We start from the raw sequence: 243793 nt of genomic DNA on the forward strand, positions 1-243793 counted from the left end.
TTTTCGACATACTAAACACTTACCTTTTTTTTCAATATTTTCGACACTACCCCCCCTTACGTATTTTTCGAGAATTTCGACATAATAAACACTTTACTATTTTTCAATATTTTTGACACACTACCCCCCCTTACGTATTTTTTGACATTTTCCACATACTAAACACTTACCTTTTTTTTAAATATTTTCGACACTACCCCCTCTTACGTATTTTTCGAGAATTTCGACATACTAAACACTTACCTATTTTTCAATATTTTTGACACACTACCCCCCCTTACGTATTTTTCCACATTTTCGACATACTAAACACTTACCTTTTTTTTCATTATTTTCGACACTACCCCCCCTTACGTATTTTCGAGAATTTCGACATACTAAACACTTACCTATTTTTCAATATTTTTGACACACTACCCCCCCCTTACGTATTTTTCGACATTTTTGACATAATAAACACTTACCTTTTTTTTCAATATATTCGACACTACCCCCCCTTACGTATTTTTCGAGAATTTCGACATACTAAACACTTACCTATTTTTCAATATTTTTGACACACTACCCCCCCTTAGGTATTTTTCGAGAATTTCGACATACTAAACACTTACCTATTTTTCAATATTTTTGACACACTACCCCCCCCTTACGTATTTTTCGACATTTTTGACATAATAAACACTTACCTTTTTTTTCAATATTTTCGACACTACCCCCCCTTACGTATTTTTCGAGAATTTCGACATACTAAACATTTACCTATTTTTCAATATTTTTGACACACTACCCCCCCTTACGTATTTTTCGACATTTTTGACATAATAAACACTTACTTTTTTTTTCAATATATTCGACACTACCCCCCCTTACGTATTTTTCGAGAATTTCGACATACTAAACACTTACCTATTTTTCAATATTTTTGACACACTACCCTCCCTTACGTATTTTTTGACATTTTCGACATACTAAACACTTACCTTTTTTTTCAATATTTTCGACACTACCCCCCCTTACGTATTTTTCGAGAATTTCGACATAATAAACACTTACCTATTTTTCAATATTTTTGACACACTACCCCCCCTTACGTATTTTTTGACATTTTCCACATACTAAACACTTACCTTTTTTTTCAATATTTTCGACACTACCCCCCCTTACGTATTTTCGAGAATTTCGACATACTAAACACTTACCTATTTTTCAATATTTTTGACACACTACCCCCCCTTACGTATTTTTCGAGATTTTCGACATACTAAACACTTACCTATTTTTCAATATTTTTGACACACTACCCCCCCTTAGGTATTTTTCGAGAATTTCGACATACTAAACACTTACCTATTTTTCAATATTTTTGACACACTACCCCCCCTTACGTATTTTTCCACATTTTCGACATACTAAACACTTACCTTTTTTTTCAATATTTTCGACACTATCCCCCCTTACGTATTTTTCGAGAATTTCGACATACTAAACATTTACCTATTTTTCAATATTTTTGACACACTACCCCCCCCCCTTACGTATTTTTCGACATTTTCGACATACTAAACACTTACCTTTTTTTTCAATATATTCGACACTACCCCCCCTTACGTATTTTTCGAGAATTTCAACATACTAAACACTTACCTATTTTTCAATATTTTTGACACACTACCCCCCCTTACGTATTTTTCGAGAATTTCGACATACTAAACACTTACCTATTTTTCAATATTTTTGACACACTACCCCCCCTTACGTATTTTTCCACATTTTCGACATACTAAACACTTACCTTTTTTTTCAATATTTTCGACACTACCCCCCCTTACGTATTTTCGAGAATTTCGACATACTAAACACTTACCTATTTTTCAATATTTTTGACACACTACCCCCCCTTACGTATTTTTTGACATTTTAGACATACTAAACACTTACCTTTTTTTCAATATTTTCGACACTACCCCCCCTTAGGTATTTTCGAGAATTTCGACATACTAAACACTTACCTATTTTTCAATATTTTTGACACACTACCCCCACTTACGTATTTTTCGAGAATTTCGACATACTAAACATTTACCTATTTTTCAATATTTTTGACACACTACCCCCCCTTACGTATTTTTAGAGATTTTCGACATACTAAACACTTACCTTTTTTTTCAATATTTTCGACACTACCCCCTCTTACGTATTTTTCGAGAATTTCGACATACTAAACACTTACCTATTTTTCAATATTTTTGACACACTACCCCCCCTTACGTATTTTTCCACATTTTCGACATACTAAACACTTACCTTTTTTTTCAATATTTTCGACACTACCCCCCCTTACGTATTTTCGAGAATTTCGACATACTAAACACTTACCTATTTTTCAATATTTTTGACACACTACCCCCCCTTACGTATTTTTCGACATTTTTGACATAATAAACACTTACCTTTTTTTTCAATATATTCGACACTACCCCCCCTTACGTATTTTTCGAGAATTTCGACATACTAAACACTTACCTATTTTTCAATATTTTTGACACACTACCCCCCCTTAGGTATTTTTCGAGAATTTCGACATACTAAACACTTACCTATTTTTCAATATTTTTGACACACTACCCCCCCTTACGTATTTTTCCACATTTTCGACATACTAAACACTTACCTTTTTTTCAATATTTTCGACACTACCCCCCCTTACGTATTTTCGAGAATTTCGACATACTAAACACTTACCTATTTTTCAATATTTTTGACACACTACCCCCCCCCCTTACGTATTTTTCGACATTTTTGACATATTAAACACTTACCTTTTTTTTCAATATTTTCGACACTACCCCCCCTTACGTATTTTTCGAGAATTTCGACATACTAAACATTTACCTATTTTTCAATATTTTTGACACACTACCCCCCCTTACGTATTTTTCGACATTTTTGACATAATAAACACTTACCTTTTTTTTCAATATATTCGACACTACCCCCCCTTACGTATTTTTCGAGAATTTCGACATACTAAACACTTACCTATTTTTCAATATTTTTGACACACTACCCCCCCCTTACGTATTTTTTGACATTTTCGACATACTAAACACTTACCTTTTTTTTCAATATTTTCGACACTACCCCCCCTACGTATTTTTCGAGAATTTCGACATAATAAACACTTACCTATTTTTCAATATTTTTGACACACTTCCCCCCCTACGTATTTTTCGAGAATTTCGACATACTAAACACTTACCTATTTTTCAATATTTTTGACACACTACCCCCCCTTACGTATTTTTCGAGAATTTCGACATACTAAACACTTACCTATTTTTCAATATTTTTGACACACTACCCCCCCTTACGTATTTTTCCACATTTTCGACATACTAAACACTTACCTTTTTTTTCAATATTTTCGACACTACCCCCCCTTACGTATTTTCGAGAATTTCGACATACTAAACACTTACCTATTTTTCAATATTTTTGACACACTACCCCCCTTACGTATTTTTTGACATTTTAGACATACTAAACACTTACCTTTTTTTCAATATTTTCGACACTACCCCCCCTTAGGTATTTTCGAGAATTTCGACATACTAAACACTTACCTATTTTTCAATATTTTTGACACACTACCCCCCCTTACGTATTTTTCGAGAATTTCGACATACTAAACATTTACCTATTTTTCAATATTTTTGACACACTACCCCCCCTTACGTATTTTTAGAGATTTTCGACATACTAAACACTTACCTTTTTTTTCAATATTTTCGACACTACCCCCTCTTACGTATTTTTCGAGAATTTCGACATACTAAACACTTACCTATTTTTCAATATTTTTGACACACTACCCCCCCTTACGTATTTTTCCACATTTTCGACATACTAAACACTTACCTTTTTTTTCAATATTTTCGACACTACCCCCCCCTTACGTATTTTCGAGAATTTCGACATACTAAACACTTACCTATTTTTCAATATTTTTGACACACTACCCCCCCTTACGTATTTTTCGACATTTTTGACATAATAAACACTTACCTTTTTTTTCAATATATTCGACACTACCCCCCCTTACGTATTTTTCGAGAATTTCGACATACTAAACACTTACCTATTTTTCAATATTTTTGACACACTACCCCCCCTTAGGTATTTTTCGAGAATTTCGACATACTAAACACTTACCTATTTTTCAATATTTTTGACACACTACCCCCCCTTACGTATTTTTCCACATTTTCGACATACTAAACACTTACCTTTTTTTCAATATTTTCGACACTACCCCCCCCTTACGTATTTTCGAGAATTTCGACATACTAAACACTTACCTATTTTTCAATATTTTTGACACACTACCCCCCCCCTTACGTATTTTGCGACATTTTTGACATAATAAACACTTACCTTTTTTTTCAATATTTTCGACACTACCCCCCCTTACGTATTTTTCGAGAATTTCGACATACTAAACATTTACCTATTTTTCAATATTTTTGACACACTACCCCCCCCTTACGTATTTTTCGACATTTTTGACATAATAAACACTTACCTTTTTTTTCAATATATTCGACACTACCCCCCCTTACGTATTTTTCGAGAATTTCGACATACTAAACACTTACCTATTTTTCAATATTTTTGACACACTACCCCCCCTTACGTATTTTTTGACATTTTCGACATACTAAACACTTACCGTTTTTTTCAATATTTTCGACACTACCCCCCCCTTACGTATTTTTCGAGAATTTCGACATAATAAACACTTACCTATTTTTCAATATTTTTGACACACTACCCCCCCTTACGTATTTTTCGAGAATTTCGACATACTAAACACTTACCTATTTTTCAATATTTTTGACACACTACCCCCCCTTACGTATTTTTCCACATTTTCGACATACTAAACACTTACCTTTTTTTTCAATATTTTCGACACTACCCCCCCTTACGTATTTTCGAGAATTTCGACATACTAAACACTTACCTATTTTTCAATATTTTTGACACACTACCCCCCCCTTACGTATTTTTCGACATTTTTGACATAATAAACACTTACCTTTTTTTTCAATATATTCGACACTACCCCCCCTTACGTATTTTTCGAGAATTTCGACATACTAAACACTTACCTATTTTTCAATATTTTTGACACACTACCCCCCCCTTACGTATTTTTCGACATTTTTGACATAATAAACACTTACCTTTTTTTTCAATATTTTCGACACTACCCCCCCCTTACGTATTTTCGAGAATTTCGACATACTAAACACTTACCTATTTTTCAATATTTTTGACACACTACCCCCCCTTACGTATTTTTCGACATTTTTGACATAATAAACACTTACCTTTTTTTTCAATATATTCGACACTACCCCCCCTTACGTATTTTTCGAGAATTTCGACATACTAAACACTTACCTATTTTTCAATATTTTTGACACACTACCCCCCCTTACGTATTTTTTGACATTTTCGACATACTAAACACTTACCTTTTTTTTCAATATTTTCGACACTACCCCCCCTTACGTATTTTTCGAGAATTTCGACATAATAAACACTTACCTATTTTTCAATATTTTTGACACACTACCCCCCCCTTACGTATTTTTCCACATTTTCGACATACTAAACACTTACCTTTTTTTTCAATATTTTCGACACTACCCCCCCTTACGTATTTTCGAGAACTTAGACATACTAAACACTTACCTATTTTTCAATATTTTTGACACACTACCCCCCCTTACGTATTTTTCGAGAATTTCGACATACTAAACACTTACCTATTTTTCAATATTTTTGACACACTACCCCCCCTTACGTATTTTTTGACATTTTCCACATACTAAACACTTACCTTTTTTTTCAATATTTTCGACACTACCCCCCCTTACGTATTTTCGAGAATTTCGACATACTAAACACTTACCTATTTTTCAATATTTTTGACACACTACCCCCCCTTACGTATTTTTCGAGATTTTCGACATACTAAACACTTACCTTTTTTTCAATATTTTCGACACTACCCCCTCTTACGTATTTTTCGAGAATTTCGACATACTAAACACTTACCTATTTTTCAATATTTTTGACACACTACCCCCCCCCTTACGTATTTTTCGACATTTTTGACATAATAAACACTTACCTTTTTTTTCAATATATTCGACACTACCCCCCCTTACGTATTTTTCGAGAATTTCGACATACTAAACACTTACCTATTTTTCAATATTTTTGACACACTACCCCCCCTTAGGTATTTTTCGAGATTTTCGACATACTAAACACTTAACTTTTTTTCAATATTTTCGACACTACCCCCCCTTACGTATTTTTCGAGAATTTCGACATAATAAACACTTACCTATTTTTCAATATTTTTGACACACTACCCCCCCTTACGTATTTTTCCACATTTTCGACATACTATACACTTACCTTTTTTTTCAATATTTTCGACACTACCCCCCCTTACGTATTTTTCAAGAATTTCGACATAATAAACACTTACCTATTTTTCAATATTTTTGACACACTACCCCCCCTTATGTATTTTTCCACATTTTCGACATACTAAACACTTACCTTTTTTTTCAATATTTTCGACACTACCCCCCCTTACGTATTTTTCAAGAATTTCGACATAATAAACACTTACCTATTTTTCAATATTTTTGACACACTACCCCCCCCTTATGTATTTTTCGAGAATTTCGACATACTAAACACTTACCTATTTTTCAATATTTTTGACACACTACCCCCCCTTACGTATTTTTTGACATTTTCCACATACTAAACACTTACCTTTTTTTTCAATATTTTCGACACTACCCCCCCTTACGTATTTTCGAGAATTTCGACATACTAAACACTTACCTATTTTTCAATATTTTTGACACACTACCCCCCCTTACGTATTTTTCGAGATTTTCGACATACTAAACACTTACCTTTTTTTTTCAATATTTTCGACACTACCCCCTCTTACGTATTTTTCGAGAATTTCGACATACTAAACACTTACCTATTTTTCAATATTTTTGACACACTACCCCCCCTTACGTGTTTTTCCACATTTTCGACATACTAAACACTTACCTTTTTTTTCAATATTTTCGACACTACCCCCCCTTACGTATTTTCGAGAATTTCGACATACTAAACACTTACCTATTTTTCAATATTTTTGACACACTACCCCCCCTTATGTATTTTTCCACATTTTCGACATACTAAACACTTACCTTTTTTTTCAATATTTTCGACACTACTCCCCCTTACGTATTTTTCGAGAATTTCGACATACTAAACACTTATCTATTTTTCAATATTTGTGACACACTTCCCCCCCTTACGTATTTTTCGAGAATTTCGACATACTAAACACTTACCTATTTTTCAATATTTTTGACACACTACCCCCCCTTACGTATTTTTCCACATTTTCGACATACTAAACACTTACCTTTTTTTTCAATATTTTCGACACTACCCCCCCTTACGTATTTTTGAGAATTTCGACATACTAAACACTTACCTATTTTTCAATATTTTTGACACACTACCCTCCCCTTACGTATTTTTCGACATTTTTGACATAATAAACACTTACCTTTTTTTTCAATATATTCGACACTACCCCCCCTTACGTATTTTTCGAGAATTTCGACATACTAAACACTTACCTATTTTTCAATATTTTTGACACACTACCCCCCCATACGTATTTTTTGACATTTTCGACATACTAAACACTTACCTTTTTTTTCAATATTTTCGACACTACCCCCCCTTACGTATTTTCGAGAATTTAGACATACTAAACACTTACCTATTTTTCAATATTTTTGACACACTACCCCCCCTTACGTATTTTTCGAGAATTTCGACATACTAAACACTTACCTATTTTTCAATATTTTTGACACACTACCCCCCCTTACGTATTTTTTGACATTTTCCACATACTAAACACTTACCTTTTTTTTCAATATTTTCGACACTACCCCCCCTTACGTATTTTCGAGAATTTCGACATACTAAACACTTACCTATTTTTCAATATTTTTGACACACTACCCCCCCTTACGTATTTTTCGAGATTTTCGACATACTAAACACTTACCTTTTTTTTTCAATATTTTCGACACTACCCCCTCTTACGTATTTTTCGAGAATTTCGACATACTAAACACTTACCTATTTTTCAATATTTTTGACACACTACCCCCCCTTACGTATTTTTCCACATTTTCGACATACTAAACACTTACCTTTTTTTTCAATATTTTCGACACTACCCCCCCTTACGTATTTTCGAGAATTTCGACATACTAAACACTTACCTATTTTTCAATATTTTTGACACACTACCCCCCCCCTTACGTATTTTTCGAGAATTTCGACATACTAAACACTTACCTATTTTTCAATATTTTTGACACACTACCCCCCCTTACGTATTTTTCGAGAATTTCGACATACTAAACACTTACCTATTTTTCAATATTTTTGACACACTACCCCCCCCTTACGTATTTTTCGACATTTTTGACATAATAAACACTTACCTTTTTTTTCAATATTTTCGACACTACCCCCCCTTACGTATTTTCGAGAATTTCGACATACTAAACACTTACCTATTTTTCAATATTTTTGACACACTACCCCCCCTTACGTATTTTTCGAGAATTTCGACATACTAAACACTTACCTATTTTTCAATATTTTTGACACACTACCCCCCCCTTACGTATTTTTCGACATTTTTGACATAATAAACACTTACCTTTTTTTTCAATATTTTCGACACTACCCCCCCTTACGTATTTTCGAGATTTTCGACATACTAAACACTTACCTTTTTTTTTCAATATTTTCGACACTACCCCCTCTTACGTATTTTTCGAGAATTTCGACATACTAAACACTTACCTATTTTTCAATATTTTTGACACACTACCCCCCCCTTACGTATTTTTCCACATTTTCGACATACTAAACACTTACCTTTTTTTTCAATATTTTCGACACTACCCCCCCTTACGTATTTTCGAGAATTTCGACATACTAAACACTTACCTATTTTTCAATATTTTTGACACACTACCCCCCCTTACGTATTTTTCGACATTTTTGACATAATAAACACTTACCTTTTTTTTCAATATATTCGACACTACCCCCCTTACGTATTTTTCGAGAATTTCGACATACTAAACACTTACCTATTTTTCAATATTTTTGACACACTACCCCCCCTTACGTATTTTTTGACATTTTCGACATACTAAACACTTACCTTTTTTTTCAATATTTTCGACACTACCCCCCCTTACGTATTTTTCGAGAATTTCGACATAATAAACACTTACCTATTTTTCAATATTTTTGACACACTACCCCCCCTTACGTATTTTTCGAGAATTTCGACATACTAAACACTTACCTATTTTTCAATATTTTTGACACACTACCCCCCCTTACGTATTTTTTGACATTTTCCACATACTAAACACTTACCTTTTTTTTCAATATTTTCGACACTACCCCCCCTTACGTATTTTCGAGAATTTCGACATACTAAACACTTACCTATTTTTCAATATTTTTGACACACTACCCCCCCTTACGTATTTTTCGAGATTTTCGACATACTAAACACTTACCTTTTTTTTTCAATATTTTCGACACTACCCCCTCTTACGTATTTTTCGAGAATTTCGACATACTAAACACTTACCTATTTTTCAATATTTTTGACACACTACCCCCCCTTAAGTATTTTTCCACATTTTCGACATACTAAACACTTACCTTTTTTTTCAATATTTTCGACACTACCCCCCCTTACGTATTTTCGAGAATTTCGACATACTAAACACTTACCTATTTTTCAATATTTTTGACACACTACCCCCCCCTTACGTATTTTTCGAGAATTTCGACATACTAAACACTTACCTATTTTTCAATATTTTTGACACACTACCCCCCCTTACGTATTTTTCGAGAATTTCGACATACTAAACACTTACCTATTTTTCAATATTTTTGACACACTACCCCCCCCTTACGTATTTTTCGACATTTTTGACATAATAAACACTTACCTTTTTTTTCAATATTTTCGACACTACCCCCCCTTACGTATTTTCGAGAATTTCGACATACTAAACACTTACCTATTTTTCAATATTTTTGACACACTACCCCCCCTTACGTATTTTTCGAGAATTTCGACATACTAAACACTTACCTATTTTTCAATATTTTTGACACACTACCCCCCCCTTACGTATTTTTCGACATTTTTGACATAATAAACACTTACCTTTTTTTTCAATATTTTCGACACTACCCCCCCTTACGTATTTTCGAGATTTTCGACATACTAAACACTTACCTTTTTTTTTCAATATTTTCGACACTACCCCCTCTTACGTATTTTTCGAGAATTTCGACATACTAAACACTTACCTATTTTTCAATATTTTTGACACACTACCCCCCCCTTACGTATTTTTCCACATTTTCGACATACTAAACACTTACCTTTTTTTTCAATATTTTCGACACTACCCCCCCTTACGTATTTTCGAGAATTTCGACATACTAAACACTTACCTATTTTTCAATATTTTTGACACACTACCCCCCCTTACGTATTTTTCGACATTTTTGACATAATAAACACTTACCTTTTTTTTCAATATATTCGACACTACCCCCCTTACGTATTTTTCGAGAATTTCGACATACTAAACACTTACCTATTTTTCAATATTTTTGACACACTACCCCCCCTTACGTATTTTTTGACATTTTCGACATACTAAACACTTACCTTTTTTTTCAATATTTTCGACACTACCCCCCCTTACGTATTTTTCGAGAATTTCGACATAATAAACACTTACCTATTTTTCAATATTTTTGACACACTACCCCCCCTTACGTATTTTTCCACATTTTCGACATACTAAACACTTACCTTTTTTTTCAATATTTTCGACACTACCCCCCCCTTACGTATTTTCGAGAACTTAGACATACTAAACACTTACCTATTTTTCAATATTTTTGACACACTACCCCCCCTTACGTATTTTTCGAGAATTTCGACATACTAAACACTTACCTATTTTTCAATATTTTTGACACACTACCCCCCCTTACGTATTTTTTGACATTTTCCACATACTAAACACTTACCTTTTTTTTCAATATTTTCGACACTACCCCCCCTTACGTATTTTCGAGAATTTCGACATACTAAACACTTACCTATTTTTCAATATTTTTGACACACTACCCCCCCTTACGTATTTTTCGAGATTTTCGACATACTAAACACTTACCTTTTTTTCAATATTTTCGACACTACCCCCTCTTACGTATTTTTCGAGAATTTCGACATACTAAACACTTACCTATTTTTCAATATTTTTGACACACTACCCCCCCCTTACGTATTTTTCGACATTTTTGACATAATAAACACTTACCTTTTTTTTCAATATATTCGACACTACCCCCCCTTACGTATTTTTCGAGAATTTCGACATACTAAACACTTACCTATTTTTCAATATTTTTGACACACTACCGCCCCTTAGGTATTTTTCGAGATTTTCGACATACTAAACACTTAACTTTTTTTCAATATTTTCGACACTACCCCCCCTTACGTATTTTTCGAGAATTTCGACATAATAAACACTTACCTATTTTTCAATATTTTTGACACACTACCCCCCCTTACGTATTTTTCCACATTTTCGACATACTATACACTTACCTTTTTTTTCAATATTTTCGACACTACCCCCCCTTACGTATTTTTCAAGAATTTCGACATAATAAACACTTACCTATTTTTCAATATTTTTGACACACTACCCCCCCTTATGTATTTTTCCACATTTTCGACATACTAAACACTTACCTTTTTTTTCAATATTTTCGACACTACCCCCCCTTACGTATTTTTCGAGAATTTCGACATACTAAACACTTACCTATTTTTCAATATTTTTGACACACTACCCCCCCCTTACGTATTTTTTGACATTTTCCACATACTAAACACTTACCTTTTTTTTCAATATTTTCGACACTACCCCCCCCTTACGTATTTTCGAGAATTTCGACATACTAAACACTTACCTATTTTTCAATATTTTTGACACACTACCCCCCCCTTACGTATTTTTCGAGATTTTCGACATACTAAACACTTACCTTTTTTTTTCAATATTTTCGACACTACCCCCTCTTACGTATTTTTCGAGAATTTCGACATACTAAACACTTACCTATTTTTCAATATTTTTGACACACTACCCCCCCTTACGTGTTTTTCCACATTTTCGACATACTAAACACTTACCTTTTTTTTTCAATATTTTCGACACTACCCCCCCTTACGTATTTTCGAGAATTTCGACATACTAAACACTTACCTATTTTTCAATATTTTTGACACACTACCCCCCCTTATGTATTTTTCCACATTTTCGACATACTAAACACTTACCTTTTTTTTCAATATTTTCGACACTACTCCCCCTTACGTATTTTTCGAGAATTTCGACATACTAAACACTTATCTATTTTTCAATATTTGTGACACACTTCCCCCCCTTACGTATTTTTCGAGAATTTCGACATACTAAACACTTACCTATTTTTCAATATTTTTGACACACTACCCCCCCCTTACGTATTTTTCCACATTTTCGACATACTAAACACTTACCTTTTTTTTCAATATTTTCGACACTACCCCCCCTTACGTATTTTCGAGAATTTCGACATACTAAACACTTACCTATTTTTCAATATTTTTGACACACTACCCTCCCCTTACGTATTTTTCGACATTTTTGACATAATAAACACTTACCTTTTTTTTCAATATATTCGACACTACCCCCCCTTACGTATTTTTCGAGAATTTCGACATACTAAACACTTACCTATTTTTCAATATTTTTGACACACTACCCCCCCATACGTATTTTTTGACATTTTCGACATACTAAACACTTACCTTTTTTTTCAATATTTTCGACACTACCCCCCCTTACGTATTTTCGAGAATTTAGACATACTAAACACTTACCTATTTTTCAATATTTTTGACACACTACCCCCCCTTACGTATTTTTCGAGAATTTCGACATACTAAACACTTACCTATTTTTCAATATTTTTGACACACTACCCCCCCTTACGTATTTTTTGACATTTTCCACATACTAAACACTTACCTTTTTTTTCAATATTTTCGACACTACCCCCCCCTTACGTATTTTCGAGAATTTCGACATACTAAACACTTACCTATTTTTCAATATTTTTGACACACTACCCCCCCTTACGTATTTTTCGAGATTTTCGACATACTAAACACTTACCTTTTTTTTTCAATATTTTCGACACTACCCCCTCTTACGTATTTTTCGAGAATTTCGACATACTAAACACTTACCTATTTTTCAATATTTTTGACACACTACCCCCCCCTTACGTATTTTTCCACATTTTCGACATACTAAACACTTACCTTTTTTTTCAATATTTTCGACACTACCCCCCCTTACGTATTTTCGAGAATTTCGACATACTAAACACTTACCTTTTTTTCAATATTTTTGACACACTACCCCCCCTTATGTATTTTTCCACATTTTCGACATACTAAACACTTACCTTTTTTTTCAATATTTTCGACACTACCCCCCCTTACGTATTTTCGAGAATTTAGACATACTAAACACTTACCTATTTTTCAATATTTTTGACACACTACCCCCCCTTACGTATTTTTCGAGAATTTCGACATACTAAACACTTACCTATTTTTCAATATTTTTGACACACTACCCCCCCTTACGTATTTTTTGACAATTTCCACATACTAAACACTTACCTTTTTTTTCAATATTTTCGACACTACCCCCCCTTACGTATTTTCGAGAAATTCGACATACTAAACACTTACCTATTTTTCAATATTTTTGACACACTACCCCCCCTTACGTATTTTTCGAGATTTTCGACATACTAAACACTTACCTTTTTTTTTCAATATTTTCGACACTACCCCCTCTTACGTATTTTTCGAGAATTTCGACATACTAAACACTTACCTATTTTTCAATATTTTTGACACACTACCCCCCTTACGTATTTTTCCACATTTTCGACATACTAAACACTTACCTTTTTTTTCAATATTTTCGACACTACCCCCCCCTTACGTATTTTCGAGAATTTCGACATACTAAACACTTACCTATTTTTCAATATTTTTTAAAAACACTACCCCCCCCTTACGTATTTTTCGACATTTTTGACATAATAAACACTTACCTTTTTTTTCAATATATTCGACACTACCCCCCCTTACGTATTTTTCGAGAATTTCGACATACTAAACACTTACCTATTTTTCAATATTTTTGACACACTACCCCCCCTTAGGTATTTTTCGACAATTTCGACATACTAAACACTTACCTATTTTTCAATATTTTTGACACACTACCCCCCCCTTACGTATTTTTCGACATTTTTGACATAATAAACACTTACCTTTTTTTTCAATATTTTCGACACTACCCCCCCCTTACGTATTTTTCGAGAATTTCGACATACTAAACATTTACCTATTTTTCAATATTTTTGACACACTACCCCCCCTTAGGTATTTTTCGACAATTTCGACATACTAAACACTTACCTATTTTTCAATATTTTTGACACACTACCCCCCCCTTACGTATTTTTCGACATTTTTGACATAATAAACACTTACCTTTTTTTTCAATATATTCGACACTACCCCCCCTTACGTATTTTTCGAGAATTTCGACATACTAAACACTTACCTATTTTTCAATATTTTTGACACACTACCCCCCCTTACGTATTTTTCCACATTTTCGACATACTAAACACTTACCTTTTTTTCAATATTTTCGACACTACCCCCCCCTTACGTATTTTCGAGAATTTCGACATACTAAACATTTACCTATTTTTCAATATTTTTGACACACTACCCCCCCTTACGTATTTTTCGACATTTTTGACATAATAAACACTTACCTTTTTTTTCAATATATTCGACACTACCCCCCCTTACGTATTTTTCGAGAATTTCGACATACTAAACACTTACCTATTTTTCAATATTTTTGACACACTACCCCCCCTTACGTATTTTTTGACATTTTCGACATACTAAACACTTACCTTTTTTTTCAATATTTTCGACACTACCCCCCCTTACGTATTTTTCGAGAATTTCGACATAATAAACACTTACCTATTTTTCAATATTTTTGACACACTACCCCCCCCTTACGTATTTTTTGACATTTTCCACATACTAAACACTTACCTTTTTTTTTAATGTTTTCGACACTACCCCCCCTTACGTATTTTTCGAGAATTTCGACATACTAAACACTTACCTATTTTTCAATATTTTTGACACACTACCCCCCCTTACGTATTTTTTGACATTTTCCACATACTAAACACTTACCTTTTTTTTCAATATTTTCGACACTACCCCCCCTTACGTATTTTCGAGAATTTCGACATACTAAACACTTACCTATTTTTCAATATTTTTGACACACTACCCCCCCTTACGTATTTTTCGAGATTTTCGACATACTAAACACTTACCTATTTTTCAATATTTTTGACACACTACCCCCCCTTAGGTATTTTTCGAGAATTTCGACATACTAAACACTTACCTATTTTTCAATATTTTTGACACACTACCCCCCCTTACGTATTTTTCCACATTTTCGACATCAGATTCAGATTCAGATTCAGATCTACTTTATTGTCATTCTAGTACACGTGTATACAGAACGAAATGTCGATGGATCTGACTCCCACAGTTTCCCTCAGTGTCCTTCAGTGTACAGATATAAATAAAGCTGTATTGTGTTATTTACCATAGTGCCGATAGTGCAAGAAGAGACGCTAACCAGATGTGCAAGATGGGCAGTCAGGTTAACAAGTCAGGTACACAGTACCATTATATTGTAAACAATAACACTGTAAGTAATAACACTGTAAGTAACAATAGTGCAGAGATCAAATGTGCAAGGAGTGGCAAGCTATAAAAAAACTGCCACTAGTGCAAAAGTCAAATTAGCAGCCGTTTAGATTTAAGTTAACTATATGTTAGATTGACCATTTAACAGTCTAATGGCCAGGGGGACTAGACTATTGCGGAGCCTGGTGGTCCTGCACCGCACACTGCAGTACCTCTTCCCAGAGGCTAGCAGAGTGAATAGTCCATGATGGGGGTGAGAGGGGTCCCCGGTAATGTTCTTAGCATGGGATAAGCAGCGCTTCTGGCCAATGTCCTGAATGGAGGGAAGTGTAGTCCCGATTATTTTCTCCGCTGTCCTCGTTACCCTCCTCACACTACCCCAGTCGGTAGCGCTGCAGCCTCCACACCACACAGAGATACAGCTGGTCAGGATACTCTCTATGGTGCCCCTGTAGAATGTGATGAGGGATGGTGGGGGCAGGTGGGCTCTCCTCATCCTCCGCAGGAAGTACAGGCGCTGCTGTGCCCTCTTAACCAGAGATGCAGTGTTCACGGACCAGGTGAGTTTGTTTGTGATGTGCACCCCTAGGAACTTGATACTGCTGACAACCTCCACAGCCTTGTTGTTGATGCAAAGTGGGGCATGGTTGGGCTGGTTTTTCCTAAAGTCGACAATGATCTCTTTAGTCTTGTCAACATTCAGGACCAGGCTGTTGTCCTTTTTTTTCAATATTTTCGACACTACCCCCCCTTAGGTATTTTTCGAGAATTTCGACATACTAAACACTTACCTATTTTTCAATATTTTTGACACACTACCCCCCCTTACGTATTTTTTGACATTTTCCACATACTAAACACTTACCTTTTTTTTCAATATTTTCGACACTACCCCCCCTTACGTATTTTCGAGAATTTCGACATACTAAACACTTACCTATTTTTCAATATTTTTGACACACTACCCCCCCTTACGTATTTTTCCACATTTTCGACATACTAAACACTTACCTTTTTTTTCAATATTTTCGACACTACCCCCCCCTTACGTATTTTCGAGAATTTCGACATACTAAACACTTACCTATTTTTCAATATTTTTGACACACTACCCCCCCTTACGTATTTTTCGACATTTTTGACATAATAAACACTTACCTTTTTTTTCAATATATTCGACACTACCCCCCTTACGTATTTTTCGAGAATTTCGACATACTAAACACTTACCTATTTTTCAATATTTTTGACACACTACCCCCCCTTAGGTATTTTTCGAGAATTTCGACATACTAAACACTTACCTATTTTTCAATATTTTTGACACACTACCCCCCCCTTACGTATTTTTCGACATTTTTGACATAATAAACACTTACCTTTTTTTTCAATATTTTCGACACTACCCCCCCTTACGTATTTTTCGAGAATTTCGACATACTAAACACTTACCTATTTTTCAATATTTTTGACACACTACCCCCCCCTTACGTATTTTTCGACAATTTTGACATAATAAACACTTACTTTTTTTTTCAATATATTCGACACTACCCCCCTTACGTATTTTTCGAGAATTTCGACATACTAAACACTTACCTATTTTTCAATATTTTTGACACACTACCCCCCCTTACGTCTTTTTTGACATTTTCGACATACTAAACACTTACCTTTTTTTTCAATATTTTCGACACTACCCCCTCTTACGTATTTTTCGAGAATTTCGACATACTAAACACTTACCTATTTTTCAATATTTTTGACACACTACCCCCCCTTACGTATTTTTCCACATTTTCGACATACTAAACACTTACCTTTTTTTTCAATATTTTCGACACTACCCCCCCTTACGTATTTTCGAGAATTTCGACATACTAAACACTTACCTATTTTTCAATATTTTTGACACACTACCCCCCCCTTACGTATTTTTCGACATTTTTGACATAATAAACACTTACCTTTTTTTTCAATATATTCGACACTACCCCCCCTTACGTATTTTTCGAGAATTTCGACATACTAAACACTTACCTTTTTTTCAATATTTTCGACACTACCCCCCCTTACGTATTTTCGAGAATTTCGACATACTAAACACTTACCTATTTTTCAATATTTTTGACACACTACCCCCCCCTTACGTATTTTTCGACATTTTTGACATAATAAACACTTACCTTTTTTTTCAATATTTTCGACACTACCCCCCCTTACGTATTTTTCGAGAATTTCGACATACTAAACATTTACCTATTTTTCAATATTTTTGACACACTACCCCCCCTTACGTATTTTTCGACATTTTTGACATAATAAACACTTACCTTTGTTTTCAATATATTCGACACTACCCCCCCTTACGTATTTTTCGAGAATTTCGACATACTAAACACTTACCTATTTTTCAATATTTTTGACAAACTACCCCCCCTTACGTATTTTTTGACATTTTCGACATACTAAACACTTACCTTTTTTTTCAATATTTTCGACACTACCCCCCCTTACGTATTTTTCGAGAATTTCGACATAATAAACACTTACCTATTTTTCAATATTTTTGACACACTACCCCCCCTTACGTATTTTTTGACATTTTCCACATACTAAACACTTACCTTTTTTTTAAATATTTTCGACACTACCCCCCCCTTACGTATTTTTCGAGAATTTCGACATACTAAACACTTACCTATTTTTCAATATTTTTGACACACTACCCCCCCTTACGTATTTTTTGACATTTTCCACATACTAAACACTTACCTTTTTTTTCAATATTTTCGACACTACCCCCCCTTAGGTATTTTTCGAGAATTTCGACATACTAAACACTTACCTATTTTTCAATATTTTTGACACACTACCCCCCCTTACGTATTTTTTGACATTTTCCACATACTAAACACTTACCTTTTTTTTCAATATTTTCGACACTACCCCCCCTTACGTATTTTCGAGAATTTCGACATACTAAACACTTACCTATTTTTCAATATTTTTGACACACTACCCCCCCTTACCTATTTTTCGAGATTTTCGACATACTAAACACTTACCTTTTTTTTTCAATATTTTCGCCACTACCCCCTCTTACGTATTTTTCGAGAATTTCGACATACTAAACACTTACCTATTTTTCAATATTTTTGACACACTACCCCCCCTTACGTATTTTTCCACATTTTCGACATACTAAACACTTACCTTTTTTTTCAATATTTTCGACACTACCCCCCCTTACGTATTTTCGAGAATTTCGACATACTAAACACTTACCTATTTTTCAATATTTTTGACACACTACCCCCCCTTACGTATTTTTCGACATTTTTGACATAATAAACACTTACCTTTTTTTTCAATATATTCGACACTACCCCCCCTTACGTATTTTTCGAGAATTTCGACATACTAAACACTTACCTATTTTTCAATATTTTTGACACACTACCCCCCCTTAGGTATTTTTCGAGAATTTCGACATACTAAACACTTACCTATTTTTCAATATTTTTGACACACTACCCCCCCCTTACGTATTTTTCGACATTTTTGACATAATAAACACTTACCTTTTTTTTCAATATTTTCGACACTACCCCCCCTTACGTATTTTTCGAGAATTTCGACATACTAAACACTTACCTATTTTTCAATATTTTTGACACACTACCCCCCCCTTACGTATTTTTCGACAATTTTGACATAATAAACACTTACTTTTTTTTTCAATATATTCGACACTACCCCCCTTACGTATTTTTCGAGAATTTCGACATACTAAACACTTACCTATTTTTCAATATTTTTGACACACTACCCCCCCTTACGTATTTTTTGACATTTTCGACATACTAAACACTTACCTTTTTTTTCAATATTTTCGACACTACCCCCTCTTACGTATTTTTCGAGAGTTTCGACATACTAAACACTTACCTATTTTTCAATATTTTTGACACACTACCCCCCCTTACGTATTTTTCCACATTTTCGACATACTAAACACTTACCTTTTTTTTCAATATTTTCGACACTACCCCCCCTTACGTATTTTCGAGAATTTCGACATACTAAACACTTACCTATTTTTCAATATTTTTGACACACTACCCCCCCTTACGTATTTTTCGACATTTTTGACATAATAAACACTTACCTTTTTTTTCAATATATTCGACACTACCCCCCCTTACGTATTTTTCGAGAATTTCGACATACTAAACACTTACCTTTTTTTCAATATTTTCGACACTACCCCCCCTTACGTATTTTCAAGAATTTCGACATACTAAACACTTACCTATTTTTCAATATTTTTGACACACTACCCCCCCCTTACGTATTTTTCGACATTTTTGACATAATAAACACTTACCTTTTTTTTCAATATTTTCGACACTACCCCCCCTTACGTATTTTTCGAGAATTTCGACATACTAAACATTTACCTATTTTTCAATATTTTTGACACACTACCCCCCCTTACGTATTTTTCGACATTTTTGACATAATAAACACTTACCTTTTTTTTCAATATTTTCGACACTACCCCCCCTTACGTATTTTCGAGAATTTCGACATACTAAACACTTACCTATTTTTCAATATTTTTGACACACTACCCCCCCCTTACGTATTTTTCGACATTTTTGACATAATAAACACTTACCTTTTTTTTCAATATATTCGACACTACCCCCCCTTACGTATTTTTCGAGAATTTCGACATACTAAACACTTACCTTTTTTTCAATATTTTCGACACTACCCCCCCTTACGTATTTTCAAGAATTTCGACATACTAAACACTTACCTATTTTTCAATATTTTTGACACACTACCCCCCCCTTACGTATTTTTCGACATTTTTGACATAATAAACACTTACCTTTTTTTTCAATATTTTCGACACTACCCCCCCTTACGTATTTTTCGAGAATTTCGACATACTAAACATTTACCTATTTTTCAATATTTTTGACACACTACCCCCCCTTACGTATTTTTCGACATTTTTGACATAATAAACACTTACCTTTTTTTTCAATATATTCGACACTACCCCCCCTTACGTATTTTTCGAGAATTTCGACATACTAAACACTTACCTATTTTTCAATATTTTTGACACACTACCCCCCCTTACGTATTTTTTGACATTTTCGACATACTAAACACTTACCTTTTTTTTCAATATTTTCGACACTACCCCCCCTTACGTATTTTTCGAGAATTTCGACATAATAAACACTTACCTATTTTTCAATATTTTTGACACACTACCCCCCCTTATGTATTTTTCCACATTTTCGACATACTAAACACTTACCTTTTTTTTCAATATTTTCGACACTACCCCCCCTTACGTATTTTCGAGAATTTAGACATACTAAACACTTACCTATTTTTCAATATTTTTGACACACTACCCCCCCTTACGTATTTTTCGAGAATTTCGACATACTAAACACTTACCTATTTTTCAATATTTTTGACACACTACCCCCCCTTACGTATTTTTTGACATTTTCCACATACTAAACACTTACCTTTTTTTTCAATATTTTCGACACTACCCCCCCTTACGTATTTTCGAGAATTTCGACATACTAAACACTTACCTATTTTTCAATATTTTTGACACACTAGCCCCCCTTACGTATTTTTCGAGATTTTCGACATACTAAACACTTACCTTTTTTTTTCAATATTTTCGACACTACCCCCTCTTACGTATTTTTCGAGAATTTCGACATACTAAACACTTACCTATTTTTCAATATTTTTGACACACTACCCCCCCTTACGTATTTTTCCACATTTTCGACATACTAAACACTTACCTTTTTTTTCAATATTTTCGACACTACCCCCCCTTACGTATTTTCAAGAATTTCGACATACTAAACACTTACCTATTTTTCAATATTTTTGACACACTACCCCCCCTTATGTATTTTTCCACATTTTCGACATACTAAACACTTACCTTTTTTTTCAATATTTTCGACACTACCCCCCCTTACGTATTTTCGAGAATTTCGACATACTAAACACTTACCTATTTTTCAATATTTTTGACACACTACCCCCCCTTATGTATTTTTCCACATTTTCGACATACTAAACACTTACCTTTTTTTTCAATATTTTCGACACTACCCCCCCTTACGTATTTTCGAGAATTTAGACATACTAAACACTTACCTATTTTTCAATATTTTTGACACACTACCCCCCCTTACGTATTTTTTGACATTTTCCACATACTAAACACTTACCTTTTTTTTCAATATTTTCGACACTACCCCCCCTTACGTATTTTCGAGAATTTCGACATACTAAACACTTACCTATTTTTCAATATTTTTGACACACTACCCCCCCTTACGTATTTTTCCACATTTTCGACATACTAAACACTTACCTTTTTTTTCAATATTTTCGACACTACCCCCCCTTACGTATTTTCGAGAATTTCGACATACTAAACACTTACCTATTTTTCAATATTTTTGACACACTACCCCCCCTTACGTATTTTTCGACATTTTTGACATAATAAACACTTACCTTTTTTTTCAATATTTTCGACACTACCCCCCCTTACGTATTTTTCGAGAATTTCGACATACTAAACACTTACCTATTTTTCAATATTTTTGACACACTACCCCCCCCTTACGTATTTTTCGACAATTTTGACATAATAAACACTTACTTTTTTTTTCAATATATTCGACACTACCCCCCTTACGTATTTTTCGAGAATTTCGACATACTAAACACTTACCTATTTTTCAATATTTTTGACACACTACCCCCCCTTACGTATTTTTTGACATTTTCGACATACTAAACACTTACCTTTTTTTTCAATATTTTCGACACTACCCCCTCTTACGTATTTTTCGAGAATTTCGACATACTAAACACTTACCTATTTTTCAATATTTTTGACACACTACCCCCCCTTACGTATTTTTCCACATTTTCGACATACTAAACACTTACCTTTTTTTTCAATATTTTCGAAACTACCCCCCCTTACGTATTTTCGAGAATTTCGACATACTAAACACTTACCTATTTTTCAATATTTTTGACACACTACCCCCCCCTTACGTATTTTTCGACATTTTTGACATAATAAACACTTACCTTTTTTTTCAATATATTCGACACTACCCCCCCTTACGTATTTTTCGAGAATTTCGACATACTAAACACTTACCTTTTTTTCAATATTTTCGACACTACCCCCCCTTACGTATTTTCGAGAATTTCGACATACTAAACACTTACCTATTTTTCAATATTTTTGACACACTACCCCCCCCTTACGTATTTTTCGACATTTTTGACATAATAAACACTTACCTTTTTTTTCAATATTTTCGACACTACCCCCCCTTACGTATTTTTCGAGAATTTCGACATACTAAACATTTACCTATTTTTCAATATTTTTGACACACTACCCCCCCTTACGTATTTTTCGACATTTTTGACATAATAAACACTTACCTTTTTTTTCAATATATTCGACACTACCCCCCCTTACGTATTTTTCGAGAATTTCGACATACTAAACACTTACCTATTTTTCAATATTTTTGACACACTACCCCCCCCTTACGTATTTTTTGACATTTTCGACATACTAAACACTTACCTTTTTTTTCAATATTTTCGACACTACCCCCCCTTACGTATTTTTCGAGAATTTCGACATAATAAACACTTACCTATTTTTCAATTATTTTGACACACTACCCCCCCTTACGTATTTTTCGAGAATTTCGACATACTAAACACTTACCTATTTTTCAATATTTTTGACACACTACCCCCCCTTACGTATTTTTTGACATTTTCCACATACTAAACACTTACCTTTTTTTTCAATATTTTCGACACTACCCCCCCTTACGTATTTTCGAGAATTTCGACATACTAAACACTTACCTATTTTTCAATATTTTTGACACACTAGCCCCCCTTACGTATTTTTCGAGATTTTCGACATACTAAACACTTACCTTTTTTTTTCAATATTTTCGACACTACCCCCTCTTACGTATTTTTCGAGAATTTCGACATACTAAACACTTACCTATTTTTCAATATTTTTGACACACTACCCCCCCTTACGTATTTTTCCACATTTTCGACATACTAAACACTTACCTTTTTTTTCAATATTTTCGACACTACCCCCCCTTACGTATTTTCGAGAATTTCGACATACTAAACACTTACCTATTTTTCAATATTTTTGACACACTACCCCCCCTTATGTATTTTTCCACATTTTCGACATACTAAACACTTACCTTTTTTTTCAATATTTTCGACACTACCCCCCCTTACGTATTTTCGAAAATTTAGACATACTAAACACTTACCTATTTTTCAATATTTTTGACACACTACCCCCCCTTACGTATTTTTCGAGAATTTCGACATACTAAACACTTACCTATTTTTCAATATTTTTGACACACTACCCCCCCTTACGTATTTTTTGGCATTTTCCACATACTAAACACTTACCTTTTTTTTCAATATTTTCGACACTACCCCCCCTTACGTATTTTCGAGAATTTCGACATACTAAACACTTACCTATTTTTCAATATTTTTGACACACTACCCCCCCTTACGTATTTTTCGAGATTTTCGACATACTAAACACTTACCTTTTTTTTTCAATATTTTCGACACTACCCCCTCTTACGTATTTTTCGAGAATTTCGACATACTAAACACTTACCTATTTTTCAATATTTTTGACACACTACCCCCCCTTACGTATTTTTCCACATTTTCGACATACTAAACACTTACCTTTTTTTTCAATATTTTCGACACTACCCCCCCTTACGTATTTTCGAGAATTTCGACATACTAAACACTTACCTATTTTTCAATATTTTTGACACACTACCCCGCCCTTACGTATTTTTCGACATTTTTGACATAATAAACACTTACCTTTTTTTTCAATATATTCGACACTACCCCCCCTTACGTATTTTTCGAGAATTTCGACATACTAAACACTTACCTATTTTTCAATATTTTTGACACACTACCCCCCCTTACGTATTTTTCGAGAATTTCGACATACTAAACACTTACCTATTTTTCAATATTTTTGACACACTACCCCCCCTTACGTATTTTTCCACATTTTCGACATACTAAACACTTACCTTTTTTTTCAATATTTTCGACACTACCCCGCCTTACGTATTTTCGAGAATTTCGACATACTAAACACTTACCTATTTTTCAATATTTTTGACACACTACCCCCCCTTACGTATTTTTTGACATTTTCGACATACTAAACACTTACCTTTTTTTCAATATTTTCGACACTACCCCCCCTTAGGTATTTTCGAGAATTTCGACATACTAAACACTTACCTATTTTTCAATATTTTTGACACACTACCCCCCCTTACGTATTTTTCGAGAATTTCGACATACTAAACATTTACCTATTTTTCAATATTTTTGACACACTACCCCCCCTTACGTATTTTTCGAGATTTTCGACATACTAAACACTTACCTTTTTTTTCAATATTTTCGACACTACCCCCTCTTACGTATTTTTCGAGAATTTCGACATACTAAACACTTACCTATTTTTCAATATTTTTGACACACTACCCCCCCTTACGTATTTTTCCACATTTTCGACATACTAAACACTTACCTTTTTTTTCAATATTTTCGACACTACCCCCCCTTACGTATTTTCGAGAATTTCGACATACTAAACACTTACCTATTTTTCAATATTTTTGACACACTACCCCCCCCTTACGTATTTTTCGACATTTTTGACATAATAAACACTTACCTTTTTTTTCAATATATTCGACACTACCCCCCCTTACGTATTTTTCGAGAATTTCGACATACTAAACACTTACCTTTTTTTCAATATTTTCGACACTACCCCCCCTTACGTATTTTTCGACATTTTCGACATACTAAACACTTACCTTTTTTTTCAATATTTTCGACACTACCCCCCCTTACGTATTTTCGAGAATTTCGACATACTAAACACTTACCTATTTTTCAATATTTTTGACACACTACCCCCCCCCTTACGTATTTTTCGACATTTTTGACATAATAAACACTTACCTTTTTTTTCAATATTTTCGACACTACCCCCCCTTACGTATTTTTCGAGAATTTCGACATACTAAACATTTACCTATTTTTCAATATTTTTGACACACTACCCCCCTTTACGTATTTTTCGACATTTTTGACATAATAAACACTTACCTTTTTTTTCAATATATTCGACACTACCCCCCCTTACGTATTTTTCGAGAATTTCGACATACTAAACACTTACCTATTTTTCAATATTTTTGACACACTACCCCCCCTTACGTATTTTTCCACATTTTCGACATGATAAACACTTACCTTTTTTTTCAATATTTTCGACACTACCCCCCCTTACGTATTTTCGAGAATTTAGACATACTAAACACTTACCTATTTTTCAATATTTTTGACACACTACCCCCCCTTACGTATTTTTCGAGAATTTCGACATACTAAACACTTACCTATTTTTCAATATTTTTGACACACTACCCCCCCTTACGTATTTTTTGACATTTTCCACATACTAAACACTTACCTTTTTTTCAATATTTTCGACACTACCCCCCCTTACGTATTTTCGAGAATTTCGACATACTAAACACTTACCTATTTTTCAATATTTTTGACACACTACCCCCCCTTACGTATTTTTCGAGATTTTCGACATACTAAACACTTACCTTTTTTTTTCAATATTTTCGACACTACCCCCTCTTACGTATTTTTCGAGAATTTCGACATACTAAACACTTACCTATTTTTCAATATTTTTGACACACTACCCCCCCTTACGTATTTTTCCACATTTTCGACATACTAAACACTTACCTTTTTTTTCAATATTTTCGACACTACCCCCCCTTACGTATTTTCGAGAATTTCGACATACTAAACACTTACCTATTTTTCAATATTTTTGACACACTACCCCCCCTTATGTATTTTTCCACATTTTCGACATACTAAACACTTACCTTTTTTTTCAATATTTTCGACACTACCCCCCCTTACGTATTTTCGAGAATTTAGACATACTAAACACTTACCTATTTTTCAATATTTTTGACACACTACCCCCCCTTACGTATTTTTTGACATTTTCCACATACTAAACACTTACCTTTTTTTTCAATATTTTCGACACTACCCCCCCTTACGTATTTTCGAGAATTTCGACATACTAAACACTTACCTATTTTTCAATATTTTTGACACACTACCCCCCCTTACGTATTTTTCCACATTTTCGACATACTAAACACTTACCTTTTTTTTCAATATTTTCGACACTACCCCCCCTTACGTATTTTCGAGAATTTCGACATACTAAACACTTACCTATTTTTCAATATTTTTGACACACTACCCCCCCTTACGTATTTTTCGACATTTTTGACATAATAAACACTTACCTTTTTTTTCAATATATTCGACACTACCCCCCCTTACGTATTTTTCGAGAATTTCGACATACTAAACACTTACCTATTTTTCAATATTTTTGACACACTACCCCCCCTTAGGTATTTTTCGAGAATTTCGACATACTAAACACTTACCTATTTTTCAATATTTTTGACACACTACCCCCCCCTTACGTATTTTTCGACATTTTTGACATAATAAACACTTACCTTTTTTTTCAATATTTTCGACACTACCCCCCCTTACGTATTTTTCGAGAATTTCGACATACTAAACACTTACCTATTTTTCAATATTTTTGACACACTACCCCCCCCTTACGTATTTTTCGACAATTTTGACATAATAAACACTTACTTTTTTTTTCAATATATTCGACACTACCCCCCTTACGTATTTTTCGAGAATTTCGACATACTAAACACTTACCTATTTTTCAATATTTTTGACACACTACCCCCCCTTACGTATTTTTTGACATTTTCGACATACTAAACACTTACCTTTTTTTTCAATATTTTCGACACTACCCCCTCTTACGTATTTTTCGAGAATTTCGACATACTAAACACTTACCTATTTTTCAATATTTTTGACACACTACCCCCCCTTACGTATTTTTCCACATTTTCGACATACTAAACACTTACCTTTTTTTTCAATATTTTCGACACTACCCCCCCTTACGTATTTTCGAGAATTTCGACATACTAAACACTTACCTATTTTTCAATATTTTTGACACACTACCCCCCCCCTTACGTATTTTTCGACATTTTTGACATAATAAACACTTACCTTTTTTTTCAATATATTCGACACTACCCCCCCTTACGTATTTTTCGAGAATTTCGACATACTAAACACTTACCTTTTTTTCAATATTTTCGACACTACCCCCCCTTACGTATTTTCGAGAATTTCGACATACTAAACACTTACCTATTTTTCAATATTTTTGACACACTACCCCCCCCCTTACGTATTTTTCGACATTTTTGACATAATAAACACTTACCTTTTTTTTCAATATTTTCGACACTACCCCCCCTTACGTATTTTTCGAGAATTTCGACATACTAAACATTTACCTATTTTTCAATATTTTTGACACACTACCCCCCCTTACGTATTTTTCGACATTTTTGACATAATAAACACTTACCTTTTTTTTCAATATATTCGACACTACCCCCCCCTTACGTATTTTTCGAGAATTTCGACATACTAAACACTTACCTATTTTTCAATATTTTTGACACACTACCCCCCCTTACGTATTTTTTGACATTTTCGACATACTAAACACTTACCTTTTTTTTCAATATTTTCGACACTACCCCCCCTTACGTATTTTTCGAGAATTTCGACATAATAAACACTTACCTATTTTTCAATATTTTTGACACACTACCCCCCCTTATGTATTTTTCCACATTTTCGACATACTAAACACTTACCTTTTTTTTCAATATTTTCGACACTACCCCCCCTTACGTATTTTCGAGAATTTAGACATACTAAACACTTACCTATTTTTCAATATTTTTGACACACTACCCCCCCTTACGTATTTTTCGAGAATTTCGACATACTAAACACTTACCTATTTTTCAATATTTTTGACACACTACCCCCCCTTACGTATTTTTTGACATTTTCCACATACTAAACACTTACCTTTTTTTTCAATATTTTCGACACTACCCCCCCTTACGTATTTTCGAGAATTTCGACATACTAAACACTTACCTATTTTTCAATATTTTTGACACACTAGCCCCCCTTACGTATTTTTCGAGATTTTCGACATACTAAACACTTACCTTTTTTTTTCAATATTTTCGACACTACCCCCTCTTACGTATTTTTCGAGAATTTCGACATACTAAACACTTACCTATTTTTCAATATTTTTGACACACTACCCCCCCTTACGTATTTTTCCACATTTTCGACATACTAAACACTTACCTTTTTTTTCAATATTTTCGACACTACCCCCCCTTACGTATTTTCGAGAATTTCGACATACTAAACACTTACCTATTTTTCAATATTTTTGACACACTACCCCCCCTTATGTATTTTTCCACATTTTCGACATACTAAACACTTACCTTTTTTTTCAATATTTTCGACACTACCCCCCCTTACGTATTTTCGAAAATTTAGACATACTAAACACTTACCTATTTTTCAATATTTTTGACACACTACCCCCCCTTACGTATTTTTCGAGAATTTCGACATACTAAACACTTACCTATTTTTCAATATTTTTGACACACTACCCCCCCTTACGTATTTTTCGAGATTTTCGACATACTAAACACTTACCTTTTTTTTTCAATATTTTCGACACTACCCCCTCTTACGTATTTTTCGAGAATTTCGACATACTAAACACTTACCTATTTTTCAATATTTTTGACACACTACCCCCCCTTACGTATTTTTCCACATTTTCGACATACTAAACACTTACCTTTTTTTTCAATATTTTCGACACTACCCCCCCTTACGTATTTTCGAGAATTTCGACATACTAAACACTTACCTATTTTTCAATATTTTTGACACACTACCCCGCCCTTACGTATTTTTCGACATTTTTGACATAATAAACACTTACCTTTTTTTTCAATATATTCGACACTACCCCCCCTTACGTATTTTTCGAGAATTTCGACATACTAAACACTTACCTATTTTTCAATATTTTTGACACACTACCCCCCCTTACGTATTTTTCGAGAATTTCGACATACTAAACACTTACCTATTTTTCAATATTTTTGACACACTACCCCCCCTTACGTATTTTTCCACATTTTCGACATACTAAACACTTACCTTTTTTTTCAATATTTTCGACACTACCCCGCCTTACGTATTTTCGAGAATTTCGACATACTAAACACTTACCTATTTTTCAATATTTTTGACACACTACCCCCCCTTACGTATTTTTTGACATTTTCGACATACTAAACACTTACCTTTTTTTCAATATTTTCGACACTACCCCCCCTTAGGTATTTTCGAGAATTTCGACATACTAAACACTTACCTATTTTTCAATATTTTTGACACACTACCCCCCCTTACGTATTTTTCGAGAATTTCGACATACTAAACATTTACCTATTTTTCAATATTTTTGACACACTACCCCCCCTTACGTATTTTTCGAGATTTTCGACATACTAAACACTTACCTTTTTTTTCAATATTTTCGACACTACCCCCTCTTACGTATTTTTCGAGAATTTCGACATACTAAACACTTACCTATTTTTCAATATTTTTGACACACTACCCCCCCTTACGTATTTTTCCACATTTTCGACATACTAAACACTTACCTTTTTTTTCAATATTTTCGACACTACCCCCCCTTACGTATTTTCGAGAATTTCGACATACTAAACACTTACCTATTTTTCAATATTTTTGACACACTACCCCCCCCTTACGTATTTTTCGACATTTTTGACATAATAAACACTTACCTTTTTTTTCAATATATTCGACACTACCCCCCCTTACGTATTTTTCGAGAATTTCGACATACTAAACACTTACCTTTTTTTCAATATTTTCGACACTACCCCCCCTTACGTATTTTCGAGAATTTCGACATACTAAACACTTACCTATTTTTCAATATTTTTGACACACTACCCCCCCCTTACGTATTTTTCGACATTTTTGACATAATAAACACTTACCTTTTTTTTCAATATTTTCGACACTACCCCCCCTTACGTATTTTTCGAGAATTTCGACATACTAAACACTTACCTTTTTTTCAATATTTTCGACACTACCCCCCCTTACGTATTTTCGAGAATTTCGACATACTAAACACTTACCTATTTTTCAATATTTTTGACACACTACCCCCCCCTTACGTATTTTTCGACATTTTTGACATAATAAACACTTACCTTTTTTTTCAATATTTTCGACACTACCCCCCCTTACGTATTTTTCGAGAATTTCGACATACTAAACATTTACCTATTTTTCAATATTTTTGACACACTACCCCCCCTTACGTATTTTTCGACATTTTTGACATAATAAACACTTACCTTTTTTTTCAATATATTCGACACTACCCCCCCTTACGTATTTTTCGAGAATTTCGACATACTAAACACTTACCTATTTTTCAATATTTTTGACACACTACCCCCCCTTACGTATTTTTTGACATTTTCGACATACTAAACACTTACCTTTTTTTTCAATATTTTCGACACTACCCCCCCTTACGTATTTTTCGAGAATTTCGACATAATAAACACTTACCTATTTTTCAATATTTTTGACACACTACCCCCCCTTATGTATTTTTCCACATTTTCGACATACTAAACACTTACCTTTTTTTTCAATATTTTCGACACTACCCCCCCTTACGTATTTTCGAAAATTTAGACATACTAAACACTTACCTATTTTTCAATATTTTTGACACACTACCCCCCCTTACGTATTTTTCGAGAATTTCGACATACTAAACACTTACCTATTTTTCAATATTTTTGACACACTACCCCCCCTTACGTATTTTTTGGCATTTTCCACATACTAAACACTTACCTTTTTTTTCAATATTTTCGACACTACCCCCCCTTACGTATTTTCGAGAATTTCGACATACTAAACACTTACCTATTTTTCAATATTTTTGACACACTACCCCCCCTTACGTATTTTTCGAGATTTTCGACATACTAAACACTTACCTTTTTTTTTCAATATTTTCGACACTACCCCCTCTTACGTATTTTTCGAGAATTTCGACATACTAAACACTTACCTATTTTTCAATATTTTTGACACACTACCCCCCCTTACGTATTTTTCCACATTTTCGACATACTAAACACTTACCTTTTTTTTCAATATTTTCGACACTACCCCCCCTTACGTATTTTCGAGAATTTCGACATACTAAACACTTACCTATTTTTCAATATTTTTGACACACTACCCCGCCCTTACGTATTTTTCGACATTTTTGACATAATAAACACTTACCTTTTTTTTCAATATATTCGACACTACCCCCCCTTACGTATTTTTCGAGAATTTCGACATACTAAACACTTACCTATTTTTCAATATTTTTGACACACTACCCCCCCTTACGTATTTTTCGAGAATTTCGACATACTAAACACTTACCTATTTTTCAATATTTTTGACACACTACCCCCCCTTACGTATTTTTCCACATTTTCGACATACTAAACACTTACCTTTTTTTTCAATATTTTCGACACTACCCCGCCTTACGTATTTTCGAGAATTTCGACATACTAAACACTTACCTATTTTTCAATATTTTTGACACACTACCCCCCCTTACGTATTTTTTGACATTTTCGACATACTAAACACTTACCTTTTTTTCAATATTTTCGACACTACCCCCCCTTAGGTATTTTCGAGAATTTCGACATACTAAACACTTACCTATTTTTCAATATTTTTGACACACTACCCCCCCTTACGTATTTTTCGAGAATTTCGACATACTAAACATTTACCTATTTTTCAATATTTTTGACACACTACCCCCCCTTACGTATTTTTCGAGATTTTCGACATACTAAACACTTACCTTTTTTTTCAATATTTTCGACACTACCCCCTCTTACGTATTTTTCGAGAATTTCGACATACTAAACACTTACCTATTTTTCAATATTTTTGACACACTACCCCCCCTTACGTATTTTTCCACATTTTCGACATACTAAACACTTACCTTTTTTTTCAATATTTTCGACACTACCCCCCCTTACGTATTTTCGAGAATTTCGACATACTAAACACTTACCTATTTTTCAATATTTTTGACACACTACCCCCCCCTTACGTATTTTTCGACATTTTTGACATAATAAACACTTACCTTTTTTTTCAATATTTTCGACACTACCCCCCCTTACGTATTTTCGAGAATTTAGACATACTAAACACTTACCTATTTTTCAATATTTTTGACACACTACCCCCCCTTACGTATTTTTCGAGAATTTCGACATACTAAACACTTACCTATTTTTCAATATTTTTGACACACTACCCCCCCTTACGTATTTTTTGACATTTTCCACATACTAAACACTTACCTTTTTTTCAATATTTTCGACACTACCCCCCCTTACGTATTTTCGAGAATTTCGACATACTAAACACTTACCTATTTTTCAATATTTTTGACACACTACCCCCCCTTACGTATTTTTCGAGATTTTCGACATACTAAACACTTACCTTTTTTTTTCAATATTTTCGACACTACCCCCTCTTACGTATTTTTCGAGAATTTCGACATACTAAACACTTACCTATTTTTCAATATTTTTGACACACTACCCCCCCTTACGTATTTTTCCACATTTTCGACATACTAAACACTTACCTTTTTTTTCAATATTTTCGACACTACCCCCTCTTACGTATTTTTCGAGAATTTCGACATACTAAACACTTACCTATTTTTCAATATTTTTGACACACTACCCCCCCTTATGTATTTTTCCACATTTTCGACATACTAAACACTTACCTTTTTTTTCAATATTTTCGACACTACCCCCCCTTACGTATTTTCGAGAATTTAGACATACTAAACACTTACCTATTTTTCAATATTTTTGACACACTACCCCCCCCCTTACGTATTTTTCGACATTTTTGACATAATAAACACTTACCTTTTTTTTCAATATATTCGACACTACCCCCCCTTACGTATTTTTCGAGAATTTCGACATACTAAACACTTACCTATTTTTCAATATTTTTGACACACTACCCCCCCCTTAGGTATTTTTCGACAATTTCGACATACTAAACACTTACCTATTTTTCAATATTTTTGACACACTACCCCCCCCTTACGTATTTTTCCACATTTTCGACATACTAAACACTTACCTTTTTTTCAATATTTTCGACACTACCCCCCCTTACGTATTTTCGAGAATTTCGACATACTAAACACTTACCTATTTTTCAATATTTTTGACACACTACCCCCCCCTTACGTATTTTTCGACATTTTTGACATAATAAACACTTACATTTTTTTTCAATATTTTCGACACTACCCCCCCTTACGTATTTTTCGAGAATTTCGACATACTAAACATTTACCTATTTTTCAATATTTTTGACACACTACCCCCCCTTACGTATTTTTCGACATTTTTGACATAATAAACACTTACCTTTTTTTTCAATATATTCGACACTACCCCCCCTTACGTATTTTTCGAGAATTTCGACACACTAAACACTTACCTATTTTTCAATATTTTTGACACACTACCCCCCCTTACGTATTTTTTGACATTTTCGACATACTAAACACTTACCTTTTTTTTCAATATTTTCGACACTACCCCCCCCTTACGTATTTTTCGAGAATTTCGACATACTAAACATTTACCTATTTTTCAATATTTTTGACACACTACCCCCCCTTACGTATTTTTCGACATTTTTGACATAATAAACACTTACCTTTTTTTTCAATATATTCGACACTACCCCCCCTTACGTATTTTTCGAGAATTTCGACATACTAAACACTTACCTATTTTTCAATATTTTTGACACACTACCCCCCCTTAGGTATTTTTCGACAATTTCGACATACTAAACACTTACCTATTTTTCAATATTTTTGACACACTACCCCCCCTTACGTATTTTTCCACATTTTCGACATACTAAACACTTACCTTTTTTTCAATATTTTCGACACTACCCCCCCTTACGTATTTTCGAGAATTTCGACATACTAAACACTTACCTATTTTTCAATATTTTTGACACACTACCCCCCCTTACGTATTTTTCGACATTTTTGACATAATAAACACTTACCTTTTTTTTTCAATATATTCGACACTACCCCCCCTTACGTATTTTTCGAGAATTTCGACATACTAAACACTTACCTATTTTTCAATATTTTTGACACACTACCCCCCCTTACGTATTTTTCCACATTTTCGACATACTAAACACTTACCTTTTTTTCAATATTTTCGACACTACCCCCTCTTACGTATTTTTCGAGAATTTCGACATACTAAACACTTACCTTTTTTTCAATATTTTTGACACACTACCCCCCCTTACGTATTTTTCGAGATTTTCGACATACTAAACACTTACCTTTTTTTTCAATATTTTCGACACTACCCCCTCTTACGTATTTTTCGAGAATTTCGACATACTAAACACTTACCTATTTTTCAATATTTTTGACACACTACCCCCCCCTTACGTATTTTTCGACATTTTTGACATAATAAACACTTACCTTTTTTTTCAATATATTCGACACTACCCCCCCTTACGTATTTTTCGAGAATTTCGACATACTAAACACTTACCTATTTTTCAATATTTTTGACACACTACCCCCCCTTAGGTATTTTTCGAGATTTTCGACATACTAAACACTTACCTTTTTTTTCAATATTTTCAACACTACCCCCCCTTACGTATTTTTCGAGAATTTCGACATAATAAACACTTACCTATTTTTCAATATTTTTGACACACTACCCCCCCTTACGTATTTTTCGAGAATTTCGACATACTAAACACTTACCTATTTTTCAATATTTTTGACACACTACCCCCCCTTACGTATTTTTCCACATTTTCGACATACTAAACACTTACCTTTTTTTTCAATATTTTCGACACTACCCCCCCTTACGTATTTTCGAGAATTTCGACATACTAAACACTTACCTATTTTTCAATATTTTTGACACACTACCCCCCCCTTACGTATTTTTCGACATTTTTGACATAATAAACACTTACCTTTTTTTTCAATATATTCGACACTACCCCCCCTTACGTATTTTCGAGAATTTCGACATACTAAACACTTACCTATTTTTCAATATTTTTGACACACTACCCCCCCTTACGTATTTTTTGACCTTTTCGACATAATAAACACTTACCTTTTCTTTCAATATATTCGACACTACCCCCCCTTACGTATTTTTCGAGAATTTCGACATACTAAACACTTACCTATTTTTCAATATTTTTGACACACTACCCCCCCTTATGTATTTTTCCACATTTTCGACATACTAAACACTTACCTTTTTTTTCAATATTTTCGACACTACCCCCCCTTACGTATTTTCGAGAATTTAGACATACTAAACACTTACCTTTTTTTTCAATATTTTCGACACTACCCCCCCTTACGTATTTTTCGAGAATTTCGACATAATAAACACTTACCTATTTTTCAATATTTTTGACACACTACCCCCCCTTATGTATTTTTCCACATTTTCGACATACTAAACACTTACCTTTTTTTTCAATATTTTCGACACTACCCCCCCTTACGTATTTTCGAGAATTTAGACATACTAAACACTTACCTATTTTTCAATATTTTTGACACACTACCCCCCCTTACGTATTTTTTGACATTTTCCACATACTAAACACTTACCTTTTTTTTCAATATTTTCGACACTACCCCCCCTTACGTATTTTCGAGAATTTCGACATACTAAACACTTACCTATTTTTCAATATTTTTGACACACTACCCCCCCCCTTACGTATTTTTCGACATTTTTGACATAATAAACACTTACCTTTTTTTTCAATATATTCGACACTACCCCCCCTTACGTATTTTTCGAGAATTTCGACATACTAAACACTTACCTATTTTTCAATATTTTTGACACACTACCCCCCCTTAGGTATTTTTCGACAATTTCGACATACTAAACACTTACCTATTTTTCAATATTTTTGACACACTACCCCCCCTTACGTATTTTTCCACATTTTCGACATACTAAACACTTACCTTTTTTTCAATATTTTCGACACTACCCCCCCTTACGTATTTTTCGAGAATTTCGACATACTAAACATTTACCTATTTTTCAATATTTTTGACACACTACCCCCCCTTACGTATTTTTCGACATTTTTGACATAATAAACACTTACCTTTTTTTTCAATATATTCGACACTACCCCCCCTTACGTATTTTTCGAGAATTTCGACATACTAAACACTTACCTATTTTTCAATATTTTTGACACACTACCCCCCCTTACGTATTTTTTGACATTTTCGACATACTAAACACTTACCTTTTTTTTCAATATTTTCGACACTACCCCCCCTTACGTATTTTTCGAGAATTTCGACATACTAAACATTTACCTATTTTTCAATATTTTTGACACACTACCCCCCCTTACGTATTTTTCGACATTTTTGACATAATAAACACTTACCTTTTTTTTCAATATATTCGACACTACCCCCCCTTACGTATTTTTCGAGAATTTCGACATACTAAACACTTACCTATTTTTCAATATTTTTGACACACTACCCCCCCTTACGTATTTTTCGAGAATTTCGACATACTAAACACTTACCTATTTTTCAATATTTTTGACACACTACCCCCCCTTATGTATTTTTCCACATTTTCGACATACTAAACACTTACCTTTTTTTTCAATATTTTCGACACTACCCCCCCTTACGTATTTTCGAGAATTTAGACATACTAAACACTTACCTATTTTTCAATATTTTTGACACACTACCCCCCCTTACGTATTTTTTGACATTTTCCACATACTAAACACTTACCTTTTTTTTCAATATTTTCGACACTACCCCCCCTTACGTATTTTCGAGAATTTCGACATACTAAACACTTACCTATTTTTCAATATTTTTGACACACTACCCCCCCTTACGTATTTTTCGAGATTTTCGACATACTAAACACTTACCTTTTTTTTTCAATATTTTCGACACTACCCCCTCTTACGTATTTTTCGAGAATTTCGACATACTAAACACATACCTATTTTTCAATATTTTTGACACACTACCCCCCCTTACGTATTTTTCCACATTTTCGACATACTAAACACTTACCTTTTTTTTCAATATTTTCGACACTACCCCCCCTTACGTATTTTCGAGAATTTCGACATACTAAACACTTACCTATTTTTCAATATTTTTGACACACTACCCCCCCCCTTACGTATTTTTCGACATTTTTGACATAATAAACACTTACCTTTTTTTTCAATATATTCGACACTACCCCCCCTTACGTATTTTTCGAGAATTTCGACATACTAAACACTTACCTATTTTTCAATATTTTTGACACACTACCCCCCCTTAGGTATTTTTCGACAATTTCGACATACTAAACACTTACCTATTTTTCAATATTTTTGACACACTACCCCCCCCTTACGTATTTTTCCACATTTTCGACATACTAAACACTTACCTTTTTTTCAATATTTTCGACACTACCCCCCCTTACGTATTTTCGAGAATTTCGACATACTAAACACTTACCTATTTTTCAATATTTTTGACACACTACCCCCCCCTTACGTATTTTTCGACATTTTTGACATAATAAACACTTACATTTTTTTTCAATATTTTCGACACTACCCCCCCTTACGTATTTTTCGAGAATTTCGACATACTAAACATTTACCTATTTTTCAATATTTTTGACACACTACCCCCCCTTACGTATTTTTCGACATTTTTGACATAATAAACACTTACCTTTTTTTTCAATATATTCGACACTACCCCCCCTTACGTATTTTTCGAGAATTTCGACACACTAAACACTTACCTATTTTTCAATATTTTTGACACACTACCCCCCCTTACGTATTTTTTGACATTTTCGACATACTAAACACTTACCTTTTTTTTCAATATTTTCGACACTACCCCCCCCTTACGTATTTTTCGAGAATTTCGACATACTAAACATTTACCTATTTTTCAATATTTTTGACACACTACCCCCCCCTTACGTATTTTTCGACATTTTTGACATAATAAACACTTACCTTTTTTTTCAATATATTCGACACTACCCCCCCTTACGTATTTTTCGAGAATTTCGACATACTAAACACTTACCTATTTTTCAATATTTTTGACACACTACCCCCCCTTAGGTATTTTTCGACAATTTCGACATACTAAACACTTACCTATTTTTCAATATTTTTGACACACTACCCCCCCTTACGTATTTTTCCACATTTTCGACATACTAAACACTTACCTTTTTTTCAATATTTTCGACACTACCCCCCCTTACGTATTTTCGAGAATTTCGACATACTAAACACTTACCTATTTTTCAATATTTTTGACACACTACCCCCCCTTACGTATTTTTCGACATTTTTGACATAATAAACACTTACCTTTTTTTTTCAATATATTCGACACTACCCCCCCTTACGTATTTTTCGAGAATTTCGACATACTAAACACTTACCTATTTTTCAATATTTTTGACACACTACCCCCCCTTACGTATTTTTCCACATTTTCGACATACTAAACACTTACCTTTTTTTCAATATTTTCGACACTACCCCCTCTTACGTATTTTTCGAGAATTTCGACATACTAAACACTTACCTTTTTTTCAATATTTTTGACACACTACCCCCCCTTACGTATTTTTCGAGATTTTCGACATACTAAACACTTACCTTTTTTTTCAATATTTTCGACACTACCCCCTCTTACGTATTTTTCGAGAATTTCGACATACTAAACACTTACCTATTTTTCAATATTTTTGACACACTACCCCCCCCTTACGTATTTTTCGACATTTTTGACATAATAAACACTTACCTTTTTTTTCAATATATTCGACACTACCCCCCCTTACGTATTTTTCGAGAATTTCGACATACTAAACACTTACCTATTTTTCAATATTTTTGACACACTACCCCCCCTTAGGTATTTTTCGAGATTTTCGACATACTAAACACTTACCTTTTTTTTCAATATTTTCAACACTACCCCCCCTTACGTATTTTTCGAGAATTTCGACATAATAAACACTTACCTATTTTTCAATATTTTTGACACACTACCCCCCCTTACGTATTTTTCGAGAATTTCGACATACTAAACACTTACCTATTTTTCAATATTTTTGACACACTACCCCCCCTTACGTATTTTTCCACATTTTCGACATACTAAACACTTACCTTTTTTTTCAATATTTTCGACACTACCCCCCCTTACGTATTTTCGAGAATTTCGACATACTAAACACTTACCTATTTTTCAATATTTTTGACACACTACCCCCCCCTTACGTATTTTTCGACATTTTTGACATAATAAACACTTACCTTTTTTTTCAATATATTCGACACTACCCCCCCTTACGTATTTTCGAGAATTTCGACATACTAAACACTTACCTATTTTTCAATATTTTTGACACACTACCCCCCCTTACGTATTTTTTGACCTTTTCGACATAATAAACACTTACCTTTTCTTTCAATATATTCGACACTACCCCCCCTTACGTATTTTTCGAGAATTTCGACATACTAAACACTTACCTATTTTTCAATATTTTTGACACACTACCCCCCCTTATGTATTTTTCCACATTTTCGACATACTAAACACTTACCTTTTTTTTCAATATTTTCGACACTACCCCCCCTTACGTATTTTCGAGAATTTAGACATACTAAACACTTACCTTTTTTTTCAATATTTTCGACACTACCCCCCCTTACGTATTTTTCGAGAATTTCGACATAATAAACACTTACCTATTTTTCAATATTTTTGACACACTACCCCCCCTTATGTATTTTTCCACATTTTCGACATACTAAACACTTACCTTTTTTTTCAATATTTTCGACACTACCCCCCCTTACGTATTTTCGAGAATTTAGACATACTAAACACTTACCTATTTTTCAATATTTTTGACACACTACCCCCCCTTACGTATTTTTTGACATTTTCCACATACTAAACACTTACCTTTTTTTTCAATATTTTCGACACTACCCCCCCTTACGTATTTTCGAGAATTTCGACATACTAAACACTTACCTATTTTTCAATATTTTTGACACACTACCCCCCCCCCTTACGTATTTTTCGACATTTTTGACATAATAAACACTTACCTTTTTTTTCAATATATTCGACACTACCCCCCCTTACGTATTTTTCGAGAATTTCGACATACTAAACACTTACCTATTTTTCAATATTTTTGACACACTACCCCCCCTTAGGTATTTTTCGACAATTTCGACATACTAAACACTTACCTATTTTTCAATATTTTTGACACACTACCCCCCCTTACGTATTTTTCCACATTTTCGACATACTAAACACTTACCTTTTTTTCAATATTTTCGACACTACCCCCCCTTACGTATTTTTCGAGAATTTCGACATACTAAACATTTACCTATTTTTCAATATTTTTGACACACTACCCCCCCTTACGTATTTTTCGACATTTTTGACATAATAAACACTTACCTTTTTTTTCAATATATTCGACACTACCCCCCCTTACGTATTTTTCGAGAATTTCGACATACTAAACACTTACCTATTTTTCAATATTTTTGACACACTACCCCCCCTTACGTATTTTTTGACATTTTCGACATACTAAACACTTACCTTTTTTTTCAATATTTTCGACACTACCCCCCCTTACGTATTTTTCGAGAATTTCGACATACTAAACATTTACCTATTTTTCAATATTTTTGACACACTACCCCCCCTTACGTATTTTTCGACATTTTTGACATAATAAACACTTACCTTTTTTTTCAATATATTCGACACTACCCCCCCTTACGTATTTTTCGAGAATTTCGACATACTAAACACTTACCTATTTTTCAATATTTTTGACACACTACCCCCCCTTAGGTATTTTTCGACAATTTCGACATACTAAACACTTACCTATTTTTCAATATTTTTGACACACTACCCCCCCTTACGTATTTTTCCACATTTTCGACATACTAAACACTTACCTTTTTTTCAATATTTTCGACACTACCCCCCCTTACGTATTTTCGAGAATTTCGACATACTAAACACTTACCTATTTTTCAATATTTTTGACACACTACCCCCCCTTACGTATTTTTCGACATTTTTGACATAATAAACACTTACCTTTTTTTTCAATATATTCGACACTACCCCCCCTTACGTATTTTTCGAGAATTTCGACATACTAAACACTTACCTATTTTTCAATATTTTTGACACACTACCCCCCCTTACGTATTTTTCCACATTTTCGACATACTAAACACTTACCTTTTTTTCAATATTTTCGACACTACCCCCTCTTACGTATTTTTCGAGAATTTCGACATACTAAACACTTACCTATTTTTCAATATTTTTGACACACTACCCCCCCTTACGTATTTTTCGAGATTTTCGACATACTAAACACTTACCTTTTTTTTCAATATTTTCGACACTACCCCCTCTTACGTATTTTTCGAGAATTTCGACATACTAAACACTTACCTATTTTTCAATATTTTTGACACACTACCCCCCCCTTACGTATTTTTCGACATTTTTGACATAATAAACACTTACCTTTTTTTTCAATATATTCGACACTACCCCCCCTTACGTATTTTTCGAGAATTTCGACATACTAAACACTTACCTATTTTTCAATATTTTTGACACACTACCCCCCCTTAGGTATTTTTCGAGATTTTCGACATACTAAACACTTACCTTTTTTTTCAATATTTTCAACACTACCCCCCCTTACGTATTTTTCGAGAATTTCGACATAATAAACACTTACCTATTTTTCAATATTTTTGACACACTACCCCCCCTTACGTATTTTTCGAGAATTTCGACATACTAAACACTTACCTATTTTTCAATATTTTTGACACACTACCCCCCCCTTACGTATTTTTCCACATTTTCGACATACTAAACACTTACCTTTTTTTTCAATATTTTCGACACTACCCCCCCTTACGTATTTTCGAGAATTTCGACATACTAAACACTTACCTATTTTTCAATATTTTTGACACACTACCCCCCCCTTACGTATTTTTCGACATTTTTGACATAATAAACACTTACCTTTTTTTTCAATATATTCGACACTACCCCCCCTTACGTATTTTTCGAGAATTTCGACATACTAAACACTTACCTATTTTTCAATATTTTTGACACACTACCCCCCCTTACGTATTTTTTGACCTTTTCGACATAATAAACACTTACCTTTTCTTTCAATATATTCGACACTACCCCCCCTTACGTATTTTTCGAGAATTTCGACATACTAAACACTTACCTATTTTTCAATATTTTTGACACACTACCCCCCCTTATGTATTTTTCCACATTTTCGACATACTAAACACTTACCTTTTTTTTCAATATTTTCGACACTACCCCCCCTTACGTATTTTCGAGAATTTAGACATACTAAACACTTACCTTTTTTTTCAATATTTTCGACACTACCCCCCCTTACGTATTTTTCGAGAATTTCGACATAATAAACACTTACCTATTTTTCAATATTTTTGACACACTACCCCCCCTTATGTATTTTTCCACATTTTCGACATACTAAACACTTACCTTTTTTTTCAATATTTTCGACACTACCCCCCCTTACGTATTTTCGAGAATTTAGACATACTAAACACTTACCTATTTTTCAATATTTTTGACACACTACCCCCCCTTACGTATTTTTTGACATTTTCCACATACTAAACACTTACCTTTTTTTTCAATATTTTCGACACTACCCCCCCTTACGTATTTTCGAGAATTTCGACATACTAAACACTTACCTATTTTTCAATATTTTTGACACACTACCCCCCCCTTACGTATTTTTCGACATTTTTGACATAATAAACACTTACCTTTTTTTTCAATATATTCGACACTACCCCCCCTTACGTATTTTTCGAGAATTTCGACATACTAAACACTTACCTATTTTTCAATATTTTTGACACACTACCCCCCCTTAGGTATTTTTCGAGAATTTCGACATACTAAACACTTACCTATTTTTCAATATTTTTGACACACTACACCCCCTTACGTATTTTTCCACATTTTCGACATACTAAACACTTACCTTTTTTTCAATATTTTCGACACTACCCCCCCTTACGTATTTTCGAGAATTTCGACATACTAAACACTTACCTATTTTTCAATATTTTTGACACACTACCCCCCCCTTACGTATTTTTCGACATTTTTGACATAATAAACACTTACCTTTTTTTTCAATATTTTCGACACTACCCCCCCTTACGTATTTTTCGAGAATTTCGACATACTAAACATTTACCTATTTTTCAATATTTTTGACACACTACCCCCCCTTACGTATTTTTCGACATTTTTGACTTAATAAACACTTACCTTTTTTTTCAATATATTCGACACTACCCCCCCTTACGTATTTTTCGAGAATTTCGACATACTAAACACTTACCTATTTTTCAATATTTTTGACACACTACCCCCCCTTACGTATTTTTTGACATTTTCGACACACTAAACACTTACCTTTTTTTTCAATATTTTCGACACTACCCCCCCTTACGTATTTTTCGAGAATTTCGACATACTAAACATTTACCTATTTTTCAATATTTTTGACACACTACCCCCCCTTACGTATTTTTCGACATTTTTGACATAATAAACACTTACCTTTTTTTTCAATATTTTCGACACTACCCCCCCTTACGTATTTTTCGAGAATTTCGACATACTAAACATTTACCTATTTTTCAATATTTTTGACACACTACCCCCCCTTACGTATTTTTTGACATTTTCGACATACTAAACACTTACCTTTTTTTTCAATATTTTCGACACTACCCCCCCTTACGTATTTTTCGAGAATTTCGACATAATAAACACTTACCTATTTTTCAATATTTTTGACACACTACCCCCCCTTATGTATTTTTCCACATTTTCGACATACTAAACACTTACCTTTTTTTTCAATATTTTCGACACTACCCCCCCTTACGTATTTTCGAGAATTTAGACATACTAAACACTTACCTATTTTTCAATATTTTTGACACACTACCCCCCCTTACGTATTTTTCGAGAATTTCGACATACTAAACACTTACCTATTTTTCAATATTTTTGACACACTACCCCCCCTTACGTATTTTTTGACATTTTCCACATACTAAACACTTACTTTTTTTTTCAATATTTTCGACACTACCCCCCCTTACGTATTTTCGAGAATTTCGACATACTAAACACTTACCTATTTTTCAATATTTTTGACACACTACCCCCCCTTACGTATTTTTCGAGATTTTCGACATACTAAACACTTACCTTTTTTTTTCAATATTTTCGACACTACCCCCTCTTACGTATTTTTCGAGAATTTCGACATACTAAACACTTACCTATTTTTCAATATTTTTGACACACTACCCCCCCTTACGTATTTTTCCACATTTTCGACATACTAAACACTTACCTTTTTTTTCAATATTTTCGACACTACCCCCCCTTACGTATTTTCGAGAATTTCGACATACTAAACACTTACCTATTTTTCAATATTTTTGACACAATACCCCCCCTTATGTATTTTTCCACATTTTCGACATACTAAACACTTACCTTTTTTTTCAATATTTTCGACACTACCCCCCCTTACGTATTTTCGAGAATTTAGACATACTAAACACTTACCTATTTTTCAATATTTTTGACACACTACCCCCCCTTACGTATTTTTCGAGAATTTCGACATACTAAACACTTACCTATTTTTCAATATTTTTGACACACTACCCCCCCTTACGTATTTTTTGACATTTTCCACATACTAAACACTTACCTTTTTTTTCAATATTTTCGACACTACCCCCCCTTACGTATTTTTCGAGAATTTCGACATACTAAACATTTACCTATTTTTCAATATTTTTGACACACTACCCCCCCTTACGTATTTTTCGACATTTTTGACATAATAAACACTTACCTTTTTTTTCAATATATTCGACACTACCCCCCCCCTTACGTATTTTTCGAGAATTTCGACATACTAAACACTTACCTATTTTTCAATATTTTTGACACACTACCCCCCCTTACGTATTTTTTGACATTTTCGACATACTAAACACTTACCTTTTTTTTCAATATTTTCGACACTACCCCCCCTTACATATTTTTCGAGAATTTCGACATAATAAACACTTACCTATTTTTCAATATTTTTGACACACTACCCCCCCTTATGTATTTTTCCACATTTTCGACATACTAAACACTTACCTTTTTTTTCAATATTTTCGACACTACCCCCCCTTACGTATTTTTCGAGAATTTCGACATACTAAACACTTACCTATTTTTCAATATTTTTGACACACTACCCCCCCCTTACGTATTTTTCGACATTTTTGACATAATAAACACTTACCTTTTTTTTCAATATATTCGACACTACCCCGCCTTACGTATTTTTCGAGAATTTCGACATACTAAACACTTACCTATTTTTCAATATTTTTGACACACTACCCCCCCTTAGGTATTTTTCGACAATTTCGACATACTAAACACTTACCTATTTTTCAATATTTTTGACACACTACCCCCCCTTACGTATTTTTCCACATTTTCGACATACTAAACACTTACCTTTTTTTCAATATTTTCGACACTACCCCCCCTTACGTATTTTCGAGAATTTCGACATACTAAACACTTACCTATTTTTCAATATTTTTGACACACTACCCCCCCCTTACGTATTTTTCGACATTTTTGACATAATAAACACTTACATTTTTTTTCAATATTTTCGACACTACCCCCCCTTACGTATTTTTTGACATTTTCGACATACTAAACACTTACCTTTTTTTTCAATATTTTCGACACTACCCCCCTTACGTATTTTTCGAGAATTTCGACATACTAAACACTTACCTATTTTTCAATATTTTTGACACACTACCCCCCTCTTAGGTATTTTTCGACAATTTCGACATACTAAACACTTACCTATTTTTCAATATTTTTGACACACTACCCCCCCCTTACGTATTTTTCGACATTTTTGACATAATAAACACTTACATTTTTTTTCAATATTTTCGACACTACCCCCCCTTACGTATTTTTTGACATTTTCCACATACTAAACACTTACCTTTTTTTTCAATATTTTCGACACTACCCCCCCTTACGTATTTTCGAGAATTTCGACATACTAAACACTTACCTATTTTTCAATATTTTTGACACACTACCCCCCCTTACGTATTTTTCGAGATTTTCGACATACTAAACACTTACCTTTTTTTTTCAATATTTTCGACACTACCCCCTCTTACGTATTTTTCGAGAATTTCGACATACTAAACACTTACCTATTTTTCAATATTTTTGACACACTACCCCCCCCTTACGTATTTTTCGACATTTTTGACATAATAAACACTTACCTTTTTTTTCAATATATTCGACACTACCCCCCCTTACGTATTTTTCGAGAATTTCGACATACTAAACACTTACCTATTTTTCAATATTTTTGACACACTACCCCCTCTTACGTATTTTTCGAGAATTTCGACATACTAAACACTTACCTATTTTTCAATATTTTTGACACACTACCCCCCCTTACGTATTTTTCCACATTTTCGACATACTAAACACTTACCTTTTTTTTCAATATTTTCGACACTACTCCCCCTTACGTATTTTCGAGAATTTCGACATACTAAACACTTACCTATTTTTCAATATTTTTGACACACTACCCCCCCCTTACGTATTTTTCGACATTTTTGACATAATAAACACTTACCTTTTTTTTCAATATATTCGACACTACCCCCCCTTACGTATTTTTCGAGAATTTCGACATACTAAACACTTACCTATTTTTCAATATTTTTGACACACTACCCCCCCTTAGGTATTTTTCGACAATTTCGACATACTAAACACTTACCTATTTTTCAATATTTTTGACACACTACCCCCCCTTACGTATTTTTCCACATTTTCGACATACTAAACACTTACATTTTTTTCAATATTTTCGACACTACCCCCCCTTACGTATTTTCGAGAATTTCGACATACTAAACACTTACCTATTTTTCAATATTTTTGACACACTACCCCCCCCTTACGTATTTTTCGACATTTTTGACATAATAAACACTTACATTTTTTTTCAATATTTTCGACACTACCCCCCCTTACGTATTTTTTGACATTTTCGACATACTAAACACTTACCTATTTTTCAATATTTTTGACACACTACCCCCCCTTACGTATTTTTCCACATTTTCGACATACTAAACACTTACCTTTTTTTTCAATATTTTCGACACTACCCCCCCTTACGTATTTTCGAGAATTTCGACATACTAAACACTTACCTATTTTTCAATATTTTTGACACACTACCCCCCCTTATGTATTTTTCGACATTTTCCACATACTAAACACTTACCTTTTTTTTCAATATTTTCGACACTACCCCCCCTTACGTATTTTCGAGAATTTCGACATACTAAACACTTACCTATTTTTCAATATTTTTGACACACTACCCCCCCTTACGTATTTTTCGAGATTTTCGACATACTAAACACTTAGCTTTTTTTTCAATATTTTCGACACTACCCCCTCTTACGTATTTTCGAGAATTTCGACATACTAAACACTTACCTATTTTTCAATATTTTTGACACACTACCCCCCCTTACGTATTTTTTGACATTTTCGACATACTAAACACTTACCTTTTTTTTCAATATTTTCGACACTACCCCCCCTTACGTATTTTCGAGAATTTAGACATACTAAACACTTACCTATTTTTCAATATTTTTGACACACTACCCCCCCTTACGTATTTTTTGACATTTTCCACATACTAAACACTTACCTTTTTTTTCAATATTTTCGACACTACCCCCCCTTACGTATTTTCGAGAATTTCGACATACTAAACACTTACCTATTTTTCAATATTTTTGACACACTACCCCCCCCTTACGTATTTTTCGACATTTTTGACATAATAAACACTTACCTTTTTTTTCAATATATTCGACACTACCCCCCCTTACGTATTTTTCGAGAATTTCGACATACTAAACACTTACCTATTTTTCAATATTTTTGACACACTACCCCCCCTTAGGTATTTTTCGAGAATTTCGACATACTAAACACTTACCTATTTTTCAATATTTTTGACACACTACACCCCCTTACGTATTTTTCCACATTTTCGACATACTAAACACTTACCTTTTTTTCAATATTTTCGACACTACCCCCCCTTACGTATTTTCGAGAATTTCGACATACTAAACACTTACCTATTTTTCAATATTTTTGACACACTACCCCCCCCTTACGTATTTTTCGACATTTTTGACATAATAAACACTTACCTTTTTTTTCAATATTTTCGACACTACCCCCCCTTACGTATTTTTCGAGAATTTCGACATACAAAACATTTACCTATTTTTCAATATTTTTGACACACTACCCCCCCTTACGTATTTTTCGACATTTTTGACTTAATAAACACTTACCTTTTTTTTCAATATATTCGACACTACCCCCCCCTTACGTATTTTTCGAGAATTTCGACATACTAAACACTTACCTATTTTTCAATATTTTTGACACACTACCCCCCCTTACGTATTTTTTGACATTTTCGACATACTAAACACTTACCTTTTTTTTCAATATTTTCGACACTACCCCCCCTTACGTATTTTTCGAGAATTTCGACATACTAAACATTTACCTATTTTTCAATATTTTTGACACACTACCCCCCCTTACGTATTTTTCGACATTTTTGACATAATAAACACTTACCTTTTTTTTCAATATTTTCGACACTACCCCCCCTTACGTATTTTTCGAGAATTTCGACATACTAAACATTTACCTATTTTTCAATATTTTTGACACACTACCCCCCCTTACGTATTTTTTGACATTTTCGACATACTAAACACTTACCTTTTTTTTCAATATTTTCGACACTACCCCCCCTTACGTATTTTTCGAGAATTTCGACATAATAAACACTTACCTATTTTTCAATATTTTTGACACACTACCCCCCCTTATGTATTTTTCCACATTTTCGACATACTAAACACTTACCTTTTTTTTCAATATTTTCGACACTACCCCCCCCTTACGTATTTTCGAGAATTTAGACATACTAAACACTTACCTATTTTTCAATATTTTTGACACACTACCCCCCCTTACGTATTTTTCGAGAATTTCGACATACTAAACACTTACCTATTTTTCAATATTTTTGACACACTACCCCCCCTTACGTATTTTTTGACATTTTCCACATACTAAACACTTACCTTTTTTTTCAATATTTTCGACACTACCCCCCCTTACGTATTTTCGAGAATTTCGACATACTAAACACTTACCTATTTTTCAATATTTTTGACACACTACCCCCCCTTACGTATTTTTCGAGATTTTCGACATACTAAACACTTACCTTTTTTTTTCAATATTTTCGACACTACCCCCTCTTACGTATTTTTCGAGAATTTCGACATACTAAACACTTACCTATTTTTCAATATTTTTGACACACTACCCCCCCTTACGTATTTTTCCACATTTTCGACATACTAAACACTTACCTTTTTTTTCAATATTTTCGACACTACCCCCCCTTACGTATTTTCGAGAATTTCGACATACTAAACACTTACCTATTTTTCAATATTTTTGACACAATACCCCCCCTTATGTATTTTTCCACATTTTCGACATACTAAACACTTACCTTTTTTTTCAATATTTTCGACACTACCCCCCCTTACGTATTTTCGAGAATTTAGACATACTAAACACTTACCTATTTTTCAATATTTTTGACACACTACCCCCCCTTACGTATTTTTTGACATTTTCGACATACTAAACACTTACCTTTTTTTTCAATATTTTCGACACTACCCCCCCTTACGTATTTTTCGAGAATTTCGACATACTAAACACTTACCTATTTTTCAATATTTTTGACACACTACCCCCCCCTTACGTATTTTTCGACATTTTTGACATAATAAACACTTACCTTTTTTTTCAATATATTCGACACTACCCCGCCTTACGTATTTTTCGAGAATTTCGACATACTAAACACTTACCTATTTTTCAATATTTTTGACACACTACCCCCCCTTAGGTATTTTTCGACAATTTCGACATACTAAACACTTACCTATTTTTCAATATTTTTGACACACTACCCCCCCTTACGTATTTTTCCACATTTTCGACATACTAAACACTTACCTTTTTTTCAATATTTTCGACACTACCCCCCCTTACGTATTTTCGAGAATTTCGACATACTAAACACTTACCTATTTTTCAATATTTTTGACACACTACCCCCCCCTTACGTATTTTTCGACATTTTTGACATAATAAACACTTACATTTTTTTTCAATATTTTCGACACTACCCCCCCTTACGTATTTTTTGACATTTTCGACATACTAAACACTTACCTTTTTTTTCAATATTTTCGACACTACCCCCCTTACGTATTTTTCGAGAATTTCGACATACTAAACACTTACCTATTTTTCAATATTTTTGACACACTACCCCCCTCTTAGGTATTTTTCGACAATTTCGACATACTAAACACTTACCTATTTTTCAATATTTTTGACACACTACCCCCCCCTTACGTATTTTTCGACATTTTTGACATAATAAACACTTACATTTTTTTTCAATATTTTCGACACTACCCCCCCTTACGTATTTTTTGACATTTTCCACATACTAAACACTTACCTTTTTTTTCAATATTTTCGACACTACCCCCCCTTACGTATTTTCGAGAATTTCGACATACTAAACACTTACCTATTTTTCAATATTTTTGACACACTACCCCCCCTTACGTATTTTTCGAGATTTTCGACATACTAAACACTTACCTTTTTTTTTCAATATTTTCGACACTACCCCCTCTTACGTATTTTTCGAGAATTTCGACATACTAAACACTTACCTATTTTTCAATATTTTTGACACACTACCCCCCCCTTACGTATTTTTCGACATTTTTGACATAATAAACACTTACCTTTTTTTTCAATATATTCGACACTACCCCCCCTTACGTATTTTTCGAGAATTTCGACATACTAAACACTTACCTATTTTTCAATATTTTTGACACACTACCCCCCTCTTAGGTATTTTTCGACAATTTCGACATACTAAACACTTACCTATTTTTCAATATTTTTGACACACTACCCCCCCCTTACGTATTTTTCGACATTTTTGACATAATAAACACTTACATTTTTTTTCAATATTTTCGACACTACCCCCCCTTACGTATTTTTTGACATTTTCCACATACTAAACACTTACCTTTTTTTTCAATATTTTCGACACTACCCCCCCTTACGTATTTTCGAGAATTTCGACATACTAAACACTTACCTATTTTTCAATATTTTTGACACACTACCCCCCCTTACGTATTTTTCGAGATTTTCGACATACTAAACACTTACCTTTTTTTTTCAATATTTTCGACACTACCCCCTCTTACGTATTTTTCGAGAATTTCGACATACTAAACACTTACCTATTTTTCAATATTTTTGACACACTACCCCCCCCTTACGTATTTTTCGACATTTTTGACATAATAAACACTTACCTTTTTTTTCAATATATTCGACACTACCCCCCCTTACGTATTTTTCGAGAATTTCGACATACTAAACACTTACCTATTTTTCAATATTTTTGACACACTACCCCCTCTTACGTATTTTTCGAGAATTTCGACATACTAAACACTTACCTATTTTTCAATATTTTTGACACACTACCCCCCCTTACGTATTTTTCCACATTTTCGACATACTAAACACTTACCTTTTTTTTCAATATTTTCGACACTACTCCCCCTTACGTATTTTCGAGAATTTCGACATACTAAACACTTACCTATTTTTCAATATTTTTGACACACTACCCCCCCCTTACGTATTTTTCGACATTTTTGACATAATAAACACTTACCTTTTTTTTCAATATATTCGACACTACCCCCCCTTACGTATTTTTCGAGAATTTCGACATACTAAACACTTACCTATTTTTCAATATTTTTGACACACTACCCCCCCTTAGGTATTTTTCGACAATTTCGACATACTAAACACTTACCTATTTTTCAATATTTTTGACACACTACCCCCCCTTACGTATTTTTCCACATTTTCGACATACTAAACACTTACATTTTTTTCAATATTTTCGACACTACCCCCCCTTACGTATTTTCGAGAATTTCGACATACTAAACACTTACCTATTTTTCAATATTTTTGACACACTACCCCCCCCTTACGTATTTTTCGACATTTTTGACATAATAAACACTTACATTTTTTTTCAATATTTTCGACACTACCCCCCCTTACGTATTTTTTGACATTTTCGACATACTAAACACTTACCTATTTTTCAATATTTTTGACACACTACCCCCCCTTACGTATTTTTCCACATTTTCGACATACTAAACACTTACCTTTTTTTTCAATATTTTCGACACTACCCCCCCTTACGTATTTTCGAGAATTTCGACATACTAAACACTTACCTATTTTTCAATATTTTTGACACACTACCCCCCCTTATGTATTTTTCGACATTTTCCACATACTAAACACTTACCTTTTTTTTCAATATTTTCGACACTACCCCCCCTTACGTATTTTCGAGAATTTCGACATACTAAACACTTACCTATTTTTCAATATTTTTGACACACTACCCCCCCTTACGTATTTTTCGAGATTTTCGACATACTAAACACTTAGCTTTTTTTTCAATATTTTCGACACTACCCCCTCTTACGTATTTTCGAGAATTTCGACATACTAAACACTTACCTATTTTTCAATATTTTTGACACACTACCCCCCCTTACGTATTTTTTGACATTTTCGACATACTAAACACTTACCTTTTTTTTCAATATTTTCGACACTACCCCCCCTTACGTATTTTCGAGAATTTAGACATACTAAACACTTACCTATTTTTCAATATTTTTGACACACTACCCCCCCTTACGTATTTTTTGACATTTTCCACATACTAAACACTTACCTTTTTTTTCAATATTTTCGACACTACCCCCCCTTACGTATTTTCGAGAATTTCGACATACTAAACACTTACCTATTTTTCAATATTTTTGACACACTACCCCCCCCTTACGTATTTTTCGACATTTTTGACATAATAAACACTTACCTTTTTTTTCAATATATTCGACACTACCCCCCCTTACGTATTTTTCGAGAATTTCGACATACTAAACACTTACCTATTTTTCAATATTTTTGACACACTACCCCCCCTTAGGTATTTTTCGAGAATTTCGACATACTAAACACTTACCTATTTTTCAATATTTTTGACACACTACACCCCCTTACGTATTTTTCCACATTTTCGACATACTAAACACTTACCTTTTTTTCAATATTTTCGACACTACCCCCCCTTACGTATTTTCGAGAATTTCGACATACTAAACACTTACCTATTTTTCAATATTTTTGACACACTACCCCCCCCTTACGTATTTTTCGACATTTTTGACATAATAAACACTTACCTTTTTTTTCAATATTTTCGACACTACCCCCCCTTACGTATTTTTCGAGAATTTCGACATACAAAACATTTACCTATTTTTCAATATTTTTGACACACTACCCCCCCCTTACGTATTTTTCGACATTTTTGACTTAATAAACACTTACCTTTTTTTTCAATATATTCGACACTACCCCCCCTTACGTATTTTTCGAGAATTTCGACATACTAAACACTTACCTATTTTTCAATATTTTTGACACACTACCCCCCCTTACGTATTTTTTGACATTTTCGACATACTAAACACTTACCTTTTTTTTCAATATTTTCGACACTACCCCCCCTTACGTATTTTTCGAGAATTTCGACATACTAAACATTTACCTATTTTTCAATATTTTTGACACACTACCCCCCCTTACGTATTTTTCGACATTTTTGACATAATAAACACTTACCTTTTTTTTCAATATTTTCGACACTACCCCCCCTTACGTATTTTTCGAGAATTTCGACATACTAAACATTTACCTATTTTTCAATATTTTTGACACACTACCCCCCCTTACGTATTTTTTGACATTTTCGACATACTAAACACTTACCTTTTTTTTCAATATTTTCGACACTACCCCCCCTTACGTATTTTTCGAGAATTTCGACATAATAAACACTTACCTATTTTTCAATATTTTTGACACACTACCCCCCCTTATGTATTTTTCCACATTTTCGACATACTAAACACTTACCTTTTTTTTCAATATTTTCGACACTACCCCCCCTTACGTATTTTCGAGAATTTAGACATACTAAACACTTACCTATTTTTCAATATTTTTGACACACTACCCCCCCTTACGTATTTTTCGAGAATTTCGACATACTAAACACTTACCTATTTTTCAATATTTTTGACACACTACCCCCCCTTACGTATTTTTTGACATTTTCCACATACTAAACACTTACCTTTTTTTTCAATATTTTCGACACTACCCCCCCTTACGTATTTTCGAGAATTTCGACATACTAAACACTTACCTATTTTTCAATATTTTTGACACACTACCCCCCCTTACGTATTTTTCGAGATTTTCGACATACTAAACACTTACCTTTTTTTTTCAATATTTTCGACACTACCCCCTCTTACGTATTTTTCGAGAATTTCGACATACTAAACACTTACCTATTTTTCAATATTTTTGACACACTACCCCCCCTTACGTATTTTTCCACATTTTCGACATACTAAACACTTACCTTTTTTTTCAATATTTTCGACACTACCCCCCCTTACGTATTTTCGAGAATTTCGACATACTAAACACTTACCTATTTTTCAATATTTTTGACACAATACCCCCCCTTATGTATTTTTCCACATTTTCGACATACTAAACACTTACCTTTTTTTTCAATATTTTCGACACTACCCCCCCTTACGTATTTTCGAGAATTTAGACATACTAAACACTTACCTATTTTTCAATATTTTTGACACACTACCCCCCCTTACGTATTTTTCGAGAATTTCGACATACTAAACACTTACCTATTTTTCAATATTTTTGACACACTACCCCCCCTTACGTATTTTTTGACATTTTCCACATACTAAACACTTACCTTTTTTTTCAATATTTTCGACACTACCCCCCCTTACGTATTTTTCGAGAATTTCGACATACTAAACATTTACCTATTTTTCAATATTTTTGACACACTACCCCCCCTTACGTATTTTTCGACATTTTTGACATAATAAACACTTACCTTTTTTTTCAATATATTCGACACTACCCCCCCCCCTTACGTATTTTTCGAGAATTTCGACATACTAAACACTTACCTATTTTTCAATATTTTTGACACACTACCCCCCCCTTACGTATTTTTTGACATTTTCGACATACTAAACACTTACCTTTTTTTTCAATATTTTCGACACTACCCCCCCTTACGTATTTTTCGAGAATTTCGACATACTAAACACTTACCTATTTTTCAATATTTTTGACACACTACCCCCCCCCTTACGTATTTTTCGACATTTTTGACATAATAAACACTTACCTTTTTTTTCAATATATTCGACACTACCCCGCCTTACGTATTTTTCGAGAATTTCGACATACTAAACACTTACCTATTTTTCAATATTTTTGACACACTACCCCCCCTTAGGTATTTTTCGACAATTTCGACATACTAAACACTTACCTATTTTTCAATATTTTTGACACACTACCCCCCCTTACGTATTTTTCCACATTTTCGACATACTAAACACTTACCTTTTTTTCAATATTTTCGACACTACCCCCCCTTACGTATTTTCGAGAATTTCGACATACTAAACACTTACCTATTTTTCAATATTTTTGACACACTACCCCCCCCTTACGTATTTTTCGACATTTTTGACATAATAAACACTTACATTTTTTTTCAATATTTTCGACACTACCCCCCCTTACGTATTTTTTGACATTTTCGACATACTAAACACTTACCTTTTTTTTCAATATTTTCGACACTACCCCCCCTTACGTATTTTTCGAGAATTTCGACATACTAAACACTTACCTATTTTTCAATATTTTTGACACACTACCCCCCTCTTAGGTATTTTTCGACAATTTCGACATACTAAACACTTACCTATTTTTCAATATTTTTGACACACTACCCCCCCCTTACGTATTTTTCGACATTTTTGACATAATAAACACTTACATTTTTTTTCAATATTTTCGACACTACCCCCCCTTACGTATTTTTTGACATTTTCCACATACTAAACACTTACCTTTTTTTTCAATATTTTCGACACTACCCCCCCCTTACGTATTTTCGAGAATTTCGACATACTAAACACTTACCTATTTTTCAATATTTTTGACACACTACCCCCCCCTTACGTATTTTTCGAGATTTTCGACATACTAAACACTTACCTTTTTTTTTCAATATTTTCGACACTACCCCCCTCTTACGTATTTTTCGAGAATTTCGACATACTAAACACTTACCTATTTTTCAATATTTTTGACACACTACCCCCCCCTTACGTATTTTTCGACATTTTTGACATAATAAACACTTACCTTTTTTTTCAATATATTCGACACTACCCCCCCTTACGTATTTTTCGAGAATTTCGACATACTAAACACTTACCTATTTTTCAATATTTTTGACACACTACCCCCCCTTAGGTATTTTTCGACAATTTCGACATACTAAACACTTACCTATTTTTCAATATTTTTGACACACTACCCCCCCTTACGTATTTTTCCACATTTTCGACATACTAAACACTTACCTTTTTTTTTCAATATTTTCGACACTACCCCCTCTTACGTATTTTTCGAGAATTTCGACATACTAAACACTTACCTATTTTTCAATATTTTTGACACACTACCCCCCCTTACGTATTTTTCCACATTTTCGACATACTAAACACTTACCTTTTTTTTCAATATTTTCGACACTACTCCCCCTTACGTATTTTCGAGAATTTCGACATACTAAACACTTACCTATTTTTCAATATTTTTGACACACTACCCCCCCCCTTACGTATTTTTCGACATTTTTGACATAATAAACACTTACCTTTTTTTTCAATATATTCGACACTACCCCCCCTTACGTATTTTTCGAGAATTTCGACATACTAAACACTTACCTATTTTTCAATATTTTTGACACACTACCCCCCCTTAGGTATTTTTCGACAATTTCGACATACTAAACACTTACCTATTTTTCAATATTTTTGACACACTACCCCCCCTTACGTATTTTTCCACATTTTCGACATACTAAACACTTACATTTTTTTCAATATTTTCGACACTACCCCCCCTTACGTATTTTCGAGAATTTCGACATACTAAACACTTACCTATTTTTCAATATTTTTGACACACTACCCCCCCCCTTACGTATTTTTCGACATTTTTGACATAATAAACACTTACATTTTTTTTCAATATTTTCGACACTACCCCCCCTTACGTATTTTTTGACATTTTCGACATACTAAACACTTACCTATTTTTCAATATTTTTGACACACTACCCCCCCTTACGTATTTTTCCACATTTTCGACATACTAAACACTTACCTTTTTTTTCAATATTTTCGACACTACCCCCCCTTACGTATTTTCGAGAATTTCGACATACTAAACACTTACCTATTTTTCAATATTTTTGACACACTACCCCCCCTTATGTATTTTTCGACATTTTCCACATACTAAACACTTACCTTTTTTTTCAATATTTTCGACACTACCCCCCCCTTACGTATTTTCGAGAATTTCGACATACTAAACACTTACCTATTTTTCAATATTTTTGACACACTACCCCCCCTTACGTATTTTTCCACATTTTCGACATACTAAACACTTACCTTTTTTTTCAATATTTTCGACACTACCCCCCCTTACGTATTTTCGAGAATTTCGACATACTAAACACTTACCTATTTTTCAATATTTTTGACACACTACCCCCCCCCTTACGTATTTTTCGACATTTTTGACATAATAAACACTTACCTTTTTTTTCAATATATTCGACACTACCCCCCCCTTACGTATTTTTCGAGAATTTCGACATACTAAACACTTACCTATTTTTCAATATTTTTGACACACTACCCCCCCTTAGGTATTTTTCGAGAATTTCGACATACTAAACACTTACCTATTTTTCAATATTTTTGACACACTACCCCCCCTTACGTATTTTTCCACATTTTCGACATACTAAACACTTACCTTTTTTTCAATATTTTCGACACTACCCCCCCTTACGTATTTTCGAGAATTTCGACATACTAAACACTTACCTATTTTTCAATATTTTTGACACACTACCCCCCCCTTACGTATTTTTCGACATTTTTGACATAATAAACACTTACCTTTTTTTTCAATATTTTCGACACTACCCCCCCCTTACGTATTTTCGAGAATTTCGACATACTAAACACTTACCTATTTTTCAATATTTTTGACACACTACCCCCCCCCTTACGTATTTTTCGACATTTTTGACATAATAAACACTTACCTTTTTTTTCAATATATTCGACACTACCCCCCCTTACGTATTTTTCGAGAATTTCGACATACTAAACACTTACCTATTTTTCAATATTTTTGACACACTACCCCCCCTTACGTATTTTTTGACATTTTCGACATACTAAACACTTACCTTTTTTTCAATATTTTCGACACTACCCCCCCCTTACGTATTTTTCGAGAATTTCGACATAATAAACACTTACCTATTTTTCAATATTTTTGACACACTACCCCCCCTTACGTATTTTTCGAGAATTTCGACATACTAAACACTTACCTATTTTTCAATATTTTTGACACACTACCCCCCCTTACGTATTTTTTGACATTTTCGACATACTAAACACTTACCTTTTTTTTCAATATTTTCGACACTACCCCCCTTACGTATTTTCGAGAATTTAGACATACTAAACACTTACCTATTTTTCAATATTTTTGACACACTACCCCCCCTTACGTATTTTTCGAGAATTTCGACATACTAAACACTTACCTATTTTTCAATATTTTTGACACACTACCCCCCCCTTACGTATTTTTTGACATTTTCCACATACTAAACACTTACCTTTTTTTTCAATATTTTCGACACTACCCCCCCTTACGTATTTTCGAGAATTTCGACATACTAAACACTTACCTATTTTTCAATATTTTTGACACACTACCCCCCCTTACGTATTTTTCGAGATTTTCGACATACTAAACACTTACCTTTTTTTTCAATATTTTCGACACTACCCCCTCTTACGTATTTTTCGAGAATTTCGACATACTAAACACTTACCTATTTTTCAATATTTTTGACACACTACCCCCCCCTTACGTATTTTTCGACATTTTTGACATAATAAACACTTACCTTTTTTTTCAATATATTCGACACTACCCCCCCTTACGTATTTTTCGAGAATTTCGACATACTAAACACTTACCTATTTTTCAATATTTTTGACACACTACCCCCCCTTAGGTATTTTTCAAGAATTTCGACATACTAAACACTTACCTATTTTTCAATATTTTTGACACACTACACCCCCTTACGTATTTTTCCACATTTTCGACATACTAAACACTTACCTTTTTTTCAATATTTTCGACACTACCCTCCCTTACGTATTTTCGAGAATTTCGACATACTAAACACTTACCTATTTTTCAATATTTTTGACACACTACCCCCCCCTTACGTATTTTTCGACATTTTTGACATAATAAACACTTACCTTTTTTTTCAATATTTTCGAAACTACCCCCCCTTACGTATTTTTCGAGAATTTCGACATACTAAACATTTACCTATTTTTCAATATTTTTGACACACTACCCCCCCTTACGTATTTTTCGACATTTTTGACATAATAAACACTTACCTTTTTTTTCAATATATTCGACACTACCCCCCCTTACGTATTTTTCGAGAATTTCGACATACTAAACACTTACCTATTTTTCAATATTTTTGACACACTACCCCCCCCTTACGTATTTTTTGACATTTTCCGACATACTAAACACTTACCTTTTTTTTCATTATTTTCGACACTACCCCCCCTTACGTATTTTTCGAGAATTTCGACATAATAAACACTTACCTATTTTTCAATATTTTTGACACACTACCCCCCCTTATGTATTTTTCCACATTTTCGACATACTAAACACTTACCTTTTTTTTCAATATTTTCGACACTACCCCCCCTTACGTATTTTCGAGAATTTAGACATACTAAACACTTACCTATTTTTCAATATTTTTGACACACTACCCCCCCTTACGTATTTTTCGAGAATTTCGACATACTAAACACTTACCTATTTTTCAATATTTTTGACACACTACCCCCCCCTTACGTATTTTTTGACATTTTCCACATACTAAACACTTACCTTTTTTTTCAATATTTTCGACACTACCCCCCCCTTACGTATTTTCGAGAATTTCGACATACTAAACACTTACCTATTTTTCAATATTTTTGACACACTACCCCCCCTTACGTATTTTTCCACATTTTCGACATACTAAACACTTACCTTTTTTTTCAATATTTTCGACACTACCCCCCCTTACGTATTTTCGAGAATTTCGACATACTAAACACTTACCTATTTTTCAATATTTTTGACACACTACCCCCCCTTATGTATTTTTCCACATTTTCGACATACTAAACACTTACCTTTTTTTTCAATATTTTCGACACTACCCCCCCCTTACGTATTTTCGAGAATTTAGACATACTAAACACTTACCTATTTTTCAATATTTTTGACACACTACCCCCCCTTACGTATTTTTCGAGAATTTCGACATACTAAACACTTACCTATTTTTCAATATTTTTGACACAGTACCCCCCCTTACGTATTTTTTGACATTTTCCACATACTAAACACTTACCTTTTTTTTCAATATTTTCGACACTACCCCCCCTTACGTATTTTTCGAGAATTTCGACATACTAAACATTTACCTATTTTTCAATATTTTTGACACACTACCCCCCCTTACGTATTTTTCGACATTTTTGACATAATAAACACTTACCTTTTTTTTCAATATATTCGACACTACCCCCCCTTACGTATTTTTCGAGAATTTCGACATACTAAACACTTACCTATTTTTCAATATTTTTGACACACTACCCCCCCTTACGTATTTTTTGACATTTTCGACATACTAAACACTTACCTTTTTTTTCAATATTTTCGACACTACCCCCCCTTACATATTTTTCGAGAATTTCGACATAATAAACACTTACCTATTTTTCAATATTTTTGACACACTACCCCCCCTTATGTATTTTTTCCACATTTTCGACATACTAAACACTTACCTTTTTTTTCAATATTTTCGACACTACCCCCCCTTACATATTTTCGAGAATTTAGGACATACTAAACACTTACCTATTTTTCAATATTTTTGACACACTACCCCCCCTTACGTATTTTTCGAGAATTTCGACATACTAAACACTTACCTATTTTTCAATATTTTTGACACACTACCCCCCCTTACGTATTTTTTGACATTTTCCACATACTAAACACTTACCTTTTTTTTCAATATTTTCGACACTACCCCCCCTTACGTATTTTCGAGAATTTCGACATACTAAACACTTACCTATTTTTCAATATTTTTGACACACTACCCCCCCTTACGTATTTTTCGAGATTTTCGACATACTAAACACTTACCTTTTTTTTCAATATTTTCGACACTACCCCCCCCTTACGTATTTTCGAGAATTTCGACATACTAAACACTTACCTATTTTTCAATATTTTTGACACACTACCCCCCCCTTATGTATTTTTCCACATTTTCGACATACTAAACACTTACCTTTTTTTTCAATATTTTCGACACTACCCCCCCTTACGTATTTTCGAGAATTTAGACATACTAAACACTTACCTATTTTTCAATATTTTTGACACACTACCCCCCCCTTACGTATTTTTCGAGAATTTCGACATACTAAACACTTACCTATTTTTCAATATTTTTGACACACTACCCCCCCTTACGTATTTTTCGACATTTTTGACATAATAAACACTTACCTTTTTTTTTCAATATATTCGACACTACCCCCCCCTTACGTATTTTTCGAGAATTTCGACATACTAAACACTTACCTATTTTTCAATATTTTTGACACACTACCCCCCCCTTACGTATTTTTTGACATTTTCGACATACTAAACACTTACCTTTTTTTTCAATATTTTCGACACTACCCCCCCTTACGTATTTTTCGAGAATTTCGACATACTAAACATTTACCTATTTTTCAATATTTTCGACACTACCCCCCCTTACGTATTTTTCGAGAATTTCGACATACTAAACACTTACCTATTTTTCAATATTTTTGACACACTACCCCCCCCCTTACGTATTTTTCGACATTTTTGACATAATAAACACTTACCTTTTTTTTCAATATTTTCGACACTACCCCCCCTTACGTATTTTTCGAGAATTTCGACATACTAAACACTTACCTATTTTTCAATATTTTTGACACACTACCCCCCCCTTACGTATTTTTTGACATTTTCGACATACTAAACACTTACCTTTTTTTTTCAATATTTTCGACACTACCCCCCCCTTACGTATTTTCGAGAATTTCGACATAATAAACACTTACCTATTTTTCAATATTTTTGACACACTACCCCCCCTTACGTATTTTTCCACATTTTCGACATACTAAACACTTACCTTTTTTTTCAATATTTTCGACACTACCCCCCCTTACGTATTTTCGAGAATTTAGACATACTAAACACTTACCTATTTTTCAATATTTTTGACACACTACCCCCCCTTACGTATTTTTCGAGAATTTCGACATACTAAACACTTACCTATTTTTCAATATTTTTGACACACTACCCCCCCTTAGGTATTTTTTCGAGAATTTCGACATACTAAACACTTACCTATTTTTCAATATTTTTGACACACTACACCCCCTTACGTATTTTTCCACATTTTCGACATACTAAACACTTACCTTTTTTTCAATATTTTCGACACTACCCCCCCTTACGTATTTTCGAGAATTTCGACATACTAAACACTTACCTATTTTTCAATATTTTTGACACACTACCCCCCCTTACGTATTTTTCGACATTTTTGACATAATAAACACTTACCTTTTTTTTCAATATTTTCGACACTACCCCCCCTTACGTATTTTTCGAGAATTTCGACATACTAAACATTTACCTATTTTTCAATATTTTTGACACACTACCCCCCCTTACGTATTTTTCGACATTTTTGACATAATAAACACTTACCTTTTTTTTCAATATATTCGACACTACCCCCCCTTACGTATTTTTCGAGAATTTCGACATAATAAACACTTACCTATTTTTCAATATTTTTGACACACTACCCCCCCCTTACGTATTTTTCGACATTTTTGACATAATAAACACTTACCTTTTTTTTCAATATTTTCGACACTACCCCCCCTTACGTATTTTTCGAGAATTTCGACATACTAAACATTTACCTATTTTTCAATATTTTTGACACACTACCCCCCCCTTACGTATTTTTCGACATTTTTGACATAATAAACACTTACCTTTTTTTTTCAATATATTCGACACTACCCCCCCTTACGTATTTTTCGAGAATTTCGACATAATAAACACTTACCTATTTTTCAATATTTTTGACACACTACCCCCCCCCCTTACGTATTTTTCGACATTTTTGACATAATAAACACTTACCTTTTTTTTCAATATTTTCGACACTACCCCCCCTTACGTATTTTTCGAGAATTTCGACATACTAAACATTTACCTATTTTTCAATATTTTTGACACACTACCCCCCCTTACGTATTTTTTGACATTTTCGACATACTAAACACTTACCTTTTTTTTCAATATTTTCGACACTACCCCCCCTTACGTATTTTTCGAGAATTTCGACATAATAAACACTTACCTATTTTTCAATATTTTTGACACACTACCCCCCCTTATGTATTTTTCCACATTTTCGACATACTAAACACTTACCTTTTTTTTCAATATTTTCGACACTACCCCCCCTTACGTATTTTCGAGAATTTAGACATACTAAACACTTACCTATTTTTCAATATTTTTGACACACTACCCCCCCTTACGTATTTTTCGAGAATTTCGACATACTAAACACTTACCTATTTTTCAATATTTTTGACACACTACCCCCCCTTACGTATTTTTTGACATTTTCCACATACTAAACACTTACCTTTTTTTTCAATATTTTCGACACTACCCCCCCTTACGTATTTTCGAGAATTTCGACATACTAAACACTTACCTATTTTTCAATATTTTTGACACACTACCCCCCCTTACGTATTTTTCGAGATTTTCGACATACTAAACACTTACCTTTTTTTTTCAATATTTTCGACACTACCCCCTCTTACGTATTTTTCGAGAATTTCGACATACTAAACACTTACCTATTTTTCAATATTTTTGACACACTACCCCCCCTTACGTATTTTTCCACATTTTCGACATACTAAACACTTACCTTTTTTTTCAATATTTTCGACACTACCCCCCCCTTACGTATTTTCGAGAATTTCGACATACTAAACACTTACCTATTTTTCAATATTTTTGACACAATACCCCCCCTTATGTATTTTTCCACATTTTCGACATACTAAACACTTACCTTTTTTTTCAATATTTTCGACACTACCCCCCCTTACGTATTTTCGAGAATTTAGACATACTAAACACTTACCTATTTTTCAATATTTTTGACACACTACCCCCCCTTACGTATTTTTCGAGAATTTCGACATACTAAACACTTACCTATTTTTCAATATTTTTGACACACTACCCCCCCTTACGTATTTTTTGACATTTTCCACATACTAAACACTTACCTTTTTTTTCAATATTTTCGACACTACCCCCCCTTACGTATTTTTCGAGAATTTCGACATACTAAACATTTACCTATTTTTCAATATTTTTGACACACTACCCCCCCTTACGTATTTTTCGACATTTTTGACATAATAAACACTTACCTTTTTTTTCAATATATTCGACACTACCCCCCCCTTACGTATTTTTCGAGAATTTCGACATACTAAACACTTACCTATTTTTCAATATTTTTGACACACTACCCCCCCTTACGTATTTTTTTACATTTTCGACATGCTAAACACTTACCTTTTTTTTCAATATTTTCGACACTACCCCCCCTTACATATTTTTCGAGAATTTCGACATACTAAACACTTACCTATTTTTCAATATTTTTGACACACTACCCCCCCTTATGTATTTTTCCACATTTTCGACATACTAAAACACTTACCTTTTTTTTCAATATTTTCGACACTACCCCCCCTTACGTATTTTCGAGAATTTAGACATACTAAAACACTTACCTATTTTTCAATATTTTTGACACACTACCCCCCCTTACGTATTTTTCGAGAATTTCGACATACTAAACACTTACCTATTTTTCAATATTTTTGACACACTACCCCCCCTTACGTATTTTTTTGACATTTTCCACATACTAAACACTTACCTTTTTTTTCAATATTTTCGACACTACCCCCCCCTTACGTATTTTCGAGAATTTCGACATACTAAACACTTACCCTATTTTTCAATATTTTTGACACACTACCCCCCCTTACGTATTTTTCGAGATTTTCGACATACTAAACACTTACCTTTTTTTTTCAATATTTTCGACACTACCCCCTCTTATTTTTCGAGAATTTCGACATACTAAACACTTACCTATTTTTCAATATTTTTGACACACTACCCCCCCTTACGTATTTTTCCACATTTTCGACATACTAAACACTTACCTTTTTTTTCAATATTTTCGACACTACTCCCCCTTACGTATTTTCGAGAATTTCGACATACTAAACACTTACCTATTTTTCAATATTTTTGACACACTACCCCCCCCCTTACGTATTTTTCGACATTTTTGACATAATAAACACTTACCTTTTTTTTCAATATATTCGACACTACCCCCCCTTACGTATTTTTCGAGAATTTCGACATACTAAACACTTACCTATTTTTCAATATTTTTGACACACTACCCCCCCTTAGGTATTTTTCGACAATTTCGACATACTAAACACTTACCTATTTTTCAATATTTTTGACACACTACCCCCCCTTACGTATTTTTCCACATTTTCGACATACTAAACACTTACCTTTTTTTCAATATTTTCGACACTACCCCCCCTTACGTATTTTCGAGAATTTCGACATACTAAACACTTACCTATTTTTCAATATTTTTGACACACTACCCCCCCCTTACGTATTTTTCGACATTTTTGACATAATAAACACTTACATTTTTTTTCAATATTTTCGACACTACCCCCCCTTACGTATTTTTTGACATTTTCGACATACTAAACACTTACCTTTTTTTTCAATATTTTCGACACTACCCCCCTTACGTATTTTTCGAGAATTTCGACATACTAAACACTTACCTATTTTTCAATATTTTTGACACACTACCCCCCCTTACGTATTTTTCGAGATTTTCGACATACTAAACACTTACCTATTTTTCAATATTTTTGACACACTACCCCCCCCTTACGTATTTTTTGACATTTTCCACATACTAAACACTTACCTTTTTTTTCAATATTTTCGACACTACCCCCCCCCCTTACGTATTTTCGAGAATTTCGACATACTAAACACTTACCTATTTTTCAATATTTTTGACACACTACCCCCCCTTACGTATTCTTCCACATTTTCGACATACTAAACACTTACCTTTTTTTTCAATATTTTCGACACTACTCCCCCTTACGTATTTTCGAGAATTTCGACATACTAAACACTTACCTATTTTTCAATATTTTTGACACACTACCCCCCCCCCTTACGTATTTTTCGACATTTTTGACATAATAAACACTTACCTTTTTTTTCAATATATTCGACACTACCCCCCCTTACGTATTTTTCGAGAATTTCGACATACTAAACACTTACCTATTTTTCAATATTTTTGACACACTACCCCCCCTTAGGTATTTTTCGACAATTTCGACATACTAAACACTTACCTATTTTTCAATATTTTTGACACACTACCCCCCCTTACGTATTTTTCCACATTTTCGACATACTAAACACTTACCTTTTTTTCAATATTTTCGACACTACCCCCCCTTACGTATTTTCGAGAATTTCGACATACTAAACACTTACCTATTTTTCAATATTTTTGACACACTACCCCCCCCTTACGTATTTTTCGACATTTTTGACATAATAAACACTTACATTTTTTTTCAATATTTTCGACACTACCCCCCCCTTACGTATTTTTTGACATTTTCGACATACTAAACACTTACCTTTTTTTTCAATATTTTCGACACTACCCCCCTTACGTATTTTTCGAGAATTTCGACATACTAAACACTTACCTATTTTTCAATATTTTTGACACACTACCCCCCCTTACGTATTTTTCGAGATTTTCGACATACTAAACACTTACCTTTTTTTTTCAATATTTTCGACACTACCCCCTCTTACGTATTTTTCGAGAATTTCGACATACTAAACACTTACCTATTTTCAATATTTTTGACACACTACCCCCCCCCTTACGTATTTTTCGACATTTTTGACATAATAAACACTTACATTTTTTTTCAATATTTTTGACACACTACCCCCCCTTACGTATTTTTCCACATTTTCGACATACTAAACACTTACCTTTTTTTTTCAATATTTTCGACACTACCCCCTCTTACGTATTTTTCGAGAATTTCGACATACTAAACACTTACCTATTTTTCAATATTTTTGACACACTACCCCCCCTTACGTATTTTTCCACATTTTCGACATACTAAACACTTACCTTTTTTTTCAATATTTTCGACACTACTCCCCCTTACGTATTTTCGAGAATTTCGACATACTAAACACTTACCTATTTTTCAATATTTTTGACACACTACCCCCCCCTTACGTATTTTTCGACATTTTTGACATAATAAACACTTACCTTTTTTTTCAATATATTCGACACTACCCCCCCTTACGTATTTTTCGAGAATTTCGACATACTAAACACTTACCTATTTTTCAATATTTTTGACACACTACCCCCCCCTTAGGTATTTTTCGACAATTTCGACATACTAAACACTTACCTATTTTTCAATATTTTTGACACACTACCCCCCCTTACGTATTTTTCCACATTTTCGACATACTAAACACTTACATTTTTTTCAATATTTTCGACACTACCCCCCCCTTACGTATTTTCGAGAATTTCGACATACTAAACACTTACCTATTTTTCAATATTTTTGACACACTACCCCCCCCCCTTACGTATTTTTCGACATTTTTGACATAATAAACACTTACCTTTTTTTTCAATATTTTCGACACTACCCCCCCTTACGTATTTTTCGAGAATTTCGACATACTAAACACTTACCTATTTTTCAATATTTTTGACACACTACCCCCCTCTTAGGTATTTTTCGACAATTTCGACATACTAAACACTTACCTATTTTTCAATATTTTTGACACACTACCCCCCCTTACGTATTTTTTGACATTTTCCACATACTAAACACTTACCTTTTTTTTCAATATTTTCGACACTACCCCCCCTTACGTATTTTCGAGAATTTCGACATACTAAACACTTACCTATTTTTCAATATTTTTGACACACTACCCCCCCTTACGTATTTTTCGAGATTTTCGACATACTAAACACTTACCTTTTTTTTTCAATATTTTCGACACTACCCCCTCTTACGTATTTTTCGAGAATTTCGACATACTAAACACTTACCTATTTTTCAATATTTTTGACACACTACCCCCCCTTACGTATTTTTCCACATTTTCGACATACTAAACACTTACATTTTTTTTCAATATTTTCGACACTACCCCCCCCTTACGTATTTTTCGAGAATTTCGACATACTAAACATTTACCTATTTTTCAATATTTTTGACACACTACCCCCCCTTACGTATTTTTCCACATTTTCGACATACTAAACACTTACATTTTTTTTCAATATTTTCGACACTACTCCCCCTTACGTATTTTCGAGAATTTCGACATACTAAACACTTACCTATTTTTCAATATTTTTGACACACTACCCCCCCCCCTTACGTATTTTTCGACATTTTTGACATAATAAACACTTACATTTTTTTTCAATATTTTCGACACTACCCCCCCCTTACGTATTTTTCGAGAATTTCGACATACTAAACATTTACCTATTTTTCAATATTTTTGACACACTACCCCCCCCCCTTACGTATTTTTCGACATTTTTGACATACTAAACACTTACCTTTTTTTTTCAATATTTTCGACACTACCCCCTCTTACGTATTTTTCGAGAATTTCGACATACTAAACACTTACCTACTTTTTACACTTACACTATTTTCATATTTTGACACACTACCCCCCCTTACGTATTTTTCCACATTTTCGACATACTAAACACTTACATTTTTTTTCAATATTTTCGACACTACTCCCCCTTACGTATTTTCGAGAATTTCGACATACTAAACACTTACCTATTTTTCAATATTTTTGACACACTACCCCCCCCCTTACGTATTTTTCGACATTTTTGACATAATAAACACTTACCTTTTTTTTCAATATTTTCGACACTACCCCCCCTTACGTATTTTTCGAGAATTTCGACATACTAAACACTTACCTATTTTTCAATATTTTTGACACACTACCCCCCCTTACGTATTTTTCGAGAATTTCGACATAATAAACACTTACCTATTTTTCAATATTTTTGACACACTACCCCCCCTTATGTATTTTTCCACATTTTCGACATACTAAACACTTACCTTTTTTTTCAATATTTTCGACACTACCCCCCCTTACGTATTTTCGAGAATTTAGACATACTAAACACTTACCTATTTTTCAATATTTTTGACACACTACCCCCCCTTACGTATTTTTCGAGAATTTCGACATACTAAACACTTACCTATTTTTCAATATTTTTGACACACTACGCCCCCTTACGTATTTTTTGACATTTTCCACATACTAAACACTTACCTTTTTTTTCAATATTTTCGACACTACCCCCCCTTACGTATTTTCGAGAATTTCGACATACTAAACACTTACCTATTTTTCAATATTTTTGACACACTACCCCCCCTTAGGTATTTTTCGAGAATTTCGACATACTAAACACTTACCTATTTTTCAATATTTTTGACACACTACCCCCCCTTACGTATTTTTCCACATTTTCGACATACTAAACACTTACCTTTTTTTCAATATTTTCGACACTACCCCCCCTTACGTATTTTCGAGAATTTCGACATACTAAACACTTACCTATTTTTCAATATTTTTGACACACTACCCCCCCCCCTTACGTATTTTTCGACATTTTTGACATAATAAACACTTACCTTTTTTTTCAATATTTTCGACACTACCCCCCCTTACGTATTTTCGAGAATTTCGACATACTAAACACTTACCTATTTTTCAATATTTTTGACACACTACCCCCCCCCTTACGTATTTTTCGACATTTTTGACATAATAAACACTTACCTTTTTTTTCAATATATTCGACACTACCCCCCCTTACGTATTTTTCGAGAATTTCGACATACTAAACACTTACCTATTTTTCAATATTTTTGACACACTACCCCCCCTTACGTATTTTTTGACATTTTCGACATACTAAACACTTACCTTTTTTTCAATATTTTCGACACTACCCCCCCTTACGTATTTTTCGAGAATTTAGACATAATAAACACTTACCTATTTTTCAATATTTTTGACACACTACCCCCCCCTTACGTATTTTTCCACATTTTCGACATACTAAACACTTACCTTTTTTTTCAATATTTTCGACACTACCCCCCTTACGTATTTTCGAGAATTTAGACATACTAAACACTTACCTATTTTTCAATATTTTTGACACACTACCCCCCCTTACGTATTTTTCTAGAATTTCGACATACTAAACACTTACCTATTTTTCAATATTTTTGACACACTACCCCCCCTTACGTATTTTTTGACATTTTCCACATACTAAACACTTACCTTTTTTTTCAATATTTTCGACACTACCCCCCCTTACGTATTTTCGAGAATTTCGACATACTAAACACTTACCTATTTTTCAATATTTTTGACACACTACCCCCCCTTACGTATTTTTCGAGATTTTCGACATACTAAACACTTACCTTTTTTTTCAATATTTTCGACACTACCCCCTCTTACGTATTTTTCGAGAATTTCGACATACTAAACACTTACCTATTTTTCAATATTTTTGACACACTACCCCCCCTTACGTATTTTTCGACATTTTTGACATAATAAACACTTACCTTTTTTTTCAATATATTCGACACTACCCCCCCTTACGTATTTTTCGAGAATTTCGACATACTAAACACTTACCTATTTTTCAATATTTTTGACACACTACCCCCCCTTAGGTATTTTTCGAGAATTTCGACATACTAAACACTTACCTATTTTTCAATATTTTTGACACACTACACCCCCTTACGTATTTTTCCACATTTTCGACATACTAAACACTTACCTTTTTTTCAATATTTTCGACACTACCCCCCCTTACGTATTTTCGAGAATTTCGACATACTAAACACTTACCTATTTTTCAATATTTTTGACACACTACCCCCCCCTTACGTATTTTTCGACATTTTTGACATAATAAACACTTACCTTTTTTTTCAATATTTTCGACACTACCCCCCCTTACGTATTTTTCGAGAATTTCGACATACTAAACATTTACCTATTTTTCAATATTTTTGACACACTACCCCCCCCTTACGTATTTTTCGACATTTTTGACATAATAAACACTTACCTTTTTTTTCAATATATTCGACACTACCCCCCCTTACGTATTTTTCGAGAATTTCGACATACTAAACACTTACCTATTTTTCAATATTTTTGACACACTACCCCCCCTTACGTATTTTTTGACATTTTCGACATACTAAACACTTACCTTTTTTTTCAATATTTTCGACACTACCCCCCCTTACGTATTTTTCGAGAATTTCGACATAATAAACACTTACCTATTTTTCAATATTTTTGACACACTACCCCCCCTTATGTATTTTTCCACATTTTCGACATACTAAACACTTACCTTTTTTTTCAATATTTTCGACACTACCCCCCCTTACGTATTTTCGAGAATTTAGACATACTAAACACTTACCTATTTTTCAATATTTTTGACACACTACCCCCCCTTACGTATTTTTCGAGAATTTCGACATACTAAACACTTACCTATTTTTCAATATTTTTGACACACTACCCCCCCTTACGTATTTTTTGACATTTTCCACATACTAAACACTTACCTTTTTTTTCAATATTTTCGACACTACCCCCCCTTACGTATTTTCGAGAATTTCGACATACTAAACACTTACCTATTTTTCAATATTTTTGACACACTACCCCCCCCTTACATATTTTTCCACATTTTCGACATACTAAACACTTACCTTTTTTTTCAATATTTTCGACACTACCCCCCCCTTACGTATTTTCGAGAATTTCGACATACTAAACACTTACCTATTTTTCAATATTTTTGACACACTACCCCCCCTTATGTATTTTTCCACATTTTCGACATACTAAACACTTACCTTTTTTTTCAATATTTTCGACACTACCCCCCCTTACGTATTTTCGAGAATTTAGACATACTAAACACTTACCTATTTTTCAATATTTTTGACACACTACCCCCCCTTACGTATTTTTCGAGAATTTCGACATACTAAACACTTACCTATTTTTCAATATTTTTGACACACTACCCCCCCTTACGTATTTTTTGACATTTTCCACATACTAAACACTTACCTTTTTTTTCAATATTTTCGACACTACCCCCCCTTACGTATTTTTCGAGAATTTCGACATACTAAACATTTACCTATTTTTCAATATTTTTGACACACTACCCCCCCTTACGTATTTTTCGACATTTTTGACATAATAAACACTTACCTTTTTTTTCAATATATTCGACACTACCCCCCCTTACGTATTTTTCGAGAATTTCGACATACTAAACACTTACCTATTTTTCAATATTTTTGACACACTACCCCCCCTTACGTATTTTTTGACATTTTCGACATACTAAACACTTACCTTTTTTTTCAATATTTTCGACACTACCCCCCCTTACATATTTTTCGAGAATTTCGACATAATAAACACTTACCTATTTTTCAATATTTTTGACACACTACCCCCCCTTATGTATTTTTCCACATTTTCGACATACTAAACACTTACCTTTTTTTTCAATATTTTCGACACTACCCCCCCTTACGTATTTTCGAGAATTTAGACATACTAAACACTTACCTATTTTTCAATATTTTTGACACACTACCCCCCCTTACGTATTTTTCGAGAATTTCGACATACTAAACACTTACCTATTTTTCAATATTTTTGACACACTACCCCCCCTTACGTATTTTTTGACATTTTCCACATACTAAACACTTACCTTTTTTTTCAATATTTTCGACACTACCCCCCCTTACGTATTTTTCGAGAATTTCGACATACTAAACATTTACCTATTTTTCAATATTTTTGACACACTACCCCCCCTTACGTATTTTTCGACATTTTTGACATAATAAACACTTACCTTTTTTTTCAATATATTCGACACTACCCCCCCTTACGTATTTTTCGAGAATTTCGACATACTAAACACTTACCTATTTTTCAATATTTTTGACACACTACCCCCCCTTACGTATTTTTTGACATTTTCGACATACTAAACACTTACCTTTTTTTTCAATATTTTCGACACTACCCCCCCTTACATATTTTTCGAGAATTTCGACATAATAAACACTTACCTATTTTTCAATATTTTTGACACACTACCCCCCCTTATGTATTTTTCCACATTTTCGACATACTAAACACTTACCTATTTTTCAATATTTTTGACACACTACCCCCCCTTACGTATTTTTCGAGAATTTCGACATACTAAACACTTACCTATTTTTCAATATTTTTGACACACTACCCCCCCTTACGTATTTTTTGACATTTTCCACATACTAAACACTTACCTTTTTTTTCAATATTTTCGACACTACCCCCCCTTACGTATTTTCGAGAATTTCGACATACTAAACACTTACCTATTTTTCAATATTTTTGACACACTACCCCCCCTTACGTATTTTTCGAGATTTTCGACATACTAAACACTTACCTTTTTTTTCAATATTTTCGACACTACCCCCCCTTACGTATTTTTCGAGAATTTCGACATACTAAACATTTACCTATTTTTCAATATTTTTGACACACTACCCCCCCTTACGTATTTTTCGACATTTTTGACATAATAAACACTTACCTTTTTTTCAATATATTCGACACTACCCCCCCTTACGTATTTTTCGAGAATTTCGACATACTAAACATTTACCTATTTTTCAATATTTTTGACACACTACCCCCCCTTACGTATTTTTTGACATTTTCCACATACTAAACACTTACCTTTTTTTTCAATATTTTCGACACTACCCCCCCTTACGTATTTTCGAGAATTTCGACATACTAAACACTTACCTATTTTTCAATATTTTTGACACACTACCCCCCCTTACGTATTTTTCGAGATTTTCGACATACTAAATACTTACCTTTTTTTTTCATTATTTTCGACACTACCCCCTCTTACGTATTTTTCGAGAATTTCGACATACTAAACACTTACCTATTTTTCAATATTTTTGACACACTACCCCCCCTTACGTATTTTTCCACATTTTCGACATACTAAACACTTACCTTTTTTTTCAATATTTTCGACACTACCCCCCCTTACGTATTTTCGAGAATTTCGACATACTAAACACTTACCTATTTTTCAATATTTTTGACACACTACCCCCCCTTATGTATTTTTCCACATTTTCGACATACTAAACACTTACCTTTTTTTTCAATATTTTCGACACTACCCCCCCTTACGTATTTTCGAGAATTTAGACATACTAAACACTTACCTATTTTTCAATATTTTTGACACACTACCCCCCCTTACGTATTTTTCGAGAATTTCGACATACTAAACACTTACCTATTTTTCAATATTTTTGACACACTACCCCCCCTTACGTATTTTTTGACATTTTCGACATACTAAACACTTACCTTTTTTTTCAATATTTTCGACACTACCCCCTCTTACGTATTTTTCGAGAATTTCGACATACTAAACACTTACCTATTTTTCAATATTTTTGACACACTACCCCCCCTTACGTATTTTTCGACATTTTTGACATAATAAACACTTACCTTTTTTTTCAATATTTTCGACACTACCCCCTCTTACGTATTTTTCGAGAATTTCGACATACTAAACACTTACCTATTTTTCAATATTTTTGACACACTACCCCCCCTTACGTATTTTTCGACATTTTTGACATAATAAACACTTACCTTTTTTTTCAATATATTCGACACTACCCCCCCCTTACGTATTTTTCGAGAATTTCGACATACTAAACACTTACCTATTTTTCAATATTTTTGACACACTACCCCCCCTTACGTATTTTTTGACATTTTCGACATACTAAACACTTACCTTTTTTTTCAATATTTTCGACACTACCCCCCCTTACGTATTTTTCGAGAATTTCGACATACTAAACATTTACCTATTTTTCAATATTTTTGACACACTACCCCCCCTTACGTATTTTTCGACATTTTTGACATAATAAACACTTACCTTTTTTTTCAATATATTCGACACTACCCCCCCTTACGTATTTTTCGAGAATTTCGACATACTAAACATTTACCTATTTTTCAATATTTTTGACACACTACCCCCCCTTACGTATTTTTCGACATTTTTGACATAATAAACACTTACCTTTTTTTTCAATATATTCGACACTACCCCCCCTTACGTATTTTTCGAGAATTTCGACATACTAAACACTTACCTATTTTTCAATATTTTTGACACACTACCCCCCCTTACGTATTTTTTGACATTTTCGACATACTAAACACTTACCTTTTTTTTCAATATTTTCGACACTACCCCCCCTTACGTATTTTTCGAGAATTTCGACATACTAAACATTTACCTATTTTTCAATATTTTTGACACACTACCCCCCCTTACGTATTTTTCGACATTTTTGACATAATAAACACTTACCTTTTTTTTCAATATATTCGACACTACCCCCCCTTACGTATTTTTCGAGAATTTCGACATACTAAACACTTACCTATTTTTCAATATTTTTGACACACTACCCCCCCTTACGTATTTTTTGACATTTTCGACATACTAAACACTTACCTTTTTTTTCAATATTTTCGACACTACCCCCCCTTACGTATTTTTCGAGAATTTCGACATAATAAACACTTACCTATTTTTCAATATTTTTGACACACTACCCCCCCTTACGTATTTTTTGACATTTTCCACATACTAAACACTTACCTTTTTTTTCAATATTTTCGACACTACCCCCCCTTACGTATTTTTCGAGAATTTTGACATACTAAACACTTACCTATTTTTCAATATTTTTGACACACTACCCCCCCTTACGTATTTTTTGACATTTTCGACATACTAAACACTTACCTTTTTTTTCAATATTTTCGACACTACCCCCCCTTACGTATTTTTCGAGAATTTCGACATACTAAACATTTACCTATTTTTCAATATTTTTGACACACTACCCCCCCTTACGTATTTTTCGACATTTTTGACATAATAAACACTTACCTTTTTTTCAATATATTCGACACTACCCCCCCTTACGTATTTTTCGAGAATTTCGACATACTAAACACTTACCTATTTTTCAATATTTTTGACACACTACCCCCCCTTACGTATTTTTTGACATTTTCCACATACTAAACACTTACCTTTTTTTTCAATATTTTCGACACTACCCCCCCTTACGTATTTTCGAGAATTTCGACATACTAAACACTTACCTATTTTTCAATATTTTTGACACACTACCCCCCCTTACGTATTTTTCGAGATTTTCGACATACTAAACACTTACCTTTTTTTTTCAATATTTTCGACACTACCCCCTCTTACGTATTTTTCGAGAATTTCGACATACTAAACACTTACCTATTTTTCAATATTTTTGACACACTACCCCCCCTTACGTATTTTTCCACATTTTCGACATACTAAACACTTACCTTTTTTTTCAATATTTTCGACACTACCCCCCCTTACGTATTTTCGAGAATTTCGACATACTAAACACTTACCTATTTTTCAATATTTTTGACACACTACCCCCCCTTATGTATTTTTCCACATTTTCGACATACTAAACACTTACCTTTTTTTTCAATATTTTCGACACTACCCCCCCTTACGTATTTTCGAGAATTTAGACATACTAAACACTTACCTATTTTTCAATATTTTTGACACACTACCCCCCCTTACGTATTTTTCGACATTTTTGACATAATAAACACTTACCTTTTTTTTCAATATTTTCGACACTACCCCCTCTTACGTATTTTTCGAGAATTTCGACATACTAAACACTTACCTATTTTTCAATATTTTTGACACACTACCCCCCCTTACGTATTTTTCGACATTTTTGACATAATAAACACTTACCTTTTTTTTCAATATATTCGACACTACCCCCCCTTACGTATTTTTCGAGAATTTCGACATACTAAACACTTACCTATTTTTCAATATTTTTGACACACTACCCCCCCTTACGTATTTTTTGACATTTTCGACATACTAAACACTTACCTTTTTTTTCAATATTTTCGACACTACCCCCCCTTACGTATTTTTCGAGAATTTCGACATACTAAACATTTACCTATTTTTCAATATTTTTGACACACTACCCCCCCTTACGTATTTTTCGACATTTTTGACATAATAAACACTTACCTTTTTTTTCAATATATTCGACACTACCCCCCCTTACGTATTTTTCGAGAATTTCGACATACTAAACATTTACCTATTTTTCAATATTTTTGACACACTACCCCCCCTTACGTATTTTTCGACATTTTTGACATAATAAACACTTACCTTTTTTTTCAATATATTCGACACTACCCCCCCTTACGTATTTTTCGAGAATTTCGACATACTAAACACTTACCTATTTTTCAATATTTTTGACACACTACCCCCCCTTACGTATTTTTTGACATTTTCGACATACTAAACACTTACCTTTTTTTTCAATATTTTCGACACTACCCCCCCTTACGTATTTTTCGAGAATTTCGACATACTAAACATTTACCTATTTTTCAATATTTTTGACACACTACCCCCCCTTACGTATTTTTCGACATTTTTGACATAATAAACACTTACCTTTTTTTTCAATATATTCGACACTACCCCCCCTTACGTATTTTTCGAGAATTTCGACATACTAAACACTTACCTATTTTTCAATATTTTTGACACACTACCCCCCCTTACGTATTTTTTGACATTTTCGACATACTAAACACTTACCTTTTTTTTCAATATTTTCGACACTACCCCCCCTTACGTATTTTTCGAGAATTTCGACATACTAAACATTTACCTATTTTTCAATATTTTTGACACACTACCCCCCCTTACGTATTTTTCGACATTTTTGACATAATAAACACTTACCTTTTTTTTCAATATATTCGACACTACCCCCCCTTACGTATTTTTCGAGAATTTCGACATACTAAACATTTACCTATTTTTCAATATTTTTGACACACTACCCCCCCTTACGTATTTTTCGACATTTTTGACATAATAAACACTTACCTTTTTTTTCAATATATTCGACACTACCCCCCCTTACGTATTTTTCGAGAATTTCGACATACTAAACACTTACCTATTTTTCAATATTTTTGACACACTACCCCCCCTTACGTATTTTTTGACATTTTCGACATACTAAACACTTACCTTTTTTTTCAATATTTTCGACACTACCCCCCCTTACGTATTTTTCGAGAATTTCGACATACTAAACATTTACCTATTTTTCAATATTTTTGACACACTACCCCCCCTTACGTATTTTTCGACATTTTTGACATACTAAACACTTACCTTTTTTTTCAATATATTCGACACTACCCCCCCTTACGTATTTTTCGAGAATTTCGACATACTAAACACTTACCTATTTTTCAATATTTTTGACACACTACCCCCCCTTACGTATTTTTTGACATTTTCGACATACTAAACACTTACCTTTTTTTTCAATATTTTCGACACTACCCCCCCTTACGTATTTTCGAGAATTTCGACATACTAAACACTTACCTATTTTTCAATATTTTTGACACACTACCCCCCCTTATGTATTTTTCCACATTTTCGACATACTAAACACTTACCTTTTTTTTCAATATTTTCGACACTACCCCCCCTTACGTATTTTCGAGAATTTAGACATACTAAACACTTACCTATTTTTCAATATTTTTGACACACTACCCCCCCTTACGTATTTTTCGAGAATTTCGACATACTAAACACTTACCTATTTTTCAATATTTTTGACACACTACCCCCCCTTACGTATTTTTTGACATTTTCGACATACTAAACACTTACCTTTTTTTTCAATATTTTCGACACTACCCCCTCTTACGTATTTTTCGAGAATTTCGACATACTAAACACTTACCTATTTTTCAATATTTTTGACACACTACCCCCCCTTACGTATTTTTCGACATTTTTGACATAATAAACACTTACCTTTTTTTTCAATATTTTCGACACTACCCCCTCTTACGTATTTTTCGAGAATTTCGACATACTAAACACTTACCTATTTTTCAATATTTTTGACACACTACCCCCCCTTACGTATTTTTCGACATTTTTGACATAATAAACACTTACCTTTTTTTTCAATATATTCGACACTACCCCCCCTTACGTATTTTTCGAGAATTTCGACATACTAAACACTTACCTATTTTTCAATATTTTTGACACACTACCCCCCCTTACGTATTTTTTGACATTTTCGACATACTAAACACTTACCTTTTTTTTCAATATTTTCGACACTACCCCCCCTTACGTATTTTTCGAGAATTTCGACATACTAAACATTTACCTATTTTTCAATATTTTTGACACACTACCCCCCCTTACGTATTTTTCGACATTTTTGACATAATAAACACTTACCTTTTTTTTCAATATATTCGACACTACCCCCCCTTACGTATTTTTCGAGAATTTCGACATACTAAACATTTACCTATTTTTCAATATTTTTGACACACTACCCCCCCTTACGTATTTTTCGACATTTTTGACATAATAAACACTTACCTTTTTTTTCAATATATTCGACACTACCCCCCCTTACGTATTTTTCGAGAATTTCGACATACTAAACACTTACCTATTTTTCAATATTTTTGACACACTACCCCCCCTTACGTATTTTTTGACATTTTCGACATACTAAACACTTACCTTTTTTTTCAATATTTTCGACACTACCCCCCCTTACGTATTTTTCGAGAATTTCGACATACTAAACATTTACCTATTTTTCAATATTTTTGACACACTACCCCCCCTTACGTATTTTTCGACATTTTTGACATAATAAACACTTACCTTTTTTTTCAATATATTCGACACTACCCCCCCTTACGTATTTTTCGAGAATTTCGACATACTAAACACTTACCTATTTTTCAATATTTTTGACACACTACCCCCCCTTACGTATTTTTTGACATTTTCGACATACTAAACACTTACCTTTTTTTTCAATATTTTCGACACTACCCCCCCTTACGTATTTTTCGAGAATTTCGACATACTAAACATTTACCTATTTTTCAATATTTTTGACACACTACCCCCCCTTACGTATTTTTCGACATTTTTGACATAATAAACACTTACCTTTTTTTTCAATATATTCGACACTACCCCCCCTTACGTATTTTTCGAGAATTTCGACATACTAAACACTTACCTATTTTTCAATATTTTTGACACACTACCCCCCCTTACGTATTTTTTGACATTTTCGACATACTAAACACTTACCTTTTTTTTCAATATTTTCGACACTACCCCCCCTTACGTATTTTTCGAGAATTTCGACATACTAAACATTTACCTATTTTTCAATATTTTTGACACACTACCCCCCCTTACGTATTTTTCGACATTTTTGACATAATAAACACTTACCTTTTTTTTCAATATATTCGACACTACCCCCCCTTACGTATTTTTCGAGAATTTCGACATACTAAACACTTACCTATTTTTCAATATTTTTGACACACTACCCCCCCTTACGTATTTTTTGACATTTTCGACATACTAAACACTTACCTTTTTTTTCAATATTTTCGACACTACCCCCCCTTACGTATTTTTCGAGAATTTCGACATAATAAACACTTACCTATTTTTCAATATTTTTGACACACTACCCCCCCTTAGGTATTTTTCGAGAATTTCGACATACTAAACACTTACCTATTTTTCAATATTTTTGACACACTACACCCCCTTACGTATTTTTCCACATTTTCGACATACTAAACACTTACCTTTTTTTCAATATTTTCGACACTACCCCCCCCTTACGTATTTTCGAGAATTTCGACATACTAAACACTTACCTATTTTTCAATATTTTTGACACACTACCCCCCCTTACGTATTTTTCGACATTTTTGACATAATAAACACTTACCTTTTTTTTCAATATTTTCGACACTACCCCCCCTTACGTATTTTTCGAGAATTTCGACATACTAAACATTTACCTATTTTTCAATATTTTTGACACACTACCCCCCCTTACGTATTTTTCGACATTTTTGACATAATAAACACTTACCTTTTTTTTCAATATATTCGACACTACCCCCCCTTACGTATTTTTCGAGAATTTCGACATAATAAACACTTACCTATTTTTCAATATTTTTGACACACTACCCCCCCCTTACGTATTTTTCGACATTTTTGACATAATAAACACTTACCTTTTTTTTCAATATTTTCGACACTACCCCCCCTTACGTATTTTTCGAGAATTTCGACATACTAAACATTTACCTATTTTTCAATATTTTTGACACACTACCCCCCCTTACGTATTTTTCGACATTTTTGACATAATAAACACTTACCTTTTTTTTTCAATATATTCGACACTACCCCCCCTTACGTATTTTTCGAGAATTTCGACATAATAAACACTTACCTATTTTTCAATATTTTTGACACACTACCCCCCCCCTTACGTATTTTTCGACATTTTTGACATAATAAACACTTACCTTTTTTTTCAATATTTTCGACACTACCCCCCCTTACGTATTTTTCGAGAATTTCGACATACTAAACATTTACCTATTTTTCAATATTTTTGACACACTACCCCCCCTTACGTATTTTTTGACATTTTCGACATACTAAACACTTACCTTTTTTTTCAATATTTTCGACACTACCCCCCCTTACGTATTTTTCGAGAATTTCGACATAATAAACACTTACCTATTTTTCAATATTTTTGACACACTACCCCCCCTTATGTATTTTTCCACATTTTCGACATACTAAACACTTACCTTTTTTTTCAATATTTTCGACACTACCCCCCCTTACGTATTTTCGAGAATTTAGACATACTAAACACTTACCTATTTTTCAATATTTTTGACACACTACCCCCCCTTACGTATTTTTCGAGAATTTCGACATACTAAACACTTACCTATTTTTCAATATTTTTGACACACTACCCCCCCTTACGTATTTTTTGACATTTTCCACATACTAAACACTTACCTTTTTTTTCAATATTTTCGACACTACCCCCCCTTACGTATTTTCGAGAATTTCGACATACTAAACACTTACCTATTTTTCAATATTTTTGACACACTACCCCCCCTTACGTATTTTTCCACATTTTCGACATACTAAACACTTACCTTTTTTTTCAATATTTTCGACACTACCCCCCCTTACGTATTTTCGAGAATTTCGACATACTAAACACTTACCTATTTTTCAATATTTTTGACACAATACCCCCCCTTATGTATTTTTCCACATTTTCGACATACTAAACACTTACCTTTTTTTTCAATATTTTCGACACTACCCCCCCTTACGTATTTTCGAGAATTTAGACATACTAAACACTTACCTATTTTTCAATATTTTTGACACACTACCCCCCCTTACGTATTTTTCGAGAATTTCGACATACTAAACACTTACCTATTTTTCAATATTTTTGACACACTACCCCCCCTTACGTATTTTTTGACATTTTCCACATACTAAACACTTACCTTTTTTTTCAATATTTTCGACACTACCCCCCCTTACGTATTTTTCGAGAATTTCGACATACTAAACATTTACCTATTTTTCAATATTTTTGACACACTACCCCCCCTTACGTATTTTTCGACATTTTTGACATAATAAACACTTACCTTTTTTTTCAATATATTCGACACTACCCCCCCCTTACGTATTTTTCGAGAATTTCGACATACTAAACACTTACCTATTTTTCAATATTTTTGACACACTACCCCCCCTTACGTATTTTTTTACATTTTCGACATGCTAAACACTTACCTTTTTTTTCAATATTTTCGACACTACCCCCCCTTACATATTTTTCGAGAATTTCGACATACTAAACACTTACCTATTTTTCAATATTTTTGACACACTACCCCCCCTTATGTATTTTTCCACATTTTCGACATACTAAACACTTACCTTTTTTTTCAATATTTTCGACACTACCCCCCCTTACGTATTTTCGAGAATTTAGACATACTAAACACTTACCTATTTTTCAATATTTTTGACACACTACCCCCCCTTACGTATTTTTCGAGAATTTCGACATACTAAACACTTACCTATTTTTCAATATTTTTGACACACTACCCCCCCTTACGTATTTTTTGACATTTTCCACATACTAAACACTTACCTTTTTTTTCAATATTTTCGACACTACCCCCCCTTACGTATTTTCGAGAATTTCGACATACTAAACACTTACCTATTTTTCAATATTTTTGACACACTACCCCCCCTTACGTATTTTTCGAGATTTTCGACATACTAAACACTTACCTTTTTTTTTCAATATTTTCGACACTACCCCCTCTTACGTATTTTTCGAGAATTTCGACATACTAAACACTTACCTATTTTTCAATATTTTTGACACACTACCCCCCCTTACGTATTTTTCCACATTTTCGACATACTAAACACTTACCTTTTTTTTCAATATTTTCGACACTACTCCCCCTTACGTATTTTCGAGAATTTCGACATACTAAACACTTACCTATTTTTCAATATTTTTGACACACTACCCCCCCCCTTACGTATTTTTCGACATTTTTGACATAATAAACACTTACCTTTTTTTTCAATATATTCGACACTACCCCCCCTTACGTATTTTTCGAGAATTTCGACATACTAAACACTTACCTATTTTTCAATATTTTTGACACACTACCCCCCCTTAGGTATTTTTCGACAATTTCGACATACTAAACACTTACCTATTTTTCAATATTTTTGACACACTACCCCCCCTTACGTATTTTTCCACATTTTCGACATACTAAACACTTACCTTTTTTTCAATATTTTCGACACTACCCCCCCTTACGTATTTTCGAGAATTTCGACATACTAAACACTTACCTATTTTTCAATATTTTTGACACACTACCCCCCCCTTACGTATTTTTCGACATTTTTGACATAATAAACACTTACATTTTTTTTCAATATTTTCGACACTACCCCCCCTTACGTATTTTTTGACATTTTCGACATACTAAACACTTACCTTTTTTTTCAATATTTTCGACACTACCCCCCTTACGTATTTTTCGAGAATTTCGACATACTAAACACTTACCTATTTTTCAATATTTTTGACACACTACCCCCCCTTACGTATTTTTCGAGATTTTCGACATACTAAACACTTACCTATTTTTCAATATTTTTGACACACTACCCCCCCCTTACGTATTTTTTGACATTTTCCACATACTAAACACTTACCTTTTTTTTCAATATTTTCGACACTACCCCCCCTTACGTATTTTCGAGAATTTCGACATACTAAACACTTACCTATTTTTCAATATTTTTGACACACTACCCCCCCTTACGTATTTTTCCACATTTTCGACATACTAAACACTTACCTTTTTTTTCAATATTTTCGACACTACTCCCCCTTACGTATTTTCGAGAATTTCGACATACTAAACACTTACCTATTTTTCAATATTTTTGACACACTACCCCCCCCCTTACGTATTTTTCGACATTTTTGACATAATAAACACTTACCTTTTTTTTCAATATATTCGACACTACCCCCCCTTACGTATTTTTCGAGAATTTCGACATACTAAACACTTACCTATTTTTCAATATTTTTGACACACTACCCCCCCTTAGGTATTTTTCGACAATTTCGACATACTAAACACTTACCTATTTTTCAATATTTTTGACACACTACCCCCCCTTACGTATTTTTCCACATTTTCGACATACTAAACACTTACCTTTTTTTCAATATTTTCGACACTACCCCCCCTTACGTATTTTCGAGAATTTCGACATACTAAACACTTACCTATTTTTCAATATTTTTGACACACTACCCCCCCCTTACGTATTTTTCGACATTTTTGACATAATAAACACTTACATTTTTTTTCAATATTTTCGACACTACCCCCCCTTACGTATTTTTTGACATTTTCGACATACTAAACACTTACCTTTTTTTTCAATATTTTCGACACTACCCCCCTTACGTATTTTTCGAGAATTTCGACATACTAAACACTTACCTATTTTTCAATATTTTTGACACACTACCCCCCCTTACGTATTTTTCGAGATTTTCGACATACTAAACACTTACCTTTTTTTTTCAATATTTTCGACACTACCCCCTCTTACGTATTTTTCGAGAATTTCGACATACTAAACACTTACCTATTTTTCAATATTTTTGACACACTACCCCCCCCCCTTACGTATTTTTCGACATTTTTGACATAATAAACACTTACATTTTTTTTCAATATTTTTGACACACTACCCCCCCTTACGTATTTTTCCACATTTTCGACATACTAAACACTTACCTTTTTTTTTCAATATTTTCGACACTACCCCCTCTTACGTATTTTTCGAGAATTTCGACATACTAAACACTTACCTATTTTTCAATATTTTTGACACACTACCCCCCCTTACGTATTTTTCCACATTTTCGACATACTAAACACTTACCTTTTTTTTCAATATTTTCGACACTACTCCCCCTTACGTATTTTCGAGAATTTCGACATACTAAACACTTACCTATTTTTCAATATTTTTGACACACTACCCCCCCCTTACGTATTTTTCGACATTTTTGACATAATAAACACTTACCTTTTTTTTCAATATATTCGACACTACCCCCCCTTACGTATTTTTCGAGAATTTCGACATACTAAACACTTACCTATTTTTCAATATTTTTGACACACTACCCCCCCTTAGGTATTTTTCGACAATTTCGACATACTAAACACTTACCTATTTTTCAATATTTTTGACACACTACCCCCCCTTACGTATTTTTCCACATTTTCGACATACTAAACACTTACATTTTTTTCAATATTTTCGACACTACCCCCCCTTACGTATTTTCGAGAATTTCGACATACTAAACACTTACCTATTTTTCAATATTTTTGACACACTACCCCCCCCCTTACGTATTTTTCGACATTTTTGACATAATAAACACTTACCTTTTTTTTCAATATTTTCGACACTACCCCCCCTTACGTATTTTTCGAGAATTTCGACATACTAAACACTTACCTATTTTTCAATATTTTTGACACACTACCCCCCTCTTAGGTATTTTTCGACAATTTCGACATACTAAACACTTACCTATTTTTCAATATTTTTGACACACTACCCCCCCTTACGTATTTTTCCACATTTTCGACATACTAAACACTTACCTTTTTTTTTCAATATTTTCGACACTACCCCCTCTTACGTATTTTTCGAGAATTTCGACATACTAAACACTTACCTATTTTTCAATATTTTTGACACACTACCCCCCCTTACGTATTTTTCCACATTTTCGACATACTAAACACTTACATTTTTTTTCAATATTTTCGACACTACCCCCCCTTACGTATTTTTCGAGAATTTCGACATACTAAACATTTACCTATTTTTCAATATTTTTGACACACTACCCCCCCTTACGTATTTTTCCACATTTTCGACATACTAAACACTTACATTTTTTTTCAATATTTTCGACACTACTCCCCCTTACGTATTTTCGAGAATTTCGACATACTAAACACTTACCTATTTTTCAATATTTTTGACACACTACCCCCCCCCTTACGTATTTTTCGACATTTTTGACATAATAAACACTTACATTTTTTTTCAATATTTTCGACACTACCCCCCCTTACGTATTTTTCGAGAATTTCGACATACTAAACATTTACCTATTTTTCAATATTTTTGACACACTACCCCCCCCCTTACGTATTTTTCGACATTTTTGACATACTAAACACTTACCTTTTTTTTTCAATATTTTCGACACTACCCCCTCTTACGTATTTTTCGAGAATTTCGACATACTAAACACTTACCTATTTTTCAATATTTTTGACACACTACCCCCCCTTACGTATTTTTCCACATTTTCGACATACTAAACACTTACATTTTTTTTCAATATTTTCGACACTACCCCCCCTTACGTATTTTTCGAGAATTTCGACATACTAAACATTTACCTATTTTTCAATATTTTTGACACACTACCCCCCCTTACGTATTTTTTGACATTTTCGACATACTAAACACTTACCTTTTTTTTCAATATTTTCGACACTACCCCCCCTTACGTATTTTTCGAGAATTTCGACATACTAAACACTTACCTATTTTTCAATATTTTTGACACACTACCCCCCCTTACGTATTTTTCGAGAATTTCGACATAATAAACACTTACCTATTTTTCAATATTTTTGACACACTACCCCCCCTTATGTATTTTTCCACATTTTCGACATACTAAACACTTACCTTTTTTTTCAATATTTTCGACACTACCCCCCCTTACGTATTTTCGAGAATTTAGACATACTAAACACTTACCTATTTTTCAATATTTTTGACACACTACCCCCCCTTACGTATTTTTCGAGAATTTCGACATACTAAACACTTACCTATTTTTCAATATTTTTGACACACTACGCCCCCTTACGTATTTTTTGACATTTTCCACATACTAAACACTTACCTTTTTTTTCAATATTTTCGACACTACCCCCCCTTACGTATTTTCGAGAATTTCGACATACTAAACACTTACCTATTTTTCAATATTTTTGACACACTACCCCCCCTTAGGTATTTTTCGAGAATTTCGACATACTAAACACTTACCTATTTTTCAATATTTTTGACACACTACCCCCCCTTACGTATTTTTCCACATTTTCGACATACTAAACACTTACCTTTTTTTCAATATTTTCGACACTACCCCCCCTTACGTATTTTCGAGAATTTCGACATACTAAACACTTACCTATTTTTCAATATTTTTGACACACTACCCCCCCCCCTTACGTATTTTTCGACATTTTTGACATAATAAACACTTACCTTTTTTTTCAATATTTTCGACACTACCCCCCCTTACGTATTTTCGAGAATTTCGACATACTAAACACTTACCTATTTTTCAATATTTTTGACACACTACCCCCCCCCTTACGTATTTTTCGACATTTTTGACATAATAAACACTTACCTTTTTTTTCAATATATTCGACACTACCCCCCCTTACGTATTTTTCGAGAATTTCGACATACTAAACACTTACCTATTTTTCAATATTTTTGACACACTACCCCCCCTTACGTATTTTTTGACATTTTCGACATACTAAACACTTACCTTTTTTTCAATATTTTCGACACTACCCCCCCTTACGTATTTTTCGAGAATTTAGACATAATAAACACTTACCTATTTTTCAATATTTTTGACACACTACCCCCCCTTACGTATTTTTCCACATTTTCGACATACTAAACACTTACCTTTTTTTTCAATATTTTCGACACTACCCCCCTTACGTATTTTCGAGAATTTAGACATACTAAACACTTACCTATTTTTCAATATTTTTGACACACTACCCCCCCTTACGTATTTTTCTAGAATTTCGACATACTAAACACTTACCTATTTTTCAATATTTTTGACACACTACCCCCCCTTACGTATTTTTTGACATTTTCCACATACTAAACACTTACCTTTTTTTTCAATATTTTCGACACTACCCCCCCTTACGTATTTTCGAGAATTTCGACATACTAAACACTTACCTATTTTTCAATATTTTTGACACACTACCCCCCCTTACGTATTTTTCGAGATTTTCGACATACTAAACACTTACCTTTTTTTTCAATATTTTCGACACTACCCCCTCTTACGTATTTTTCGAGAATTTCGACATACTAAACACTTACCTATTTTTCAATATTTTTGACACACTACCCCCCCTTACGTATTTTTCGACATTTTTGACATAATAAACACTTACCTTTTTTTTCAATATATTCGACACTACCCCCCCTTACGTATTTTTCGAGAATTTCGACATACTAAACACTTACCTATTTTTCAATATTTTTGACACACTACCCCCCCTTAGGTATTTTTCGAGAATTTCGACATACTAAACACTTACCTATTTTTCAATATTTTTGACACACTACACCCCCTTACGTATTTTTCCACATTTTCGACATACTAAACACTTACCTTTTTTTCAATATTTTCGACACTACCCCCCCTTACGTATTTTCGAGAATTTCGACATACTAAACACTTACCTATTTTTCAATATTTTTGACACACTACCCCCCCCTTACGTATTTTTCGACATTTTTGACATAATAAACACTTACCTTTTTTTTCAATATTTTCGACACTACCCCCCCTTACGTATTTTTCGAGAATTTCGACATACTAAACATTTACCTATTTTTCAATATTTTTGACACACTACCCCCCCTTACGTATTTTTCGACATTTTTGACATAATAAACACTTACCTTTTTTTTCAATATATTCGACACTACCCCCCCTTACGTATTTTTCGAGAATTTCGACATACTAAACACTTACCTATTTTTCAATATTTTTGACACACTACCCCCCCTTACGTATTTTTTGACATTTTCGACATACTAAACACTTACCTTTTTTTTCAATATTTTCGACACTACCCCCCCTTACGTATTTTTCGAGAATTTCGACATAATAAACACTTACCTATTTTTCAATATTTTTGACACACTACCCCCCCTTATGTATTTTTCCACATTTTCGACATACTAAACACTTACCTTTTTTTTCAATATTTTCGACACTACCCCCCCTTACGTATTTTCGAGAATTTAGACATACTAAACACTTACCTATTTTTCAATATTTTTGACACACTACCCCCCCTTACGTATTTTTCGAGAATTTCGACATACTAAACACTTACCTATTTTTCAATATTTTTGACACACTACCCCCCCTTACGTATTTTTTGACATTTTCCACATACTAAACACTTACCTTTTTTTTCAATATTTTCGACACTACCCCCCCTTACGTATTTTCGAGAATTTCGACATACTAAACACTTACCTATTTTTCAATATTTTTGACACACTACCCCCCCTTACATATTTTTCCACATTTTCGACATACTAAACACTTACCTTTTTTTTCAATATTTTCGACACTACCCCCCCTTACGTATTTTCGAGAATTTCGACATACTAAACACTTACCTATTTTTCAATATTTTTGACACACTACCCCCCCTTATGTATTTTTCCACATTTTCGACATACTAAACACTTACCTTTTTTTTCAATATTTTCGACACTACCCCCCCTTACGTATTTTCGAGAATTTAGACATACTAAACACTTACCTATTTTTCAATATTTTTGACACACTACCCCCCCTTACGTATTTTTCGAGAATTTCGACATACTAAACACTTACCTATTTTTCAATATTTTTGACACACTACCCCCCCTTACGTATTTTTTGACATTTTCCACATACTAAACACTTACCTTTTTTTTCAATATTTTCGACACTACCCCCCCTTACGTATTTTTCGAGAATTTCGACATACTAAACATTTACCTATTTTTCAATATTTTTGACACACTACCCCCCCTTACGTATTTTTCGACATTTTTGACATAATAAACACTTACCTTTTTTTTCAATATATTCGACACTACCCCCCCTTACGTATTTTTCGAGAATTTCGACATACTAAACACTTACCTATTTTTCAATATTTTTGACACACTACCCCCCCTTACGTATTTTTTGACATTTTCGACATACTAAACACTTACCTTTTTTTTCAATATTTTCGACACTACCCCCCCTTACATATTTTTCGAGAATTTCGACATAATAAACACTTACCTATTTTTCAATATTTTTGACACACTACCCCCCCTTATGTATTTTTCCACATTTTCGACATACTAAACACTTACCTTTTTTTTCAATATTTTCGACACTACCCCCCCTTACGTATTTTCGAGAATTTAGACATACTAAACACTTACCTATTTTTCAATATTTTTGACACACTACCCCCCCTTACGTATTTTTCGAGAATTTCGACATACTAAACACTTACCTATTTTTCAATATTTTTGACACACTACCCCCCCTTACGTATTTTTTGACATTTTCCACATACTAAACACTTACCTTTTTTTTCAATATTTTCGACACTACCCCCCCTTACGTATTTTTCGAGAATTTCGACATACTAAACATTTACCTATTTTTCAATATTTTTGACACACTACCCCCCCTTACGTATTTTTCGACATTTTTGACATAATAAACACTTACCTTTTTTTTCAATATATTCGACACTACCCCCCCTTACGTATTTTTCGAGAATTTCGACATACTAAACACTTACCTATTTTTCAATATTTTTGACACACTACCCCCCCTTACGTATTTTTTGACATTTTCGACATACTAAACACTTACCTTTTTTTTCAATATTTTCGACACTACCCCCCCTTACATATTTTTCGAGAATTTCGACATAATAAACACTTACCTATTTTTCAATATTTTTGACACACTACCCCCCCTTATGTATTTTTCCACATTTTCGACATACTAAACACTTACCTATTTTTCAATATTTTTGACACACTACCCCCCCTTACGTATTTTTCGAGAATTTCGACATACTAAACACTTACCTATTTTTCAATATTTTTGACACACTACCCCCCCTTACGTATTTTTTGACATTTTCCACATACTAAACACTTACCTTTTTTTTCAATATTTTCGACACTACCCCCCCTTACGTATTTTCGAGAATTTCGACATACTAAACACTTACCTATTTTTCAATATTTTTGACACACTACCCCCCCTTACGTATTTTTCGAGATTTTCGACATACTAAACACTTACCTTTTTTTTTCAATATTTTCGACACTACCCCCCCTTACGTATTTTTCGAGAATTTCGACATACTAAACATTTACCTATTTTTCAATATTTTTGACACACTACCCCCCCTTACGTATTTTTCGACATTTTTGACATAATAAACACTTACCTTTTTTTCAATATATTCGACACTACCCCCCCTTACGTATTTTTCGAGAATTTCGACATACTAAACATTTACCTATTTTTCAATATTTTTGACACACTACCCCCCCTTACATATTTTTTGACATTTTCCACATACTAAACACTTACCTTTTTTTTCAATATTTTCGACACTACCCCCCCTTACGTATTTTCGAGAATTTCGACATACTAAACACTTACCTATTTTTCAATATTTTTGACACACTACCCCCCCTTACGTATTTTTCGAGATTTTCGACATACTAAATACTTACCTTTTTTTTTCAATATTTTCGACACTACCCCCTCTTACGTATTTTTCGAGAATTTCGACATACTAAACACTTACCTATTTTTCAATATTTTTGACACACTACCCCCCCTTACGTATTTTTCCACATTTTCGACATACTAAACACTTACCTTTTTTTTCAATATTTTCGACACTACCCCCCCTTACGTATTTTCGAGAATTTCGACATACTAAACACTTACCTATTTTTCAATATTTTTGACACACTACCCCCCCTTATGTATTTTTCCACATTTTCGACATACTAAACACTTACCTTTTTTTTCAATATTTTCGACACTACCCCCCCTTACGTATTTTCGAGAATTTAGACATACTAAACACTTACCTATTTTTCAATATTTTTGACACACTACCCCCCCTTACGTATTTTTCGAGAATTTCGACATACTAAACACTTACCTATTTTTCAATATTTTTGACACACTACCCCCCCTTACGTATTTTTTGACATTTTCGACATACTAAACACTTACCTTTTTTTTCAATATTTTCGACACTACCCCCTCTTACGTATTTTTCGAGAATTTCGACATACTAAACACTTACCTATTTTTCAATATTTTTGACACACTACCCCCCCTTACGTATTTTTCGACATTTTTGACATAATAAACACTTACCTTTTTTTTCAATATTTTCGACACTACCCCCTCTTACGTATTTTTCGAGAATTTCGACATACTAAACACTTACCTACTTTTCAATATTTTTGACACACTACCCCCCCTTACGTATTTTTCGACATTTTTGACATAATAAACACTTACCTTTTTTTTCAATATATTCGACACTACCCCCCCTTACGTATTTTTCGAGAATTTCGACATACTAAACACTTACCTATTTTTCAATATTTTTGACACACTACCCCCCCTTACGTATTTTTTGACATTTTCGACATACTAAACACTTACCTTTTTTTTCAATATTTTCGACACTACCCCCCCTTACGTATTTTTCGAGAATTTCGACATACTAAACATTTACCTATTTTTCAATATTTTTGACACACTACCCCCCCTTACGTATTTTTCGACATTTTTGACATAATAAACACTTACCTTTTTTTTCAATATATTCGACACTACCCCCCCTTACGTATTTTTCGAGAATTTCGACATACTAAACATTTACCTATTTTTCAATATTTTTGACACACTACCCCCCCTTACGTATTTTTCGACATTTTTGACATAATAAACACTTACCTTTTTTTTCAATATATTCGACACTACCCCCCCTTACGTATTTTTCGAGAATTTCGACATACTAAACACTTACCTATTTTTCAATATTTTTGACACACTACCCCCCCTTACGTATTTTTTGACATTTTCGACATACTAAACACTTACCTTTTTTTTCAATATTTTCGACACTACCCCCCCTTACGTATTTTTCGAGAATTTCGACATACTAAACATTTACCTATTTTTCAATATTTTTGACACACTACCCCCCCTTACGTATTTTTCGACATTTTTGACATAATAAACACTTACCTTTTTTTTCAATATATTCGACACTACCCCCCCTTACGTATTTTTCGAGAATTTCGACATACTAAACACTTACCTATTTTTCAATATTTTTGACACACTACCCCCCCTTACGTATTTTTTGACATTTTCGACATACTAAACACTTACCTTTTTTTTCAATATTTTCGACACTACCCCCCCTTACGTATTTTTCGAGAATTTCGACATAATAAACACTTACCTATTTTTCAATATTTTTGACACACTACCCCCCCTTACGTATTTTTTGACATTTTCCACATACTAAACACTTACCTTTTTTTTCAATATTTTCGACACTACCCCCCCTTACGTATTTTTCGAGAATTTCGACATACTAAACACTTACCTATTTTTCAATATTTTTGACACACTACCCCCCCTTACGTATTTTTTGACATTTTCGACATACTAAACACTTACCTTTTTTTTCAATATTTTCGACACTACCCCCCCTTACGTATTTTTCGAGAATTTCGACATACTAAACATTTACCTATTTTTCAATATTTTTGACACACTACCCCCCCTTACGTATTTTTCGACATTTTTGACATAATAAACACTTACCTTTTTTTCAATATATTCGACACTACCCCCCCTTACGTATTTTTCGAGAATTTCGACATACTAAACACTTACCTATTTTTCAATATTTTTGACACACTACCCCCCCTTACGTATTTTTTGACATTTTCCACATACTAAACACTTACCTTTTTTTTCAATATTTTCGACACTACCCCCCCTTACGTATTTTCGAGAATTTCGACATACTAAACACTTACCTATTTTTCAATATTTTTGACACACTACCCCCCCTTACGTATTTTTCGAGATTTTCGACATACTAAACACTTACCTTTTTTTTTCAATATTTTCGACACTACCCCCTCTTACGTATTTTTCGAGAATTTCGACATACTAAACACTTACCTATTTTTCAATATTTTTGACACACTACCCCCCCTTACGTATTTTTCCACATTTTCGACATACTAAACACTTACCTTTTTTTTCAATATTTTCGACACTACCCCCCCTTACGTATTTTCGAGAATTTCGACATACTAAACACTTACCTATTTTTCAATATTTTTGACACACTACCCCCCCTTATGTATTTTTCCACATTTTCGACATACTAAACACTTACCTTTTTTTTCAATATTTTCGACACTACCCCCCCTTACGTATTTTCGAGAATTTAGACATACTAAACACTTACCTATTTTTCAATATTTTTGACACACTACCCCCCCTTACGTATTTTTCGACATTTTTGACATAATAAACACTTACCTTTTTTTTCAATATTTTCGACACTACCCCCTCTTACGTATTTTTCGAGAATTTCGACATACTAAACACTTACCTATTTTTCAATATTTTTGACACACTACCCCCCCTTACGTATTTTTCGACATTTTTGACATAATAAACACTTACCTTTTTTTTCAATATATTCGACACTACCCCCCCTTACGTATTTTTCGAGAATTTCGACATACTAAACACTTACCTATTTTTCAATATTTTTGACACACTACCCCCCCTTACGTATTTTTTGACATTTTCGACATACTAAACACTTACCTTTTTTTTCAATATTTTCGACACTACCCCCCCTTACGTATTTTTCGAGAATTTCGACATACTAAACATTTACCTATTTTTCAATATTTTTGACACACTACCCCCCCTTACGTATTTTTCGACATTTTTGACATAATAAACACTTACCTTTTTTTTCAATATATTCGACACTACCCCCCCTTACGTATTTTTCGAGAATTTCGACATACTAAACATTTACCTATTTTTCAATATTTTTGACACACTACCCCCCCTTACGTATTTTTCGACATTTTTGACATAATAAACACTTACCTTTTTTTTCAATATATTCGACACTACCCCCCCTTACGTATTTTTCGAGAATTTCGACATACTAAACACTTACCTATTTTTCAATATTTTTGACACACTACCCCCCCTTACGTATTTTTTGACATTTTCGACATACTAAACACTTACCTTTTTTTTCAATATTTTCGACACTACCCCCCCTTACGTATTTTTCGAGAATTTCGACATACTAAACATTTACCTATTTTTCAATATTTTTGACACACTACCCCCCCTTACGTATTTTTCGACATTTTTGACATACTAAACACTTACCTTTTTTTTCAATATATTCGACACTACCCCCCCTTACGTATTTTTCGAGAATTTCGACATACTAAACACTTACCTATTTTTCAATATTTTTGACACACTACCCCCCCTTACGTATTTTTTGACATTTTCGACATACTAAACACTTACCTTTTTTTTAAATATTTTCGACACTACCCCCCCTTACGTATTTTCGAGAATTTCGACATACTAAACACTTACCTATTTTTCAATATTTTTGACACACTACCCCCCCTTATGTATTTTTCCACATTTTCGACATACTAAACACTTACCTTTTTTTTCAATATTTTCGACACTACCCCCCCTTACGTATTTTCGAGAATTTAGACATACTAAACACTTACCTATTTTTCAATATTTTTGACACACTACCCCCCCTTACGTATTTTTCGAGAATTTCGACATACTAAACACTTACCTATTTTTCAATATTTTTGACACACTACCCCCCCTTACGTATTTTTTGACATTTTCGACATACTAAACACTTACCTTTTTTTTCAATATTTTCGACACTACCCCCTCTTACGTATTTTTCGAGAATTTCGACATACTAAACACTTACCTATTTTTCAATATTTTTGACACACTACCCCCCCTTACGTATTTTTCGACATTTTTGACATAATAAACACTTACCTTTTTTTTCAATATTTTCGACACTACCCCCTCTTACGTATTTTTCGAGAATTTCGACATACTAAACACTTACCTATTTTTCAATATTTTTGACACACTACCCCCCCTTACGTATTTTTCGACATTTTTGACATAATAAACACTTACCTTTTTTTTCAATATATTCGACACTACCCCCCCTTACGTATTTTTCGAGAATTTCGACATACTAAACACTTACCTATTTTTCAATATTTTTGACACACTACCCCCCCTTACGTATTTTTTGACATTTTCGACATACTAAACACTTACCTTTTTTTTCAATATTTTCGACACTACCCCCCCTTACGTATTTTTCGAGAATTTCGACATACTAAACATTTACCTATTTTTCAATATTTTTGACACACTACCCCCCCTTACGTATTTTTCGACATTTTTGACATAATAAACACTTACCTTTTTTTTCAATATATTCGACACTACCCCCCCTTACGTATTTTTCGAGAATTTCGACATACTAAACATTTACCTATTTTTCAATATTTTTGACACACTACCCCCCCTTACGTATTTTTCGACATTTTTGACATAATAAACACTTACCTTTTTTTTCAATATATTCGACACTACCCCCCCTTACGTATTTTTCGAGAATTTCGACATACTAAACACTTACCTATTTTTCAATATTTTTGACACACTACCCCCCCTTACGTATTTTTTGACATTTTCGACATACTAAACACTTACCTTTTTTTTCAATATTTTCGACACTACCCCCCCTTACGTATTTTTCGAGAATTTCGACATACTAAACATTTACCTATTTTTCAATATTTTTGACACACTACCCCCCCTTACGTATTTTTCGACATTTTTGACATAATAAACACTTACCTTTTTTTTCAATATATTCGACACTACCCCCCCTTACGTATTTTTCGAGAATTTCGACATACTAAACACTTACCTATTTTTCAATATTTTTGACACACTACCCCCCCTTACGTATTTTTTGACATTTTCGACATACTAAACACTTACCTTTTTTTTCAATATTTTCGACACTACCCCCCCTTACGTATTTTTCGAGAATTTCGACATACTAAACATTTACCTATTTTTCAATATTTTTGACACACTACCCCCCCTTACGTATTTTTCGACATTTTTGACATAATAAACACTTACCTTTTTTTTCAATATATTCGACACTACCCCCCCTTACGTATTTTTCGAGAATTTCGACATACTAAACACTTACCTATTTTTCAATATTTTTGACACACTACCCCCCCTTACGTATTTTTTGACATTTTCGACATACTAAACACTTACCTTTTTTTTCAATATTTTCGACACTACCCCCCCTTACGTATTTTTCGAGAATTTCGACATACTAAACATTTACCTATTTTTCAATATTTTTGACACACTACCCCCCCTTACGTATTTTTCGACATTTTTGACATAATAAACACTTACCTTTTTTTTCAATATATTCGACACTACCCCCCCTTACGTATTTTTCGAGAATTTCGACATACTAAACACTTACCTATTTTTCAATATTTTTGACACACTACCCCCCCTTACGTATTTTTTGACATTTTCGACATACTAAACACTTACCTTTTTTTTCAATATTTTCGACACTACCCCCCCTTACGTATTTTTCGAGAATTTCGACATACTAAACATTTACCTATTTTTCAATATTTTTGACACACTACCCCCCCTTACGTATTTTTCGACATTTTTGACATAATAAACACTTACCTTTTTTTTCAATATATTCGACACTACCCCCCCTTACGTATTTTTCGAGAATTTCGACATACTAAACATTTACCTATTTTTCAATATTTTTGACACACTACCCCCCCTTACGTATTTTTCGACATTTTTGACATAATAAACACTTACCTTTTTTTTCAATATATTCGACACTACCCCCCCTTACGTATTTTTCGAGAATTTCGACATACTAAACACTTACCTATTTTTCAATATTTTTGACACACTACCCCCCCTTACGTATTTTTTGACATTTTCGACATACTAAACACTTACCTTTTTTTTCAATATTTTCGACACTACCCCCCCTTACGTATTTTTCGAGAATTTCGACATACTAAACATTTACCTATTTTTCAATATTTTTGACACACTACCCCCCCTTACGTATTTTTCGACATTTTTGACATAATAAACACTTACCTTTTTTTTCAATATATTCGACACTACCCCCCCTTACGTATTTTTCGAGAATTTCGACATACTAAACACTTACCTATTTTTCAATATTTTTGACACACTACCCCCCCTTACGTATTTTTTGACATTTTCGACATACTAAACACTTACCTTTTTTTTCAATATTTTCGACACTACCCCCCCTTACGTATTTTTCGAGAATTTCGACATACTAAACATTTACCTATTTTTCAATATTTTTGACACACTACCCCCCCTTACGTATTTTTCGACATTTTTGACATAATAAACACTTACCTTTTTTTTCAATATATTCGACACTACCCCCCCTTACGTATTTTTCGAGAATTTCGACATACTAAACACTTACCTATTTTTCAATATTTTTGACACACTACCCCCCCTTACGTATTTTTTGACATTTTCGACATACTAAACACTTACCTTTTTTTTCAATATTTTCGACACTACCCCCCCTTACGTATTTTTCGAGAATTTCGACATACTAAACATTTACCTATTTTTCAATATTTTTGACACACTACCCCCCCTTACGTATTTTTCGACATTTTTGACATAATAAACACTTACCTTTTTTTTCAATATATTCGACACTACCCCCCCTTACGTATTTTTCGAGAATTTCGACATACTAAACACTTACCTATTTTTCAATATTTTTGACACACTACCCCCCCTTACGTATTTTTTGACATTTTCGACATACTAAACACTTACCTTTTTTTTCAATATTTTCGACACTACCCCCCCTTACGTATTTTTCGAGAATTTCGACATAATAAACACTTACCTATTTTTCAATATTTTTGACACACTACTCATGTACTATTGCAAAGGTTGTACGGCCTACAAACGTCGTTTGTTCTTACAATTCTTTCACAAGATATCCATTTCTTTTTATTTACTGATATATATTGTCGCATAATGTTAAAATTTTGGGGGGCTTATTTGGTCGGTTGTAAGATACACAACTGTACTTAATCACATTTTTGAGTGGAAGTACAATGTTGGCAACAAGATTCACTTGATATAATTGGAAATTATTTGAATGCAACACAAACTTTTTCTTCTTTTTTCTGTGTTTTTTCTCCTTTTTTTTAATTCCATTAAAAAAAATCTCATTGTGTTTATTTTTTTCCAAACTGTTACTTTTTTCTTTTTGTTCTCGATTTACTTTTTTCCTACATTTCTTTCTTTTCTTTTTTTTCTGGCTTTTTTCAAAATGTTTCCTTCTTTTACTCTGCCTTTTGTTTCTTTTTTTCTCAGCTTTTCACTACTTTTTCATTTTGGTATTTTTTTTCTCTTTTGTTCTATTCCCCCCCTTCCTTTAAGTCATTTTGTGCATAATTGTACATAATATTTGGTCATGTTGGGATTAAAGAAGCAAAAACAACCTGAACAGCCGTTTAGGACCCGGTTCCTTTTAGTGAGCCGAGCCGAAGAAGCCAGTTCTCGACAAAATCTACTAACTTTACTCAACTTCGTTCTACTTCGACTCGACTTCAAAATACCGCATTTAGGACACAACGTCGGGGGAACCCCGTGTATTTTTACCTTCATACACTGTAACTTTGACTTAAGTCGTTTCTTAATTAGTAATTTCGAGCCCTGATTTTTGTGCGCTGGCTCGATTTTCTTGTGCGCTGAGAATGTGCGAGCAGTGCGCGCAGCTTAGAGGGAACACTAATAGTGAGTGAACACAAACATTGTATATTTTCCTTCTGCTTTGTGTATACGTCGTGTATATTGATGATGGCGGTGTTTCCATTGTGTCTTCGTATACAGTGTTTGCATTCGGTCAGTGGTTTTCAAATAAGGGTAAGTCATTCCTAAGGGTGTTATGTACGGAATACTTTGGTTGGTTTGTTGGCTGGTACAGTAGATTGGTTGGTAGGTTGGTTGGTCGGATACCTTAACCAATAGGGTCGTAGGGGGGAACATTTCCTGTGGTGTGTTTTGGGCAATTACAGCGATTTTTATTTTTTTTTATTATTTTTATTTTTTTTCAGTCTACAACCACTGCCTTGCAAATATTACCTATCTGTTCTCCTATTATTTTTATTCTATATTTATCCTTTATGCTTTTATCTTTGAGTGCCGTGTCTGAATTTGTAAACAAAGTACACTATGAGGGCAGCTCGGCGGCGAGTGTTAACGCTTGTGCGGCACAGTTCATGTCATGGGAACCTGTCGTGGGTTCAAATCCAGGTCCAGACTTCCTGTGCGGAGTTTGTATGTTCTCCCCGTGCTTGCGTGGGTTTCCTCCGGGCACTCCGGTTTCCTCCCACATTCCAAAAACATGCATTTCAGGTGAATTGGCCGGTCCAAATTGTCCCTAGGTGTGAATGAGCGAATGAGTTGTCTGTCCCTGTGTGCCCTGCGATTGGCTGGCAACCAGTTCAGGGTGTCCCCTGCCCACTGCCCGAAGATGGCTGGGATGGGCTCCAGCCCCCCCGCGACCCTAATGAGGATAAGCGGTACGGCTAATGAGATGAGATGAGTACACTATGAGGTAATCAATGACAATAAAGACTATTCTATTCTACGCTGTGCTCTGAGACACTGGTTTTCGTTCGCATTTGACAATACAATGACATCTAGCAGTCAAATATTTAACACAGGGGTTTCAAGAGAAATAGAAAAACCTGTTTATAGATAATTGAAAAATGAAAATACTATCTAAAATACAAAAAGGGGGGTTTATTTAACTGGGAGTACATTATTTGGAAAAAAAGGCTAAGGAAGACTGCTCAAGGTAAGAAATATGTGAAGAAAATACTCCAATGGCCAAAGCAAGTGTTGCCTCCCAGGCCTGCTGGCTGTGTCCAAAAGGTTCTAGGGAGGTATTGATTTTCTCATTTATCCCTCAACAAGAAGGTAAACAAGAACATTATGGATGATGCGATTCAAGGCCGGGTGTGGTGACAGTGTGGCACACCGATTTCCTGGCCAGTAAAGAAAAGATAAAGTAAGTAAACAGTTTTTATAGTTTAAAATCCAAAATAATTGTGTGTTATAATTTCAATTTTAGTTTTATCATTACAAAAAAAAGCCAGAATCCATCTTAATATGTTAAACAAACATTCAAATTCTACAGCCTGATCGATGACAATAAGGACAATTCTTTCTTATTGTATTTGTATTTGTCGCCAACTGCCACGGGTTCTGATTGGCTCCCTGTCACTATTTGAACCCGGTCCTATCAATCCCCTGTTGTCAGTCTGTCTGTGAACCTCTGTGTATACTAGGCCAGCCGTTTTCGACCTTGACTCCCACCTGTCCCGGTTTTGCTCCCGTTTTTCTCGGGCTACGACCCGTTTTGATCCCGACCACGTCTGCTATCCCGTCCCGACTTACAACCCGTTTTTGATCCTGACCACGTCTGCTCTCCCGTCCCGGCTTATGACCCGTTTCTGACCCCGACCACGTTTTTGCTCTCCTCTCCCAGCTGTCGACCCGTTTTTCCGTCCCTGACACCACCATCGCTCACTACGGAAGATCTACTTCCGTGTTCGGATCACAATCCAGGTACAAGAGCGACTTGCTTCCCCACACCTAGAGAACACCGGATCGTGGGTGCAGCCCTTCCTCTTTCCTTTAATAAAACTTGTGGGAAAACGTAACGCAATTGGGTCCTGTTTCTGTTCTGGTCCTGACTGTAATTTGAAATTGTTGGTAAGTTGCTTCAGTGCTATATTTTGTATATTTAAGGCTTGTATACGTAACCTGTATTGTTTTGTACTAAAAAAATAAACATTTCATAGCATAATATGCTCTATAAAGAGTTTAACTCACTTTTGGAAGATGAGTTTCAAGAATTAAGCGACTCCTGCCTCTGTGGTAAAAAGTGTTCCGACCATTTTCTCAACCGCATCAAGCTTTCTTATTCCACTTTCATTTCAAATGAAACGGCTCACCTCTTTTTTACATTTTACACCAACCATATTGAATTGATGCACGAGATATTATCAATAAAAATGTCTAAGTTCTTAGCGCGCTAGAGATAAAGTGCAGTGTGTTGACACACAAACTAGGAAGTAGAAGGCGGATTTTTTCTTCGGGGTGAATTCTGGGTGAGCTCTCACAGCGCCACACCGGTGTGGCGAAAAGAAGCACTACAGTACTGTCCTCTACTCGGAAAAAGGTGCGCACAATACAAAATGTAACTCACAGCAATGTCCGGATATTTTTCGATATCCCGGAATTTTTTTTTTCGTATCTATCGTTTTTCATAAGTCGAATGGTTGTAAGTAGGAGAACGTCTGTAATCATATGGAAACTGTTCTGCCTTTGAGAAACATATTGAGTTGTGTTCAAATGTCCTATTGTCTTTACCATGTATATTGTTTGTTGCTAAACAGAAACAAAAGTGCAGAACATCGGCGACAGCTCAGGCGCCAACTTTCAAACACTCATTGCAAGTACCCTTTTTGTTTTAGTTTGGACAATAAATGTCCGTGAGTATGAAACATATAGTGATTACTTGAATGAAAATTTCTAAGTATACTTGCATTGGGTTTGATCTGTTTTCTTGAACAATAGTCCATTCGGTAACTGTTCTGCTTTTGAGAAACATGTAGAGTGATCTTCAAGTGCCCTCTTGTGGTTACAATGCTAATTCTTTGTTGCTTCATTTTAGTGATGAAACCAAATGATGTTTATTCACGTTTATGAAGTAAATTAATATAAATGTATGTATGTATTTTTCTATGCAACACTAGCTCTGTTTGCGGCAGCACGGCGCCGCAGTGGTTAGCGAGTGTGCGGCACAGTTCTGAGGTCATGAGATCGAAACTCCTGTGTGGAGTTTGCATGTACTCCCTGTGCTTGCGTGGGTTTCCTCCGGGCACTCCGGTTTCCTCCCACATTCCAAAAACATGCAGTTCAGGTTAATTGTCCGGTTCAAATTGTCCCTAGGTGTGAATGAGTGAGTGGATGGTTGTCTGTCCCTGTGTGCCCTGCGACTGGCTGGCAACCGGTTCAGGGTGTCCCCTGCCCACTGTCCGAGGACAGCTGGGATGGGCTCCTGCACCCCCCGCGACCCTACTGAGGATAAGCGGTGCAGATAATGGATGGATAGCTCTGTTTACCTTATATATGAAAAATATATCACAAAAGACTATTTTTAGGGGGTGCACCTTATATTGCGGAAATCACGGTATATTAATATATACGTACTACCAATTTGAGTGAAGGATAAATATTATTTAAAAAGGCTTCTAAACTTTTGATTTTTGTTTAATTTCCTCTCATTTCCGGGTCCCTTCGCCTTTAAGCCTTTCCGGGAAACGACAACGTGCTCCGTTTTGACAGCACTGACGTCACCAAGCAAGTCCCTCCTCTGCTGTCCGCTGATTGGCCGAAGCGTGGGAATATCCGCGCAGGCTACGTTGATTGATTGGCTCCGCGGGGGACGGAGCCGGTTTGGCCAGAGAGCGGAACTGGGCTCATCATTTCCCCTCAGAGACGTCTCTCCGAACGGGGGTGAAACACCGCGACGACACCGGCGCTTTTTACGCGGAGCGACGGAGCTGTAATGATAAGAAGAAAGTGGGAGAAATAAAGGAATAAAGTCGTCGTGGTTGAATACGTTGAGGAGTTCAATGGCATCGGGGAATCTGCGTAAAGGAATACACTGGGACTTCCCAGCAGCCAGCCGCCGAGAAGATAAACAAGCCGCATGAGAAGAGAAAACTCTGTAAGAAATATCATTTTATCAATATTAAACATTTAAACATGCACGCATAAGTAAAATGGAACAATATAAAAATCCTGGAGTGGGATTTATGTCTTATTTATGAGGGTTGTCGGATTTAACGATCGTAAATTAGATTTCGACAAGGGAGGATTCGCATCTCGCCTCGCAGTGGCTCTTGGGGGTGGTGTGACAAGTATGGCGCACGAGCTCACTCACGGTCCGCTCTGTTCTTACGAATCGGTCCACCGAGTATCAGATGATGAAGACTTAGTGTAATACTACGTGCAGTTAAAATTGGTTCAATGATATCTATGTATACTCTATATCAACACGTTACATTGGGTATTTATGTATTATATTCCTTTTACTAATTATTGTTTTATTTTCAACACAAGGATACTGCTGGAAGTGTGAATTTCCTGACGGGGATGAATAAAGTATCTATCTATCTATCTAGACATCTAGACACCTAGACATCTATCTATCTATCTAGACATTTATTTATCTATGTTTTTCAGGCAATGATGTGCCACCTTAAGTGCTCTATAAAAACATTAAGTGTCCAATAAGACAATAAAATCCCTTCTTTTTTCTCTACCTAGCAACCAGAAACACCTGATACATAGACACACACGATGGTTAAGATAAAATAATGAACAAAATAAAGAACAACGGGAATGGAAATAAAATATAATTATGGTAGTAGTGCATTTGTTTCTTTTTGTGTTTGAAGCCACATATTTATGAAAAAAGCTTCATTAGAATGACTTGCTATCAAAAGTATCAAAAATGATCGGGGGAAAATCAAATCAGAATGTATTTGTATAGACAACACTAATAATAGTCTGTAGTCTGTGCAGCCCTTTGAGACTCTTTGTGGTTAAGGGAATTACAAATAAACATGACTTGACTTGAGGTTTTTGAGTTTTCCCTTACCCTCATGTAGGTTTTAGATCAGGGGACGGTGTCATAATAATCTGTAGTCTGTGGAGCCCTTTGAGACTCTTTGTGATTAAGGGAATTACAAATAAAAATGGCTTGACGTGAGGTTTTGAGTTTTTCCTTGCCCTCATATAGGTTTTAGATCAGGGGATGATGTCATAATAGTCAGTAGTCTGTACAAAATTTGGATTCTTCTTGTGATTAAGGGTGATACGAATAAACTTGACTTGACTGAACACAACCACAAAGCATTAGTATCAACGGGAATTGAACCTGACTGCAAAATCCTGACCACTGGATTACCAGTGATAAAGATGGCATATAAAAGGCATTTGATTTTATCTTATCATTACACTATTTACCCATGGTACCAGAGACCAATTTTTAAAAATTGAGAAAAAACAAAATCATCCTGAATATATAAATAAATGCAAAAACACACGATGAGGGAAACATCCCTTCAGTGTATCTGATGATGAATCGGACTTTGGAGGACCTAAAATAAATCCTTTGTGTTATGTCGGTATTGTGTTCATAGTTTATGTTGCTAATAAATTATTTTAATCATGGCTGCATATATTCAACAATGTTTGTCACTTACAATGCTTAGAATAGAATATAATTTATTGGCATTTCAACATGCGGAAATGCACCACAACATTAACTTTCGTCTCTGGTACCGAAAAAAAATAAATAGTGTATAGATGATGAGATAAAATCTAATGCCTTTGCCCATGTCACGTATATCACTGGTGGTATAATGCTTAGTGCTCACGTCCTGTTGCATGAGAAAATGTGCAAGAATCTTTATTACGTTTTTTTTTAAATGAAAAATTAGGGTGGGGCGTTCCACATGTGTGTGCGTAACACACCAATACATGTGTTTATTGGCAAATGTATCAGGTAGTTTGATATGTGTTAATGATCAATTACAAAAAATCAGTGATGAATGAAACTATAAGAACCGTTTCACTTTATTCTATTTCTCAGCTTCAAAGGTGAGCCGTCTCATCTGTTGAATAATACAACAGTGCATCCTTAAAATCTATCTGGTAGTTTGATATGTATTAATGATTAACTACAAAAAACAGTGAGAAATGAAACCATATTAACAGTTTCACTCTATATTTTTTTCCTCAGTTTCAAAGGTGAGCCGTCCCATCTGTTATCAAACGGTGAATCCTTCAAATCTATTAGGTAGTTTGATATGTATAAATTATCAATTACAGAAAGTAGTGATGAATGAAACCATAAGAAGAGTTTCACTCTATATTCTATTCTTAAGCTTCAAGGGTGAGCTGTCCCATCTGTAAGATAATCAAACGGTGAATTCTTAGAATCTTTCAGGTAGTTTGACATGTATAAATGATCACTCACAAAAAAAATCAGTGATAAATGAAACTGCAAAACTGTTTCAATCTATATTCTATTTCTCAGCTTCAAAGGTGAGCCGTCCCATCTGTTAAATAATACAACAGTGTATCCTTAATCTATCTGGTAGTTTGATATGTATTAATGATTAACTACAAAGAAGCAGTGATAAATGAAACCATAATAACAGTTTCACTCTATATTTTTTTCCTCAGCTTCAAAGGTGAGCCGTCCCATCTGTTAGATAATCAAATGGTGAATCCTTCAAATCTATTAGGTAGTTTGATATGTATAAAAGCAGTGATACATAAAACTATAATCACAGTTTTACTCTATATTCTAAGGTTCAAGGGTGAGCTGTCCCATCTGTAAAATAATCAAACGGTGAATTCTTAGAATTGATCAGGTAGTTTGATTTGTATTAATGATTAACTACAAAAAAAAAGTGATAAATGAAACCATAATCACAGTTACACTGTATATTCTAAGCTTCAAGGGTGAGCTGTCCCATCTTTAAGATAATCAAACGGTGAATTCTTATAATCTATCAGCAGTGTCTGAAACTCATGAGAAAAAGTTAGCGGACACCAGGGCAGACAACTCTAAAAAGTTGCCTGCCCAGCCATAAAGTTGCCTGCCCCATTTTTCACAACTTGAAACACAATAAGACGACTCATCGCAAAAAGACCCATTGTTGCAAAGTATAAAGGCTTGATCATCAGAATATATAACAGAACAACACTTTAAAATGAAGTTTATTATACATCTACTTATAACATTCATTGCATGTATATGACATGGCTGTTTTCCATCTGCCATCAGTATGTACCTGTATTTACTCATCTTCATTCATGCAATGTTTGCTTTCCGTCCCCTGCTACAAGCCACGTGAACTCCTCTTTCCACCATGCTTTTAATATACTTTTACATTTTAAAGCGTTATAAATTTGGTTAGCTTCTTTTGAATCCTTCTTCTGGGGCTGAGGTTTTGGCTTGATTCCTAACCACTTATCCATTTTCCTTGCGTTCTCTGTGCGTCTACTTTGGAAAATGATATGCAAATGCACGACCTTATAACGCTCGGGAAAGTCCGGAAGCACGAAGTTATTCGGTGCAGTCTTGTGATCAGCTGCCGAGTATGCAAATTGCTAAACTAACTGAAATTCTGAATTTCCAAACGGAACGAAGATTTCGAAATTGGAATAAAGCAAACGTTTGATTTGATTTGATTTGATTTGTTTTTGTTTTTTTTGTTCGTTTTTTTGTTTTTTTTTCTTGAAGAAGTTGTCAGCCACCCGACATTTTGTAAGTTGTACACCCGACGTAAAAGATGCACGCCCCAGGCGTCCGGGCAGACGTTATTTTAGACACTGCTATTAGGTAGTTTAATATGCATAAAGGATCAATTACAAAAGCAGTGATAAATGAAACCATAATCACAGTTTCAATCTATATTCTATTTCTAAGCTTCAAATGTGAGCTGTCCCATCTGTAAGAGAATCAAACGGTGAATCCTTCAAATCTATCAGGTAGTTCGATATGTATAAAGGATCAATTACAAAAGCAGTGATAAATGAAACCATAATCACAGTTTCACTCTATATTCTATTTCTAAGCTTCAAGGGTGAGCCGTCCCATCTGTAAGATAATCAAACAGTGAATCCTTCAAATCTATTAGGTAGTTTGATATGTATAAATGATCAATTACAAAAGCAGTGATAAATAAAACCATAATCACTGTTTCACTCTATATTCTAAGCTTCAAGGGTGAGCCATCCCATCTGTAAGATAATCAAACGGGGAATTCTTAGAATCTATCAGGTAGTTTGATATGTATAAATGATCAATTACAAAAGCAGTGATAAATGAAACCATAATCACAGTTTCAATCTATATTCTATTTCTAAGCTTCAAATGTGAGCCGTCCCATCTGTTAAATAATCAAACGTTGACCCCTTTTCTTTAAAGTTTGCTCACCTCTCCTCTCGCCTGTCGGCACCACAGGCCGACGGAGACCGCCATTGTGGCCCATTGAAAGGCGCCTCATGTTTCGGCCACATCTCCGCCGATCCGGGAAGCGCTTTGAAGTGTTTTTATCACGGCCCCCCCCATTCAGTGCCAGGAGCCCCCCAATTCCACTCAAAGCGCCTTTCCGTGTCCATTGTGTGCAGGCCGGAGGTGGCGCGCTCGCACCTCGCTCGCTGCACAGACTGGAAACTCGGCCCAAAGGGGAAAAATAGAGGAGTGGGGGTCTTTTTTTTTTTTTAGATGATCACTGGCAAGGTGTGAAATCCTATCCTGTTTATTACCGGCAGAGGTGGTCTGTCGGAGGAAAAGTGCAATTTAGTGGGATTACAAGGGTTTGCCACCTCGCATAAAGAAATGCACAGGATGTGTGGAACAAAGATTTTCGATTGTTTTTGTAGAAGCAATTAAGAGTTTGGAAGGGCTCGTTTTCCAGACGACACAAAGGCCTTCTGAGTTTCTTGGGAGGGGGGGGGCCTTGAAAGCAGGGGGAGATAAATAGAAGCGAATTCACTGAATAACAGAACTGCTGTAGAGGAACCTATGATAATTACTTGACTTGTTCCAAACCCCTGGTATCCTGGGTAAAAATACTAAAATAGTAAACACATATTAACAAAACAGTGCATAGTGAGAACAATTTATACGTAACATACTTGGATTCAATTAAGTAACATTAGAATGGAAAACACATGTCAAAGAAAATAGAAATTGTATTTACCTTTAGTATGACATGACTTCAGCTGACACAGTGGAGTAGCGGGTGGATGCACAGAGGCGAGGAGAGAGCAGATTCAATTTAAAATCTGATTTGAAAACTTCTACTTCTACTAAGGATTGTCATACCGTTGGCGTGTTTACCTTAGCAACACAAATTAAATGAAAATATTGCCAAGAAATCAACATATCAACGAGAGGCTAGTTTTACAACTACAGTTAGCTCCGATTCTTTGTTTCTTTACTACAAGACAAGAAAATTTTCAAACATATGGAGAAGTGAACAAGGAATGTGGGAAAAAAATTCCTAATGCCCCCGATCAGCAGGTAGTTGCCTTGTATGGCTGACGCTGCTACCGGTGTGTGAGTGTGTGTGTGACTGGGTAAGCGTGAAGCACATTGTAAAGCGCTTTGGGAGGTCTTATATGCAGACCATTCATTCATTCAACATAATATGGCTGATTTTTTTTAAGGGTTGACTCAAGGAAAGGATTTGTTTACACTATTAGTTTCTTTTTTTAGCATTGTTAAACTTTTAGGGTTCAAGCTAAACTATGATGGTAGCGGGATCAAGTATTACTGTGGTGGGTGAACGAATTCCTGGACTATTGTGTTTGTTGTTACTATTGTGGTTGAGTTTTTCCTTGCCCTCATATAGGTTTTAGATCAGAGGATAGTGTCATAATAGCCCATAGTTTGCAATATTTGGTGGTATGTTCAGCCCTTTGAGACTCCTTGTGATTAAGGGCATCACAAATAAACATGACTTGACTTGAGGTTTTTCAGTTTTTCCTTGCCCTCATGTAGGTTTTAGATCAGGGGATGGTGTAATTGTAACATGTGCAGTCCTTTGTGACGGATTATGACTAAGAGGTATACAGGGAGTGCAGAATTATTAGGCAAGTTGTATTTTTGAGGATTAATTTTATTATTGAACAACAACCATGTTCTTAATGAACCCAAAAGTCTCATTAATATCAAAGCTGAATATTTTGGAAGTTGGAGTGGGGCTTTTTTAGTTTTAGCTATTTTAGGAGGATATCTGTGTGTGCAGGTGACTATTACTGTGCATAATTATTAGGCAACTTAACAAAAAACAAATGTATACCCATTTCAATTATTCATTTTCATCAGGGAAACCAATATAACAGCTCAACATTCACAAATATACATTTCTGACATTCAAAAACAAAACAAAAACAAATCAGTGACCAATATAGCCACCTTTCTTTGCAAGGACACTCAAAAGCCTGCCATCCATGGATTCTGTCAGTGCTTTGATCTGTTCACGATCAACATTGCGTGCAGCAGCAACCACAGCCTCCCAGACACTGTTCAAAGAGGTGTACTGTTTTCCCTCCTTGTAAATCTCACATTTGATGAGGGACCACAGGTTCTCTATGGGGTTCAGATCAGGTGAACAAGGAGGCCATGTCATTAGTTTTTCTTCTTTTAGACCCTTTCTTGCCAGCCACGCTGTGGAGTACTTGGATGCGTGTGATGGAGCGTTGTCCTGCATGAAAATCATGTTTTTCTTGAAGGATGCGGACTTCTTCCTGTACGACTGCTTGAAGAAGGTGTCTTCCAGAAACTGGCAGTAGGACTGGGAGTTGAGCTTGAGTCCATCCTCAACCCGAAAAGGCCCCACAAGCTCATCTTTGATGATACCAGCCCATACCAGTACCCCACCTCCACCTTGCTGGCGTCTGAGGCGGACTGGAGCTCTCTGCCCTTTACCGATCCAGCCACGGGCCCATCCATCTGGCCCATCAAGACTCACTCTCATTTCATCAGTCCATAAAACCTTAGAAAAATCCGTCTTGAGATTTTTCTTGGCCCAGTCTTGACGTTTCAGCTTGTGTGTCTTGTTCAGTGGTGGTCGTTTTTCAGCCTTTCTTACCTTGGCCATGTCTCTGAGTATTGCACACCTTGTGGTTTTGGGCACTCCAGTGATGTTGCAGCTCTGAAATATGGCAAAACTGGTGGCAAGTGTCATCTTGGCAGCTGTACGCTTGACTTTTCTCAGTTCACGGGCAGTTATTTTGCGCCTTGGTTTTTCTACACGCTTCTTGCGACCCTGTTGACTATTTTGAATGTAACGCTTGATTGTTCGATGATCACGCTTCAGAAGCTTGGCAATTTTAAGAGTGCTGCATCCCTCTGCAAGATATCTCACTATTTTTGACTTTTCAGAGCTTGTCAAGTCCCTCTTCTGACCCATTTTGCCAAAGGAAAGGAAGTTGCCTAATAATTATGCACACCTGATATAGGGTGTTGATGTCATTAGACCACACCCCTTCTCATTACAGAGATGCACATCACCTGATATGCTTAATTGGTAGTAGGCTTTCGAGCCTATACAGCTTGGAGTAAGACAACATGCATAAAGAGGATGATGTGATGAAAATACTAATTTGCCTAATAATTCTGCACTCCCTGTATAAATAAACATTTGCAATAATCTGTGGTTTGTGTAGCCCTTTGAGACTCCTTGTGATTAGGAGTTACACAAATAAACATGAGTTGACTTGAGGTTTTTGAGTTTTCCCTTTCCCTCATGTAGGTTTTAGATCAGGGGATAGTGTCATAATAGCCCGTAGTTTGCGATATTCTGTGGTCTGTGCAGCGATTTGAGACTCCTCGTTTTCCTTGCCCTCATGTAGGTTTTAGATCAAGGGATGGTGGAATCAGAGTCTGTGGCTTGCAATAGTCCTTGGTCTGTGCACCCCTTTGAGACTCCTTGTGATTAAGGGTGTCACAAATTAACATGGCTTGACTTGAGGTTTTTGAGTTTTTCCTTGCCCTCATGTAGGCTTTAGATCAGGGGATGGTGTAACGATAGTCTGTGGTCTGTGAAGCCCTTTGAGACTCCTTGTGATTAAGGGTGTCACAAATAAACATGAATTAACTTGAGGTTTTTGATTTTTTCCTTGCCCTCATGTAGGCTTTAGATCAGGGGATGGTGTCATAATAGTCTGTGGTTTGCAATAATTTGTGGTCTGTGCAGCCTTTTTAAGGGCATCACAAATAAACATGATTTTACTTGACTTGACTAAAGCCTTAACCAAACAGCGGGGGAAGCGTAAGACCCTGTCAAAGGAGGCGCGTTTGACCATGGTAAAGTTTTTTTTTATACTGTCCTCGAATAAAGTGCAATTGCACCTTCACTACACTAGGGGCACTATCATCTGGGGGTTTCTTTTTCCTACAGGTGGCGGCACTAGAGAAAATAATTGAGAATCACTGCTTAAACACAAGAGTCAAAAAACGTTTGTATTAAAGTTGCTTTAACTCAAGCGTTACGCTTTAACTCAAGTATTAAGGCTGTCAAATGTAAGCGTTTAAAGCTTTAACTCCGATTTTGGAACTGCTTTAACACAAGAGTTAAAGCTTGTTTGTTGTAAAACAACATTGACTGGAGGCAGCCATTTTTTTACATTATTAGTTCCTTTTTTTATTTGCATTGTTAAACTTTAAAGTTCAAGCTAAAGCCTGAACCTGTTTAAAGCGGCTTTAAAGCTTTAACTCATCAGTGGTTCTCAAATAGCTTTGAGGGCGCGAGGCTTTGTCAAGAGGGGCGCGTTTGACTTTCGGAAAGTTTTTTTTTTTCTTTACTGGCGTATAATAAAGTGCAATTGCAGCTCCACTACAGTAGGGGGCAGTGGCACTCTCACTTGGGGGTGGGCGGGAAATGGTTGAGGTGGGGGCATGAGAGAAATAATTGAGAAACACTGTTTGAACACAAGAGCTTAAGAAACTTTTTTATCAAGGCTGCTTTAACTCAAATTATAATGCTGTTAAATAAGCATTTAAAGCTTTAACTCAGATGTTGAAACTGCTTTAACTCAAGAGTTAAAGCTTGTTCTTGTAAAACAGAACATTGACTGAAGGCAGATATTTTTTTACATGTTCAGTTCATTTATGATTAACTGTTTGAGGTTCAAGCTTTAACTCTGAGATAAAGCTTAAACCTGCCTCAACTCGAGTGAAGCTTTAAAGCTTTAACTCCAATGTTAAAGCAGCTTCAACTCAAGTTAAATTTAAACTTTAAAGCTTTAACTCATGTGATAAAGCTGCTTTAACACAAGAGTTAAAGCTTGTTTATTGAAAAACAGGACATCCTATGTTTAATTGATATTAGAAAAAAAAAACTTGACTTGATGGAGCTGGTTATATACATTTTCATTTACTTTTTGATTAGTGCTGACAACGTTTTAGGTTAAAGCTTTAACTGTGAGTTGATGAAAAAGTAACTAAAAGTGTTTTTAAATAGCTGCCTTGAGACAATCCCTTTTTAAGACGAGTTAACAGAGTTATCAGTTAAAGCTTTAACTCACATGTAAAGCTTTAACCTTAAACTTTGACTGCGCTAATAAAAAGTAACTGAAAACGTAAATAAAAAGCTGACAGCTTTGACTCGGAGTTAGTCAGTGCTGTCGAAAGTTGAAGTTAGCAATTAAAGTTTTAACTCAGAGTCAGCGCTTACAATTTTGAAGGCGGCTCTTTATTTACGTTGTTCAGTTGCTTTTTGATTCGTGCTGTCAATGTTTAAATAAGTAGTTAAAGCATTAATCAAAGGCTTTAGCTTCAACTGTTCTTTAACTTGGAGTTGTCCCGGTTGACATGGCGCCCAATTGGCCCCGCCCGTGTATCACGATTGCCATGGCGCCCAATTGGCCCCGTCCATGTGGCGCCAGCTGCAGCTTGTTGACAGATTGGGTCCCTGTCAGTATTTAAACTCTGTCCTGTCAGTCCCCTTTTGTCGGTCCGTCTGCGAATCTCTGTTTTAACACGGCAAGCCCTTTTTCGACTAACCCGTGTTTTTGCTCCTGTTTGTCTCCCGCTACGATCTGTTTGATCTTGACCACGTCTGCTCTCCCATCCCGAATTACGACCCGTTTTTATCTCGACCACGTCTGTTCTCCCGTCCCGAGTAACGATCTGTTTTTGATCTCGACCACGTCTACTCTCCTCTCCTGGCTTTCGACTTGTTTCCGATCCCGGTCACGTTTTTGCTCTTCAACTGACCCGTTTTTGTCCGTTCCCGACATCGTCATCGCTCGCCACGGAAATAACACTTCCGCGTCTGAGCACCCTGCTCCCCACGACCAGCGACCACCGGACGGTGTATGCAATCCTAACACTTCTTCCTAATAAAACTGTGAGTAACGTTATGCGAGTGGGTCCTGCTTCTGTTCTGGTCCTGACAGGTGTCAAAGCTTTAGTCTTAAACTTTGATAGCACTAATGAAAAAGTAACTGAAAAGGCCTTGATTCAATGTTTTTTATGTTTCTTTATTATCAGTCCATTAAGCAGAGTTATCAGTCAAAACTTTAACTCACAGTTACTCACAGTTAAAGCTTTAACTCACAGTTAAAGCTTTAACTCTAAACTTATATCGGTATCCATACGGACCCCAGGTTCATTTTACACCTTCAGTGATCGTGACGTGGTTGATACCGGTCTTTGATGCTCTTTAGTGGTCGTTTTGTGGTCTAGAATTTGAAATTTGAAATGAAAGGATAGATGTATTGCCATGACATTTTTAAGAACATATTTTTGGGGGGATTTAAATGTTTTTTGAAAGTTTGTGTTGCCTCAGAAAAAGTATTGAACCTCACTACCAAGACTACATGCCTTTAACCATGCCGCCTGTGTTTCAGGTCTACTAGCATAGCGTCCCCGTGTGATCACCTTTTAGCTGCCATGTACAATTAGAGTTCGGCTGCCATCTTTTGAAATGTGTCTAATTAGTCTTTCCTTTCCCGGGGCGGCCTAACGGGTGAAGGGTGGGAGGTTAAGATGCCCCCAGAGGGTCATCGGCGGTGGGGGGGGCGCCCCTGCCAGGCTTATTTAGAGTCGGCCTAATCTTTGTTTTGGCTTGTGTGCCTGTGCCCCCGCCATTACTTCAAATTAATAATCCGGGCTGTCAAATTACAAGGCGTCCCTATTTCACGGGTATCGGGAGGAGGGCGGGACGTAGGGTGACCCAATTTCCCCCCATTTTTGGAACGAGGTTATCATAAGGTCATCGCCCACTGGGAGCATTACATACACGGGGCTTGTTAGGGTTTTAATGATTCCAGGGAATCGTTGACCTTTTGCAGAGAAGCGCTAAACTGGAGGCTGTCCCAGGCAGATGAAGACACGTTTGTTATTACAGACGCTGCCCTACTTACAAGCGAGATAGGTTCCGGACGATCGTTTGTAAATTGAATTTGTTCGTAAGTTGCTTCAGTGCTATGTTTTGTATGTTTAAGGTTTATATAAGTAACCTGTATGGTTTTGTACTCAAAAATAAACATTTCCTAAAATAATATGCTCTATAAAGATGAATAAAGTCTAACTTACTTTTGGAAGATGCGCTTCAAGAGTTCCATGGGAAAAAGTGGCTGAAAAAAAGAGATCCAACCATTTTATCAACCGCATCAAGCTTTCTTATTCCACTATCATTTCAAATGAAACAGTCCGTCTTTCCTTTACACTTTACACCAACCATATTTAATGGATGTTTTTGTCTTCCGTATTGAACTCAACCATCTCCTTTGGAGCCCTCTCCGTGTTTGTAAACAAGTGTGACGTATTGAAGCTGCGTGTGGATTGTTGAAGCAAAATGGCCGAATTCATGTCAGTTTATGGCAGCCTATTGACTCAAAACGATTGTAGATCATAGATAGGAACAGCTCTAATTATCACAATGTTTGTGCTAGCAGCAAGATAGTGACTTTATTTTAAACAAGTGTGACGTGGCCAAGCTGCATGTGAATTGTTGAAGCAAAATGGCAGAATTCATGTCAGTTTATGGCAGCCTATTGACACAAAACGATAGTAGATCATAGATAGGAACAATTCTAATCATCACAATGTATGTGCTAGCAGCAAGATAGAGACTTTATTTTAAACAAGTGTGACGTGGCCAAGCTGCACGTGCATTGTTGAATCAAAATGGCAGAATTCATGTCAGTTTTTAGCAGCCCATTGACACAAAACGATTGTAGATCATAGATAGGAACAGCTCTAATTATCACTATGTATGTGCTAGTAGCAAGATAGTGACTTTATTTTAAACAAGTGTGACGTGGCCAAGCTGCATGTGAATTGTTGAAGCAAAATGGCAGAATTCATGTCAGTTTATGGCAGCCTATTGACACAAAACGATAGTAGATCATAGATAGGAACAATTCTAATCATCACAATGTATGTGCTAGCAGCAAGATAGAGACTTTATTTTAAACAAGTGTGACGTGGCCAAGCTGCACGTGCATTGTTGAATCAAAATGGCAGAATTCATGTCAGTTTATAGCAGCCCATTGACACAAAACGATTGTAGATCATAGATAGGAACAGCTCTAATTATCACAATGTATGTGCTAGCAGCAAGATAGAGACTTTATTTTAAACAAGTGTGACGTGGCCAAGCTGCATGTGAATTGTTAAAGCAAAATGGCAGAATTCATGTCAGTTTATGGCAGCCTATTGACACAAAACGATAGTAAATCATAGATAGGAACAATTCTAATTATCACAATGTATGTGCTAGCAGCAGGAAAGAGACTTTATTTTAAACAAGTGTGACATGGCCAAGCTGCACGTGCTTTGTTAAAGCAAAATGGCAGAATTCACGTCAGTTTATAGCAGCCCATTGACACAAAAAGATCATAGATAGGAACAGCGCAAAATAGCACAAAGTATGGGCTAGCAGCAAGATAGCGCCATTATTTAGTCAACAAACCCATGCAAAAAAAAACGTTTTTATGATCAGTGTTGGATTTCTTCCTTTAAAGGTACTGGAAAAATTGACCTTGAAAGTGCTTGAAAAATCCTTGAATTTGGCAATGAGAAGCCGTACAAACCCTGATGAATTAGAGAGCAGCGCAGCAGGTATTAAGAAACATAGCAGTAAAAGTATGGATGGATATAAAGAAATTATCTTTAAATTTAAATGAAACCAAAGTAATATTCTTTGGTAATCGCAAGGCAAATCAAGATTTAGAAGTAAAAATTAATGGTGTTGCAATAGACATTGTATCAGAAATTACGTTTTTAGGGGTCATAATAGACAATAAATGAAGCTGGAAAACACACATCAGACACATACAAACTAAAGTCCCTAAAAGCATTTCAACCATTATAAAGCCAAACTCATTTTAAACTATACTTGTATTTATTATATTGTTCTCTAGTTCTGCCATACTTAACGTATTGTGCAGAAGTCTGGGGCAACAATTACAAAAGTTCGCTACAGCCCCTTTTTTATCCTCCAAAAACTTGCAATTAGAACTATACACACAGGGTAGGATATCGAGATCATACTCATATTTTGTTCCTGCAGTCCAAATGATTAAAATTGGATGATTTAGTAGAATTTTTCAGTGCACAACTGCTATTTAAGGTCAACAAAAACATAGTGCCAGAAAACATCCATAAATTATTCATTCGGAAAGAAGGAAATTATAACACAAGGGGCTGTAGTAGATTCATAATCCCAAAGGTGAGAACCACCAGGAAAAGTATATGTGTGTCTGTGTGCGGAGTAAAACTTTGGAACAATTTACAAGACGAGATCAAACAATGTCCAACTATTCACTTGTTCAAATTTACATGTAAAGACAAAAAAACGTTACTGGTGGAATACAGAGATGAAGAAAATGTTGGGTTCAAATCCAGCTCCAGACTTCCTGTGCGGAGTTTGTATGTTCACCCCGTGCTTGCGTGGGTTTCCTCCGGGCACTCCAGTTTCCTCCCACATTCCAAAAACATGCATTTCAGGTGAATTGGCCGGTCCAAATTGTCCCTAGGTGTGAATGAGCGAGTGAGTTGTCTGTCCCCGTGTGCCCTGAGATTGGCTGGCAACCAGTTCAGGGTGTCCCCTGCCCACTGCCCGATGATTGCTGGGATGGGCTCCAGCACCCCCGCGACCCTACTGAGGACAAGCGGTGTAGCTAATGAGATGAGATACAAGCACATAGTGTCATGAAACGGAACGGGACTGTCTTGAAACGGGTCGGGAAGCAGGAAGTAGGAACTCATTTGCGTAGACGATCCGTCACTTTAATTGAGAAAGAAAAGTTGTCCAACACACAAACGGACCAAAAACAAAACAAAGCAGGCTCAAATGCAGGCAAAATTACAATCCAGGCATTTCTCAGAATCAAACAGAACTTGCAGGAATCTCTCAGAATGTTACACCGGAGTGCAACAAAGTCCAACGAGCAAAACAAGAATAAACGGGTATCAACAAGTTTTCAACAAGGGTAAACAACGATCTGGCAAAGGGCAGTTCCAAAAAGCACATATAGGAGTAATCAGGAAATGCAGGTCAGCCGGTGTCAAGGGGCGGGGCCAGCTGGGCGCTATGACAACCGTGCAGGACATGACACATAGTCCTCCATAAAAAAAACGATCATTTCTACCGAAATTAATAAAGTTTCCAGCTCAAACTTTATTTTCGGTTACCTTATCACGCTGCGCTTTGAAGAGCGCAATCAAACGTTGACATCTTATCTCGCCTGTTAAACAGTTTCACCATCTGTTGGCGTGTTTTTTTTTTTTTCAAGTCAAGGCTTTCCTGCAAAGGTTGGAGCGCTTCGCCGTCGTCCTTCAGAGGCGAAGCGCTCCGGGACCGGGATAAGATAAGACCGCTCGCTGTGCGCCGCTTTTACCTTGAGTTGCTCGGGAACGAGATAAACAAGGGGGGAAAAAAAATCGCAATTGCTACGTTTGTTTCTGAGGGGGCTGATAATTTGACGCGAGTGTCATTGTGGCAAAAAAAAGCAACGGCTTTTTCGAAAGTTGACAGATCGAGTGGGGAGAAAAAGTTATTGCTGCGTTGGATAAATGAACGTTTTGTTTAATTGAAAAAATGCAATAAAAAAAATGCATGGATTAAATTATTTCCTTTTATTTTCATCCAATGTTAAAGGGATTATTTAGTAAGGTAGATTTGCAATTTTTCAGACCAATATTGCAATTTGGAGGCGATTTTTGAGTTAAATGGTAATATGGTAAGTGGTCTGCATTACGTTAGAGATTAGGGCACAGGTGTCAAACAGGCGGCCCGCGGGCCAGATCAGGCCCGCTAAGGGATTGAATCTGGCCCGCGAGACAACACTCGGAGAAGCGCAAGAGAAAAACAAGCTGCAGGTTGAAATATATCAACTTGATGTTGCCAAAGCTAGGTGCCTCGAACAAAGACAATGTACAGTACTTGTATTTCTCTCTCTCTCTCTCTCTCTCTTCCACCCCTTTTTTCTCTCCCTCTCTGTCTCTGTCTCTTTCACTCTCTGTGTCTCTCTTTTTCTCTTCCTTTGTTGCTCTTTGTCTCTTTCACTCTCTGTGTCTTTTAACCTCTTTTGCTCTAACTTCATTTTTTCCTTTTCTCTCTTTTCTCTTTCTCTCTTCATACCCTTTGCGCTTTCTTTTCTCTTTTCTCTCCTTCTGTCTTTCTATTTCTCTTTGGATTTCTTTCTTCCTCTCCCTTTCTTTTCCCCCTATCTCACAATTTATCTCACGCTCTCTCCCTCTCTCTCTTTCTTTGTCCAACCCTCTCTCCTTTTCCCTCCCTCTTTCTCTTATTTCTTTATCTCTCTTTTTCTTTCTCTTTAATCTACTCGTCTGGCCTCCGACAGAATGTTTGTTCTATCATGTGGCCCCCGAGTTAAAATGAGTTTGACACCCCTGGATTAGGGCATTAGGGATTCAGTGTCTTCCCCAAGGACACTTCGACATTTAATGGAGCCTGGAATTGAACCTGCGACTTCTTGATCCCAAGATGAGCACTCTACCTCCTGAGTTAATAACGCCCTAAGTTTAAAGTAAAAGTGCTTTTCTTTGCTTGGTTTGTTTTAAAGTCAAGTCATGTTTATTTGCATGGCCCTTAATCACAAAGAGTCTCGAAGGGCTGCACAGACTATTGCAAACTACGGGCTATTATGACACCATCCCCCGATCTAAAACATACATGAGGGCAAGGAACATCTCAAAAACCTCAAGTCAAGTCATGTTTATTTGCATGGCCCTTAATCACAAAGAGTCTCGAAGGGCTGCACAGACTATTGCAAACTACGGGCTATTATGACACCATCCCCCGATCTAAAACATACATGAGGGCAAGGAACATCTCAAAAACCTCAAGTCAAGTCATGTTTATTTGTTTGGCCCTTTAATCACAAGGAGTTTCAGATGACTGCACAGACCACAGATTATTGCAAACTACAGACTATTATTACACCATCTCCCGATCTAAAACCTACACGAGGGCAAGGAAAATCTCAAAAACCTCAAGTCAAGTTGAGTCATGTCTATTTGTATAGCCCTTAATCACGAGGAGTCTCAAAGGGATGCACAGACCACTAATTGCAAACTACAGACTGTTATGACACAATCCCTGATCTAAAACCTACATGAGTGCAAGGAAAAACTCAAAAACCTCAACATGAAGAAAGTGAAGAAAGCTTGAGAAGTGACCGTACATGAGGTCATCCCCCTTCCAGGATGAATTTTAATGTCGTGTTTTCAAGACTTGAAAAGTGCATGAATTTTGGGTGAAGCCCTTGTAAATGCTTCACATTGTTGCCACGTCTGCTTAAAAATGACACAGACACTGCTTACTGGTGGCTTCACTTTGCCATCGCATTCGTTCTTCAACCGTGATGAACTGCGGCTGGTATTAGTTTGTACTGAATTGTCTTATGAAGCATCATTCGCGATTCATTCAAGATCTTAACGCGAGATTAAAAATCGCAGACGTAAATCACAGATATATTGGCGGGTGCGCAAAATACATGATTCATAGTTGATTTGTGTTTTAATGCTGCTGGAGAAATTGGAAAATTGGTTTTCATAGTCCGTAAAAAGTGCTTGAATTTTGCCATTAGCAACCCAGACTAAACTTTAGTTTTGTGTTTTTCATTGTCGTTTTGCCGATCCAATGTGCTTTTCTGAAAGTTCGTATTGCGAAATGATTTATGCAATCCAGTTTTTTTGTCACGCTGGGTGCACGCATCACAGAACATGTAGCCTCCATTATCATCCTCCTCATAGCGTAACCAGGAATATAATTGAATCCATTTTGGCAGAAAAGTCCTTTTCTTGCTAGGAGTATTCTTTTGTTTATTATCTTTCGTCGAATCGTTCGCTTCAAAACACTTGTTTTCCTTGCCTTCGCGGTCTTCTGAAGAATTTCTCCGCCGTTTTTTCGTGCCGGAATTATTGCCGTTGTTACCACTTTCTGTATTATGTTTCGACTTATTACCGACACTGAAGAAATGACCAATTTTTTGTTGATTTGCACCTAATACCAACTGTTTTTACGGAGGCATACTTCTCTTTCACTCGACAACCGCCAAAACAATGACGTCATCTCGAAGCAGCGAGATCTCGTTTGCCGAGATCGGCGCGAGACCAAAACAACAATGGCGGATTTGCCTGACGAAAAGTTTGGAGAGCGGTAAATCTTTGTTTTAAAAAAATAATAATAATCGAGTAATAATGACAATTTGGTGTCAAAAAAGTTGCGTCCCGGGGACGCACGTTGATTTGACCCAATGCGTCCCCAGCAAAAATGATGCGTCTAGGATGCAGGGACGCGGGCAAACGAGATCTGAATGTGCCTTGAAAATTTTCCTCCACAGAAACAAAACCAGAACTCGGCGTCTCTTCCGGGGCACGCTAATAGCAATTATGCAAACTATTATAGAATTTAAGCAGGGCCGGCTCTTATCGGCTAATCCAGAAGTAATAGATTCCATTAAAAATGTATGAAGGAGTGTACGGAGGATAGGGGGAGGAATCGGCAGCTGCGCTAACGTCTATTTCAGTCGCAGTGTGTCAAAAAGTACTTATCTGCTGCTTGCCATTATTCAGACGGCGTCCTGTAGCGCTCACATTCATAATGAGCAATTCATTACACAATAAGAAGCTTGTTATTCATCGATTGCGCCGCTGTCGCTTATTATTTACGTACTAAACTCGACGAGTGATTTTCTTTGTCTGGAGAACACCAATGTATACAGGGGTACCTCTACTTACAAATGTATTGGTTTCAGCAGTTACGTTGTAAACCGAAACACACTTTCCTATTGAAATGAATTAAAACGGGATTAATCCGTTCCAAGGTGCAACCAAACCCAGATTAAATCAGCTGCAACTGCCCTGTAAGTACATTAAAGTTCAGTCAATGTTCATAAATAAACCACATACTGACGAACGATTGTTCGTAAGTTGAATTTGTTCGTAAGTTGCTTCAGTGCTATATTTTGTATGTTTAAGGCTTGTATAAGTAACCCGTATTGTTTTGTACTAGAAAATAAACATTTCATAAAATAATATGCTCTATAAAAATAAGTTTAACTTACTTTTGGAAGATGAGCTTCAAGAGGTCCTACTCCGTGGTAGAAAAAGGGCGGAAAAAAAGCGATACAACTAATTTCTCAACCGTATCAAGCTTTCTTATTGCACTTTCGTCTCAAAAGAAACGGCTCGCCTGTTCTTTACACTTTACACCAACCATATCAAATGGATGCATGAGATATTAAACTACAAAAACGTCAAAGTTCTGAGCGTGCTAGAGATACGGTATAGTGTGTTTACACACAAACTAGGAAGTAGAAGACGGATTTCTTCTTCGGGGTGGTTGCTGGGTGAGTTCTCACGAATCAAAAATAAGGGGCGGAGCAAACGCGGGCTGATGGGAAATGTGGTAAAGCTGAGTTACCGGTAGATCTGTCTGTTGTCGCAGCGGACAATAGTGGATATATATATTTTCCACCCTTAACTTTGGAAATATACATTCTGTTTCCTTGGATTACTTTCAACGGGACCCCGACTGTACAAGTCTGCATCATAATTAATTAATTTAATTTAATTTAATTAATTACGGATATCATTTCTCATTTGTGATGTCAACTGTAGTTCTGGATTTGTCTACCATCCATGAAGTTAAAATTGTGAATATGCTTGATTGCTGTTAAGATTGTCGAGAAGGGTTGTTCAAACCTCACATTATTTGTTTGCTGTTATTAGTGTCAATAAATTTGTTCAAACCAAAAAAAAGAAGTTATAATTGTGGAGCTTACAGCCTGGCCTGGGTTAAACTTGCGACTGAGTCCAAATTTTACAGCAGGCGCCCGCGGCCTATACATGGGTGCGGCTTGTATAAGTAAAAAAGTGTCTAATCACTCTAAAAGTGGCGGGTGCGGCTTATAATCAGGTGCGCTCTATAGTCCGGAAATTACGGTACTGTATTCATTTTTTTTTTACTGAATGAAAGTTTTTTTACCATTAGGAGGCAATAAGAATTACACACTGTCCCTTTTATTGAATAAACTAAGGATTATACTTTGCAGGTTTTGACTATCACAGGATCTTTTTGGAACGTAACCATCAGGAAAAAACAGGGATTCCTGTAGTTCTTTACAAAAATTCCACGAATGGTAATCATGGGCCACGCTCAATTTTCTGACCTATTTTAGCACTTTTTTTTTTCCTCTCCCGGCAAAAGAAAATTAGCATAGCGCTCGTATGCTAATCCAGCCAGTGAAAAGCCTCATCTCCACATCTTTTTCCTTTTTTTTTTTCCCATCACTCTTATCATCTGGTCATTAAGCGAGCTTCCGGAGCGAACGCGGATTAGCAATTAGCCGCCGGATTCACCGTGGCCCCTGCGGGGTCGCCAGGGGCCACAGGTGAGCACGCCGGGTCAGACAGGTGCAGCGCTTTCTGCATAATTGAGTGCTTTTTGACCCTGAAGGCATAGAGTGATTTTTATTATATTTTTCTTAGTTATGGCACTGCAAAGGCGAGGTTAGAGATGGAGAGGTTGTTGTTTCAAGATCGCTACTACCTTTTCCAGTTACATGCTTATTTGTGAGCAATGTTCCCTGGAATTTTCCAGGGGTCTGAGCGTTCACACAAAGTCGGTGAGCAACGCTTGAAACAACAGTGAGCAACCATAATCCCAAGTGTGGCAACTAAATCATTATCAAACATGTCCAAAACTTGACATCAAGTTACATTTTGCTGAGTTTCCGGCAATGCAAAATTATTATTTTTTTTGAATGAATTGACTCATGTACTATTGCAAAGGTTGTACGGCCTTCTTTCACAAGATATCCGTTTCTTTTTATTTCCTGATATATATTTGTCGCATAATATTAACATTTTTGGGGGCTTATTTAGTCGGTTGTAAGATAGATAGATAGATAGATAGATGGATACTTTATTCATCCCCATAGGGAAATTCACACTTCCAGCAGTCTACCCCGTTGTTTATTAACAGATGAACATGATGCCCTAGGGGTGCTTGTAGCGGAGCGGATGACGTCACACGCCAGTCCAAAGGTTCGACATCCCTGCGGCAGATGGAAATCTTTTTCTTTGTGTCCAGGGATACACCACCTCGTGTTAGCGAGTTCGTCTCCTCTCCGATTCCAGTAGGCTTTCGTGTCTCTGTATAGCGACGCTGAAGCCGGGTTGCTCCGGGTAGCTCCGGGTGGTTAATCACATTTTTTAGTGGAAGTACAATGTTGGCAACAAGATTGACTTGGTATAATTGGAAATTATTTGAATGCAGCACAAACTTTTTCTTCCTTTTTCGGTGTTTTTTTCTACTTTTTTGTTACTTTTCTCTTTTTGTTCTCTATTTACTTTTTTCCTACATTTCTTTTTTTCTGGCTTTTTTTCTAAATTTTTCCTTCTTTTTTTCTCTTCCTTTTGTTTCTTTTTTTCCTCAGCTTTTCACTACTTTTTTATTTTGGAATTTTTTTCCTTTTTGTTCTATTCCCCCCTTCCTTTAAGTTATTTTGTGCATCATTTTACATAATATTTGGCCATGTTGGGATTAAAGAAGCAAAAACAACCTGAAGAGCCGTTTAGGACCCGAAAGAGCCGGTTCCTTTTAGTGAGCCGAGCCGAAGAAGCCGGTTCTCGAAAAACTCTACTAACTTTACTCAACTTCGTTCTACTTCGACTCGACTTTAAAATACCGCATTTAGGACACAACGTCGGGGGAACCTGTGTATTTTTACCTTCATGCACTGTAACTTTGACTTAATTCGCTTCTTAATTAGTCATTTTGAGCCCTGATTTTTGTGCGCTGGCTAGATTTTCTTGTGCGCTGAGAATGTGCGAGCAGTGCGCAATTGCTTAGAGGGAACACTGTTTGTGAGGTTTGTTCTCTGGTTCAGATAGTTTTACGGTTGTTTTAACCATTTGTTTGTTGAGTCTTTTGTGATGAATTAGCATCATTTTTGAGCACCTTGCCACGTTTCCTGCTTCCTGCTAGCACAGTAGAAAGTACAGACTTTTTGAGTTGTCTCATTCGATAAATGCAATGCAAAAGCAATGGACTGCTCATGCTGCTAATGCTAGCATAGTGTTGCTGTCGCTGTATGCACAGAACAGTACAGTATTAGCATTAGCGGCTACTGAAAATTAGTAGCTCAAGTGTCGTTACTGCGGCAAAAGCACAGGACTGCTCATTCAGTTAGCTGCTGCATCAGTTAATGACCTGACCATGAAAGGACCCAGCAGGAAGAGTCCCCGACTACTTCGGCTCCCCGCCCCAGCTGCGGGGAGAGTCCCCAGCCGGCCCGCCTCCCTGCCTCGGCTGCGAGGAGAGCCCCCAGCCTCTTCTGCTTCCTGTTTCTGCACGATACTTTAGCCGTCCTGTTTCTGCAGCCCTAGTAATCTTTTCTCTTCTTTTGGGCCATCTGGTATCCGGCCCTTGAGGGAGAGATTATGTTCTTGCCTTTCCACTGGGGGGCGCCTAATGGGGTTGTAATTGGGACAGGTGTGTCCAATCACCACTCACATGTCCCTAAACACTCTAAGCCTTCATAGGGACGCTTTGGACAGATCCAGTTGTTAGGTCATCATCCATTTTTCAAGATCCAGTTTCATGCTTATTTATGAGGTTTGTTTTTTGTTCTCTGGTTCAGATAGTTTTATGGTTGTTTTGACCATTTGTTTGTTACTTTGTTGATCATTTTTAAGCACCTTGCCACGTTTCCTGCATCCTGCAAATCTTAAGAGAGGTAGCATTAAGCCAGGGGTGTCAAACTCATTTTAACTCGGGGGGCACACGATGGAACAAACATTCTGTCGGGGGCCGGACGAGTAGATTAAAGAGAAAGAAAAGAGATAAAGAAATAAGAGAAAGAGGGAGGGAAAAGGAGAGAGGGTGGGACAAAGAAAGAAAAAGAGAGAGAGGGAGAGAGCGTGAGAAAAAGATAAAAAGTCGTGAGAGAGGGGGAAAAGAAAGGGAGAGGAAGAAAGAAATCCAAAGAGAAATCGAAAGACAGAAGGAGAGAAAAGAGAAAAGAAAGCGTGAAGGGTATGAAGATAGAAAGAGAAAAGAGAGAATAGGAAAAAAGGAAGTTAGAGCAAAAGAGGTTCAAAGACACAGAGAGAGAAAGAGACAAAGAGCAAAAAGGAAGAGAAAAAGAGAAACACAGAGAGTGAAAGAGACAGAGTGGGAGAAAAGGGGTGGAAAAGAAAGAGAGAGAGAGAGAGAGAAATAAATACAAGTACAGTGTATTTGCGAGAGGCACCTGGCTTTGGCAACATCAAGTGGACATATTTCAACCTGCAGTTTGTTTGCCTCTTGCGCTTCTCTGAGTGTTGTCTCACGGGCTGGATTCAATCCCTTAGCGGGCCTGATCTGGTCCGCCGGCCGCCTGTTTGACACCTGTGCATTAAGCTATCTAAAAATTCAAGGCTGGTGAGGGTTGTGCTTCATAGTGTTTCACACGTAAAGGGAATTATACATCTTAAAGGTAGAGTGCGCGATAAAATCTTAACGCTTTATAATGTGAAAAGGTTGGCATGTATGCGCAAGTGCCGGACACCATCATTAGCGGCTGGATGCTCTTTGAAGTGGATGGCATTCAGGGTTGGGTAGGGTTACTTTAACTTGATTACTTTCAATGACTTTTGGATGACTCCAATACCAAATATGCTAATAAAAGACAAAAGAAACTAAATATGAATAAAATGATGACTCACAACACGTGGTAAGCTTTCTCTCCTGGCTTTGATCTCCGGCAAAACTAACATCAAATGCGACAGAAACAAAATGAAAATAAATCCAAACAGCTTGCCAACATCATTTTTGCCGTTCCGTGTATTCCGTTACTCCCCAAGCTTGCACAAAATTGAGTTATTTTATTCATATTTAGTTTCTTTTGTCTTTTATTAGCATATTTGGTATTGGAGTCATCCAAAGGTAATTGAAAGTAATCCTGTTAAAGTAACCCTACCCAACCCTGATGGGATTACACCATCCCCTGATCTAAAACCTACATGAGGGCAAGGAAAAACTCAAAAACCTCAACATGAGGAAAATAGCATCAAGCTAGCTACAAATACAGGGTGATGAGTTGTGTTTTAGGTAATCCGACTTTCAAATATTTATCATGTAGGTCTAAAAACGTTCTTTTAAGCTAGTTCGTGTACCGTACAGGCAGGGTTTTTCGTTTTTGCGCCAAAGCCGAGGTCCATTGTGTTCCGCTTCACAACAAAGGCCGTTGGTAGCCATCCACCGCCTCGTTCTTGCCAGGGCACATGCTGCGGATCTCGCAACATGCCAACGCCGGAGGCGGTCGGTGCCCGGGTGCTATTTCGGGGGTCTCAGCAAAAAAGTCCTCAGATTGTCAGCAGCTTTCCTTATTGTCCGTTTGACGGGGCATTAATAGCCGCCGGGTCTATTTTTTTCGGTCATCAAAATCGAGTTAGCGTTTAAAACCCGGCTAATAAAAGCTCCCCCTTAACCGCTCGCCTCCTGACCTTGTTATCGTCCCATAAACTGCCGTCTCGTAATCCACGCCAGAGATAGGGGGGGGGGGGGATCCGAAGGAGTGCCAAAGCGTCCTTATCGGAAGACCGTAGGGGGACAGCAGATGGACGGCAAAGCACGTGGTCTTTATCGCCCCCGGTGAGCCTTCCCCGGGCCTCATTGTGCCGCTTATCCCCTCAACGGATGTCACTGGAGAGGGATGAAGATTAGTCGCCCGTGCACTTTCAACTTTCCGGGGCTTTTCCTCCCAAAGTGTGACACAAGAAAGAAAGATTTCGGCTGAACTCAGGAAACCTCAGGAGGGTTTGATCTAAAACAGTTTAAGCCTTTAGGAACAGAACGGTAGACCCAATCGCGTAACGTTACTCACAAGTTTATTGAGATAAAGAGGAAAGTGTTCCAAATGCAGAAGTGGATCTTCCGGAGCGGGAGATCGTAGTGTCGTAGACGGAAGAACAGGTCGATAGCCGAGACAGGAGGAGAGCAAAACGTGGTCAGGATCAAAAAATGAGTCGTAAGCCGGGACGGGAAATCAAAACGTGGTCGGGGTCAAAGAACAGGTCGTAGCCGGAGACAAACGGGGAAATCAGGAACGAACGGGTGAAAAAACGGGACCGATGGGAGTCAGAGTAAAAAATGCTTGCCTTGTGAAAACAGAGGTTCGCTGACAGACTGACAACCGGCGAAAGGACTGAGCTTAAGTAGGACAGGGAACCAATCAGGTAGCCAGCAGCAGCTGGTGCCAAACGAGCAGGCACAGGTGAAAAGTCATGAGTAGTAATCAATGACACTTTCATATATTGTTTTTATTTAAAAAATATTTTTGTTGACGCTGTTCTGGAATGACTTGTAATTTTTGATTTTTATTCAAAAAGTAACCGGAAACGAGTGCAAAATGCACCAGGAGGAATACAAACTACGGAGACTCGAAGTGACCAAAACACAACATTATTTTTCCATCACTTTTTTTTTTCTTTTTTTTTCATTAAAGCTCAGCAGAAGGAGGTGAATGTGAACTGAACAACTTCGCAAACATTTACTCAGCAGTACTGGAACCATTTATTTCCCCATAAAAAAATGTCAATTTAGCATATTGTATTTAGAGCTGACCTACAGTTATCACTTTCAATAATATGGTGTTTTTAAAAGTTATTTAAATGTATTACTTTGAAGGAGCCTTCACTCTGAAAATGCTGGTCTACTAGTGATCCCAAGAGCCAAGAAGAAATCCACAGGTTCGAGAGTATTCTCCATTCGGGCCCCGGTGCTATGGAATGCTCTGCCGAGCTCACATAATCAAGGGGAGAAGCCTCATTTAGCGGTAAATACTCATCTAATCTTAACCAGGTTTCACAAAGACCAATCAGGTTAAGTTTGCGATCACGAATATGATCGTTAACAAGTAAAGCTTTAGGAGCAAGCGATCTAACATTAAAAAACCCCAAGTTTCAGCTATGCTGTGTCTTTTAACTTAGCTGAAATCTTTTCAGTTTTTTCTTGCCCTCATGTAGGTTTTAGATCAGGGGATGGTGTAATCATAGTCTGTCTTCTGTCATAGTCTGTGGTCTGTGCAGCCGTTTGAGACTTTTTGTGATTAAGGGCGTCACAAATAAACATGGCTTGACTTGAGGTTTTTGAGTTTTTCCTTGCCCTCATGTAGGTTTTAGATCAGATGGTTTGGTAATAATCTGTAGTTTGCAATAGTCTGTGGTCTGTGCAGCCCTTTGAGACTTCTTGTGATTGAGGGCGTCACAAATAAACATGACTCGACTTGACCATGCCTTTCACAAAGTACAAAAAAAATAAAGAAAAATAAAAGATGTCAGCTTGAAATTAAAATATTAAAAAATGCAAGATCATCTAAGAAATGCAAGTGCTTGCACGCGCATCATGAAAGATCTGACTAAGGCACAAGCCAGGAAATGGCAGCAACGAGGAACAAAGTTACAAATTACTTACAGCCCCTTTAAATTTTCGAAAAAGTAACTTCCCTTGGTTTGCACCCGTCGTTAGTATTGCTGCGATCAATAATAATAACAATAACGACAATTAATCTTTAATAAGAATTATCAACCACGTAAAAATGTATTATGTATTCTTTGTGTGGTACTGGAGAAATTGGAAAAATGGCTTTGAAAGTCCTTAAAAAGTACTTAATTTTTTATGAGCCATGTCATATACATTAGCTATATTTGGGGATTTATTTATTTTCAATATTGACTTTTAATCAATTACAATTTAATTAAAAGGGAACAATTCCACTTAGCTGTGCAATAACCCGATTTGGGGGTAATTTAATAACTCTTGGTGCTTTTGGGGGTGCTCTGTAGGGAATTTGACACCAGACATCTGCTTTCGAACCTCTGGCGTCACGTAACCACTGCAGATTATCTGCTGATTGAAGAGGAACCACTTGGAAGCCCTATAGTTATTGGAGCAGGAAGAACGCCCATTGACCCTATTAGGGAGGATGTGGGGGCAACTAGAGCGGGCTTAGGTTGAAATATCCTGGGGGGGGGGAAACGCTCTAAATTGTATTTTTTTCCACAATTTAATAAAATGTCATACTTTACTATATAATACAGCAAGCTAATCTAGATTTCAAAAGAACCCACCTGCCTTTATTTTGTTTTTGAACCCTTTTTTATGAAGGTGCCTTAAGAGGTCCCACTCTTAGTGAAGTAATCAATCCAATCTCAATGTAATCTGAATTTCTAAATCCATTTAATATAATCTTAATCTAAAATTATATCTAAATTACCTATCCATCTAATCTCAATCTAAATCGATCCAAATCTAATCTAATTTACATCTCATCTACCCATCTATCTAGTCTAATCAAGACCAGAACGGAGACAGGACCCACTCGCGTAGCGTTTCAGTAGCGAGCAATGGCGGTGTCTGGAACGGAAAAAACGGGTCGGTAGCAGGGATAGAAGAGCAAAAATGTGATCGGGATCGGAAACAAGTCGAAAGCCAGGAGAGGAGAGTAGACGTGGTCGAGAACAAAAACGGATCGTTGATCGGGACGGGAGAACAGACGCGGTCGGGATTAAAACAGGTCGTAATTCGGGACGGGAGAGCAGACGTGGTCTAGCTCAAGACAGATCGTAATGGGAGACAAACAGGAGCAAAAAACAGGAAGGCGAAAAAGGGCTTGCCGTGTAAAAACAGAGATTCGCAGACGGACCGACAAAAGGGGACTGACAGGACAGAGTTTAAATACTGACAGGGAGCCAATCTGTCAACAAGCTGCAGCTGGCACCACACAGGCGGGGCCAATTGGGCGCCATGGCAACTATGACACTAATCTAAATCTGTCTATTCTATTTATCTAATCTATCTAAAGGTATTGATAAATCCCGATGTGTGCGTGAGTGAGTGTATTCGTATGTGATTTATAGGCTCCAAAACGGCTCCACCAATTTTTGTGAAAATGTACACAGTTGTACTTTAGGCCTCTGGCAGTGTCTTTAGCTAGGTTTTGTGTCAAAACACATGAAGTATGAATTAAAATATTCAAAGATCTACAAAAAAAATGTAAAATACAAATTTGTTTTAGCTTTTTACACACTGAACAGATTTATAGTCGAAAAAAACAAACTCCCTGAAAAGGAAAAACAAATGAATTAAATAAAAATATTAACTATTAACTAACTAAGGAAAGGGTTGCCCCCCACGATCCGGTGATCACTGGGTGCGGGAAGCAGGTCGTTCTGAAAGCGGAAGTGGGACTTCCGTGGCGCGATGGCTGCGTCGGGAACAGAAAAACGAGTCAGTAGCTGGGACAGGAGAGCAAAAACGTGTTCGGGGTCGGAAGGGGAGTAGACGTGGTTGGGGACAAAAAAAGGTCGACAGGCGGGACGGGAGAGCAGACATGGTCAGGATCAAAAACGGGTCGAAGCCGGGGGACAGACAGGAACAAAAAACAGGTTCGAGTCAGGGTCGAAAAAAGGCTTGCCTAGTGTAAACTGAGGTCCGCAGACGGACTGACAACAGGGGACAGATAGCAGTGGGTTTGAATAGGGACTGAAGGAGCAGGGACAGGTGAGGCATATCGGTAATCATGACATTAATGAACTTGTTTGAATGAAGATAACAATATGTCATTGCCGGTACTGTTCTTGGTTTGAATATAATGACCTCGCCTCTTGTAATACGCCCCCTGTCTTCAAATTACTACCACGATGCTGCATTCACGTGTCATTGTCTTCCAGTAAATGGGAATTCCCTGGAGAAGGCCTTTCTCCTTTTCCTGGCACTCCCTCATGGAGAGCTTGTTTTGACATTTCAACACAAAGTCTGAGGTCCCTTTGGACGGCCAAGACATGATTTTAACCATCTTCCCTGTCCCTGCTGAAGAAAAGCAGACCCAAACCATGATGCTGCCACCACCATGTTTGACGGTGGGGATGGTGCGTTGAGGGTGATGAGCTGTGCTGCTTTTACGCCAAACATAACGTCTCGCATTGTTGCCAAAAAGTTGGATTTTGGTCTCATCTGACCAGAGCACCTTTTTCCACATGTTTGGTGTGTGACCCAAAATTTAAATGACATGGCTGCATCTCTGATCAGTTTTCTTCTTGTATGAGCTGAAAGTTTAGGGAGAGGGCCCGATCTTGGTAGATTTGCAGTGGCCTGATAGTCCTTCCATTTCAATATTATTGCTTGCACAGTGCTCTTTGGGATGTTTGAACCTTGGGAAATCTTTTTGTATCCAAATCCAGCTTTAAACTTCTCCACAACAGTATCTCGGACCTGCCTGGTGTGTTCCTCGTTCTTCATGATGCTCTCTGCGCTTTAAACAGACCTCTGAGACTATCACAATGCAGGCGCATTTATAAAGAGTCTTGATTACACGCAGGTGGATTCCATTTATCATCGCTAGTCATTTACATCAACACTGAATCATTCAGAGATCCTCACTGAACTTCTGGAGTTTGGTGCTCTGAAAGTAAAGCGGCTGAATCATTTTGCACACCCACTTTTTCGTTTTTTTATCCTGAATGTATTTAAATTGAACCACAGCAGATAAATAGAAATGTATATTGGGTTTTTGTAGGACTGCGAGCCACTACTTGACCTTGGTTTCCTCACATTCTTGTTTTTCATGTATTATGTATTTTAAAGTAAACCCTCCCACCCCTGCCTACAATAATTTTAAGTATTAACCCCAGGAATGTTTTTCTCTCCCCCCAGCAGGTTCATCCAGGCTGTGCTGTCGCCATCGAGCGCCATCATGCTAGCCTGCATCCAAAGACGGCAAAATCCGTCCTCGCAACATTTGACCTGCGTGCCTAAAAGCCTGGATGTCCTCACGCCACCTTTGCTGCTGCCTGCACCGACGACGACGACGCAGCCCCGCTCCTGCAAAGGTGTGTCGCACGGCGTGCTATAAGCTAGCTAGCCACTCGGAAAGGCAGATAGCCTTTTTTGCCTATCTCGGTGTTGTGGTTTCAATTCTAAAACGATGAGGAGACACCATAGATGACTGCAACACCCATGTGCCAAAATAAAGGGGCAGTCTGTTAGCATATTAGGCTAGCATGTGGCTAGCCATGGTGGGATGTATTCTAGTCCAGTGTTACAGATCAGTTTCATGTCTGACAATATTCTCCCGGCCCAATAATAACATTATTAATCGTGACAATTACAATAGTAATAAAAAGGATAAAAATAATCCTAACTCCACTGTGTAATAACGAGATCCCTGTTTCTCAACTGGTGCTTCGAGGCCCAAATGTGGGTCACAGACCTGTTGTCAGTTGGAGTTGCAGCTTTGGCAAAATTAGAAGAAAAATCAGACGGGTAATTACAGTCCTTAACAGTAGATGGCGCTAACGATGAAATGATCTGCATTTATATAACGCTTTTCAAGTCAAGACTTCCCAAAGCGCTTTACAGTGTGCTTCACATTTCCCAATAGCGGCCGTGCAGCCATGCAAGGCGCTAACCTGCTTATTGGGGGTATTAGGGGTTCAGTGTCTTACCCAAGGACACTTCGACATGTAACACGGTGGAGCCGAGATTCGAACTGCGATCTCTTGATCCCAAGACGAGCGCGCTACCTCCTGAGCCACTGCCGCCCCTAATCTGATCTGATCTCTTATTCCTGTTCAGTCAAGCGTTTCAGAGGGACCACATCTTATTCTATCGTGATTTTAATGGTTTTATTTCCCTTTTTTGCCCATAATAAATGGGTCCCAAGAAAGTTAGTGATAAGAGGAAGGAAAAGTGGAAAATAGTAACAAAGATTGAGTCGGACAAGGAAATGAATATGAACTGCTGCAAGGTACAGTAAAAATGTTATATTTTTTACTAGGATATTAATCTTTTTTTGTATACATAATTAAATAGTTATGATTGTTTAAGTACACACACTATTAATTTTTTCTCATTTATTTTAGTATGTGGTTTTAAGGCGTCTGCTTGTATACGATTTAGGCTTATATGTCAGTACTTGAAGTTGCTTTTGTATTACCCGCCATTTTTCAGAATATTTCAAAATCTTTGATCGACAAAAACTTCTTAAAGTAACAAAAATAGTTGTTTTCCCTTGTAACTCGTTACTTTTACTGTAGAGTAACTTAGTTACTTTTTGGAAGAAGAAGTAACTAATTTCGTTTTTAAAGTAACGTGCCTGACACTGATCCTTGCACTAATACACATTTCGTAGTGACCCGTAGGTGGCAATGTTGCTTCCTAAGACAATGTCGTACATACTAATGCCAGCTGCAGTGAATCAGGATGGAAAAATGAAGGCAATGGAAAAGCGAGGCCAGTTGAGAGCACTGTGGGCGTCATTTTTAGGTAGATTTGTTAAGAAATATGGCAACATTTCTAAGCATTTACAAGCACTTCACCCAAAATTCAAGCTCTTTTCAATCTTTGAAAACACAATTTCAAAATTCAATCATTTTCAAGGATTTCAAGCACCCGTACGAACACTGTCATAAAAGGTTTTCTCTTTTACTTTTTTTTAAAGCAGCAAATAGAAAAAAACCCATTGAGTGCTTTTGCCACCTCCGGTCATGAGGTACCGCGCATTTCCCCGACGAATCACGGCGTCATTGTTCGAATCCTCCGCTCGGGTGTTTGAGGTAATTACAGCTTGTCGGGTTCCAGTTTGGTGCTTCCTGCGGTCACGGAACCTATTAAAAGAGCCATAAAAGCCCTGATGTAACGGCTTCAATCCTAGTTAGTAGACTCTGCGCCAAGTCTTTGCCTCTCCTGTTATGAAATATTAATTGGAGAGCTTAGAGTAGGCAATACTTGGAATTTTTCCATCGATACCGATCCGATTCTTTTTGCTTAGAAATGTCATGATTACTGAATAAACACAACACAAAGATTTTAAGCATTAAAATGTTTTTGTTGAGTAGCTTACTAGATTGCAAACTTTAGCGGTGCTGTACGGAATTTGGAACTTTTGTACTTGCTGACGCTATCGGATTGCGTCATCATTGCAGCCTCTGTGAAGCTCAATGTGTTGCACGTGCAAGTACGTACATTATTTTAGCCGTGCTTGAAAAAACTCTTGGCTGTTGGCCGTTGGACAGTACTTAAAACTTTTCTTACTTTCACCATTTTCATGCCACACTCACAAAAAACTGCGGTGACAAGCATAAATCCATCCATCCATCCATTATCTGCAACGCTTACCCTCAGTAGGGTCGCGGTGGTGCTGGAGCCCATCCCAGCTATCTTCGGGCAGTGGGCAGGGGACACAATGAACTGCTTGCCAGCCAATCGCAGGGCACACAGGGACAGACAATTCGTCCGTTCATTCCCACCTAGGGACAATTTAGACTGGCCAATTAACCTGACATGCATGTTTTTGTAATGTGGGAGGAAACCAGAGTGCCTGGAGGAAACCCACACAAGCACGGGACGAACATGCAAACTCCACACAGGAGTTTCAATCTCATGACCTCAGAACTGTGCTGCACACGCACTAACCACTGCCCCGCCCTGCTGCCCGACAAGCATTAAGTCCCACAAAAAACTACTACCATCCCCCCTTTCAGCCTACCTAATGTGTTCCATGGCCCGAACAGCTTTGCTAAAAGTAAGATAAAAGAAAATAGGTGCGGTGGAAAAATAATTATAAAGGCTCTTTGAAATCAATTTGGCATTGATAGCATACTGATTAGAGACAATATTCTAACCTCTAACCTGTTAACATTTTTGGTTGCAGCCCGTTGCTCTCTTCAGTGTGAGCGGTTTTCATGCATTTATGCAAATTTGCGGTGTTGCCGCAGTAGCTGGCCACTTTACCACCTAGTAAGGTCCTTTTTTATAGTTGAAATAAAGGTCCTACCGTGCTGTGATTCCTATTCGCCGGTGTCATTTTTAGCTTCTGGGAGCAGTGTGCATAGATTTGGCCCCTCTCTTCTGCTTAGCAGGGAGAATTCAACCACAGGTCAGGGAGGGAGAGGTGCTAAAAAGTGCCTGTTAGTCCCAAACTCAGTCATAAACGAAATTGGTGAAGAAGTGAAGTATTGATATCAGGACAATAGTATCAATCTTAAAACCTGCTGTATCGGTCAAGATTTTGGAACAGAAATCTGTCAAGCGGACAATCGGTTATTACCTATATTTCATTTTGATGATGTCTGGGTATTGTCTGTTGATACCCTTGCAACATCTTTTGCAGCCTGGTCGTCCTGGAAGGGGGATTAACTCATGTACAGTGCCTTCTCAAGGTTTCTTCATTTTCCTCATGCTGAGGTTTTTGAGTTTTTCCTTGCCCTCATGTAGGTTTTAGATCAGGGGATGGTGTCATAGTAGTCTATAGTCTGTGTGGCTCTTTGAGACTCCTTGTGATTAAGGGCGTCACAAATAAACATGGCTTGACTTGAGGTTTTTGAGTTTTTCTTTGCCCTCATGTTGGTTTCAGATCAGGGGATGGTATCATAATAGTCTGTGGTTTGCAATAATCTGTGGTCTGTGCAGCCCTTTGAGACTCTTTGTAATTAAGGGAGTCACAAATAAACATGACTTGACTTGAGGTTTTTGAGTTTTTCCTTGCCCTCATGTTGGTTTCAGATCAGGGGATGGTGTAATTGTAACCTGTGCAGTCCTTTGTGACGGATTATGATTAAGAGCTATATAAATAAACAGGACTTGATCCAAGTACTTGCTTAGTATTAATAATATCGATATTTGGATGGATCTGCCCGCTCCTACTAATTGCTTGGACATAAGGGCCCGGTTGGCCTCGGAGCTGATCTGGGGGAGGGGTAGGCGGGCAGTCGGCGTTCCTTTTTTGTTTACCTGCGGGGCCGCAAATGCCTCGCTCTTTCCTCCCAGGGACGAGCAGAATACCCTCCCCCTCCACCGTCCCCCAGGCAGCCAGGCTGACATTTCCGAGCGGCGATACTTTGCTCCGTGCGCCCCCCCATCCTCCTTCCCCCTCGCTAAACGAGTGCTCGTTGGATCCAGTTAAATGGGGGCATCCTTTAGCAGCGCTTTTCAAAGCCATTTCCATTTTTAGCTGTCAATAAAAGGGAAAGGAACGGACATGAAAGCCGGCGAGCCAGAGAGTAAGGAATTACGCGTCGGGCGCTGAATTGACGACCCCGCTCTCTTATCTCGACTTGAAAGCCGGGGCCTGAAAATGCCTCCCCCCTCTCTTACCCTCTCTCGCTTTTCCATCGTCCATCATCCCCCCCCCGCCAACTCCCCCCTTTGCTGATGGCCTTGCCCAGTTTAGAGGAGGAAACTTTGCCCACGCTGGGCCGGGCGCCACGGAAATAAATGAGGAGTGACACGGGCGCTGAGGAGCCTCTTGGATTTTGCACATACACACTTAGATAAATACACACAGACACACACGGTTAAGTGTTGGAGCCCGAGGTCATGCTCCATGCAGCCTTCGCGGTGCAACGGATACAAAATGGAGTGATTTGGAAGACACTAATCCCTCACCCCACTCATAAATTTTCCAGCGGAACGTCAACTTTTCGAGGGAAAACGAAACAAAATGGCGGTATTGATAAACTAGCAGGGCGGCTGGGTATCGTGTGTTTACAAGATAGGCCCAGCATAGACTTACACTATTTATGGGTGGATACAACTGTGGCAGCCACTATAAAAATAGAATAGAATAGAATAGAATATAATATACCTTCATTGTGGCAGCACGGCGGCGCAGTGGTTAGCGCGTGTGCGGCACAGGGAACCTCCTGTGTGGGTTCAAATCCAGCTACCGGACTTACTGTGCGGAGTTTGTATGTTCTCCCCGTGCTTGCGTGGGTTTCCTCCGGGCACTCCGGTTTCCTCCCACATTCCAAAGACATGCATTTCAGGTGGATTGGCTGGTCCAAATTGTCCCTAGGCGTGAATGAGCGAGCGAGTTGTCTGTCCCTGTGTGCCCTGCGATTGGCTGGCAACCAGTTCAGGGTGTCCCCTGCCCACTGCCCGATGATTGCCGGGATGGGCTCCAGCACCTCCGCGACCCTACTGAGGATAAGCGGTGCAGCTAATGAGATGAGATGAGATACCCTTATTGTCATTGTTACAAAATGGGTTAACATATTGTGACAACGAAATTGGGCATGACATTCCAGTTTCACACATTCACAGTGAGGTAAAAAGCCAAGAAGATAAAGGAACAGAGAAGATAAGGTTATAAAACAAGGAGGATAAGGCTATAGTTGTAGTTATAGTATGTTTCTACGATTTTATGTCTTGTTTTTATTTAATATTTCGCTTACAATTTTTTACATTGTATTTTTTCATTGTCTGTACAGTGTCCTGAAAGTCGCTTTTAAATAAAATGCATTATTATTATTATTATAGTTATAATTGTTAAAAAGATTGATACATCTGTGTTATTTTCACCACGGGGGGAGGAAAGAAAATGGAATTGCCCAGTTCTGAGGTCATCAAACCTTCCTTTGTGGAGTTTGCATGATCTCCCCGTGCTTGCGTGGGTTTCTTCTGGGTACTCCGGTTTCCTCCCACATTCCCAAAAACATGCATGTCAGGTTAATTTCAATTGTCCCTAAGTATGAATGAGCGAGATAATTATCTGTCCCAGTGTGCCCTGCGACTGGCAACCAGTTCACAGTGTCCCCTGCACACTGCCCGAAGACAGCTGGGATGGGCTCCAGCACCCCCGCGACCCTACTGAGGATAATCGGTGCAGATAATGGATGGATGGATTTCGAGAGGTTTTCTTATTCCATGACAGAAAATAATTGAGTACTACTTGGTTACTCGAATGCATGAGTAATCTGAAAATAAAAAGAACTACTGTAATTCCTTGGTATGGGATGGCCTCAGTGCATTACCGGTTGAAAAATATCCCACAATCCATTATCCCGGATCGCTTATTGCTGCAAGCGGTGGCAAGCAGATAAAATTTTTGTTCGACTTGATGAGGTCTATTTTGTCATTCTATCCACTAAAAAGTGGACTGCACTCCTGCGGCCACGATCCATTATCCTTGATCGCATAGGGCTGCAAGTTGGAACCAGCAGAGCTCAGTTTTGTTGGACCAGGCTGCTCTTTTTTTGCAGTTTTTCTACCTAAAATAAACTTCACTCATGCAGTCAGGATTGATTATCCCCAATTCCATATTGCTGCAAGCGGGGGACCGGAAGAAGGCAGTTACGGCAGGAAGTGTGCCATTCTGGCCTGCCTTAACTCAAATGCACAGTTGTGGCTGTGATCCGTTATCCCCTGTCAACTTTAGTGAGGAATAATTTACATTAAAAAATGGCCAAACTTGTCACGGTTGCCATGGCGCCCAATTGGCCCCCGCCCGTGTGGCGCCAGCTGTGGCTCGTTGACAAATTGGTTTCCCTTATATTTAAGCTCAGTGCTCTTACTCAAGCCTTTGTCAGTCCGTCAACTAACCACTGCCCAACAAGACGCGGGTCTTGACTTTGTCCGGTTTGCCTGTGTTTCCTGTCCTTTTTAATATCGATCTCCAGTTTCGTTCCCGTCTAGTTTGTCCTGTTTAATTTCGATATCCACTTTTGATATCAATCCTGTCTGTCCTGTCCTGTCCGGTATCGCTCCATCTGTCCAATATCTGCTCGAGCAATTGGTATCGATCTCGTCGGCCTCTGGCTTCCTGTCATTCCAGGCCAGACTGCTGCGTTACCTTTTCTGCCCAACAATCGCCGAATCACTGGCGTTTCCCGTAAAATAAAAGCTTGAGTGAGAAACATCACGCATTTGGGTTCTCCTCCTGTTCCGGTTCATGACAAAACTCTGTAGCGGCCAGGAAGGGTGTGTGTTTGGTTGTCTTGTGGGTGGTGGAGTAGGCCAAAATCACCCTCCTACTGATAAAATGCAAAAATTCAGGTTTTATTTGGGTTTGGTCCCTTGAAATAAATCTTCTGGGTTTGGGCTGGGCTGGACATTAATACCCGCGTCCCGGGGTGGGGTGGATTTTATTTAGGCCAATCTCAACCCTATTACATCTCCATTAATGATGCCAAGACTGATCCATGACATAGCGGGGGAATGCCGTTAACTCTCGTGGAGTCCTCCATCTGGTGCACCCGAGGGGCGCCTTGAGACTGGGGGGGTTCGTCTTGTTCATCACCGCTTACCGAACTCACGCGTTGACAAGTTGAGGTGCCGACTGTTATGCAGCAAACAACAGATGACTGCAGGGAAAGCCAATTAATTACCAGGTTTTAATGACTACGGTCTTGGGGGCCAAGCGTGCGCATCGGGAAGTTGTCAAGGCAACCGTTCCAGGTCAGTTTTTTTTTTTTTTTCAAAACGCGTCACAAACGCTCCCCCGTCTCGGCCTGTTATGTTAAACATCGCCACTCGCTAAGTGCGCCGAGCTGTGATTAAGAGCGCGCGTTCCGCTTTTCTTATCGCGGCAGAGCGCCAAGGGATAAAGATTCGGCGTGAAATCAAAAATTCGGGGCGATGATTATCTCGGGAATAATGCATGGAGGCCCTCTCGCGTGAGAAATCGGCAACGGGCCCCCTCGGCATCGAGCGTCCCCTCCGGGGAACAGCTGGAGGTCGTGCGAGGGCCTTGTTCCCCCTCTCTGGTAAACCAGCGATTAACTCTTAACTGCTCCCAAACAATGAGGTATACGCTCTAATCTGGAAAAGTAGAATTGAGGGGAAGGCTTGAAGTGTGACCACGGGGAAAAGATTAGCCTGTTTGGATGTTTGGAAGAGGCAGAAAAGGCTTTGTTTCGGGGGAGTTTACGAAAAACTGTTTACCGTACATACCGCCAAAACAAATCGGAATACAGTGGAACCTCGGTTTTCGAACAAATCGGTGTCCGACCAGAAATTTTGAGAAATTCTTGCTTCGCTGTTCGGTCAAAAAATTGGAGTTTGAATGCCGGTAATGCGTGGGTGCGTACGCTAGGGTGCGATGCTGAGCGGCGTACGGGTGTTTTAGCCCCTTATTATGCCTCCGAAGAAACTCAGTGCAAGCAGCAAAGTTTCTACAGGTGAAAAAAGAAAAGTAGTGCGTACAACTATTGCATTTAAGAAAAAAATAATAGCCAAATATGAAGGAGGGGTGCGAGCGCCTTCTGCTGACCACCACAAAGGTAAGAAATCCTATTCATTACGATAACGCGAAGGTACGATTAGCCTGGGTTAGCTTTAAGTTTACAGTAAACATTCAGCGTGTTGGAACGGAGCCCAACATTGAGGGTGTTGGAACGGAACCCCCTTTCCAATGAACCGCTCACCACTTGTTGTGGAGACCCGGGTGCTAAATGACTTGTAAACGACCTGATTTTTTTATTTTTACACGTTCATGTTAGCGTCATCTTTCGTATGGAAGTTTACGATAACGCGAATGTACGATTAGCCTGGGTTAGCTTTATCTTTACGTTAAACATTCATGGTAAACATTCAGGGTGTTGGAACGGATTAAAACGATTTACATTATTTTAAATGGGAAAAATGATTTCGGTGATTGAACAAATCAATTTTCGAACAGGGTTCTGGAACGGATTATGGTCGAGAACCAAGGTTCTACTGTACTAGCACATTAATACCAGCTGCTTTAAAGTCAATGATAGCATGAAGGGAAGATAGAAGGACAAAGTGTTTCCTGTGAAAGAGTGCCACTTGGAAATGTATCCTTCAAAAACGTGCAGGGTAGGATATCGGGATCATACTGATATTTTATTCCTGCAGTCCAAATGATTACAATTGGATGATTTAATAATTTTTTTCACTTCACAACTGTTATTTAAGGTCAACAAAAACATAATGCCAGAAAACATCCAACAATTATTCATTCGGAAAGAGGGAAATTATAACTTGAGGGGCTGTAGTAGATTCAAAATCCCAAAGGTGAGAACCACCAGGAAAAGTATGTGTGTGTCTGTGTGTGGAGTCAAACTTTGGAATAATTTACAAGATGAGATCAAACAGTGTCCAACCATTCATGTGTTCAAATTTAAATACAAAAAAAAAACATTACTGGCGAAATACAGGGATGAAGACAATGGGATATGAGTGAGATTGGAAATACTGCGTTTAAAACTATGGTTAACTTTGTTGTTATTGTTGCTATAATTACATCATAACTGTTATTATAAATATATTTCTTTTTATTGTTGTTATTATAATTGGTGCCGCAGTGATGTTTGGTAACTAGTGGCATTATGACGTTGAGGGATGGGTATTACGAAGATTAGTGTATAAAATATGTATGTATGTTCAGAATTCATGTCAGTTTATAGCAGCCCAGTGACACAAAACGATCATAGATGGAAACAGCTCAAAATAGCAAGTATGTGCTAGCAGCAAGACGTAGGTATTGCCTCGGTCCAGTTTCCTGTCCGGTACTGTACCTGTTTATTTTGTCCTGTTTAATATCGGTTTCCAGTTTCGTTCCCGTCTAGTTTGTCCTGTTTAATTTTGATATCCTGTTTCGATATCAATCCTGTCTGTCCTGTTTCGCTTGCTTTTATTTGTATTCAGCCAGTATAAACCATAACCAGTATAAACCATAAACATGATATATACAATAAATCATTTGACACGCGGCCTCTTGATAATGATAATATAATAGATGTAAAAGAATAGAGTAATAAAGATATTGTAGTGTATAATTGAAGGTAATTATATAGAATAGTTTAAAAAGAAAGAATATGTAAATAACAAGACTTGAGTAGAATAGGTCGGAGGAACGTCGTTGGCATAATGATGGATAATACTATACATAATAACCTAACCTGTTGTTTAATATCGGTTTCCAGTTTCGTTCCCGCCTAGTTTGTCCTGTTTCTTTTCGATATCCTGTTTTGATATCAATCCTGTCTTTTCCGTCGGGTCCGGTATCGACCCCATCTGTCCGATATCTGCTCGGCCGCTATTGTTCCCGTTTATTTTGTCCTGTTTAATATCGGTTTCCAGTTTCGATCCCGTCTAGTTTGTCTTGTTTAATTTCGATATCCTGTTTTTATATAAATCCTGTCTGTCCCATTGGTTAATATTGGTTTCCAGTTTCGTTCCCGTCTAGTTTGTCCTGTTTATTTTCGATACCCAGTTTTGATATCAATCCTGTCTGTCTCATCTTGTCCGGTATCGACCCCATCTGTCCGATATCTCCTCGGACAATTGGTATCGATCTCGTCGGCCTCTGGCTTCCTATCATTCCACGCCAGACTCCTGCCTCACGTGCATGACTCCCCATTTCCCGTAAAATAAACGGCTTGTGCGAGAAATGTCACGCATTTGGGTCCTGTTCCTGTCCCCGTTCATGACAAAACTAGCATTTTATTTTTTAAATATCATCTTATATCTGTACTTTTGTTTTTAATTACTATTTGAATGTGTTTTCACGAATCAGGAAGACGTGTTTTATACCGATTTAGGGTTAACTTGGATGCTTTTGGTACGAACCCCGGAATAAAAACGCGTTACAGTACTTGTTACCTAGGAAAGGACCGTGTTCCTTTGTAAGGCCCGAGTCCCAACACTGTTATTTCCTTTGTTTTCTGTGAAAAGCGGCGAAGGGTAGAGAGTGAAGGGGTCAAATCATTAAGAATTTGTCATCGCCGTATGTCGTCGTCTTCTGCGCTTGTTTTTCCAAACTCTCGCCTGTGACGCAGCATGCGCTTGGCAGCTGTCCGGGTGATCAAGGTCGGCCTGTTAATTATCTTTGCGTTCCGTTTTCTTTACCTGACAACACTCGCCAGTTGCTCGGCAGAGCCCTGCCGGCTCATTCTTGGCCCTTATCTATAGTGGAGAGATGTCCATCGAGCCCTTGTTCCCCTCGAAAAGAAATAGCGGTATTTTCCTAGTAGGGCTGTGTATTGATAAGGTTTTTGTCAGAACCAGAACAGGAGGAGGACCCGGATGCGTAACGTTTACTCACGGAGCGTGTTCGGAATGCGGGAGTGGATCTCCCGGAGCGGGAGATTGTAGCGTGGTCAAACGGGAAAAACGTGTCGATAGCCGCGGCGGGGGATCGGAGCGTGGTCGGTAGTCAAAAACGGGTTGTTAGCCGGGACGGGAGATCAGAACGTGGTCAAAAGCGGATCGTAGATGGAGACAAACGGGGAATCAGGAACAGACGAGTGGGATACGGATGAAAAAACGGGAACATTCTAAAAAGTTGCCTGCCCAGCCATAAAATTGCCTGCCCCATTTTTCACAACTTGAAACGCAATAATACGACTCATCGCAAAAAAAGCCATTATCGCAAAGTATTAAGGATTGATAATCAGAATATATAACAGAACAACACTTTAAAATGAAGTTTATTATAAATCTACTTATAACATTCATTGCATGGATATGACATGGCTGTTTTCCATCTGCCATCACTATGTACCTGTAATGACCCATCTTCATTCATGCAATGTTTGCGTTCCGTCCCCTGCTACAAGGCACGTGAACTCCTCTTTCCACGATGCTTTTAATGTACGTTTACCGTTTGTAGCGTCATGGATTTTGTCAGCTTCTTTTGAATCTTTCTTCTGGGGCTGAGGTTTTGGCTTGATTCCTAACCACTTCTCCATTTTTCTTGTGTTCTCTATGCGTCTACTTTGGAAAATTATATGCTAATGAGCGACCTTATAACGCTCAGGAACGTCCGGATGCACGAAGTTATTCGATGCAGGCTTCTGGCTGCCGAGTATGCAAATTGCCAAACGAACCAAAATTTCCGAACGGAACGAAGATTTCGAAATTGGAATAAAGCAAACGTTTGATTTTTTTTTTTTGTTTGTTTTGAAAAAGTTGTAGGCCACCCGGGCGGAGACGTAAAAGAGGCAAGCCCTGGGCGTCCGGGCAGATGTTATTTCCGACACTGTTAAACAGTGGTAAAATCTAGAAACATGTTTTTCTTTCCGAATGAAAAATGAGGGATCAAGCTTTCTTTTGATTAATCTTGTACCTATATAGCGACAGGATTACATATTCCGTAGGTCTTCAAAAAGAGTCAAAAAGTGGCTAAAATTGGCTTCCCATTTGAGAGAAACGTCTACTATTGAATGAGTTAATTGTAATTATCCATTTCCAATTTTATTTACTATATTTTTCAGTATATAAGGCGCTCCAGATTTTAAGGTTGTACAATTTGGGGATTTTAGGTGTGCCTTCTAATCCGGAAAATACGGTATATTTTTTTAGCATTTGCAGAAAAAATACAATTCTCTTTTGAATTTCAGTCAGTGTCGCCCAGCCTGCACTTTAAACCCTCTATCGTTTTCCTGCACCGGGGGCCGGGAAGAGGCGGCGGCAAAGGTTGAGGGGGTAGGAAGGGGTCGTGCCTATTAACTAATAAGGTTTCCATAGTAGCGCGGCCATGCAGCCACAGTGGGAAGTGCAGCTGTTGTGTCTGCGCTAAAATCTCCGGCCTAACAAAAGCAGACGCCCTGCCAAGGCGTGCAAGCGCCAAACACCCGGCGAGGTTTTTTTCCCAGCTCTACGTCTTTTGGATTTTCTTCTCGTTAAATTAGCCGTGTCTCGTAATTGGCCGACATTATCCGGCGTGGAAAATAGGGCACTTTTCTGCAATTACGTTTTAAATGCATCGTTTGCCGCCCACCCCCAATCATCCCGTGTGAACAATTTTACCCTTAACGTTTATAAATATTCACATTTTTGCTGGAGCCGACAAAGTTGTTTTGCTGCTATCATCTGGATACCTATTATCGGCAACACGCAATTTCGAGTGCTTAACTCTGTTACCATTACCAGGAGCATAGAAATTCCCCTGGTTTTATCCATCCATCCATTATCTACACCGCTTATCCTCAGTAGGGTCGCGGGGGTGCTGGAGCCCATCTCAGCCATCTCCGGGCAGTGGGTAGGGGACACCCTGGTTTTATTTTTCACGGTTGTTCATTTAGCTTGAACAAAGTTGTATAATCTCAAGGTTTCTTCATTTTCCTCATGTTGAGGTTTTTGAGTTTTTCCTTGCCCTCGTGTAGGTTTTAGATCAGGGGTTGGTGTCATAATAGTCTGTGGTTTGCAATAATCTGTGGTCAGTGAAGCTCATTTGAGACTCCTTGTGATTAAGGGCTACACATATAAACATGACTTGAGGTTTTTGAGTTTTTCCTTGCCCTCATGTAGGTTTTAGATCAGGGGATGGTGTTATAATAGTCTGTGGTTTGCAATAATCTGTGCTCTGTGCAGCCCTTTGAGACTCTTGTGATTAAGGGCGTCGAAGATAAACATGACTTGTATTTATATTTAGTTTATTTTGTCTTTTGTTAACATATTTGGTATAGGAATCATCGAAGAGTAATCAAATTACTTTACTGCAGTATAATGGTACTCGGATTATGTTACTGATTACATTTTTCAATAGGTAACTAGTAACGGTATCGGATTACATTTTTAAAGTAACCCTCCCAACCATAGTTATGGACAGGGTTGGGTAGGGTTACTTTAACTGGATTACTATCAATTACTTTTGGATTACTCCGATACCAAACATGCTAATAAAGGACAAAATAAACTAAATATGAATAAAATGACTAAATTTTGTGCATGCTTGGGGAGTAACGGAATACATGGAACGGCAAAAATGATGTTGGCAAGCTGTTTCATTTTGTTTCTGTCGCATTTTATGTTAGTTTTGCCGGAGATCAAAGAGATCAAAGCCAGGAGAGAAGGCCTACCACGTGTTGTGAGTCATCATTTTTTTCATATTTAGTTTCTTTTGTCTTTTATTAGAATATTTGGTATTGGAGTCATCCAAAAGTCATTGAAAGTAATCAAGTTAAAGTAACCCTACCCAACCCTCGTTATGGAACAGATTAAGGGGGCGGCATTAGCTCAGGAGGTAGAGCGCTCGTCTTGGGATCAAGAGGTCGCAGGTTTGATTCCCGTCTCCCATGTCTTATATGTCGAAGTGTCCCTGGGCAAGACACTGAATACCTAAAACCCTCGATAAGCAGCTAGGCGCCTTGCATGGCTGCATGGCCGCTATTGGTGTGTGAGTGTGTGTGAATGGGTAAGTGTGAAGCACATTGTAAAAGCGCTTCGGGAGGTCTTCATTGACTTGAAAAGCGCTATACAAATGCAAAGCATTTACCATTAGATACACTGCTTTCCTGATGGGAACAATGCCCCATCAGGGATTTCTACTGCTGGAAAAAAACATGCCAGAACCGGCAACCACTGTTCAGAAATGTATTGTTCTCTCGATTAGAGCGTCCGCAAGTATTAAGGCCTCTCCCGATCTGGCGGACGTTATTGTTTTCGGAGCTGGTGGCCCACATATAAGCGAGCCATGTTTTGCTTTGCGGCGTTCCTGTCGAATTCCCTCCTCCTCGCCCCCTTCCCTCCATTTTAAACACCCAATTTTGTTCTTTCATGGAAAGGATGGTGTAGATTGAGTCATTTTCACAGTGGCGGTGGAGTCTGGCTCACCGTGGGTCCTAAAATGAAATCAACTCACGAATCAATTTCAGACGGGGAGAGAGCCCGCCCGCCCCCGCAAAGCTGGAATTGGTTTTGTTATTGAGAATTAAATGAAGTGTAGTTTTTATTCTCGTTGCGGACCGCGCTCTCCTCTTCGGTTCTGATCCCAGCTGACTCGCTTTCGCTTTAATGAAAGCCGGACTCCGCAAAGTGTTCGGTTTATTGTTTTAAGCGGGGCCACCTTTTTCAACCTTTAGAACGTCTCTCGGCGTTAAGAAGGCTTGAAATTACCCGGCTAATGACATTAAAATCCGGTTGCCGTTTGTCCCTCCGTCTCGGCTCGGCTCGGACTTGCCGACGGCGTTTTTCTAATGGTTTGAGTTAAGCAGCGTGATCCATTTTCTATCGAGCCCTTTCTCTTTTTCTGCAACTCTTTCTGACTTTGTGGTCTGTTGTGAGCAGTGTTGGGTACTTCGAAAAAGTAATAAAAAATGTTTGCGGTGCGTCGCCTGCTAAGAGCCACGTGAAATCCTCTTTCCACGATGCTCTTAATGTACGTTTACGTTTTGTAGCGTCATCAATTTTGTTAGCTTCTTTTGAATCTTTCTTCTGGGGCTGAGGTTTTGGCATGATTCCTAACCACTTCTCCATTTTTCTTGTGTTCTCTGTGCGTCTAGTTTGGAAAATTATATGCAAATACGTGACGATATGAGGCTCAGGAAAGTCTGGAAGCAGGAAGTTATTCGATGCAGGCTTCTGATCGGCTGACGAGTATGCAGATTGCCAAACGAACCGAAATTTCCAAACCGAACGAAGATTTCAAAATCGGAATAAAGCGAAAGTTTGATTTGAAAAAAATAACAAAATAGAAACGTTGAAAAAGTCGTCGGCCACCCAGGCAGAGACGTTGTGTAAGTTGTACGCCCTACGTAAAAGATGCACGCCAAACACTGCTAGTTACCAGGGAAATTAACTAGTTCTGTTACTTTAAAGAGAAATTGTTTCAGGTCAAAGAATGTGAAATTTTCCGAGCCAATACGAAACTCTTGGTTTACTTGTAGAGTTGGGAATTACGACTAGTTTTAGAGAACTGTCTTTTTCAGCTCGGCTCACTAAAAAGAGTCTGCTCTTTCTGGTCCCAAACAGCTTTTCGGGTTGTTTTTGTTGCTTTAATCCCTACATTACCAATTATGTAAAATTATGCACGGAATGACTTAAAAGGGTGGGGGTCGGGGCGCAAAATGGAAACCAATGGAAAGATAAAATAACAAAATGAAAAAGAGAGATAAACCAAGAAAAAAATAATAACATTTCCATTTTTATACAAACACATTAGCACAGGAAATATACTTTAAATATTTGTAAATCTACAAATAGGGGAAAAAAATAAAAAACAATTTTAACATTTTTATGCTGATCAAATTTAGTCAACAACACAGAATCTCCCAAAAATGTATACGAACCAATCATAAGAGGTAAAGGGTGTCTTGGAGGGAACCAGCTGTTTATTGGTAGGGAGCCGGCTGTTTTCGTTCACTTCCAAGAGCCAGCTCATTGAGACGTTTTGTTTGCGAATGACACAAATCGGGTACTGTCAAAACTCGGCCCTTATTCACCTTTTCTTTCGGCGCTTTAGTAAATTCTATATTCGTCAACGTTATCGAGTTATATGGTAGTCACTATTTTCAATGGTGACATGATCCAAAAAGACGTGACATAAACATCTCTGGGAAGAGCGGAAAACTGTGTCACTGAATGCGGCGTCAGGTTTTCAAGGGCACGCCGCCATTGGCATTCTGCAGCCAAAGTAATGCACTGCTTTTGATCGTCAATAACGGTAACAACGTTATTTGTAACGATAATATAGCCAAGGGGCAGCACGGCGGCACAGTGGTAAGCGCGTGTGTGGCACAGTTCTGAGGTCATGAGATCGAGCCTCCTGTGTGGAGTTTGCATGATCTCCCCGTGCTTGCGTGGGTTTCCTCCGGGCACTCCGGTTTCCTCCCACATTCCGAAAACATGCATGTCAGGTGAATTGGCCGAGCCAAATTGTCCCTGGGTGTGAATGAACGAGTGAATTGTCTGTCTCTGTGTGCCCTGCGATTGGCTGGTAACCAGTTCAGGGTGTTCACTGCCCGACGGGATGGGCTCCAGCACCCCCGCGAACCTACTGAGGATAAGCCGTGCAGATAATGGATGGATGGATGAATATAGTGTTCCTAACCCTGGCTCTATAGATTTGTCTGTTTTGCTTACCATTTGAAATACAAGACTAACGGCGAACATCTGCTTTCAGGCGACCTCTCGTCTGGAGTTTCACGGTACCCCTCTCCCGCTGAGTTGGACGCCTTTGCCAAAAAGACCGCCAGCAGCCCACTCTGTATCAAGATCTTTCCCTCGGACATCCGGGTGCCGCAACACAAACAGCTGAGCAAAACAGTAAACGGTTTGGACACCACGGGACATGGTTACAGTCCATACTCTCAGCCTTACTCCGGAGGCTACCGGGGCTTGTTGGCCATCGGCAAGGCAGCGACGGTTAAGGGTGTGGTGAAGAACTCTGAGGGGAAAAGGACTAAACAAGCTTGTCTGACTCCGTATAAGAATCCTGCGGGTAGTGGATATACGCTCAAACACGGGCACAAGTCCTATCACGTGAGCTCGTGTAAACCCGACGTTCTCGGAGAGACCCTTTGTCCTGGGGCCGATATGCCGGCCAGAGATTGTGGCCTGCTTCCTCGCCCTGAGCTTGCAGAGGTTCAGAGCCTGATGAGGCAGGTGAACAGAGTCCATCAGCCGGGGTGCCAGGCAAGGGTCAGCCCGTCCTTGAAGGCGGTGGCGGCCGTGGTGCATTCCGACTGCATGGCGTTCGGGGGAGCGGTGGTCCCCACGCAATGCACGGCACGCGTGGCCAGAGCCGACTACGCCGCCTGGCAGCACAGTCATCAGGTGTACCGGCAGAGGATGTACAATCTCGGAGCGGCCGACTCCAGCTTGGGACAATCTCCCGAAACCTGCCTACCCCCAGTGGCGGCCTCGTACGGGGCGCACCCGACCATGCAGGGTCACTTTTCCGTCAGACATTTCTTTACGCCGCTGTGGGACGGCCTCACCGCCACGCCCAACAGCGATTGCTTCGTTTCTCAGGTGCCGGGAACCATGGCGCCCCTGCCGCCCCGACTCGGAACATACCAGGCCCGTTTCCACGCAGCACCTCTACCACTTCCTGTTCATCCTCAGGTAGGGTTGTGTTTTTGCATCTGTCAGCAACTTTTTATCCGAATTTTGGGCACTTGTTAGAAAAAAACAATCAGAATTTAATGTCTGAGCCTAAAAACTCGAATTATTTGCAGGTTGTTCAGGTCATTTCAAATAGTTCCCTTTGCATATCACCATATGGTTATATGATTTAAGTCCAAACAAGGTCATTTTCAGGAAACAACCTAACTATCTAAAAAGTAATGATAAAGAGTGAATGTTCAACAATTTGTGGTTTAAAAGTTTAACATTTATTTGAGCAAACTCATTTTAGAGTAACATCACTTGGTCTATTGTAATTTTGGGGGGTTTCTTTGTAAGTGGAGTACATTTTTAAGTAGGTTCTGATCAGTTTTTAAGTAGTTATGATCAGATTTTAGGGTTTTTTTTGGGGTTCTAACCAGCTCGGTGGCCTTGGGGGTATGGCGCCCGCCCAGAGCCTGGGAGGTTGTGGTTCAAGCCTCGGCCGAGTCATACCTAAGACTTAAACATTGGTACCCGTTACCTCCCTGCTTGGCGCTCCGCATTAGGGGTTGGAATTGGGGGGTTTGGTCACCTAAGGACTCCCAACACCTCAGTTGGGTTGAGCGAGGGGGCTGGGAATCCCCTCCTCTGAATCAATCTCCCAAAAAGAGTCAGAAATGACTCTAGCCACTTCCAGGGCAGGGCTGTCAAACTCATTTTGACTCGGGGGCCACACGATAGAACAAATATTCTGTCGGGGGCCAGACTATTAGATTAAAGAGAAAGAAAAAGAGAGATAAAGAAATAAGAGAAAGAGGGAGGGAAAAGGAGAGAGGGCGGGACAAAGAAAGAAAAAGAGTGAGAGGGAGAGAGCTTGAGAAACAAAAGAGATAAAAAGGCGTGAGAGAGGGGGAAAAGAAAGGGAGAGGAAGAAAGAAGTCCAAAGAGAAAAGAAAGTGCAAAGGGTATGAAGAGAGAAAGAGAAAAGAGGAAAAAGTAAAAAAGGAAGTTAGAGCAAAATAAATTAAAAAGACACAGATAGAGAAAGAGACAAAGAGCAACAAAGGAAGAGAAAAAGACACAGAGAGTGAAAGAACAGAGACAGAGAGTGGGAGAAAAAGGGTGGAAAAAAAGAGAGAGAGAGAGAGAAATACAAGTACAGTGTCTTTGTTCAAGGCACCTGGCTTTGGCAACATCAAGTTGACATATTTCAACCTGCAGCTTGTTTTTCTCTTGCGCTTCTCTGAGTATTGTCTCGCAGGCCGGATTCAATCCCTTAGCGGGCCTGATTTGGCCCGCGGGCCGCCTGTTTGACACCTGTGCACTAGGGGGATATGGCTGTGGTATATCTATCTATATAATATATAAGTCAGAGTCATTGTATTTGGAGCCACAACAATACCTAGTACGATGCTTTTTATTGTTGAATGGATGAATGAAAATTTTATTTCTAACATTAGAAAATAAAAATAGGACAAAAATTATGATTCAACAAAAATAATTTTACCATAACATTATTCGAAAGGGGGTAGTAAGAAGCAGACGCTTATTTTCCCTACCCCTTCATCTTCCCTATTAATTACATTCTATAGATATCTACTCTTTTGTGTCTAAATACAACACAATCTCAAGGATACACACATGACATAGGTCAGATATCAATAATTATAATGACAATAGTCACATATGTTATATACTAATCATCATAGTACCCATCTATTAACATTATAATGCTACTCATCACTAAATATCACTAAGACACCAATGTTAATAACAACAATAGCAATAATAACAGTTATGATATAAAATAGTAACAATAACAACAAGGTTAACTATAGTTGTAAACGCACTATTTCCAATTGCTAGTATCACTCATACCCCATTTTCTTTATCTCTATATTCTGCCAGTAATCCTTTTTTGTATTTAAATTTGAACCCGTGAATAGTTGGACATTGTTTGATCTCATCTAGTAAATTATTCCAAAGTTTGACTCCACACACAGACACACACATACTTTTCCTGTTAGTTCTCACCTTTGGGGTTTTGAATTTACTACAGCCCCTTAAGTTATAACTACCCTCTTTCCGAGTGAATCATTTTTGGATGTTTTCTGGCACTATGTTTTTGTTGACCTCAAACAACAGTTGTGAAGTGAAAAAGTTTTACTAAATCATCCAATTTTAATAATTTGATTATAATTTAATAATTTAATAATTATTCTCCCAGACTTATGTTATTTTATATAATGTTATAATACTCAATAGCATATTTTAGTATATTACATTATTGTAGATTGTACACTTTTTCCATAAAGAAAAAAATTCTTCTATAATATGTTTGTTTTCAATGTTACATATCCATACATTTCATTTCCTCAACAGAGCCTCCAAATTACATACAAAATAGCAACTTTTTTTAGAGTAGCTTAAGAGGAAGTAAAAGCTCCCACAACTTAGTCTTTTTGTATCTTGTTTCCTTCTAAAATTCAGTACTGTATGGTTTCGCCTTCATGGCACTTCTTATTGTTTTATCAGTGTGTGAGTACATGTCCATCATCGTCCTTCTTTCATGTTTTGTTCCGTTTTAGCTAGTTATTGTGCCTGCTTTAAATTTTATGGTCTCATTGTCTGACAGTGTCATATTTCTGTGGGAATTTTCTTGTTCCGTCTTCCTTTCATGTTTTTTCTGTTAGAGCTGGTTGGTGTTGGAACGTTATGTATTTGTTATAACCATGCGTGAGTATGTTCCCCGTTTCCTCTTTCTTTTGTGTTTTGTTTTGTAAGAAACAGTATATTTCGATATCCTGTCTCTTCTTACTTTCATGTTTTGTTGATTGAGATCTAGTGTAGATAGTGTGCCTGTATTATAATTCAAGGTCTTGTCATTATGGCAATCTTTTAGTCGTTTTGTTTACATGTGGAAATGTTTCTTGTGTCTTCCTCCTTTCATGTTTTGTTAATTAAAATCCAGTTAGTTCGCCTCTCTTATAGTTGAAGGTCTTGTCATCATGGCACTTTCTTTGTCATTCTGTCAACATGTAGAAATGTTTCTTGTGTCTTCTTGCTTTCATGTTTTGTTAATTAAAATCCAGTTTGTGTGCCTCTATTATAGTTGAAGGTCTTGTCATCATGGCACTTTCTTTGTCATTCTGTCCACATGCGGGAATGTTTTTTGTGTCTTCTTCCTTTCATGTTTCGTTAATTAAAATCCAGTTAGTGTGCCTCTATTATAGTTGAAGGTCTTGTCATCATGGCACTCTCTTTGTCATTCTGTCCACATGGGGAAATGTTTCTTGTGTCGTCTTCTTTTCATGTTTTGTTCTGTTCGAGCTGCATGGAATTGGTACACTATGTTGTTGTTTCAACCACTCGCGAGAATGTCTCCTTGTCCTTTTCCTTTCAAGTTTTGTTCATCTAGATTTAGTTTTGTTTTGTTGTAAAAGGATAGTGGGATGTTTTGACACGTTCTAAGGGATGGGCAGGGCACCCGTATGATACGGCAGGGGTAAACCAGTGAAAGCTGTCGAACAGAAGAGTGTGTTGTGTGACCCGAGTGACATGGCTGCTTTTTCGTGTCCCGTTTCATCTGGAGGGACGAAAGCATGACCGACTTGGGTGCCGAGGTGACTAACTTGTTTGGGTGTTTGGGCATTCGGGTTGGCCATGGTCCAAAAGTTTTGTGTGTGATTCTTATTGCTACTTTTTCTCCTTTTTATTTTCTTTGTATTTGTGTGTTTGTCTTGCTGTCGGTCACCCCCCTTGAGGGATATGACCAAGGTAGACAGATAGATAGATTTAGTTACTGTTTGCACATCATGTTGCAAGGATGGGTAGTCGAGCCTGTGTTGGAGTAGCTTTGAATTCTGAAGATCTTAGAAAAGTTCTTCGTTCTGTTTCTGTACACTGTCCAAAGCCGATTCATTTTCTGTCAAATGTTACTGTAAAATCGTATTTTGTGTCTATAGAACAATTTGATTACTTCAAGACAGCAACTACGTATTATGGCCCAAATTTGGATGACTAAATTGGATTGGGACAACGCTAAACTATACATTTCGAATGATAGGTCTCGATTCTCTATCAAATCCCGTTGAAGAATAGTTTCAGAGAAATTTCCGAAGGATTTTAATGTAAATTTCTTCCTCTTCACGACCCCCATGCCCAGGTCTACGGCACAGAGCAAAGCGTCTGCTGCGGGCCGCCAAGTACGAGTCTGTGCCACGCTGCAGCACTCAGCAGAAGTCTGCAGTCTCTCGAGTGCCTCATCAGTGAAATTCAGCCGCCCTGCATCAAAGAACGCATGCTGGGCCATGGCTACGAGGCCGCCGGGATGCAGCAGATGCTGGAGCAGCAGCCTCATCATCATCACGCCCACATCCAGCTTCCCGTCTATAGATGAGACGCTATGCGGCCTGAGACGACTTAGAGTGCAGTGGAAAAAGTAGTCGCTCTCTTCCTGAGTTCTGTGGGTTTTTTTTGCATATTAAGCACTCGCAAATGTTTCAGATCATCACGCCAATTTTACTACCGCACAGAGATACCCTAAGGAAATACAAAATGCAGATTCCATTTATTAAGGTACAAAAACAACCTACGCCTGCCTAGCCCTATATGAAAAAGTAATTGCCCCCCTCCACACTTGTTACGTCTCCCGATTTGGTCGGGAGACTACCGCTTTGGCTACAATTCTCCCGCCTACCGATCTGAGAGCAACATCTACCGATTTCTAAAAAATTTCATTTTTTGGGGGGGGGTCGCCGAAATGTTTATGTGAACAAAGTTTTGCCGATTAAAATGTAGCCCAATTATCCAGAGTCTTTATCATCGTCTTTTTCGCCGTTCTGGACCAGAAAAAGCTTCGATCGAGACTCGGCAATCACAATCTGGAACTCCACGTGATCTCATTCCTTCGAGAGCAGCAGACGAATAAGAGTGCTACATATGACTATGTTAAAGAACACCAGAAAATTTGGAATAATTAAACATTGTAATAATCACATGTAAACATGAAATAACAATAAAGTAGATTGAAAAACGAATTTTATCGTTGTCTTGTCAAATAATAATAATAATAATCGCGTCGGGAAAAAAAAATCTCCCGATTTCCCATTTCTGAAACTTAACATGTATGCCCCTCTTGTGAAATAACACCAGTTTTGGGAAAGCTGAATTCAATTCCACAGGGCGCACCCAAAATGGATTGCCACTACCTGTGTTAAATCAAGAAATCCTTTTAATTGACTCTGTTAGACAAAGGGTAGTGAGCTACGAAATCTCAAGAACACAAATGACATGCCACGATCCAAAGAAATTTCAGAAGAAAATTAAATAAAAGGGTTTTAAATCTATTGGTCCGGTAAAGGTCACATAGCCGGTTTTAGGGTCCAGCGAACCACTGTCAGAGCCATTATCCACAAATGGAGAAATCTGGGGAACAGTGGAAAACCTTCCCAGGAGTGGTCGTCTAACTAAGATTACTCTAAGAGTGCAAACACAACTCATCCAGGAGGTTACAAAAGAACCGCAAAAAACATGATCTTTTTGTGCTTTAATAACGAGAATCAATAATTCATGAGTGTATTTTGTATTTCCTTGGGTTGTTAAAAATCGTTTGATGATCTGAAACCTTTGTGAGTGATGATTATGCAAAAAAACACAGAAATCAGGAAGGGGGGCAAATACGTTTTCACAGCGCTACACTATTATAACAGCGTTTGCACGCCCGCCTGGTCCTCTTAAGCCGGAATTTGACCAAAATATTCAGGAATTCATGCAAAAACATTGAGTTGGAATTGAAATTTTTTAAATTGTTGTTTCGACAACATTATATAAAATGTAATTCATAAACACACCGTAAAATCCCATTTCAGGCGATTACTATGACAACCTCAGTGTCCGAACTACTGCCCGGGGCCATTTGCAGCCTCCTGACTATTTATCAGCGTCCCTTAGCATATATTAAAGAGATAGTGTGTAATATTTGATAACATGATTTAGCAGTATTGTGAAGTGCAATTGAAAACGAGTGCTAATAAGCACAGGAGAGAATATTAACTAAAGTGATTCAATGTGACCAAACCACACCTTTTTTCTTTCATTTTTTTAGTAAAGCTTTTTTATCTGGTACTTGTAACGGCAAGATGTCAGACAAATATGTCAGCTTCCTGTAGGTAAGCCGCATGTTATGTAAAACAAATGCAAAGTCACAGACTTTTTGGGGTCGACTGTTTGATAGTTTGTGTATTTTTGCTTATTATCTGCATTAATATCGTTTTTGTTTCTCAAATGAAAACATTATACCACTAGGAGGCGCTAAATAAAACACACTGTCCCTTTAAAATTTTGAAATAATGGTTGGTCGTTTTTTATCACATCACAATAGCAATTCTGAAATTAAGTAAAACCAAATGAAAAGAATAATAGAAATTGGGGATAAATGGAGCCCCGCTAACGTTTTCCGAACATGTTTACTGGAGCTTTACAATGTTTTGTCAAATTAGACAAAAAAGAAGACACTTAATCAAAATAGTAAAAATTTAAAAAAGATGAATAATATATTTTGAGACTTTGTAGGTGTGCGTATGCGTTTTGTTTTTTTCAACTGTTTCCCAGATTTCTCCATTTGTGGATAATGGCTCTGACAGTGGTTCGCTGGAGCCCTAAAACCTTGGAAATGGCTATGTGACCTTTACCAGATTGATAGATTTAAACTGTTTTTATTACTTGGTAAAAATATATATTTTTTTCTTCCATTTGCAGGGTATTTAAGTTAATATAAACCGAATTTCTCTTATTTTCCTTTGCTTTTGACTTGTTTTATTGTTTGTAGCAAAATGAAAGTGAAAGATTCTCCAAGTAAGAAAATCACTTGAGAGAACCATTATTTTAATATTTGATTTGCCAAGTAGGAAATTAATTTTAGATAAAATAAATTAAAATATGGTAACATTGGAAAATGCTAAATAATTGGTTTAATAATTTACCAGTTTTTTCTTTTCTTCTTTCTTCCTTCCTTTTGTTTCTTCTTTCTTTCCTTTTCTTTCAATTCTTGCTTTCTTCCCTATATTCTTTTCTCCTTTCATTCTTTATTCCCTTTCCTCATTTCTTTCATGCCTTCCTCCTCTCTTTCCTTCTTTCTTCGTTTCTTTCATTTTCTTTAACCCTTATTTTCTTCCTTTCTTTCCTACTTTCTTCTTACTTTTGTCCTTTTGTATTCTTTTCGGTTCTCCTTTTTCCCCTAATCCATTCTTTCCCCATTCCTCCTTTCTTTTCTCCTTTCTTTCATCCTTTCTTTTGTCTTTTCCAGTTTTTTCTTTTCTTCTTTCTTCCTTCCTTTTGTTGCTTCTTTCCTTCTGCTTATAGGCTAGAATTTTACAAAATTCTAGCCTTATGTTATCATGCATCGCTACTAAAAATATTTCTGTTTTATACACTGCCTATCTTTTTTTAATATCCAAAGCTGCAAATTTCCTTTAATTTTGAAAGTAATTACTGTTTTTTGTTGATAAAATTGATACTTTTGGGTGAAAATTCCAAAGTAATCTCACAGAAAGCCATTGGAGTTTCCGTTTGTGATCAAAAAACAAGATTTTAGTATTGCTTGGTAAATTAGACGAAATAAAAATATATAATTTATGTGTGGAACCAAACGTTTGCCTTAAAAAACTAAAAAAAAAAAAGGAAATGTATTGAATTTGAATTGTAAGGCAGAAATCACAGCAGTTTGCCCCTGGGAAACGGAACTCCCATGTGGATTTTCTAATCCTCAATCCGATATTTGACTTTTACCCCCTGAAGGTTTTGGTTAAATTCCGAGAGTTTTGCCATTTATTCATCATCCTTCGTGTCAAAGGACTGTGCTGGAAAATGATAATCGCAAGCCAAGATTCTAATTCCTTTGCCATTATTCTTTAAACTGACATTGGATACCTTCTACATGCAGGTAATAATCCGATTAGAAACGGGAATATTGCCAGTATTCTGATTACGTGATGCCGGGCAAACGCACAAAATAATCCATTTAAGGTTTTAGAATGTCTTCGAGTATTCCCATTGCAATGGTTGAGTAAGTCCTTTCATGTTTTTGTTAATCCCCCTAGCAGAAATATTGAATTGGGGATAATGGATCAGGTGAAGTTCAATTTTTGATGGACAGAAAAGCAAAGGAAAAAAACAAGCCCAAGAAAAATGCACTGAAAACGCAGCAATAGGCGATCAGGGATAATGGATTGTGATACACCGAGGCCATAAAGTACGAAGCATGAAGTAACAAAGAACAACAGTAGGTTTTTGTAATTTCTGATGATTTTTGAATGGGCACGCGTTCGAATAATCTAACATCCCGCGAGGATTTTTGGTGGAAAGAATAGAAAAGAAAGAAAAATGACAAACCTGACAAAAATGCACTCAAAAACGCAGAAATATGCGATCAGAGATAATGTATCGCGATGCAGCGTGATCCCAAAGAATGAAGTAACGAGTGATTACAGTAGTTCTTTGTATTTTCCGATTTTTTTTGTCCATGGGCACGCATGCGAATTTTTGGTGGAGAGAATAGATAGTAAAAACAACAAGCCCAAACAAAATGGCACTCAAAAACGCAGCAATAGGCGATAAGGGATAATGGATTGCGATACAGCGAGTCCACAAAGTAACAAGGAATTACAGTAGTTTTATAGATTTCCAATTATTTGTGCATAGGCACGCGTTCAAATATTCCGTCTTAAGCAAATTTTTTGTGTAGAAAATGGAGAAAAACAAATGCTTAGCCCAACAAAAATGCACTCAAACAAGGAGCAATAGTCGATCAGGGATAATGGATTGCGATGCCCCGAGGCCACAAAGTACAAAGTAACAAGGGATTATAGTAATTCTTTGTATTTTCCGATTCTTTGTGCATGGGAACGCATCAGAATAATCCACGTGCAGTTTCACTCATCGGAGATGCCCCAAAGCACTGTGGGACTTGAAGTACAGAGACGAATGATACTTGCACACTCCGGCTTACTCGCTAAAAAAAAGATAAAAAATAAAAACCTCACATGTACTGGTTTATTTCCCCGGGACGTTTTTGTCTTATTTTCTCCCCCACGCCTGAAAATACTACAGGTGTATTTATATCTTTGGGGACATCACAATTGTATCCGTCGTTGTATAGTGTAAGTCTATGCACGGAAGCATGGTACCTCGTTGGATTTTGTAAATAACGTGAAAAGAAATCGTCCTTTGTTTAATATCATAAATTAAATGAGGAAATGATACTCGCAAATGCCATGTAAACGGGGTTATTCGTTCGTCTTTACTGCTCGAGAAATCCATTATTCCCTCTCCTCGGATTATTGCCTGCATGTCAACATATTCATTGAGCACCGACGTGGCTATTCTCTTCCCTGCCATAACAGTAATAATAATAATCAAGAGTTCCTGTACTTGAATCTGCTTGCCCAACCCCAGAGAATCATGAACACTCAGGATTTTCCGATATGATTCTTGTGTTGTTGTATGAAAGGGGGAGGAGCTAAAGATGTGAATATTTTATGTTGTTATTTTACTGACGAATAAAGATTTTTTTATTTGAAGCGGGGGTCACCAACGAGAGGCTCGTGGGCCTCCGGTAGCCCTTGAAGTACACCTGAGTAACCCGCGGATTAGTTCTGAAAAATAGCTCATCAGTGATGAATCATTGTGATTTTCTAGGAAGTTTGACTTCTATCTGGCATGTTTACTGACTTAATTCTAATAATCACAACCAGTTAATAACATAATGGTAACCTAGTAAACACATAATAGTCTGGCATGAGAAATCATTGACATGATCAGTGTCTTTAAATTAGGGGTCTCCAAGGTGGGGCTCACGGGCACTTAGGGTGGCCTCTAAGGACAGTTGAGGTGCCCACAGTCCTGTTCTGGAAATAGCTTATCAGTGCTGGGTCATTGCGATTTTCTCGTAAAATTATTTTTTCATCGGTTGATTTAACCCTATTTTTTAATAATTAACCCGGTAAAAACATAGTAATAATGTGATAAGTTGTTATTTTAGATATTCAAATACATAAATTCCAGTTCATGGGCTTCAAGAGGAAAAATGTATATATTCAAGTCTTTTAAAGCAATTATTTAAGAAAGTAAAATGAGAATCTATTCGTGTATTAAACAAATGTAATAATTCATTGATTTATTTTACAGGACATCAACTAAATTCCAATTTATGGGTTTTAGAGAGCGAACGATCCAAAAATGTGCGTTTTATTTTGGCTAGCTATCTGGCAACCTTTTTAGCTTTGTACTAGCTATCTCGGTACCCTTTTAGCTAATTCGCATGCTAAGTAGATAGCTTTTTACATTTTATGCACGCTATCTAGTTAACATTTTAGCTTTTTGCTAGTTATCAAGCTAAATGTAGGTTTACTTTCTAGTTAGCTATCTAGCTTTGTTTTTAGCTTTCTATCTTTTTACTTTTCTGGCAAGCTATCTAACCCCCTTTTAGTTTTACCCATTTACTTTACTAGCAAACTATCAAGCTACTTCTTAGCCATCTAGCAAGCCATCAAGCTAAATTGCTATTTTAGAAATCTATATCAAACTCGGTGCCTTTTTGCTAATTACTAGCAAAAAGTATCTTGTTAGCATTTTAATTTTTTGCTAGTTATCAAGCTAAATGTAGGTCTACTTTCTAGCTATCTATCAAGCTTTGTTTTTAGCTTTCTCTTATTACTTTTCTGGCAAGCTATCTAACCCACTTTTAGTTTTACCCATTTACTTTACTAGCTAACTATCAAGCTACTTCTTAGCCATTTAGCAAGTCATCAAGCTAAATTGCTATTTTAGAAATGTATATAAAACTGGGTGCCTTTTGCGCTATTTACTAACAAAACGTATCCAGTTAACATTTTAACTTTTTGCTAGTTATCAAGCTAAATGTAGGTCTACTTTCTAGCTAGCTATCTAGCTTTGTTTTTGCTTTCTATCTTTTTACTTTTCTGGCAAGCTATCAAACCCCCTTTTAGTTTTACCCATTTACTTTACTAGCTAACTATCAAGCTACTTCTTAGCCATTTAGCAAGTCATCAAGCTAAGTTGCTATTTTTGAAGTGCATATCAAACTGGGTGCCCTTTTGCGCTAATTACTAACAAAAAGTATCTAGTCAACATTTTAAATTTTGCTAGTTATCAAGCTAAATGTAGGTCTACTTTCTAGCTAGCTATCTAGCTTTGTTTATAGCTTTCTCATTTTACTTTTCTGGCAAGCTATCTAACCCACTTTTAGTTTTACCCATTTACTTTACTAGCTAACTATCAAGCTACTTCTTGGCCATTTAGCAATCAATCAAGCTAAATTGCTGTTTTAGAAATGTATATCAAACTGGGTGCCTTTTGCAATAATTAACAAAAAGTATCTGTTAACAATTTAACTTTTTGCTAGTTATCAAGCTAAATGTAGGTCTACCTTCTAGCTAGCTATCTAGCTTTGTTTTTAGCTTTCTATCTTTTTACTTTTCTGGCAAGCTATCTAACCCACTTTTAGCTTTACCCATTTACTTTACTAGCTAACTATGAAGCTACTTCTTAGCCATTTAGTAAGCCATCAAGCTAAATTGCTATTTTATAAATGTATATCAAACTGGGTGCCCTTTGCGCTAATTACTCACAAAAAAAGTAGCTCTTAGCTTAAAAAAGGTTAGAAACCCCTGCTTTAAATACATGATCCACCAACCAAGACTGTTTTTTACCCTACTTCTAAAAATGGCAACCTTGTAATAACATAGTAATAACACAGTTATAACATAATCGATTGATATTTGAGAAATTCAAATAATATTGTTTATTCTCTCGCGCTAGTCAATGACAAAAACCGTTGGTGACCCCTGAGTAACGTTTTCTCACGTTTTAGTCAATTTGAATATCGTCCGTCGCAGTTTGAAATCAGCTGCGGCAATTCAGGCCGTGCCGAATGTGCCCTATGATTTTTTGTTTTTGTTTTTTACTGAATTCTTTGTTGTTTTGGGTTCGAGGTTTATGATCGGACCGAACACGTGTACCTAATATTGTGATATCGCCTCCAAAACTCTGGAACGACGTGGTAACGGCACACGATCCGAAAATACAAATAAAAAGACGGCGGGGTCTTGCTTGTGTGTCTGCACTGCTTGTGAAATATTTATTTATGTGGAAATGTACGCAGACTGAAAAGTAGTCTATGATTAATAAGTGCAATTATATCTACGGACACGATGAGGTATGAAGTCGAAATGTGGAGGTACATCCTGTATGTATGACTTTACCCCTGTTTCCCTCTACCCTCTAATGAGGATTGTCAAATAAATTACATTTTTTAGACCCCAAATAAATGAGTTTTTATTATTTTGTTTACCATTCGCTTGAGAAATAGATATACAGTGAAGAAAATAAGTATTTGAGCACCTTGCTATTTTGCTATTTCTCCCACTTAAAATTCATGGAGGGGACTGAAATTTTCATCGTAGGTGCATGTCCACTGTGAGAGAGATAAACTAAAAAGAAAAATCCAGAAATCTCAATGCATGAATTTTTAATGATCTATTTGTGTGATGGAGCTGCAAATAAGTATTTGAACGCCTGAGAAAATGAATGTTAATATTTGGTACAGTAGCCTCTGTTTGCTATTACAGAGGTCAAACGTTTCCGGTTTTTCACCAGGTTTGCACGCATTGCAGAGGGATCTTGGCCCACTCTTCCTTACAGATCTTCTCTAGATCAGTCAGGTTTCTGGGCTGTCTCTGAGAAACCCCGAGTTTGAGCTCCCTGCAAAGATTTTCGATTGGGTTTAGGTCTGGAGACTGGCTGGGCCATGCTAGAACCTTGATATGTTTCTTACAGGCCACTTTTTGTTTTTCCTGGCTGTGTGCTTCGGGTAATTGTTCTTCAATGCTCTGACTGAGGGAAAGAGGTTGTTTCCCAAAATCTCACAATACACGGCCCCAGTCATCCTCTCTTTAATGCAGTGCACTTGTCCTGTCCCATGTGCAGAAAAACACCCCTAAAGCATGATGCTACCACCCCCATGCTTCACTCTAGGGATAGTGTTCTTCGGATTGTACTCTTCCTCCAAACACACTTTTCTACAGCTTGGGTGCCCAACCTTTTTGAAGCTGAGAGCTCATTTTTAGATACTTATCAGTGTGATGGACTACCAGTTTAATATGCATCTATTAAAAAAAACCAAAGTAATTCATAGTTACTTTTATAATGATATAATTACTAAGTTCCTATTATGTTACTACTAGGTTGTAGTTATTAGAAGTAGGGTTAATAAAGGCCCAGTTAGGAGTCAAAATTCCTAGAAAATCACGATGACCCATCAGTGGTGTGCTGTATTGGGTTAAAAAATTGAGTTGGACCAGAAGGGGGCGTTTGAGGGGGGAGAAGAGTGAGTGATACAGGGTCTTGAAAGAAAGATTAAGTCGGCCGATCCAAATTTCATCTGTATATGTGAATAAAATGTACGTGCATACGTGTACATTTAATTTTTCTTTATATAAGTAAAATATTATGTGCCTTTTTAACCACTTAATGTGATGTTATTCATTGAAAACTCAAAAAACAATAGGGCTATTTCTTAGCATGACATTTTTTTATCTTGAGACATAAAATGCATCTAAAAAAAAAAAAAAAAAAATAAGTACAAAAAAAACCTAACCAGCGGTTTGAACGTTGGCCTAGTTGCAGTACACAATAATACTTCATAAAAAATCATTTTATTTTAAAGTGGCATCAAAACAACATAATTTGTTAGGCTGTATTGGGTTATTAGTAATATAGTATATAATATTTTTTACCAATTTTTTTCAGACGGGCCAAATTAAATAGAGTGATGGGCTGTATTTGGCCCTCGTGCCAGGGATTGCTCATCCCTAGTCTAGAAAATCGACAGGTTTTCAGAGCAATGGTCTCAGATTTGCGGAGCGGGGGTCAATTGCCGCCCCCAGGGCGATAAAGTGAGCCCCCCACGAATTATTAATTCATTAATGACTGGTTGTGTCATGATTACCAATGTGAATGAGCTGTGCCCACTCATTTGGCGCCAACCGCCATGGGTTCTGATTGGCTCCCTGTCTCTACTTAAACCCAGTCTTGTCAGTCCCCTGTTGTCAGTCCATCTGCAAACCTCTGTGTGTACAAGACAAGCCTTATTTCGACCCCGACTCCCAGCTGTCCGTTTTGACTCCTGTTTGTCTCCGGCTACGACCTGCTTTGATCCCGACCACGTCTGCTCTCCCGTCCTGGCTTACGACTCGTTTCAGACCCCGACCACGCCTTGCTCTCCCAGTCCCGGCTACCGACCATTTTTCCCGTCCCCGACACCGCCATCGCTCGCTACGGAAGAACCACTTTCGTGTTCGGATCACAATCCGAGTACGAGAGCGACCTGCTTCCCGCGTCCAGCGAACACCGGATCGTGGGCGCAGCCCTTCCTCTTTCCTTCAATAAATCTTGTGGTAAACGTTACGCAATTGGGTCCTGTTTCCGTTCTGCTCCAGACAGGTTGATTTATTTTCATAAGAGTATAAATTGCCATTGAAACATGTGTAATGTGCAATGAAATTAAAATGTGCCATCCTGAAGTACAAGACAAACTGCAATAAAAAAAAAATTACATGAATTAGTATTGTTTTTTGGGATAATTTTTGAATCTTGTTTTGTCGTTGAATATTTTTCCAAAGATATTTGAGAACAATTAAGGGTTTTCTTTTGTTGTTGTTTTTTTAAGAAGACTTTTTTCTGCTGAGAAACATAGCAAGAATTTCAAGCAATTGCGAGCAGGGTGGCTGTAGCTCAGGAGGTACAAGGGATCCCAGTTCGAATCCCGGCTCGTCCGTGTTACATGTCAAAGTGTCCTTGGGTAAGACACTGAACCCCTAATACCCCCAATAAGCAGGTTAGCGTCTTACATGGCTGCAATACAAGGCCGCTATTGGGAAATGTGGAGCACATTGTAAAGCGCTTTGGGAAGTCATTGACTTGAAAAGCACTATAGAAATGCAGATCACTTCATTTCATGAATTTTGTTTTCTGTTTTTTTGCTTTATGTCGCCTCTGGATTTGTTTTTTTCTATTTTTACATGTTTAATTAATTAATTGACCATTAATCAGGAAGCCTCGCTGTACTTGTAATGCATATTCAGAATACATGACAACAACGTCAACATCTCACCCAAAACTCAAGCATTTCTCTGACCTTGCGAACAGATTCCAATTCAAGCATTCTCCCGGATTTCAAGCATCCGACCGAACCCTGTATTTGATGTAATCATCAAGCAGTCTTGATTCAAGTGCAAATGACCCAGTTGGATAATAGTATTCTATTCACAGTTTGGAGTTTTAAAAAAACAGGATAAGTAATAATCCCAGCCTTAAAGGTCAGTGTTGTTGTCATTGAGGCGCTGTTGTCTAGCAGTGATTTGCTGATTTGAGGCAATTGTGTCGCAAGCTTGGACGCCGGGCGTTTTTCATGCTATTTATCTGTCAGGACAGACCTGGGGGGGGAGGCCTTGCTGATAAACCAACCTGGAACACAGACTTTTCCTCTCCTCTCTTCTTTCTCGCCGACGATGAGGCCCGGATCCTGAGGGAAGTGGAACAGGAGCCGCTCGGACCTCCTGGGACATGCTTCGGATAAGGCGGCCTGCAGACGGAGGAGGCGGAGATGGAGAGTTGATCTGCTGGGATTAACGCAGGGGGAAATGAAAAGGAAGGGAAAGGTGATCCTAATCTTTTTCTCACAAGGATAAAAAAAATGAAATTGTCTTCTAATAAAGCTCTTAAGGTGACGGAGTTATAAGCAGAATACATGATTACGCAGTACAGTAAGATATGCTCAATTCTTTGTGTGACCTCAATTAAATGAAATGTCAACAAAAGTCACTACTTTTCCAAAAGACAACCTTTTTTAAGACGGTAGGTACTGATTAACACAAATGGCTATCAGTTCTGTATGAATTTTCACAATAATTTACCGTGTTATTACTAATTGTCAATACAATATGGTACGCAGGGTTGGGTAGGATTCCTTTACTGGATTACTTTTGGATTACTCCAATACCAAATATGCTAATAAAAGACAAAAGAAACTAAATATGAATAAAATGACTAAATTCTGTGCAGGCTTGGGGAGTAACGGAATACATGGAACGGCAAAAATGATGTTGGCAAGCGGTTTGGATTTATTTTCATTTTGTTTCTGTCGCATTTTATGTTAGTTTTGCCGGAGATCAAAGCCAGGAGAGAAAGCTTACCACGTGTTGTGAGTCATCATTTTATTCATATTTAGTTTCTTTTGTCTTTAATTAGCATATTTGGTATTGGAGTCATCCAAAAGTAATTGAAAGTAATCCAGTTCAAGTAACCCTACCCAACCCTGATGGTACGTTACTCCACTACTTAAAGCAGCGTTTTTCAACCAGTTGGCCAGGGCACACTCACGTGCCGTGAGACCTTGTCTAGTGTGCCACAAGGAACTTCACTAATTTTATCTTTGTGAAAAAGCATGCCGCTGTTCGGTATCTTTGATTTCGTCAGATCATCAGCCGAGTAACTAACATACATCCGTATCAGTAGATGGCAGTAGATTGCCATTTTTTCGTTCCTTTTATATACTTATAATATGCTCATGGGGTAGTGCGGGGAAAAACATTTGATAACTTATATAATTTTAAATAAAAATAGTTCAAATTTTAGTAGACACTCAAAATAGGGAGAAGAGATCACTGGGTTTTGAACTTAAAGAAAACAAGGAAAGAAACCTTCAAATGAGGAAGTCAAAAAGGCTGCACAGCCCTTTCTTTTTGTGATTTTTAGTTTTGCACAGATACAATCAATAATACAGCAAATAATGTAAAATGTCTTTTTTATTTTATTATTTTATAAAAAAAAGGAATATGGTAGTAAAAAAATCTAGTATTTTCGTTGTTTTTGAAAAACCAAAATTGCAAAATGACAGTAAAATATACACCAAAACGAATAATAACATGTATTTCCTCCTGAGCCACGATAACCGCAGAAGATAAAAAAAAAAACTATACTGTCATTTTAAGCAATATGATTATTTGAACTAAAAAAAATAACAAAAATAACAATAACATGAAACTAGTTATTGTGTGCTTTGAGATTTTTTCATGAAAAAAAAGTGTGCCTTGGCTCAAAAAACACTGACTTAAAGCATATCATGAAATCGAATGTCTTCTGTTTACTGCGCCTTCATACTCTGTTCACGATATCACATATAAATAACCCTTGATCCAACAAGACCATTAAAACAAGAGTCAAGTCACACTCATTTGTGATGCCCTTAATCACAGGATGTCCCAAAGGATTGCAGAGGATTAAAATGACACCATCCCCTGATCTTGAACCAACATGCGGGCAAGGAAAAAACTCAAAACCTCAACATGAGGAAAATGAGAAACTTCAAGAAGGGGGCCTCACAAGTGGTAATCCCTCTTCCAGGATGACCAAACTCGAACAGCTTTTTTCCATCTTCGCAACATTGCTAAAATTCACCCTATGCTGTCTCAGTGGGATACGGAGATTATAATTCATGCGTTTGTTACCTCCCGTCTCGATGACTGTAATACACTACTCTCCGGTCTCACAAAGTCCAAAATAAAGAGCCTTCAGCTGGTACAAAATGCTGCAGCGAGGCATTTAACTTAGACAAAAAAGTTTGATCACAGGACCCCGATTTTAGCTAACCTGCATTGGCCCCCTGTTATCTAAGATCTGATTTTTAAGGTTCTGTTGGTATTATACCAAATCATGCATGGACTTTGCTCTGAAAATGCAAGTCTCCTTGTGATCCCAAGAGCCAAGAAGAGATCCGCAGGTTCCTGAGCATTCTCCATTCGGGCCCCGGTGCTGTGGAATGCTCTGCCTTCTGAGATAATATCCACAACCTCAGTGGAATTGTTTAAATCTAGGCCTAAAACTTCTATTCTATAGCTTATGAATGAATTATATTTCACGTTGACAATATCTGTGTAGTAGATGTTATTGCACCATCTGTTGCAACCTGGTCATCCTGAAAGGATGATGACCTCATGTGCAGTCCCTTCTCAAGGTTTCTTCATTTTCATCTTGAGATTTTTTTGAGTTTTTCCTTGCCCTCGTGTAGGTTTTAGATCAGGGGATGGTGTCATAATAGTCTGTGGTTTGCAATAATCTGTGGTCTGTGCAGCCCTTAGAGACCCTTTGTGATTAAGGGCTATACTAATAAACATGACTTGACTCGTGTAGTGTGTCGTAAGTATTGAGTACAAAACCTGACCATTTTGGTGTATTTGATGCTGCAAGGGTTCAATCAGGCCTAATGTGGGATTAACTGGGGAGTAGGAGTTACAATAACCTAGTGTGTCAATATTAATAAAAAATATTTAAAAAGCATGCAAAAGGGAAGCAACAAATGTGAAAGACATTTGCAAAAATACACTTTCATTCCTTCTATCCATTTATGTATTCATGTTAGGCGCTGTTGAATTAAATATAGTGAGTTTATACTTAAAATAGACTGTTTTGTACGTATTTCTAATCCTGTAAAAAATAATTTAGAAATCCTGTTACGGTCGTGACGTCACTGGGGAAAAGGAATACATAAATACTAGCAAAGACTGACCTCTAGAGACTAAACTACAAACTGTTAATCCTTTAAAGAAATTAATATTAAAGATTTTAGGATGTAATTGTAAGAGAAGCGTTTCAAAAACAACATTATTTGAATATATTTTGTATATTGAAACATACATTATTCTCCATTTTTTTAATTACGTTGTCGTGTTTTAGTTTGTTTGTCAAACCTCACTCCAAAGCTTTTGTTTTTTTCATGAGAAAAAGGCATTTACTTACTTCAGTCGTTCACTGAAATCTTTGAAGGAATAATAAAATAAAAGTGAGGAAAAAAATCCATGTTTTGTATCTATTTTGAGCCATTTCATTCATTTTTCAAACGTTTTCGAGTTTGTTTCCTCCTTGATCTGCACTAACCAATTAGAACAGAGTATTGTCACGTGACGCGAGATGCATTCAAAAAGTCGGGCTTTTTCCCACCGCACTCAATTCAATTTCCTACATTAAGAATTTAACAACACCGAAGACTTTTAAAAATATGCAGTACGTAATACTATTAACGCTGATCTGAGCTGACTAAATAAAATAAGAAATATAATTATCATTTGTCAAGTCAAGTGACCCGTGAGGCGTTTACAAACACTCGGATATTTTAAATCCATTCTCAATTCAATTTCGTTTATCAATAATTTCAAAACAAAGCTCTTTGAAAATACACAGTCCCACCATTAAGATCAGAATACTGTCACGTGACCTGTGTGAGACACATTATTAAAAAACTTTGACACCGTACTAAATTCAATTTGATTTATTAGCCATTTTAAAATATTAGTATCTGTGCTGTCACGTGACCTGCGTGTGGTTGAAAACACTCGGAATTTCCGACACCGTACTAAATTCATTTTCCTTTACTGAGCTCCATAAAAAGATACAGTACATCATATTATTCGCGCTGACCAATGAGATGAGAGTATTGTCACATGACAGGTGAAGCATATTGACTCCGTACTCAATTCAATTGCATTTATTAAAAATGTCCAAAGGCCTTTAAAAATATAAATGCTCTTTTGAGGAGGGGGTAAACCAGCGAATGCTGTCGGGCCTCTCTGCTTACCCCTTGTTGTGCTATGGGCTTCATGTTCAGTGTCAGGTTGGGAAGAGCAAAGTGGAAAGAATGTAAGTATGTTCTTGACTCAAACCATGCGTGACCCAACGACGACACCATGACGGACGGAAGTAAACCGTAGTAAACAGTGAGTGAGGCCAGTAAACAGTAACAACAAAAAAGCTATAATATTCAAAAGCATTGGCAATGACTAGTCAAACGAATATAGTGGAGCTGTCGGACGTTGGCTCACCTTGTCAGAAACCACAAACAACGCTATTTGGAGAAACTGAGGATAGCATTAACAGAGCTAGCTAGCAACCAATACAGTCTTCCTCCTGACAATATTCATACATCCAAACAAATCGTCTAGACTGCCTTACTTCAGTCCACACGCTCTGTACCACTTTATTGTAAATGGAGTATCCCCATACACCTGTGCTGATTGAAAAGCTTATAAAAGTCTGGAGGCTTACGAGTTCTTCGTAGCTAGTTGGGTTACTGGTACGGGTTGGAGAAGCACCTCATTGTTGCAAAGGTAAGACACTAATGCTAGCTGTGTAAGCTAATGTTTTATCCATGGTGCCATAAAATCTTAAATAGACTGTAACCAAAACCTGCTCAAATTGTTTATAGTTTATATTTTAGCTACAGTAACTACATTGAGTGTATTTGGTGTGACCCGTGGATAATTTCCGATTCCCTGTAGAATCTCACCCCCTTCGTCAATCAATATTCCTTGAAAAACACATAATACAGACTACGATTGTGACACTCGTTCTGTCGGAAACGCAGTATTGGAAAAACAGAGCGCCCATGTTAAGGTGAGTGAGATTTTTCTGCAGGTGAAGTTAGCCTCAACACTCGTACCGACTTAAAACAAAATTGATCGGAAAGTATAACAAACCCTGTAAAAAAAAAAATCTCACTGCAAATCCTGGATTAATTTGAGGGCTGCGAGTCCTTCAGTGTTATTTGCAGATGAAATTTCAAATCGGGCTTAGAACCTTACCGGTTGGCACAGCAGTAAACCACCACTGTGAAAAGTGGTGGTTATATTCCTCTACCTTCGTTATAGATTTGTTTCAACTCAAATGCTTGTTCAAGTTCTGTCCGCTAGGGGGCTTCCTGCCGTCCGTCATGGCTGTCATTTTGCCGGGGAAGGCGACGTGACATCACTTGGAAAGGGTCAATATAGATGATCATTAGATGTACAGTTAGAGAATAACATCCAAAACGGTGCTGTTATAAAAAATATATGCACAAAAACAACTTTTAAGAAATTTCTTGTATTTTTTTTAAATATCTGGTAAATACATTTTTTTAATTTTACAAAATTAACTATTGGTCCAGGGCACCACTTGTATTAATTTGATTGATATTCGATATCACTTGACATCAGGCCTACACCTTAAAAATGGTAAATGTTCTGCATTTCTATAGCTAAATCAATGAAGACCTCCCAAAGCACTTTACAATGTGCTTCACACTTACCCATTCACACTCACACACCAATAGGGAGTCAGCCATGCAAGGCGCCTACCTACTTATTGGGGTCATTAGGGATTCAGTGTCTTGCCCAAGGACACTTCAACATACAACACGGAGGAGCCGGGAATTGAACCTGCGACCCCTTGATCCTGAGGCGAGCGCTCTACCCCTAGTTAATGCCGCGTCTTCTGAGAAGAAAGCTGGCATGTGCGGAAAATATTTCTCTATTAGGGTCAGTTGCATCTCTTTACCACTAGGATCGTACGGGCACCATTCCTGTGGTGTCTCTTGGGCAAATACAGCCTGGTGGCATTATTTGAAAACTATAACATGAATACATTATGAGGAATTAAAATTTTTTTAAATTAAATTAAAAAACCCATACAATTGTGACTTACAAGGTTCCGATCTGACGCCAGCAGTTAGATAAATGTTAATCTGCAAATGATAGTAGTAAGAATAATAAAAATAATAAATCTAATAATATTAAGACGCAGAACTCACTCTTATCAAGTGTAAGGCTGTTACCGTAAATTCCAGACTACACACCAAACCTGATTAAAAATGGTATGCTCAAATTTCAAGGAAGAAACTCAAGTTCGTTTTTGTACAAACCGTAAAGAATTTTGAGTCACAGGCTTAAACAGCCATATGAATAAACTCCTTAAAGTCTATTTCTTACATTTTAAAGAATCAGCGGGGAAATGTTTAGTAAGGAAAAGTAACACATCAAGACTGGCTGTGTATGCAGCTGTCAATCTTAATCCATTTGCAGTAAGTGTTAATTGGCGTTAACATACCGTAAATTCCGGAGTATAAGCCGCTACTTTTTCCTCTAACTTTCAACCCTGCGGCTTTTTCAGTGATGCGGCTAATTTATGTCATTTTTCTAACGGCCGCTAGCGGCGCTCGAGTGTTGCTATCATTAACTGCCCTGTCAAAGCTATATCATTATTATTAAAGCTTTGAAAACTCTCTCGGTGTACTGTCTTTCTTTGTAAATATGTGTAATCCATGTATTATATGTATTTGCAACTGTATATTTTTGTATTTATTTTAGACACTTATTCTGATATGTTTTGCACGTGTGAACGAAAAGTGAGGGGACCCGGACTCTGCAGGTCTGCATCGAACCTTAAGTAACGGTATCATTTTCCGTTCATTTTGCCGGCTGTGATTTTTGAACTGTGGACTTTAATGAAGGACATTTAGTTTCAATCACGGGACTCGAAGTCGGGTTTGGGTTAATTTTGTGTTTGTGTTACATTTTTATATGCGGGCGCATGCGGCTTATATACAGGTGCGGCTTGTGTATGTACAAAATCGGTTTTCCTCTTAAAATGTGGTGGGTGCGGCTTATAATCAGGTGAGCTCTATAGTCCGGAATTTACGGTATATGTAGCAGCACGACAAAAACATTCTCAACATAAAAGTGAATGCACTAAACTGACTAAAACTTAGTAGCCTGTACAAGAATAAGTCGGATTGTATTGTAAGCTGCTGTGTTTCAAATGCAGGAAAAAAGTAGTGTCTTGTAGTCCAGAATTTACGGTAAATACAGCACCTAGCGAAAGTATTAGCCCGCTCAAGAACTTTTAGCCATATTGCCAAATTTCAGGCTTAAACTTAGTAGCTAAAAAACTGAAAATATGTGAGACAATTGTGTATTTACAAAAAAAAGGAAGAAAAGTAGGTGTTGCAAAAGTATTGCCCCCTGTCCTCTCAGACTCCAGAAGTTCCCGGATGACATCCGAATGATCCAATGCCGACCTAAATGACGTTTCCCGGAGCAACATGTCGAAAAGTTGTTTAAGGGGCCAATACTTTTGCAAGGCACTGAAGCTCATCAAACGTGAAAGAAATTTTTAAAAAATCCACATGTATAGTATGCAAATGAGCCCGTGAAATCCTCCGATATCAAACTGTATAGTCCAGCTCGGCGTTAAGCCTCAGGTACATGTTGTAAATGGCGTCGACGGTCGTGGCGTAGTTGAGCAGAAAGTGTCGTAACTTTTCCAAACATTCTTCCTCTTTCACTTCTTCCCCTTTCGAAAGAGCCTTGAGGAAGTTGGACCGGTACGGAGCCGCGTACAGCATCGTCTGCAAGGCAAGTAGAGCAAACGGTTCGATTTTTGGAAGAAATCGGAGGCAAACTATGGAGCAGGGGCCCTCAAATACAAATCTTAAAGGGCCCACAATTGTTTTTTTTTCCAAACAAGCAGGCGTCCATTTTTTATGACTGTCAAGTGCAAGGCAAGTTAACAGGGGTAAAGTCGGTTCTCTTTTGTCAAACACAAAATTCGGCATTTGTAACCAACAACTAGTCACCGACATTTGAAGCGATGAGTCGAATACAGACTGGCGACCATTCGACTTAAGAAAAACGGAAGATTCAAACGTTTTTTTTCAGGATTTGGAAAAATATCCGGACATTGCTGTAAGTTTGATTTTGTATTGTCTGCACCTTTTCGAGTACAGGACATTACAGTAGTGCTTTTTTCCGCCACTACCAGCGTGTGGCGCTGTGAGAGCTCACCCAGAATCCACCCGAAGAAGAAATCCGCTTCCTGTTCCTAGTTCGTGTGTAAACATTCTATATTGTATGTCCAGCGCGATAAGAACTTTGACATGTTAATTGTTTAATATCTCGGGCATCCATTCAATATGGTCGGTGTAAAGAGTAAAGAAGAAGCAAGTCGTTTCTTTTGAAATGAAAGTGAAATAAGAAAGCTTGATGCGGTTGAGAAAATGGTCTGAACGCTTTTTTTCGGCCACTTTTTACTACAGAGGAGGACCTTTTGAAGCTCATCTTCCAAAAGAAATGTAACTTTATCTTTATAGTCAAGTCAAGTCATGTATATTTGCGATGTCCTTAATCACAAGGAGTCTCAAAGGTCTGCACAGACCACAGAATGTCAACGCCTAATGTGTAGCTTTGTTTTTTAGTACTATGCTTTATCATTCAACCTGCTTTGTAACGTTATAGAGCAATGGTTCCCAAACTTTTGTAGGCTGGGGCCCCCTTGGCTCCTCAGTGTATTACAAGCGACCCCCAAGCCAACATTTCACTTGTTGACTTGCATATATAAAAAGTGTTACCTCTAATCGATAATGCAGTTTTGGCGTTGGACATTATTAGACATTCTTAGCTAGAGTCACAGCATCGGTTATTTCTTTGTGCCTTGGCAAACTTTTTTCGTATGGCGTGAAGGGCGAAAATGCCGCTTTGATGGAGGTTTGTTCACCTCCCAGTCCACTTGTAGATGCACCTTCTTCGTATTCTTTTTGACATGCCGTGTATTTTAGTATGTGATCATTTTTAAGGTGCAGGTACAAATGACTTGTGTTTCCTCTGGACCTAGAGACTACGCCAATGTAAATTTTGCAACGGGTGTTTTCTTCTGTTCCACGTCTGCTTCGTCAAAACCAAAATAGGTCCAAACAAGTGACGTACCCCCCTTCTTCAGCGCAAGCTTCGTTTCCTTCTCGTTTCTTGACTCTGGGACGATGTTTACGGAGTCCGCCATGGCACTCAATGAGCTCACACCATGGGTGTGGCATAGTGTGACGCTTGCAAACTTTGAATCGCGTTTATTGGCTTGTGCTATTATTAAAACATGACTCTGATTGGTCGGCGCTTTTAAAACTCTAACAGTAACAATTGTGTTTGGCCAAAACTCCATCACTCACTACAAAACCTTGAAAAACCCGCAGTGCTTTGTGGTTTCACAACCGCACTACGTTCAAACTTCTGACTGCCACCCCCCTACTGCCCCCCTACCACCTTCTTCCTCACCGCTCCCCCAGACCTTTCCAACGGTACCGCCTACTTTGGGAACCACTGTTTTAGAGCATATTATGTTATGAAATGTTTATTTTTTTTAGTACAAAAGAATACAGGTTACTTATACAAGCCTTAAACCTACTTATATAAACCTTAAACATACAAAATAAAGCACTGAAGCAACTTACGAACAAATTCAACCTACAAACGATCGTCCAGAATGTAGGTAGGGTAGCGTCTGTTATCGAATAATGATGAATTTTGTTCTTAAATTTAGCATGAAATGGATTTCATTATGTAGCAAATGATAATAAACACAAGGTAAATGGGTACAGTGAAAAATTCATTTTTATTATACATACAGCAAATTTGTACAAAAATTAAATAAAAATACCCCATCTAAAATCAATTAGTTCTCGGACAGATATTCTCTTCGAATGTTGGTGTCTCACTGAGTTACTGCCATTATACGCAAGGTCTCCTTGGCAAATTTTGCAAGTAGTGTTTTTTATCGGCTCTATCCTAGCTAAAGTGCTCCGAAACTTCACAAGTTCTGGTACATGTTCTAGAAGTTGACGCTGTCATTTCTGTACGTTTGAGACACTCGAGCGCCATCGGCAAAGATTATACGCATGTAGAGATGACTCTTGTTGGAAAAACACGTCTGGCAACAATAGTTGACATAGATCTCTTGCAACAAATACACCCCCACTCCCTTTTTCAGCCAGAGACTGTCAAAACAGAAGGAACAAGATCCACAAGACCTTTTCTTTTTCCTTTTACATATTTTTGTTTCCTCGTGGATTATTGGATAACCTTAGACGCCTGACAAACTGACTGACTTACGCCTGCTATGGACACTTCTATTCCAAAGCTTATGATTGATGCCCACCTCATATTCTGTATTGTCCTTTCTTTTTCTTACTGCCTGCCTGGTGGTGATGCAAAGGAGAAGGACGATTTGAGATGAGTCAGCGGACCAGCGTTTGACCTGAAGCATGTGAACGCTTGCATGGACCAGCTGGCAGAGATGGGAAGCTGCGTCGTGGCCGTCATAGACTTTCTGGACTAAACAAGTCAGGCTACAAGCTGGGGGCGTCGCTGCTGTCATGCACTTTCCAGACTAATTTTCAACATGTTACCTAGTGTTTACGATGTTTGTGTACTGTAATGCTAGATATAATTCACCCTGGTCATCCTGAAAGGGGGATACCACTTGTGAGGTCCCTTCTCAAGGTTTCTCTTTTTCCTCACGCTGAAGTTTTGAGTTGTTCCTTGCCCGCATGTTGGTTTGAGATCAGGTAATTGTGTCATCGTAATCCTGTGCAGTCCTTTGAGACATTTTTGTGATTAAGGGCTATATAAATAAATTTGACTTGACTTGACATAGCCACAACCGCGTCTCGATGAGCGTAACCAGGCCCGTTTCCAGACGGCAGTGTCCCCACGTCATGGACATTTTTAAAAGAAATTTAGACAAGTTAAACACTAAAAATGTGCTCACAGACAAAAACGTTATTTTTGGGCTCCAGGAAATGACCAGACTCTAGTCAAGTTTATTTGTGACGCCCTTAATCACAAGGAGTCTCAAAGGGCTGCACAGACCACAGATTATTGCAAACCACAGACTATTATGACACCATCCCCTGATCTAAAACCTACATGAGGACAAGGAAAAACTCAAAAACCTCAACATGAGGAAAATCAAGAAACCTTGGGAATGGACGACACATGAGGTCATCCTCCTTCCAGGATGACCAGGCTGCAATGGATGTCGCAATAACAAATAATACACAGATATTGTCAACGTGAAATATAGGTCATTCATGAGCTATAGAATAGAAGAGTGTATTAAGCCTAGAGTTAAACAGTTCTACTGAGGTTGCAGATGGAATCTCAGTGGGCAGAGCATTCCACAGCACTAGGGCCCGAATGGAGAACTCACTTGACCTTCTGGATTTCCTCTTGGCTCTTAGGATCACTAGTAGACCAGCTTTTTCTGAGCAAAGGCTCCGATCAGGAAGATAGGGGGAAATTCAATTCCATGTCCTCTCTCCAAATGGATAAAAATTCAAATCACTAAAGTGTTGGCTTGTACTCAAGAGATTTTGGTTTTTCTCTATGTGCTGTGTCAAGATCCACACTGAAGATTATTTCGTATCTGAATAAAATTGGTCTCCATTTGGCATCTAGAGAACTTTATTTTGTTAAATCTCCAGTACCATAGCAGGAACACACGCAGCAGGCTCAAGGGACATGATTCCGGCAGTCAGTGACGTCACCAGACATTTAAAAGCATGCGCCACAGGCCGCCTGGCTCTCTTTTTCTTAAACTGGCGGGCAAGCGAGCCATCAGCTCTCCCTTTTGCCCCCTATCACTCGTTGCTGCTGACTAAGAAGCATGCGATAATACTAAAGAGAGTTTCAAACTAGGAAGCCACTCGTGTTACCCCTCCCCCATCAAATGTAACAAAAAAGGGAAAAAAAAAATAAATGCTGCCGTCTCGGTGCTCTAGTCACAATTAATTTGAACACGCCATAGTAAAACTGAACATTTGCTTTGTTGATTCATCTTAGCATCCAATCCATTATATCTCAATCGCTGCAGAACCCCCTCCTCTTTCCAACATGTTACCGTTTACAATTAGAAAGGTGAGTTTGTCTTGATGTTTTCTTTGTTTATTGATTCCATGCGTAAATAAACCGTAGTTTGTCAGATTGCCAACATGTGCATCTGTTTTGTCTACATTTTTTCCCAGATCAATAAATCTTATCAAAATCAATCAACCGCAAAATTAATCATTTAAAAGTAAAATGAAAAACATGTATGGAGGATTTGCCCTTCGGAATTGACTAAAGGTTTGACATAGAGACTGATAAAACTTCTTGTAGTAGACCTCTGGCGCACTGTGCTGGTTAATTTGGTAGCTGCGAAGGGTAGAGATGGCCATCCCACAAGTCAAATCTAACACTAAATAAAGTAAAATTAAGCAATTCCCTTACATCAGTGAGTTCGATTATCCATTTTTATCAACAATTGTAAAGTATACTTAAACGTATTTGCTCAAAAGTGTGTATTTCTAATCAGTTGGCCCTTTTTGGCATCTCCTAGTTTTCCTGTCTTTGTTTAAAAGTGTACTGTTCCATGGAGGGGTGGTAAATTCTCTTTGTCTCAGTACTTTTCCACCCTTGTGACTTCAATAAAACACAGAGGCAGAAGGGGAGAGGGTCAGAAAGAGTTGGGCTAGCGAGCTGAAAGCAGGTAAAATCGCTTGCTCCTCTGACCTTCTTTCTTTCTCCAATTGCAGTTGTTAAGAAAACTCAAAAAGTCTTTGCCTGAATTTCCTTCACGATTAGCCAATATTTTTTTAGCTCTCCCACACGTAAGTGGTCGTTTTAGACCCAACAACAATGTCAACTAATATTTACAGCCATACTCAGATGAGGTTTTTTTTATCCACTTACTGTAAAAATCTTCTGCACAAACCACCCGTGGTATCGCTTGAGCGCCTGCTCGTAGGCTTTGGTGATGTTCACCCGTATGAGGTTGGGGTTGTCCAGGTCTCGCTCGCCGTCTACTAAACTCTGCATCAAGATTTGGATGAAACGGAGACCCCTGCAAACACAACAGACTCCGGGTTACAGGGTTCCTACCTTGTGGGATTTTTAGGAGATGTGGATTTTTTGGGGGGAAAATAGTATTGCAGAATGGAAAAAGAATTTTCTGATTTAGAATATTTTTTACGAGAAGCAATTGGATGATAGTGGTTTTTAGAATAATATCCCGTAAAAAAAACTGCAAACAAGAAAGTAGTAGATAAGTACAATACCAATCATCGTTTTAGTGGAAATCAACTTTTTCAATACAAAAATGAACATTGATGATTTTTTTTTTATTTTGACAGTTGTAATAGTAGTTAGTAGGTTTCTTTTAACTGGCATGGTAAACTATGGAAGATTCTTAGTATTTGGTAGCTTTTGCATCACTTAGCCATAGGGAGAAGAAAACATGAAACGAGAACTCCCACGACCAAGAAATATGGCCGGAACTAATCGACAATCAAGCCAATTCTTAAGAATAGAGTTTTAAGTTTGATCAACCGGCTCCTCCCCCCTCTGCATCCACCCAGAAACTCCAATGTGCCAGCTCAAGTCAAGTCGCACCAAAGGTTGTTATAATGCCATTTTTCTTTATGAATATTTTTTTATTATATCATTTCACGTAACTTATGTACTGCTTTCAATATACCATTTTGTTACTTATGTTTAATACGTACAGTACATACTGTACAACTTTAATGTTTTACCTTATAAACAAAATTCATTAGATAAAGCAATGGGGTTCTATCCCACAGCTATACAACAATTTTACCCGGCGATCCCTAAATCAGAACAGAATAGTGTCATATGCTGGGGTTCGACCGAGTTTGCTTTTTAATCACTACATTAAAAAGTGTTTTTAGCGCTTTTCCGTACCTAATGTAATGGCCGCCATCTCACCTCTTGAGCCACATAAGGGCCAGCGTGGCCCCGGTCCGTGGCCACTCGGCCCCCAGGTCTTGCTTCTCGGCCTCCAAGATCTGCTGCAGGGTGGCGTATCGCTGGGGGTCCTTCGAGTACACTTCTTTAATTTTCTGAGTTTGCAAATTGACACGATTAAAAGTACTATTCGTAATATTCGCACGCCCGTTCAGTTGCTCACCGTGATGTTACCGGAAAGGTCTGACTTGATGGGCAAGAAGACTTTGGAGCCCAAACAGTCTGGAGGACAAAAGGGACGTTCAAGTAGATTGTCAAGAACTGATAAATGGATCCTTACTCAACCCTCGTGTTTTCCTCGGATCAATATGACCCACCCGACTTTGTGTTGTTAAAAACTCAGAAAATAATCCCCTAAATCAGGGGTGTCATTTTAGCTTGGGGACCACATGGTAGAAAAAATATTTTCACAGGGGCCACACTGTGAAAATGTGTGTGTGGAAGAGAGAAAGGGAGAGAGAGAAAAAGAGTTGGGAAAAGAAAGGGGGGGAAGGAAAGAACGAAGAGAGAGAAACAAAGAGAAAAACAGAGATAACATGAGAGAGAGAAAAAAAGGAGAGAAAGAAAGACAGGGAGACAGAGAAAGAGAAAATAGAAAAAAGAAGGGACAGAAAGAGAGAGAAATCGAGTGAGAAAAGAAAAGAAGAGAGCAAATGAGAAAAAGAGAAGGGCAGAAAGAAAAAAAGAGGAGGGAGGGAGGAAGGAAGAGTGAGAGAAAACAGTAGAGAAAGGGAACATAAAAAAGAGAAAAAAGAGAAAGACGGTGAGAGACAAAGAAAAAACAGGAAGAAAGAAAAAGGATAAAAAAAGACAAAAAGAGAGAGTACAAGAAAGAGAAAATGAAAAAAGAAAGGAGAAAAAGACAGAACAAACGAGAGTAACAAAGAGAAAAGACTGAGAAAAAAGTGAAGAGAAAAACAGATAACATGAGAGAAAATGAGAGAAAGAAAGACAGCGAGACAGAGAAAGACAAATAGAAAGAAAGAAAAGGGATAGAAAGAGAGAAATCGAGTCAATAAAAGAGAAGAGAGCAAATGAGAAAAAGAGAAAGTCAGAAAGAAAAAAAGAGGAGTGAGGGTAGAAGAGTGAGGAGAGAGAGGAGGAAGAAAAAAGAGCAAGAGAAAAAAGTCAAGAAAGAGAACATGACAATCAGAAAGACAGAGAGAGACAGAGAAAGAGAAAAAGGATAGAGAGGATAAGAAAGATAACATGAAAAAAAGAGGGAAAGAAAGACAGAACAAGAGAAAAACAGGAGGGAGGAAGAGAGAGAGAGTGAAACAGAAGAGGGAAAGAGAGGAGGGAGGGATGGATGAAACAGGAGTGAGATAAAAAGCAGAGAAAGATATATAACATGAGAAAGACGGGAAAAGTGAGGGAGAGAGAGAGAGAGAAAATAGAAGGGGAATGAGGAAGAGAAGAGAAAAGGAGATGGGAGAAAAAACAAGAGAAAGAAAGAGGGAGAAAGAGAAAAAGACAAATAAAGAGAGCGAATAACAAAGAAAAAGAGGAAAAATTGAAAGAGTGAAAGGGGCCATGAGAAAAAGAGAAAGAGAGACAGAAAGAGACAGAGAGAGAGAAATATTGTTTCATTCGCATTACATTCCTGCTTACATTTTTCAGCAGGTAATTAGTAACTAACTGAATACATTCTTAAAGTAACCCTCTCAATTCGCACACAACGAAATGTGCTTTTTTCTAAAACTAAATATAAAAGTGGGATAGTTTGTTCATCTCGGAGGTTTGATTTCATACAAGTCTTCAATTGCAATAATCAGGTGTCAAAAACTGCACACCTGTGTCACGTGACCGGGACGATCGATGATGTCATCACCAAAACGCGTTTGTCGTGTTCGAAAAAGTGGGACTTTGAAGTCTTTGCTCACCGAAAAAAGACGGAAGATGCGATACCGCCTCCAAGAAGTCTTTCGTATTGACGGCGCCGTCCGTGGGCAGCTCGGCGAAACAGTTGTCAAGGAGCAGCGACATTTTGTTCGTCTTTCTTGTTCTTTCTCCCTCCTTTCGGGCGCTCTCCGCCCGGCCGACTCAACCCGGAAGTAGCCCCCCCTCCTCTTTTTCGATTAGGAGGCGGTTCGTCGTCTCAGGTTTTTTTTCTTTCCTTTTAAAAAGTCGTTTTTGAGGAATTTAAATTAGACTAAAGTAATTTTATATACACCCCCCCCCCCGCGACCCTACTGAGGATAAGCAGTGCAGATAATTAATGAATGAATAATTTTCTATCCCATTGAAAATACAGCGACTCTTGTGGCTATAACGGTAAAAGTTGTGCTTGATTTGTCGCATGATGATGACGTCAAACATAGGGCAAAATATTGGCAACAATTGATTGACAGGGGGAAAAAGTTAAATCAGTATAAAAAATGAAATCTATAAAAAATGAGCTCTCTGCTTTAAAATGGTTGGCGAACCTTGCTGTTCATAAACACTATAGATTTATATTATAAATGTGGAATAACACTGCAAAAACTTTCAATTTTAATGAAACTCCACCTATTACAGGTTATATTTGTCACTCAATCCAAGTTTCTTCTTTCCTCGACACCAAAAACGCCAACTCCCACATTAAATATAGCTTTATTCATTGTTAGTTTTGTATATGCTAGAATATTTGAGGGGGAACATAGGAAAATAACACACAAGTTTGACATTTCTCCCACCTCAGAATAAATATGGCAAGCCGTGGCACACAAAGTTAAAAGAACAAACCAAGAATTTTTAAAGGCAAACGTTTTATAATCATGTTTGGAGAGAGTTGTGATGTACTAGGCTGCATTTTTTTTTTTGTTACAGTGCATAAACAAATCTAAACGAGGTTCTTTTTTGTTTTTTTTAGACACTTGTAACCCATACCACCTTCACTGAGGTATTCTGTTTCTTTTTCCACCCCCGGCATTCAGGACGGAAAGTGACACATTAGATCGGAGTTGATTGAAAGTTTATAGCAGGGGTCGGGAACCTATGGCTCACGAGCCATATATAGCTCGGATATTAAATAAAATTAAAAAAAAGAACCTGCTCAAATATTTAATATGTTACATTCGGAGCTGAATGTCGCACATGCAAAGGCAAGACGATACCGACTGTGTGAAGGTTTCAGTCCAGTACATATAGAACAGTTTCAACTAGTTCACAAAGTGTCACACCGACAGACACCGTTTTGGCTATGAATCGCGAAATAATTCTTTATATTAAATCGATGTTTGTATTTGTGTCACTTTACAACAAAAACCCACAGAACAAACTGTAAACACCAAAAATCTCTAGCAAAGCAACCAGAGCAATTTGATTGGGTAAGCGGGAGGAATAGGTGGAGCTATAGACACAGCGCGAGCGCTGCTTCCTCCCCTCGAGCAGCGCTGTCTGCGTAGAAGCTAAATACGATGGTATCCTTGTTTGCAGTATTTTGTGAAATTTCTCCAAAATATCTGCTCACACCTTGTTGTAAGACTATTATTTAGGGCAAAAAATATGGTGAAAATGAGCCTCAACACTTGACGGAAGAGACAGATTTTAAGAGGTATATTGATATGTGACACAAGCATTATTATTATTCATAGATTTTAATAAATTTTCAAAATTCACATGTGCTGAATTAGCTTTGGTCTGGAGAGCAGGTTTGTTCAATTTTGTCTTTTAATATATGGTGTGGGGCTTTCCAAATAAACATATACTGTAGATATATTTGCTTTTATGGTTCTTTGGGTCAAAAAGGTTCCCGACCCCTGGTTTATAGCCTCGGATCCACGTTTCCCAAACGAGGACTCCGACATTCCTGGCACCTTAAAAGGGACATATCCTTGTACCATATGCAAACAGGTGTATATGATTTGTTTTATCGACCATTAGGTTATCCAACTGGCACAACTGTTTAAAAATATGACACTTATACCTGTAATATGTCTCCTTTAAGGTGCGTACATAAAATAAACACTGATGTTTTTTTTTCACGCATATTCATAAATACAACAAAAGCATTCCGGTTAAATCTGTTAATTACATAGATAGGTACATTTATATACATAGCAGAACCTCTTAAGTGGAACCAAAGTAATGCCAATGAATAGTACCGATGAAACAAGGAAAACGACATAAGGTGAGTAGTAAGTAATGACAAATAGTCTATAAAAGCTAATTCTGATAAACTACAAATGCTGTAGCCTTTCTTCGGATTTATGCTAGGAGCACATAGACTGATCAAGGCATTTTTTGTGCCGATTTTATACAATATGTTACATGTTTTGGGATTAAATGGCAACTTTGTTCCACTCAGATGATCCTGCACCATTTGCATAATAGTCTAAATGGATTTCATATGAGCCGCTGCGGACGTCTGCACACATTCACAAGGGTTAGCGTGTTTATACACAAATATAGAAGTATGGCGGTAAGAATAACACTTGTGTGAGAAACAGTAAACCCTGCTAAAATAAAAGAGGAGAGTAGTATGTAAGTATTCTGGGATTAAAAATTAGTGATATTTGTGGTTTTAACCAGGGGTCACCTACCGGGTGCTCACAGGTAGCCCTCTAAGCACACCTGAGTAGCCTCCAGACTGGCCCTGAAAATGGCTCACCAGTGATTGGCCATTGTGTTTCTTTAAGAAACTTAGTTTCTAACTGGTATAACAAATCATTGCCATAAACAGTGTCTTCCAAATACTTGAGCAATTCTTCTAAAACTCCATTTAGTTTAGCCTATAATTTAGATATGTCAATTAATCAGTGCTCTTATACAATGCAGATGTTTTAGTGGTTGACCTAGGTAAGATGCATGGCCATAACTAATTTTAAAAATAAGGAGGCCATTAAAGGAACATAGCTTTTAAGGGCAGGGCAATTCTTTGGTTTGATTTTCAAACTGCCACTCTGACACCAAAACCCCCACCCCCTAGATCCACCTGCTACTCCACTGTACCAGCTCAAGTCATGTCACACCAAAGTATCGTTGGACACTAACTCAATGTCTTTGAGAGCGAAGTGTGCTACTGCTTTTCTAGGCCGGCTGCCCATCAATGCCAACGTACGGCTCATATCTAAAGAGCGGAACGACGCTTTACACCGAAAAACAACGGTGACCAAATGATGAAGGTGTTGTATCAGAGTCAGATCAGGAGGCTACTCCTGCTAATGGTAACAATGAATACCAGTACGGTTTCTTGTGGGGGAGTAAACCTAAAACCAAAACAACGTCCTGGAGAGGGATGGGCCCTGCCAGGCTCTACTTGCCCAAGACACACCACAGAAAGTGGTGCCCCAATAACACAGGGAGTTAAGCGATCCGTGTAAAGAAATTCACATCAATTTAGTTGCCCGTCGCGCGGCTAACCAGTAACAAAATAGTAGCTCTTGGCTTCAAAAAGCCTAGTGACCCCCAGTTTAAACTAATAATACAAAATAGCCGGGCTTGGCTCCCCCCTATCAAAAGCAAGGGTTTCACTATGGTTACCTTGGTGACGAGATCCTTGCTTTATAGCCCAAAGGTGAAACTGGGGTTAGCGACCAATCCATGATATCAGTGGAATGCTTATTGCGAGCTGTTGCAGTTGTGAGGTAATATTCTCCACTGTGAAAAAAAAATGTTCGATTTTCCAAGCAAAAGGAATGTAACTCTCTCAGATGTGTGGGGTACTACAGTGCCTAGTGAACGCATTGCCAATCCCCAATAACTTTTTGTCATATTGCCAAAATTTCAGACTTACAACTTAAAGATAAAAAAATTGAAAACATTTTCTAAGAATCAACAACATGTGAGACACAATTGTGAAGTGAAAGAAAATTATTTCAACATTTTATATTACATTTAACGAAAAAGCGGAAAAGTAGGTGTTGCAAAATATTGGCCTTTGTTCTCTCAGATCAGCCAACTGACTCCAGAAGTTCGGATGACTTCTAAATGATCCAATGTTGATCTAAATGACCTGTGTGTCATTGAGTCTCAAAATCTTAAAATGCACCTGAACTGACAGCGTTAGGAAGACCCAAAAACACACCAGGTAGGTGTGGGATAAAGTCGTGGAAAAGTTTAGACCAGGAATGCGATACAGGAAGATTTCACAGCATTTACACATCTCTTGGAGTACTGTCTGAGCAATAATAGCAAAATGGAGAGAGCATGAAACCACTGCAAACCTACCAAGACCTAGCCATCACTCTTAACTTTTGGCCCAAAAAACAAAGAAACTAATCAGAGAAGCTACCAAGAGGCCCATGATCACATTGGATGATCTGCAGCTGAGGTGAATCAAATCTGTGCATAAGACAACTACTAGCCATACTGTGCAAAAATCTGCCCTTTATTGAAGAGTGGAAAGAAGAAAGCATCTTCTGAAAGAATACCATAAAAAGGCATGTTTGGCATTTACAGGAAGCCGCATGGGAGACACAAATAACATTTTGAACAAGGTGCTCTGGTAGGATGAGACCAAAATTGAAAGAATTACGTTTTGCCTAAGACTAACACTGCACATCACTCTGAAAACACCATCCGCACTGTCAAACATGGTGGTGGCAGATCGTGTTTAGGGGTTACTTGAACAGAGGCTGGGAAGATTGTTAGAGTTGATGGAGCCAAACGCAGGGCAATTTTGGCAGAAAATCTGTTACAGTCTACAAGAGACCTGCGAATCGGGCGCAGGTTCAGGTTCTGACAGATCTACAATGGAATGGTTTAAAACTAACAATATAAAGGTATAAAAATGACCAAGCTAAATTCTAGACCTTAATCCTATCAAGTATTTATGAAAAGAAATGAAAAATTCTGTGCACAACCGATCACCATCAAACTTTAACGAATATGGGCTGTTTTGTAAGGTAGAATGGGCCAAAAATTCAGTTTCAAAATGTGCCAAACTTAAGAGCGCCTACTTTTCATTTTTTTATTCGTTAGAACAATACGAAACATTGAATTTGCTGTTCTTTCTCGATTGTGTCTCACACATTGTTGATTCTTACAAAATATATGGAGTTGTTTAATCTACAAGTTTGAAGCCTGAAATATGGCAATATGTCAAAAGGTTCTCGGGGAAGGGGGGCAATTCTTTTGCAAGGCACCGTACGTGATCCCGGCTAGTTATTGTTCTCTTTGGTGGTCACGGTGACGAGCTGCTTGGCGGCTTTGGCGATGTCGTAGGCGCACTGGATGACTTGTTGCGTGACCAGCTGGACTTCGGCGGCACCGGGGGGGCGGGGCCCTCGGCACTCGCAGTGCAGCCGCCCGGCACTGGAGGTGAGCAGCGACAGGGAACCGCGAACGGTCTCCGAGGACGGCCTCTGTCGGCAGACCGGAGATAGGATTACGGATGGCGACAGAAGCGGAGTGGTCGCCATGGCAACGCCAGAATGTACCGATTTTATCCATGTATAACATTTTCATTTTAACCTAAAAAGAGAACTCAACGTATAGGTGCGAGTTATTTCATATGCAATGATTGAAAGTCCAAAATCGCAAAACATTGGATGCGACGGGATTCGAACGCGGGTCGCGGCGGTAAGAGCGCCAAATCATACCCACTAGGCATGTGTTTCTCAACTAGTGGGTCAGGACCCAAAAGTGAGTTGCAGGCCTTTGACCTATCAAAATAATGCTTCGAAGACAAAAAACATAGGGTCAATTACACTCCCCAACAGTGGATGGCAATAATGCTTTGCTCAAGCGTTTCTTCCTGTTTAGTCAATTGGCGCGTTTGAGAGGGACCCACATCTCATTTTATTGTGGTTTCGTTGGTTTTATTTCCTATGACTGCTAAAAATAAATAACAAGTCTAAAGAAATTCAGGGATAAGTGGAAAAAATTCACAACGATCCATTCATGAAGGAAATGATGGCAAAATACGAAAATGTGTGTACAAGAATCTGGCACTGAAGCACTGCTGGAAGGTACGGTAATGGTTTAAAAATGTTATTTTTTGTCGCTTTTTACTAGTATATTTATTGTATTTAATTACATAATAGAATAATTATTTATGTTTAGTCTTTTTAAAATTATATACATATAACTTCATATGTGGCTATTTCAAGCAGTTTTGTGGAGTCTGTTAGATGCGATGTAGCCTTATATGTGAGTATGTAAAGTACTTTAACCCATTTTGGTTTCGCTGATCCTTTTTTGGAAAATAGGTGAATAAATTCCACGATCTCTGCTTTAAACTGCGCAATCATTTTATTGTTATACACAAATAAATACAGAAACCTTTTTGTCATTGATTTCAGCTCAGCATTTTGGTCTTACATTTAGGATTTTTTTGGGCAAACTTTTAAATATCGATTAAAACTTTTTAAAGATTAAAATGCAGTAATCCCTTGCTGTATCGCGGTTTACTTTTTGGCAGATTTTTGTCGTGCATTGTGCTCTGCTTCTATTTTGCGGATTTTGCCCATCAAGGATTCTCCTGCAAAAAAACTGGGAAAAACTATGTTTTTCCTTGTATGAGAGGAATATTAAATTGAGTCTCTAGTTTAGCACATTATGTTGTGTTGTTAATTGAACACATGCCGTTTCTGCAGAGCTGGATGAGTATTGTGTTACCTTGGGAAACAGAGCAGCCATCTCCTTCACAGCCAAACAGATCTTCTCCGAACATGGTAGGAAGCTTTCAGACAGACACATTTACACATGCATGGTAGGTGGTTATTGGTTGGGTTGCTTTATGCATAATTGATCATTTTTATTTGCTGTTTGCCCCACCCTTTGCATTCACCCACTAACTCCACTGTACCAGCTTAAGTCACACCACACCAAAACTATGTCATTTTTTTTTCTTTACATGTATTTATATTTGGTCTCATTTTATCCTGTACACATATATTAGATATGAATAGTACTTATAATTTGCTAATTCATTACTAAGATGTAATAAATCTGTGCAATTATGTTATTACCTGATGTACTGGGGAAGGCATTAACCGATTACCATAGGATTTCAACTCCCGCTGTATAAAAATATTACTTAATAAACTCCACCCCTTAATGGATTTATGTCATATTCTGGGTAGGGGTCTACTGATTTTTTTTTTAATTAAATGACTTTATTTATAAAATCCTACTGTTGTAGTCTGCCTGTGTTGTGAGCGCAGTATTGACCCCAAACAAAGGAGCCGATTCACACATAGTGCCAAGATGGCAGGGATGTCACTGCTGTAGCTCCATTTAGCTTACGAGGATCTGTGCCGCTTTTGTTTTCCTCTAACTCAAAACTGGCTGTGTCGTCGGAAAATTAAATAAGCCTCGGAAGAATGCGCCTTTGGAAAGACTATATGACGAGGAATGTGTCATGAAGGTTTTAAAAGTGAGGGCGTGTACTCATGGCTGCAATGTAAAGATTCCTGTTTTCTTTCCTTAGTCATGCCGTCGTTGACCACAAGACAACACTTTTATCAATAACAAATGTATTTGACAATTAGTTGTTGATTATTTGTTGCACTCCAAGATTAGTACAAAACTCAATTTTACCTTTCGTGTTTGGTCTCCTGGGCGGCCCTCAGAAGCTCCTGAATGTTCTTTGTGATTTGCTCCGTCTTGCAGATGACGTCCTCCGTACTCGGCAGAGCGGTGGAGTCTTCCTCGCCGTCCGTTTCGCCCTCGGAGGTTCCCAGAAAACTTCACAAAATAGATGAGAGGAGGGGAGCTTAAATATCAAAAGATCACTATTTTATCTGTTAAAGGGTCCGTGTGTAATATTTCACGCCTTGTGAAAGGAAAACAAGGTCATTTTAAAAGTAAGCAAAAATACATAGATAATTACGAACGACACAGCACAAACTTTAAAAAGGGACATTGTTTATTTATGGAATATTATAAATCCTTTATTTTTTTATGAAATGCTAAGTCCTTTACCGGACAAAGAGCCTATGAACCTACAATCTATCATAAAAGGAAATGATTTGTTTTCTCCATTGCTATACGATCTAGTATCAGTATTGTTATACGCCACAGCCCATCAATACCAATTGTCTGGCTCATCTCTGAAGAGCGGTTTACATTGCAAAAAAACGTCAACCAGATCATGAAGGTGCTGTATTTGAGTCAGATCAGGAGGCATCTCTTGCTACTGGTAACTATGGATAGCAGTACTATCGGTTTCATGTAGGGGAGCAAATTAATACCCCCTAAAAATGGCCTGCAGAGGGACTGGCACAACCCTGCTGTACTTGCCCAAGACACACCACAGGTAAAGGAGCCCCTCCGACCTTGGTGTTGAGGGATCCGTGAAACGTTAATGTTAAATATAATCTCATCAAGGAATTTGATATGCATTGAACATATCATGAGCCTCACTTAGAGGAAGCTGATCAAATTGTTATCCATCTTGTCAAAAACCAAAAACCTTGCAAAAAGCTGGGAAAACTGGTGCTTTTGGGTCACCAAACTTTGTATTCTTCCTTGTGCTTTTTGACACTTGTTTCGGTTGGACGACACAATACAGTGACATTTTGTGGTTAAATAATCGCTCTCAAAAGTGCCAGTTTGACTTAAATCGAATTTCATGTAATCATTTGTCATTTGTAAGGTCTGAACCTATTTTGCAGTTCAATTTTATTTGGCCAACCTGCAGTCGATTATAAATCATTTAAACAAACTAATTGTGGCATTTCGGGTAATTAATCACAATTTATGCGTGCCAATTCATTTGCATCAAAACCAATCTAAATATCAGTAATTCTTGTGTCTAGCGGGTTCTTCTTGGTTCAGAAGTTCTGAGTCTAATTCCCTGTCCGGAGTTTGCATATTCTGCGCGTGCCTGCATGGGTTATCTCCGGGCACACCGGTTTCCCCCCACATACCCAAAACATGCATGGCAGATTAATTGCTTAAAATTTATTTTTAAAAGGTTTTTGGGTCCCAGTCTTAGTTCGACCCAAACATTTCTCACCTTGTGTTTACGAGCTCTGAGAGGCTCGACGCTGTATCAAAGCTGAGCATGGCACTGTGTGCCTCCAAGCTGCAGCCCTGTGGAGACACAAGACAATCACCATCCGATCCAAAAGCATAGACGCCACAGAACCATGCATTGTTGGGTGCAACACAGGACAACCAGGATGCGATTAGTCATTGCAAACAAATGCTGGCGTGAAGTGTTAACGTTTTTATCGAGAGGCACATTTCAGCTTTCTTTGGAGGACTTTCGAACCGCGCCTCTGAACTGAAGCGATTCAGTAAAAGTCAAAAGCGAGGGTGCGGCCAGCAAGGCAAGCCAGGCTGCTTTGAAAAGAAACAAATGTCAGGTGAGAGGCAGCTAGCATCAAAAAGGAGGGCGGGCGAGGTGCTTTTCTGTAGAGCCCTCCTCCAGTACTTAACCCTTCGAGATCTTTCATCCCGCGACCACGACAGGGAAGAGGGGAAGGATGGGAGGGAGGAAGCTGCCGTTCCCAAAGGACCCCTCCCCATCTAGAAAAGGGTCACACCAAGTTGAGCCAACTTAAATGAAATGAATGAATGATCAGACCCAAAAACCAAAAAATAACACCAGCTCCAAGCCAGGCATGATTCGGAGTCATGTCGACAGCCGATCAGGAGCCGCAATACCCCCGTGGCGCTTACGTTGGTAGGGAAGGGCTGTAAGACGACACCGTCCTCCCGCCGAGCGCAATCTTCGCGGTGGGGGGGCTGCCTAGGGATGGAGCCCGTCTCGTACATGGACATAGCGCGCCCGCCGCGGGTTTGGCGCCGGTTAGCGGGCCCCTGGTGCTGTGCTGCAGGGGCCTGCCACCGCAGTGTCGTGTTCTCTGTTTGCAGGGAGTTCAGCTGGGAGGGATAAGAGAGGTGAAATGGAACAGACATTAATAATGAAAGAAATTGCAGCCATAACTCAAGGAAAAAAAGCATTTGGGCTATTTTGAAATATAGTGGCGTCTTGACTCAAGGATTTGAACAATCGCAAATGCTGCAATTTAAAAGGTATTCCCAAACAGATTTATTTTTCAATCAAGCACACAACGTTAAGTGTTTCCCCCCCCCCCTACAATTATGCAACCTTGATGCTGGGGGACTCGAGATATTTAGTCTCCAAATTGACTTGGTTTGTTTGCGATAGAGCTGTGACATCATTAAAGGAAAACGACACTTTCAATTGAATCCCATTAACACAACAGAGGAGGCCAGCTCAGAAACAGACAGTGTTTGTAGTAACAGGAATTGAATGCCGCTCATTTCTGCTTGGAGGTGGGTGATTGTGGCTTTTTGTCAGTGTTTTGCCACATGTGTCGCGGTTTGTATAATTGTATCTTCCCGTTAGCTTCGGAGCAGTATCAGGCTTTCCTGGTTTGTTTGTTTCCTGTTGGCCCTCATTGGCTGCCCTCCATCAGTTTTTGGGCCAACTAGCCTGGCCGGTTTTGCTGTATCCCTTGTTTTATCCCCGACAGCTTCTTGTTTATTTACATATTGAGTTTTCTTGTTCTACTGCCCGATCATTTTGCTCATTTCAAATCTATATTATACCTACAGTCGTTCTTATTTTTTAACCGGTGCTGTGGAATGATCTTCCCCCTGATTTTCGATCTGCAACCTCAGTGTAAATGTTTAAATCTAAGCTTAAAACACACTTCTACTCTATAGCATATGAATAACCTATATTTTATGTTGATAATATGTGTATTATTTGCCCTCATGTAGGTTTTAGGTGAGGGGATGGTGTCATAATAGTCTGTAGTTTGCTATAGCCTTTGATCTGTGCAGCCCTTTGAGACTCTTTGTGATTAAGGGCTATATAAATAAACATGACTTGACTTGACTTAATCTTTTTTTTTTCGGGAATAAGAAAAATACATAGAAAGACAATATTGACAAAATTAATCACATAAGGTAACAATCTTAATACAGAGCATGTGTGGACTTACATTTATCTGGTTAATTAAGTTTAATCAATGTTTATCCATCTTCAAGAAGACATTTGTATAAAAAAAAAGGCAGCATTTAAACTGCCTGTTTAATTAAGGAGCAGTAAAGCAACCACAGGAAAACAATTGGAATTTCTGGGCAGCACTCCGTAGGAAAAGCGGGCCACACGACATCAGAAACAAAACCAAAAAAACAACAATTAAAGACTTGACAAACCTTGCCCTGCATGGCTCGCAGTTCCTCACTGAGGTGACAGTTGACTTTGAGAAGCTGTTGAATTTTGGCTTCCGAGGCGGTGAGGGCGCTCTTCACGTCCATGAACTCCCGGACCGTGATGGGGCCATCCGACAGGTCCGATGACTCAGAGCTCTGGTGCGTGAACACAAAATTTTGAATTTATTTGATCAGTCTCGATCAGAACATGCATCTGAGCAAACCTTGGTCCTTCCATCGGTGCCGTTGTCAGCGCGGGACGCCTCTAGGACGGGATCTTCATCCGAGGCAACGCTGTCGTAGTCTGGCTGGTCGTTATATTGGCTGTCGCTGCTGTGCCGACTGTTTATTCCTTGCAGGATCAGCTCCACGTTCTCTGTAAATTGAAGTATTATAAGTGACAGTGAGTAAGAATTCACCAATAGACGTCTTTTGTGGTTTAGAAATGAAATGAACATTTAAAGAAGAGGAAATTCAAAGGCCCGAAAGAAACCATATTGCTAAATTCAGAGGCCAACTTCAAATTTGTCTAGCGTGAGAAAGGATGCGAAAGGACATGAAAGCTGGTTTTAATTCCTGCGGGTGACAACAAAAGACCAAACAAGCCGGAGCAGCTGAAAAGTATGAATAGTTGGAGCTGGTCAGATCTTGTGTAAGCGGCTAACTTTAGCAGCTAGTTAGAGAAACTACTGAAAAGGGCCAGTAGAACATTACAAGTCTTTTACAAGCCTCGGGACCCTGAATCACAGAACTCAGTTGTGAAAAGAGAGTGACACTATAAAACAAGGCCAACGGCATCTGGGAGAATCTACTAAAAAACAGAATTTGTCAAACATCCTGATCTAGAATCACAAAACTCAGCAACGTTCTCTTGCATGATCAGCTGTGGAAGGCGAGTGATATTAGCCAAGTGGCTAATATGAGTGGCTCAAGAAGGAAACTGAGGAAATAACCTAAGATAACAGCGCCAGATGCCTGAATCATGGTACTTTGTGACCATAACATGCAGGGCTCTGCTGAGGGAGATAAGTGGTTATTAACTGCTAAAAGCACCAATGGGACAAGCTACCTTCCAACATTCAGGCTCCAGTAGTAGTAGTTCTTTTTAAAGGGCGTCTAAAGGTGTGTAATATAATCACAAATTTCTAAATCTACTTAGTGATTCAACAAATAATGTTTATGAGATAGTATATGTGTGTTTTACACCACTAGGTGTCACTATATAAATGAGACATATAAAAAAAACTAACTCATTTTGTTGTTCCAGTAGGACCAAGCAGTTATTTTAAATTTTCCTTCAACAGAGGACAGAAAAGGCAAGAATACATTTTCGCACCTTTAGGACTTTCGCAAGAGTTCCCCCACTGTCGCCGTTTGGCGTCCGTCAGAATATCGATGACCAGGGTTGCAAATTCATGGGCGCTAAACCTTGCCAGCTTCTGACGGCCCTGATGGAGAATTTCAAATTAAAACAGTACTTAGATTGAAAAAATGACGAGAGAAACAGGGGAAAGCGCTTACTTGGTTTCTGGTGGACGAGTATTCGGGGTTGACCGGCAAGAATGGCACCACTGTGGTGTCTGTTACAAGTGTGCTGTGGTTCTGAGTGGCCAAACACACTAAAGAAACGGAATTTCGTGTAAGATGGATGTGTTGCTATTTATGTAAATCCTAACTGCCCGAGTGGTCAAACATTCCTAACTAAACTAAACTGCACTAATAAAGTGCCCACCGGAGGGTGCCAGAGTAGCAAATACAGATTACAATCTGGCATGAGCACTTCACAATACAGACGCTCTCCTACTTACGAACATTTGAGTTGCGAAAAACGGTAGCTACGAACATTTTTTTCGGGGATGTCGAAAAATATCCGGACATTGCTGTAAGTTACATTTTGTATCTTGCACCATTTTTCGAGTACAGTACAGTAGTGCTTCTTTCTGCCACTACCAGCGTGTAGTAGCGCTGTGAAAGCTCAACCGGCATCCACCCCGAAGAAGGAAACATACTCTACTTCATCTCCAGCGCATTAAGAAATTTGACGAGTTTATTGTTCAATATCTAGGGCATCCATTCAATACAGTTGGTGTAAAGTGGCGAGCCGTTTCTTTTGAAATGAAAGTGGAACAAGAAAGCTCGATGCGGTTGAGAAAATGGTTGGATCGCTTTTCCTGGCCACTTTATACCACAGACTCTAACTCTTGAAGCTCATCTTCCAAAAGTTAGTTAAACTTCACTTTATTTATCTTTATAGAGCATATTATTTTATTAAAAGTTTATTTCTTAGTAAAAAACAATACAGGTTACTTCTACAAGCCTTAAACATACTTACATAAACATTAAACATACGAAACTAACGAACGATCGTCTGGAACGCAACTTGTTCGTAAGTAGGGGAGTGTCTGTATGTTGGAAATATTGCGGAATTCTTTTTATTGCAATTGGTTTACATAATTGTAACATCCTTAGTAATAATGCACCTAAATTCTCTACAATCTCAGACTCACTTGAGGTCTTATTAAGTGAGCACAAGCTTTCGAAAGTGTGTGTCTTCCATTTAACATCAATAGACAGTGGTAATTTCTTGCCAGATAAGTGATGCAAATTCAATTCCTTCATTCAGAAAAAAATTCAAACAGGTTTTTATTTGTCCACATGAAAATGATACAGGAGGGAGACAAATTGAAACTAGCCTCATCCATTAGCAGTAGCGGTGCATTCAAGGTCATGCTATTACCTCCTGGAAACTTGGAATAGGGTGACAATGACACGCTGAGCAACTAAATTTTGCTAGTGATGGGTCACCGTGACATTGCACCTTCATCTTTTTTCCCTACAATAGTCAAAGGACCGCGAATGTTTTTGCCGCATCATACCAGCATCAGTTTCCCGTCTATCTACTTCGTCGTAAACATCCATAGCGAGCTCTTCGAACTGATGGTTACTTAGCTGGAATAAAAGAAAACAAAATTGGTGAAACAATCATTTAAAATTCATAATAAAAATAAAAACAGGACGCCTTACAGACTGAAGCTTCTTCTTGGCAGCTTTTGCAAATTCAGATAAATCCAGACTGCTAAAAGAAACAAAAATATGAAAATCAGTTTAAAGGAAACCAAAAATTGTACATACAGTTAGAAACATGACTGGTACTTACTTGTTCCTGTAGACATCAAAAGAAAGCAGTGTTGGAAAAGTGTTTCGATTAATGGATGAAAATCTACTCATTTCAGGGTGTGCTATGTACGTTTTTAATATAATAAAGCTCAGACAGATTTTAAGATACAAGAATATTTATTTTTGGAAGTAAGAATTTCCATTTATGTTTTTTAAAAACTGACTGCATTATTCCCAAATTTTGAAGATGGAAATTATGAAGCGATTTTTTTCCTCCCCAACAATTCATAATAACACATTTACCTGTCTGCCATTTGAGGAATGATGAAGTGTTGCCCTGATCTATGATCTGAAACAATGTCAACATCATTAACTTCTGAATAACTTTCAGGGGGGGGGCACTTTTTAGGCAGGTGCCTCTAAATATTACCTGGTCTCCGTCCACAGAGGTAAAATGTTAAGCGGTCAGTGAGTTCATATTGAATCTCCACCAAACGCTCAGCCAGCTCTTGATGCCCAGCTTGTCTGCAATACAAAGTTGGAGCGTATGAATTTTCTCTTTGGTATGAAAAAAAAACCAACACGTTGGGATGCAACCATAACAATTTTGAGCTGAAAACGCTTTGCCAAAACACAAAAAATAAATACCCCAAAACCACCATTAAGAATATTTTCACTGACTAGCTTAGAAGGCATAATATAAGATGACAAATAACTGACTTAAATACAGCTAGCTCCAGATTTCAAACATTCTCAAACCAAAAAGGGAATTTTTGCACTTAAAAAATAATCTGTCAGACAATAAAGTAACAACTATGAAATAAAACTGTTGATGGGTCTAAACCGCAAATAGCAAAAGCAAGTTTATTGGACATAAGTACTAAAATTGGCTGATTATAATGAAAAATAAATTGTGAATATCTGCTGCACTGAACTATCATCCTCACTCTCTCACTTCAGTTTTAATCGGCAGGACAGTGAGTAGTGACAAGAAAACTGGAGTAGGAGGGAAAGAATTATGATGGTGATGTGGTAGTCTGCCTAGTCTCGTGCAATTAAAGAGTAGGACTAGGAAACAAAATAATAATAATAGTAAATTATGAACATGACTTAATGCCGTTCAATTGACTGCTCAACTGGCAGTTCTTTATAGCTAGCCACTCCTTGCACATCTGTTCTCCTCTGCACTATCGTACTACAGTGTTATTGTTACGGTTTACCTGACTTGTTTACCTGACTGCCCATTTTGCACATCTGGTTAGCTGCTCCTCTTGCACTCTTTGCACTACTCTTTGCACTACTGTAAAATACTACACATAGCCATAATTATTTAGTATATTAATAGTACTCAATACTCCAACTCAATACAACATTTTATTTATATCTGTACATTCAAGGAAACTGTGCGGGTCGGATGTATTGACATTTCGTACTAGAATGACAATAAAGTAGATCTAAATCTGAATCCGTTGTAAGTTGGCTCTGTAGTGGGACATAACCATAACCAAAGTCCGGTTAGCAAAAACGTGGAAGCAAAGGGACACGCAAAATGTCTTGTTGGTATAAACTAGGCGTTTTGTTCTTAATCTCGTGTCCAAAATGAAAAATAAGCAGTCACAGTGGCCACAAACTCCCCCCGAGGGCAAGCCAGCTTCACATGGCTTGCCTCACTTATCACGTGACGCATCACATCGTTCTTTCGGGAGTCTTTGTCGGTTTTATTTTTTTCCTTGTTGGACGAAACTGAAAATACACTTTTGGTTATTTTGGCGGTGCATTTCTAAATGAAGGCACAATTTGAGTAAACAGTTGACCCCCCCCAAGTAAAATATTTTGAAACGGTTGTTTCTCTAAATGTATTCCCAGCAACAAGAAAATAATCGATGCAAGTAACCGAACGAGCCAGTAAATGGTTCATGGCATGCTGACCTACTGAATTGCTTCTGTGTTACATTAATTGAATTAGTCAGCCATCATGTGATATCATCGTCTTGTATTCACTGTGTAGCACACCATACTAATGGCTGACCACTGTTATATATTTTTTCCATCCGGTTAATATAGTAAAACAGACAATCACTCGCATGCGTTTTTTCTGTTCAGAGATGAAATTCTATCTCTTGCTCTGGCTTTACCTAGCGTAGTCGATGGGAGTCTTGCCACTGGAGTCAAGAGCGCCGGGATCGGCTCCATACACCGCCAACAACTCGGCTTGTAACAATTGCCCCGCTTTTGCGGCTATGTGCAGTGGCGTGTTTCCTTTCTCCTGAGACCCGGAGGGGGAAAAAAACACATTTATTGTTAGCTGCATGATATCACCTGGAAAGGAAACAACAACAATAAGCATGGCGGAAGTTGCCCCCACCGGGTGGAAGAAATTGGCTTGCGCTCCCAGGGATAAGAGTCTCAGGCAGGTCTCCAGGTTCCCTGTTCGGACGCTGGAATGCAGTTGCTGTGCAGGGAGAGTCAAGTTAGAGTCACCTTAACAAGTTCCCCCAATTCCTAAAACTGGGGTCACCAACATTTTTGTAGTTTAAGCTACTCGATTGTTACTGATTAGCGCAAAGGGCCAACAGTTGCATATGCATTTTTAAAATAACTTGTTATTACTATGTAATTATTGTGTTATCACCAGATTGTAATCATTAAAAGTAGGGTTAAAACAACCTCAGTCAACTACTAAAACATTTGCCTAATATAAGGGCACTGTGTGATTTAGAAATGTAAATTATGGGCGATTTTTTAAAAATAAATTTATAAGAATTCATAATTTACTTAAAAACACTAATCATGTATCCTTAAGTCCCACATCGGTAAACCCTGGTGAAGAGACTACATGTAAGACTGGGCAATAAATCTTATCAATGCATTTGATTCTTCATTTTAAAAATCAGTTTGTCGAAAATGTGCTAAAAATATTTGGAGTAGTAATATAAGAGATCCGTTTGAATTACTCAAAGACAGAGCTGATTATTAATCAACAGTTACTAATAACTGGTGAATTGTGGCATAGAGCTTTCAGCCGCTCTGCCCCCAGCTCTGGAACTCATTGCCGCCTGACTTCCGAAATTCTGCGACCCTGTCCACCTTCAAATCCGGACTCAGAACTCACCTCTTCAGGCATGCCTTTTCTTGACCGTCTGCCTCACATACCGTCCCTTTAAACTCTACATTAAAGTGTTTTAATTGCTATTTATTACTTGCTTGTTTTACTCTTCCTTTATTGTTGTGTCCTACCGATATGTACAGCGACCTTGGGTGTCCTGAAAGGCGCTTTGAAATCAGGGTTGGGTAGGGTTACTTTAACTGGATTACTTTCAATTACTTTTGGATGACTCCAATACCAAATATGCTAATAAAAGACAAAATAAACTAAATAGGAATAAAATGACTACATTTTGTGCAGGCTTGGGGAGTAACGGAACACACGGAACGGCAAAAATGATGTTGGCAAGCTGTTTGGATTACTTTTCATTTTGTTTCTGTCGCATTTTATGTTAGTTTTGCCGGAGATCAAAGACATCAAAGCCAGGAGAGAAAGCTTACCACCTGTTGTTAGTCATCATTTTATTCATATTTAGTTTCTTTTGTCTTTTATTAGCATATTTGGTATTGGAGTCATCCAAAAGTAATTGAAAGTAATCCAGTTGAAGTAACCTTACCCAACCCTGTTTGAAATGCAATGTATTATTATGTAAGTAAGCTATATAAACGAGCTATAAATAGCTATTTTTGCACAAAATATGTGTGTCAAAGGGATAGCGAGTACATTTTAGTGGCTCCCAGTACAAAAATTTGTATTCAGTCAAAATAAACAATGATTAAAATACTATTCAAAATAAATGAACTAACATACCAATGTTAATTTTTTTTTTTTAGGAAATCATAGGTCGAGAAATTTATATTTCGTTAACATAATCTCAAATCCCTACTTAAAAGTCGCTGCCATGTTTGGCGTCTTGCTGCTACGCTGCGCTTTTGGCACTGGTTTTCATACAAATTAGACAAAACAGTGCCATCTAGTGGGCGAATTTTTCACACAGGGGTTTTAATTTATTTTTGTCTAAAGTTTGCACTGGATATTTTTATTTCTATTTTATCAAAACATGTTTTAGAAAATGGTTTTGGGGCCGGGTTTATTGATTGTAATGGATTAAAATCTTAACCATCCGTACTGCCCTTGGGTTTAAACGGTTTGTCTGCATCTGGAATAGAAGGCCTTGAGTTGTGAGACATTGATTTCTTACCTTGCTAAGATCTTTAGCAGTCACGCTATCATCCTCCCGACAAGGCATGCGATGGACGTACGCCAACATTTGATATTTGGCCTTGATAAACTCCGTCTTATTGGGACTGAACACAACCGATTGAATTCAGTCATGTGGCATTTTTCAAACGATCAAAACCTTCTCAAACGCTTCAAATGGTAAGAGATAGTCACTCAGACACTTACTGAACACGGTCTTGTGGATTGGTCTTACGCTTGCTGCTACCCGACGATGAGGACGATGAAGAGGGGTCCAGAAGACTATGCTCCCATATTGAATTTGCTCCATTGCCGTAAAGCGTCTGCACCATCTAAAACGAGCGGTTCAACGCCACATTAATGTGCAAAAACGATCAGAAGGTGAAGACGTTGGTAGCACTAGCATCACCTGAAATTGGGAAGGGGGCCACACCGAATGGGTCAGGTGTCGCACTTGGGAGCTGTGTCTTCCCAGGCCTCGGTGGATGCTGCAGCATTCGTCGCAGATCAACACGCCTCGGTTGACTGAGGCCCAACGAGGCTCTGTAAAACGCACGTAGCGGGTATGGTCTAGTAAGTCGGACACTGTTTGTGAGCGAGAAGAACTATGCATTGCTGCCAAAAGAGAAAGAAACATGCCACTAAAAGCAATGTAGTTAGAAGGAATCAACACCATACAAATTAAGACATAAACACGGTAGATCCCCAGGTCACGCGCGGGTCAAGCTCCAGCGCCGAGGATACTAGGCAAACGTTGGGCCCCCCCGAGCCGAGTGGATACCCGCCTCAGAAAGAGCTGGGGCGGTAAGAATGACGGACCTCACTAAAAGGGAACGGAAGCGACGAACGCACATGTATAACTGTCCGATGTGCAAACGAGGCAAGGCAAAACCTCGAAGCGAAAGTGAGGCCGAACGAATCCGATACGAGTGAGGCGGGATCCACGGCTGGCACTCGCGGGGCCCTCTTGCGAAACCATGCCTCGGCGTGAACCACGGTGTCCCTACCTTTCAATCTTTTCAATAAGATATTGTTTTGGCCCCTTGTTATGGCATTTTCCCCAAACGGTGACACCAACAACACGGACGCTGCCCTACTTACAAACGAGGTTCCGGACGATCGTTCGTAAGTTGAATTTGTTCGTAAGTTGCTTCAGTGCTATTTTTTGTATGCTTAAGGCTTTTATAAGTAACCTGTATTATTTTGTACTAAAAAATAAACATTTAATAACATAATATGCTCCATAAAGATAAATGGAGTTAAGTTTAACTTACTTTTAAAAGATAAGCTTCAAGAGTTAGGCGACTTCCTCATACGAGGTAAAAAGTGGCAGAAAAAAAGCGATCCAACCATTTTCTCAACCAGATGAAGCTTCCTTATTCCACTTTTATTTTAAATGAAACTGCTCGCCTCTTCTTTACACTTTACACCAACCATATATAATGGATGCACGAGATATCAAACAATAAAAACATCAAAGTTCTTAGCCCGCTGGAGATACAGTATAGAATGTTTACACACAAACTAGGAAGAAGAAGCGAATTTCTTCTTCGGGGTGGATGCTGGGTGACCTCTCGCAGCGCCACCACACGTTGGTAGCGTGTCCTCTACTCGGTACACAATACAAAATCTAACTTACAGCAATGTCCGGGATATTTTAGACATCCCGAAGAAATGTTCGTATCTACCGTTTTTCATAAGTCGAATGTTCGTAAGTAGGGGAGTGTCTGTCCTGTCTGTTTTTGGTACAATTTTTATCAACTATAGGTCCAAAGAGTTGCAGTAATGCTGAAGAGAGGAACACAAACAGGATCACCATGAAAACAAAGCTTTAAACAAAGAAACACACAAGCGTTGGAACCCTCGCTAAGGAATATGGCCGTTACAAATCGACAATCGGGACACGCAAGTAACGATTTGACATATTAGAAACCAAATAAGTAGGTAATTCAAGCAACTAAGCCTTCTAAGGGCATGACGATCCTCAGAAAAATAAGTTTTAAAATGTATTTTAATTCAAATCTCCCATCTAATCTCATTTAGAACCCACCAAAATAATAAGAATAAACTGTTTACAAAAAGGTAGCGACTTTTAAGATACGATTTCACATATCGGGGAGTTACAAAAATAACTGTATGTAAACTTGGATCCACCTTCTCTAAATTCAAATGAAGTTAACTTGTGAAGCTTCGAGTGGATCTTGGGTTTATCCTAAAATTGCACTGAAAAGGTGAATATCTTTAAGCTTTTTTTGAGTTTGAACTTTTGTCAAATCATTATTGTTTAAAAAAACGGGGGCTGACGGGAAGAGGAGTAGAGGTGAGACGTATTTGTGGACGCAGCGGACAATAGTGGATATATATATATTTTCCCACCCTTACCTTTGGAAATATACATTTTTTTTCCTTGGATTATTTTCAACGGGACCCGGACTCTGCAGGTCTGCATCAAACCTTAAGTACCGGTATAATTTTCCGTTCATTTTGCCGGCTGTGGTTTTTGGACTGTGTACTTTATATTCAGTTACAATCGCGGGACTCAAAGTCGGGTTTGGGTTTAATTTGTGATTGTGTTACATAGATTAATGTGGGCGCATGCGGCTTATATACAGGTGCGCCTTGTGTAAGTACAAAAGCGGTTATCCTCTTAAAATGTGGTGGGTGCGGCTTATAATCAGGTGCGCTCTATAGTCCCAGAATTTACGGTAATTGGAAATCACACGGGTAAATGTTAATTGTCCCAAGTGTCCTTGGGAAAGACACTGAACCTTTAATGCCACTGATAAGCAGGGAGGCAACTTGCATGGCTGTCATTATCGGTGTGTGAGTGTGTGTATGAATGGGTAAGTGTGAAGCACATTGAAAAGCGCTTTGGAAGGTTTTTAGTGACTTGAAAAGTGCCATATACATGCAGACCATTTTCCCACGAACTCCACTGTACCATCTCAGGTTACATTCCTGGGGTCTACTGTTATCGTTTGCAGATCCCTTAACCACCACAACGTCGAGGTACCGTTTTTTTGGGGGGGGGTTGTGGTTTGCACCTCTACACGGCTGGTTACCATGTTTACCAATAACTGAGTTATCAAAAAATTGGGAACCAACGGCTTGACCATTTATATGTAGAAAGAGAAGCATTTATGGTTTATCAAGAAAATTCAGGACCATTTAAACATCATGACAATTTGTATACAAATTATGAATCCCACTAAAAGCGACACGTATTGCAGCTTAAGTGATCTGCTAGAATAAGGAGGAAATTTACCTTCCGGACCTAACTAGCTAGTCATCCATTGGTGATTATTACTCAACATTACTAACTGATAATTAGTATTATTTAGTAAAGGCAAATATCGCGATAAGACAAGTTCGTCACATCTCGCGGATAAACATACCAAAACAATATAAAGAACGTGATCTAATATAAGTAATATCGTATACAGGACTGGAGTATTTACAGTTATGACATGAAATAAGCGGTATTTAATATCAAAGGAGAGTAAAAATTGATTTTATTCGTGTTGTTGTGTTAGCAAGCAAATTAGCGCAACGGCTAATTCGGTTAGCTTATTTGACATACCCGGAGCGCTGCAGTCCGCGCAGACTTCTTTGCTTCGCACCCGTTTTGACATCCCCTCACAGACGTTTGTTTTCGGCTTCCAACAAAAGCGAAGAAAAAGGAAAGATATTTAAAAAAAAGCCGGCCGAGAAGCAAGTATAAATGGGTGGCGGAGACAAGCAACAACTCTCTTACTCTCGCAGCCCATCTGCCCTGCCTACTGTTGAACAAAGATGGGCCGTGTTCCGTTATCGTCCATCTACCCTGCACGAAGTGAACAAAAATGGGATGCGTCCCGTTTCCTGAAGGCTGGACATTTCGCTTAATCTGGGAATTAATAACAGCGTTTAGCAATGATAACACGATTGTGAATAGATAAGGGACAAGGTTGGGAAGATTACTTTAAGAATGTAATCCCATACAGTTACTTGTTACCTGTCGGAACGTATTCCAAAAGCCATAATATTAAAAAAATCTATATAAACTAAATAACAATACAATTACAACATTTTGTTTAAGCTAAACAATGTAATCTTGAAAAATAATTAGAGGAACCCAAAATCAGAAAACAAAAAAGTTCTATAGATCTATCTATCTATCTATCATCTATCATGAACCAGAACAGGATCAGGACCCAAATGCGTGACGTTCTCACACAAGCTTTTATTGTACGAGAAATGGGGAGTCATGCACGTTAGGCAGCGGTCCAGCATGTAAAGACAGGAAGCCAGAGACGGTGGAGATCGACACCAATTGCCCAAGCAGATATCGGACGGATGGGGTCAAAACCGGACAGGACGGGACAGACAGGATTGATATAGAAACAGGATATCGAAATTAAACTGGAAAAACTAGACGGGAACAAAAACTGGAGAGAATAATAAACAGGACAAAAATAGCCGGGAATAAAACTGGAAACCGATATTAAACAGGACAAAATAAACGGGAGCAATATCGAACAGGAAATACCAACAGGCAATAGGGCTTAGTCAGAACCCACGTCTTGCGGGGCAGAGGTTCATTGACGGGCTGACAAACGGAGAGTGAGAACACTGAACTTAAATAGAAGGAAAGCCAATCTATCAACGAGCCGCAGCTGGCGCAAACTCATCAACAAAGTAAATAAATGGCCGAAAAGAAACAATAAACGGTCTAAAACCGAAAAAAAACAAAAAACCTCGCAAAGCAGGATGAAACTGGAAACAGTGACGGTGATAGTTATTGGTTAAAAATAAAAGTGAAAAATGAAAGTCATCCGACACTGGGCGCTGTCCAAAATGTCCTTAGGAAGGGTCATGCTAATTAGGGCACACCTATACAAGTACAAACTGATTAGGCGCCCCCTGGTGGACGCAAGTGCGCCAGACGCCAGCCTTTTTATGCCAAGGCAAAGGCCCGAAACCCACTCAAAACGGGTCTCCGACCCACTGTTGGGTCCCAACCCACCAGTTGAGAAACACAGCTCTAGACTGGGCAGAGAACAGCCGATGATTTTCCGGGCTGTCTTGATGCCTCTCTGTGCAGTTCTCCCGTCTGTTGCCATCGCCAATTCCTAAGCAACGCGTGGCTGCCTTGTTGCCCCGCTTCATTATGATAATAGCAACGACTCTGCTTAATGAGGCAACACTTAACCTAAAACGCCTGCACACTGCACAAAACCCCACGAGTAATCAGTTTAACTGTATATGAACACACACACACTTAAAATCAGGGGCGTTACCAGGGGGGGCAGGGGTGGTCAGTGGCCACCCACGGACACGCTCTGCCCAGTGTCCTTGGGCCAGACACTGGACCCCTAATTCTCCCGATAAGCAGGTAAGCGCCTTGCATGGCTGACTCCCTATTGGTGTGGGAGTGTGTGTATGAATGGGTAAGTGTAAAGCACATTATAAAGCGCTATATACAGTAAATGCAGTCCATTTAACCAAAGAAAAGAGGATGTAGTACTGACGGCAGCCTGGGCATATAACATTGAGTTTTTTAGCGGACACTTCTGTGGACTCTCACGCGTCTTTCAACGCACACGCTGTCTGCTCAGTCCCCATGGAGGGAGCAGTCCCACCCCTGGGAGATCCGTCTCTTTTTCGAAAAGCGGCTCTTTCGGCCTGGCTCCCAAACGGCTCTTCTGATTTCTTTGATGCTTTAATCCATCTATTACCAATAATTATGTACAATCTGCATGAAACAACAACAAAGGGGAAGAATAAAACAAAAAAAGACAATAATGTAAAAATAAACATTTAAGTCAAGTCAAGTCAAGTCATGTTTATTTGTGACGCCCTTAATCACAAAGAGTCTCAAAGGGCTGCACAGATCAAAGACTATTGCAAACTCCAGACTATTATGACACCATCCCCTCATCTAAAACCTACATGAGGGCAAAAAATTATGACAGACATTATCAACATAAAATATAGGTTATTCATATGCCATTTGAAAAAAAAAATAATAAAGGGAAAAAGAGAGAAAAAAGACGAAAAAAAACTAATAAAGCAAGAATAAGGAGGAAGATAAAAAAAGAAGAAAAAGAAAAAAGGAAAATTGGAAAAAGAAGAAAAAAGTAGGAAACCTAAAAAGGTAAAAAAAAACTAGAAAAAAAGAAGCAAGGAAAAAGAAACAAAAGAAGGAAATGATAAAAGAAAAAAATAAATGGAAAATAAAAGAAGAAAGAAATATAGCAAGAAAAAAAGTGAAAAGCTAGTGAAAAAAAGAAAAAAAAGAAAAAAAGGGAAAAGAAGAAAAAATGATTTAAAAAGCTTGAAAAAAAAACTAAAGAAGAAAAAAATAAAAGGCAAAAAAGCAGGAAAAAGACTACCGGTAATTTTGGATATCCCTTTTTAACCATCCATCCATCGATTATCCGCACCACTTATCCTCAGTAGAGTCGCGGGGGTGCTGGAGCCCATCCCAGCTATCTTCGGTTAGTGGGCAGGGGACACCCTGAACTAGTTGCCAGCCAATCACAGGGCACACAGGGACAGACAATTCGCTCGCTCATTCACACCTAGGGACTATGGACCGGCCAATTAACCTAACATGCATGTTTTTGGAATGTGGGGGGAAACCGGAGTGCCCGGAGGAAACCCACACAAGTACGGGGAGAATATACAAACTCCGCACAGGAAGCCTGGTAGCTGGATTTGAACCCATGACCTCAGAACTGTGCTGCACACGCGCTAACCACTGTGCCCCCGTGCTGTGTATTCCAAATAAAAATCGAATATTCTGCACGAAAATAAATCAATCTATTTCGGGGAAAAATCTATTGTTCTACTCACTTATAATAACATTTGTTTTTCACTCTGGCGTGAACTTTTAACTCATTTCACCTTTTTTTTAACTCAGAAACTAAAATCCTACATAACGCAACAAAATTTCTATTAAATGGTAAATGGTCTGCATTTCTATATCCTTTAAGGTCAATGAAGACCTCTCAAAGCGCTTTACAATGTGCTTCACACTTACCCTTCACACACACACTCATACACTGATAGCGGCGATAGCCATGCAAAGCAACCACCTAGTTGTTGGGGGCATCAGGTAACAATCTTTAATTTGTTGCGCTCTGAGTCCCAAGATGTGCAGTGATGCTAAAGGGCGAGGTAAGATGATAATAACCATGGAAACAAAGCCTATGGTTATAAAGAAAATATGAAGCAGGCACATGCATCATTACCCTTGCTGTGGCCGTAAATGATCACTGATCAGGACAATTTTAAGATGAGGAAGCAAGGGGGCATAAGGAGCATAAAAATCGTTGCAAATAGAAGTCTGTCTTAATTTCCGTCTCCACCCTCCTCTGCATCCACCCACAAACTCCCTTGTACCAGCTTAGCTCATGTCACACCAAAACTAAATATGATTGAATTTTTCCTTTCCATGTACATTTATTTATAGTGTTATTTAATCATATACTTGCATATTACACGTAAGTCATACTTACTATATATTATTTTTATTGTTTTAATGTTTTGACCAGGAGGTACCTGGGTTTGGAACGCATTAGCTTATTAATTCCTGCCTCCCGCCATACGACAATATAAACTTGAGATACATGAAAAATATATCACAAAAGACAATTTTTCGCCTATTAAACCGACCTTTCAGTGTAAAAACATCAAAACTACATAATAAACTGTACATCCCCGAAAAAATAACTGGAAAACAGTGTCGTGCAACAAAACATGGGGGGTAATAATCAGGGTTGGGTAGGGTTACTTTAACTGGATTACTTTCAATGACTTTTGGATGACTCCAATACCAAATATGCTAATAAAAGACAAAAGAAACTAAATATGAATCAAATGATGACTCACAACACGTGGTAAGCTTTCTCTCCTGGCTTTGATGTCAAGAAGGGAACCAGGAAGCAGGAAGTCGGAACTCATTTGCGTAGCCGATCTTTCACTTTAATTGAGAAATAAAAGTTGTCCAACACACAAACGGACCAAGGACAAAACAAAAACAGGTTCAAAGGTAATCAAAATTACCAACTAGGCATTACTCAGAACAAATAGACATGAACTGGTTTTCCTCAAGGTTAAGCAATGGTCTGGCAACGGGCAGTCCCAAAAGGAGCTCCACAAGCAATCAGTTCAATGCGTCTCAGCCGGTGTCAAGGGGCGGGGCCAGCTGGGTGCCATGACAACCGTCCAGGACATGACATTTGATCTCTTTGATCTCCGGCAAAACGAACATAAAATGCGACAGAAACAAAATGAAAATAAATCCAAACAGCTTGCCAACATCATTTTTGCCGTTCCATGTATTCCGTTACTCCCCAAGCCTGCACAAAATTGAGTCGTTTTATTCATATTTAGTTTCTTTTGTCTTTTATTAGCATATTTGGTATTGGAGTCATCCAAAAGTAATTGAAAGTAATCCAGTTAAAGTAACCCTACCCAACCCTGGTAATAATCATTGTAACCCCTCCAATGCATTTGATACGCCCCTCTTGAGTTGCACGTCTGGTCACGGCGCTGCTTAACATGACACATAACCGGACGAGGGGGGACACTGTCCCTTTAAAGGGGTGTCGGTCGACAGAGAGGTACCACATAGGTTTAATTTAGTCGCAAAGGAACACTGAGTACGTTTTTATTTTTTCCTCTGGGTGGGGGGGGCGTGATTATCGTTGACCTCGGCGGCAGACGTGCATGCGCGCGTGCAACCTGCAGCCATGGGAGGTAAGTCTGGTCGTTTTTCTCTGATGTTTTCGCTTCTTTCTTAAACACACACGCACGCGGTCTTGTGTTTTGTCGTGACAGAAGAGGAGACTCGTCAGAAATTGCTGCGCAGTGTGAAGAAAGAGGTGCGTGATGCTTTTTTTTATCACCTTGTCTTTTTTTTCGAAAGGATGCTTCGAAATTCTGCGTCGATGCTTAAAAGGAACGCAAACTGTGTCTATGATGCTGGTGATGACGATGGTGCTGATGATGCTGGCGAGCGCGCGCGCGCGCAGTATTTTCCATCTCCTGCGCCTTATAAACGTGATCGTCTGTATCGGATAAGAGTCTCTTTTTTTGCAACAGTGTTGAATAGAAAGGGGGAATCGTGGTTTTTTTCTATCCCCTGTGTTTTCGTTTTATTCCCAAGAGAGAAAACACGGTACTTCCCCCTCACCTGTGACTCATTGCGTCTGAAATATACTCACGAGGAGGGGCTGCTGTTTTATTTAGCATTTTATTGACGAGTGAGGATAAAAAATGAGGTTTTTGACTGAAAAATCCCCAAAAAGCGAGATATTGTATCACATTTGATAGCTTTATTTGTATTAATGAGCAAGACATTGTGTTTTTTTTGATCAATCTCTATACAGTGTCAGGAGCAGAACGGAAACAGGACCCAATTGCGTGACGTTTACCACGAGTTTTATTGAAAGTGTTCCCTGGACGCGGAAGGCAAGTCGCTCTCGGATTCGGATTGTGATTCGAACACGGTAGTGGATCTTTCGTAGCGGGCGATGGCGGTGTCAGGGACGGAAAAACTGGTCGGTAGCCGGGACTTGGAGAGCAAAGCGTGGTCGGAAACGAGTCGTAAGCCAGAACGGGAGAGTAGACGTAGTGGGGGGACAAAAAGAGATCGTAAGACTGTAAGAGATCCTGACTCCCGCCTGTCCCATTTTTGCACCCGTTTTTCCACCCGTCTGTTCCTTATCTCCCCATTTCTCTCCGGCTCTGACCTGTTTTTTGATTCCGACCACGTTTGCTCTCCCGTCCCGGCTTACGACCCATTTTTGATCCCGACCTCGTTTTTGCTCTCCCGTCCCAGCTGTCGACCTGTTTTTCCATCTTCTACACCGCCATCTCCCGCTCCAGAAGATCCACTTCCGTATTCGGATCACGATCCGATTGCGTAAGCGGCTTGCTTCTTGCGTCCAGCGAGCACCGGACCGCGGGCGCTGTCCAAACTTTTTCTATCAATAAACTTGTGGTTAACGCTACGCATTTGGGTCTTGACAATTTTAAGATAAAATTCAACACAACCTCCTCTGCAGACCAAAGCTAATACTTCAGCACATTTTGTTTGATCAAATCGATGAAATGATAACGCCTGTGTTGCAACAAATATATTACAAAAATTTGCCTCTCTCCCGCAGATCGTTAAAGCTTATTTTGCCCGTCATTTTTGTCATAAATAATGGTTTTAAAACAAGGTGTGAGCAGAGTCCCTTTGGAAAAATGTCACAAAATACAGCAAATGAAAAATATACACATTTTCTTGAAGAAAGTGTTGCTTTTGGTAGATAGATTTTTTTGCCTTATTTTATTGTATTCTAATCCATTCCCACTGATTACATCACATGCTACCCCTTCTTAAGGTTACTTAATTTTTCTCATGCTGAGGTTTGCTTACATTTTCCTATCCCTCATGTTGGTTTCAGATCTGAGGATGTTGTAATGGTGACCTGTTTTGACTTGAGTCCACTATGTGTGCCGAGATCTGCCCACTCCAACTGCTCACCCAATCAAATTGCTTTGGTAGCTTGGCTGGCGTTTTTAGGTGTTTACAGTTAGTGCTGTGGGTTTTATTAAAAAGAACCTCAACAATGAACATATATTTTTAATGAGCTTTCATATAAAGATTCCTGAGAGTTGTACAGCCAAAATAGGGTTAGTTGGTGTAACACCACGAGTGTAAACTGTAGTTGAAACCTTACCGTTTATAATTTAGACTGAACAGTCCAGACACAAACAAACTATTCTTTCTTCTTTTTTTGCAAATGTTTGCATGGTGTGTTAGGGTTAACATTGCATAAAATTTGATTCAGAAATAGTTATTGTTGTCCGATCATTTTCACTGTAAACCATTTTTGTTAATTAAACTGTTTTTAAATACGTGTTTTGAGTGAGCTTTATTGTAAAACTTGATTGAAATCATAATTGGTCATAATGTGGCTGATAGACTTGAGATTTCATATTGGTCAATGTTGCCCAGCCGTATAAGCTAACCTAGCATGATGCTAAACTAACACCGTTTGTGTTCCGATATGCATAGTTGCAAGCTAACCGTTAGCATGCAAATGGGGTCTTACATAAATACTGTAACTGGGTCTTGAATCATTTTATTATTCTGAATGCTGGTGTCTTTGAGTAAAGTCTGTTTTATTTTTTGTTGACTAATGACTGACGGTATCATTGTTTTAACGCCTTACCCTTTCAGAAAAGGAGTAAATGAGTGAATGAATGAAAGAATGAATAAATGAATTTAATTCAAATAGATGAATAGATCGATAGATAGATACATAGATCAATAGATACATAAATAGATAGATAAATGGATAAATGTATACATAGATAAATAGATAAATGAATGAATAATTTAATTAATTAATTAATTAATTAAAAATAGATACATATATACATAGATCGATTGATAAATGGATAAATGAATGAACAAATGAATGAATGAATGAATGAATGAATGAATGAATTTTATTCAAAAAGATAAATAGACACATGGATAAATAGATATATGGATGAATAGATAAATGGATACATAAATAGATAAATAGATACATAGATACATGGATAAACGGATACATAGATGAATAGATGAATGGATAAATGAATGAATGAATGAATGAATGAATGAAGTGATTAATTTAATTCAATTGATAAATAGATACATGGATAAAAAATGGATACATGGATTAATAGATACATTGATACAAAGATAAATGGATACATAGATAAATGGGTGAATTGATGAATGAATGAATGAATGAATGAATGAATCAATGAATGAATGAATGAAATTAATTCAAATAGATAAATAGATACATGGATAAAAAGATACATGGATAAATAGATAGATACATAGATAAATGGATACATGAATGAATGCATTAATACATTAATTTAATTCAAATAGATAAATAGATACATGGATAAATGGATACATAGATACATAGATACATAGATTCATAGATATATGGATACACGGATACATGGATACATACATAAATAGATAAATGGATAAATGAATGAATGAATGAATGAAAGAATTTAATTCAAATAGATAAATAGATACATGGATAAATAGTTAAATAAATCGATAAATGGATAAATAGATACGAAGATACAAAGATACATGGATTCATAGATACATGGATAAATGGATACATGGATAGACAGATAAAGAGATAAATGGATAAATGAATGAATGAATAAATGAATTTAATTCAAATAGATAAATAAAAACATGGATAAATACATAAATCGATAGATAAACGAATAAATGAATAAATGAATAAATGAATAAATGAATAAATGAATAAATGAATAAATGAATAAATGAATAAATGAATCAATAAAAAGTCATATTTACTTGAATGCTGGTACAATATCAATTGGAAGACAAACAAGTCCTCATTCAAAGCAATTTTTTTTATTCTGTTTGAAGGCTGTAAAAGCCATTTTTACACCAAATCATCCAACTTGAACATGAGAGTCAAACATTCTGTGCCTATGAACTATCCAAGAACATTTCAAGGTCATAGTAATGTCACTTCCCCTTGGCTCCACAGTGATGTTAAATGAATGAATGAATTTATTTATTGTCCTTATACAACACTGCATACGCACACTGCTAAGTTATAAATCCCTGCTGTAAGAGTGACAGCTTTCTATAAACCATGAGTAAACATGGATGCTTCTGTTCCACAGGTGAAACAAATAATGGAAGAGGCGGTGACGAGGAAATTCGTGCACGCAGACAGCAGTCACATCGTTTCATTCTGTGGTAGGAAAATTCTTTTCTTGGAATTTTGTGGTGAGAACTTGCCTGAAAACACTAAATCAACATTTTTTTCTATTTGATCTGTTTTATGACAATCCATTGAAATTCGTCTGCTGTATAAAGTGTCAGAACCAGAACAGAAACAGGACCCAATCGCGTGATGTTCTCACACAAGCCTTTTATTTTACGGGAAATGGGGAGTCATGCACGTTCGGGAGCCGGTCTGGCGTGGAAGGACAGGAAGTCAGAGACCGACGAGACCGATTCCAATTGCCCGAGTTGATATCGGACAGATGGGGTCGATACCGGACAGGAAGGGACAGACAGGATTGACAACAAATCAGGATATCGATAATTAACAGGAGGAACTAGACTGGAACGAAAACTGGAGAAAATAATAAACAGGACAGAAATAGACGGAAAAAAAACTGGAACCCGAAATTAAACGAGACAAAAATAAACAGGAACAATACCGGACTGAAGATTTCAACAGGAAAACAGGGCCGAGTCAAGTCAAGTCAAGTCGTCATTTTTATTTGTATAGCCCTTAATCACAAAGAGTCTCAAAGGGCTTCACAGGTTATTACACAGACTATTTTTCAGACTATTATTACACCATCCCCTGATCTGGAACCAACATGAGGGCAAGGAAAAACTCAAAAAAACCTCAACATGGGGAAAATGAAGAAACCTTGAGAAGGGACCGCACATGTGGTATCCCCCTTCCAGGATTAGAGTAAGAACCCTTGCTTGTGGGGCAGAAGTTCTTTTGACGGGCTGACAAAAAAGCAAGGGAGCGTTGAGCTTAATATAGAAAGAAAGTCAATCTCTCAACAAGCCGCAGCTGGCGCCACACGAGCGGGGCTAATTGGGCACCATGGCAACCGTGACATAAAGGATCTCAAACACCCGGATTCTCGGATCATTAAGACAAAAGTTTGGAATTCCTGCCATTTTATGAAAGCTTAATATCGGTGCAACTACGTCAGTTTGAAATGCTCTTTGAGATTGATGTACCCTGCTATATGATTCGCTATTAACTTCCTGGTTTGACCCAAGAGAGTGCATACACATCACAGACTATAAGTTTGAACAAATGAGCTGATTCTATGAAAGGTTTATTGTTGTGATTTCGTGGTAGACACAAAGGCAGGAAGCAAAAACCAAACCTCAGAAACAAGGACAAAACTGGAAAAAGGTGATGGCAGTGTGGATGGTGAAAAACAGATGGTGGAAAATGATTAACAAAGTGTCATGATTACTGATGTGACTCACCTGTGCCCGCTCATTTGGCGCCAACTGCCGTGGGTTCTGATTGGCTCACTGTCACTATTTGAACCCTGTCCTGTCAGTTCCCTGTTGTCAGTCTGTCTGCGAACCTCAGTATATACTAGGCAAGCCTTTTTCGACCCTGACTCCCACCTGTCCCGTTTTTGCTCCTGTCTGTCCCCGGCTAAGACCCATTTTGATCCTGACTACGTCTGCTCTACCTTTACATAGTATTGATGCTTTTTTTTTTCCTAATTTGGATGGTTTCACGTCAGCCTCGATTCGGGCCATAAAAACGATGTCATTAAAAACGTGTAACTTAAAAAAACTAATAATAATTTCATATGTTCTTGGTCATTATTTTGGATTATAACAAATGAGTTTTATGTGTCATTGAGGCACAATCATTCTCTGATTCCTTGCTCCTCCGTGTCATATGTCAAAGTGTCCATGGGCAAGACACTGAATAAGCGGGTAGTTGCCTTGCATGGCTGGCACTGCTATCAGTTAATTAGTGTATGTAAAAGGGAAAGTGTTGAACGATTTTGTACATTTTACTATAAAGGATTTTATACGATAAAATTCAAGTTACATTTATTGAGTGCAATGAAGATTTTCACTGAGTGGGCTTCAGGCTATGCTATTCCAAATTCGGAATGTTTTGGCTGGGGATTTTTGACAACAGGACTCTGACGAAGGATGCTCCGCTGTTTTGAGTTTCTCCAGACATCGAGGCGAGGGGGTGGACCCCACGTGGGGGTTTTGCACTATGATGACTATTTTTGCACCAAATGCATATGTTGACTTTTTTTTGCACTATGACGACCATTTTTGCACCAAATGCGTATTGCACAAACCCTTACGATACCAAACTGTATGTAACATCCTACATGCCGACATTTCTTGTGTAAATTTTGTGTAAATTATAACTATAACCTTATCCTCCTTGTTTTATAACCTTATCTTCTCTGTTCCTTTACCTTCTTGGGTTTTTTACCTCACTGTGAATGTGTGAAACCTGAGTGTCATGCCCAATTTCGTTGTCACAATATGTTAACCCATTTTGTAACAATGACAATAAAGGTATATTCTATTCTATTCTATTCATTGGCACGCCCACGGGAGGAGCCGGCACACCAGCTTGCGGAAAAAACGTGGGCAGAGGAAGAAAGGCAGAAGAATCAAGAGAGGAGGCTTGACGGACACTCGAGCGACACTAATTCGGCCATATATCCGATGGAGTTCACTTAGCTAAATTATTCAAAAAATTAAATCTGCCCCCGTGTGGAAATGCCGGTCTCTTGTCCACCAGCTCAGTAGCCTAAATGGTAGTGTGCCCGCTTTGAGACTGGGAGGTCGCTGGTTCGCGCCTCGACCGAGACATACCTAATTGGTATAATGGCGGCGCCCTCTGACTGCGGCTGCATCGACTCGCTACAACGGGTCAGGTGTATCGACATTTCGTTCTGTGTACATTGTTACAAAGAATGACAATACAAAGGAAATTATTATTATTATTATTATTATCTTTTCCATCAAGAAATGAGCCCGCATTGTTAGGAGAATGCAGGTTGTGTTTGGTTATTGGAGTCAGATATTCGAACAATTTGGTAAACGGTACATTTTAATATTAAATTCCTGTATAAATGCAGACCATTAGACCATTTTGCATAGGACAAAAAAAGATATTGGAGATATTGGTGCAACCTCACCCAAACCCTAACTCCGGTAGCCAGCTCAGTAAAGTGAGTTTGAGACTTATAAGAATTAAGGTGAGTAACCATTGCTAAAGGTGGGCCAGGTAAGGATTTTATGGACTAGGAGGTGTTGATGCTAACCAGAAGTGAGGTGTGTGTTTCCCTTCCCCCATATCCTAGCAACGGTGTTTTGGTCCATTGTGCCACCTGTGCTTCCCTTCCACCTGGTTCTTGTGTTTTGTTTTGATGTGCGGTTTCAAAATCAAGCACGTAACTTGGTTTCCCTTATGTGACCGCTGAAGTGATGAAGTTATGTCTGTGTGTGCTCAGCTGTGGTGGAGGCCTGCGTGTTGCACGGGCTGAAGCGCCGAATCGCCGGACTGCTGTGCAGCAACAAGGTGGCGGCGCTTTTCATGAAAGTGGCCAAAAGCTTCACGCCTGCCGAGCAGCTGTGTCGCAAGGTCCAAGAAATTGAGCAACTTTTAGAAAACAGGTGAGGTTTGAGGAAGTGTGAGTAGATTACATAGGGTTAGGGGACTGGGGGTTTGGGGTTAGGGCTATGGGTTTGAGTTAGGGGTTGGATGTTCAGTTGTTTGGGTTAGTGTCAGGGGTGTGGGCAGTGTCTGGAATAACATCTGCTCAGACACCCGGGGCGTGCAAATTAAACGTTTGCTTTATTCCCATTTCGATATCTTTGTCCGGTTTGGAAATTTCAGAATTTTGGTTCGTTTGGCAATTTGCATACTCGGCAGCCAATCAGAAGCCTGCATCGAATAACTTCCTGCTTCCGAACTTTCCCGAGCGTTATAAAGACTAGCATTTGCATATCATTTTCCAAAGTAGACGCTCAGAGAACGCAAGGAAAATGGATAAGTAGTTAGGAATCAAGCCAAAACCTCAGCCCCAGAAGAAGGATTCAAAAGAAGCTAACCAAATTTATGACGCTTTAAAATGTAAACGTACGTTAAAAGTATCGTGGAAAGAGGAGTTCACGTGGCTTGTAGCAGGGACGGAAAGCAAACATTGAGAGAATGAAGAGGAGTAAATACAGGTACATACTGATGGCAGATGGAAAACAGCGAAGTCGTATGCATACAATGAATGTTATGAGTAGATTTATAATAAACTTAATTTTAAAGAGTTGTTCTGTTATATATTCTGATTATCAATCCTTAATACTTTACAACAATGTTTTTTTTTGCGATTAGTTGTCTTTTTGTGTTTCAAGTTGTGAAAAATGGGGCAGGCAACTTTTCAGAGTTGTCTGCCCTGGTGTCCACTAACTTTTTCTCATGAGTTTCAGACACTGGTGAGGGTTAGAGTTAAGTTTGGGTTAGAGTTATAGGGTTTGGTTTAAAGGGTTAGAGATGACACTTAAGTAGGATTAGAGTTAAGGGTCAGATGGTCGGGTTAGGGGTTAAGGGGGATAATGGGTTAGGTTAGGGTTAAGGTAGTTCAGTGTTCCTTAAATATAGATATAATAAAAGTGGCATAAATTTGCAATATTGTTTTGTTAGCCACTGTATTCCCATTTTTAACCTCCAAGCTATTGTTTCTCTTGTTGATGAGTGCTGACCCCCGCTATTCGAGTTGAATTTAAAGTCTAAAACAGGGGTGTCAAACTCATTTTAACTCTGGGGCCACTTGATAGAACAAACTTTCTCTCGGGGGCCGGACTAGTAGATAAGAGAGAAAGAAAAAGAGAGAAAAAAATAAGAGAAAGAGGTAAAAAGAGAAAGGGTGAGACAAAGAAAAAGAGAAAGGGAGAAAGAGAGAGAGAAAAGAGAGTGAGAGCAAGAGATCATGAGAAAAAGAGAAATAGTGAGAGAGAGGGGGAGAAAGAGAAAGAAAAAAATCCAAAGAGAAATCAATAGAAAGGGAGAAAGAAAGAAGGAAACAAAAGAGAAGAAAAGAAACAGAGAAGGGGAGAAAGAGAGAAGGGAAAGTGAGTGAGAGAAAGAGCAAAGAGAAAAATAAAAAAGGAAGAGAGAGCATAAGAAGATTAAAAGAAACAGAGAAAGAGACAAAGAGGTACAAAGGAAGAGAAAAAGAGACCGAGAATGAGAGAAAAAGGGAGGGAAAGAGAGAGACACAGAAAGAGAGAGAGAGAAAGAAATACAAGTACAGCGTCTTTGTGAGAGGCACCTGGCTTTAGCAACATCAAGTGGAAATATTTCAACCTTGTTTTTCTCTTGCGCTTCTCTGAGCGTTGTCTCGCGGGCCGGATTCAATCCCTTAGCGGACCTGATCTGGCCCACGGGCCGCCTGTTTGACACCCCTGGTCTAAAACCTTACTCATACACAAATTTTTCGAGGCTCAATTGCAAAACTCAAAATGAGTTTACAAGAACCTTATCAGAATGGCCACCAGGTTCAAATAATATCATCATCCGGGTCGTAAACAGCCCCGGCCCGCCAGGTTGAGAAGCTCAGTTTTTTTTTCACCTGTGTTCCAGCAAACAAAACAATTCCTCACAAGGCAACGAGCGCAATCGGCAATCCAAATTGAAGAACCTCCCGCCTCAAGCGCTCAAACACTTATGGATCCGAACTGCTCTGCTAGAGAAGCTCCTGGATAAGATCATTCTGTATTTAGTAGAGAATTCCAGGTATGTATGTGAATCCTTACCTTATCAAGATCCATCTCTTAAAATCTAAATAATTTGTTTTGCATCTTCCTGTAGTACATTTTATGAGAAAGAAGCTATGTTGATGGATCCTGTGGATGGACAGATTCTTGCATCGCTTTTGGGTAATTGGTACATGGATATTCTATGGAAAATAGATAGATAGATAGATAGATAGATAGATAGATAGATAGATAGATAGATAGATAGATAGATAGATAGATAGATAGATAGATAGATAGATAGATAGATAGATAGATAGATAGATAGATAGATAGATAGATAGATAGATAGATAGATAGATAGATAGATAGATAGATAGATAGATAGATAGATAGATAGATAGATAGATAGATAGGATACTTTATTCATCCCCGTAGGGAAATTCACACTTCCAGCAGTATCCTTTTGTTGATTATTAACAGATTAACAGGATGGCCTCGGGGTGCTGTGTTGTAGTTTAGCAACAGCAGAGTGGATGACATCACATGCTAGGCCAGGGGTGTCAAACTCATTTTAACTCGGGGGCCACATGATAGAACAAACATTCTGTCGGGGGCCAGACTAGTAGATTAAAGAGAACGAAAAAGAGAGATAAAGAAATAAGAGAAAGAGGGAGGGAAAAGGAGAGAGGGTTGGACAAAGAAAGAGAGAGAGGGAGAGAGCGTGAGATAAATTGTGAGAGAGGGGGAACAGAAAGGGAGAGGAAGAAAGAAATCCAAAGAGAAATAGAAAGACAGAAGGAGAGAAAAGAGAAAAGAAAGCGCAAAGGGTAGGAAGAGAGGAAGAGAAAAGAGAGAAAAGGAAAAAAGAAAGTTAGAACAAAAGAGGTTAAAAGACACAGAGAGAGAAAGAGACAAAGAGCAACAAAGTGAGAGAAAAAGAGAGACACAGAGAGTGAAAAAGACAGAGACAGAGAGGGAGAGAAAAAAGGGGTGGAAGAGAGAGAGAGAGAGAGAGAGAGAGTGAGAGAGAGAGAGAGAGAAATACAAGTACTGTACAGTGTCTTTGTTCGAGGCACCTGGCTTTGGCAACATCAAGTTTATATATTTCAACCTGCAGCTTGTTTTTCTCTTGCGCTTCTCTGAGTGTTGTCTCGCGGGCCGGATTCAATCCCTTAGCGGGCCTGATGTGGCCCGCGGGCCGCCTATTTGACACCTGTGCGCTAGGCCAAATGTTCGACGTCCCTGCAGCAGATGTAAATCTTTGTGCCCAGGGTTACACCACCTCGTGTTCACGTAGATAGCGAGTCCACCCCCTCTCCGCTTCCCGTAGACTTTTGTGTCCCTGTCTAACAGCGCTGAAGCCGGGTAGCTCCGGACAACTCCAGGTAGCTCCACGTTAGCGTTAGGGATGCTAGACGTGAGCCACGTTTCCGTAAAACACAGCAAACTGCACTCCCTGTACGCTTTGATGTTTTTCACCAGCACAGCCAGTTTGTCGGTCTTATTCAGGGTTGGGTAGGGTTACTTTAACTTGATTACTTTCAATTACTTTTGGATTACTCCAATACCATATATGCTAAAAAAAGACAAAAGAAACTAAATATGAATAAAATGATGACTCACAACACGTGGTAAGCTTTCTCTCCTGGCTTTGATCTCTTTGATCTCCGGCAAAACTAAAATAAAATGCGACAGAAACAAAATGAACATCATTTTTGCCGTTCCATGTATTCCGTTACTCCCCAAGCCTGAAAATTTAGTCATTTGATTCATATTTAGTTTCTTTTGTCTTTTATTAGCATATTTGTTATTGGAGTAATCCAAAAGTAATTGAAAGTAATCAAGTTAAAGTAACCCTACCCAACCCTGGTCTTATTTGGTAGAGAGCTCACATTTACCTTGATTACGGACGGTACCGAAGACTTATAACGCCGCTAGCCGCTTAGCCTTAGCATCCACGATAGGGCCCCCTCATCAAGCCGGCACGAGAATTCTTCAGGGTAAGGAGTTGATTCCTCGAATAAACGCATTTTTGTGCGTTAAAACCCCAAACTATAGGATAGAAAGTCATCCAAAGCGTAGTTGTCAAACAGGACGAAAAACACAGAAGATAGAAGCAGACACTTAAAACAATAAATCACAAAAAGTGTGAAATAACACGGAGCTGCTGGAAAGGCTGCCGCTCGCGGCAGCGCCCATGATGCTATTATCGTATCCATGAGTCGAAACTTTTGAAAACACTGGGGCTTTTATTTCTTCTACCAGTCGGTCCCTGTGCTTTGGAATACACACAAGTCAAGACCGCCGACCATTTCTGGACAGACCCATCAGCTGACGAACTTGTGCAGAGGCACCGGATCCACAGCGGTCATTGTCGGCAGGACTCTCCCTCCAGGAGGCCCGCCCTGGTGAGTTAGTACCTACTGCAAGTGAATTTCGATTGAATATTGAATCTTCCTTTGCTATCGCTCAGATTCAAAAGAGGCAGTCAAGTGGCAGCATGGACGATCGGCCTCTTGTGTGGGCGAGAGAGTACGTGGAATCGCTGCACCAGAACTCTAGAGCCACGCTGCTGTTTGGCAAGAACAATGTCCTAGTGCAGCCGGTACGTCAGGTCTAAGTACCGTATTTTCCGCACTATAAGGCGCACCTAAAAGCCTTTATTTTTTTCAAAAGCTGACCGTGCGCCTTATAATACAGTGCGCCTTATATACGGATCAATATTAAGTCGCAAAGTCTTGCAACTAAGACAAGCAGCCGCCGACTAGATTTTCCCCCGAAGGCCAAGTAGTCTGCGGTGTATGCTGGGATTTATATACCGGCGTTTCATTTCCTAACCAATGTGTCAATCATCATTTGAATCAGTCACTATTGGCTAAAGTTATTCGGAGGTAAAGAAGGGGCGGATCCTTTTTATCATTTACAGGCTCGCATAGGCTAAAGGGGCTAAACAAAGCCTGCAATTGGCCGAAAAAGATGAATGTGAATCACACGTTGGGTTGCACTACGGCATAAAGAAAACATTTTTTACTATTCTGTATTTGTAAATATTTGACTCTCCTGGATTTACTACACTCACGGTTGTAAGAAGACCATGGTTACGTTTCATTATTGAACGTGATGGCTGCAAGAGAACTTAGGTGAGCTATGCAGCTTTATATTTTCCCGGTATCTTGTTTTAGAGCGATCTTGATGTTTCTGTGATGAGTCTATTTTTAAACTCAATTCAATTCAAAGTGTTGATTGTCATATGCACAGTAAAGAACCCCGTTTCCCTGCACAATAAAATTCTTACTTTGCTGTCCACACAGTTGCCAGCAAAAAATAAAATGCAAACTAAGAAATGTTTGTTTGGTGACATCGTACGGATACCGCATCCGCACATGTCTACGACACGTATTTGCTTCTTTGCAAGCTTTGGGAATGTTAATTGGGTAATGAGTTTGACTGAACTATCTGACTGTTTTGTCGACGTTCCCATTGTAGCGCCTTATAATCCGGTGCGCCTTATGTATGGAAAATATAGGACCAAAAACTATTTTTTGGGGGTGCGCCCTATAACCCGGTGCGCCTTATAGTGCGGAAAATACGGTACTCAAGTAAAGAACAGATAAGAGAAATTCTAATGAAGTAGACTTACTTTATTTACATTACCTCACGGGGGTTGTTTTTAACAGAGGGACGACATGGAGGCCATACCAGGGTACCTTTCACTGCATCAAACAGGGGAGCTAATGACACTCAAGTGGACGCCCAATCAGCTGATGAATGGCAATGTTGGGGAGCTGGAATCCGAGAGGAGGTCGGAGTGACTGTGAATTGTTTTAAGAGGGGCAAAAAAAATATTCAGAATATTGTTTACTGTTCTGACAGTGTCTACTGGGATTATGCCATGACCATTCGCTTGGAGGAGATTGTATATCTCCATTGTCACCAGCAAGGTAATTCATTCCTGAGCTTGTTTTGTTATTTTCTACTAACCAGCGTTCATTTGAGCTGTGAAAAGTGATGGGTCCCGGGGACTCGCATGCTCAAAAATCTATGGGTCCCAACAGAGATCTATGGGTCCCCAAAATTTAGTGTTATCGAGGTTGAAATCGTAAATCGGCGACAAATATAAAATATAAATTTATATATTCATTCAGTTTTAATCATCAAATGATGAATTCATTTTCTGCATCAAATTATTGTTGGTAATATACCGATTAAAAGGATAACCACAAACCTATCATTTTTTTTTAATAATTCGTAATATCAATCATCAAAGCAAGTGAGCCGTTTGAGAGCCGGCTCTTTTTAATGAGTTGAGCCAAAAAAGCCGGGTCTCTAAAAAAAGACGGGCTTCCTTTCACTACACAACGAGGTCTCGTTGGCCGAGATCGGCGTGTAGACGAAAACTCGAACCGCGAGACCAAAACAACAATGGCGGATCTGCCTGACGAAAAGTTTAGAGTGCAGTAAATCTTTGTTAAAAAAAAGTAATCGGGTAATAATGACAATTTTGTGGCAAAAAGGACGCGCGCTGATTCGAGACTATGCGTCCCCAGCAAAAATGATACGTCTAGGACGCAGGGACGTTGGCAACCAGAACACTGACTAAAACTTGAATATTTTTATTCTAGTGAACTGTGGAGGAACTTTGGTGTTGGTGAGCCAGGATGGCATCCAGAGGCCCCCTTTGCACTTCCCAAAAGGAGGCCACCTGCTCCAGTTTCTAACCTGCTTGGAGACAGGCCTTCTTCCTCATGGCCAGCTGGAACCTCCGCTTTGGAATCAGAGGGGAAAGGTCCGCCTTCGTTACGGATGTACGATATTTATGAATTGGACAGATTCGAGGTTTTGTTTTTATTTACAGGGAAAGGTTTTCCCCAAATTGCGCAGGAGGAGCCCGCATAGCTCGTGCGACTCGGTGTCTGATAAAGAGGATGACGAGGCGACCGATTACGTCTTTCGGATCCTTTTTCCTGGTAACCAGATGGAGTTCAGTAAGTGACCAGACTCAAATTTTCTAAAATCAATTACTGGAAGTAAAACCACAACAACCTTTCTTTACAGTGCCTTTAGAACTGATGGACCAGAGTATGAACCTGTGGCAAGCCACACCCAGAAAGTCCTCTGGCTCCTCCTGCTCACAAACAGAATCATCTGATAGCTCTCTGCCCAGCGGCTGCAGCCAGGAAAGGTGTGATCCATGATTCTCGTAAGCACATTGTAGCAGTTCTCACTACGTTTATCCTACCAGGGCTCCTCTAAGGCTCCTATGTGACACCATGAGATACCAGATCATCTCTCGTGCATTCTACGGATGTGAGCGCAAACTTCGCCTCAGTCATTTATTGACCACAACAGTTCTTTTAGAAGTTTTTCTAACCACTCAGGGCTGGCGTACTGCCGTCACTTGTCCACAGTCCGCACCCACCTCTCCGATCTGGTCAAAACCACGATAGTCTTCCCTGACATACCTTTGGCTGCACAGGGTGGACTCTCTGCTGACGTCTGGGCCAAATTACTCCGGGACCGTTCTGTGAGAGTTACACAATCTTTTTTCAATGTTTTGGTCTCCTAAGCAGAAAATACAATAGAAACCTTCAAGTAACCCAATGATGAACCCAATAGACATTGAGCCCCCTTTCCATCAAGTAGCCCACGAATATTGCGGACCAATAAGTCCTTTACCACAAACCTGAAGTATATGCAGGTATGCAAGTCCCACGTTTTCATGTCCTCCCTGTCCTATAGTTCCGAATATATTATTTGAGAAAAAATACAAGATGCAGAACACAAAATTTGCTGGTACACTTTGTCATTCCACAAAAAGTTTTTCTCAAGTCCCGACACACCCCAAAATTTGACCTACCAGCCTGTTTTGATCAGCGCAACCCTCACTCTATGAGTGGTTCAAGGTGCTATACAGAAGACCAGAATGGATAGGTGATAGTTGGAAGAAACAGGTGCGTTTTTCTGAGGAACTAAGTCTTGGGTGGAAAGCCCATCCAGAAAAATACGTACCCCTGTACATGCACAAACTCTTCTAAAAGTTGGAAAGGGGGCTAATGTGTATGTGTACCCCGCTTTGGCAACTGCACAAACGTTTCGAATGTCACTTCTAGTTGAATAAACTGAACACATTTTTAGGCTTATGAAGAGCTTGAGATCTACAGGCTAGTCTATTTTGGAGGCGTGGCACCTTCACTGCGCAAAGAAGTCTGGCCCTTCCTTTTAGGCCACTACCGGTTCACGATGACTGAGAAATGCAGGCTGGAGGTATTTTTGCTCTGTTTTTTTAGCAAATCCTGGACGTTGGTCATTTTTAGAACATTTTTTGCTGTTCTAGGTCGATAAACAGATGCGCCTCATGTACGAGCAGACCATGAAGGAATGGCAAGGCTGCGAGGCCATCGTGCAACAGAGGGAACGGGAGAGACACGCCGAGGCCCTCGCCAGGTGTTCATCCGGCACCAGTGTCGAGCAGGCTCCAGTAGTGGAACGGGATTCCACCATTAGCACAGATGTAAGTTGACATCGTAGTTTAAAAGGGAACTTGAGAAACTCTCTAACTTGTAGTTCTGCTTTCCTGTCTAATCACTCCAGTCTTCACTATGCAGCAGCTCTGATCCGCAGAACACACAGTCACAGAGTGACTCCAGCAGCAATGCACCGGTAAAATTATATTGGAGAAAACTAAAATAGCGGCTCGAAAAACTGATCAATTCCATGCTCATTTCAAGCAGGCAGTAACATCTTACATTTCTCCAATTTGTAGGTCTTTGCCTCAGTTGATACTACAGAACCTATGGAGATGGGTCCTGAAGGTGACCAAATAGAGCACAAAAGTCCAGTCATGGTCATCTCAGTGGGACCTTCTGAGTCCATCAAGCTTCCTTGCGCGGATACGTCAGAATCATCAGCTTGCGATAGCTTCCTTCTTCTAATGGAGCCGGTTATTGCGCCCGAAAACCCTCAGCAGTCTGTTAAGGCATCGGACATCTTGAGTGAGCTATCGACAAATGAGTCACTGTCAGACCGCGTTGACGTACTTGAGTCCGTGCCAAATGACCGTCTCTTAAGTAGTGACAAGGCAGAGAGTAAAGAAACTGCTGGGATAATTGAACCCCCAGGAGTCAAAGAGAATCATGAAAAGACGACAATCATTGACCCAAGGGTTCCACCAGAAAATATCAATGTTCTTAGACTGGAAACAGAGATTCAAAATGAGTATTTCCAAGCGCCACCCCTCGGTCAAACTCTTCAAGCACAAAATGGACAAGTTCAAGACAAAGACTTGTCTGAAAAAAATCACCTTGAAACAATTGAGAGAGGCTGTTCTGACAAAACAGAGGCAATTGACATCCTGCGATCGCAATTGTTGGCCGCCTGTCTGTCTGAAGTAGACAACGCCGAGTCAGCAAATTCAGGATCGTCAGAAGCCAGAAACGTGTCACCAGTTAGACAAGTGCTTGACGCTCTCCAGTCGGCATCCCGCGGGAGCTTTTCTCTATCGTCCCATACCAGGCAGAGTCCTGACTCTGATGACTCTCACTCTGCTCTGGAGATGGAGGACATTCCCGCCGGGGTGGCCTGCCTCAACCTCCAGGAACTGAACACCAGGCCCCTGACGGTTCTTGCGGCCCCACCTGCATGTCTGGCTCGCAGGGCAAAGCCTGCACGTGACGACCTTGTCCAGGATCCGGCACTGGACACTGGTTCCAATACTAGTCCAGAGGATACCGACTTAGGGATGTCAGAAGACGAGCCTGATGCGGAGAATGAGTTTGCGGTGCTTGAATCGGCTGAGGTTGTAGTAGAATCCAAAAAGGAGAACTACTCAGCTCAACACGAATACACTGTAAGTGTAAATACCATTCGTACTATGGTATCTTCCATGGTCAAGCATCCTGTATGATAAAGCTACCTAAAACTACTGACCTCTGTAATTCCATTGGCAGCAAGAAACCATGGACATGTATCTCATCAACTTGCATCGCATTGACAAGGACGTCAGACGTTGTGACCGGACGTACTGGTACTTCACTCCGGAAAACCTGAACAAGCTGAGGAATATTATGTGCAGGTAACCTAGACAACAGTGCAGTCACAGTTGAACAGGCTGTCCTTGAGAGTGAATTGTAATTCTTTGTACCGTAAATTCCGGACGATAGAGCGCCCCTGATTATAATAAATTCCGGACTATAGAGCGCACCTGATTATAAGCCGCACCCACCACATTTTAAGAGGATAACAGCTTTTGTACTTACACAAGGCGCACCTGTATATAAGCCGCATGCGCCCACATTAAAACATGTAACACAATCACAATTTTAACCCAGACCCGACTTTGAGTCCCGCGATTTCAACTGAATACAAAGTACACGGTCCAAAAACCACAGCCGGCAAAATGAACGGAAAATGATACCGGTACTTAAGGTTTGATGCAGACCTGCAGAGTCCGGGTCCCGTTGAAAATGTATATTTCCAAAGGAAAGGGTGGGAAAAATATATATCCACTATTGTCGGCCGCGTTCACAAACACGTCTCACCTTTACTCCACTTCCCGTCAGCCCCCGTTGTTTTCGCCCCTTCTTTTTGATTCGCCCGTGGAAAACATATCAGAATAAGTCTCTAAAATATATACATTACAAAAATATACAGTTGCAGTTACATATTATAAATGGTTACACATCTTTACAAAGAAAGACGGTACACCGAGAGAGTTTTCAAAGCTTTAATAATAATATTATAAATTTCATCCCAAACCGTGCCTGTGAAGGGTAGCAAAACGATACTAGCAACACGCTCGCAACACAGTAAACGGCACTGTGAAAAAAACGTACCGTACTTGTAGTAATCACGGTAAACCGTCCTCATCTTCCTATTTATAACTGACGTCATCAAAGTCGTCTTCCTTCAGTATGGGAAAGAGACTTTGTCATATAGACGTCGTCCCACGCTCCCTTATTCCAAAACACGCTAGCAACACGCTCGCAAAGTAAAGTTTACGTGCAGTAGCAGTTTCCTTCTTTATCGGATTGCTCGATTGCATTTAGTTTGAAAGCTGCGTCATGTGCCTTTCCTTTTGCAATTTGCATGGTGAGGATATTTCTACGCTAATTTAATTTGTGCACAAGCTAAGAAGTTGCAGTCTTCCTCGGCGCATATATTCCACCCGTCTAAATCTTACCTTTTGTACTCGAGCGCTGCCGGTGGCCGTTAGAAAAATTACATAAATTAGCCGCATCACTGAATAAGCCGCAGGGTTGAACGTCTGGAAAAAAAGTAGCGGCTTATAGTCCGGAATTTACGGTAATTGGCTGCCATGTGATTTATTCTTATTTCTTTCAGTTATGTGTGGCGACACCTGGACACGGGATACGTCCAGGGCATGTGCGACATTCTGGCTCCCCTGCTGGTTATTCTGGACGATGGTCAGAAATTTTCATTTTTATTGACAATTTCCATCAAAAAAATAGAGCTTTCTTTCCATGTTTCCATACCGGATGGTTGAACAACTGTTTATTTGGTCAAACTAGAGGTGATGGCGTTCAGCTGCTTCACGGAACTGATGAAACGGATGAACCTGAACTTTCCTCATGGGGGCGCTATGGACTCTCACTTTGCTAACATGCGCTCGCTCATTCAGGTGTGCATATTGACCCTGTCTGAACTGTTAATGCTACCGATAGGCAGATAAGTGAATCTGGCTATCGGTGTGTGAGTATGTGTCTGAATGGGTAAGTGTGAAGCGCATCGTTAATCGCTTTGGGAGGTCTTCAGGGACTTGTGTGTGTATATATATATATATATATATATATATATATATATATATATATATATATATAAATGCAGATCATTTGTTAACAATGTGATGTATCTAGGGCAGGGGTGTCAAACTCATTTTAACTCGGGGCCACACGATAGAACAAACATTCTGTCGGGGGCCGGACTAGTAGATTAAAGAGAAAGAAAAAGAGAGATAAAGAAATAAGAGAAAGAGGGAGGGAAAAGGAGAGAGAGGGAAGAGAGCGTGAGAAACAAAAGAGATAAAAAGAGAAGTCGTGAGAGAGGGGAAAGAAAGGGAAAGGAAGAAAGAAATCCAAAGAGAAGTAGAAAGACAGAAGGAGAGAAAAGAGAAAAGAAAGGGCGAAGGGTAGGACGAGAGAAAGAGAAAAGAGAAAAGGAAGAAAGAGTGGGAGAAAAAGGGGGGAGGGGGAGGGAGAGAGAAATCCAAAGAGAAATAGAAAGACAGAAGGAGAGAAAAGAGAAAAGAAAGCGCTAAGAGTAGGAAGAGAGAAAGAGAAAAGGTAAAAAGGAAGTTAGAGCAAAAGAAGTTAAAAAGACACAGAGAGAGAAAGAGACAAAGAGCAACAAAGGAAGAGAAAAAGAGACATGTAGAGTGAAAGAGACAGTGACTGATAGTGGGAGAAAAAGGGTGGAAAAGAGAGAGAGATAGAGAAAGAAATACAAGTACAGTGTCTTTGTTCGAGGCACCTGGCTTTGGCAACATGAGGTTGACATATTTCAACCTGCAGCTTGTTTTTCTCTTGCGCTTCTCTGAGTGTTGTCTCGCGGGCCAGATTCAATCCCTTAGCGGGCCTGATCTGGCCCGAGGGCCGCCGGTTTGACACCTCTGATCTAGGGGGTCGGGCTTAACCTGGAGGCAAAACAAGACTTGCGCTGGTCAGAAGACTGAGGAAAAGAAATTTGTCGAGTTGTCATCATGTGTGTTTGTGTGGCGGAATCGGAGAAAATAACGTTTGTGATCGCAAATTTTAGTTATACAGGATCTCGGCGAAGAAAAAGAAGATTTGTGGTTAAATGCATTAAAGCGAAAAGATTGGACCGAGGCACTCACTCATCTGCTTGTGTGAGGACCAGAATGAAGACAGGACCCACTTGCGTGCGTTTCTTAGTTTTATTAGGAAGAAGGGAAAGGCTAGTACACAGGATCTGTAGATCGTTGATCGTGGGGAGCTGGTTACTCAGACGCGGAAGTGGTATTTCCGTGGCGAGCGAAGGCAGTGTCGAGAGCGGGGAAAAACAGATCGATGGCCGGGACAGGGGAGCAAAAACGTAGTCAAGTTCAGAAAAGGGGTCGGAGCCGGAAATCAAACAGGAATCGGGACAGGAGAGAGTCAGGGTCGAAAGGCTTGCCTGGCTTGAGCTGAGGTTCGCAGACGGACTGACAACCGGTGACAGAAAGGCGGGGGTTTAAAAAAGTGACAGGGAACCAATCAGCGTCCGAGGCAGTTGGCGCCAAAGGAGCAGACTCAGGTGCCCCGCATCAGTCATCGTGACAGCTTGGGTTTGGGGCACACACTTCATATCAGGTAAGAGCAGGGTTGGGTAGGGTTACTTTAACTTGATTACTTTCAATTACTTTTGGATTACTCCAATACCAAACATGCTAATAAAAGACAAAATAAACTAAAAATGAATAAAATGACTAAATTTTGTGCAGGCTTGGGGAGTAACGGAATACACGGAACGGCAAAAATGATGTTGGCGAGCTGTTTGGATTTCTTTTCATTTTGTTTCTGTCGCATTTTATGTTAGTTTTGCCGGAGATCAAAGCCAGGAGAGAAAGCTTACCACGTGTTGTGAGTCATCATTTTATTCATATTTAGTTTATTTTGTCTTTTATTAGCATATTTGGTATTGGAGTCATTCAAAAGTTATTGAAAGTAATCAAGTAAAAGTAACCCTACCCAACCCTGGGTAAGAGAAATTGAACGTTTATGGCTCGTCACTATCAAGTACATATTACTTATCATATTCGCAAAATATCTTGTTATTTTCTTAGCTTCGGCTAACTGTTAGCGTGTAGCCTTTATTGTTTTTTTTTTTTTAGGAGAAGCACCTCTAGATGGCATTTGGGCTACACAGTAATGGTTAGCTAAAGCTAAGAATATAACAGGATACGCAGTGGTTAGCGCGTGTGCAGCACAGTTGTGAGGTCATGAGATTGAACCTCCAGTGTGGAGTTTGCATGTTCTCCCCGTGCTTGCGTAGGTTTCCTCCGATTTCCTCCCATATCCCAAAAACATGCATGTCAGGTTAATTGGCCAGTCCGAATTGGCCCTAGGTGTGGGTGAGCGAGTGAGTTGTCTGTCCCTGTGTGCGGTTGGCTGGCAACCAGTTCAGGGTGTCCCCTGCCCACTGCCCAAAGATAGCTGGGATGGGCTCCAGCACCCCCGGGACCCTACTGAGGATAAGCGGTGCAGATAATGGATGAATGGATGGACTTTGCCGATATAGCAAGTAATATGGACTTGATATAAAAATCATAATCATATCATTACCTGATATGAAGTGTGCGCTGCAAACCCGAAACATTTTTGATGAGTGCCTCGGTCCAATCTTTTCGCTTTAATGCATTTAACCACAACACTCTTCTCTTTCTAGCACGGCGGCGCAGTGGTTAGCGCGTGTGTGGCACAGCTCTAAGGTCTTGGGAACCTCCGGTGTGGGTTCAAATCCAGCTATCAGACTTCCTGTGCGGAGTTTGTATGTTCTCCCCGTGCTTGCGTGGGTTTCCTCCGGGCACTCCGGTTTCCTCCCACATTCCAAAGACATCCATTTCAGGTGGATTGGCCGGTTCAAATTGTCCCTAGGTGTGAATGAGCGAGTGAGTTGTCTGTCCCTGTGTGCCCTGTGATTGGCTGGCAACCAGTTCAGGGTGTCCCCTGCCCACTGCCCGATGATTGCTGGGATGGGCTCCAGCACCCCTGGGACCCTACTGAGGATAAGCGGTGCAGATAATGGATGGATAGATGGACTTTGCCGATATAGTAAATAATATGGACTTGAAATCAAAAATTATAAGCATTTATTTCTCTTACCTGCAAACCTGAAGCATTTTTGATGAGTGCCTCGGTCCAATCTTTTCGCTTTAATACATTTAACCACAACTCTCTTCTCTTTCTTTGATCAGGAGTGTCCGCTTGGATCCTGTAAAACTATTTATGATCACTTCTGTTTGTTTTTCCGATTCCGGCACAAAAACACACAACACGAAGACATTTTTACATCGAACTGGCAGAACCGAAAGCTTGGTTTACTCAGTGTTTTGACCAGCGCGGCCTATCGTTTCGCCTCCAGCTTCGAGTGTGACGTCACACGATGAAAAAGTAGGCTAGGAAAGAGTCAATATCTGTGTTTATTGGTTTTCACGCTTGCTAGATCCTGGACTCGGAGTTGTTTGAGCTGATGCAGCAGAATGGCGACTACACCCACTTTTACTTCTGTTACCGATGGTTTCTTCTGGATTTTAAAAGAGGTGAAGCGTCAATTTAACAATCCACGCGATCCTTCTTTAGCTCACCGGATGTTTTTTATCTAGAAATGGTGTATGATGACGTTTTCTCCGTGTGGGAGACAATCTGGGCGGCGGCTTACACCACCTCTGAGCATTTTGTGCTTTTCATTGCACTTGCCCTGGTGGAAATGTACAGAGACATCATTCTAGAGAACAACATGGACTTCACGGACATCATCAAGTTCTTCAATGGTAAAGTATACCACGGTCTTGTGAATTTGCTAAGAAACTGTTCTGGAGAAGTTGATGAATTCTCATTCTCTAAATATATAATGAAGTGTCAAGAACCAGAACAGGATCAGGACCCAAACGCGTAATGTTCTCACACAAGCCTTTTATTTTACGGAAAAATGGGAAGTCATGCACGTTAGACAGCGGTCTGGCGTGGGAAGACAGGAAGCCAGAGATCGACGTGATCGATTCCAATTGCCTGAGTTGATATCGGACAGATGGGGTCGATACCGGACAGGACGGGACAGACAGGATAGATAATGAATCAGGATATCGAAAATAAACAGGAAAAGCTAGACGGGAACGAAAACTGGAGAAAATAAACAAGACAAAAATAGACGGAAACAAAACTGGAAACTGAAATTAAACAGGACAAAATAAACGGGAACAATACCAGACAGGATATACCAACAGGAACAGGACCGAGTCAAAACCCACGTCTTGCGGGGCAGAGGTTCGCTGACGGACTGACAAAGGAAGAATGAGAGCACTGAGCTTACATAGACAGAAAGCCAATCTGTCAACGAGCCGCAGCTGGTGCCACACAGGCGGGGCCGATTGGGCGCCATGGCAACCGTGACATGTAGAGTGAACTTGTTTATTGCGGCGGTTACTTTCCAAAAAGAACCTGTGATAGGAAAAATCCATGAAGTATAAATAGTGTCGTACGTGAAGTAGTATTGCTTACCTAAAGCATTCAAATCCTAGGTTGGTACCCAAGATAAAGACTTTAAAATAACAAAATATTACATAATAAGTATTAGACATATACGTGTATATGATTCAATTATATTATAACGAAACAAGTATGTAAAGAAAAAGTGAAATTGTGTTTACTTTAAGTTTGATATAACTTGCGCTTGTCAGGACCAGAACGTAGACAGGACCCACTTGCGTTGCGTTTCTCATAAGTTTTATTGGAAGAATGAGAAAGGGTTGTGCCCACGATCCGGTGATCGCTTGACGCGGGAAGCAAGTCGCTCCGAACGCGGAAGTGGATCTTCCGTGGTGAGTGACATGGCGGTGTCGGGAACGGAAAACGGATCAGTAGTCGGGACAGGGGAGCAAAAACGTGGTCGGGGTCAGAAGCGAGTCGGAAGCCAGGAAAGGAGAGTAAACGGGGTCGAGGACAAAAAGAAGTCGAAAGCTGGGATGGCAGAGTAGACGTAGTCAGGATCAAAAACGGGTCGAAGCCGGGGGACCGACGGTAGCAAAAAACGGGACAGGTGGGAGTCAGGGTCGAAAAAAGGCTTGCCTAGTGTTAACTGCGGTTCGCGGACGGACTGAAAATAGGGGACAGATAGGAGAGGGTATAAATAGGGAAAGGGAGTCAATCAGAGTACGAGGCAGTTGGCACCAAAGGAGCGGGCACAGGTGATTCACATCGGACATGACACCTTAAAATAACAAAATATTATATAGAATATAGAAAGTCCTAGACATATATGTGTATATGATTCAATTATATCATAAATAAATATATATGTTAAGAAATATGTATGTTAAGAAAAAGTGAAATTGTGTTTACTTTAATATCACTTGAGCTGGTTCAGGGGAAACATGCAAACTCCGCACGGGGAGGCTGCGGTAGCTAGACCCTAAACCTTTGCACCGTGGGGCTACGCGCTAACCACCCATATATAAATATATTACCTAAAATTTGCCCCCTCTCGAAGTCATTTTTATCCTAAACAGCAAAAGAGTAATTAGTTATAGTTACTCACTACTTTTTCCAAAAACTAACTGAGTTAGTAACTGAATTACTTTATAGTAAAAGTAACTGTGTACCAGGGGAATTACCTAGTTCCATTACTTTAAGAGGTTGTTGTCTAACAGAGAATATGAAATTTTCTGAGCAATATTTGAGTCAGTTGAATAGAGAAGAACAAGACGGGACAGAGTGCTATAGAACCTTGTAATATTTATTGCACCTGACCAGCAAAAGTTTTGTCCTACACTAAAATTCAACAAAAAGAAACAGTACCAATCAGCATGTAGAATAGAATATAGAATATACCTTTATTGTCATTGTTACAAAATGAGGTGGAACATATTGTGACAACGAAATTGGGCGTGGCACTCCAGGTTCACATTTATCGGGTGAGAATAAAGAAAACAAATAAGATAAAGGGACAAAGAAGATGAGGTTAAAAGATGAGAGATATACAGTTCATAAACATGCAAAAAACAGACGTAAACATGCACAAAAACATATGTAAAAATACACAAAACGAAAGTAAACACATATAATTGGCACATCCAGAACAAAGGGTAGACTCAATCGGATAACGTTTCTCACAAGTTTATTGAGATATAGAGGAAAGGCAGCACCAGCGATCCGGTGCTCGCTGGATGCGGGAGGAAAGCCGCTCACGGGACTGGAGCGTGTTCCGAATGCGGAAGTGGATCTTCCGGAGCGGGAGATCGTAGCGTAGTTAGACGGAAAAACAGGTCGTTAGCCGGGACGGGAGATCAGAACGTGGTCGAGATCAAAAACGAGTCGTAAGCCGGGAAGGGAGACTAAAACGTGGTCAGGGTCAAAAAACAGCCGGAGACAAACGGGGAAATCAGGAACGTACGGGTGGAAAACGGATGCAAAAAGCGGGACGGACGGGAGTCCGGGTCAAAGTGCTTGCCTTGTAGGAACAGAGGATCGCTGACAGACTGACAACAGGCGAGTGAAAGGACTGAGCTCAAGTAGAACGGGGAACCAATGAGTCATCATGACAATAATGTATATAAGACAAAATTACGTAAGCGCATGCACAAAAACATACGTATGTCAACACATAAAACGCAATTGAATAAACAAAATTGCACAAAAACGTACGTGAACACACGAAACGTACGTAAACACACAAAACGTACGTAAACACACGAAACGTACGTAAATACTCACAAAAATGTAAAAAAAACACACGCAAAAAAGTTCGTAAACACACAAAAATGCACGTAAAACTGATTTTTTTGACCGTCAGTAACTGGAACGGCATTGTAACAGGAGAAACAATTGTTAGATGACCTGTTACTGAAAAATGACGCCAACACATACTGGCGTTATTCATAAAAGTTATTCCCAACACTGGTCCTAAATAATAACAAGGTGCAAGCAAAGTTGTTTTGTAAAAATGTCACAAAATATTGCAAACGATAAATATTCACATTTTTACCTTCGGCGTAGACGGCGCTCAGCGAGAGAGAAAGGGAGTGCACTGTGTTGATAGCTCCGCCCATCCCTACCGCTCACACAATGAGTTTGCTCTGGGTGCTTTGCTGGCGTTTCGGGGCTTTTACTGTTTGTTTTGTGGGTTTTCATTATGAAGTGTCTCGACAGTGAACATATATTGTTTAACGAGCTTCCATATAATGGATTCTTTAGCGACATCCATTTGATCTCCGAGCTAGACATAATCATGAAGAGAACCATTTATGCTTCACGAGCCATAGGTTCCTGACCCCTGGAAATGGGAAGCATTTGTCAGTTAATCCTCTTGCTCTCTCTTTCTGCGTTCTCAGAAATGGCCGAAAGACACGACATCCCTCAAGTTTTGACGATGGCTCGGGACTTGGTCCACAAAGTGCAGACCCTCATAGAAAACAAGTAATCCTCAACTTAGGCGTTCTATTTTCCATAAACATCACAATTGAATAAATGTAAGCGAGGGTCTTTATTAGTTAACCCTGAAGCTGAAGACTTTCCATTTCTCCGCCTCTAATGAGGGATACGGTAAAGGCCAGTGCGTAGATTTTGAAGTGTTATTGTTCACCCTGTGAATGTACCCTTAAAGAAACTGCTTCAGGATGTTAATTTTGCCTTAAATGTCGCCATTTTTCAGGGATACAAAGAATCAAGTCATAACTTTCTGTCTTGTGGCGCTTTGTTGGGTTTACATCAGATACCTCTTTAAAAGAAGAATGTTAGGATCTGGTGGTGGACCCATATGCAGGGAACGAAGCCTGCATGCTCCGAAAACATGTTTGATCACAAAACCCAGGTATAAAGTAATAAACCAACAAAAATGTCCAAACAAGAGATAACAAACCTGGTGTGACCATAACAATGGCAATGACCAGGTACAGGCAATATAAAGGCTGGGGATGATTACAGTCAGGTGGAGGGAGATCGGACACAGGTGTGTGCAGTTATGCCACTCACCCCCAGTTGGCACCCTCTAGGGCAGTGGTTCTCAAATAGTGGGGCAGGCCCCTATGCGAGACTCTGTTTGACCTCGGGGATTTTTTTTTTTTTAGCTTTTCAAAGAGTGAAGTGCAATTGCACCTCCACTACACCAGGGAGCAGTGGCGCTCTCATTGGCAGTGTGTCATTTACGTTTTACATCCACGCCATGCAGGGCAGCGCAGTGGTTAGCGCGTGTGCGGCACAGTTCTGAGGTCATGAGATCGAACCTCCTGTGTGGAGTTTGCATGTTCTCTGTGCTTGGGTGGGTCTCCTCCCACATCCCAAAAACATGCATGTCAGGTTAATTAGCCGGTCCAAATTGTCCCTAGGTGTGAATGAGCAAGCGAATTGTCTGTCCCTGTGTGCACTGCAACTGGCTGGCAACCAGTTGAGGGTGTCCCCTAACCACTGCCCGAAGATAGCTGGGATGGGCTCCAGCACCCCCGCGGCCCTATTGAGGATAAGCGGTACGGATAATTGATGGCTGGGTGGATCCACGCCATGCATATAGCAGAGTAGAAGCATTGAGTATAAAGTGGAGCGGAGCCTGAAGTGACCCAATGAAAAAAAATATTAACCAAGACGAGGAGACCGGAGAGGATTTCTTCTTCTGTGGGGGGCGTGACAGACAATAATTGAAAAGCACTGCTCTAGGGGAAGATCCTGACAAATTCATTTAAAAGCAGGTTGAAAGGCGGTCGCCCATGCGTCTGTCGATATTCGGTGTTGTTAGCCATCTTGTGTTTGTTTAAAATCTTTCCTTTTTTAACATTTTCAATAAAAACCACTGACATTTTATCCACGCTGGGACCATTTTCCAGCAAAACTGCCATCGCGCAATCGTCATTTGGTGCTCCTTTCAACAACATTTACGTGGTTAGCATATTCTAACGCTCAACTTTGTGTTTTAAAGCTAGTTAGAAATTGTTGACTCAGACACGTGTAATTTTTCTTTGAAGGTAATATTTTCAGTATTTGAGTATTAGGTTTTTCAGTGATTCGTGAACATGCAGTGAAGTTTGAAAATCTTGACCGTGCTATTGGGTTGTAATGGCTTTTCTTCCCAAAACAAATGTGATATTAAGATTCAGGTGTCAACAAAGGTAAAAATATATTCCAACAATTCACTCAGGGTTCGTACACCTTTTTCATGGCCAAATTTCGGGATTTTCAAATATTTCGATTTCTCCACTACTATTAAAAGAAATCCGGTGTGAATCGTGTATTTTGCAAAGCCACAAATAAAACTGCGATTTACCCACAGACGCTGCCCTGCTTACGAATTAGTTGAATTTATTCGTAAGTTGCTTCAGTGATTTATTTTGTATGTTTAAGGTTTATATAAGTAACTTGTACTAAAAGGTAAACATTTCTTAAAATAATTTGCTCTATAGAGATAAATCGAGTTGAGTTTAACTTACTTTTGGAAGATGAGCTTTAAGAGTTAGGCGAATTCCTCCTCTGTGGTAAAACGTAGCCGAAAAAAGCAATCCAACCTTTTTCTCAACCACATCAAGCTTTCTTATTCCATTTAGTTTTAAAAGAAACGTCTCGCCTCTTCTTTAGACCAACCATATTGATTGACTGCTCGAGATATTAAACAATAAAAATGTCCTTAGCGCGCTGGAGATACAGTATAGAATGTTTACACACAAAATAGGAAGAGGAAGCGGATTTCTTCCTTGGGGTGGATGTTGGGTGACCTCACAGCATCACCAGACTCCGGTAGTGGCAGAAAGAAGTACTACAGTAATGTCCTGTACTCGGAAAAAGATGCACACAATACAAAATCTAACAGCAATGTACGGATATTCGTATTTACTGTTTATCTTAAGTCGAATGCTCGTAAGTAGGGTAGCGTCTGTACATTCAAGATGTTTAGATCTAGAGTCGATCTCAACTATATTTGTGGATTTGAACAGTATGTGTGTAAATATTTTGGAGACAGATCTTTCCCCATATAGGTTTTGGGTAAAACACAGACCTATGTAGCTTATATTTTCAGTTGCAGGAAGTTCCTTCCGTTACTATTGGGTAACGCTACTTTAATTTTAGCATGGCCCATAATAAATGTCCAGATTTGATACATAATTATTTCACGAATACACATTTCATAGTACCCTGTTTAGGTGTAGAATGCACCTGTCCTCTTAGGCGATGACGCTTCATAGGACAATGCCGTACAAACTAATACCAGCTGCCGTTAATAAAGGGGAAATACAGAAGAAATACAACGGCAAAGCGAAGCCACCGGAGAGCAGCGTCGGGTTCATTTTTAAGCAGACTTGTAGAAAAACCTTTGCAACAATTTCAAGCAGTGACAAACACCCAAAATTTCAGCGCTTTCCAAGCATCTGTACGAACCCTGTTCACTGTAAATTACATCAAATATTTCAGCCTAGCCTAAACGATCAACAGTTCGAAATGGGTTTGGTATCACGACCATCGCTTACGCGTCACCGTGCGTTACTCGGAAATCACGGCAGTGTCGTTTGTGAATCGCTGTGCTTCTTTTGTCTAAATGTGCTGTAAACAGTGTGAGACCCGTTGTACAAAAGCTAGCACATTTATGAAATGCAATACAATGTCTATAAATGGGCTTGAACTGCTCATAGAGATCAGAAAAGAATCCACCGGAGATAAATTTTATTTTATTTTTTCCCCTCTTGAAATTGTAACTTGTTAGCGTTTATTGTGAATTAAAATATTCTATTTTGCATTTTGTGTCTGGGTTTTTCTATGGGTTGAACTTCGATAAAATGAAAATGCGGAGTTCTCTCAAAGCTGAAGGTTTGATCAGGTACAGGATTTTGCTAAGGGGGTAGGAACATTTTGTCTACTATTCCAGAGTCATTTATCGTGTCTTGAAACCAGAAACACGCGATAGTGTTGGGCGATTGGTTAAAAATGATCGAATTCCAATTTTTCTCAATTGCATTCATGAATAAATATACATGCAGATTTAAATATACTTTGCAGGTACCAAAGTGCGATACAGTAGATAAAAATACTG

The 243793-nt window shown here is 37.7% G+C and overlaps 4 protein-coding genes across 8 annotated transcripts; 2 read left to right on the forward strand and 2 right to left on the reverse strand.

The window, feature by feature from the left end:
• The first annotated feature begins 107625 nt into the window (after positions 1 to 107625).
• Positions 107626 to 160450, forward strand: LOC148350125 (protein FAM222A-like). 3 transcript variants are annotated; one of them, XM_088319884.1, is made up of 4 exons: positions 107626 to 107876; positions 136924 to 137099; positions 153857 to 154800; positions 158948 to 160450. In XM_088319884.1, the coding sequence occupies exons 2-4, from the start codon at positions 136964 to 136966 to the stop codon at positions 159179 to 159181; spliced, it is 1314 nt and encodes a 437-aa protein (XP_088176010.1). In that variant the 5' UTR covers positions 107626 to 107876; positions 136924 to 136963; the 3' UTR covers positions 159182 to 160450. The 3 variants fall into 3 exon arrangements, with proteins under 3 accessions (XP_088176010.1, XP_088176011.1, XP_088176012.1); XM_088319885.1 differs by having other exon boundaries at positions 136927 to 137099; XM_088319886.1 differs by lacking the exon at positions 107626 to 107876 and adding an exon at positions 129850 to 129964.
• A 15301-nt stretch (positions 160451 to 175751) lies between these two features.
• LOC148350126 (glycolipid transfer protein-like) lies at positions 175752 to 186356 on the reverse strand. Its single transcript, XM_088319887.1, has 5 exons — positions 186179 to 186356; positions 184459 to 184517; positions 184257 to 184390; positions 183222 to 183372; positions 175752 to 178072 (listed from the first exon to the last, which is right to left on the reverse strand). Exons 1-5 carry the CDS (start codon positions 186279 to 186281, stop codon positions 177890 to 177892), a joined length of 630 nt encoding a protein of 209 aa, XP_088176013.1. The 5' UTR covers positions 186282 to 186356; the 3' UTR covers positions 175752 to 177889.
• Positions 186357 to 186871: 515 nt separating this feature from the next.
• LOC148350127 (ARF GTPase-activating protein GIT2-like) lies at positions 186872 to 208502 on the reverse strand. Of its 3 annotated transcripts, none has more exons than XM_088319882.1 (20): positions 208301 to 208502; positions 205130 to 205263; positions 204928 to 205052; positions 204722 to 204827; positions 202840 to 202926; positions 202610 to 202740; positions 200905 to 200999; positions 200778 to 200823; positions 200382 to 200430; positions 200234 to 200306; positions 198879 to 198976; positions 198694 to 198805; positions 197582 to 197733; positions 197361 to 197513; positions 195849 to 196052; positions 195606 to 195695; positions 195181 to 195257; positions 193761 to 193907; positions 192837 to 192900; positions 186872 to 191581 (listed from the first exon to the last, which is right to left on the reverse strand). In XM_088319882.1, the coding sequence occupies exons 1-20, from the start codon at positions 208350 to 208352 to the stop codon at positions 191378 to 191380; spliced, it is 2199 nt and encodes a 732-aa protein (XP_088176008.1). In that variant the 5' UTR covers positions 208353 to 208502; the 3' UTR covers positions 186872 to 191377. The 3 variants fall into 3 exon arrangements, with proteins under 3 accessions (XP_088176008.1, XP_088176007.1, XP_088176009.1); XM_088319881.1 differs by having other exon boundaries at positions 200382 to 200433; XM_088319883.1 differs by lacking the exon at positions 195606 to 195695 and having other exon boundaries at positions 200382 to 200433.
• A 4818-nt stretch (positions 208503 to 213320) lies between these two features.
• sgsm1b (small G protein signaling modulator 1b) lies at positions 213321 to 243499 on the forward strand. Its single transcript, XM_088355938.1, has 25 exons — positions 213321 to 213465; positions 213547 to 213590; positions 217447 to 217522; positions 220816 to 220978; positions 222942 to 223094; positions 223170 to 223237; positions 225323 to 225465; positions 225531 to 225662; positions 226735 to 226859; positions 226931 to 226998; positions 227680 to 227843; positions 227913 to 228042; positions 228113 to 228239; positions 228300 to 228364; positions 228436 to 228581; positions 229193 to 229321; positions 229392 to 229568; positions 229649 to 229717; positions 229821 to 230903; positions 231004 to 231128; positions 232397 to 232479; positions 232585 to 232694; positions 236234 to 236330; positions 236394 to 236561; positions 240117 to 243499. The coding sequence occupies exons 1-25, from the start codon at positions 213459 to 213461 to the stop codon at positions 240203 to 240205; spliced, it is 3741 nt and encodes a 1246-aa protein (XP_088212064.1). The 5' UTR covers positions 213321 to 213458; the 3' UTR covers positions 240206 to 243499.
• The last annotated feature ends 294 nt before the right edge of the window (positions 243500 to 243793 follow it).

Source organism: Urocampus carinirostris, chromosome 16 (genome assembly GCF_059441175.1).
Source record: "Urocampus carinirostris isolate Australia breed hairy pipefish chromosome 16, RoL_Ucar_1.0, whole genome shotgun sequence".
NCBI classification, from domain to species: Eukaryota; Metazoa; Chordata; class Actinopteri; order Syngnathiformes; family Syngnathidae; genus Urocampus; species Urocampus carinirostris.

Excerpts from the sequence above, each read along its gene's own strand:
- LOC148350127 (XM_088319881.1), bottom strand. The coding sequence starts at position 208,352 with ATGTCAAAACGGGTGCGAAGCAAAGAAGTCTGCGCGGACTGCAGCGCT. Across the intron at positions 205,053-205,129 it reads GGCCCCCTTCCCAATTTCAG|ATGGTGCAGACGCTTTACGG; the intron begins GTGATGCTAGTG and ends CGCTCGTTTTAG. Across the intron at positions 197,734-198,693 it reads CTCTTGCGAAAGTCCTAAAG|AGAACGTGGAGCTGATCCTG; the intron begins GTGCGAAAATGT and ends TTCAATTTACAG.
- sgsm1b (XM_088355938.1), top strand. Across the intron at positions 223,095-223,169 it reads TATTTAGTAGAGAATTCCAG|TACATTTTATGAGAAAGAAG; the intron begins GTATGTATGTGA and ends ATCTTCCTGTAG. Across the intron at positions 228,365-228,435 it reads CTCTCGTGCATTCTACGGAT|GGCTGGCGTACTGCCGTCAC; the intron begins GTGAGCGCAAAC and ends CTAACCACTCAG.
- LOC148350125 (XM_088319884.1), top strand. The coding sequence starts at position 136,964 with ATGCTAGCCTGCATCCAAAGACGGCAAAATCCGTCCTCGCAACATTTG. Across the intron at positions 137,100-153,856 it reads GCAGCCCCGCTCCTGCAAAG|GCGACCTCTCGTCTGGAGTT; the intron begins GTGTGTCGCACG and ends ATCTGCTTTCAG. Across the intron at positions 154,801-158,947 it reads CACTTCCTGTTCATCCTCAG|GTCTACGGCACAGAGCAAAG; the intron begins GTAGGGTTGTGT and ends CCCCATGCCCAG.
- LOC148350126 (XM_088319887.1), bottom strand. The coding sequence starts at position 186,281 with ATGTCGCTGCTCCTTGACAACTGTTTCGCCGAGCTGCCCACGGACGGC. Across the intron at positions 184,518-186,178 it reads GCATCTTCCGTCTTTTTTCG|ACTGTTTGGGCTCCAAAGTC; the intron begins GTGAGCAAAGAC and ends TTTGTCCTCCAG. Across the intron at positions 178,073-183,221 it reads TTGTGCAGAAGATTTTTACA|ACGATGCTGTACGCGGCTCC; the intron begins GTAAGTGGATAA and ends CTTGCCTTGCAG.